Source organism: Trachurus trachurus (genome assembly GCF_905171665.1).
Source record: "Trachurus trachurus genome assembly, chromosome: 6".
NCBI lineage: Eukaryota > Metazoa > Chordata > Actinopteri > Carangiformes > Carangidae > Trachurus > Trachurus trachurus.
The window spans coordinates 14,228,803-14,517,160 of NC_139897.1; the positions used below are offsets into that span (position 1 = coordinate 14,228,803).

Consider the following 288,358-nt stretch of genomic DNA (forward strand, 5'->3'; position numbering starts at 1 on the left):
TCTCCAGACCAAGCTGATTACGGCTTGTGCTCCGCAGGTGTGTAGCTCAAAGGGCGTGGCTGCTAGGGCACGGCCAAGTCCCACGAGTCAGCTAAAAAGGTTTAAATGCTATCACGCCCACAGATTTGATCGCAGCTGCTTCAAACTTGGTGCACATGATGAGGGCGTGACCCTGAACGATCCGACATATTATTTTCCTACGTCACTCATAGCGCCCCCCGGTGGTAACAGGAAGTGCGCTAAAACTCATTAAAAATACATCGTTGACCCCATCAACTTCATTCCACTCCTAAAACATGCCGAACAAGTTGGTGAAAGTATTTCATGAACGCTATGACGCTACGGCTAATGGCCCCCTTGTGGAGGCGACAAGAATAGCGCTCCATCGTGAACTGCCACCTCCCACGGATTTTGCCCGATTGACTTCATATTCGCTACAGATCATCAGGAGACCAAGCTGGTCAAACACTTTTAAAAGCTTTTCTCTACGTCAAACGGCGTGGCTGCTAGGGGGCGACAAAGTTGGCCAACAGCTCGTTTAGTCGCCATGCTATTACGTTTGCCTTCCACGCCCACATACTTGATCGTAGTCACTTCAAAATTTCAGTACATGATCAGAGGCCCGCCCTCTACGCCTCCATTTGATCGTACGCTAGCTCGCTCAAGACGCCCCCTTGTGGACACAGGAAATGTCGTGTATTGCATCGACATTGTCCGATCAGCTCGAAACTTCACATGTGTGATGAGGTCACGACCCCAAACGCAACGGCCCACATCCCGTTACCGCCCCCTGGTGGACGAACCGTAAACCTGCCGTAACTCCATCGTACGTTGTCCGATTTGCTCGAAACTTCACGTGTTCGACGAGGGGACCGCCCTCGACGCAGCCGCCCGCGTCCGGTTGCGCGCGGGGGTTTCGAAGAGCGGCCCGGGGGTAGCGGGGACGCCGAGTGGCGTGGAACGAGGGCCCGTCATAGCCGCTTGCGGCTTTAATTAGGCCCGAGCGGCGAGTAGCACTCGCCGGAGGGACTATTGAAATCGCGCTGTTTATTATTAGGGCCCGAGCGGCGACTGCTGTCGCCCAGCGAAAGCCCTATTGTTTCTGCTTTGTTTATTATTAGGGCCCGAGCGGCGACTGCTGTCGCCCAGCGAAAGCCCTATTGTTTCTGCTATGTTTATTATTATTATTATATTCTCCCTAAAATCGCCTTTTTGGGGGCTTTAACATGCCCCAAAACGCGTAAATTTTGGCATGCACATCCGGCCTCGCGAAAATTTTGATATTTTGAAGTCGTTAAAAATGGGCGTGGCCAAATGCCTCTATAGCGCCCCCTAGAAAATTTCAAAACATCAGCCCCTCCTTTGCGTTTCACTTACATGCATGAAATTTGGTGGGCTTATAGAACATGGCAAGACACACAAAAAAGCCTCATAATGTCATGGTGAAATCACAACAGGAAGTCGGCCATTTTGATTTGAACTTTTGACCTGTTTGATCTAACTTCTCCTACAGATTTTGTCCGATTGACTTCAAATTGGCTAGAGACCATCGAAATGCCACTCTGATCAAAAGTTGTGCTCCGCAGGTCTCTAGGTCAAAGGGCGTGGCTTCTGGGGCCTTGAGGATTTTGGCGACTTTTCCTTTGCTCGCCATTTCACCTTCGAACAGCTCTAACGCCCACATACTTTATCCGATCAACTTCAAACTTGCTGGACATGATGTTGGCTCCGCCCTGAACGTCCCGATATATTAATTTCCTACGTCACTCATAGCGCCCCCCGGTGGTAACAGGAAGTGGCCAGGTTTTACACTAACGTGTACTGATGCCACATAGTTGACCCCATCAACTTCATTCCACTTCTAAAACATGCAGACTAAGGTGGTGAAGCTACATCATGAACGCTGTGAAGCTACGAGTAATGGCGTCCGTGTGGCGACGCGGCGACCATTCCTCGCCATGAAAATACGTTTGGCTTTATGATGGCTTTAATGAACTCGTATCAACATGAAAATTGGTAGACAGGTCCAGGGTCATGACCTCAACGTCTCCATATGCTCATAGGCGATCTCACTCATGTTGCCCCCTAGTGGAAACAGGAAGTGGCATATTTTACATCAACATTGTCCGATTTCCACGAAACTTCACATGTGTGATGAGGGACTGACCCTGAACACACCTGCACGCATCCCATTACTGCCCCCTAGTGGACGAACATTTAACTGCTCATAACTCCCTCATGCTTTGTCCGATTTCCACGAAACTTCACATGTGTGATGAGGGGCTGACCCTGAACACACCTGCACGCATCCCATTACTGCCCCCTAGTGGATGAACCTTTAACTGCTCATAACTCCCTCATGCTTTGTCCGATTTCCATGAAACTTCACATGTGTGATGAGGGGCTGACCCTGAACACACCTGCACGCATCCCATTACTGCCCCCTAGTGGACGAACCTTTAACTGCTCATAACTCCCTCATGCTTTGTCCGATTCACTCCAAACTTCACATGTGTGATGAGGGGCTGACCCTGAACACACCTGCGCGCATCCCATTACTGCCCCCTAGTGGACGAACCTTTAACTGCTCATAACTCCCTCATGCTTTGTCCGATTCACTCCAAACTTCACATGTGTGATGAGGGACTGACCCTGAACACACCTGCACGCATCCCATTACTGCCCCCTGGTGGATGAACCATCAACTCATAATAACTCCTTCATGCTTTTACCGATTTGCTCGAAACTTCACGTGTGTGATGAAGGTCCGCCCCTGAGCTCATCTGCCTACATCTGGTTACCGCCCCCTGGTGGATGAACGAAATATTGCGTTTTTTTGCTCCTGCCAGGGTTTTTCTCCCTTCTCACCACAGCCCCCTCGTGCCTCAGGCCCCGCGGTGGCGCGGAGTCGCGAGGGCCCGATCATCGCCGCTTGCGGCTTTAATGTTTATTATTATTATTATTACACGCGTTTGAACGCGATTTCGACCCCTTTGCCGAAGCGAGAAACGGATGAAATTTGGCATACACGTGTAGTCTGGCGAAAATAGACGTACCATGACATCCGTTCGTGTGCGCAGAATGTAATGGCGAAATAGCGCCCCCTAGAAATTTTGAATTGATCAGCCCCGACAAACCGTTGCACCTACATGGATGGAATTTGCTGAGCTTATGTAAAATGGGAGGACACACAAAAAAGCCTCCTGAAGCCACGCCCTAAACCCAACCGGAAGTCGGCCATTTTGGATTGAAATTTTGACGTAATTGGACGAACTCCTCCTAGAGATTTCGTCCGATTGACTTCAAATTGGCTATGGACCATCGATACGCCATGCTGATCTTATCTTGTGCTCCGCGCGTCTGTAGGTCAAAGGGCGTGGCTGCTATGATGCAAGACATTTTGGCGACTGTTCGTGTTCGGCGCCGTTTCACTTCAAACGGCTCTCACGCCGACATACTTGATCGTAGCCGCTTCAAACTTGGTGGACATGATGATGGGTCCTTCCTGAACAATCTGACATATTAACTTCCCACGTTACTCATAGCGCCCCCCGGTGGTAACAGGAAGTCGACACAGATTACGCTAACATGAATTAATCGTACATAGTTCACCCCAGCAACTTCGTTCCACTTCTGATACATGTGAAACAAATCGGTGAAGCTACATTACGTACGCTTTGAGGCTACGGCTAATTGCCCCCGTGTGGCGGCGCCACGTATTGCGGTCCATCAGAAACGAACTCCTCCTAGGGGTTTCGCCCGATCGGCTTCATATTCACTACACATCATCCTCAGACCGCCCTGATTACAGCTTGTGCTCTGCAGGTCGGTAGGTCAAAGGGCGTGGCCACTGTGGCCGCCGCCATTTCTGATGCCTCGCCATGCATACACGAGCTGCTCTATCTCCCATGTACTTCGTCCGAACTGCTTCAAAATTTATGTACGTGATCAGACACCCGCCCTCTACACCTCTATTGCCTCGTATGCAAGCTCGCTCAAGTAGCCCCCTTGTGGACACAGGAAATGACATATTTTACATCGACATTGTCCGATTTGCTCGAAACTTCACATGTGTGATGAGGTCACGACCCTGAACGCAACGACCCACATCCCGTTACTGCCCCCTGGTGGACGAACTGTAAACTTGCCGTAACTCCATCGTACATTGTCCGATTTGCTCGAAATTTCACGTGTTTGATGAGGGAACGACCCTCTACTAGCTGCCCACGTCCGGTGGCGCGCGGGGGTTTCAAAGAGCGCCCCGGGGGTGGCGGGGATCGGGGGGTCGTGGGAGCGAGACGCCGAGTGGCGTGGAGCGAGGGCCCGTCATAGCCGCTTGCGGCTTTAATTATTATTATTATTATTATTATTATTATTATTATTATATTCTCCCTAAAATCGCATTTTTGGGGGCTTCAACATGCCCCAAAACGCGTATATTTTGGCATGCACATCAGGACTCGCGAAAAATTTGATATTTTAAAGTCGTTGGAAATGGGCGTGGCCAAATGCCTCTATAGCGCCCCCTACAAAATTTCAAAACATCAGCCCCTCCTTTGCGTTTCACCTACATGCATGAAATTTGGTGGGCTTATAGAACATGGCAAGACACACAAAAAAGCCTCTTAATGTCATGGTGAAATCACAACAGGAAGTCGGCCATTTTGATTTGAACTTTTGACCTGTTTGATCTAACTTCTCCTACAGATTTTGTCCGATTGACTTCAAATTGGCTAGAGACCATCGAATTGCCACTCTGATCAAAAGTTGTGCTCCGCAGGTCTCTAGGTCAAAGGGCGTGGCTTCTGGGGCCTTGAGGATTTTGGCGACTTTTCGTCTGCTCGCCATTTCACCTTCGAACAGCTCTCACGCCCACATACTTTATCCGATCAGCTTCAAACTTGCTGGACATGATGACGGCTCCGCCCTGAACGTCCCGATATATTAATTTCCTACGTCACTCATAGCGCCCCCCGGTGGTAACAGGAAGTGGCCAGGTTTTACCTTAACGTGTACTGATGCCACATAGTTGACCCCATCAACTTCATTCCACTTCTAAAACATGCAGACTAAGGTGGTGAAGCTACATTATGAACGCTGTGAAGCTACGAGTAATGGCGTCCGTGTGGCGACGCGGCGACCATTCCTCGCCATGTAAATACGTTTGGCTTTTTGATGGCTTTAATGAACTCGTATCAACATGAAAATTGGTACACAGGTCCAGGGTCACGACCTCAACGTCTCCATATGCTCATAGGCGATCTCACTCATGTTGCCCCCTAGTGGAAACAGGAAGTGGCATATTTTACATCAACATTGTCCAATTTCCACGAAACTTCACATGTGTGATGAGGGACTGACCCTGAACACACCTGCACGCATCCCATTACTGCCCCCTAGTGGACGAACCTTTAACTGCTCATAACTCCCTCATGCTTTGTCCGATTCACTCCAAACTTCACATGTGTGATGAGGGACTGACCCTGAACACACCTGCACGCATCCCATTACTGCCCCCTAGTGGATGAACCATCAACTCATCATAACTCCTTCATGCTTTTTCCGATTTGCTCGAAACTTCACGTGTGTGACGAAGGTCCGCCCCTGAGCTCATCTGCCTACATCTGGTTACCGCCCCCTGGTGGATGAACGAAATATTGCATTTTTTTGCTCCTGCCAGGGTTTTTCTCCCTTCTCACCACAGCCCCCGCGTGCCTCAGGCCCCGCGGTGGCGCGGAGTCGGAGGCTGGGCGACTTGCAGTTGCCGCTCGGGCCCGATCATCGCCGCTTGCGGCTTTAATTCTTATTTATTATTCTTGCGGTCTTTAAACCCCAATTTGGCCCCTTTCCCCAACTCGAAAATGCGTGAATTTTTTGCCGGACGTCCGGCCTCATCCGAAATTCGATATTTTGTGGTGGTCGCACATGTCCGACGCGAAATGGCGAAATAGCGCCCCCTAGAAAGTTGAAAAAAGCCCATAGGGACTTTCGCTAACTTTGTCCTACGCTCACAAAATTTGGTACACATATGTATTATACCCAGATATGCAAAAAAGCCTCTTGACCTCATGACCTCAACCCAACAGGAAGTCGGCCATTTTGGTTTTGATTTTTCCCGCCTAAAACTAACTCCTCCCACAGCGTTCGCCCGATCAAGTTGAAATTAGGTACACCACATCTCCAGACCTAGCTGAGCTTATCTTGTGCTCCGTGAGTGCGTAGGTCAAAGGGCGTGGCTGCCAGCGCTCAATTAACTTTGGCGTGCTCGCCATGTAATACGATTGGCTCTCACGCCCACATACTTCATCCAATCAACTTCAAACTTGCTGGACATGATGATGGCTTCGCCCTGAACGTCCCGATATATTAACTTCCCACGTAACTCATAGCGCCCCCCGGTGGTAACAGGAAGTGAACTAAAATTCATTAAAAATACATAGTTGACCCCATCAACTTCATTCCACTTCTAAAACATGCAGAACCAGTTGGTGAAGCTACATTATGAAGACTGTGAAGCTACGAGTAATGGCGTCCCTGTGGGGGCGTGGCTACCATCAATTCCTCGCCATGAAAATACGTTTGGCTTTTTGATGGCTTTAATGAACTCGTATCATCATGAAAATTGATAGACAGGTCCAGGGTGGAGACCTCTTCCATTTGATAGGGGTGTCGCTCATGTGGCCCCCTAGTGGAAACCGGAAGTGCCGTTTTTTGCATCAACATTGTCCGATTTCCACGAAACTTCACATGTGTGATGAGGGGCTGACCCTGAACACACCTGCACGCATCCCATTACTGCCCCCTAGTGGACGAACCTTTAACTGCTCATAACTCCCTCATGCTTTGTCCGATTTCCACGAAACTTCACATGTGTGATGAGGGGCTGACCCTGAACACACCTGCACGCATCCCATTACTGCCCCCTAGTGGACGAACCTTTAACTGCTCATAACTCCCTCATGCTTTGTCCGATTTCCAAGAAACTTCACATGTGTGATGAGGGACTGACCCTGAACACACCTGCACGCATCCCATTACTGCCCCCTAGTGGACAAACCTTTAACTGCTCATAACTCCCTCATGCTTTGTCCGATTTCCAAGAAACTTCACATGTGTGATGAGGGACTGACCCTGAACGCACCTGCACGCATCCCATTACTGCCCCCTAGTGGACGAACCTTTAACTGCTCATAACTCCCTCATGCTTTGTCCGATTCACTCCAAACTTCACACGAGTGATGATGGGCGGCCCCTGAACGCACCAGACCACACGCGGTGACCGCCCCCTGGTGGATGAACGAAACATTGCATTTTTGGCCTCCTTCCAGGTTTTTTCTCCATTTCTGCTCCACGCCACGACCCCGGCGTGCCTCAGGCCCCGCGGTGGCATGGGCGAGCGAGGGCCGGCCATCGCCGCTTGCGGCTTTAATTATTATTATTATTATATTCTCCCTAAAATCGCCTTTTTGGGGGCTTTAACATGCCCCAAAACGCGTAAATTTTGGCATGCACATCCGGCCTCGCGAAAATTTTGATATTTTGAAGTCGTTAGAAATGGGCGTGGCCAAATGCCTCTATAGCGCCCCCTAGAAATTTTAAAAAACCCCTCCCCATAGGGTTTTTTTTGGAGTTGGAACATGAAAATCGGTACACATGTGTAAGTTGCCAAGACGGACAAAAAAGCCTCTTAATGTCATGGTGAAATCACAACAGGAAGTCGGCCATTTTGATTTGAACTTTTGACCTGTTTGATCTATCTTCTCCTAGGGATTTTGTCCGATTGACTTCAAATTGGCTGGAGACCACCGAGATGCCACTCTGATCAAAAGTTGTGCTCCGCAGGTCTCTAGGTCAAAGGGCGTGGCTTCTGGGGCCTTGAGGATTTTGGCGACTTTTCGTTTGCTCGCCATTTCACCTTCGAACAGCTCTAACGCCCACATACTTTATCCGATCAGCTTCAAACTTGCTGGACATGATGACGGCTCCGCCCTGAACGTCCCGATATATTAATTTCCTACGTCACTCATAGCGCCCCCCGGTGGTAACAGGAAGTGGTCAGGTTTTACCTTAACGTGTACTGATGCCACATAGTTGACCCCATCAACTTCATTCCACTTCTAAAACATGCAGACTAAGGTGGTGAAGCTACATCATGAACGCTGTGAAGCTACGAGTAATGGCGTCCGTGTGGCGACGCGGCAACCATTCCTCGCCATTAAAATACGTTTGGCTTTATGATGGCTTTAATGAACTCGTTTCAACATGAAAATTGGTACACAGGTCCAGGGTCACGACCTCAACGTCTCCATATGCTCATATGTGATCTCACTCATGTTGCCCCCTAGTGGAAACAGGAAGTGGCATATTTTACATCAACATTGTCCGATTTCCACGAAACTTCACATGTGTGATGAGGGGCTGACCCTGAACACACCTGCACGCATCCCATTACTGCCCCCTAGTGGACGAACCTTTAACAGCTCATAACTCCCTCATGCTTTGTCCGATTTCCAAGAAACTTCACATGTGTGATGAGGGGCTGACCCTGAACACACCTGCACGCATCCCATTACTGCCCCCTAGTGGACGAACCTTTAACAGCTCATAACTCCCTCATGCTTTGTCCGATTTCCACGAAACTTCACATGTGTGATGAGGGACTGACCCTGAACACACCTGCACGCATCCCATTACTGCCCCCTAGTGGATGAACCATTAACTGCTCATAACTCCCTCATGCTTTGTCCGATTCACTCCAAACTTCACATGTGTGATGAGGGACTGACCCTGAACACACCTGCACGCATCCCATTACTGCCCCCTGGTGGATGAACCATCAACTCATCATAACTCCTTCATGCTTTTTCCGATTTGCTCGAAACTTCACGTGTGTGATGAAAGTCCGCCCCTGAGCTCATCTGCCTACATCTGCTTACCGCCCCCTGGTGGATGAATGAAATATTGCGTTTTTTTGCTCCTACCAGGGTTTTTCTCCCTTCTCACCACAGCCCCCGCGTGCCTCAGGCCCCGCGCTGGCGCGGAGTCGCGAGGGCCCGATCATCGCCGCTTGCGGCTTTAATTAGGGCCCGAGCGGCGACTGCTGTCGCCCAGCGAAAGCCCTATTGTTTCTGCTATGTTTATTATTATTATTATTATATTCTCCCTAAAATCGCCTTTTTGGGGGCTTTAACATGCCCCAAAACGCGTAAATTTTGGCATGCACATCCGGCCTCGCGAAAATTTTGATATTTTGAAGTCGTTAGAAATGGGCGTGGCCAAATGCCTCTATAGCGCCCCCTAGAAATTTTAAAAAACCCCTCCCCATAGGGTTTTTTTTGGAGTTGGAACATGAAAATCGGTACACATGTGTAAGTTGCCAAGACGGACAAAAAAGCCTCTTAATGTCATGGTGAAATCACAACAGGAAGTCGGCCATTTTGATTTGAACTTTTGACCTGTTTGATCTATCTTCTCCTAGGGATTTTGTCCGATTGACTTCAAATTGGCTGGAGACCACCGAGATGCCACTCTGATCAAAAGTTGTGCTCCGCAGGTCTCTAGGTCAAAGGGCGTGGCTTCTGGGGCCTTGAGGATTTTGGCGACTTTTCGTTTGCTCGCCATTTCACCTTCGAACAGCTCTAACGCCCACATACTTTATCCGATCAGCTTCAAACTTGCTGGACATGATGACGGCTCCGCCCTGAACGTCCCGATATATTAATTTCCTACGTCACTCATAGCGCCCCCCGGTGGTAACAGGAAGTGGTCAGGTTTTACCTTAACGTGTACTGATGCCACATAGTTGACCCCATCAACTTCATTCCACTTCTAAAACATGCAGACTAAGGTGGTGAAGCTACATCATGAACGCTGTGAAGCTACGAGTAATGGCGTCCGTGTGGCGACGCGGCAACCATTCCTCGCCATTAAAATACGTTTGGCTTTATGATGGCTTTAATGAACTCGTTTCAACATGAAAATTGGTACACAGGTCCAGGGTCACGACCTCAACGTCTCCATATGCTCATATGTGATCTCACTCATGTTGCCCCCTAGTGGAAACAGGAAGTGGCATATTTTACATCAACATTGTCCGATTTCCACGAAACTTCACATGTGTGATGAGGGGCTGACCCTGAACACACCTGCACGCATCCCATTACTGCCCCCTAGTGGACGAACCTTTAACAGCTCATAACTCCCTCATGCTTTGTCCGATTTCCAAGAAACTTCACATGTGTGATGAGGGGCTGACCCTGAACACACCTGCACGCATCCCATTACTGCCCCCTAGTGGACGAACCTTTAACAGCTCATAACTCCCTCATGCTTTGTCCGATTTCCACGAAACTTCACATGTGTGATGAGGGACTGACCCTGAACACACCTGCACGCATCCCATTACTGCCCCCTAGTGGATGAACCATTAACTGCTCATAACTCCCTCATGCTTTGTCCGATTCACTCCAAACTTCACATGTGTGATGAGGGACTGACCCTGAACACACCTGCACGCATCCCATTACTGCCCCCTGGTGGATGAACCATCAACTCATCATAACTCCTTCATGCTTTTTCCGATTTGCTCGAAACTTCACGTGTGTGATGAAAGTCCGCCCCTGAGCTCATCTGCCTACATCTGCTTACCGCCCCCTGGTGGATGAATGAAATATTGCGTTTTTTTGCTCCTACCAGGGTTTTTCTCCCTTCTCACCACAGCCCCCGCGTGCCTCAGGCCCCGCGCTGGCGCGGAGTCGCGAGGGCCCGATCATCGCCGCTTGCGGCTTTAATTATTATTATTATTATTATATTCTCCCTAAAATCGCATTTTTGGGGGCTTCAACATGCCCCAAAACGCGTATATTTTGGCATGCACATCAGGACTCGCGAAAAATTTGATATTTTAAAGTCGTTGGAAATGGGCGTGGCCAAATGCCTCTATAGCGCCCCCTACAAAATTTCAAAACATCAGCCCCTCCTTTGCGTTTCACCTACATGCATGAAATTTGGTGGGCTTATAGAACATGGCAAGACACACAAAAAAGCCTCTTAATGTCATGGTGAAATCACAACAGGAAGTCGGCCATTTTGATTTGAACTTTTGACCTGTTTGATCTAACTTCTCCTACAGATTTTGTCCGATTGACTTCAAATTGGCTAGAGACCATCGAAATGCCACTCTGATCAAAAGTTGTGCTCCGCAGGTCTCTAGGTCAAAGGGCGTGGCTTCTGGGGCCTTGAGGATTTTGGCGACTTTTCGTTTGCTCGCCATTTCACCTTCGAACAGCTCTCACGCCCACATACTTTATCCGATCAGCTTCAAACTTGCTGGACATGATGTTGGCTCCGCCCTGAACGTCCCGATATATTAATTTCCTACGTCACTCATAGCGCCCCCCGGTGGTAACAGGAAGTGGCCAGGTTTTACCTTAACGTGTACTGATGCCACATAGTTGACCCCATCAACTTCATTCCACTTCTAAAACATGCAGACTAAGGTTGTGAAGCTACATCATGAACGCTGTGAAGCTACGAGTAATGGCGACCGTGTGGCGATGCGGTGACCATTCCTCGCCATTAAAATACGTTTGGCTTTATGATGCCTTTAATGAACTCGTATCAACATGAAAATTGGTACACAGGTCCAGGGTCACGACCTCAACGTCTCCATATGCTCATAGGCGATCTCACTCATGTTGCCCCCTAGTGGAAACAGGAAGTGGCATATTTTACATCAACGTTGTCCGATTTCCACGAAACTTCACATGTGTGATGAGGGACTGACCCTGAACACACCTGCACGCATCCCATTACTGCCCCCTAGTGGATGAACCATTAACTGCTCATAACTCCCTCATGCTTTGTCCGATTTCCACGAAACTTCACATGTGTGATGAGGGGCTGACCCTGAACGAACCTGCACGCATCCCATTTCTGCCCCCTGGTGGACGAACCTTAAACCGCTCATAACTCCCTCATGCTTTGTCCGATTTCCACGAAACTTCACATGTGTGATCAGGGGCTGACCCTGAACACACCTGCACGCATCTCATTACTGCCCCCTAGTGGATGAACCATTAACTGCTCATAACTCCCTCATGCTTTGTCCGATTCACTCCAAACTTCACATGTGTGATGAGGGGCTGACCCTGAACACACCTGCACGCATCCCATTACTGCCCCCTAGTGGATGAACCATTAACTGCTCATAACTCCCTCATGCTTTGTCCGATTCACTCCAAACTTCACATGTGTGATGAGGGACTGACCCTGAACACACCTGCACGCATCCCATTACTGCCCCCTAGTGGATGAACCACCAACTCATCATAACTCCTTCATGCTTTTTCCGATTTGCTCGAAACTTCACGTGTGTGATGAAGGTCCGCCCCTGAGCTCATCTGCCTACATCTGGTTACCGCCCCCTGGTGGATGAACGAAATATTGCGTTTTTTTGCTCCTGCCAGGGTTTTTCTACCTTCTCACCACAGCCCCCGCGTGCCTCAGGCCCCGCGGTGGCGCGGAGTCGCGAGGGCCCGATCATCGCCGCTTGCGGCTTTAATTAGGGCCCGAGCGGCGACTGCAGTCGCCCAGCGAAAGCCCTATTGAAATCGCGCTGTTTATTATTATTATTATTATTCCCACACCCTTAAAACCCCAATTTCGCCCCTTTCCCAAAGGCGAAAATGCGTCTACTTTTGCATGGGCGTCCGGCCGGATCCGAAAAGCGATATTTTTGAGTGGTCGCACACGGTCGACGCAAAATGGGGGAATAGCGCCCCCTACAAATTCCAAAAATGCCCATAGGGAATTTTGCAACTTTGTCCTACGCTCACAAAATTTGGTACACATATGTATTATACCCAAATATGCAAAAAAGCCTCTTGACCTCATGACCTCAACCCAACAGGAAGTCGGCCATTTTGGTGTAGATTTTTCCCGCCTAAAATTAACTCCTCCTAGGGGTTACGCCCGATCGGCTCCAAATTGGGTAGAGAACATCGTCAGACCTAGCTGAGCTTATCTTGTGCTCCGCAGGTCTGTAGCTCAAAGGGGTTGGCCTCTGGCGTGCCCCCAAGTTTGGCGACTGTTTCGATGCTCGCCATGTAAATACGAACGGCTCTCATGCCCACATACTTGATCGTAGACGCTTCAAACTTGGTGCAAAAATCTATGGAGAGACCCTGAACGATCCGACATATTATTTGCCTACGTCGCTCATAGCGCCCCCCGGTGGTAACAGGAAGTGAACTAAAATTCATTAAAAATACATAGTTGACCAAATCGACTTCGTTCCACTTCTAATACATGCAGACCCGGATGGTGAAGCTACATCATCAACGCTTTGACCCTACGAGCAACCGCGTCCATGTGCCGCCGCGGCGAATGTGTATCTTCCCAATTTAAATTACGTTTGCCTTTCACGCGCACATACTTCGTCGTAGCCACTTGAAATTCAAAGGACATGACGTTGGCTCCGCCCTGAACGTTTTGATGTATCAACTTCCTGCCTGGCTCATAGCGCCCCCCGGTGGTAACAGGAAGTACGCAAAAATTCATTAAAAATACATAGTTGACCCCATCAACTTTATTCCACTTCTAAAACATGCAGAACCAGTTGGTGAAGCTACATTATGAAGACTGTGAAGCTACGAGTAATGGCGTCCCTGTGGGGGCGTGGCTACCATCAATTCCTCGCCATGAAAATACGTTTGGCTTTTTGATGGCTTTAATGAACTCGTATCATCATGAAATTTGATACACAGGTCCAGGGTGGAGACCTCTTCCATCTGATAGGGGTGTCGCTCATGTGGCCCCCTAGTGGAAACCGGAAGTGCCATTTTTTGCATCAACTTTGTCCGATTTCCACGAAACTTCACATGTGTGATGAGGGGCTGACCCTGAACACACCTGCACGCATCCCATTACTGCCCCCTAGTGGACGGACCTTTAACTGCTCATAACTCCCTCATGCTTTGTCCGATTTCCACGAAACTTCACATGTGTGATGAGGGGCTGACCCTGAACACACCTGCACGCATCTCATTACTGCCCCCTGGTGGACGAACCTTTAACTGCTCATAACTCCCTCATGCTTTGTCCGATTCACTCCAAACTTCACACGAGCGATGAGGGGCGGCCCCTGAACGCACCACACCACATGCGGTGACTGCCCCCTGGTGGATGAACGAAACATTGCGTTTTTGGCCTCCTTCCGGGTTTTTTCTCCGTTTCTGCTGCGCGCCACGGCCCCGGCGTGCCTCAGGCCCCGCGGTGGCATGGGCGAGCGAGGGCCCGCCATCGCCGCTTGCGGCTTTAATTATTCTTATTATTATTATTCCGTCGCCTTCATGTCCCAATTTGGCCCCTTTCCCGACTTCGAAAATGCGCCAACTTTTGCCCGGACGTCCGGCCTGATCCGAAATTCGACATTTTTGGGTGGTCGCACATGGGCGGCGCTAAATTACCGAATAGCGCCCCCTACAAACCCGTGTCAATGGCATCGCCATTCGTCTTACTTTGTCGTACACACACAAAATTCGGTACACATATGTATTATACCCAGATATACAAAAAATCCTCTTGACCTCATGACCTCAACCCAACAGGAAGTCGGCCATTTTGGTTTTGATTTTTCCCGCCTAAAATTAACCCCTCCCACAGCGTTCGCCCGATCAAGTTGAAATTAGGTACACAACATCGTCAGACCTAGCTGAGCTTATCTTGTGCTCCGTGAGTCCGTAGGTCAAAGGGCGTGGCTGCCAGCGCTCAATACACTATGGCGTGCTCGCCATGTACATACGAGTGGCTCTCACGCCCACATACTTCATCCAATCAACTTCAAACTTGCTGGACATGATGATGGCTCCGCCCTGAACGTCCCGATATATTAACTTCCCACGTAACTCATAGCGCCCCCCGGTGGTAGCAGGAAGTGCCATTTTTTGCATCAACATTGTCCGATTTCCACGAAACTTCACATGTGTGATGAGGGGCTGACCCTGAACACACTTGCACGCATCTCATTACTGCCCCTAGTGGACGAACCTTTAACTGCTCATAACTCCCTCATGCTTTGTCCGATTTCCACCAAACTTCACATGTGTGATCAGGGGCTGACCCTGAACACACCTGCATGCATCTCATTACTGCCCCTAGTGGACGAACCTTTAACTGCTCATAACTCCCTCATGCTTTGTCCGATTTCCACGGAAATTCACATGTGTGATCAGGGGCTGACCCTGAACACACCTGCACGCATCTCATTACTGCCCCCTAGTGGACGAACCTTTAACTGATCATAACTCCCTCATGCTATGTCCGATTTCCACGAAACTTCACATGTGTGATGAGGGGCTGACCCTGAACACACCTGCACGCATCCCATTACTGCCCCCTAGTGGACGAACCTTTAACTGCTCATAACTCCCTCATGCTATGTCCGATTTCCAAGAAACTTCACATGTGTGATGAGGGACTGACCCTGAACGCACCTGCACGCATCCCATTACTGCCCCCTAGTGGACGAACCTTTAACTGCTCATAACTCCCTCATGCTTTGTCCGATTCACTCCAAACTTCACACGAGTGATGAGGGGCGGCCCCTGAACGCACCAGACCACGTGCGGTGACTGCCCCCTGGTGGACGAACGAAACATTGCGTTTTTGGCCTCCTTCCAGGTTTTTTCTCCATTTCTGCTCCGCGCCACAGCGTGCCTCAGGCCCCGCGGTGGCATGGGCAGCGAGGGCCGCCATCGCCGCTTGCGGCTTTAATTATTATTAATTTTTACATGTTAATATTAGCATTTTAGCTCAATAGCTTCTCAATAGCTACCCACATTTTGAAAACAGGAAGTCGTTACACGCTGTAGCCGTCTTCTCCACCTACGGGTGCACATGAAATGTTGGAGTGGCTTGCGAATGTCTGTCGAATATCCAACTTGAAACTAACTTCACTACGAACTTTTGAACTGTTGCTGCCAAATCCGATTGTCTGATGTGTGTGTTTGGACCTTCTTTATACAGTCTATGGTTTGGTTTGGACTAACATCACTCTACCTGTTGTGCGCTGGGCTCTGCTCATCACCTGGCGCTGTATCTCTGTCTTGACATCACCCCACCCGTCATGCCTGTCGGAAATATCCACCGTGGATCCTGGCGAAGCTTTAACAGTCAGTGCAATCGAGGTCTTCAACTCTTCACCCCTCAAAGACCTCCGGAGGGAAAGTTGACCACAGTGTGTTGACCAGCCAAGGCTAGGTCGGCTAACGTTAGCATCAAACAACCACAACAGCACCATCTTCGGACTATTCAACAATACATCCGCTCCCTGCTCCTCTCCTCCAGGACATCCCGAGAGACCGTAAGTTGGATATTCCGTGTTTGTCCGAAACTTGGCAACATGACGGTTTGCAGCTGAATGAATCTACTCCTCCCACAGACTGTGTAGGCCTACAGCAGAGCCATTCTGGGTTTGTTTCATGGGGTTTGTTTACCCGCGTCTCTGGCAGAGGGGGAGTTCTCGCGATAAGTTATCGTTATCATGATTGAATGGATTGAAGGTGTTTCTGAAAATAGATGAAAAGAAACTCCACATCTTTGCTTCACCTGCCACAAGGAGGCACAGGTTGTTGGTTGTTAACTGTGTGGGTCTCATTGTGTAAACATTGTGATTGATTTTCGGTTGACCTTTGTTCAATTGTGTGCCCTCATGTTCCCCATGTTTGACTTTATGCTGGGTATTGCAGTGTTCAAGCCGGTTCAGGCACATGACTCAACAGTACATTTCATACTGATAAACCTTAGATGTTGACCTTCTGTGTGACATAGGGCTCTCTGGCTATTGTTTTTTTTATTGCTTTGATTGTTTATTGCCACGTGTGGTCCCATGGCACGGCCCACAGGTCGCCACTTAACCATGTTTTTGGTAAAGAAAGCCTTAGATTTAGATGTAAGAGGATGAAGCTGATGGAGGATCACATTTTATGGAGCATCACATCATGTCACATGCCACATGTTGCACCATTAAAAATATGATACAAGAAGCATTTATGAAAGTACAAGCAGAGTTGTACCCAATGTGCATGTATGTATGCCTAAATGGCCAGCACTTAAGTGCACATACCCAACATGAAATACATTTTCTTATGGGTAAAGCCTAACGGCCACCCTTCCACAGCTTAAACAAAGTATAGACAATTGACTGGTTGCTTTTCTGTCTATTTTATGAAATGTATTTCAGGCACCACAAAAGTGCATTTTGTGTACCTACTAAGTCGCGCAGCATCTGTGGCACAAGATGCTTGCCAAGTGTCAGAAAAGCATGTTTCAATACAATGGTTGTGAATTAAAGCAGATATCAGCTTCACGGCCGTTTCGGCTAATGCTGCGTTCAAGGCAGGCTTTTGAAACCGTAAGTTACAGCTTCAAGTCACAACTACGACTTGGTAGCGTTCCAGGTAACCCGTAGCTCGTGTTTTTACCATCCTGTTGTCTGTGAAAGTTCCCTATAACGGCCACTCGTAACTTCCGACCCGTGAACTCGTACCAGATCGAACTGGTATGACTTCACAGGAAGGAAAAACACAAAGTACGAGTTTCTTTGAACGCACCATGAGTTAGCAGCCCCCGCCCTTGTCAGGCATCAATTGGTCCTCGTGCTACGTCACCACATTCACGCGCATCCCTTGGCTGCACACACAGCCCTTCATGCCGTTCTCTCTCCTCATTGGATAACACTTGTATCCCACAAGGAAAATTTTCTCCTCGGGTTACAGCAGAGCAGAGTGACGGAGAGACTCGTGTTTAGGCTGAAATACTTCATGTAAGTGATTGCTGACGGAAAATAGGACTATTTAGGACTTATATTAACAAAAACATTCCACTGATATCTGCTTTAAGATACTAATTATGCTATTGTTGCAGTTGCATTTGTAGTCCAAATGCATTTTCTTAAAACTGTGGTACAACACAGAGCCTTTCTTGCTTAATTGTGACCTAATTATTGCATCTCAAACTAAAAGATGTGGGTTGTAAATGTAAATGTTCACATTTCTGCATGACTCATTTGAGTTTCAGTGAAGTCAAAGGCAGCTCTCTCAGGTGAAATATCTGTGTCAGGCTGCTGTTTAGTCTGGGTCCCGTTGTGAAGCGACCCAGTGGGGTCAGAGACTGTGACAGGGACCTGCAGGGGCCCAGTATACTTTGTTAACCCATGCCTTGTTCCTGTCAGATTCCTAATAAGCAAGAATGGAGAAGAGGGGGGGTTGGCACCAGCTTACTTGCCATTTGCCCTCCCATGATGTTGCTTTAATAGCCACAGAGATGGACATCTTCTTGACACCTATAGAGGTTCAAGGGAGGGAAAGAAGAATTGACATTTTTACTGATGTTTGGGGTCAGACCAAGTTTACTGGAGCAGGCCAGCAGCATATTAGAGGCTTTTTTTTAGGGCAACTAGTCTCCTAGATGCAGAGTGGAATTTGCAGCCCCCTCACTCAAAACAAGGATGGGCCAGAGGTAAGAGCATGAGTTAAAATCAAGGGGAGGAAGCGAGAGGCTTCAACAGAGTATCTGGATGTTTCACTGCAATCTAATCCGTGTGGGTGATCCCAATCATTACATATAGCCCGCTACACAGTGGACATTTTTTGTTTAACCTGCATTGTTGAAACAGGAAGCAGCAGTAGATACATCATCATTTTTGTAAAGTTGAACCCCTTAACAACTAGTGTATATGTCCAGTATTATCATTAATTTGGAGTCATGTTTCTAAATACCTTGCAAATGGGGGTCCAATAAAACTACCCTCCTTTTATCTCTGCCTTTGGTCTCCAGAGGGGTATGTCTGGCTCTTTAGCTGCTAAATGCTCCACGATGTTCACCAGCTGGTCGCTCACTGTGTACATCTGTTGTTTGGTGGTGAACAGGTAGCGTGCAGTGGGGTTTTAGAGATTTTCCGCTGTAAACGGCTGCATGTTTACAGGCCAAAAGCAACACTGGTGGACCAAAACAGTACATTTGCAGACTTGACACTGAAACCTCATTATACAAAAAGCCCTTGAATATGTGTGCCACCATTCACAATGTTACAAAGTCTTCCTGATGTCATCTCATCATGATAATCTTTATTATAGCAGTCTCATAATTTTAACTGAATATTTTTTACGTATGATAAAAGTAAATGGTTTATTATTTTTTCCAGTGTGTGATCATGGACAAAACAATCCCAGTGTGTCATCTGTTTCAAATATGAGCCTGGCTCCTGTTGTCTGGATGTTTAGAGGGTTGAAGTCAGGACAGACCCAGTCCTACAGTCGGAGTGGCTTAAGGAGGATCATTTCCAGAGAAACTTCCACATCATCTTTCACACACTTGTGCAAATGAAGATGCCCCTCTTGACCAACTTCCCCAAAATATGTTATGAGAGACATTGCTGCGTCACATGGCTTTATTAGCACACAACTTGAAATAAAATGAAGAACAGGAATCTTCCAAAAAGTACCCATCGCAGCTGATTACAACAATCCAACCATCTTCTTTTAAGGCTGTATGCTACTCATCATTGCATGTTTTTTTTAGATATTATGTAGCCTTTAAATTATTCAGTGAGGAGAAGATAAGCCAGCTCCAGTTCCAGACCAGCACTGGCTCCATGGTTGGACTGGGAAATATGTATTTTTAGGACTTTTAAGATGTTGGTTCATCGGCCAGTTGGGATTTCAACTGGTATTCAGGATGGCCAGTCCAGTTTTATCTCTTTGTTTGTCTGAGGCCTTTTTAGCTGAAGCACATGGTTGCGCTTGTGTATGAAGTTCTGAAATTATTTCTGCACATGGTACTCTACCTATGTGCCCCCCTCTATATTAAACATAGAGTGGGTGTGACTCCACTCTGTTACTACACTACATACAGTATTTACATTGAAAATAGCATTGTATTGCAATATAAAATCTTGTTTATAAAACCCTTAATGCAGACCCAGGTGAGCTGTGGAATCATGAGACAAGGCTTTTCTGATAGTAGGATGATATAATCAGTAAATAGACTGTTCTTTATCCAGACCTTGGTTCAAGTCAATAAAGCACTCATTTCCATCTAGTTTAAGTCTTGCTGATCTGAAGTTGAGCCTTTATCATTCCTTCTTATGGGATATAAGCATTTCCTCATGAGGATCAATACGTATATCACATCGCTGGGGGGGGGGGGGGGAAACCATTTAAATTTCAGGATCAAAACAAACATAAAGCTACATTTGTGCACAGTCTTGTGTTTTATTTAAATCCCCATAAGCTGCAAAACAGGATTTAGACAAACAATACATTTCAGTACATGACACATGATCAATGAATTAAACATGGGGAACCTCATAAATATAGAAAACACTTGTTTCCTTTGCTGTACAGTGTTTGGACTGGAATAAATACAAATACCTTTAAATTTCAGGATTAAGCAGGACACTTTTCAGGCTTTTCAAGACTTCACTTTCGAGAGCTTTTTTTATTTTAGCATATGCATCATGAGTAAAGGCACCTTTAATCTGTGCATAGTATTTTTTCCCCCTGCAAAACAGGTAACACAACTTGAGCATATTGTCTTACTTGTTGCACACAATAATGTCACCTGTTTATGTGATTTCATAGTATTGGTACTTGAAGTGCAGCTAAACAAAACATCTGTAACCTCAGTCACATTGCATTGTCTCCATATTTTCTAATGGCTTTATTCATTCTCTGGTGTCTTTTCACATTGCTATTGTTGTGACTTCTCTGCCCCTGGAGACTTCATTGTTTCCTTTGGCACAGAAACTTGCGACACCCCTGGTATCATTTCACGACAGAAACTGTAATTTCCATCCAGTCAATATTAATAGAGCAGAGTCATAGAAAACTCCTTCCTCCTCTCTTGTTCAAAAGGAGTCTGTCCGTCTCCTGGCAAACACTGCAGACATGCTTTTCACTATGCCCTTGAAGCCCAGAGGCCTCTTCATGGTCAGCTTGGCGTCCCTCAGCCTGTCCACCAGCCCGTGAAACACCATGAGCACGCTGTGGTAGTTCTCGGCCGCTGACACCTCGTAGAAGTGGCAGTCTGTGTTGAGAGCCAGCAGCCGGCCCTCCTCGCTCAGCACTGTCCGCCTGTGGTGCAGGTCCCTCTTATTACCCACAATCAGGATGGGAGCTTTGTCTGTGTTCAGGTAGTCTTTGGTGGACTTGATGGACTGAATGAGCCTGCTGACGCTGTTGAAACTGGCCCTGTCGCAGATACTGTAGACCAGGACGTAGCCGTCCGCCCACTGGACCTTTTTCTCAAAGAGTGACGTCCTCATGGACAAATCCTGTGAAATCAAACATTTAAAGTTAATTGACAGCAACAACTCCTGTTGGAGAGTATTAGTTTAATCATTACATTACAGTGCATTCACAGGTTCTTTACTTGGACACAAAAATGAGATGAGTTTTTCCAATGTCCACAAATGGGAAATATAGTAGTTAATTAAGAACATCCTCTACAGCTGCAGCATTTACATAATGTTATAACAGCATTATACAGCAGGAACTTTGAGATACATTTTATAGTTAAGGTGAGGTTATTTTCTACGAACTATTGCATGAGGAGTAGCCTACTATTTCTTCAACTAAAGACAATGCAGCATGTGCACAGAATAAAGCAGAATTGTTGACACAAGCAATTACAAATTATAAATGCCACAATAGTGTAGCTTCTCCTTACCTCAGAACAAGGTGAATCCCAAATATTGAGAGTGATCTCCCTCCCATCGACCATAAAGCTGTGACTAAAAATGGACTCTGCAAGAGAGAGAAAGATTAAGTCCAAGGTGAAGCTTGAATGAGGCTACTTGAAAGCCTGCGTTTCATCCGTGTTAGTAGCCTACAAACAGATTGGACACTCACCAATATCGCCATATTCTCCAATGAAGCGCCGGGTCAGGAGGCGAACAGTCAGCGCTGAAAAAAAAAAAAAAAAAACACTGTTAAACTTATCGTGCACAACAGACATGACATAGAAACTGAGATCTCTTCTTAAGTTTTGTTTTTACCCGACTTTCCTACGCTTTCCGTGCCCATCACTACAATGTTGGCATCCATCCTCAGTCAAACATCTGTGCCGAGCCGTTCTGCGCCATGTGGAGGAGGCTGCTGCCGCTGTGCCGCTGCTGCCGGTTAATATAGTACAGACAGGTGGGCGGAGTAAACAAATCACCCACAACAGCAGCAGCAGCAGCAGCAGCAGCAGCAGCAATAATTCAATAACGTCTCCCTCAAGTGGACATGCGTCTCAGGGAGCACGTGAGTGAAAATAAAGACTGACGTAAAGGGCAAAAGGAGGAAATAAAAAGAAATTAGACTTATCTGATTTATTATCTGTTATTATGATTTTTTTAATCTGACATTTTGTAATTAGCTCCCAGTGAGTAATGGGGTGTCACCGAAGTGGGCTCTATGTTAGCCTAAGTGTTATATGCTACCCACACTTTTCAAATTAGGATTTAAAAAAAAAAGTTGCTTAGTTAACATGGTTATGGTATGGATGGATTAGGCAGGTGTCACTCACAGGGGTAATTTTTTTTAGGCTACTTTTTTAATGATTAAAGTATATTTTGCTGGACATGTTGTTCATTCAAGAGCCATCAGATGAGATATGAGTGTGCATTCATATTAGGTTTTTCCACTGTGTTACTTCTACTCCCAAACTTTTAAAGTTTAAACTCAGCCGGACCAGGTGAGCCTTGTTTGGCTGATTGGGACCTGGGTGGAGCTGTGGAGGAACAAGAGACACACACAGTGGCGTGCACAGACTTTTTGATGGGCAGGGGTGAAAAGGGAAAAAAAGGGCACATATAATATAGCGTCCTCGCCACTGAAGAGGGCACTTTAGCACACGTTTTGGCTTCCAAGAGGGCACTTTAGCACACGTTTTGGCTGCCACGAGGGCACTTTAGCACACGTTTTGGCTGCCACGAGGGCACTTTAGCACACGTTTTGGCTCCTAGAGGGCATTTTAACGCAAATTTTGGCTCCCAGGGGGCACTTTAGCACGCATTTTGGCCGTAACACTATATCAGTCTAATAAATGACAAGTAGAGTAGGCTACCTACATCCTCAGCAGATGCAGCATTTCTATACAGCCTACTGTTAATATTGAGGTTTTTAATAGCTAATGCAAAAAACAACAACATTATAATATAATAAACAGTATAAAGCAGCTGAAAAAGATATAAACTTTTGAATCTGGACTAAGAAAAAAAAAGGGAGGGGGGGTGCGCTATAAAGTTGTTTTTGCGAACAATAACCACAAGGGGGGAGTAGATTTCAATAAATGCCTTCCACAACAGCTGACTTTATTTTGCTTCCTGTAGCCTGAGTAAGGCGGTGAGTCAGACTGGACACTGATTGGCTGAACAGAAACAGACCCTCAGATAATTGGCTGGTTGTAAAACCCTCCTCCCTATCCATGTGTGTCTGTGCATGTGTTGTGATTTAATTTATGTGTATCTTACCAACTGTTCTTTAAATGTAGTTTCTCCTGCTAATCTGGTTTCTTCTCTGCATGTAAAGAAAATACACGAGGGCAAATATGTTCTAGTTAGATGGAAACCACAGATGCCTGATTTCAGCTGCAGTAGTAAAAACAATTTTCAAAATCTCAGAGTGATTGTTGGAGAAAACTGCAAATATGACCAATGCACATAGAATAGATGCACTCAGTATGCATTGGACACCCAGTGTTTTGGAAAAAAAATTCTCATTGCTCTTGTGGTTTTTGAATATCTATTAATCATTGTGAGGTGTTGGCGTGTGGCGGAGACTCATTAAACCTAAGAGACATTAACGCATTGACAACGTTATGCAATATTATAGAAAAATGCATTAGCTATCTATATGGATTATCCTATAAGGTTAAAATAACGAGGTAGTTATTTAAAAGGCACAAGATGTACATGGCTCCTATGTACGTGACAGACATAAATATGTGGAAAAATGCAGTTGCCCTCCTTAATGATTAAAATAAACCAGTCCACAGTAGTGTGAAATTTATCACTGATATCTAAGCCACATAAAGTTTTCAGCCTGTTCATTAAATTTCATATGTAAAGATATTACAGTGGTAATAAATGTTCACTGTCCCGACATACAATAGAAAGGGAAGCAGTTCTAACACAAATTAATATGCAGGCAAAACAGAGGAATTTATATGATCCATAAGTAGTTTCTCTACATACAGTACAGTGTGTCCAGAGTGATATGGGCATGACAGTCTTTAACTCCACTGTGTCTCAGTGAAGCTTTGGTTTTGCTGATGCTGAACTAAGTCAATTCTTTAATTTTTAAAAGCTCCAGAGTGTCTTTGTTTTCTCATTGCCCTCAGTGGAAAATTATGTTAAATTACAACCTCATTGCCAAAACATTTCAGTCATTAACTAACAGAACTTATTCAAATGTGCCTCAGTGTTGGTGGGTTCTCCCCTTGTGCTCAACTGTGCGCACCCCTAGCCCCTGACAGCAGTTGTCAGGACTGACCGATGTTCAACTGCCGGTCACACTGAACTCTTCTCCACTCCAGCCTTCACAGTTCTTGTTTGAATACCAAGATAGCGACTGGACACAATCAAGCCTCAGACTGTATTTCCTTTTCCTCGCTGGGTATGTGTGTGTGTCCGTCATTTCTCCAGGTTTGACGACATCCAGTCGCTATGTTTTATGCAAGCCCACGGCGCCACACAACCAGCTTCACCTGCGCTCTGCCATTGGCTGGGGAAAACACACAGAAACGTCCCGACTCCCGACTAGGCCTACACCAAAACATCAAAATACAGGCAGAGGACAGGAGCTCTGCAGACAGTCACCACAACTCATGAGTAGAAACTCATAGGTGATGATTAAGTAGGATTTCTTTCTATATTCTTTCTGTCTATATTTTGTTTTTTAGGAAAATCCTACAGACTCTAGCTTTAGGGATTTAATGAAGCAAAACATCTTTATCCTGCATGTTCCATTATTCATTTAGATCCCCTCAATGTTTTAATACATAAAACATAGACATTTTAAAAGAGGCAGGTATTAGTGTATGTATTTTGGTAAATACCAAACATGTTTTTATGTTAATTATATACAGTACATATTTCCTTAAGAAATTAAAGAAATGAAGACCTCAGCAACATTCACTGTTACTGTATTTATATTCCCTCTACAAGGCCTTTTCATCAGGAGCTGTTTCACAGGAAGCTGCTTCGGCTGTGTGTGCTTATGCAAATAAATCTTCTTACGGACTTAACTTATACTCACTTTATGTGTGTGATAATTCCACTTTCCCCTGTTTCCCTGTGCGATAAGGAAGTAAACTGAAAACTATCCTCTTGATAAAAGGCGTCGGATGGCAGGCCCTGCTTAAATTTCTCTCCTGATTTGCAATTCTATTTGAAATGCGCCACTTTAAATAGAGAGGGATAAAAACTGAACTGAGTGAAACAGTGGTACGATATTCAGTAGCTCAGAGATGTGAATTTACATGCATGTTCAGCTTACAATAGCTAAATATACTGTATGGTTCATACTATCTGAAAATATTCTTCACCTCTCTGAGATGATGAAGAGTTAGTACAGTCCTCCTCATACACTGTCACACACACCACACATTGCTCATTTCACTGCATGCTCATTGTTCACACTGATCTGTACTTGATATGTCAAAACCTATTTTCCTCTTTTCACATTTCTGGTCACTTGGGGACAGCAGAACAAGCTTAACACAACACTGGCCTGCTATCACTTTAAAAGGTTGTCAAATGTGTCTTAAGTTTCCTGTTTACACATCCAGCAGAGAGCAACATCATAGCTCATTTAAAGACATGTTTCCGGCTATTTGGTAAACGTAAGTCCAGTATTAAACCCCCTCTTAGCTCCGATTTGGTCGTTGACCTCTGACTTAGGAAACTATCTGGCTCTTCTACTGTTCACCAGCTAGACTGCTCCTGTCGTTCTGCTGTTTTGGTATGGTGCTGGACAGCTAATGCACAATGGGTTATTAGAACTTTGTTTGTAGTTTAACAGCATAAAACTGAAGCTGAGGGAGGTGGCAGGTGTCGTTTCTCTGGGAGTTCATTACAACTTCTCACTTTTCACATTTTAAATAGGCAGGAAATCCATTGATAATACAACAGTCTGTCATCATAGTAGTGGCTCAGCTGTTAGTTGACAAAAGCAAGTGTATAGTAAATGAGACTAACACTTTAGTTTCATGTGTTGGTTAACGTTTGCCACTTAGCACTTAGTTTTGTAGGTGTTATAAGTTATAACAATTTGTCCTGAGATTAACTTCTGTGCCGCAACATTGCCATCTATCCATTATTTTCTGAAAAACTCAACTCAAAACTGTGCATGTCCACCTTGGCTATAAGACTGATGCATTCAATCCACCAGTCTTAACTAGAGTGGCTGTTGATCTTAAAATCAATATTGAATTCTTTATTTAGTAAAACAATGAAGCTAAAAATGAGAAAAGACTACAGTGCAAGAATATTTATATCTATATTTATATCTGTATTTGGGCTCCTGTAGACAAAGACAGATGGAGCATTTCAATGCAGAAAAAAAAGATTAGATCCTCTGGGCTAGTGGCATCAGTTGCTTGCAGCTGATAAAACTGAAGGCATCAATCATCAGTAGCCACTTATACACTGATGCTCTCATTAGACAGCTGTGATACAGGACTGGAAAAGAGGCAAGAGCAGGCCATTAGCATGTCATTTTCCAGACAGGAAGGAAGCTTTCAGACTCGCACCATCAGAATTGCAGGATGAGGAAGAAAGGCACCTTTTATACACAGTCTGAAATAATTTCTCGTCTATCCTCGCCAGTACTGGCAGGGTAAGAGGAGGAAAGAGGCCTCTCCAAACAGAATCGAGCAAATATGAAGACGGTTATTAAACTGCAATTCTTTTTACAATGTTCTCAACTAAATTCACTTTTTTTTATCTTTCATCTGATTAAAGATTTTACAAGTTTGAGTTGTTGTCTGTGTAGATTTTATGATATTTGATCCATCTAAATCATAAAACATGTGACTTAATGGCACATTCAGGACTGACTAACTTTATACAAACGTCCCAGGCCTCTGTCCCTCTGTGAGCGTGTTTGTCAAGCGACCATATGTTCACATGTTGCTTTTCAGTGTGTTTGCATTTGATTTTGAGAGCAGTTGTGTACTTGCTGGGAAAAGTGCTGCCTGAATATTTTATGGTATAAATATGCTAAGTGGTTTGTAATGGGCCTTGAAGGTTCTTGAGATTTTCACATAATGTCCTCTCCATCGGCCCCATGTTTCCTCTCGGTGTGTGCCCCAGGGTAGGACGGCCACTGAGTGTTTCCCTAAACCACTTTTTTTTTTTTTTTAGATATAGCAGCACAGTATTTGGCAAAACATTACATTTTAAAGTCATTACATTAAATTATAAAAGATTATCAAGGAATTTAGTTTTTCTTAAATTAGAGTTTGTGTCTTAGAGTTGGGAGGAATCTATAAAACAGAAGAATATAAATCATTGTAACATACTAGGAACCATAGTGAAATACACCAGCTGTTGCTACAACAAATGTACAAGAACAGCATCAGATGTAAATACTGAAAGTGTTGAGACCTATCTACACGGAGACTGAAAACCATTGAGGCCAGAAAAGTCACATGCATATCTTGTGCTGTGCTGAGCAAAATCTCCAAGTGAATTATCTCCCCAGTTGCATGAAATCATCTTAACTCTGGACAGCCTCCAGTGACAGAGAGCCTTTTGGATGTGGTGCCTCATTAGTCAGCTTTTCAACGTGAATTATCAGCCCACCACCTGCCAAACAATGGCAATCAAAATGTCAGCAACTAAAATATCTCCCTCGCAAAAGAAGCAATGAAATCTGCTGAGTGAAGGGATGAATCTTGTTTTAGACAGACCTGCAGATGTAGTGCTGCCTTCTGATTCTCACGAGGGTGGATGTCAATTCCTATACTGTATAGATAACCCCACCCGTCCAAAACAAAGTTTTTCTTTAACCTGCCCTCAAGTCCAGATTTACAAGTTTGCTTGCCAGTTGTAGCTGAGCTATAGCAAGAAGGCTTTAATTATCCAAATTATAGGCCTGAAGTGATTCACATATCGAAAAAGGTCACGTGACAACACATACACTTTCTACCCATAACCGTCAGCTCTTAAGATGCTGCTCAGACTCGTGTTTTCTTTATTTCTGCTTCAAGTATTTAGTAACATAACAGTCCCAGCTACGGGATCGAAGCAAAGGACATAAATTATTTTTCAAGTGATTCCTTGGCATTGTTGTTGTCTTGCCTGCATGGTTTCTCCCCTGGTTCTCAGGATTCCTCCCACAGTCCAAAAACATGTACAGACGTAGGCGTGAATGTGAGTGTGTGTGCTTGTGTGTGCATATCTATATGATCAGCAACCTGTCCAGAATGAACTATGTAGTTTATAGTGTTGGATAAAGCTCGATTACTTGAGTGAAAGTCCAGATCCTCTTTGTCAGATATTACTCCAGTACAAGTTAAAGGTGATTCTTCATACTGTATATTTTCTTACTCAAGTTAAAGTATTGGAACGTGCTTTTCAAAACGTGCATTTTTGTCAACGCATTGTTATACATCAACTCTGACTCTGAAAATCCCTCTGAAGCGCCAACTTACAGAGGGACCTGAAGAATATATGCTACATTTGCAACCCTGTGTAAAAAAAAAAAAAAAAAGGCTTTAAAAACACAACTGTATCATGTAAAGGAATAGGGAGAACCACTGACAGCTGTTCAACAACACAAATGCAGTAAACGCAACATAACTGACAGCGTAGCCGTAGGAGTTGGCTCAGATTATTTTCACCTCTCTGATTAACAGCTAATTTATGCTCCATCATATTTTCAAAATAAAATAAAATAAATTCTATAGAGAAGCTGCGTCTATGTAACATGTGCCAGTAGAGTATTTGTTTTTTAACTGCAGGGTATCTTAATTTATAGAATACATGTACAGATACTCAGAAAATATACTTAAGTACAGTACTTACTGTAAGTAAATGTATTTTGTTACTGTCCAATCTCCAATTTCAGCTGAATTAAATTTTTCACGTTGTTTGGTGATGTGTCATTGTAAAACAGTCACAGCCACAGACACAGTTAGAGCTTCAGCTGTTCTTAGCTCATTGCAGCCAAATGAACATCTGCAAGTATGGTGGCTGAAAGGTGACAAACACTGGAGTAGAGAAATGTCATAAATATTTATGTGATTTATTTAGTCTTTTTCCATTGGAGAGGTCTTTTTTCAGCTGTAAGAACACATCTTCTAAACACACATTAAAAAAACCGCGCTTATCTGAATTGGCCCGTGTAGCCTATTGTGTCATATTATTTTAACCCCTTCCATATCAATATGATGACTTAAAAATCTCTATCCAGCATGTGATGAAGCAGCGGAGCCCAGGGGAAGTTATAACACAGCTGATAAATATTGATTTAGGTGTTATTTGAGGTCACATTATGCACAGAGAGCTTATATTGAAGCAAATGTGACGATTAAATAAATAAATAATGATTTTTTTTTAATGCCACATGCACATGTGCTGATGTGCACAAACAGACATTATAAGTTTGGGCTCAACTGTAGCACATTGTGGTAAGAAAGTGATCCAGAAGCATGTGACCACTGCTTAAGGTTACATAAGGTTCTTAAAGAAAAGTACACAGTATACAATTATTATTATGATAAGCTGTTTAAGTGCTGCTGAATTTTAGTGTTCAGATCGGTTTAGCCTCAGCCAGGGACACTGTAAAGCAAACAGCAGCTTTTCCTGCAGCAATAAACAGGCACCTTGGGGTGTTTTCAGGAGACATTTGTGTGTTTGTTACAAAGCTATAAAGTACACTGGAAATATTGTTTTGACAAACAAATAAAAGCTGAAGTGGGGGGAAAAAAACTACTTCTGGCTATTCAAAGTTTGGCTGAAACTCCATCTCAATGGCTCCTCGGGGTGATTCCTGCTGCCTGCCATTCTTCTGCCATTGTTTTCATCTATCCCCACTTGTAACTCAAAACTTTTTATGTGTGTGGAGGGTTTTTTTTCCCATGCTCACCTGGCCTCCAGTGTGGCTTTTCTTTGCTGACTCTTTGTGTGGATGCGATCCGACTCGTCTGTCTGGTTTTTAGAAGCTTTGCCTCTTTTCTCTTCGGGAATGTTAATGTTGCACTGCGAGCTTCTCATGAAGCAGGCTGGACCGGTGTTTTCCTCCCAGAAATGTCAACAAATATGCACTTCAGCTGGGTGGAGTAACTTTTTCAACATCAGACGCAGATTCATCTGTATTAAAGCTGAGTGACCATCAGACTCTTCAGCCTCACAAGGAGCGGCTGCATCTTGAAATACACATGCACGCCACATACATACCCTTTGGCTTTATTTACCCTTGGGAGAAAAGTGGACCATGTTGCTGTATATGTTCTATGTTTAAAAACACTCTCCCAAGCAGCACAGATGATATTGCTCTATTTTAAATCCACACGCTGCCCTCTCTATTGATACCAGTGTAAAAATAGATGGCAGAGCTACGGCATGAAACGGTTTAAAATGTAGAACAGACAGCGGCACGCTATATTTAGAAGAAACACAATCACAAAAAGTGCCTCATGACATTTTACTAACTCCCCACTGAAGCTACAAATGCCATTTGACTGTCCTCACACTCGTGCAGTATTTATGTGTCCTAAAGATCTGTCTGGGAAGAGGTTTGGGTTCGAGGTGTAACTTCACCACTGGTCACTCTGTGTGCAAATGGACCACTTAACTACTGGAAGGCGAATTCTATGCTGTTTGAGTCTGACCCACAATTGCACTCCGTCTTGTCAGTTTTATAAGAAATCAGGGATCTCATATTGAGAGGACAAGAGCTGCTGCAAAGTCTGTGAAGAGGCAGAATATGAATCAAAAGTAGATAAAATACCTAGACAGCTCCTACATTCATGGCTTCATTCCAGCAGCTGAAGTATTTCAAAAATGTGTCTTTTGGCACAATATTAGAGTGAATAAGCCACTGCTTACTTTTCACACAGGGTTATGATACTGCACGAGACATTTTGGAGGCTTTTTTCACAGAACATTTTTGCTGCCATATCTGGCAGCTGCTTTGCTGGGGGATGCAGCAGCCGATGGCCCCGGGCTGAAAGAGACACTGTCTGAACCTGCAGTGGAATTCATAGAGAAAAGGTTTCAACTGTGCAGCATATGTCTCCTTTATCAAGACTTGGACTCTTCACTGAAGTCTTTCCGGCTGTAGTTTCTGTGTTAAAGTCATGTTGAATAACTGAAAGTGTTGCAATTCCACTGTGACGCTAAATAACGTAGAATCATGTACTTGATGGAAGAAACATGTCGTTTGGGTATAAATAAGCAACATGAGGCAAGGTCTAGCTCAAACTCCATTCATTACACTAATGTAGCCTTAAAAATGAAAATAAACTACAAAAATAAACTTTTGCATATTGGGAAATACACTTAGCTTAGACTAAAGCCCGAATATACGGTGTTACAACTCACTTGTCTCTGTCCAAAAGTTCCCCCTGTAGTTTCGGAGTGCATATTTTTACTGTTGTAAAATCTCACAGCGAACCCTCCTCCCTGACCCCCTGGGCATGTGCAACTGTTTTCAACGAAGCCTGTGAGAAGGCAATCTGAGGAGCGATGTCTACCGAGGTGGGAAACGTGAACAAGAGATTACGGATTACTGGGCATGTTTGAGTCATTGTGCTGTAAAATGGTCCATGTTTCTTGTGGACACCGGGTCGGGGGCGCTGATCTTGCAGGGTTGGTTTTTGGCCAAGAGACGCTACTGTAGGTGGAAGGCAGATAGCCTCCATTCTCCCCGTAACAAGTCATTTCACCATCACAATTACCCCGAAGCTGTTTAATTAAGGTGCAAATCTTGCATAGTTCCTCCTTAAACCACAACTTGTCTTTTTTATTCGAAGGTTTTTGTGTGGTTTAAAGCAACATGATAGAACATGTGAATTGGCAGCCATCAGAGGTGCTTGTACCTATATTTGCTCTGCACAGAGAAGCTGTGTCTCCCTGCAAACAAGTTTTATACAAGGGCACGCTAACTGCAAACAATGATCCGTTTGTGTCCAGTCATTTTGCAAAGCACAGGCCTAGTCATCCTCAGTCACGCTGAACAGACATTGTAGGCCACCTACTTATAAAATCTATACGTTTAGAAGTTGTAGCCTAAGTAGATTAGAAAGAGAGAAAGACACCAAGTGCTAGATTAATGAAGCCGACACAGGATCAGCAGCTACCCGTACCCACAGTATTATTACAGTAATTCACACATCTCATTTCCTATTAAATCTGTTGATAAGTTCACAAGATGAGTACAAAGTCTCTCCGCACTGAGCCTGCTGCCCATATCCTCCCGGAACTGTTTCCATAGCAACTGCTGCAGCGTAAGAGGAGGGCTGAAGATTTTCGGATGGATGCTGAGATCTAATGACAGATGAGATGAGGGTTGTGCAAACAAACATACAAGTCTACAAGAGCAGTGTTGAGCAGCACAGAGATGAACAAAAATAGAGAGCAGCTGATGTTTTCTTTTTGTACTGTTTATGTTTTGTATGTGAGTTTTTAGTCGTAGCAGAGAGACAAAAACTAGGTTTGACATCTGCAGGTAACACACACACACACACACACACACACACACACACACACACACACACACACACACACACACACACACACACACACACACACACAAGGAGAGACTGTCCTGAGTGTTTTACTGCAGGCAAAACCCTGTGTTGGACCAAAAGCGCAGAGAACCATGAGAAGTCAGAGACTGTGTTGGTTTCGACTTGTGTCTCTTCACACACTGGAGCTGTGTAAAAAAAACCCACTAATTTTAAAGGAAATGATTACATTAAAAAGATTAGATTACAACTTTTCATGTGGCCCAGTGCCAGTCCTGTTTGTGGACTATGGACGCATGTCAGTGAAGGATAGAAGGTGAATTAAAATCTATAGAGGCATTTTTTCTGAGTTTTGAGATAAATATTTAATTATTCTATTAGAAAAGCTTGGTTATGAATCTGCACAGTAGGCTATATATAATATATATTTGATGTATTAATTAGACAATATAAATAATCTTTTAGTCCTGTCTAACACCTGACAGTCAAAAGAGACATCAGTGATCATGCTATTGATTTTGGTAATATTGTTTATGTACATGTCTCACTGCCCATCTTAAAGCCTCTGTGTATATGGCCTGAGAACTGCATTGTATCTCATTTATCCAGAGGTTCCTACTGCAAAAAACAAACAAAATGCCTCATCCCCTCTGCTCTTTGATAAACACACATAAAGTCAGACATTAGCAGTAAGTCGTGTTCAAACTCAACTTGGAGACCTGGGTTCAGGAACTCTGCTCCCTACAAACAGAAAGTGCAAACACGTTTCACATGAGGATTTTGAATTAATTAATTTTTGAAAATTAAATTTTCTAAATATTGTACTCAAGTATTACTTGTAATTTCTTGATTTAAAACCCGTTTGTACTGTATGTCTCCCTTGAAAACACATTAACACATGAATATGTTTGTACTTTTCATGTTTTGGGGAATGTGTTAAGTTACTTGCATAAGCGTCATATTGTTGTTAAAGTGATCAAGTTAAAAGTGTGATCACAAGCGATTCTAATATGCAGCACACACATTAAGCTCTTAACGAGGAACCCCTGCACACCTTAGACACGCAGTTATCCAGTCAGCCAGTTGTGTGGTGGCAGTGCAGTGCAGACATCACCGAGTCAATGTTCACATCAGATCATTAGAAACGTGATCTCACTCTCTTTGATCGTAACAAGATTGTTGGTGGGAAATGTTTTCTTGGCACACTCAGTCTGGGTAGTTAGTAAAGATACTGTGCGTCATGAAGGGCTTTTTAAATTATATAATGAAGTAACAATATTTTTGAGACTCCAGTCCAGGGTGTGTACTGTACATGCACTGAAAGCACATGAAGTAACTTTTCTTTTTCTGTTATTTCATTATGAAATAACAGGTAACACAAGCACGCTTTCCTCAGAACTTTAAACAGGAAAAGTTACTGTATACAGTATTGTTTGCACTCCCCGTTATTCCTCAGACTTTTTTCATTTCCCAGTGTCTCCCAGTAGACAGGCTAGGCTTCTTTTCCATAGTCCACCCTTTTCCAAATCCTATAAATAGCAGTTGTTTCAGAGGGCAGAACAATACTCCACAGGCTTTTCCATTCAGACATTCCTGGCACCAGTCCGAGCCGTCACCGCCCACTGCCTGTTACTACCTGACTCATGTCCCTGCACATCCACTGTATGTAAACAGAAGGCTACGCACACCAAATGTGTGTGTGTGTGTGTGTGTGTGTGTGTGTGTGTGTGTGTGTGTGTGTGTGTGTGTCTCAAGATTAGACTTAAGTGTGTACTGTATGTATGTATGTATGTGGAAAAACATCAGGAGGAACTTGAACTTATGCAAAACACAATTTCTAACTTGCTGAAAAAAATCTGAATAATGCAATCCAGCACTTCTCCACCCAACTGTAAGTTTCGTTTAAGTTATGTCCATAAACACAAATCACCACATGAACCATTAATGTTATGCTTGATTTCAAACAGAAGTTTGGAGACTGACATATGGCTGAAACCATGCTGTAGATTTACATTTCTCATAACACTGCTCTTTTTCAGTATTTACATGTCTCAGTTTTGCCACATCAGCGCTCAGCGGGATTATAACACCATAACACACAGTTTGTCTGATTCAAGCTTCTGACACTGAAACTGTCAGCTTGACGGTCTACGTTTTTGCTTTTCTCACCAGGCTGAACGTAGGAAGAAACACGCATAAGTGTGTAGGAATGATTTCTGTGTGGGAGTGTGCTGGTCCAGAGTGAGGAAGCATCAACAGTACGATTGATGATCATTTTGCATTGGATGCCTGCCAAAAAAGTGAGGGGGCCATCCTGTATCACAGTTGACTGTTAAATCTCAAAATGATCATTTATAGTTTCCATCGTGGATTAGTTTATGTTTTGTTCTGAGGAAAGGAAGTGGGACAACAGAGTATTTTTCAGTTCCTCTGGATTTAATACAAGAGTGGAACTACGAGTCAAACAGACAAAATGAATGCCCAGTGTTTATTTAAAGGTTTTCACTGTCTTGGGGGTTCAAAGGTTAAGGTTAAGTGAATTAAGACTGAATTTATGTTGCTGTAACAATATTTTGTATTTGATTAGAGTAAAATGTTACAATTTATTATATTTTGACATGGATTTATCTCAAAATGTATCTTTCCATAATTTCTTCATTCGTAAGAACTTAAAATGATCTCTTGATATGAGTTTGTCATGTTCTATTTATGAAGATGATGACATCTTCAGTCCTTTGCATTTTTAAACGTAAAGTTTTACGTTTTTCCTTTTTTTAAGGACGTTAAGTTTTAAGTTTTTAAATTTTTATCAGTTTAAACAAAACAATGACATAAATCAGTCAAAATATAACTTAATGTTAGGCAATGATAGCTAACTGACATGTTTATCTGTAACTCAGCACTACAAAATATATAGGCTATATACCTTAAATGTCACGGTTGCGTTTTGACCAGTTTGTAAATGTTCAGTTTGGTTCAAAAACAAATTTCACACTTCACCAACTACCAGCTCATCTCCTTGACCTTTGCGTGTCCTCATGCTGCTGCTGTTGCTACTGCTGTTGTATCTAAAACTGTGCAAACAGCTGTGCAAAAAAAAATTCCTGGCAGCCTTCACACAACATTTGTTTATCATCCTGTTTAGTTCCACCCCATCATCATCACATTATGTGGTCACATTACATCATAGCCACCGCAATAGCCTACCTCATCCCAGACATGCTGACAACATGATAATCCAATAATAAATGTTGCAAATGTATACTGTGCAAACATGAAGTGTTATTAAAGAGCAAAACCTGCAGTGATTAGATAATTAATCTGTTTGTCAGAGTAGGCAAATTTAAGCGGCAGCTATTTTGATAATTGACCGTTTTAAATATAGTTTAATCATAATTTAAATGTTTGATGAGAAAGTCATCTGTACCTACTGTGACGATGGGGCAGCAGCTGGTTAAATTTACTTTGCATCTGTGGGGAACTGAAGATTTTAATGTAGATCTTCTCTATTTATTCTGAATAGAATTGTGGGTAAGCCACACTAAACTTTGTGGGAGACTAGATTTTCATGTTATAATGTTGAACTTTACAACAGAAATGTTTCCAGATTTGTACCACAGTTTTAGTTCCTATGACTATTACCCTTAATTGTTTGAATTAGTTGTTTAAATTATATGCTTAATGCTTTAAAATGCCTACTTTGAGTGAGATGGTGCTCACTGCTGTCACAGTTTGCCGTTAGCTAGGTGAGCTAATTGACCAGGACATGATGAACTCATGTGCTCTTTTTAGGGTGAGTGAAAATAAATGTAAACTCAAAGTTCTTTATTTATGTTAGCGCTAATTTGCACTGCTCAGCAGCACACCTGGCTTGTTAACTAGCCCAAATGAACTAGCCTCAGGTTAGTTAGTTAGCCTTTGAGCTAAATGGTCCAGTCCACACCCTGCTGTTCTCACAATGCACTCACAAGGGCTATGCTGGCTAGTTGTTAAAATATAACCAAAGACGGTTTATAAACATATAGAGTATCTTTGATATAACACACCAAAGGCTCTGCAGCCCACAGCCCCTTTTGTAATTAGCAAGAAACTAGCTGCTGCCAAGATGGCGACCATGCCTCAACCTTTAAGCTAGCTTTTAAAGCTACCTGGCTAAACTATTGAGCCTGGGGCCTTGAATAAGTCTTGGCAGGAAAAGTGTCAGACAGCATTTTTTTTTGCAGTTTTGACAGTAAAATCTGACATCTGTTAAAAAAAAAAAAAAAAAAAAAAGTTTGTTAGGTCCGACTTTCTGTCTAAAATCCAGAAAACACAGGAGCAATAAACTCTTACCCCATAGGGGAGTCTAATTGAGAGGACATTTTGTTTTTTATTTGATGAATCGATTAGTCGCTTTAGTAATCAATTTCCACAACAAGCCTCATGTTGTTTCAGCTCTAAAAATGATCCCTATAGTTACAGCCCTGAAAGTAAACAAAACAAAACAAAACAAAAATCCTGCAGATGTGGGGAAATTATAGATCAGTAAACCGCAGCAAGTCTTTAGAAACTCGTTGTGCAGCATTGCACACTCATGTAGCCTACACACAGACACACACACACACACACACACACACACACCGGGGGCCCCACAGGACTAGTGTAGTGATGACTTAAGTCGGAGGCGAGTTGAGCAGACTTCACTTGTGTGAAGCTGCTACACAGACACAGTAGCGCCTCTAGGGTCGTGCATGTGCTCACTACACTGGAGGAGAGTGAGGCAGCAGCAGGGAGAGGAGGTGGCGGCAGCGCAGAGACAGACAGCAGTCATTGTCCGTGAAGGACCATGACAGTCCGGAGGGGCAGCAGCAAGTCTCCAACTCCAACCTACAACACCTGCAGCTGAAACCTTCAAAGAAAAAAAAAGAAGAAAGAAGACACGCCGCGACGGAAACATGCGATTTGACAGAAATTTGCGCCTCTGTGGTTTACTTGTGCCTTTGCAAATACCTTCAGGGAGTTCACATGTTCCTGCGCGTCGACGGGGAGGCGATGTTTAGGCGCAGACGACCGGCAGAGCCCCGCGGAGTTTGGATGTGTGTTTCCTCCTAGCCTTGTCAGATGAGAGAGGAGGACACGTTTCTGAATCACAGGAGACTCAGCGACGAGCAGCACCGACGTGAATGTAGTCTTCACGGGAGAGAGAGAAAGAGAAACACTGAACCAACCGGTGGTGTCTGTCTGCCCGTGGTCACTCAACTCATCTCCTCCCGTGTGTCTGTGTGAGTGAGAGAGTGAGTGAGTGAGTGTGTTTCGGCTTTTTCCACAGTGTTACCGCGTGGATAAAGTAGAAGGACGATGCAGATGAAGAAGCACCGGGACTCGGACCGGAGCGGCGGGGACATTTTGGAAGCAGACGGCCTCCGTAAAAAGTCCTCATGCTTCTCAAATATCAAGATATTCTTGATATCGGAATGCGCCCTCATGTTGGCACAGGGCACCGTCGGAGCTTACCTGGTGAGTTCAACACATAAACACACTGTACACTGCCTGCACCTTGAGACCCTGCTGCTGCTCTAGGTCATATCCAGACTTGTCTTATCCGGGTCCGGGGCTTTACGTTTGAGGGTTTTCTGCCGCTCGGTCGGCTCCTTTTGGGCTGAGCGATGACATGAGATTCAAACCTGTCCGTCTGTCTCGGTGAAGTGCAGCCTGCGGGACAGATTTCATGCGGGTCAACTGTCCCGTCTTATAGTTAGGTTATGGTTGTTGTGAGAAAACCTCATTCTGCCGTTCATGTCTTTAATGTATCAGGAATCAAACTAAGCCCGTTTTGAATCATCTCTGTATGGATGACCTTTTAATCTTTGGTTGGAACTGATGTTTCATATTCATATGTAGGAAGGCAGCAATTGGCTCATTTACCCAAAATGCCTTTCAAGGTCAAGGACACCCTCCCCCTCATTCCTCCCTTATCCCTTTTTTTTAGTTTCACTCATTACTTTCAGTTTTACTATTTATCAGACTTATAACAAATGCAACCAGAACGGTGAGAAAGCATTTAAATGTATTTGTCATACTTCTATTCGCAGAAAGATGTGTATCTCTGTGATCCTGTTTCAACGAAAATAATCAAAACGGAAACATCTGAAAGAGACAGAGACACTAATATAGATTTTGTGAGACAAAGCTCCCTGAAGCGCTCCAAAATATTCCTCAAAGTGTCCCAGAGGAGCCGTGCAGCCTCAGGCAACCACTGTGAACATTTAGTTTTGACATTGGCAATGTTTATTCTACAAGAATAACACAGTTTCCCCCCAGCTCAGTCACAATTAATAGACTAAAGCCTAAATGCTTTGGCCATATTTGGAGTAGAACATCTTATCTTCTCTGTAAGTGGACCTGTTGAGCATCAAGCACTGTGCAGCCACAGAGCAGCCACAACTGTGCCACTCACAGTCAGGATGGTTACCAAAAGAGGATGTTGTTCCACTCAATTGCATTTCGGATATATATATAAAAAAATTGGCAACAGAGTTCTGCATTTTTTATGGCATGTCGTATTGCACACCTGTTCAGACAGTTTGAACAATAAACCCAGGGCTCCATGTGAAGCGGGGATCATTTACTTAAACAAACACATGAGGCTTTCTCCCCCTGCTTGCTTTCATCTGCAGAGCCGAGCTCATTTACATTAGCTTCATTTACATGGGCAGGACATAAGGTACCTGGTACCAGTGACAATCTGGTCAACGGGAATCATCTTACATGAGCTACTGCTGTGTCTCTGATTGGATGATTGGACTTAAGAGTGTTTGCTGGCAGGAAAAGGACAAAACTCAACTATCATGGCCCCTTTGCTTTCTCTGAGCTGCTTACTGTACAAGGCACTTAGCAACATGCTGCATGGCCTGATTTAGACTGCCTGACCGCAACCTGTCAGCCTCCACAGCAAATACAGAAGTAGTACGAGATCGTCATTGTTCCCTGAATTATTCTCGGAAATTCACTTTGATGCGTCTAGTCTTTAATATCAGAGTGAACTAACATCCTCTTATCCTCTTTTGAGGTCCGTTGGAAATTAACATCTGATGTAAATAATTTCATGAATGATTCTTTTCAGCAGTTGATGACGTGGTTAAATAGACATCAGGGCTGCCAGCCCTTTTCAGTATTGATTGAGCTGATGACTACTTTTTCAATCAGTTGCTATATGGATGTAGTGTAAAAAAAAATAATTGAAAAAAATGCATCACAATGTGACATCTTTAAGTAAGTTTCCATTATTATAGAAAAAAATCATCAAGGGTATTGATAACCTGAGTTGGTTATGTAGATTTCATGAAATTCTTGTCTTGTTTCTGTCCATTTAAAAATTGTGGGAACAAATTATGTGCAAATTTTGTGTAGCAGCTTTTGATGTCAGATGACTGTAAAATGTACCAGAAGTAGTCGGCCACTCAAGCATGCTGTTAACAAGTGTTGCAGCTAATTTAAGCTGATTTAAATTGTTATTACTGTGCACAAATCTTCGGGAAGCTCAATGTGGGATTTCTGTGTTTGCAGCAACTGAGGGTGTGTTGGATATAAAATAATAATGTGACACTTCAGGTCTTGAGCTGCTAAGTGCGACTACTAACACCTGAGCCTGAGCTGTGTTCATCTCAACTGAGTGAACCCACAGCGTGTCGGAGGGAGAAGCCCAAACAGGGACGTGAATGTCCTACAGTCAATATCAGTATTGACAGCTAAGTCCCAATAATTACGTATTTGTCCAGGTAATACTTAACAGACAGTTTGTTTGTTCATGAATTCAATTTACGCAGAGATGTGAAATGATTGGGTTTTACTTTTTATAATTACTTATTACTTACAATCAGCTTTAATGCAAAACATCCGTACATCCCAGAGGTGTTTTTTTTATTTTATTTCGTCATTCCTGTCAGCCTTGCATTTCATTAAACAGTGCGGTTGATGTGTTTAAAAAACAAACACACACAGTAACGTGTTAATGAGTGTTGGTGGTGTTGGTAGATAGTTTACTAAAAATCTGCTGGACTGTGTAACAGTTCACCCGCGTTCATAACAGAGATGAATGAATTAAAAAAGTTAGAAAATATTTCCTTTTCCTGTGCTCACAGCTAATGCTATTGATGTGGCTTCTTTTAGACACAAAATAGCTCATTCAGAACTGTTAAAGTACATTTAGCTAACCTTCAGTCGACCTTCAGTAAGTCACACCTCATAAAACACAGTGGAAATGATTCTAAATAGCCAAGGCTTCACTTATAAACAGCTGCCGTGCCTTCACAAACAGCGGCATTTCAGCACTTTCCCGTTTGCGCTAAACCTTGATGTGCTGAAGTGAATGTCAGCAGTGAGCAGGTTTTTCTGCCTGCTGATAATACAGACCCTGTCAGTACACGCTGAAATAAGCTGGGGGAATTTGGGATTCCTTGTGCTTTAGACAAGACTCTCTCTTCTCTAAGGTGATGGGATGTCACACAGAGTGACGATGTCTGTTTTGTTGCCATGCGACTGATTTTAAACATTTCCACAGTTTGAGTCGTTATCCGGACAAAATGTGGCTGTGACCACTGACCAGTCTGCATTCCACTCGGTTTTTCCTGTATAATTTATTCTGGCTTTAATCCTCCTGGAAGGCTGCCTGTTTAAGTGGAAGTGCACAAACATGTTGAACCTGGCGATGAGAGCTTAACCCATCCAGAGTGTTTCTACTGCAGAAGCTGTCAGTCGCACACACACTCTTGCCCAGGCCTCCCTTAACAGGATGGGATCTGATTAGATAATGGCTTCACTCCCTCTGCTTTATTTTCTTGCAGCGTTATAGACCCAGAGATGGTATAGTACAGGATGCGGCAACGTTGTGATCAGATCCCAGTAAGGGCGGAGCCAGCCAGGCGTAAATACAGCTTGTCCAGTGCGTTCACATTTGTGAGAAAAAGCCGGCGCCCAAGGGGCAGAACCGTCATGACTCATTCTGAAGTTTTCCATCCACTCACTGAAGGACACCGACACGAACAACTCCCAACAATCATCCTCCCCATGCCCTGATCTGGAGTGAAGGAGTCACTGCAGTTGGGTGCTGAACAGCTGCAAGAACGACCTGCTGTCACTTCTAAAAGTCACAGAGGACGACTTCTTTTATAAACTTTAGTGACAAAGCAAACAGGCTTCAGACAAAGCAAATCTTCAAACTGGACCGGAAACAGATCGTAGATTATATGATAATATGGTTTCGTCTCTGGTTCAGGACTGAATTTAGTAACAAATTTAGATTAACTCTGAAATATAATTGTCCTGTTAGTTGATTTCTTTTCCTGCGCCTAGGCTGGTTTGTAGATAGTAATGTTGATGACTGCTTTAGAGACAGAGAATGATCACAAAAATACCGTATGATATTTTGTATTTAACAGTGTGTGATGCTTAATGTCAAGTTTAACGTGGAAATCAAGTTTAGTTGTATTAAAAAAGGAGAAAAATTACCTCTGTATTTGCTCCCAAAGCACTGAATCGTCTGGAGCCTAAAAAGTTTTGTTGTGTTCAGACAATTTCTGCTCCAACTCAAATCCACTGTGTACATTACATGGGCATAATGAAGTATTTGATGGAAAAGTGTTCCAACAACAAACCGGCACGCTGATTCATCTTGCGGTGAAGTCGCTTTTTGCAGAACGGGATGTTTGTGTTGGCAGGATCCTCTTTTTCTTAGAGCTCAATCAAAACTCTCCAACGGAGCCAATTGTGAGATGGAAAATTGTGATGCCCTTTCAAGGACAGTTTGGGACAGATCTCAAAATAGCTTGATAACTGTTTAAATGTGACTCTGCGGTTTCGCGGGCCGCGGAGAGACTGTTCCCACACATGACTAGCAAGCAAACACATCCTTGCGCTTCCATACAACAGACTGATTATGCTCCACTTACAGTATTTTATCACTGTCCTTTGGATCACAAACTGTATTGTGACAACCGTTCTGCTTTGTTTTGTCTCGGCTGCAAGTTGCTGGTCGGCTCCGACAGCTGGTGAAAGAGAAGCTTGTGATGAGTCGTTCTAACTAAAGCGGTGGAAGTCCATGTTGTTGTGCACACAGCTAATCAGAAACAGAGGCCTGTTGGCAGGGAGGAGCCACAGTGTGGAACATCTGAACAGCTTGTCGCTCCAGTGGAAAAGTCTAGTGTAAAATGATGTGACTGATGATTTCTCCAGGAGCACGACCAGATGGATTATACTATTTGCACCTGATATTAATATGTGATCTGTATCTAGATAATGACTGGCATTTTGTTTTCTCCTTTCTTCTGATAAGATCTTAATGTAAAAAATTAGTTGGGTGGAGCGGGCAGACTTGTAGACAGGCATCATTCATCACTTCTTCTGAGGCAGGACTTGCTCACTACTGCTGCCGCTGGCTCTTGTTGGGCTCGTCTAACCGAGCAGGATGAGGCAGAGTTAGTTGTGCCGTCAACAATCTCACTGCAATCTGTGTTTGCACGTCGCCTCAAGATGCAAACTACCCAGTGTTTTCACCTGCTTTAACAGATCACACATTAATTCAGTGTTTCTCAACCTTGGGGTCGGGACCCCATGTGGGGTCGCCTAGAATTCAAATGGGGTCGCCTGAAATGTCTAGTAATTGATAAAAAAAAATTACTGATGAAAATATATTTTTTTTACCAATTATTATTCTTTTTGAAATTATGATTAAAAACACCACACTGTATTCTATACTTTCAAAATCGAGTTCAAATAAAATGCAGCATTTTAAAAATATCTTAGCTGTCCATCTTGATTGACGGCCGCAATGATCAAGAGATTGTGGGGGCTGCCAAACATTTGTGATGTCAAAATGGGGTCACAAGCCAAAAAAGGTTGGGAACCACTGCATTAATTCCACTTATGAATGGGACTGAGAAGATTAAATGGATTTGAAATGCTTTTATGTATTCTGATAAATCATATGAGGAAACGGTGATGTGACATTTCTGTGACATTTCTGTGACATCCTCGCTTTTGTGCCACATTGTTTGCTTTCTCCCGCATCCTTCCCACAACCCTGGTTTGAGTCTTTGCTCTGTTGTTGTTGTTTTCAGGTGAGTGTGCTGACCACCCTGGAGCGACGGTTCAACCTGCAAAGTGCTGACGTCGGAGTGATAGCCAGCAGCTTCGAGATAGGCAACCTGGCGCTGATCCTGTTTGTCAGCTACTTTGGGGCCAAAGCACATCGCCCCCGACTGATAGGCTGCGGGGGCATCGTCATGGCGCTCGGCGCTCTACTCTCAGCTCTCCCGGAGTTTCTAACAAATCAGTATGAGATAGGGGAAATAAGGAGGACTGATATGGGACGGGATGAATGCGCCAACACTAGCAGCAAGGATGCCCAGCAGACGGAGGACTTTGTGTGCTCCAACAAGGCCAACACCAACATGATGTACCTGCTGCTGATCGGGGCCCAGGTGCTGCTGGGTATCGGAGCCACGCCGGTGCAGCCTCTAGGAGTGTCCTATATTGATGACCACGTGAAGAAGAAAGACTCCTCTCTCTATATCGGTGAGCCATATTTTATTAAACCCTAATGAACAAAATGTTTCACATCCACATTGCATCTAATCGGTTTGGGAGAAAAAGAGAAAAAAATGAAAGAGATTGCCTCAAGGCCACGATGAAGGAAGGTTTGGGGATCATTGGCTGAATTAAATTGCTGTTAAAGATAAGCAGCGCTCAAGGAAACAGATGATTATCACACTGGAAAGTAAAAATCTATTTACTGCAGCACACTGATTTCCCAAGGCAAGTGAAACTGGTACAGCAGAGAGTCAGCTATGGGTGTATTTACCCATCGCCATCAGGTGCTGTGTTTGCATAGTCTGAGTCAACACAGTCACTCGGTACCATATATTTGTGCTCTTCTGCTGCACACTACCTCCCTTTGTTCAAGCACAGGCCTGCTCACGCGAGTGCCAGGTGAGCACATCTTAGAAACTTTTAATCTCCACGACAGAGGATTCAGTGGGTTAAATGTCTTTGCTTTGCTCAGTCCCCTCTCAAAGGCAAGGTGCTGCTGATGTGGCTCTTTGAGGTTTAAAGGTGCATTCAAAGTGCTCTCTGGGCAAAATCCTGAATGTACACTGGGCTGTTTGGGATGTGTAATTGCTGTGATATGATTTTGCTATTTTCGTCAGTAGCTTAATACTTTTCTCATTAAGCCATGGAGGATTTTTTTTTTTTTTTTTTTTTTTTACCTCTGTGGCTTTTTTAAGTAAGTAGACTAAATGCCTTCTGGCACTAGTATTTTGCTGGTACCAGGAGCCAGTTAGCATAGCTTAGCACAAGGACTGAGGACACAGACTCTGTTTTGAATGTAAACAAAATCCACCATCCATCTCTAAAACCGACAAATCAAAATGTGATATCTTATTTGTTTAATTCATAAAAAACAAATCATGAAAAAACAACATCAGCTCCAGCTATACACTATATTTACCATACAGACATGAGGGGGACATCTCATCAAGTTTCAAACATGTCTAAGACAAGAGTCTTCTCAACAAGTATTGGCAGGAGAAGAAGCTTATTTCCCAAGGCTTTTTGTCTAAAATCATAAACAGCAGCGTTTTCAGAAGCGAGCATCCCTGCTTGATAAACCTATGCACAGTCAGCTGTGAGCCACAGCCTCAAAATCCATTTGATAGCATGGTTCTTTGTTTTGATTGTGACCTGCCTTCTAATTTGTTGTCCAGGCTGCCACATCAGCCTTTGATGGAGTAGATGAGATCTGTTTGCATAGTGTGTGTTTTTTGTTATCACCGTGGAGCAGAGACAATGAGTAGCTGAATGGAGGATGAGTTCAGGCTGACACACACCCTTTCTACACATTCACACAGCAGCATGCTGTGTGGCTGCCTTTTGTCACTCAAATACAGATGTGACCTGCGAACAAAGGCAGCAGTGTGTCGTCTGTAATCTCAAGCCCAAAGCTGATTTTCTTAATTGCCATTCGCTGTATTTAGTTGTACACGTGAACTGTTTTTACAAAAAAAAAGCACCTTGAGCTTTGTTTAAAACAATAAGGAGCATGAAAAAAGTGGCAAAAAAGGCTTTCACATTTTGGCACTTTGGCACCACCATTGTGGCTTGTTACCAGTTTACAGGGGGAAGTGGACTGTGGGTGATTGAAGTTTGGCAGGCGTTGGGGGGCGGGGGGGCAGAGATTTGGCTCTGTCCTCCTCTGATAAGCTGCAAGGAGAGTTGGAGGAAAAACAAGCGGTGAGCAGCGAGGAACAATGTGGTATTGAGTCGCACTCAGCTGATCGTCCTAATCCTTCTGCTGCAGGCATGTCATGTGCCCCCAGCTGCATGAATGGAGCAGATTGTCTGAAATTCTGAGAGATTTCCTTTCACATACTGATAATGCATTTGGATTATTCATCAGTTTACGACAACAAGTTGACATTGTTGAAGCAGAAACAGAAAGTTGAGTTTCGAAAAACATCTGTGTCCAAATATTTGCATGTTTCTTGTAGGTGTCGTACAAGTCCTGGAGGCTTCAGCTTCAGTCTTGTGTCTCATGTAACTTTGTAAACACACCTCAGATAGTTTTACCATGTCAACATCACAATTATCTAATTTTATCTACGTTTTTAGAATGTGGCTGTGAATCTCTGTCAGGTTGTTTTGTCTCTGCAGAGAATCTTGTAAGAGGCCGTCAGACAGAAATTGGAGAGGAAATCACCTCTCAAATCTGAGACCAGGAAGATTCTGCCTACATGTCAAACAGCTACAAACAAATGTGCTATATGAACACGTAGAAGAACTTCCTCTGTTCTCACTGCGCCCTTATTTTCACACCACCAGAATATTAGAAGTACTCACACTTTGTCACTACAGGTGTTAAAGCGCCCCTTCCCATCTCGCCACAACTGTTGCCCTCAGCGGTTGTCGAAGAACATTCTCACTCAGGGGTATATTATTGCTAATTTAGGGTGGGAGTTATATGACCAGGTGAAAAGTGTGTGCGCCTTCAACAGAGGCGGGTCGCCTGCCCTGTCAGGGTATGGAGATGTAGGGGGGAGCAGAGCCGAGAGGCCTGGAGAAGAGCCATAATTACAGAGCGAGGCAGGAATGCCAACCAGCCAGCCATGAGGTAGGTCTGAGTGGGCTGGGACGCACATGCATACCACACAGGCCTGTGAAAAACAACTCCTCCAGAGGCTTCGTCTGCCTGCTTTTACTGTGTATACAGCAGCAGACATGGCTCACTGTGGTTTAAACAACTGTAAAACACACTCAGGCAGGATCGGCTCTGACACTTCAGAGAGCTCTTTGTCTCTCTCTGGTTCAGATATGTTCACTGTCATTGGTAAGATTTTTAGGAGCCTGCGCTGCTAAGTGGTGCGCCTTCTTCTGAAAGGGAAGCACTTAGGTGTAGTTAAGAAACCAGTTGAAATGCCGTGATCACCGTCGTCAAGAAGCCGCTTTAAAAGCGGGGTCGAATGTAAACGCATGCGTTTTATGGGATTCTGTTGTTTTGGTTTGTTCCTCGAGTCTAGACACAGGCGCTTGTCTCTGGCCAAAGGAAACAAATACGATTGGACAGATTGCGTCAACAGGATCTCCATTCCCACTGCTCTATGACCTTTCACTATCCACCGCTAATTCTGGCTCTTCCCACAGGACCCCCGACTGCATAAATGTACTGTACAGGACACAGAGAGAGGCTCAGAGCTGACATCGTGTGTCGTACAGCACAATCTCCACCCAGCTGCCTCTGCACGTTTCAGAGGCTTTTAGGCAGCCTTGGGTCTCTTCATTAAACTGTAATGTACACTATGCAGTGTCTGTGTGCTACAGTACATATATGGGGGAGTTTGAAAGTATAACATTTATTAATTTATCAATGCCATGCTTTTTTATGGACATGTGGACATTGGTTGTTGCATAATAAGAATGATAAATGTATAATAAGAGCCAAAGTGCTGATGGAGAAGTGGCTTCAAGTGTCATCTTTCCAAAGCAGTTTCTTTCACCAGGATAAGTGGCACCGTCTTATTTAAGACGGTGCAAATGATGTGTAAATTAGGGATGTCACAAAACGAAAAATCTGACAGCACCAGTACTAACAAAATTTCATGATAGCACAGAGCTGTTGTTGTTAGCCTGAACAAGCTAACGTTAGCCTTTGTGAACGCTGTCTGTGGTCCAAAGTTACAACCATTTTTACAACACATGCCAGGTGTGTCGCAGCTCACAAACGAAAACATTTGGGATTTTATGTTTTAATAAAAAGTAAATTTGCAGCAGTGCAGTTATCAGTCATAGAGAAGCACAACAACCCATATCTCTCCATCACTCCACCTCTGTTCGAATAATTTCCATTTTCAGTTGTAGACCTGCAGTCCATCGCTCCATTGTGTAGATCCTTTTCAGTCTCTGTACTTACTGAGTTATGGTTGGTGGTTTTGTATCTTTCCAGTTCACAGTTATCATTTTCTTAACAATCAAGAAAAGTATTGCATGTTCCCTTTTGTTGTTGCTGTTTTAAGCCTGTCGTCTTCTTCTCTTTGAGTCAGACTTCAATGTCTGAGCAGGATTTTCAGACTTTGGCATCAGCTTTGCAACAAATGAGGCTAAATGCTAACATCCACATGTTAACAATGAGAGCTCTAATATAGTGCTGTTTAGCAGTTGTAATTACCAAGTTTAATATCTAAGTTAAGCCTGTTACCAATATTGAATTAATCTGATAGTTTTGCAGTTATGCAGTCATGCAGCAAAATATTGGATAAGGTCAAATGTTGACTTAGATTAGCAGATTTTTCAGGCAAACCCTAAGAGCAATCGGTGAAATATTTGAACAGATATTACAGTGAGTTAATGTAAACAGTTCCAAGTCTTGAGTTTCCCCTTGACTTGCTCGATGAATCACCAAACACGTTTCCACCGGGGGAAAAAATGCACTGCTCGTATCACATTTGCCATTACTGATTTTTGACTGGAAGAAGGGGCGTCTAATGGTAATTTCAGCTGGACTTTACAACGCCATGCACCAGTGACAGACAGCAGTCGCTGGATACAGCAGCACAGCAGCCAAAAGTACGAAAGGCCTCTGAGTTTTATTGCTGAATTCGAGCCTGTCAGAGGGACTGTAGAAGACATACTCTCTCTCTCTCCTTCTCTCTCTCTCTCTGTACCAAACTACCAAACTAGGAAGGACAGACGAGCTGTAGAGAAACACAAAGGTCCTTTTTTTCCATCGTGGCCTCAGACTAGATAACCGCTTCTACCAGGAAGGTAGAAGTAATGAAAAATTTGCATTTCCATATGCCCTTATCGTTGCTGCCAACCACTGGTTTGTATTTTATTTCCAGGCCCTAGAACTGTCTTTGACTCAATCGGCTGTGTATTTCTTCAGACTTTAATATTTCAGAAATCTTCTGATACTATATTTCATCATTTTATGTTCACTCCAGCTGTGCAGGGTAAATTTAGCTTCAGGTTCGGTAGGAAAACCGATGGCAGTAGTCGCAGAGACAAAGGTCTCAGAAGGATCCTCGAGAGACTTGTCAACATTCCTGCTAAAATGCTCTGACTCCAAACAGTTGCTGCAGTAGGGCGTTTATATAAGCTACTTAAACTCAGCGCATGTTAATGTCATCTTGAAGGATTAGATTCTAAATGGGTTTTTCCGTCCCTGCCATAAGCTGCATGCTGAGTTTGCCTAGCAACACCAGTTTGTTTTATCTCAAGATGATAAACGCTGTTGCAGTAAAACGTTTGTCAGCCAGCCGCTGCTCCTCTGCATCACTGTAATGAACTGTGTGTCTTTCCGCCATGTGTGACAGCAGGCTCCACAGTGTGCAGTGCCACGACGAGCTGGGTGACCCAGAGGCGCTGACGTTGTGCTGTGGGCCCGAATGCGGCGGCCACCCCCCACCCCCCCCTGCACTGTTACTTTTAGTCTGGTCCTAGAGGTAGAGAGAGGGCAGTAAACATGAGATTATCTTGTATCCAACTGGTCAACAACATGCTGCTGCTCTGTCAAAGCTAATCAGTAATTATCCCCAAATACTCTGAGTATCACATCATGTAAAGGAGTCAGAGGGGAACTGACTGAGCCAACATAATGCTGTGCAGAGGGACACTTTGCAGCGCGTCTGCTTTTGAAAATGCGAAGTCATACTGACTGATTAGTGACCGCCCCGAGTGAAAGTTTCATTGAATTTAAACAGAGGGAGTTATTTGATTTGAGTCTGCCTTCCTTCCTTGAATCTAATAAGGGCATCTCTCAGTCCTGTGCAGTGATGAGGCAAAACATGCACAGCGTGTTTGTCCACTGTTAATAATTCCACATTTTTTCCTCAGCTGCTATTTGCAGATGAGGAGAGCTGGTTAAAATAGCTGTTTGTTTACATGTAGGTCTGATAGGAATCAGATTGGGTGGGTGGGTGTACAAAAATATCTGAGAATGTTAAATGAACCTCAGATGGGTGAAGAACAAGGTTGATTTTTTTTTTTTTTTTCCTGTTGTGCGACAGGCCACATAGTAGCCTCTAAAGGATTCATCATCTGACCGCTGAAGTGAATCGCCTCCCCCGGTCAATCTGCTGTTTTTGTGGAATAGTATGGCAGCAATCCCGTAATTATGCCAGTGCATGTTTTGCTACAGTCTGTCCAGTCTGGTCAGATCAGATGTAAACATCCAAAGGTAAAACCATTATTTTGTAGAAAGGTGAAGGAGAAAAACGTAAACACATATGAACCCGTTACCAGCAGCTAAAACATTTTTTAAAAAACTTTTTTATATCTTGGCTAAAATTTGAAGTAAAATCGTGTAGACTTGTAAAGGTTTGCAGTTAATATTAATATTCTGAAATTAGTCATTCACAGTTGCTGATTTTCAAAGGATTCATGAATGAAATCATAAAATCTCAAAAACAAGAAGTGAAAAAGGGGGACACTAGAGAAGCTTGAGAAACTGGCTCAGTATTGAATGAATGAATTTGTATGTGCACATGTGAATGGCCATCAATTCATTTTAAATTAATTTATTAAAAAACAACAACAACATAACAGTCAAATAAAAATATGTTGTAGTTTCAGTCTTACAAATTTTATTATGTCGCTTTTTATATAAGTCAGATATTATTGTCTCATGAGTATCTTTGGGTTGTGGTGGTAATGTTAGCTAGGTTAGTAGGCTATAGCTAAAGGAATATGATCTGAGAGTGGCTTTGTGTCAGAGATTGACTTAGATGGCTTAGATCAAACTAATGGTCAGACCTCAGACAGATGCCCATATTCATCAGTCACGCAGATATATCTACTTCCTAACTATACTAAGTAGGACTCTTTTTGCTTTTTTTAGTCATTCAGTACCAGTGGTCAGCAGGTGTCATCGAGTGTTACCATGGAAACTTGGCTCACTAGCTCAGAGTTAGCCTGGGAAAAAAGGCCTGGTAACTTTAAAAGCTTAAAATAAGACCAGTCATTATTTTTTTATGAAACTATGTAACTTGCAGCAAACTAACCTAAAAGCAGTATTCAGACTGGTCTAAAACACGGCCGCCCAGTGTGAAACCAGCCCCAATACAGCGCGGTCGGAGGCGTTCGCTGACCCTTTAAAGTTTGTCTTTAAAGTTCCACTGATGAACGAGGCCAACTTCTCCAGCCCGATGAAGCCTTCATCCCTCAGCTGGACCATCAGAGAAAAAGAGGCGGCCTGAATTTGGGAGCTGGTAAATAGGTCAGACCTCTGTATGAAATGTATCAGTGTTAGATATCAGATATGACACCCACAGGCAGTCTCACCACAGCCTGCAGAGCTGCATGTTGAAATTCTGGTTACTGCCACAAGCTCGTCTCTGTGTTTTCCCCCCCACACCACCACCATCTGTAGCAGTGCAGTTAACACTCAGTGGCCTGAAAGGTGCTCTTGCGTGGCACCCTGCTGCATCGTCACCTTCATCATGTCCTATACACATCTTGTGACACCCTGTTACTCGTCATCACGAAAACCCTGTGGCCTCAGTAAACCTCACCACACCACCGTGCAGCCTCCTCCAGGCAATCTGGGTCAGGCTCTGTCACTGCTGATTAAAAAGGGGGATTTTTTTGTCATCCACTGGGGGGAGGAGCATGGGGATAAGAGGTGGGAGGAGACAAATCATAAACACAGCAGCATCAGCAAGCCGTTGCCAGAGAAACGGCAGGGTTGTTAGGCTGCTTTTTTTTCTTTTTTTTTTCTATTGCGTTGAGATGCTTCATCCTTCCTCTGCTCCTGCTGTGGTGGATGCAGCTGTCACTCTGATGGAGGCTCGGGCTGCTGGTCAGCTGCAGACTCGCCGTGCACTGCAACTACTCCTTTTTCAGAGGGGAAAAATGAGCAGTCCTGACCTTGGACAAGGACTTTGCCCAGGAAATACAGATTCACACTGGGCTCGTGGCTTTACCACAAATCCCAAGCCTCATTGATTGAGTGGTGTGTAAGTGGTTGCTCTGTGGGCTCCTAGGATTACTCAGAAGCATGTTCAGCACTTAATCCCCATATCAGTGATGTCGGAGGGTGAGGGATAACAGTGCCTAATTAAATGGACTCTGATCAATAGGTGGGCAGTAATTATGATTAACTGTTTGGTTGAGTCAACTTTTATTTACTCAGTAGGCAAACAAAAGTGAGTCTTAAATCTAAATCAACTGTGTCAGGGTCCATTTGATAATAGAGCTAAATGTTCAATTGCCCCAAATCAAGCTGTTAACCAGAGCTATTTTCTTTGTGTTGTAAAAAATTACTGCTCAGTTTTCAATTCATACCGATAACTTAAAGGGATACGCCAAAAAAAAAAGTCTTTTCATGTCTTACCTCACTCCCGAGTCCATGACAAGCAGATACGAAGACACCATCCTTTCAACTGTGCGTGCAGTAACAAAGGAGAGTCCCTATCGCCCGTGATTAGCTTAGCTCAAATGCTGGAAGTTTATAGGTAGTGTTAGCCTGCCTCCACCCAAAGTCATCAGAGACACTCTTCAGCAACTCTAAACGGAAACTGGCGGGTCGATCTTCGTCTTAGAGCTGACAAAACTCTCGCATCTTGAGCGGTCAAATGCCGGTAACGGGACGAGATCGGTCAAAATGCAGGACGGTTTATTTTGGTTCAAGCTAGCTACATCGAGGGGAGGTTAGCTTCCTATTTCAAAGTAAAAGCACAAATTCTATCGTCATGGTTTTTCTGTATGTAAAGGGAAACAGGTGTTTGTGTGTAACCGGAAGTGCTTGAGTAGCGCCGAATTCGTCCGAACAAAATTGTAAACAGCTGGTATTTAGACAAATTAACGACACACTGCTGATCTAAACGGCTACTTTCTCGCCTAAAAATGTTTGAAATGTCGATAAAGTGATATATTTACAGAGTTTAGAGCTAAAATGAAATCAGCTTCTGACTGCTTCTGGCTGACTTTTGGCTTGGGTAGGAGGCAGGCTATCCCTTCCTATACACTTCCAGCGTTTGAGCTAAGCTAATTACGGGCGATACGGCTCTATCTCCCTTGTTACTGCACGCACAGTCTAAAAGGATGGTGTCTATCTGCTTGTCATGGACTCGGGAGCGAGGCAAGACACGTAAAAAATGTTGGCGTATCCCTGTAAATTATTCTGTTGGTGTGGGTGTGCAGGGGCGTGTGTGTGTTGGTGTTATGAAGGAATATGGTCCTGGAAACACCAAGGTTTTGTCACCACATCAGCATTACAAACATGCATGACACAACACATGACAGGTGTGTAGTTAAGATGAGAACAACTGCTGAATAGGAAGATGATATTGTTGTCTGACCCACGAGGACTGAGTAATAATGTGGTAGGCTAATGTAATGTGATAATGTAATGTTGTAATGACTGAGTTGTCATGGGTTTGGTCTGTGAACACAGCATGACTAGTGCAGACAGTTCAGTCTAACATAAATAAAAGCAAACCGGTGGATGGACTTGAATTATAAGAACTTTTATGCATAAGAAATAATATGTTTTATCATAAAAAACATTTAAAGCTCTCATGATCTGAACCTGTTCAGCTGCTTGTAATAAAAGGTGTGTAAATGCCTTCATTGCTCAGTCGGTGTCATGGGAATATTCAACAAACACGAGCACTGTGGTCTGATTTTTTTTGTAGGTTGTGGCTGCGGGTTGAGAACATTAACCAGGCCAACAGTGAACCCTGTGGTGTTTTGTCTCACCGTCATAAACACATGGTGACTGTCGATTCAAAACGACACTTTGTGCTCCTACTGTAGTTTTCAAAGTTCATAAATTTGCATGATTCACTTATTCACAATGTGACATATGGGTGTTTTGTTCTTATTAAACTTTTTCCTCCATGAAACACCTCCCGCATTTGTTCTGTCCAGTCGATTCTTCTCCTCTTCAGGATGCTGCACAATTTGTCCTCCATCGCGGACATGGCGGTGTATGGCCAGCTGTGTAATGTGCCTCTCTCTGCCTCTCATATATTCCTGGGGAAAGCAGGAAATCAGGCTGCTGGCATCTCCAGACTGATAATTAGACCGAGTTACCAGCTGAAGAAGCTGTTGCCAGCTGCTGTCAAACAGTCCCAAACCTCTCGGAGCTCCTCGTCCTCAATAGAGCAGCTGCATCTCTCCAGTGGAGAGACATATACGCTCTGGTGCGGTGTCCTCTCTCCTCCACGCCCTCATCCTACCACTGAACTACCTAACAATGGAGACTGTGTGTGGTTCCCATCCTAGCTCCAAGCAAACATCTGAAGCAGGATTACAAACAGATCACTGTAGCAGGGCAGAACGACAGGGCTTTGCTCTGTTGCATTAACTCCTGCCCACCGTCTATCCGTCTTTCCCTCCCTCTGTCTCCCTCTCTCTCTCTGTCTCTCCCTCCCTTGACTCTGCTGACCCGCCATCCACAGAGTTGGCAGTTTGACCGAGTCCTCTGAGCTTCCAACATCGCATCAGTGCCTTGTTTGAAAACATGCCTTGTCTGTTTATGTAATCTTATGGCACACAAACACCATCATTATTATTATTGTAACAGCAGTCAACGGTTGCATTACTGTAATATTTGAAAATCTCTAGCTGTGCGGAGAAAAGACCGGGCATTACTGATTCATGGAAACGGAGAATTACTGTACGACGTTTACAGTAAAGATCAGTTCATTAATTAGTGGATTTAAGTCAACAGGACATGAAACAAAAACAAATGAACTCCAGTTAGAAACTAATACCCATGTCATTTAGGTTAATGAGGGTTTTTGCTTCCTCCTGGAATAGTTGGAGTGTGATGACACAAGGTTAATTGGACTCAAAGATTAAGCGGCTGCATGTCAGGTTAAAGTAGCCTAATGCCACTGACCTACAAGGTAGAAGAACCAGATAATATGGAGACACATGTACACCCAAGATACATTTACAACTTCTTCACAGTAATAATGTTGTCACACCTATAACACACTCTTAAAATATGTATATTTCTGTATATATACAGAAATATTTACTATGACACTACATTTTGCACATTATGAGGTTTTCATTACAAGATAATCACAATAACAACATGACTGCAGTATCTATAGGAAAAGTCACCTGTCATATTTACTGTTTATTATGCGTTTTGTCTCTGAATTCGTTTTTCGTTGATCTTAAAATCTCATTAATCCTCGCTTCGGTTTATGATTTTTTTTTTTCTTACTTACCCACTACGTCATTTCTTTGACTTTTTCAATACTTGAGTGTAATGAGTGGGTGCATAATAACCACAGCACTGCTGTTATGATGTGGATAAAGCTTTTTTTAATCTAGAAATACATGAGTAATTTCTGTGTTTTCAAAGTAATTGGCTGGAAAATATGAGACGCCTTACAGATATATTGAACTCTGGGGTCTGGGTTTAGAGCAGGTTGGAAGGTCTTCCTGCGTTCAGGAGAGTTGGTTTTCATGAACATGTCTTGTGTTAATTTACAGAGCTGGTTTAGTTTAAATGCAACAGGAGCTTTTTAAACATTCACACCCACTTTTAATTTCCCTTACATCCATTTGTTGATTTAACTTTTTTTTCTCAATTTTTATGATCAAGATTGGATATTAATCTCTAGTATTTGTATGTAATGAGACACACAGGATATGAACACACTCTTATACTGTTACTTTCCCAAAGTTTAATATAATGGCCTCACCGTCTTATATAATGGAAGAGGGCTGGGCTGGATGTGGATTTTTTTTTAAATTATTTTTAAGATTAAAAGCATTTATTTCAGTGGCAGTGCTTCACTGTTTTTAGAAAACCTTTTTTCCTCTTCCCCCACCAAGACAGTGTGTTTTACTTAAGTGATTTTTCTCTGTATTGTCATCCAAAGAGTCATGAGATGTGGCAGCTCGGTTGTCGCAGCCCTTGAATTATAAAACAGGACAGAGATGTGTTGGGCACAGCAGATCTTAACTCAGCCAGTTTTTTTTGTTTTTACCGCTGATATATAAACGTTGGTATGAGTTTAATAAAACAATATCAGATGTAAACAGTAGGCCTACAAATTGTGATGAAATGCATGATAAATTCCTCAATGAGTTATAAAAAATTCCAAAAAATAATGTTTCCTGTGCAAATGTTTGACCAATAGTCTGAGCCCAAAGATGCTCAGTTCAAAATTATTAAAATGTGAAAAGTCATATAATTTTACTAAGGTACTGTAACAGTGTAGATTTCCAAACATACAGTTTTTGTTTTATGCCCTGTCATTTATGTTTAAAATAAATGAAAGTTCACATAATATACCACACGATGAATATTAATATTATGTTCTTATGCAAATTGAAATAAAATTTGCATTTATACTTTCACCAACTTCAAAATCGCAAGCCCCTCCTCTGAAAATCCGTGACTGTCTTTCCATCTTAATGTGAAGAATGGTAGTAGATTATATATTTGTGTTGTAGTTCTGCATTAAATGTTACTTCCAGTGATATTTCCTAAGTCTTATTTACAGAAATAACAAGCTTCATGTGTCTGGCATTAGGATGTGAGGCAGCGATGATGGGGGCATCTGCGTAAAACAATGGAGCGCTGTGTGTTGAATTACAGGGGATGATGTAGTTGAACACAAAATGCGTGTATAGTCGGCTCAGTGAAAGTCACTTGATTGTGCTGCCACATAAAAACAATCTGTTATCAGAAGTCTAGACTTGTATCAGGAGTCTGTTCTGATGTCGATAGGAGGCAGTGAAGCCTTCAGCGAGGCCCAACGGTGACCTCCCATTTCAGGCCACGACCTCTCAGAGGCTTAGATTGAGCCAGAGCTTGGCTTAACATGACAGGGCGTCGAGGGGAGGAGAGCTGCTGCTGAGAAGTCGGCGTGTCGTGTCGGGGCCGGACGCGGCCTGGACGACGCTCTGCAGTAACTCCACTGCTCATCCTCAGGGTCAAAATGCTAATAGTTTTTAAACGTGTCCTTAAGCTGCACTTTTTATACGGTGACCATATGGCCGCAGTGAAACCGTTTCAACCCTCGTCTGTGCCAGTGCAAGTTCCAAATGAACCGGAGGAGGAGACGCTGCTTTAATGTCACATCACAGCTGGCCGAGTGCAGGGGGGCAGTTTCAAATTTTATACATTTTGACGTAAGCGGAAGTTAAAGTAGGATGATCCTGATGTAATGGCATTTGAATGTGAGTCGAGAGCCTACTTTAAGCTTTGGCTTGTTATTTAGGTCATTGCTGTGAAGAGTCAACAGGGTTACTATAGGGCACAGCTAACGCAACCATATTTTTATCGCATTTAATTCAGAGCTTGAATAGTATGTTGGTGATCAATTTTGTTGATCATCAGACAAATTATTATGGTAATAATTGTAGTAATTTTTCAAGTCAAAATATCATGAATGAATTTGCAGATTTGATGTATGTTTTTTGTATAGTTTTTTTTTTTTTTTGATGAAAACAATAAAAATTTTGTTTTCACTTCTATTTATGAGAATTAACTGAATATTTTTGGGGCTTTTGACCACAGATCAAATACAATAAACAATGTCTTTGGCTGTGAAAAATGATCGCATGCATTTTTCACAGTTTTGCATAAAACGCACTGCATACAGATGAAAACAGGTTTTCTTGTTTGTTTCTCAGTTGGTACACAGTGACCTTCAGTACAGAGAAGCTTTGTTACAACCAGAATACAGTGGTGCAAACTCATTGTGCTGGCTCACTAAGACTTCCTGCTTTGAGTGTGGGACTGATCAGTTCCTCAAAACTGATTTTGACATTGATACTAAAAGCCACTCAGGTGGGCTGAGGCTTCAATTCCTGGGGTGAAAGCTGCTGTCTAATGCTGTTAGCCCTTACTTGCGGATCACTGAAGATTTGGTACCATTAATCTCCTCTGTACCTCATCAAAATAGACTTCACCTTAGAGGGACTTTTGCTTGCCTTTTTCCTGTTTGTTATCATCTCGTCGCCGCGAGAGGGGCTGGCTTTACGTAACAGCTTTCTGCAGAAACTGACATTGGCTGACCTTTTATACGATGCAAATCTTATCTGATCTCAGTAAAGGGATTTATTATGTTTAGATTGGTTAATTTGTTGACAGCAAGTGTGTTTTGTCGTTGTTGACGTCTCAAGTGTCAGCCGAATGTCACTGAGTCTGCAGAATGAGACAGTCAGTAGGACCATTTTTAGTTAAAGGGGGAAGTTAGTGGGACCTCAGATAGATATTATTTGAGAAATGTAAGATAAGAATTTTGTAAGTTCCCCTCATTGTGCCTGAGGACAAGTGACTCAGAGAACAGATGTGACAGCAAAAAAAACTAAACTGAACTTTACCGAGTGGACATGCAGATATAAAACACTCTCCAACGTTCATCTCATTCATTGAAATGTGCACAGTTGGTCTTGGTTGAAGGAGCGCTTTGGTCGTAGTGGATGACATCCTGCAGGCACCGTGTGTTTACCAGAGTCTGTCGCTGTTATTAGCGCATTAAACAAGCAGCAATTTGAGAAGCAGAGAGATTATAATGACTATCTTGAATAGCTGTTAACTTTACATGCTAAGACCTGGTGTTAAAAGCACTTTCCTAATGAAACGGCAGCACAATATCACAGCAGACTTGTCAATCATGGGGGAAATGGGATGCATGCTGCTGACGTGTGTGTTTAGTAGGTAGTAAACAGAATGTATTGATCTCTTCAAGTAAATCCACAGACCAATGAGCTATGGGTAAGACAAACATGATATCAGACATGCACACAGCCATCATACTCTCAAGTTAGGTGGAAGAAGATGATCTGTGTAGACAACACTAGCGCTTGTTTGTTAAAGCAGAAGTAAGCGGAATATTTGTGTTAATATAAGTCTTGTATAGTTATATCTTCCGGCGGCAATCACTTACATAGAGAGTTTGGTCTGAAACACGGGTCTGTCAGTCACTCTGCTCTGCTGTAAGCCGAGGAGAAAACTTTCCTTGTATCCTACAACCTTTATCCAATGAGGAGAGAGAACGGCATAAAGGGGCAGCCCTCTCTGTGTGTGCAACCAAGGGATGCGCGTGAATGTGGTGACGTAGGGACGAGGACCAATAGATCCATGACGAGGGCGGGGACTGCTAACTCTTCTGCTTTAATACAACTTCTAATTTGCGTGTATTAAATGTTTTAAGTGCCAGTTTTGCTCAAAATAGGGTCAGTTTATGCACTCTCTACATGGAACATCAGTGTTTTTCCATTAACAGAACATCAGTCACGAGGTTGATAACCACCAGTCACTGTAATCACACATGGTTTTTTTTTTTTACCTTCAACACATTAGCATGGACGATTCGACATGATGGGTTGTGTCACTTTGTGGCTGGTATGAGTTGACACTAGAGATGGCATAAGCAGATTGAGTGATTTGTTGTGGCCACCGTACATTTCCCTATCAGGCTCGTTCACACTCTGTATCTTCCCGTGCTAATTATCTGTCATGTCTCATTTTGTCAAACACTAAGAGTCCTCCACACATATTTACTGTCTAAACTGTTTTGTTGGTATAAAAATCCATGATTCAAAGACCCATAAATGACCTTGTGTGCTTCTTTTTTTTTCCCTTTTTCTTTTTCTTTTTTTTCTCCTAATGGGGGAAAACATTTTACTTTTGGAGCTGATGAGAGCAGAGGAAGCACGTTGCCAGGAAGCAGATGGTTGGTTGCTAGGCGTGGTGGTGTGTGTCTGACTTTTTCGAAGTTGAGGTGTTGGGTGGTTATTGTTGGATTGTGTAACTGTGAAAGTTGTCCCTTTTGTCTAACTGTCAGCATGAATGATACCAGCCCACTGTACAGTTTACATGCAGGAAACAGCCTGTGCTCAATCATCTGACATTTCTGGCCAGTTAAAGTGTTTCTGCTGAGACTCTTCAGATGTTAAAGAAAGAAAGAACAAAGTCTTTACACTTTTACACAGAGGATGTCATGACCTGATGTACAACAGAGGAGGAAGAGAAGCCTTTTGTTTGAAAGCTCTATAAATCTCACAGTCTTAAAATTATATAGCTACTTTCAAGATAACCTTTGAAACTCGTTCTTTTCTTTACGCGGCTCCTCTGCCCCAAAACTGTTTGATTGACCCTCTGACTTAAACTAAAAAAAAAGTTCAGGCTCTAGTGTTGGAGAGCTGAGGCACGGGCTCTGAGCTTCATCTGTAGCAATCACTTAGCTCACTCTCAGTTTCAGTCTGGCCCCATGTGAAAGTGGCACAAGCTGTTGTTTGGCCTCCCACATCGCAGCGTCCCTCTGCTCTTATTTAGTTGGGGAGATTGCCGAGCCGACTTGAGCAGGATTAATGGAGGCAGAGAAGGAGTTCCCTTTGTACAGTGAGAGCAGGAAACGAACTGAGGACGGTGGAGCTGTAATGAATCTGACACTTGGAGTCCCGTGAGCTTTTCTGTTATAATCTTCAAACACTTAGATGGTGTAAAGAAACAAAACTTGGCGACTGGGGGCTTTTTTAAATGTCGAGGACCCTAATGTAATGTCTGTGTTGAACGGCTTTTAAAAGCTGCCTCTCACTTGGTTTCACCTGGCTCCATGTTAATCTCAGGAGTGTTTTTTTTTTATGTTGAGTGTAGCCCAGCCTGCTGCTCTCATCTTCTCCTCTGTTATTGCTTAATCCTTGCATGGTATTTTGGCTCGACCGTTACAAGTGTACAAGATGCAGGTTCCTGTATGTCGTGTACTTAACGTGGAAATGCTGTGTCCATGTGTGAAGAAGAAGAGCGTGACGTCAAGTACCTGTCATTTCTGCTAAACCACAAGTGCTCCACAGGATACAGAAAACGCCCTATACCTTCTTTGATGCGCACACGTGGGCATTTGTTCAGACATTTAACATTTTGAGTTAACTTTCAAAATGTAGTGCGTGGGTTAGAGGAGGACGCATCTGTGGGTTAATTAATATTCGGAAAAGGACCAGCCTCATGGACAGCAGCTCTTCCAGTCTTTTCTCTGGGTCTCTAAACAAATTAGAGGGAGACAAAAACACTAGAGCCGAGCTTTGTAATTGAATTACATCTGACATGCTCCTCTGAGAGTATAATTCACAGGATACTAAAAGGCTGAGGCGAACTACAACATGAACAAATTAGTTTGTTTAGTACTTATCTCGTAACAGGACTGCTGGAAGGGAAAAGGGATTTAGAGGCAGTTTGGAAAAGTGGTGTATTACAAAGATTACCCGTGGCTCTGGTCGTGTATTGTCCTTCATGGAGATTTAATGTGCTTAACTTAGGTTTTTCCTTTTTTTCAGTTTAATCCTGCTGTGAAATAACACAAAATATGTCCTGTTACAGCTCGACCAGGCACACTTGTCTCTTTGTTTTTGCAACGGTCTCCAGTCACAGTCGGAGTTGGCTCTTTAAAGAAGCCCTGAGGCGGATGGGACAGAGACATTGGTAAAGTAACCAAGCTTGTCGATATGGGCCCAGGGGAATTGCTCAGATGAAGCGAACCAGATCAGCTCAGATTTGTGGTAGCACGTCTCTTGTATCCTGTCCACAGAAGTCTGTCTGTACATCTAGGTGTCTAAAATATAAAGGTGTTAATTTCATCATAATTAACTTTTTTTCCCACTCCGTAATTCAGAAACTTAAGTGCGTTCCATGTGATCAGTGGTGTTACCTTTGCCCGCTGAAATTGTTGCACTGCATTTGACATGTATTTGTTTGACCAGACATGGCTTCTTGTAGCTATGCACCGCTCAGGTTGAGGTTCAGTGTCATTCATATCGGTGGTTTCAATTTGAGCACACATGTGACTGAACACAAGGTAGCATTTTTTCCAAGGGGACATAGTGAAATCAGTGAGAGCAGCACCTGGAAAGCAGTGATTCATTCTTGCAGTTTCTTAAATCTATACAAATGAACCATGAAAACGACAATTTTTTAGCTTTAACAAGTTACGTGCCATGAAAGATTAAGCAATTAAACTACAACTAGCAGTTTTTACACTTACACAGCAGTAAAACATGTAAATACTTCTGGTCCGTTGTTTTATTTGGAAAGAGCCCGGCTAGCTTTGCTCCTGTTTACAGTCTTTGTGTTAAGAGAAGCTAACCAGCTGCTGGCTGTAGCTTTGTGTGTATCATGCTGAGCTGACAGTGATATCACTTTTCTCATCATGGCGAACAAAGATCTAAAAACAAAACTGAATAAGCACACCTAGAAGGAAGTTTGGTTAATTTAACATGAAGGCTTATTCACCAAATCTACTGAAGTATCACCTGGAGTCAAACTGGACAATTAAAGACATAAAGCGGTGTTTGATATCTGGTCTTTTCTGTCTAGTTAGGAGCTTATAATACGTTTTTTTTATCTTCAGCATCTCACATTAAGTAGATTAGTTTCTTGTGGATGGAGGGAAACTGAACTGAAGCAGTGTCGGACTTTTCCTCTGTTTTGACTACAAGATCCAGTTTGTCTTCATAGCAGCTTAATCCCACTGTAAAAGACTAAATTTGCTGCATGCTTTTCCTCTGCTGGCTGTGAGCTCGGAACAAGGGGGAAAAAAAGGAAAAAGCTATCAGAAATATTTTTAATTAATCTTCCACGAGTACATTATTATCACCAACTTCAAAATCGCACGCCCCTCCCTTCTTGTTCATGAGCAGCAGATTGATAAGGGGCTTGGTCTTTCTTAGATCAGTGATCTTTTCCACATGCAATGCAAGGCTTGTGCGGTGGCACAGTGTTATCATCAAGGCCACAGAGTTTCTTAAAGCAACTGGGGATAATAGTCAAGGATCTCAGTGGAAACATTTATCCCCTCAGTGGTCGCGGGGCCTGCGGGCTGTAGCTGAGCCCTCGTCTCCTGGAAGGTGATTTCACTAACTGAATTTCCTCTTTGAGGTTTCCTGCAGTTGTGATGTTGTTGCTACGAGAAGACAACACTCTAGTTTCTAAGGAAACACTCAAAACAGAGGTTGCACACAGGCTTCATTTGCAACACCACAGGCAAATTTGCTGTTCACATAGTGACTGCAAGCCTTGGCTCATGAGAGGGCTGTTAAAGTGCACATTTACACTGGTGTAAACACTCCCTGATGGGCCACAACAACACATGTCCATGCTCGCTGTGTGTGTGTGTGTGTGTGTGTGTGTGTGTGTGTGTGTGTGTGTGTGTGTGTGTGTGTGTGTGTGTGTGTGTGTGTGTGTGTGTGTGTGTGTGTGTGTGTGTGTGTGTGTGTGTGTGTGTGTGTGTGTGTGTGTGTGTGTGTGTGTGTGTGTGTGTGTGTGTGTGTGTGTGTGTGTGTGTGTGTGTGTGTGTGTGTGTGTGTGTGTGTGTTTGCACGCATGTGTGTGGGTGTGAATGCCCCTATGTGAATATTGGATGTGGTTTAAAGGTGTTGTTTCAGATGAGCCGTTAAAAACTTTTTATTTCAGATTTCACAGTTGCACGCTGACTGACAGCTGAGGAAATTAGCATTGGCGTTGCTACCTTCCCTCTTTACATATTATGAAACCACTAAAGCTAGCAGAAGGAAACCCGTCATGCTCTGACGCCCCTGTGGACATACGTGTGTCTTTGTTCATTTCCGCGCCGGTCTGTCACCCGCAAAACACGTTTCATTTGTGTGAGAAAAAAATAAATCATTATGCTCCAGTGCCACAATGAAAGCCTCTTCTCTTTTGTTTTGTTCCACTCTTCGTCTGCCTAAATGAGCCAATACCACTTTATAGTTCCTGAGCCGCACCTAACGAATCTGTGAGCCATTTCCTTTATGTGGAGAATAAACTGTGATGTGAATGGAGCTACAATTATGCGAATCTGTTGACTCCCTTCCTATGTGGGTGGTCAAGGCAGGAAGCAGACCGTGCGTTCACTCTGAGCTCTCACAGAAACATACAGAGCTTAGTCACAATTTCCACGCTTGTTCATTAAAAGCGGCCGCTCCCGGGCAATCGAAGCGGCCTCTTCCAGGGAGACGGTGGTGCTGATAGCAGGCGATGCTGCAGACCAAAACCTGCAGCCAGTAAAAGAGGATGTAACTAATGCTCCAAAGCAGGAGGAGGAGGAAGCTGCGATAGCGGGGATAATTTCATTTTATTTTGATGGTAACTGGAGGCTAGCGTCGCCATTCATGAGTGTTCAAACTTAGAACAAGATCTGGTTTGTCACCTGTGTGCCAAGATACAGTCCAACACTCCACACTGCCGTCTAATAATACCACGGATCACAGGACATAACAGACAGGGAGAAATTTGTCTCCCAAATTGAGCTTTGAGTCTTCATTATCTGCCTGCAGTCTGAGTCACGGTGCCAGAGTCTCACCCTGCTGACAGCGCTCTAATGAGGATTTTTGGATCAGGCTCCACATTTTTTTTTTTTTTTTATCTCCAGCTGCCCCAGCCAGAGCAGATTGGGACAAAACAACTGGTTTCTGCTGTCGGGTTTCTTCTTCGCAGCGTGTGCCGGTTTTTTTTTTCTTTCTTTTTTTTGGTATTCTGTTTGTTCGGTATGTTATCCAGTTATCGAGGGTGAGAAGGCACAGCCATGTGATCATAACAAGCACAGTCACTGTTTGAGCTGCTGCCACTGCCGCACTTGCCTTGTGGTTTTAACTGGCTGATGTGATCATTCATGACAGCCAAAATGTTTCCTTGTTCGCTGTCATGCTACAGCCCCGTACCTCCTGGAAAAGCCACATGAAAGCAAACAAGACTCGCAAAGAATGTTAAAACATCACCGGGGCCTTCTTCTTGATCTTTGCTCTGTGTTTGTAATAAATGACTGAAACGACTTTGAGGCATTTGTGTGTTTTTATTACAACAAAGCGTCTGCAATGTATGTGCAAGAATTTACACAACATTTTCAATCTCCTGGCATAAGGACATTTTAATGCTGCTTGTCCATGACATTGATTGCACATGATACAGTTAACTGTATTCATATTATTATTCAGATCATCCAGTTCAGTTGTGGTTGGCGATCTACACATCTATTTTATATCATAGATACTATCTATACCTTATATACTATACTATGTTTAATTCAGACCAAACTTAATATTAAACTTGTTTTTCCTTTCTGCGCAGGAATCCTCTTCTCTACGCTGGTGTTTGGGCCGGCATGCGGCTTCATCCTCGGCTCCGTCTGCACTAAATTCTACGTGGATGCTATTTTCATTGACACTAGTGAGTTTCACGTTTTTTCCAGAGTTGCATTATTCCTCTTGCCCTTTTCGTTTGTGTGGTATATTGACTGCCCCCTGTGCCTCTCCGCAGGTATGCTGGGCATCACTCCAGACCACCCGCGGTGGATCGGGGCCTGGTGGGCAGGCTTCCTCCTGTGCGGTGCCTTACTCTTTTGCTCCGCTCTCTTCATGTTTGGCTTCCCACAGTCGCTGCCGAACAAAGATGCAGAGGAGGGGGCAGACAGCGAGCAAGTTATGCTCCCTCCCTCTATGAGTCAAGACTACGAGACTCCAAAGCCCAGCAATGGGGTTGCACACAACCATGAGCCTGCCAACAGCCCCACCTGCTGTCAGCAACTCAGGGGTGAGCATATACATCCAATGTGGCCCTGCAATGTTTTAATGCAAGGGGCCCCCTTAGTTAAATGTGCAATACATACCATATATGTATTAATGTAACAGGAAGAAGTATTGAGCTGATTTAATTTAGTAACAGCTAAAAATACTTCAGCACAGGTAATAATTCTGCAGTAAGCCTCACATATGTTACCTCACTATTATACATTATACTATCATTATACATTTACTGTAGTAAATAAGCTACATTTCAATTATGCCACTTTTTACCATGTGTTTATAACATTTAACAATTTAATTCATGAAATTGCTTAATATTTTATTGGCTTGTCACATTTGTCACAACCACCAACCAGCCCGCTGTAAAAAAGAAAAGAAAAAAAGAAATGTAGTAAAAAAAAAAAAAAAGAAGTGTCTCCTGATATCTGTTAGAGTAAATATGTGCAGTAGTATCAAAGGGAGGGGCTCAGGTAAAGTACCTGAGGAATGTTTGTACTTGAGTAAATAGACTTGATCTGCAGTTTGTTTGACCACGGGAGCTGCTCACATGTTTTAAAAGTAGAAGCACTCAACATAATGAAAATTTGCAGTTATATAAGCTACTTCATGATCCTAAACTAGTTTTCAGTCGCTGGAATTAGCACCGATGAAGAAAATATTTGAAAGCTCTCCACTGAGATTTCATTGGCCTGTCCGTCTCGCTCATCCTTATTTATATCTTTATGTCTAGTGATCCCCAAGGTGACCAAGCACCTCCTGTCGAACCCAGTGTTCACCTGCATCATCCTGGCCGCCTGTATGGAGATCGCCGTCGTGGCCGGCTTCGCTGCTTTTCTGGGCAAATACCTGGAGCAGCAGTTTAACCTCACCACCACGTCAGCAAACCAGCTGTTAGGTTTGTATTCAGAGCTGCAAACACTCAGACATGGTCACACACCTGAGTACACTGTAATCAACTGTTTGTTTGTTTTTTCTTTTGAAGGTATGACAGCTATTCCGTGTGCGTGTCTGGGGATCTTCATGGGCGGTTTGCTGGTAAAGAAGCTGAACCTGTCGGCGCTTGGAGCCATCCGCATGGCCATGTTGGTCAACCTGATATCTACTGCCTGCTACGTCTCCTTCCTCTTCCTGGGCTGTGACACAGGTCCCGTCGCAGGAGTGACGGTCCAATACCCCAACGAGTAAGAGAGAGAACTTTAGTACATGGCAGCCATGTTTGTTTACCACTGAATACAGGTCAGGCCAGGAGACGTCAATCAAGATAAAAGTGTAGCTGTTTCGAGATGATAAACAGAAGAGCAGAGCAGAACAAAATATTTCTACTATGCCAAAGTTATGCTTTTTTTCAGATAGATTAAACTGGGTAGAGTGGTGATAGTACGACTATGCAAAAGGTCAAGTGCACATTTCTTCATTTAAAAAAACATTGTGGTGAACGCAGTCACTTTTATCTGGCTTAAATCTGATCAAAGTTTGATCGAAATAGTTGAAATGACCTGGTAGCATGTTAATCACAAAGTTGTGTGGTTTCAAAAAGTCCCAGATACAACAGGTTCGTGACAAAGCTTCGTAATAAATAACCTTGTAGCCTCAGCAGAAAAGGAAGTCAAGGGAGTCAAAAACCAACTGAGCAGACAGAGATAAACTGAATATGATAAATGGGTAGATGATGATCCAAATCTATTGTTGTGTACATTTGGGGATTTAAGTGTGTTTAATGCCCGAGGACGTGAAATAAATATGCATTGTTAATATTTATGTCCTGTGACCCAGTTATCCTAATATATAAATATGAGCAGTTAAACAGCAGTAAAGCAGAGAAAAGTAACACTGCTGCCAAGGTTAGAGGACTTTATTAAGAGTCTGAACTTGTCCGTCATTGTTGTACAGTGGACTTTTTATTCAGACAACTTTGTGTCATGTCATGGGGACATAAAAACTGTCCATTTTTTGTATACCAAAAGTTGTCTCATGTTCCTGAACGCAGCACACACCTAAAATAAATAGACTTCATTGAACCAATCACCAGTCTGATTTCAGAGTTTTAGAGCAAAAATTATTATGAAAATGGACATTTCATTTGTTATAATGGTTGTTACATTTGGTACATGTCTAGAGAAGATAGATCACTGTAAACTGTCGTTCAGAACTGAATTCACTGAGAAGTTTCATGCAAAAGCAGATGAGATAGATTAGAACAACATTTCAAAATAAAATGTACAAAAGTGCACAAAATGAAATAGGAGAAAAAAATGTTTGTTTGTTTAAAAAAAGGTGCTGGTGTAGAAATAGAGACTTTTCAATTTGTTCGCCTGAACCCAGGTGCAGCTGTACAGTGCAGTTTCCATGGAGATGTTAAAAGTGGGAGACCACAGACCCGTAGTGTCACTGATAAAGGGCTGAGAGTGCTTCCTCAATTTTGTTTTCTGTCTCGCACAGATATAGATATAGTTGCTACGTACAGTGAGCAGGGAATAACCAGGTGTGTGTGTGTGTGTGTGTGTGTGTGTGTGTGTGTGTGTGTGTGTGTGTGTGTGTGTGTGTGTGTGTGTGTGTGTTTCCATTCAGGTCACTGGTGAAGGGCTCGCAACCAGAAGCTCAGTGTATCAGTAACTGCAACTGCTTCACCTCCTCCATCAGCCCTGTGTGCGGCTCCAATAATGTCACCTACCTGTCGGCCTGCTTCGCCGGCTGCACGCGAACAGGAAGCGCCCGGACCGCATCCAGCTCTATCTCACAGGTCTTCTGCCTTACAATTACTTTGCGATCAATGAACGATCTGAGAACGGAGTCTCGGTTTCTGCAGGCACAGGATAGTTATCAACGTGATTGTACTGCAGGAGAATTTTAATTAGAGATGATGCAGAGTGAAAACAACTCCCAGTATCTCATAGTGCTGTCGCCAGCTTTGCGGTGGCTGGGCACTTAAATGATTCTGATGCTCTCAGCATCTCACTATTGCTGCTGTCTCACTGCATCAGTTTTACCTTGTCCTTTTAATTTCATGTGAATCGTTTAGTTCCGCTGTGTTAACCACCAGACTATTTATAAGTGTGTGTCAGATCTAACATGTGTCCCCTGTAACTTCTCTCACAGAACCTGAGCGGATGTTCTTGTATATCCTCCGACAACGAATCTGCCACAGCGATCCCGGGGAAATGTCAGACGCCGGGCTGCCAGCGGTCTTTCCTCATCTTCCTGTGCGTGATCTGTGTCTGCAGCCTGGTCGGAGCCATGGCCCAGACTCCATCTGTCATCATCCTGATCAGGTAGATTTTGTGGATGGAAACATGTGAGAGGGAAGTGTTTGTGGGAGAGTGTGCGTGTACGGGTTTTCGACAAATTTGAAACGTAAACACTGTCATTTCTTCTGTCTGCTTCTCTTGAAGGACCGTGAGCCCCGAACTGAAGTCATATGCACTTGGAGTGTTGTTTCTTTTGCTCAGACTCCTCGGTAAGAACTGTTTAATCTCTTTTCACACAGAGAACAAATAAAGAACCATACAGCATTAGTTGATGACGGTGGAAAAACAAATAGAGGTGGGAGCGGTAAATTAATTAAGAAGTAATCAAGAAGCACACTGTACATAAAGAGACATGGGCTGATATTCCTTTGTAAGTTTCCCGTGAAATTGGGAAATGTTTTGACAATGTCAAATATGAGATAGAATGACAAACAGGTCCTGGTGGGGGTTTGGACGTGAACTATTAGGACGCAGACCCTATACGCTTTTTGTCCAAGCTATGTGGCTTCATATTTAACATCTTGACATCGGGGTGGTATAAAATGTATCATCTAACGACAGGTAAACAATCTACCGTAATTAACATATATCCCAAAATGTCCCTAACTATTCCTATGGCAGCGGCTCCACATACATGCTCGCTCCCACAATTCATCTATGATTTTATATGATTTCATACACCTAACCATTAGCCATTAGCTACCACATACACTAATCAGGCATAACGTTATAACAAGTAAGTAAGTAAATAACGGTGAATAACACTTCATCATGGCACCTGTTAGTAGGTGGGATTGATTAGGCACCGAGTGAATATTTTGTCCTCAGAGTTTGTGTTTGCAGAAGCAGAAAAAAACGGGTAACACAATATTAGGCAGGTGGTCATAATGGTACGCCTGATCAGTGTATACGGTCACAGGGGGGCTGCTGGGGTCAGTCCTAGCTGACACTGGGCCGACACACAGAGACAAACAACCACTCACACACTGGCATTCACACCTGTGGGCACTTCAGAGTCGCCATTTTCCCTAATGTGCACGTGTTTGGACTGTAGGATGAAGCCAGAGAATCTGGAAAGAACCCACACAGGCACAGGGAGAACATGCACTGACACTCACAACATAAACAGTGCCAACCACTGCACCACTGCACTAATTTGAACATTAAAGCTTTAAAATCTGTGTGTAATAGTGTAATCTTTACCTAAACAAAAGCACATGGTGAATCTGTGATCTGCGGTTTAATATCGGCCACTGGGAAGAGATATTTAAGTCTTAAAATCCTCTGGAAGTAATTCCATTTATAAAGATGGAAAGAAATGACAAATGAGACAAGATCAGAGAGTGAAAAAGTCTTGAGGTCAAGTCTGATGAGCAGGTTTGAAGAAGAATTGAAGAAGAGAAGTGATAAAGATAGTCCGACTGTCGGCACAAGTATAATGTGTTTGGGTAAAGTAATGAAATAATCCCAAAATGTCAAACTAATGATTTCGCACTAACCCATATTGCACATAAAGTGATTTTTATGGAGTTTGTGTCCTCTCTGTTCTACAGGATTCATCCCTCCTCCTCTGATCTTTGGTGCTGGGATTGACTCCACTTGCCTTTTCTGGAGCACAGACTGCGGCGACAGGGGAGCCTGCTTGCTGTATGACAACGTAGCTTACAGACACCTGTACGTGAGCCTCGCCATTGTTCTGAAGGGCATCGCCTTCCTCCTCTACACCACCACCTGGTATTGCTTACGCAGGAACTACAAGAAGTACATCAAAAGTCACGAGGCCTTCTTGACGCCGACCGAGTTTTACCCCTCTCTCACAGAAGGCCCCAAACTAGTGGACAGGACAAAGTTTATATACAACCTAGAGGACCACGAGTTTTGTGAAAATATGGAGTCGGTTTTATAGTTCAGAAAACAAGAAAAGGACAAAGTGGGACATTCACTATTCTCTCAAAGGATTAATATTTTATGGTTTTATTCGTCTTTTCTGGATGAAACAAAGTGGTTTTTTTTTATAAAGGCGATCTATTTGAACAGCCTGTTCAGGTCAAAGGAGACGCAGCGCTCCTCTTCACTATGGTAAACTTTTCAAAGGGTCCATTTTTAGGCGTTTACGTTATCAGCGAGGTGTTGTCCAGTGTTTGCCGGTGAATTCCTGTGTTGACTTGGTGGTAGAAGACCTCTACAGTACTGCCTGGCTCAATCCTAGTTGATTATTAGAGGAGTGGACATGATGCTACTACAACTATAGTTGCCATATTGTTTTAGGTCTGTCATGATCCCAGTGATCTGTGTGACAAATGACAGTTTCCTTTCACTCAGTGCACTCAGCGTGTTCTGTCCGTCACTCTCGAAAAAGAGATTTTTATGATTTAAAAAGAAAAAAAAACGTTTGGGTGGTTCTTCAGTTATTCATATTTAAAAGTTGCCAAGTGTTTACAAACTAATAGTTCATCACTTTAATGCTTTTTTTTTGATGCAGGAAGGTTTGTTATAAAAAGAGAACAGAAACACTGACTGGGTTATTATAGTGGCCTATTAGACGTTTTAACTGTCAGGAAATTGAGTTTAATGACTAGAAAGAGAAAAAGATAGTGGTCTCATGTCATCATGCACTGTTCAGTTTCTTGTTCTCTTGCTGGATGATAGACACTGTTTTTGATACTGCTAAGACTTGACTGTGAAGTCTCGTCTCATAGGTGCAAATGTGCAATTCATATCTGATACGTCCATGTTTATTACTAGTCTTGTGTCAGACTGCAGGTTTGTTTTACATGGTAGCAGTTTGTGTCATTTCCATGTTGTTTTTTTTTTTTTTTTTTTTTTACATCTGCAGAGTTTATTCAGCCTAATATGTCTTAATAAGGGATTATTCAATTAAGAATGTTAATTTCTTTCTTTCTTTCTTTTTTTTTTGACTTTTGCACTTAGTTGAAGAGCAAAGGAGAAAATCAAGAGTAATATTTTTATGTGTTTTGACATTCAAGTAAAAAAAAAAAAAGAAGATTAGGAGTAATATATTTATTTCAATAAGCCCAGAATGTTTTATTAGAGTGTGTTTGAGAGGAGAATTTAAATTACATATAATCTAATTGTCTGAGAAGTGTGTGTCTGAGGTCACAAAAGATTGGGGACAATTCATAGCGATGAAAGTAGTATGTTGCACAACTGGGGGAAAAAATACACAATCTGTGTCTTCAAGCTAGGCCTGTGATATTTGGGATAAAGGTGTCAGAAATGCTACAGGAGGATGTGTTCAAGGTCAAACTAAGTGAACAACACTTTGAATTTATTCCTGGTCGTGCTTTTGAAGAACTCTTTGACGTGACTCTGCACATACGACCTGCTACTCTACTGATCTCTCTGCAGTTACAGTTTTGACATAGTCCCTTTTCTTACACTTTTTGTATGGCAACATATCATTTATTTTACTCTGGAAATAAATTATTTTTCAGAAAATAAACTGAAGCTAAATGTTTTTGCCTTTCTTTTTAACAACTTTGTCAGTATAGAGAGCTGAAACACAATTGTCAATACATTTACAAGTGAAAAGATCAATGAAAACAAAGACACAAAAATCCAATGAAATACAACATTTAACACAAACAATGTTGTGCATGAAACTGAAGCATAACACAGTCACATTATTACTTTTATTAACTATTCTTTATCATTACTAATGAGCTGCAAGGCACTGAATAAATTAGGCATATTTCTATCAACCTAATTATGTAAACAGTACAACAAATTGTATTTAACCATCAAAGTACACGTCACATCATGTCCTATATGCGTCATAAACAAATCATATATCATCAAGTACTATATTCCTATCAGTGATATGAAAATTATACCTGAGCAATACTTACTTTGATATACCTTTATTATTTTACATCATATTCTCTCTAACCTTTGAACATTCTTGTTAAAGTACTGAAGCACCATAAAGTGAGTAGTCGGACGTTTTCAACCACCGACTTCTGTTCAGGCTCATCCCACATTCTCAATATTGTACCAAGGGCTCGTTTAGTGAGATGTGAGGCATTGAATTGGAAAAATTAATGGACCGTGCGAGTGTGAAGCCGTCTTTTATTTTGATTTGCAACAGCAGCTTTTTAGTGCCCCAGGTTCAACAGTCACCTTCTATTAACAAGTACAAAGGAGCCACTCGGAAATTGAGCAGCTGCACAATGTGATGTCTGAGCAAATATTGTGCAAATAACACATTCTCGTCTCAAACAATGTGCGACATGGACCCCTCTCTTTGTTCAGACTTCTACTTTTCTACTTCACTTTTTATTATGTTATAAAAAGTTATAGAACTTTCATTGAAAGTAAACCAGGCTGGTGTTTGACATGTCGTATATTCTCTAACACTGCTGAGCGAGGGAGGACAAAACTGTAAATTCACCCTAAATTCAAACCGCTGTATGATGTATACAAAGCAGCCAAGATACAACCAGACAAATTTTCATTTTCAAGAGTAATGTTCTTCCCTGAGTTACTATAAAAGCCATAAGCAGCAGCTCTCTGAAACATTAAGTGGATTAAAAGAGTATTCCCCATTTGTTTTCAGCCTCTACCTTGGCAGATGGTGAGTGGAGGCTGAGATATCTCGACTTGAGGTTTGTAGTAGCTCAAGAAATGTTGGATCCAATGAAACTCCATCCTTTAAAACTTTTAAAGCTTCCTCCATAACGACAGAACAGCTAGTCTCATGTGTGAAGTGTTGCTGTTGTTCATGATGGGAAATCTGAACGTGCTCCTTTTTTAAGTGCCAGTTTTGACAATTGTTCTAACCACAGGAGCAATCATTTGAATTAGAGCGAACAGTGGGGAATAATAGGTGGCATTTCTTTGCAGCCAGCAGTCACATCCCTGAAATGCTCCGAAAGGTCACGCTGCAGGTGTCAACAAAGAGACTGTCACACCTGCACACACCCAATTAACGGCTGACACGAGCCTGTGGCTGCAGCACTGAGTCAAAGGGCAGTTTGTTTTGGCTGGTTTATGCCGTGTAGTTGCGTCTTTCTCTTTTTTTTACACACTGCACAATTTATGTGCTGCGAGTTTGGAGACTGAGCTGTGCTTGAAATCAAATAAATCAAAGAAATGACCAAGATGGAGCCTACACCCCCCATGCAGTTCAAAAACAAGCCCAAAAATAACCATATCTTTTTCTAGTGCAAGTGCAAAAAGCTGCAGACGAACCTCTTATAAAGAAACATGTCATGATTGCTAACATTTATTTAAAGCAGAAGTAAGTGATATATTTGTGTTAATATAAGTCTTAAATAGTTATATCTTCCGACAGCAATCACTTACATAGAGTGTTTGGTCTGAATCACGGGTCTGTCAGTCCCTCTGCTCTGCTCTGAGCCGAGGAGAAAACATTTATCGTATCCTACAGTTTTTATCCAATGAGGAGAGAGAACGGCATGCAGGGCTGTGTGTGCAGCCAAGGGACGCCGTGAATGTGGCGACGTAGGGACGAGGACTGTTATGGTGCGTTCAAGGAAACTCGTTTTTTTCCGACCTGTGAAGTCGTACCAGTTCGATCTGGTACATAACTGTACAAAAAGACGTACTGGTACGATTTCACGGGTCGGAAGTTACGAGTGGCCGTTATAGTGACTTTCACCGGTAAAACAGGTCGGAAAAACACAAGTGGGTTGCCTGGAACGCTACAAAGTCGTAAGTTGTGACTTGAAGCTGTAATTTATGATTTCAAAAGCCTGCCTGGAACGCAGCATTAGCGAAAACGACCGGATCACTCACTTCTGCTTTAAGCTCATGTGAAAGTGAGATACATACTTTTAGAAATGACAATGTGTATATATATGTGTTTCTGCTTATTTCTGTTAGATGGTCGTAAAGTCTGATAATAACACGATGACATCTTCAACAAAGCAAAGAAAGCCTGTGCTTGACAACAGCGGCAGTATCAGCAGCATCAGTTAACAATACTCTGATACGCAACTGACTCGAGATGCTTGTCACATAAAAGAAACACAAGATACAACTGCGAGTCACCAGGAAAGTGTCCTTGTTGAAAGTCAACACACACACACAAACACACAAACACACGTCCACACACAGACAGACAAAAGCCACCAACCTCAAAATAGAAGCTGCTGCAGGCAACAGTTTTCTCTTTTAATCAAGAGGCATCAATTAGCCTAATGGAGGCCTCAGTAAGACGGACTGTTACACAACATTTCCCGCAGAAGAAATAAAGCAATAAATCCTCAGCGCAGGATTTTGACTTATATTGAGGGGCGGGTTGTGTATGAAGCTGATGGAGTTACTGACCTCAGACTGCTGACATTTAGATTCTCATGTCTGAATGCAGATTTTTCCAACACTAACATCACAAAATGTGGATGAATGCAAATAGGAGATGCATTGGAGATTTAAGAAAATGCTGTAAGTGTTACTACTGTATATAAAATGCAGCGCACACAGTTTTAAATCATGAATCAGCATTAGATTGTGTTAGACATCATCACCAGAGTAAATTTGATTATGATTATTCCCGTCATTGTGTGCACTCTCAAGGCTCCAGCTGCACTTTTCACTTTATGTAAATTTGCCCTTTATTCATGTCTATTGTGTGGATAATGTATGCATGATATTTAAAAAACAGAGATTACACTTTCGAATTGCTTTGGCCAATTAATACTGCATTTGCAATTAAACACCATAGTCTAGCACAGTACAAGAGATTAATAGCTACAGTGTCCACAAAGCTGAGAAGGACCAAGGGGAAGATCTGAGAGATGGTGATGATGCTAATGAAGAAACTAATGAATAATTTAAACTGTAAATGACTGCAAAGACAGGTTTTATGTGCATTGATGCTTTATTTTACTACATTTTATCTGCTAAAGGTGTAGCCTATAGCAGCAAACTGCAAGAAATACCAAACATGCACAGTTAGCTTCTTCTGAATAAACTCAAAGGCACAGCAGACACAGTGGTGGTAACAGTAGGCTAATACAAACATATATATGACCCGATACATTTCTTTTTCCAAGAACAGCAGTCCTGCTGCTTTGTATATGAAAAAAAGTAGTTCCCTTAGCAATGCAAAAGAGCTGAGAAATGTAAACAGGTCAAAATGGACAAAAGAAAAGTGAATTATTTTCACGTTAGGCTTTGCCCCAATAACTGAAGTTAACAAATCACACTGCAACAGGTACAAACCTGGAAGTGACCAGCAAACTGCTCCTTGGTTCAACTGCACGGTTTACAGCTACTCTGCCTTTTATTTAAGGAAAAGTATCAAAAACAAAAATGTAAAATTACTGTTGCAAGTTTCAGATTATATCCATGTTTATCCAGAATCACAGAATATTAGCTATTTGTGTAAAATTGTGTATTTTGTATTAATATAATTGCCACATCCTTGACCTCTGAACAAAATCTAATCATCTTATAATTTGGTACAACACTCAGGTGTTGTACCAAATTTGGTACATAATTTTTAAGACTAACATTCACATGGCCAAAATTGTGTTTTTGTGAGGTCATTGTGACCCTGACCTTTGACCTTAAGCCATTAAAATCTGCAGTACAGTTGAATGTTTGTACCATCTTAAAATATAAATCACCACTCATAAATATAATACACATATTGCCTCCTTCCCTGTACAGAGGAATGAATATGTGCAATAAATGACTGCAATCAAACAGCCTCTGTGACTATAATGTCATTACACATGACCATTAACACCGTGCATCAGTGTGTAGTATTTTACAATCATAACTGTCGGTGGAGCTGATTTTAAGTACTTTTCATTAAATTTGATGAGTACGGTGGTACCAGGCGGTCAGACCCTCTCTGAGGGTCACTAAATAAATATGAGCTGTTGGAAGGATGAAACCACAGAGTTCTGCTGTGGGCACATTAATATTCATTTTTCTGACTCCTCTCTGATCTTTCCCTTTTTTGTGAAATAATGACTTTACATCTGTGAAAGAAGAAAGAAGTGGAGAGAGGAAAATCCATCTGAATTGAAACAAGGGGCTCAAACCGCACAGTGGAGCCACAAGCCCCGAGAGACAGAAAGAGAGAGAGAGAGATGGGGCCCACTGCTTTCATCTTTAACAATGTCATTATGTTTTGTTTTGTTATGTAAAATCTTAACCAGTAACCAGAGCTGGAGTAAAAAGGACAATATTATAATATTTAAGTTGCTTTTTCACAACAACAAAAAGATGCAAAGTGGGCTCTCTGACTGTCTTTAGAGGCTCTGACCTCTATTTTGGATGTGGGGCTGTATCAGAGCACACAATCTCCACCGGATCACTGCAAATGTGGATGCAGATGCAAACCTGCCCACTCCACCTGTCTGCCCGTGTTGTGTGTCTGTGTGTGTACCGCAGTCTGAAACACCTCCTACCCACTACACCTGGAGAGCGAAGCCGACCTAGCTCGGGTTGGTTAACACGCCGGGAAGAGTTGGCCCCTGCGCCTTTAAGACTGCATGTGGTCAGGTCTACATCCCGCTGTCCCCATGGCACATGCTCTGCGAGTGCACGCTTTCAAAGTTTGACTGGGGAATAGAGGTAACAGTGGAGACGGCCGTCGGGAAATGCGCACACACACATACACACACTCACAGTCACACACAAGCGGGCGATCATCATCTTAAGGAGAGGGAGAAAGAGGAGGGAGAGAGAGAGAAGAGGAAGGACCGCAGCTCGCCTGGGAGTGTCCGACCCCGGCGATAAGAACAAAGGAGGACAAAAAAAATGACTGAGCGGATTTTGGATTTGTAAATGGAAAACACAAGAAGGTGACTGACTGAGCCCGTGTCCGCTGGAAGGAGGGACTCCCCGGCTGCAGCCTGCGCCCTCCCCTCAGCCATGCCGCTCGTATTGCGCACGCTGTTGTTCGGCTTTGTAACGCTGCTCGTTGTGGTTCTGATAATTGATGATATTGCAGAAGTGGAAGAAGAAACTGCGTAAGTAGCCTACCGTGATCTGCCCGCGCATTAGGCGCGAAGAGTGAGTCTGTAGTAGTGTGTGTTTGTTTCCAGTCCAGTCGAGTGGGGTATTATTATTTCCACCTTCAGGCTTCTGGACGTGTGAAGTGCGAGAAAGGGGTATACACGAGTGAAATAAGCGAGTTTATTTGTGTAGGATAGAAGTTTGGGAGTTGAATGTGGAGTGTGTGGTTTGTTTCTGCATTTGTAACACTTGGGTGCAGCAGTGGCAGCTGTTCCGACAGCAGCCTGCCTGGGTCTCCAAGGATTAGGCTATTTGTCTTGCAGCAGGCTGCATGCGGGATAGGATACATTTACACTATAAGAGGGAGAGAGAGAGAGAGAGAGAGAGGCTAGGAGGAGATCGAGGGGAGGGGGCAACAGATTGGGAACAAAACGAAACAAAAGAGGCTTTCCTGTCTTTTCTTTCCCATTTTTCAGACTTTGTTGCAGTAAAGCATTGCAGCAAAGAAAAATCCACCAAGTCTCACACTCACATGCCCCAGTTGCATTTGGCCTGCAAGAAAATACATTCTCAATTTAGCATCCAAATACTTGTGTGTCACCAGTGCAACATCCTCTTCTTTGTTGTCATCACAGCTGTGAAGATGCTGAGCCACCTGAACAGCCGAAAAGAGAGAGAAAAAGGGGGAGGGAGAGACTTTTCCCCCACCTCTCTCAATCTTTGGGATTTTCACATTTCCCTTTCAGCAAGAACATTTTGTTTTGAATGCAATTACCCGGCTGTGGCTCACATTGTAATGAGGTCATATTGGTTTGTGATGTGCCGGTGGGAGAGGAACCAGAACCAATTGCACTTCTGCGTAAATGCAGCTTAAATAGAGGAATGTATTTAAAGGCCACCAGGTTTGGTGGGGGGGAAAAAGAGTGAGAGCAGCAGCCCACTTGTCTGTCAGAGCAGCACTCAGTTTCAGCCTCACACATCTGCTGCTGACAGCTTGTTATGATTCGATCACATGCAGCCAAGGTCATGATTGCAAAACTGACTGATGCATTCAAATCTAAACTGCAGTATGTTTACTGTAAATGTTTTTTTTTGGGTTTGCACAGTCGAAACCCCATGTGGAAAGATTGCACACTTCCCTGTGAAAATAAAACCTCCTTTCCGTATAATGGGGCTCCATTAAGGCCACATTTCTCCTCATTACATCAGCAAATGGGTCCACAGTGGGTTGCTCTAAAAATACCTTGATGTGTGCCTTTCACCCTCATTCTATCTTAAAAGAAGGACGTACAGCAACGCCTGCGAGTGAATACATTGGGTGCATTAGTGTTACAAGATTACTGTGTGGTTTTGAAGCATTTGTCCAGCAAGAATTCAGGCTGCGATCGAAATCCTTTTTTTTTTTGTCTTAGGAGCACTGGACATTCGAAGAAGATGAACTTACAGAAGCTCATACCTAAACCACACCGGTATGAAATTCAATTATCTTCACACCCACACTACCACACACATACATACAGTGCATACACATACTGCACAGTTTTAGACCACTATCAGGAAGCTAACTGGTATCTCCATATCGTTTTCAGCTTATATTGGTCATTTGATTCCCTTGCATCTTTGATAACACAGTGAGTCATTCACAGCGAGTGTCTCGTTACTTTTTACAGAAAGACGGAAGCTGCTAAAAATATGCATCATTGTGGCGGTATCCATGTGATGAAGAGAACATCTGCTATAAGATGAACTAAACTAAGAGTAAAAAAAATGCTGCATTTCAGATAAATCACTTCACAGAATGCAAATATATGTATATAACTGAAATAATAAACACTTAGAGAGAAATAGAAATGACATGATATTGATGTGTATGGTATGTGCATAATATGATGTGTGAATGTATTTTCTACTTATGTATCTGTCTTTTGTGAGAGTGGGAGGGAAAGTAAAGTATAGTGTAGATTGATGATGTAACGTTATATAATCATAGGAGAATGTAATGCAAAATAATGATAAAAATAATTTAGAACTCTGCAGAAAGTCTTTCATACATTTACATAAGAGTACAAAAGTGCAAATATCTTGTAACTGGTTGATATGAAGCTACATTGAACTACATTATAATACTGACAGAGTACTCTTAAATGCTGCATTATATTTGATATTTAATTATCTTTGTGTGTCAAATGTTAATGTGCAATATAACTGCTAACTAAACTGCAGAATAGTGTGGTGCAGTAAAAAAGTACAGTATTCCCTCTGAGGCATATAGGCGTGAAATGTCAAGAATAAAAAACTAATATTGAGTTATATTTGAACTTGTGCAAATACAGCACTGAAGTAAATTTAAGTAATTCACTCCCCAAATCACAGATTTGTCCAGACTATGACACGCTTTATCTTTAAACCCTGGATTCAGATAGGAACGGTTCATACTCATAAGCTCATTTAGCTCGTGGAACAAATACCAAGCCTTTTCTGAAAGATCAGCAATGAGTGTCAACATTACTTCCTGTCCTAATGCAGAAAGGCGACGACGGCACATGTGGATCCGACTGCTTTGACACGACTGAGCATAGATGTGAACCATCCTCCTCCGAGCTACAATAGCACTGCCAAGATCTCATCAAATAACTGGACCTTCAACAAGACCCTCTCCGTCCTCATCAGGCACAATCATAATTCTCCACTATTATCTCTGCAAGGTTTTACACTCCACCGAGCACAGTCTTTCATAACCACATGTATACATCTTCTCTTTTTACAGGAAAAATATTCTGAGGTTCCTCGACCCGGAGCGAGACATCTCGATTCTCAAGGGCACCCTGAAACCAGGCGATATCATCCACTATGTTTTCGATCGCCACAGCACCACTAACATCTCAGAAAATCTCTACCGTCTTTTGCCAACCGTATCCCCCATGAAGAACCAACATCACAGGCGCTGCGCCATTGTGGGAAACTCTGGGATCCTGCTGAACAGCAGCTGTGGACATGAGATTGACTCTCACGACTTTGTTATCAGGTATTTTTGCTTTTCCGCAGAAACAACGTGAGTGATTTCAGGGCTGGAAGTCTTCCACATGAAATAAAAAATAAAAAAAAACTGCAAGTGAAAGTAGACTGTAATTGAAATGGATTAGTAAATTAGTTTCAGTTTTAGGTTTATCTCGCTTCTACTAAGAGTGTAATTCACATTTGAATGATAATCATTTTCTCAAACTCAGTTTAATTCAGGTTTGGGGTTTGGTGCTCACACGGCTGGAAACATATTAATTGCACTTTTGAAAAAGCTGTCAAAGCCTTTTAATGATTTTAAGTTGGAAACAAACTGCCAGACTGTGAGCAATTAAATGCATGATTATACATGAAATTGACATTTTGAAAAGCTTTTCCATGCAACAACAGCAGCACACTATGTTTTTCACAGAGACAGGAGAGATACTCTCTGGGGCCGTGCTTTCAATTACAGCAGAACTGTGTTTGTGAAACCATAAGCCGGCTCTGTTTTGTGTTTGGGTGTAAGCAAAAGCAGCCGCTGAGGGGGTTATTTATCACTATTCATACCTGTCATTGGATGAAATCTGTCCAGGGTTATATTATGATGGAAGATGCAAAAAAAAAAGAAAAAAGAAGAAGTTATGCTAGTTGGGATTCTGTGTACACCAAGAAACAGGCAAAAAAAAAAAATCAAGCGCAGTCTCCACAGATATTTATTGGGGAACACATCCTCTCATAAATCAGTGTTGTTGTTGCTGTTGTATAAATGAAGCAGGACGTTTTCTGTGGTAGCACCTCATTGAGCCGATTGATCAATAACTGGATAGGCCTCAAAATGTCTCCACCTCCTCTTCTTTTCTATTGCTTTTTTTTTTTTTTTTTTAATTACAAAAGTGATTCTGCTGTCTTTGCATCTTGTCTCCTAAGTGCTTCAATGCTATGCTGATGAGAAGAGGTCATGATTCCTAGACTGTAGCAGCATGATAATAACGCCGAGGCATGGCACTAATAGTCGGTTGAAGGCAGACAACAGCTAATGTGGCATTTTGAGAAGCTGAGGAATTTACTCCTGGCATTCACGAACCAGATAGGGAGATAATGTCTTGGCTAAATATAGTTCTCTCTGCCGTGCGCTTGCTTTCTACAAAGCAGGTTGACAGCGTTTGAGATACGAGTGATAGGCGATTTTAGCTCTGGGATAATTGGGTGCCTGCGTTTTCAGTTGTAATCTCTGAACAAACTGTTTCCTCATGCTGGTACATTAGCAGCCACGGTTCACCGACAGCTTCCATTAAACACACAGCATATAACCTCTGCTGCGAGGGGTCTCCCATTCAAAACAATAACACAAGACGCCGTCGGATCGGATGACATCTAGAAATAGCCTAGGAGTTGTCCTCATCACCATTACTGTGAGCTTCTCACTGTTTAGATTCCTTCAGCGTCAGTGGTTCAGGAAATCAAACAACCTGTTGATTATAAATGTTAAATATACTAAATGAAGTACTTTCACATCTAAACCCAGTTTCTCGCAGATGTTGTGCAGTAGACAGAGACGTCAGAGGGGAGCTGGGAGCTGAGATTCCTTCTAACCTTTTTTATTTCTCTGATAAGCGACGAACCAGATGTTCCGCAGGTTTTTACTGGCAGCCAAATTGTCCGTAGAGATGTCCTTCTCTCCAAAACAAACCAACAACACCAGGGGATTAAAACTGGTAAAGAAAAATAAAATGAAGCAGACTGACTTCAAAGAAAATCGGTGGTTCACCGACACAGTTCAGCAGACAGAGGACAGGAAGTCTCCAGTGGCTGAGAGCTGCGCTATTAAACATTTACTCAGCTCTGATTACTCAAAATCTACACATCTAATGACTGAGACTCTTAATCAAATCTTTTCAAATGGCTGATGAAAACTAATAGGCATGAAAATTGTTAAAACATTTGAGATAATGAAGAAGAACGACTCAAATAAAACAACAACATAAGACTTTTAATATTAAAGATTTATGGATAATAACTTGTAAGAGAGCACAATGTCCTTGACAAGTGGGTGAGGGCAGATCGATCAATCAATATTCTGATTCAATAATCTGATACGAAGTCTTGTCCTTAGAATGGAAACTAGCATTGACAGAATGATCCCAATAAAAAAGATCCATCTCATTTTACATGTTATGAACACGCACACAGTGATCACCACATTAGTTCAGAGAGGTCACAATAACTATTTACTAGTAGACACTCATGTGTTTTAATAGGTATGTGGTTAAACATTTACGACTTAATTGTTGAATGCAATGTGCTGGTTTGCAAATAGTGTATATATATATATATACTGTATATACGTATATATACGTATATATATCAGGAAGTAGCCTATTGACGATGCATGCAGTGATGGAGATGTGTGGTTTTCACTGGACTGCGAGGGCGAGTTGTTACCAGTGTGTACATTAAAGAATGAGGAGACACTCCTGATGTGTTTTCCTGCCTCGTTTTGGAGAGAGAAGCTCCACCATGAAGATAATTACCAGCTTTGTGTGTTCTGGCATTTCTGAAGAGGCTGAGGTCAACATCAATAACCTAAATGCTGTTCTGCTGAATCTCACTTGTATTTCTGCTCTATTTCTCTCCTGACAGAAGTTTCTGCAGAGCAAATGCTTTGACTAACCTTGGTTATTATAAATTGTGGGGGAAAAAGTGTCTTGTTGGGCCAACATGAGGCCATGAGTCAGCTCCTGAGATTTCCCCTACTGGTGCCTTTCAGCATTTATTACACATTGTATCCTTGAGGATTACAGTGATGGCGAAGACCACAGCATGTTATCTGCATACGTTTCTCATCATTTTCATACTTATCAGCCTCCTCCTGTCATCTTTATTATTTCTTCTCAAAATTCAAATTGTCGGCCATCTTTTTGTCCTACTTTTAACAAAACAAAGGACAGAACAGGCTCAACTTTCTTTTCAATTCTCTCGTCTCTCTTGAAAATCTGTAGGGTGCCACATTATCAGCTAGGAGCAAAAATCCATAGAAATCACATTTTGGATGATGAGCACTCTATAAGACAAAAATTATTTAGTAAAGTAGATCCAAATAATGAATTTGTGTGGTTAGACGATGCTGAGAAGCTAAAACTTCTTTTTTATTTGAATATTTTTGCATTTTCTTTGTTTCTTGAAGAGGCTTGGGCAATGAGACGAAGAGCGATATATTGTTGAGTACTGAAAGTAATCTGAAATTGTTTATTTATGTCACACCTGTGTGGCAAGTAACACCAACAGGAAGGACTGTCTAGTTTTTGTTTTTTTGTATTTGTTATTGTGTCTTGTAATCCCATATGGGATGGGCCACAGTGGTGGCATGACACGAAAATAAAATATTCATTCATTCATTCATTCATTCACAAGTTTCTTCAATTTCTTGCAAACTTTTTTTTTTTTTTAATTAGCTCATTAACAGCAGTCCACTAGATATTTCAGTTTGTGTGTCCTGAATGGGGTGACTTTGCTTTTATCAGTCACTGGATGCAAACTGAAGGGAATCTTGAGGGAGAGTTAAACTGAATGAAACACACACCAAGCTGTTTTGGCTTCTCCTCATGGTCTTAGACGTCATTGAGAAACCTCACATTTGCTTTATTTTAGCAGCTTATTGACTTGCTTGCAGATGTGTTTGGTTTGTGTCTGGTTAGAGAGGAAAAGCAGGCATTCCTGTAAGAGGAAATAATGTCACATTTGCTTGCCCTGATATTGAGTGACTGATCCCTGCTTGTCCTCAGGTGTAACCTGGCACCGGTGGAGGAATACTCTCATGACGTGGGCCGGCGGACCAGCTTGGTGACCATGAACCCCTCGGTGGTGCAGCGAGCCTTCATGGACCTGGTCAGTGATGAGTGGAGGGATCGCTTCTTGCAGCGACTTCAAAGCCTCAGCGGCAGCGTGCTCTGGATCCCAGCGTTCATGGCCAAGGGGGGAGAGGAGCGTGTGGAGTGGGCCCTCCGTCTCATCCTGCTGCACACCGTGGACGTGCGCACTGCCTTCCCTTCGCTGCGCCTTCTCCACGCTGTCAGAGGGTAAGATGCAGCTCAGGCTCCCGGTGTGCCGCGTCCCATAAGAATACCTGTGAGCAGCATAATCAAGGGGGCTGGTAGCAAACTCTAATCTGCAGCTCAGCTGGCTATTTTAAAAGGAGCATTAAAGCTGATCACCAGGGGCAGCCAATGTGAGACGGCCTCTCTGTCCCTTCACCAGAGACGTCTCACCAAATCTTAATTGAGTGTGAAATGTGCATTTGATTCTGAAACAAATGGCATAAGGTGAGGTTTTATTTGTAGACTAGGATCCATTGTGGCCCTCTTAAAGGAATAGTTTGACATTTGAATAATACATTTATTTTGTTTCTTGCAGAGAGTTAGGTGAGACGATCAATACAACCCTCACAGTTTGGCTGAAAGAGTTGAAACAGGGTTTGCCTGAGTCTTTTCAAAATGTTAAATTGCACCATTGTATCCACCAAAGACTCTTCTTGTGTCTTGTTTGTTTAAGAAATATAACAAGGCCTGTAGTCTACAGCTCTGTGAGGCTGTAAATGTAACTGACCACGCTAACATGATAATGTATACTTCTAGGAGATATCGTGCCCTCTGCCATCACTGCACTCAGCTAACCTTGTAACCTTGTATAGGTCCAGCCCCCTTCCTTATGTGTGTGGTAACATATATATATATATATACTGTTTGTTTAAGGGGCGGGTGAATGTTTTCAGTGTCAAGTGGTGTTTGCGCATTGTGCGTTTTATGACAGGCTATCTATTTACCTGTGTTTACTCTGTGGTTGCATGCTTAAAATTTGCTATTTGTCTCTAAACACTCAACAGTGCAGCTGAAGCTGATGGAAATGTCAAGAGCTGTATTTGGTTATAAACGGAAGTATTAGACAATTTAACACATCCTGAATTTATTCTGAGTAAATGGTGTGACCAAAGTTATTAGGATTTATCACCCGAGTACCATTTATTTGAGAAAATGTGAATTGACGAAATATTCCAGTCTGAATACACCTTTTCTTCAGAACCAATGTGACTGAACACAACAAAACAGTTTCTTTTGCTGATGCTTATTCCTCCCCTGGTTGTTCATCCTTGACTTTGTACGCTGATGGTCGACCGTGATTTGCTGTCAACATTTATGAAAGGCTTTCTAATGAACATATGAATATCTGAAGAGATCGCGTCCTCGGATTAATGTTTAGTTGACAGGCTCCCTGCAGGAGCCCAGAGACCGCACAGACGATAAGCCATGCAGTTAAAGCTGGAGTTGTTTGGTGTGTACATTTTGTTAATCCTCTATTATTGGTGCTGATTTAGTTTAGAGCTGGTCAGGGATCTTGAACAGTGTATTTGTGCATATCTGTCAAATCCAGCCTCCACTGCCTTCAGGCTTTTATAAAAATCCCTCTCTGCTGTTTTTTTCTTTTTTTTGGCCATGTCTCCCTCTCATTCCCAGATTCCAGATCTTTCTGCCTCGTTAAAAGAACAAACTACCACTGCTGATCAATGACCAACTTGTGTCATTTCATGTGCCCCAGCTAACTCTTGCTATTGCAAAAGAGAAAAACTGGGCCATGATTTTGATTCATATACTGTAGTTATCAGTCAGGGATTCATAAGTGAAAATAATTTCCCTGACGTTCTCTCACAGATGAAACACTTGTCTCTGTCCTTAGTGTCTGATAAACGGTCCTTTTTGACATTGTCCTTTTTTCTGTGAAATTAACAGTAAATTCCCATTGTGTACAACAGAAGAGAAATTGTCCGCTTATTTTCATTCCAACCAAATGCTGTTTCAGTTCCTTCCTCTGATAATTAGGCCGCCCTCTCTGGTTTTTGGGATGCTGATCACCTGCTGTGGTGTGCGGCTGGAGTGTAAACCTGCCCACTGTTTGCCCTTGATGGCACATGGACCGCTTTAAATAGTACAACCTCTACATCTCAATACGACCTTCCAACCTAACCACAGAGTGTGGGTGGGTAGGGGGTTGGGATGGCATCAGGGGTCTTTGATAGCCTCGAGCCTGGAAAAAATTGGCCAGTGACTGGAAAGGAAAATGAAGTTTGGGCTGTGAACATTTGACCACCTGCACCTGAAGTTGTTCCCAAGGGAGGCACGTGGCATCTCGCTGTCAAAGGAGCTCATAGGTCACTTACAAAAGAAGAAAGCAATTGTGCTGAGCAGCTTGAGTGTGTGCAGCTTTGCGAAGACGTGCTGCAGCGAAATAAACCACGTGCAAAAAAAAAAAAAAGATCCACCTGAGCCCGTCTCAAATTTAGCCTTCAAGGGGGGGTTTGTTTTGTGTACAATTAAAGCTCAACTGGTATGAAGAGATGAATCGTTTTTTTCCACTGCACAGTTTCCATTATTCCTTTTTTGTCTCCGTCCTGACACTAGACAGATACAGTATACAAATATAAAACAGAAATAATTGGTTTCCTATGATGGCTGTGCTGATAGCAAGGACATTGCACTAGATTCAATATTCTTGAGCCAGTTGCTTTAAAATTGTAAATGTGTGGAACAACCTTGTTTTTCTGCATTAAGAATAGGGCTATGGGAAATGATTACTCAATCTGTGGATTTTACCACTAAATCAGAAGAAAAGCAACAAATTAGAAAACTGTAAAAAGCTAACTCACATTCGAGAAGCCTAAGCCAGATATTGTTTGCTTAAAAAATACACTTTTTGGACAAATAGACTAAATTACTTTTTAAAGGTCTTTGCAGTGCATCCACTGAGTATAAAGAAGAAGAGGAGAGAAGGTCACTTATTGATTTGTGATCTGTGAACAGGTGGTTTTTGAAGGGACAGTGTTGGACTGCAACAGAGGAACATGCTCTGAATTTTTATTTTTTTTAAATAATTCAGTTCCTGTCCCTGTGCCCCAGCATACTGTTTATCTGACTTAATATCAAAACCCATAGGGAGAGAGGTCTTACTGAAGGAGATAAGTGCTGCTTCTGAGTGAATACTGACAGCAGGTTGTTAACTAGAGGAGAACTCTGGGGACATTAAGCATGTTTTTTTTATTTTTTTTATTGCATTTACTGTTTTTCTACTTGAGCTAATCCCATGCTGTATGTCTTTATCAACAGGTACTGGCTGACCAACAACGTCCACATAAAGCGTCCGACCACCGGCCTCCTCATGTACACGATGGCCACTCGTTTCTGTGAGGAGATCCATCTTTACGGCTTCTGGCCCTTTGCACTCGACCCACAGGGCAAACCGGTCAAATACCACTACTACGACACTCTGAAATACGAGTACACCTCCAGCTCTAGTCCTCACACCATGCCTTTGGAGTTTAGGACCCTGAGCACATTGCACAGACAGGGGGCACTGAGGCTCCACACTGGGACCTGTGATGCTGACAGGAGACCACAGAGGGAGCTCCGGAGCAATTAACTGGATGAAAGATCGCCATGGGAACCACTGTCCTGACTGAGAGGACTTTGTACTGTTTTCTTGTTACTGTACTTTTATGAAACTTGAATTAACTTATTTTCAGTAAGTAGAATGAGCTTTTTTTCTATTTTGGGCTCTTGTAGTGACGCGTTTTACTCGTGTGGTTTACCTTTTTAATGAGATTTCTATGGCAACCTTGAAAATAGTGAGACCATGTTTGCCCAGCTCTCTTTTGCTGGTGTGACCCAAGTGTTCATGGAGATGCTGTCATACCCATCTGTTGGCTCCTTATTTCATTTAAACAGTCTAAACTAAGTTCCCACAATGATTGTAACTTATAAATCAATGATTCAAGACATATTTGTGTTTCTAAATTAGTCATGAGCTGCCATAAATACAATATTTATTGTATTATGATATGATAGAGCTTCATTGAAAGGGGTGGGGGGTTAATTTACCCAGAATGTCAACAACATAAGGAGCTGTTGAATCACTGGTTGCTGTGGGTCACTGGTTGGGCCACAAGATGGAAGCACTTAATACTGAGGAAGAGTAATGAGTTTTTAGTATGGAGAACCCTTTGGAGTAGGATCGTTTTTAAAGAGTTGATATGATGTTAAACTTGTGATAACTCCTGATAGAGAACATTTTACATGTGTGCTTTTGTAGCTTCTTATAAAGTACTTAAAAACAGGTCATTTCATATAAGCAAAAATTCAGAAAAAAAAAGAAAGTCCAGTCACCCAAAACAGCTGCATGGTCATGTATGGTTACCATGAGAGCCAAATGAAGAAACGGAGGCATGCTGGAATTGTATTCAACTTCTGTGAGGATAAAGGAGTGTACCAGCTGTTCACATAGGAATGTTTACACAGACTCAGTAAACCCACTTTGTAAACTATTCTCCAAGAACACCAGCTTCTGATACTGCACTGGAAATGTTAGTAGCTAGGTCAGATTGTAGTTGTATGGTGGTAGTAAGAGGAGCTTTGCTTTCCATTTTTTTGTAATGAATGTAAAGGTGATATTCTTACACACACTGTGAGAATTTAACCCCATAATGTGCTTTAAATTAACTCCTAGTCACAATTAGCAGTGATTTCAGTGGAATAACACTGAGAGGAGGAAGAGCTCATAAGTGTGTATGTCTTTATTTAGTTGAAACTAGGTATGAATTATTCATGTGTAGTGTGTTTGGATTAGTATTCAAATGTAGATTGATGCAGATATTTGTGAATTTGATGAAGCTGCCAGTTTTTGTGCCTATAGAAATATGAATTTACCTTTTTTAAATTGGAACAGTCCCATGCCCAGAAATAATAATAAAAACAAAAAAAGTGCTCAGTTTATTCAAGTTATTCTTGACAGGATGTGAAACATGAGATACAGCAACATGATTGTCTTAATAGTGTTACTCACTTCTAGACACAAAAAAAAAACAGAACAGAGTGTGCAAAAAAATGTTTTATTGCAGATCTGCAGTCTTGTTTTTATGTAGTTGTGGACAGGGATGAAACAAGGCCAACACCCTACTGTTTTCAGATTCATTTCTTACTTTTAACACTATTTTGGTTTGTATTTTTGTACTTACAAGCTCCACCTTAGTAAAAGTACATTCAGTTTTGGGGGTTTTAGTAGTCGTCCTGACACTGGGCCTTTTGCCAAACTCTTTGGGTATTTTTCCACTGCAAAATGCCTCTGTTAATAAAAAAAATTAACGGGACTATTTGAAATATTCCAAGCGCTCCATAGCTAAACAAGTAGCTTCTCATGTGCTTCCAGCCATGTGATTTGTCCATGAAAGTGTTGTTTTGACAGGATGTGCCTGTTGACTTGCATGTCGGCCTTATTACGTTGCCAATTAAGTTAAGAATAGACATGAAAGTTGTACTAGAGACGTCAGCAGTTTGAGGCAATGAAAGGTTTATTTGTGAGAAGTTGTCTGAGCTCTGCAAAAATAGAAGCATTCTGTGACCAGCAATGCTAAGTTAATTAACCCAGAGTCTGGAATCTGCCTCGGGTTTAGAAAACTTTCTACTGACATGTACAGGTAGGTGACAGATTAAAAGAAACTGGGAATAAATGGGTGGAGAGACACAACAAATGCAGAAGCTTCCATACAGGGCACAGATGGGCCACTAAATCAGAGTTATGTGAATCATATGCTGGGGCCTTTCACAGTCACCAGATCTCAACGCAACTGAGGCCTGTGGTTGATTTTGGATTGACGTCTTTGGCAGCGCTCTGCACCACTGTCATGAGGGAATATATTTTGGAGGAACTGGGTTCATCCCTTCAGTAGAGTTTAATAGGTTTGGGAGAATCTATGTCAGGGTCACTTAAGCTGAAGCTGCCCTGAAAGGCTCACAGTGGGCCAACACTTGGTACTGGTTTTTCCTTTAATCTGTCACCCATCTATGGTTTCTGCTGTGAAACTGTGGTTGTATAGTTTTGTCTCATGTTTCCCATGTACACTGTATGTTTACATCAGTCTAATGTTAATAACCCAGCAAACAAATGTTAGATTATGCATGTCTGTCTTGTCCTAACATACTTTGTGTATATTTCGAAGTTTAGTTTTAAAAATATTCTGAATGACTCAAGGGCACTTAAATTGTGCAGTTATGACAAAGTGAATGTACTTTTCTGTGGTAGAAAATACAAACAAGATTAGAGTGGAAAAATAACACTTCAGCCTCTTCCTTAAAACGATTTAACACTTCAAAGGAAGCAGTTTTTATTTCAGTAGTGTTTCAAAGACATGGAAACTGAGGAAACAGCTGTGGGTACACATAACATCACTCTGGCAGAAACCAAGCACGGCCTTGTTTCCAATAAACTTCCAAAACAGTCTGAACGTTTAACTATTTCAGGTTTAAATGTGGGATCAGAGAAATTAGCCACAATCTTCAAATAGCTACCACTGACTTTGATTCATTTTACAAGAGGAACTTTGTGTAGCAGATGATTCAGTTCTAATAAAAGTCCAAAATTAGTATCTCGATGAGCAGGGTTTTTCCACAATTTAGCACACACAACAAAAGATAAATTAAGATTTGTTGCCACGATGGAACAGGATAACAGTACAAGGGTGACAAAGTCACCTGAGACACATTTAGCAGAGGCACAAAAATGGACCTGCAATTTTCTGCACAGACAGTGAAAGACTTCATTTAAACATGACACAGAATAGTGAACAGTGGTCATACAGTCTGAGGAAAAAGCACATGAAATAGCCAACAGTCTGATAAATGTATACTGTAGAACGTTATATCAAAAATATGGTTTCAGTTTGATTCACATATTACTCATAGAATGATTCAAGAACCTCATCAAGACATTCACACACTCTCCTGCACACCATTGTACTGTATATCAAACATTGACAATACATGTATCCACTCTAGTGTGAATGTCAATAGCTTGTGTTTTTTTTACACAGGAAAAACATACAGTCCTTTCTCCCTTGGGTTGTACAAGGTTGTACAAGTTTAACCAACAGTGGGGGTTTTTTCTCTTTTCGTTTCTTATTTAACCAGTGACGGAGGTCATTTGAAAACAGCTGCACCTGTAAGCCATGGTGCACTATCAAATTACAGTTCAGATTAAAACAGAAGGTCGCCTACAACACCCACACTGCACATTTGCTGCAGAAACCTAATCAGTGCATTTGGCATTATTGTTAGTTTACTTTAATTACATTTAGGGTGCAGACAGAGACAAGGAATGTTTGTGAACTCCCCTATTATTCCTTTGATTTTGTTTGACTCAGACCTCTGGTGAATTATTATTTGGTATTTGAATTAAACATAGGAAATACCACCAAGCAGTCCTTCATTATTCATAAGAGTGGCTTCATATTTATGAACTACATAGAAGCCATAGCAGCCTTTACTCACTTTGGTTTTACTTTTTGTACTAAGATACTTTAATGTTTGTACTGTGATGTCTTATCTGGCTTGTGGCTAAATTGTTTTTTACATATTACATCAAACTGAAGAAATAGAGTCTGTGTGACACAGAGAAGCAACTCCACAGGAAGAAAGAAAATCCCATTTTCAAGTTGAACATTACAATAGTCAGTGAGCCGTTACTGGAAATTACTGGGGGAAATTTTACATAATACTGGACTAGCTGCTCATGTTCCATCCTTAAGAGATACCAGATTTTATAAATAACTTTAATTCAACAACAAGATTATATGGAAATATATAATAATTTTGATTCTAAATAAGACACTGGGTGCACGTTGTGCATGTTAGATACTGCAAATACCTCACTACAGTCTTTAAACCTGATGTAGATATTTGATTAGTGGTCATATGATCAGACGAAACTGTCACATGATTGAACACACCTGATCGCAACAGATTACAGCATTCACATTCACAGCATTTCGATGTATTCCATAAATACCATTACAAATATATACCGATGATATTCTTTGAGCTTTTAATCAAATGTGAAAACTTAAAACTTCAGCTGAGATAGCAGCAAAATAGGAACGTCTCAAAAAACACAGTAAAAAAATATACGCTTACTCCATACATAAGGACAGAAAGCCTTCCACAGTATATATGCACAATAAAGTGGTTAGTAGATAGAGATATGTTTGATATTAAAGTTGAGTTAAAAATATCAATTACTGTGTATATAACTAGATTCTTCATAGTGTGCAAATTTGATATCTGAGTTAAGTATTCTCTGCACAATAACTGCTGCATGTTAGCATCTTGTGCATCATCTGATGGTCCTCAGTGGCCACCAAGTATTTATATAAGGATTACATACGAAATCATAAATAGGTGTGATAAACCCTGCATTCTTACAAGGGTGAAAAATAGCATCAAAGCATGGAAACCCTTCAGCACTGTAGCTCAAGTGTAAAGTTTAAATGTAAATGGCAGTAGCTCGCTAACAAACAACAAAAACTAAAATGATATTTGCACGTACTGAACTGTTATGGAGGTGACTGAACTCAAAGCTGCCAACAGCCTGATTGCTAAATGACTTTTGAAGAGAGGTCACAACATGAATGAACTTCCTGATCTTAAACATAGGAAAGAAATGAACAGGGTGATCGAAGTGCCCAGAGAGCAGCAAACAATGAAACCTAGTTCTTTAAACACATATACGAGCCATGCACAAGGAGCAGATGGAGTGGCTGAGTTGGTAAGAGTTGACATTAAAAAAATATAAGAAATCACTTGAGCTGTCCCAGGTTATCAAACATTGACGTCCACGCCGACATTCACCTGTGAAAAGAAGAACGCGAAAGCTCAAAGTTACATAACAAATAGTATTCTAGTGTCACTGTAGGTATGGTAAAGGAGGAAACATATTTGTGTCCTGTCTAACTTGGAAGTCAAGAAAGGCAGGAAAACAGGACGTCATACGTTCCTTTGAGGAAGTGGTTGTGTGTAAAAAACAATTGAGAGGACGGAAGGGTGAAACCTAATGTCAACATTGGATTTCAAAAAATAATGTTTCTTTAAATTTGTTTTTCCAGAAAAGCAGATTTTTACTTTAATGCACTTATTCCTGTTTTGTCAGTCTGTGGTCCAGAGGTGTAACAACTGCTTCAAATGCAGATGAACTCTGTCCAAGTTTCATAGACAAAACAGAGTTGCTTTCCATAGTCAAATCAAGGTTACAACATTCTATGACTACAACAGTAGCCGTTCAGATAAGTAGAGGCATTGATAAAAGGCTGAAGTTGTCACACTAGTAAGTCCAGGCAATTTAATAGTACCAAATATAAAAGGTCCATTTTTTATGATCTGCACTAAGCTTTTAAATTTAATTTGTTGGAAGGAGCCAAACCCTTACAAAGGAACACTACATTTCTTTTTGGACAAATATAGATACATTCCTGTAGAAATAAAGAGCTACTGTGCAGTGCACATGACGGACTAGTTTTTAATGACCTGATCTCAAATACAGTGGTCAGTCCACTGTTACAGTACGTGCACTGAATCACAGGGGATCACAGGCCTGACTTCTTTGATATGTGCACAATATCCTCAGTAATAGGCCACTGACACCATGGTTTTTCTGTGGTCTAGGAATGACAACAGTATCTGCTGCAGGGACCCATGTTGCTCGAGGGATTTAAACAGAACAAACCTGTATTTGACATCAAACAGAGTTGAGTCATCCTCATCATCGTTTTCCTCATTAAGGGGGGCCATCTCCACACGCTCTGCAGGCGTCGTTATAATATCATATTTTCGTGTTTTTCTGATCCGTCGCCCAGATCTGTGAGAAAGAAAACAGCGCCAAAGATGAGATGAACCCAAGAAATAAAATTCACACCATTCAGACTGACTCAGCCTCCGACTTAAGCTGTAAACCAGTTGAGTTTTTTCCAGGAGTAAAGTGAATTTGGGTTTTTTAATGCTCAAAGTGATTGGTACAGTCACAGTAGCCTAATGTTGCTGTCAAATTAAATACTGAAGCAACCTTCCACTTGTCAGAACATTAATTAATTGATCAATTTGTAATGTTTAATGTATCAACCAAAATACCAAAAGTGATCTGCTTCTGACCTGAAAACAGTCAATCTTAGTGCTTGTCTAATATTTTTCATATCACTGTGAAGCCATCTGAACACAGCAGACAACATACTTATGGAAACTTTCCACATGTGTTTACATTTCATAGACTTAATGATTCGATGAATTTAAAAAAAATAGTCAAAGATTTATCAATAATGAAAATAGACTTAATTACATGATACATACATTGATTAGTTTTACAAGTCAGATAATATAATGGACCCAAATAGTTCACATAGCCTACAACTTTAGGTAACCACTCACAATAGCCTATAGGCCCAGACCTTTCCTCTTGGCTCCCACCGTCACATGGAGCCCAACACAACCACATGCTCCCTATCGATTAATTAACCAGGAACAGATTTTAAATAACAAGATTAGGCTACAATATGACCACATCATTGTGATGCTGGTCATTTCAGGCCTGGGGGGGGGGGGGGGGGGGGGGGGGGGGGGGGGGGGGGTACATAACCATCATCTAGTAGCAATAGAAAACATTATGCATCAACCTGTCCACCTACCTGATCACTTTGATGACCAGGCATGTGATGAGAGCAGCTGTTAACACGCAGATGAAAATAACAATGTTTTTCAGAGTTGGAAGATGCGTCATTATGGATGAAATCCGGGATCCCAGGGCAGCATCCGTGACATTACTCGTCAGTTCATCTTCGCTCACGGTGGATGATGATGATGATGTTGAATTGAATTGCATCGCGGTTGAGGAACTTATTGGTTCGCCGCTGACCCGCCAAAGAGCCGCGATGATACAAGTCAAAGCCAGATTGTATGTCACCATGATGCAAAAAATAAAATAAAAAATAACAACGCAAGATGGATGTTCAGTAAGTAGTTTCTCCCAACTAGATTAAATGCGACAGCAGCTGTGACATTATAGAGAGGATCGGCTTATCACTGTCAGATTTTGCTGTATGCACAATAATGAAAATGTGAAACGCAAATATCCATGTCTCTGCTCGTCCAAGATTGTCCTATTGGCGAACTACGTCGTAACTCGCGTTTGCCTCCGAAACCTGTTTTCCTTGAGGTGAGTTATTGCATTTCCTTCCTGATTGCATTAGACCTCGCGTAGAAACGGGGATTATCCGCCTCAGGAAGAGCTCTGCAGGCTGGCCCACTGTTCCTAGTGCTAAAGAGAAGCATTATGTGGGCTTGTGCTGCCTTCAAGGCCGCCTCGTACTTCCTAATTGCTGCTGTCATTAAAAAAGGGGGCGGATGTTGGAAGGCCCCTTTTTTTTTTTTTAAGTGTGTTTGTAAGAGATATAGCTAGAGAGATTGAGCTTCATGAGTTTCCACAGGAAAGTTTCATGTTAAGCAGCTAAATAGTAGAAGATAATTTCTTGATTAAAACGATGTAGCCTATCCACCTTTCACATAGCCTAGGCTACTTAAAGCTGTAGGCTGTTGAGTGTTTTATCAGTTGTATATTTGTTGAGGTATTGGTCTGTAAACCATTGGCAGAAGTATTGGCTCTGATAGTAGCTGATGGGTGCAGGCCCTCCACAATTCACACAATTAGATTACACCATCTAATTGCACCAGATGCCCACTGAAAGGGTGACGCTCGTGTGCACCAAAGATAATAAGATAATTCATATTTAAACAGGGCTTGTCTCCAGCAGGAGACAAAAGAGGTCACTGTGATTAAGATGTGTCACGTCACTCTTGTGCTGAGTGACCGCACTGACTCTGACCGAGCTGTCTAGACTGTTGGTGTATAAGGTGCTTTTTTAATAATAATCAGCTTTTTACTGCTTCAAACTATTACTATTAAATCAACCTTTAAAAATCCACTGTAGCTTAGATGTTGCATCATGTCAATATCATATCTCCCACAGCACTAAAAACTATAGAAATGACACAGCCTTGGTCTTGCCAGTGGTAACCACTCTGTTTCTAGTAGGCCACTTGCACTTCTTACATATCACTGCTGTTCCATTTGCTGAAAAGCCACGGCCCTAAAGATACCAGCCAGTTATTCTGCTTCACATTTGGTATTCTTAGACATCAGTCCAATCTTATTTATCAACTCAGCAAAACCCAGAGAAGAAACATGATGCATGTGTGTCTACACATTCAACAACAAATTACACTGAAACACTAGCTCTGTGTCCCAAATTATACCTAAAACAAAATGAAAAGAATGATTTACAACAACCACTACACAGTGTGTAGACTGGAAATTAAGTTGTCTCATCTTTAAGAGTCTGGTGTTGCGTCTCTTTCCCACTTGGTTGCGCAATTGGGATCTACGCGCAGTTGAGAAATTTCCGACAGCATTTGAAGGCAGCATTTCTCTGTTTACCCGTGGGCCGTAGCAGACACAATTTTCCAAGGGCAGCAGACTCCGGGTCACGACCGCAGATTTCAGAGAAGATCTTGACGAGACAAGGCAGTGATAAGCAGTCAATTGATCCGTGACGGTAATAATCATCCAGTTAACCCATTGGCGTAAATCAAGCACAGAATCAATTATCCAGACCCACAGACAGACGATTTATGACTTATCCCCATTTCTGCATTTCTGTTTTCATTAGACCAACCAACACCACAAACAGTCCCCTCAGATGGTTTGTGGGTTTAGGGAGTTAGCAGTTAAAAACTATTTTAGAACAACACCAGACTCAGTATTTCTTGTGGCGTGCTCACTGTAGTGACTTGTAGCCTTAATCTGACAGGCTTAGTTTTTTGTCTAGTTGTGACGTCTGGTATAATTTCTGTACTCCCACTACAGGGGAAATCTAACCTTCCACTGCACTCCTCTGTGGGAGAGCCATTTGATTTGTTTAAAGCCCACCAGATGGCAGCACAAAGTAACAGAGCCTGCATTTAGCCTCCAACACCACGGTTGAAATTCATCTCAGACTAGTTTGAGTTTACATTTAGGATGTGATAAACACTCAGTTTAAATCTGTTGCTGAAATGAGCTTTGTCACAATATTAAGATTTCAGATGAGCTTCTTAGGGGGGAACAAAATATACACCAACCATGCACACATAACCACAGTCATAGTCTGCAGTTAAAATACCTGTACATTAGTTGTATCTCCATTTAGCATGGAGATTTATTGGTCATAGAGGACATTTTCCATCTGTGAAGCACGATTTGGTTGCCATCAAGGAAGATACAAATCTTTAGGGGAAGGCGGATGTTATATTCTGAGAGGACGGCCTGACCTTTGCACAGAGTAACAGCTCAGACTACAGTGATCATGTTACACTGGCCGTTGGCCTGCAACACAGTTTGCTGGTTTTAATGCTTGAGTTTCAATTTGCATATTAGACACAGTAGAAACACAGAAGAGTCACAGAATTAATTTAGTGACAATGGAGACTTAAAAACATGTTGCTTTTTCCCTCCAAAGAACAAACACTGCAGACCTGCTTTACCATTAATCTCCACACTCTTGACAATTTGTCTCTTAAGGCATGTTTGTTGAACAACAACCACGCCTGCACACTGAGTCATTTGTCAAATGAAAAGAGCACACAAGGACACAGCCTACCGGTTCTTGTGTCAACTGCATTTCAACAGGACTGCCTTTATCTAGAATTCTTCACCTATAAATGCTCTACTTCCTGTCGTTGTGTTTGCAGTGTGTTGAGGCACAGCCTTTTTTCAACAGTGTTGTGTTTCATGATGAATCCTCTCTGTTGCACTGTTGCAGGTTAGTGTGAGTTATAGTGTGTACAGTGTTATATAGTAAATAGCTTCATACTACTATTCATACCCATTATACTTAAATAGCCATCCCTGCTGAGGTCTGTCATTTCGGGGTCATTCCTATGTTCCCACAGCCTTATGTTCCCACATTTCTAACTTTTGTTGTCACTGAAAATTAGGCCCTATGTTCCCACAGACCTTTGGTCCCACCATTGGTTGTGTTTAGGCAATGAAGAAAAGAGTTGGTTAAGTTTAGTAAAAAAGACCAGGTAGAGGCTAGACAGGCCAGATAGATAGAGTCCAGATAGGCAGAGAGAGTCCAGTGGGAACATAGGGCCTAATTTTGAGAAAAATCTTAGAACTGTGGGAACATAGGGCTGTGGGGACATAGGCATGGACCTGTATTTCTATAAAACGGCAAGCTGTAAGTTACATCAATGATACATTTGCTTTTGGTGACTACAGTCATGTTCTTAAATAACAATAGGCTACTATCTAGTACAATGAAAATATGCCTGAACCACACATATAGGTAGAACAGACATTTACTTTTTTCGGTTTCTTTCCAATCTCTCTCTAAAAAAAAGTATGTTGCAGCACTCAGGTGACTGGTGAACAAACTGACAACAGTAAAAGACACTAGATTTTTCTGTGAACTCAGATTTGGTGTAAAAGCACTTTACTATTCAAACCTGTTCGACCAACTTTGTTCACTTCATTTGCAATGTCTGGTTTTGTAATACACTTGCAGGGCTCTCTCTTGTTGCTAGGCTGGGGATCTTTTTAAAGAAATCTTCCACTGCAAAGAGCATGCGCTGTGGTATCCAACACCTCATTGGCTGGCGATGGGGGTGGAGTGCATACCACATTCTCCATAGACTGTCCAACAAAGGCTTCACTGACTGAACAGTCAAATTTTGCCAAGTTTGGTTGTCCCCATTAGACTTCTGATTCTATTTGTCGAAACTTTTCAAGAACACAAATATTACAATCCATTTGACTGTTTTGGTCAATTCACTACACACAAGGCAAACCCCTACAAAACATATATCATTGTCTTTGTGTTGTGTTTTTAAAAAGAAAAAGAAAATCAAGGCCTTAGTTTTCCAGCTGCAGTATAACAAGTCATATCTGTAAAAATGAACTCTCACTTCAGTACAAAAACATTAAAAACCCAAACAAACAAAATTCCTCATGGGCATGGTTTACACTGTAAGTGGGGTGGTGCATGATCTCATTCACTCTTGCTAAGTGTGGCAATCGGGTAACCCACATTTATATTAGGAAACAGTCTGGTGTTTTAACCATGTTATAAGCCTGAATTCATCTGTCACTGATTATTTTTGGACTCCCTGCGGTTACTATCTGCCAATGTCCCAATTAAGGACATATAAGGCCTAATGAGATATCTATACCTTATGTTAGGCCTACCTGAGTGTTTAGTGAAGTGGTTCTGTACAGTTGATGGTTGGAGAGGCTAGAAATAGGAACAGGAAATGTCTCAGTGTACAAGCACTTAGTGCGTATTTACAGCAACTAGAACTATAGGCTACTTACTGTGGCCTATCAATGCCCCTATATTTTTTTTTGATAATTATCTATTTTAATTAAAAGAAAAAATATATAGTATACACATAGGTCAGTTAGGTTAGGCTACTTGTTAACAACTAACTAGGCTATTTGACATCACAGATCAAACTGGTTTTGTCGTGATTTACAATAGAGAAAGCTGATATAAAACATGTTATGTTCACACCACTTGTTTTCTAACAAATGGTTTCAAATATATTATCACGAGCTGCGGCAGAAGTATGTTTCCAGCAAAAGGAGTGTCGGTGTTTTTGCCTGCCTGCTAACGCTATAGCTCGATGGGCTGGAGAGAGGAAGTGGAGTTTGGCTTACGTTGAGAGGAAAGGGGGCAGAGCCGCTGAAGGATATCAGCTCAGGCAGAGGCGGAGAGGAGGACACACACAACAGAGGAGCAAGGCGGTGAGGACGGAGAGAGAGGAGGAAGGGCGGGATGAAGCGGCCAAAAGAGACACCAAAACGTCGAAAATCGGCCGAAAATATGACTGCGACCGGTGAAGACGACGGGGGATAGACACGGCTCGGAGCATGGGTAAGAGCTTTACAGTAATCGTGCGTTAGTAGGTGTAAAATAGTCCGGCAGGGGTGTTTGGCAATATGGTGGAAAGAACGACAATCAGACGCAGTGTTGTAAAAATGGCCATGGTGTGTTGTCAGCGAAGAAACAAGAACACGGTTTATATAGTGTAAACTGCATACAATTTTGTTTTAGTTGATGAAATTTACATCTTTGCTAGCCCTGTTTCTAGTGCACTTAGTTCATATGTGGACAGGCACATTTGTTCTCGACCTGTTTGGAGTTATTTCAACCTACGCATTTAAAAATTGCTTTGTCCTTGAAAGGGGGCAAATGCCCTTGTCTGAATTTACTCGACGAAAAAAACAAGTTAATGTTTCGTTTTTCTTTAATGATGTGTTGAGACTGATTGACATCAATACACCAAGCTCGTGCCTATTTTTGTTTATTTTCAGTATATGTGTTTTTTGAGGTTTTTCATCGAATTATAAATCAAAAAAATATTCAAAAATCAATTGTTTTTCACTTGATCTCACCACAGATTGTACACATGTAGTTTATGAGACTAGATTTGAGTCAGTGTTTAGATGCTTAAAACTTATTATTTATAAATAGTTAAATAAATTGTGACAAGTTGTGAAAATGCTCAAAATATAATTATTGATAACTATTCTCTCACTATAGACAATACACTTATCTATACTTGATTAGTTTGTCATAGGAAGGTTCTATATGTTGTAAAAGCTCAGATATACTTCGAAATACAAAATAGGGTGTTGGCTTTTAACCCTTTGGGGTACTGAATGGAGAGGTAATTTAAATATGTACATTTATTTTGTTCTTCCATACCACATTACACCTGCAAGACATGTAATGAAAGATTTTAGGTTAGAAATCTTCATTACAAGTATGAATTTGAGAAAGCTTAAAATACTGCATTAAAAATAAATAAAGAAACATAATCATCTTTATATCACAGTCTCACGGACAACGTGGTTGATTTATCTACCTATGAAGACAAATAGCTACTACACATAGTAAAACAGATGATGTTAAGTCTTTTCTAATATTAAGATATTTGCATCTTAAACTATATTGTTCAATCCAAAGGATTAGTACCACTTTCCACATAACAAAATGTCTTCTATAAGCTATTCTCAATAGGATGTTACTGTTGGAAAGCAGTTTAGTTGCATTTTTAGCCACCAAGATGCGCTAAAATGAAACAATTTCACGACTTAACGTGAAAACAATTCATTTATCAATTTTCCTAATATGTTAATGAGCTCTGAATCATTATTGAAAATGGACATTAAAATATCTTTTAAGACAAATATCCCATTTATGTTTGTTTTTATGTCAGCCAACGTAATGTGCAATTTTGTTAATTGCGATGACAAAAATAATCTTAATCGCATTTTTTGTATTTTGCAGAAATTTCCCTGGGTGTTTAACAAATTGCGTCCAAGACGAAAGAGGGCCCTCTTACTTGAGCTAAATGGTATGTTTTTCATAATCAGCCAAGGCTTTCCGCATTTTTTTCAGGTTTTCTAACGTCTTTGTCTGTACTGCCACATACATGTAGCCAGTAGGGTGTGCTGTTGTCACATTTCCAACCTAACCTGTACTTTTCTTTTTTAAAGGGTTGACATTTAGTCATTGTGGAGTCGTCAAAAGAAGGACTCCGGTGATTCACACTGCAATGGAGATCTGTAAGTATCATTCTTAAGATAGGCTAAATATTTGCAGAAGATTGTTCTTGTGTTAGCTTTGCATTGAGCATCAAATTAACAGTTTTTACTGACCACACAAACCGAACAATAAAAAGTTTAGTTAACAGTGCTTTTTCTCTTAGTCCTACATCAATTTCATGACTTGGAAGTATCTTTAAATCTAATTTCTAGCATCATTTTTGTGCATCATAGCAATTTCTTTCGGCTAAAAGCTATGTCAATTATGATTGAAAGTGGGTTAGTTTTGCCCCCTAGTGTATGATGTGACAATACGCAGATAAAATATATATGTAAATAATTAAATTTTAAGATTTGTTTCAGGTAATATCCCTTCCTCTAAAATACATATGTAACTTAGACTCATATTGATTTTAATTCTCTTTCAACGTAACATGCAAGTAGTTTTACAAGATAGCATCCTGCTAATTCGTGACTAAAATCGTAGTATGTCTCGTGTGGCAGACTGTAAACTGCAGTACTCTCTTAACATTACTTGTATAGTTTGAGTTAATCGATTTCAACATTTTAAGAAACAGTCCTCATATTTTATACCATGAAACTTAACATGAATTATTTTAAACTAACAATCTAGCCATGGTAAACTAGATAGCTAACAGTGTAAAGTGTAACAAACGCCTGACTACCATCACATTTCACAGACAATTTAAAACAATGATGTTTTGTAACAAAAATTGGCTGCTAGGCTAGAAGGGAATGTGGTGGGTTTGCAGTCCCTTAAGATTCGTCTGATCATGCTTCTTTAATTGTTGAGATGTAAAGATGTCAATAGTGTTATACCAGTATACTAATAGGCTTATATAAAATATACCATTTTGCATTTATAGTTGTACTTGTATATTATACAGTGAAGCAGTAAAACTCTGGTGATGCAGATAATGTTTAACATGTAAAGCTTAAGTCACATTAAGCACATTTTATGCTGCTTAACTTCCACACGTTTGTAGACAACCTGAGCAAACAATGTTGTTGCATATTTTTTGACTCAGTTTTATAATTTTGCTAAATGGAGATTAGAGGGCTAATATGCCTCTATACAAGTACACTTTAGGAACACACCCTAAATTGTGGCCTGTAGATGGCATTGCGTAGGGTAATGTCAAAAGACCTTTATCAGTATCCATCTGTTGCAACAATAATTCAATGTGAAAGTTGATAGTTTCCTTATGCCACTGTTTCCAGTTGGTGACACATGGAAAAACTGTCCAAATTTGTCTAAATGGACGTCAGATAAAGTTTGGATTAAATGTGTACTGGCAGCTGTGATTTATGCTTTGTCACAAGAACGCCACCAAGAATACTTGTGCACCAAAATCTGGATTAACCAGACTGTTTAGGAGTCAGATGAATTTAATTAGTCCTGGGGGGTGAGGGCATTTGCAAAATACACCCTAGCTGGCAAAATAACATCAACTTTCTGACATCAGTGATACAACATGATGGCATCCCTGGAACAATGACATCTGCTTGTTGTAATCACTACTCAGATCCAATAATGTGACCATGTAATTGATTCAAAACATTTAATTAAGGTAAAATGTTAATTTGTCTAAATATCATTAGATAGGTTCTGTTTGCATAGTCTAAACAAATAAATGTCATATGGCAACACAGGACAGTAGTTTTTAGTATGTTTCTTTCCAACACTTTAACTCCTCTCAAGTGTAAGACACAGTCTAGAGACAGAAGTCCTTACAATAAAAAGCAAATGGCTTGAAATCTACCAAGAGTGTAAAGGCAAACAGCCAATTCACAGCTCTGACATACGATGAGTGTATGTGATGAGTTTCCCAAGAGCACATAATATGCACCATACAACATAAGTACTGTTAACCCAGCACAGAGCAACATATGTTTGCTTACCTCTGCACACATAGTTGGAAATGCAGTGTGGATAGCTGACCATGCACAACAGGTGATGGGGCATTCACATGGAGCGTCTTTTGCGCACGTGTTTCCATTGTTTTCTATGTAGCCACGCGCCTTGTGCACTCAAAATCCAAAGTGACGCCGACGCAGTGCGACGAAACTTTTTTTTTTTCATGCGCGTCCGAGGTGCACAGTGATGAAAAAAAAAACTTTTTCCAATGCCGCGCACGTGTCATGTGAACTCCATGGACCTGCTTCTCCAACAGCAACAATGCAGCCCAGCCTTCAGTACTTTCCCGCTTTCAGCAGCTCTCTCTCGGCGAGCGGGAGCTCAGTCCTCCCCCGATCCAGCCCTGGATCTCTACTCCATAGCGTCCGTAGTAGCAGTGTGACAGCAGTACCCCCCACCCCCTACCCCATCCGGATGACCGGACATAATATTTCCACTACTTTTTTTTTTTTTTTTAACCGCATTTTTTACTTTTATTATGCACAGCGTAGGGAGTTCGCGTCTGAGTCCTCTGCTGTGCTGACTTTAACTGACAACAGACAGATCGAGCAGTGAGGGATTTATAGTGCTTGAAATCTGTTCAACTCAGTTTTAACTTAATTCCTGGTTAAGTGACAGTGGAGCACACTCCTAAAACGTGACAGTCGGTTTTGGTTGCTTAGTAACGGAAGACGCAACCATGGACGCAACCTCCCAAGCGCTTTGGCATTTTCCATGTGTTTTTATACGCTCCATGTGAATGGCCCCTTAGAGTCAGTTTGTTACAAAAGCCTTCAAAAACTTGAGGATCAGGTGGAACGACTGTAGTAACAATGTACAGCATTAGTTGTAACAATTAGTTTGATTCCACTGATGAAGTAATATCAGTTAAATTTATTTGCTATATTTAGACCCCCATACATTGTAAATTCCCACAAGACATGTTGAGCATCCCTACAGTTGGCTTACAGTAGGTCGAGTTAGTTAAGAGTGTTTGAGAAAACAGTAGCATTTAGGGTTTAATGAAGTAAAATATGAAACGATCCACTTTCAGCAATGAACAAGCATAAAAGCATACAGAACTGTGACACGTGTTATTTAGGCCTTCGTTTTCTGAGAAAATTGAAAAAAACAGAGATTAAAGTTTAAGGTGATTTTGGCCTTTGTTATGTTGTCGCTAACAATAAATATGAGAAGATCCAAATGCTTCAAACCAGTTAAAGCAGGACACTCAGTCATTTTCTATTTTTGTGTTGGTTTGATGTGTGAAAATAATGTATGTTTCTTTTTTTTTCTGCAGTGGGCGCATTGTGACTGGTGTGAGGACCGTCAGGTTTTGAAGAAAAAGAAGACAGCTCTGTAAGTTCATATTTGACCTCAGTAGATGTTCACCTGCTTTCTGAGCTCATACATTGAATAGAGAACTTGGTTGCCTTAGTTGCTCCCACCTAAGTTGATCTTACTTTCACATTTTGTTGTATTCATTGCTGCCATTCATATTTAAGTAGTAATGGCTAGCAAAAGATCTAGTAATCGGCAGACGACCATGTAACAAAATGCTAAAGTTCATAAAACAATTTTCATTGTGACGACTTTCATATTTAATTTGTTGTAACTTTATGTGGACATTGACTGTATTGCCACCTGTTGGCACTGTAAAGATTTTCTAGGAGTTACTATATTCCCCATTTTTGCCAAATACTCGCAGATATTGAAAACTGATAAAACACTAGCAATACCACTTCAGAATTATTTCTGTTTTACTGCTCTATTTTGACGCTTTTTAGAACTATGAGGGCTTTTTTTTTCTTTTTTGCATGCAAGTAATAACCATTGTCTGAAGGGTTGAGTTAACAGTTACAGGGTGCTATGTTGTCCATCTATGGGTCAGTCAATTCTTTGCTTTGACAACTTTGGAATTCATTCTGTCAATTCAGACAACGTATTTTATTTTGCATACCACATTGTTTGCCACCCCTGCTTTGTTTTGGTCTGACTTGAACATCACAGCTGCTGCGTAATTAAGCTCTACGCATAAGGCATGATGTGAACTAGGCTAACTCCAGACTCATCGTACCCCTGGTGGTCAGCTGATGAATTTTTTTTTTTTTTCTCAAATTGTAGGAACATTTACTCAACTCAGACTTCATTTTGCATAAGCCCAAAATTCACCAAACAATGTATGATTTCAGAGCCCAACAAAAATCTATCAGTGTCGCTTGTTGCGTTTCTCACTATTCACACAACTCAATGCTTACTATTCTCAACTGTTCAGTGAAATCTATTTCCATGTGACACATTTTAAATATTGTATAGCCTATGTCTTATTGGAGTTAAATTCATCAAAGTTTGAGCGCAGGAGAATACTTGCAACAACAATTGTTGCAAAAATTAATTGTGCGTGGATTACAAACTCGCGCTAAACTGTAGTTTATATTACGTTAATGACTTTTCGAGAAAATTTATGGGAATTGCAACATTGTTACTTTTTTTGTTAACAATTTTGTACTCTTACAAAATATCATTTCAGAGAATCACATGCGCTTGCACAGTGCAAGCTAACGCAACTGAAAGCTAGCCACCTGTTTCATTAACCTGTCTTAAATTTAGTCTCGTTTAGCATGCCTTCTTTAATTGCTGGACAGTGAATCATTACTCATTTCAGTTGCACTGTGGGCTTACAACTTTTCCTTCTTTTTTATCCTATCAAGACCCCATTCATCTGGATATTGCTGAAGCGGAGAGCGTTGTTTAACGTGAAGACAGCAAGTCTTTTGGCAGTTAGCCAAATTTTGACAAGATGAAACCTTTTTTCTGACTGGACTTTAACGCTTGGATTTTTTTGATTTTTTTTTTTTACGACTACGTGGACACTGGGACGCCATTGCTGACTGTATAGTGGACTCGTTGAAAAGTTAAACTGTTGTTTTTGGGAAAAACAAAACCAGCCTTTGTACAACTTTGATATTCAAATGTTGTTTTTAAATAAAGTATATGTCCTCGTATTTTTTTCCTGGCTTTGTTTCATTAGCTAATTAACTAGAGTATCATGAAGGATATTTGGCGTAATATTTCTTATAACGTTGAAGTCCTTAAGCTAGGTAGCGGATTTTAAAATTTAAGCTAATTTATATAACAAGGCTTTTTATTGCATTGACTGTGTGTCGCTAATCATTTAAGCTAATTGCTAATTGTCCAGTTTTTAATTGCGCTAGCTAAAGTGCTCATGCTTGGTACTAGCTTGATGAATCTCTTTAAGTAATTTTCTTTTTCTGATACTCTACAAAGGAAATTGTCACCTTGATTGACAAGATGAAGGGAACATTGTCAGTTAAAATGTTCCTTTTTCACTTTAATCGGATCCACTGGAAGACCATTACGCAGCCTGATCAAATTTTAAGATGGTGGGTGAGAGTACACCCATCTGTGTAAAATGCATAAAATGGTTTTGTTCTTGTCCACAAATGGTTTCCAAAGGCTATCTAAAATGGCTTCTGGTTGTTCCCCTTCCTGTCTCAGCAGGAAGTGATGCAATTGGTGCTTCTGCTGCTGCTGCAAAAAAACATTAATATACTTCTAGACCCTCTCAGTATTTTACCTTTTTATGAAATGGAAAGAATGCAGTCAGTATCATGCTGTTGTCCTGGTCCTGACAATGTATATAAGTTTATATAAAAGCCCATTTTAAACATAATAAAAGGGGTGGGACTTAACATCACCTGAGTGTGGGGTAAATGGAAATAACGTCAATCAAAGGCAAAGCATTCAGAGCTAGGAAGGAGCTCTAGATGGCGGCTGAGCCTTGGGAAGGGTGCCATGGGCTGTCGTCAGACCGTGTTTCTTGCTTGTTTTTCGACCGAGAGCGCTTGAATTTGACGGAAAATTGAAGCTTGTGGTTGTACGATCGTTGTTTTAGCGGAATTTTTGGCGTTTGGCGTGGTTTTTTGGGCTGATTTTGTCGAGTCGTAGGAGCCGTCTGTGCTGAGGGAGTGCTTGTCGTTGTTTTCCATACTGGGCTCTGGCAGCCATGGCGCGCCTCCATTTTTAGTGTGTGCTGCTGCTGCTGCTGCTCGCCTCTGTCGCTCTGAGTCTGACAGTAGATGAAGACTATCAAGGCCTTCGAGCTTTTTGAAACAGAGCTCCTTTTTTTTGTAATATATTGTTAAGTTATTATTCTTACATCCTGTTATTCTTATTCGAGTCGGATAAATATTTAAACCCCCGTTGATAGATCGAAGGTGAATCAAACAGTTCATTTATAGGCTACCACCTTTCTTCATACTGAATTGGTATGTTTACATTGTGTAATTCATAATTTGCTGATTTTCTCATCCTTAACTCTTGTATTTTTATTCCTTCATCTGATGACGCAGTTGAAATTAATTGCATGCGGCTTGATCCGTGGACTATATTGAAAGACATGCGATAGATATTTCACTTATTGTAACACTCCCTGTTATTATTATTATTTTTTTTAAACTTAAATTTAAATAAGCGATGCAAGCAATGACCCTCATTTTTTCGATTTAATGCCTTTTTCCTCACTCGTGTCGCACCGACTGGGTTTTAACTGCCATCTGAGCTGAAGCAATCTTGTGGGACTTATATGATAGTTCATGCTTCCTGTAACTTTTTGACAGTAAATACCAGGACAAAAGATCATCCTATCAGCGATTTTTCAGGATACTACGATGATGAAGAATAAAAGTAAAAAACAAGATGATGAAGGATCCGCTCAAAGCAATGCATCAAGGTATGATCCTAATACTTTTTTTTTTACCTTTTCCATATCAGGTTTGATTGTTTACCCTGTCAAGCATGGTTGATCACCTGTGTATACATTTGCGACGTGGTTTTGATGAAGTGCACCAGTGTCATGAATGACCTTGCTATTGTTTAATAGCCACACCCTGATTTTCCTACCATTTCTTAACTCTATACTGAGGTTTCAGGGCCTGTGTTAAGGGATCATTGCCCACAAGATGTATGTGCTAGACCAAAGGAAAACTCATTTGTCCTGTATTATGTTTCAAATAATTTGTTGCATATGTTTTATGTCTTGTCGCTATAATGTAATATGACCTTGTCTTACTAGTTGGTACTGCATTGCACCATTTTATCAACGTTGTTGTTTCGTTTTTATTCATTTGAGAAACAATGTTTTGCTTTGGCAATACACATGTGATATGTCCAGTCTTTTGGACATGTTACAGATAATGTACTTTTGTCCTTACTTCTGACCTGAAATCAGTTTGCATGTGGCTACAGGTTTTATTTTTACATCAATTTATACTTTTCATTTGAACCTGTGCTTAAAGTTTTGAAGAATAGAAGTTAGATCATGCCTAGTTATTTCTGCTTTTGAAGACTCTTGATTTACAGTTAATGCCATGTATAATACAATATATTTGTCTTGTTTCAGGTGATTAACAACAACTAATACCACTTGTGTATTATGAAGTTATGATAGTGTCACATGCTTATTTAACACATTTCTAACCTTAAGCTTTATATTTTTCCCATGGGAAGGATATTCTTATTTTTGGTTTTTGGTGGGTTTTGTGCATGCAGTTTCAATTCAAATACTTCCCAGACACAGAATTATTATTTATTATTGGAGTTATTACATAATCAAAGATATATTATCCTCTTATGACACTTATGGACTAAATTTACTCATCATCATTTTTAAATATCAGATTAGTTTGAAAAGGCATTGTTGTCTTGATCAGATGTTATCATAGATGTGCCAACTGAAGCTTGTGTCTTGATTATGTCTGATACTTGTGAATGTTGCAGCTAAACAATGTCAATAATCTAAGTCAGGCAAATTTTGTATTTTGTCAGGTAAATTCTGAAGGCCCTGTGGAAAACAGTCTGCAGACTTAAATGTGTTGACAGGGTTTCCATTATTGTCTTCTTTTACTTTTTTTTTTTTTTTATCAAGTGTTAACATTTGCAAGTGTGTGTTTGTCACCCTCAGGAAATTATTTTTATTCCCATATCATAATCAGTGGAAACATAACATTTTGAACAATAAAGATGATTTTAAAAAACTAATCAGATCATTTGCATGGTGTTAGGACAATACAGGAATGCAGAAACAACAAGTGGTCAGCCATTATTAAAAACAGAGGATGTTTGTGTTTATTTCATCCATGTTGCATCCCAGCTTAGTTTCTTAGTATTAGCATTTCTTTTCTCTACATTTTCTTAACAAATAATGCAGCTTTATCTTAATAGACTATTGTGCTCTTAGATAAAGACACAGAAGTCTGGATGCAAAATGCAGGTAATCACCCTCATTTCATTTTTACTGATGGTACACTGCAGCAGGTTACATCACACTTGTAGTTTTTGTTTGTGTGAGCTTGTGGCAGCCATTTTAGTATTTTTAAGCTGTGAGTGAAACATGTCCTCTGCCACTGATAACAGCTTAACTTTTTCAGACAGATAGAGGAACACTGTGGAAGTGCAGAGCAGAGTATATGAGCAACAAAAAAAGTCTGCTCCTTTTATGTCACACATCCTAAAAAGTACTGTATGGACACTTTCCTGAGTCACAAAATGGCACTTGCTTTGTGTGCCCAGCTTGCTCACTTATCTGTATTAAAACTCAGCTCAGAACTACATGGAGGAGGAACAGGAAGAGTTCAGACCTTGTAATGCCTGCACACCGCGCTGCCATAGGCTAGAATTTCCACCTAGCAACGCGTCAACCAATAGAAATTCGAGATTATGTCCTGCCCCACCCCCTCGTGACCTCACTTAAAGCGGAAGGAGTCAAGCACTTCCGAGTTAGGAAATTGATCCCGTGAGGGAACATAAACACTGGGAAGTCTAGTAACATCTAACACCACGTACGTTGTATTTATATCAGCCCATCTGCTTCAATATCCCCCTTTTATTGTCATTACTATGGTTGTATAATTGGTAGAACACTGACATTCATATATTTTAGAGCTAATGTAAATCCTTTCATATTTCAAAATAAGACTGCTTTTGTATTTATTTTTATTTTTATTTTTTACTATTCATCAAATTGTTGAGATAACGACTGAATGTTTTATATTTAAATAAAACTTTGTTTAGCACATGCTTGTTTGTCTTAGCAAAACAATCAATTTAAAGCAATGATGCCTTGTGATTTATTCTGAATGCATGTAGCGCCCCCATATGTCCAGACAAAATACTGCAGGCAGATGAATCCAGACAGTAGAGGTCACCATCCCAAGATAATTTTATCCAATGATGACGCCACCACAATTGAATTAATTAACGTTTGCCTTAAATATTAGTTCAGCTCCATACTATTTACTGTATGCGAAACTGATAAATGTGTTTCATTATAATCAGGACATAACCTTTTGAAATTTACCATCTTGTTTTCAAAGGACATTTCATAAACACTTGAAGATCCTTGTGTGCATTGACACTAAGTTATGTGCTTTTTATATTTATATTTTTGTGCATTTTTGCCTTTTATTGGCAATTATTGAGTGACATGCGGTAAAGGGTCGCCTGATGCAGGATTCGAACCGGGCCCAACTGCAGCGAGGACTGTACCCTCTTTATATGGGGCACCTGCTCTACCAATTGCGCCACACAACGCCCCGTTATGTGCCTTTTTCCTCACATAAATAACATTTTGTTACAGTGGTCACCGACCTGGCTGGTTGGGGCCTCCAAAGGAGAGATACTTTTCAGTTAACTTACAGGCCACTAAAAATCTCTCAAACAACCTGATTAGAAAACAAATCCTCAGTTATATGAGACTGCTCACAACTTTGATGTGTGATGAGGGGTCAGAATTAGATGCTGCTTCAATTTAGTGATGAGCTAAAAAGTTCTGAACTCAATGATGATTGTTTATTTATTAAACTCAAGATTCCCACTCCTCCAAAAACAGGCTGAGGATATGTGTTTTTGATATAAGTAATTATGGTTAGTGTCTAATGTTCCCTTCACTTAAGACGCTGGTTAGCAGAGTGGAAATACTTAAAAACAATTCAATGAATTGAAAGTGATGCCTTGTTAAATTACACTTTGTCCCAGTTTTAACTTGTTATTTTAGTCTCTCTGACCTATGAGACTTTTCAAAATGACTCTAAGAGGATTTGTGTGCGAGAATGAGGTTATAATAAGACTGTTAGCTGAGTAAGGAACATGGTCTGTGATGTAATTAGGTCTCTGTTTCCTCTTGACTAAGAGCCACAATTTACTCATGTATTATGTTCTAGTTTATCCTCTTGCATAAAGTTTCTCCATCGCATAGTGAGTGTGTGTAGTTTGAGTTTGAAATTTGAGACATTCTTAACTTGCTACAAATGCCACCTAACACTTTTGCAATGTTTTTGTTGTATGTACTGTATCACATTAGCCTCAGCTCTACATACACATGGTTTGGAAAAAAAATCAAAAGAATGAACATTTTCTTTTTCCTGTAGCAATTCCGCCTCAGAAGAATCCAACCACTCTGCGTCGGAGTCAGGAAGTCAGTCAGAGAGTGAGCATGGCAGTGAGAGGAGGAGATCCCACAACTCGGAGTCAAACAGTTCCTCAGAGTCAGAGAGTCACTCAGAGTCAGAGTGCGAATCTGCAGGGTCCAAATCACAGCAGACAACGTCAGGAGTCAAAGACAAGCCAGTAAGAAAGAAGGAGCGTCTGGCAGATGTGAAGAAGGTAAAGGTCAATGAACTATAGAGAGGTACCTAAATCTTTTGTGGTGACTTACTCTAAAGCAGATTATGGTTCTTGTCCTCCCTAAGTGATTATAAAGGTTTGACATGTAGGACAGTTGTAGTTGTATCCTTATGTGAGTTTTGCCTCGGCTATGATCTTGATAATGGGTTGGATAGTGAGGTAGTAAGATTGCTACAAAAACCATCCAAGAAAACCAAACTCGTCGGCGCACATGTTGCCTAATTTCCTGTTGGTCTGAAAGTTTGTAAATTTAGTACATTAACTGTATAACAATATATCACTACAATTGGTATATAGCCCCTTAGTTAGAGTTAAAAAGAGAAGCAACTGATTAATTAACCAAGAGAAAAATAATTAGCAACTTTTGTTAATGTTAACTATTTCAGTATTTTTTTTTTTCAAGCCTCTAGGTACAGCTCCACAGCTGTGAATAATTCCTGCTTTTCTTAATTTTATGAAGTCAAGTCACTCACTTTTTATAGACTTAGATTTCTCATGTGACAATAGAGATAATCAGCTCAATAATTGATTATGAATATAATCATTATAGCTCTGTAGTACATACAAATTAGAATAAAACCGGGATGTGTTATGCTTGTATTCCCTCGGGATATAAATAAAACTGAACTGAACTGTACGGTGGAGCACAGAGTATATGGCTGTCTAATGGTTGCCTCTTTATTACAGATGTGGGAAGAACATCCAGATGTGTATGGGGTCAGGAGGTCAAATCGCAGCAGACAGGAGCCAGCTCGTTTAAACATTGGAGCTGGGGTAAGCAGAGAGAAATGAAAGCTTGAAGACGAACAATGAAACGATGAAAACAAATAATATGCAGACTGTGGACTGCAGCTGTTGAAAAACCAGCCACTTGTGCCATCTACTGGCTGGTTTATGGAACTGCACCTACCTGCTATTTCATGTAGCATGTATCTGTTGTGTTGACTGTATTTACAGGGCAGCAGTGAGTCTGAGGGTGACAGTCCTAAGAGAAAACCATCACGGGCTAAGAAAAAGGAGTAAGTATAAAGGGTGTGAACATGATTTTGGAATTTGAATGTTATTATTATTTGAGTTACCTATAATTTATTTGACAGTGCAGCACCATATTCTTTCAAATGTGTTTGAATTCTGCCATGTTGAGACACTTCTACTGAACTTTTTTTGTTAAAAAAGATTTTTATTATTTAACACGTGGTCCATACAGTACTTTTTCACAGTTCATATTTGCACCATTCTGCTGCCAGTGTGTGTTCATATTGTGATTCTTATCATTTGATGCTTATTTGTAAATGGGTATCTGTTTGGCTCAGTATGGGCTCAGGTAGTTTCAGCCAGCCAGGTGATATTTCTACATTTGCATCAAATCTGATTGGTCAGATCAGTGGCCTATCCCTGATTAAATTGGGTTGAACACCCTCTGGCCAGTATTTCATGAAATCACAATTGGTTATAGCAGTAATGGGCCTTGAGGGTGAACTTGTGGCATTTCTTTGTTGTAAGAAATATCTGGAAAGATGATGACTCAAATGATGAAGAGGAGGAGGAGGAGGAGGAGGAGCAGGAGGCTTCGGACAGTACAGACAGTGAGCAGGAAGAGAAAAAAGTTAGATCCAGACGACTTCCTGCTAGAAGGTAAGAGTGTAGCGAAGCCTGGCCATCAGACAGCTACCCACTGGTCATCTCAAAATCATTCCATATTGTGTGAGCAGTTGTTTGATGACACATTTTACCCTTACTTTGGTGTGAAATATGCACTCGAATCAGCCTGCTGTTCTAATCTAAACACTATAACATCCACAAATTGAAACTTATTTGAAATGTCTTTCTGATAGGGCCGGGACTCGATTAAAAAAATTAATCGAATTAATTAGAGGCTTTGTAATTAATTAATCGCAATTAATCGCATTTTAATCGCATACAAATATTTGACCTGAGGACAGTGAGAAGCATTTTCTTTTCACATGGATTTTAGTATACCATTGAATGACTGAATACATAAGCTGAAGCATTCAAGGTGGTACTTAACCAAGACCAACAGACTAGGGATGCAAATTGTATCAATATCAAATATTGATGAATTCATTAATCGATATTTGATACATACAGATTAAATGGTCTTTCTTTCCAATACACTATGATGATTACTGTAGTATTTAACTAGGCTACTTAAATCACAGTAGCATAAACTGATTTGTTGAACTCAGCCTGATGTAAACATTAATAAAACTCAGTAACCAATCACACAGGCAGCTCCATGTTGTCCCTGTGTGATGTTCAGGGACAGGTCAGGACAGTCTGAAGACAGAGCTCTGAGGGTGAAGTCCTATCATAATGAGATGAGATGCACCTGTGACAGTGACAGGTCATAGATATAGCGCTGCAGCTGAGCAATTAGCGCTATATAGCGCATTTAGCGTGCGCCCGTGTCTGTGTATGTATGTGCAGGCAGAGATCAGAGATGGTGTTTTAAATAACCATGCTAGCGTTTCACCAGCTCTCATCTCTGCCAGTCAGCCTCTCAAACTGCCGCCTCTCTTGCGTGCGGGCGCACCGCACGTAGACACACGTGAGGAAAAAAAAAAAAAAAAAATTTTTTTTTAAATAGGTGCGATTAAATGCGTTAATTTTTTAACGCGTTAATTTTTGTGTAATTAATTAATCGTAATTAATGCGTTAAAGTCCCGGCCCTACTTTCTGATCATATAACAGGACACAAACATTATTTAAATTGTTTAACATATGGTTGCAGTTTGGCCACCAGAGAGCAAAAATCGCTCGATGATCATTGATCCAGGTGATTGGTCCATTATCGCTAAGTGGTTTGCATGTTTGTGTGCTTAACTCTGTGTTTTCTAGACCTCAGACCAAATCCTCCACAGCCAAAAAGCAGTTGTCTCAGAAAGGAAGAAAGTCCAGGAAACCAGAGTCATCGGCTGAAGAGGATGACGACGATGACGACGATGATGACGACGACGATGACGAGGAGGGCACTCTGAAGAGACAGACTCGAAGACGGGGTGCAACAAAAGTCAAAAGGTGCATTCCAAGTGTTAAACAGGGACACAAGTAGTTAGAAAGTCACTTTATTGGTACACCACTGTCACCTGTGCGTCGACACTTATCCTGTTGTGTTGTCATGTTGTTACAGTTACAAAGAGGACCAACACGACTTTGAAACCGACTCTGATGACTTGATTGAAATGACGGGGGAGGCAGGCGACGAGCAGCAGGACGATGACAGTGAGACTATTGAGAAGGTCATGGACAACAGGATAGGCAAAAAAGGAGGTGATGCATGTTCTCTGTTGTATTTTGCTATGTTGAATAACAGTGTTATTTCTCATCAAAACACATTCTGTCACAGTCTGAATCTTTTTTTTCTTTTTTTTTTTTGCTCTTCTAGCCACCGGGGCTTCCACTACTGGGTACTCTGTAGAGGAAAATGGGGACCCGTGTGAGGGGTTCGACCCCGAGAACGACGAGGGGGAGACTCATTATCTGATCAAGTGGAAGGGCTGGTCCTACATCCACAACACGTGGGAGAGCATGGACTCTCTGACACTGCAAAAGGTCAAGGGACTTAAGAAACTGGACAACTACAAAAAGAAAAGCGAAGAGCTCAATTCATGGTGAAAATGTTTCTTTGCTAAAACATTTTATTTGTAAATGTGGTCCTTTTTTTGGAGGGGGGGGGGACATTTCATCATTAACTTTGTCCTTGTTTGTAGGCTGAGGAGGGCGTCTCCTGAGGATGTGGAATTCCATAACTGCCAACAGGAGCTCACTTCTGACTTGAACAAACAGTTTCATATTGTGGAGCGTGTAATAGGTAAGAAGTCATTATGAAATACATGCAGTTGACTGTTGGTGCTATATGTATGCATAACACATGTATGCTGCAATAGAGTTACACTAATTTGAATTTTGCTATTAACAGCAACAAAAACAGGGAAGACACCAGGAACGTCTGACTTTCCCTGTAAGTCCCTTTTCCTATTTCTCATCATCACTGTTAAATTCAGTTTGCGGCTCTTTTTAAAGGTCTTCTGTGACATGTAGATTTCTGTCAAGTATGAAATGAGTTTTACTTTTTTCTTGCAAGCCTTTGCCTAATCTCTCCGCATTTCTAAACAGCACATAGTCACAAGACGCCATCCTCCAACGAGCCGGAGTATCTGTGTAAGTGGATGGGGTTACCTTATTCAGACTGCAGCTGGGAAGACGGAGCTTTGCTCGCGAAAAAGTTTGAGCGCTGCATCACCAGCTTCATCTGCCGAAACTCCAACAAAACCGTACCGTCTAAGGAATGCAAGGTAAGAGTCAAAGCAAGTCTCTTAAAACAGGAACAAATGATTTAAAGCTAAACCCCCTCATGACTGAAGTTGTTCACCCTAAATGTTATTACAGGTTTTAAAGCAGAGGCCAAGGTTTGTTGCTCTGAAGAAGCAACCTTCATATATTGGAGATGACAACCTGCAGCTGAGAGACTATCAGCTGGACGGGTTGAATTGGCTGGCTCACTCCTGGTGCAGGTACTGCGATAATGAATGAAATATTTAATGTGTTTTGGTTGTAGTTATTTGAGAAAGACTCAGTGAAAATTGGCAAAAGGCAAAGAAAGAAAACCTTGTATCTTCTTCCTCCACCTCAGGTGCAATAGTGTTATCCTCGCCGATGAGATGGGACTGGGAAAGACCATCCAGACCATCTCCTTCCTTTCCTACCTGTTCCACCAGCATCAGCTGTATGGACCCTTCCTGGTAGTGGTGCCTCTGTCCACGCTCACCTCCTGGCAAAGGGAGTTTGAAACCTGGGCTCCAGACATGAATGTGGTGGTCTACCTCGGAGACGTTATGAGCAGGAAAACAGTAAGCTGGCTTAGTCTGGTTTTTTGTTTTGTTTTGTTTTTTTTAAGTATTTTTATTGGCTTTTTCAAGAAAAATTAACAGCTAAACATAAAAGGACAGTACAAGGAAAAACAAGTACAGTAATAGACATGGTAACAAAACATTTACATTTTGTAGTTGCATAAAATGAAAAAGAAAAAGATTAGCACATTATGATGGGCTATGAGGTAGAGGTCCATTAAATCTGGGGTGCCTTTAAGAAAATAGGGGAATTAAGTCTGTTTTTCTTTATTTTTTATTATTATTATTATTATCATCATTATTATTATTATAACTGTGGTGTCTGCAGAGTTTGTTACATAAAGTCACTTCTGTTTTGTCTAGATCCGTGACTATGAGTGGGTGAACCATCAAACAAAAAGAATCCGTTTCAATGCACTATTAACCACTTATGAAATTCTACTTAAAGACAAGGTAGGTGTGACTATAAATCAGACTTTATGATTGTGGTAACAGAATATTTTTTGTCTTTGCTTGCATGAAGAGAATCAATCACTTTCAATGTCTAAACGCCTGTCTCCAGAGTGTGCTTGGAAATATTAACTGGGCGTTCCTGGGTGTGGATGAAGCTCACCGGCTGAAGAATGATGACTCCCTGCTGTATAAAACATTAATGGAGTTCAGGTCCAACCACAGACTCCTCATTACTGGCACTCCGCTGCAGAACTCCCTCAAAGAGCTGTGGTCTCTGTTGCACTTCCTCATGCCTGACAAGTACGTAAGTTGGATACAGTCGTGAACCGAGTGCCAGTTTGGATTCCAGCAGGAAAGGAGTGACACTTGTTATCTGCGTCTTGCACTCGTAGGTTTAATTCCTGGGAGGATTTTGAGGACGAACATGGGAAAGGAAGGGAAAACGGTTATCAGAGCCTTCACAAGGTCCTCGAGCCCTTCCTCCTTCGACGTGTCAAGAAAGATGTGGAAAAATCTCTGCCTGCCAAAGTGGAACAAATCCTCCGCGTTGACATGAGTGCACAACAGAAACAATTTTACAAGTATGAGTTTATCTTGCTTTTCTATTGCATCTGTCTTTCTCATAAGCCATTCGTACAGTAGCTGCATCTCTCCCCCTCCAGTAACGACATTTGTTCCTGAATATTTCCAGGTGGATTTTAACAAGGAATTACAAAGCGCTCTCCAAAGGCACCCGCGGCAGCTCTTCTGGCTTTCTGAACATTGTTATGGAGCTCAAAAAGTGCTGCAACCATAGTTTCCTTATCAAACAGCCAGAGGACGTAGAGACAGAAACGCAACAGGAACACCTGCAGGTAAGTCTCCTTATGAACCTTTAGCTCAGAGCGTTACCTTAGGATAGCTCTGCTCTGTAAAGGAAACCAGTTGTGACTTAACATAGAGGAAAACACAGAGTTACTTAGCTTTTCTTCTTCACTGTGCAGTGGTCACATATTCACTTTGTGTGTCCCAGAGTTTAGTGCGAGGCAGTGGGAAGCTGGTGCTGATGGACAAGCTGCTGACCAGACTCAGAGAACGAGGCAACCGGGTCCTGATCTTCTCGCAGATGGTCCGGATGTTGGACATTCTGGCTGAGTACCTCGCCAAGAGGCGCTACCCATTCCAGGTAAGATTTGCTCAGTGAAGGGTTTGAGTTCAGATTCAGTACCACCTGATACGAGTTTGTGGTTGGTCCAGTGTCAGACATGCATGTGATGTCCCTCCATGACATGCACACAATTTTCAACTTGTGGTTATCACAGATCAAAACAACGAAGGCCTACTGCAAAGAAGGAAGTTATGTGATGGAATGAAAACTGCTTAAGAAATGAAGGGAACACTTTAATCCAGCATTGGATCTTGATTAACAAAGTTGACTACTGGTAAACATTATATCATTTGTCGAGAGTGAAATGACACAACAATGGTCACTGGAAACCAAAATTGTCAACCCACACACACACACACAGAAATAACTTTTTTGAGAGAGACATGAAATTGGGAGGCAGAGAGGGGGGGAATTGACATGCAGCAAAGGGCCACCAGATTCAGGATTCAAACCGGGGCCGGCTGCAGCGAGGACCGGCCTCTGCATATGAGAAGCCTGATGAACCCACTGAGCTATGCAGCGCCCCAGGCTGTATGCACTCGCTACATCGCCTGCTCACACATTTCTGACGTTGTCTGTGGATGGATGGTGCTCTGGGGGGTCCCTCACACCTGGATCAGGGCATCACTGAACCCCCCTGGGCAAACTGTGGCAGCACTTGGCAGTGTTTGATTTGATGCACCAATATATAATGTTCCCTAGGTGCGAGGGAACGCGAGTGTCAGTCTATAGCATCAATGTCTTCTCCATCCAGCAGCTGCGCACACACTGTGGCCACATGAGGCCTGGCAGTACACTCTGGGGTCTGTACGACGGACCCTCCCACAAGGATATTTTCCCCCCAGATCACCACTGACCCATCGCCAAACCGGTCATGCTGGATGATGTTACAGGCAGCACAGGCGTCTTCAGACTCTTTTATGCCTGTCACATGTGCTTGGTGTGAAACTGCACTCATCTGTGAAGAGAACAAGGCACCGAAGGCGGACCTGCCAATTCTGGCGCTCCCTGGCGAACGCTGGTCAGGCCGCGCGGCGCTGGGCTGTGAGAACAAGTCCCACTGGAGGACATGGACATGGACATGGGGCACTCATGCAACCCTCATAGAGTCTGTCTCTGTTTCTGACACCGCGGTAGCCTGCTGGAGGTCATTTAGTTGGGTTCTGGCAGTGCTCCTCTTGTTCCCCCTCACACAAAGCAGCAGGGACTGGTCCTGCTGCTGGGTTGATGCCCCCTTTACACCCCCCCCTTCTGCTCTACTTGTGTAACAGCCTGTAAACAGTCTTCTGGCTCTTGAGACTATGCTGGGGGAGACAGCAAACCTTGTTGTGACAGCACATATGGGTGTGCCATCCTATAGGAGCTGGACTACCTGTGTGACCTCATTGGGCTGCAGGGTAGAGAGACGTATGCTGCCAGTAGTGACAAGGAAAAAAAAAATCTTGGAGAAGAATCAGTCAGGAGGGCTTCAAGATGAGGGAAGAGCAATCGTCATGTGTCCACCACCATTCCCTTTCTCGGGGTTGTCTTGCTTCCACCTCTCCATTGCACCTGTTGTGCCAAAGCAGGTGAAATTGAATCGTAGTGAGTTGTGCTTCCTAAATGTACAGATTGATTTCCCTGAAGTTTAACTGACTTGCCGTCACACTGTGATGATTAAGTGTTCCCTTAATTCCTTTGAGCAGTGGTTAGTGAGTCAGACTTGAGGATCTGCCTGTTGTTTTTATTGTTGTTTATAGTGATAGGGCTTGTGGGATGGCGGCGTTGGGGGGAGTTTGACTCGGATCAGATGTCAGTGTTGGTGCACACATACTCCACTGGGCTGAGAGTTCATGTGGTTATTTATATCGAGTTATTTTCTACCAAAGACCAGCCGGAGTCCTGCAAGTCTGTCAGCTCAGGCTGTCCCTGCTGATTCGGTTTCTGCCGTAGACTGTGTTTAGGCTGAGCATATAGACGGGGGGGTACAATGGCATGTAAAGCAGGGTGATGCCCAAGGTCAGAGCGGATGGCTGCCCAGGAAATCTTCAAAGGTTAAATCTCTGTTTGCCTCTCTCCCCCTCCTCAGCGATTGGACGGTTCCATAAAGGGAGAAATCCGAAAGCAAGCACTTGACCACTTTAACGCAGAAGGCTCAGAGGTATGTAATAGATTGATTTAATGCTTCTGAATCACCTTTGAGAGACTGAATTTTGATTTTTCCATAATATTTGTTCAATCTGTGGTAAATTTGTGTTTTTTTTCTCCAAGTATCACTTTTGAAAAATGCATTTGCCATGTTACAAAAAGCATTCACAGCAAAAGGATGATACATAAACAGAAAGGCTGTACGCATTCAGTTTGATTTCTCTGTGTATTTGATTTCAAAGCAGTGGCAAGTGCAGTCTGTATTTGATAAATGACTCAGAAATGGGTCAAACAGGAGGAATTTTACATATGCAGTAACTGCTTTCATCCGTTTTTGTAGGACTTCTGCTTCCTGTTGTCTACCAGAGCTGGAGGGTTAGGGATTAACTTGGCCTCAGCAGACACTGTAGTCATCTTCGACTCTGACTGGAACCCTCAAAACGACCTGCAGGCACAAGCCAGGGCTCACAGGATCGGCCAGAAGAAACAGGTAATCCATGGTTCAAGTCTATGGCTGTCATCACAGATATGCTACATAATTAGAAAGATAATTGTATAAGAATACCTGTGCAATCCCGCGTAGGTGAATATATACCGACTGGTCACCAAAGGGACGGTGGAGGAGGACATCATTGAGAGGGCAAAGAAGAAGATGGTATTGGACCATCTCGTCATTCAGAGAATGGACACCACTGGTCGAACTGTACTGGACAGCAACTCAGGAAACACTAAGTAAGAATTTTGCATATTGATTTCATTTTATAATGACAATCATGGCCAGAGAATCTTAATTTTTTTTCTCTATCTAAATTTTGTAGCAGTATTCTGTTCAGACTGGTTAGTTGGTATATAACTGCATTCTGATTGGCTAGTTGATCTGTAGCCATATTCTGATTAGTATATTCATTCTAGTCGGTTCGTAGCCCCTTCTCATTGGTTGGTTGCAGCTGTATTTTGCTTCCTGGGAAGTCGTCTCCCAGCTGCTCTAGCGGGAAGAAAGTTGTATGTGTGTTAGAAACACAGTTACAGCCATGTCCTTGTTCCAGTTTTATACAGTAAGATATAATGAACCAGGGTAATTGAATATCTTGATAGAAAGTAATGTTTTATGTCTCCTCAAGAACGATAGCAAGGCCTGCGGTATTATGTTTTCGGGTTGTTTGTCTACCCAATCCATCCGTCCCATTCTCATGAGCGTGATAACTCAGTAAAACCTTGAGGGAATTTCTTCAAATGTGGCACAAACATTCACTCAGGGTTGATCTGATCAATTTTTGTTAGTCAAAGCTCACCATAAATGTACAAAAGTTATTTTTTGCCATAAATCAAGAGGTCACAGCAAAAATTGTGAAAGCTTGATATGATTCTGAATTAAACTGTGGTGTCATTCTAGTTTAATGTGTTGAACATTGCTGCTTTTCTGTACAGTTCAAACCCATTTAATAAAGAAGAACTGACTGCTATCCTCAAGTTTGGCGCAGAGGAACTTTTCAAAGAGCCAGAGGGAGAGGAATCAGAGCCACAGGTATCACAACGGGTGGATAATTGTCCATAAAAATACTTAATTATTATTATTATGACAAATTAAACAAGAATGTCTGTGTTTCTGTAGGAGATGGATATCGAGGAGATCCTGAGGTTGGCTGAAACAAGGGAAAGTGACCAAGGCTCAAGTGCTACAGATGAGCTTCTTTCTCAGTTCAAGGTATCCTCAAGTTTGTTTCGTTAAATTACAGTCCATATATAAAGTCCTTATTTCAGACCCCTTCAATCCTTTTCTACTCGTTGCAACAGGTTGCTAATTTCTCCAGCATGGAAGAAACCACTCAAGAGTTCGAGGAGAAGTCAATACGAGAATGGGATGACATCATCCCCGGGGAGCAACGACGCAAAATTGAGGAAGAGGAGAAGCAGCGAGAGATGGAGGACATCTTCATGTTGCCCAGAAGCAGGAGTTCCAACAAGAGGGTAAGAGCGTTTACAGATTATTTCGTTTCGTCGATTAAGTCGTTCCAGCACTGATAACCAGGTCACAGCGATATCTTCCAAGTGTCACTTTTGGTTCGTGTGTCTTTCAGGCTCAGGCCAACGACAGTGACAGTGACGTGGGCTCCAAGCTGAAGCACCGCTCCTCGGGCTCTGAGAGTGAGACGGACGACAGCGACGATGACAAGAAGCCAAAGAAGAGAGGCAGACCTCGAGCCCGGAAAAACAACGTGGAGGGTTTCACTGATGCCGAGATCCGCAGGTGAAGTATTCTGTACATTTCCCTGGTACAAAGAAGTTTGTTGTTGGTGCCGGTTTGATGATCATAATTAATAATGTATTCAAAATAATATAATTTACAGGTTCATAAAGGCATACAAGAAATTTGGATCTCCACTTGAAAGGTAAGGGTATTGATAAATGATGGGTGATAATCAGTGTATGCGTAAATCATTTGATTGCCTAAGTATGACCTGAAAAATTCATATGACAAACCCAAGTGCTTCATTCTGTATTCAGGTTGGAGGCGATCGCCCGAGACTCTGAGCTGGTGGACAAATCCATCGCAGACCTGAAGAGACTCGGCGAACTGATTCACAGCAGCTGTGTGACTGCAGTGCAGGAGCACGAGGAGCATCTCAAGGAGAACCCAGTGGAAGGTATATGTTAGTGTTACTTGTTTACAGTCCTCTCAGGTTTTGACCATTTAGCCACAAACAGACCTGAACATTTTTTTTTTTTTGCATGTTGTTTTTCCAGCCAAAGGTCCTGGGAAACGACGAGGAATCAATATCAAGATCTCTGGAGTGCAGGTCAACGCCAAGTCCATCATCCAGCACGAGGAAGAGTTCGAGCCGCTGCACAAAGCGGTGCCCTCCAACCCCGCTGAGAGAAACAAGTAAGATATCACTGCAGATATAAAAGAGGCAGAGCGGGCTGTTGTGTTGCAGATAAGAGGGTCAGAAAAGTGCGTCTGTGTTGCAGATTAAACTTGACAACGCTCTGTTTCTCACAGATTCAATCTGACTTGCCGGGTCAAGATAGCCCACTTTGATGTGGACTGGGATCTGCAGGATGACATTCAGCTCCTGCTCGGTATCTACGAGCACGGCTTCGGCAACTGGGATCTGATAAAGACAGATCCCGACCTCAAACTCGCTGACAAGGTAAATATCAAAAATCGACCTTGGAACCTTGAGCTAATGGAATTGGAGCAAGTTGTTTTTTAATAGGGAATAATGAAATAAAAATGGAAATATAAAAGCACAGGCATGGTGTCAGATTGAATGATTGTGCTCAGATGAATCAAGTAATCTAACATTTCTATTCTTCTGCACAGATTCTCCCAGATGACCCAAGCAAGAAGCCTCAGGCCAAACAGCTGCAGGCGAGAGCCGAGTATCTTCTCAAGCTGCTGAAAAAAGAACAAGACAGCACAGACTTGCCTAAAACAGGGGAGGAGGTACGTATGCTGCCGTCAATGACAAAAGTCATTCATCCGCACTGTTTTCATCACACCGACTTTGTCTTTGATCCACACGAGGCTCCCTACCTCCAAAATCGCTCATGCAGTCCTTTTCCTCTAAAGGTCAAAGCAAAGAAGAGGAAGCCCCGGGTGAAAAAGGAGAGCAAGATTCTCAAGGATGAGCAGGGCAACGACATCTCCTCCCCGCGACTGTCTGACAACCCATCAGAGGAGGGCGAAGTCAAGGTCGGCTATTACATGACCGCCGCAGTGTCACATGTTGGGCCTTGGCTGTGTTCAGGTTTTGTGGTGACTAAAGTCCATGTCAGTAGTGTTGTAGCTGTAGGTAACAATAGGTATCACTTCAGGGGCCGTATTCACAAAGCATTTTATCTTACCGCTAGGAGTGCTCCTAACTCGCGCTAAAAGTTTTTACGTAGGAGTTTTTTCTTAAAAGCTATTCACAAAGCCACTGAGACCTACTCTTACTAAGGATAAATCACTAAGAGCAAACTAAGAGTGACGCCCTGGTGACGCCCCGTTGCTATGGATTACGTCAATTCTCGTGCACAAATTCGAGGCGCTCAACGCGGTGATTGGTTGTTGAGTGTGGCCCCCCCCCCCTCCTCCTCCTCCTCCTCCGCTCCACTTTTTTTTTTTTGCCGTCAGGCCCGACGGGCTTTTTAGATTGCTTAGAGTCCAAACCACTCTCTCTGCTGCCAAGTTGGGCTCTGAACTTTCTGTCCATTCGTGTTTCTCTCTGCCATCTGCATCTTTCTGCTACAGTTTTTGTCGCGTCTCACTTTCACTTTCAGCAGTGAGTGACGCTGTGCAACTGCAACTCCTATGAGGGTCAGTGCGCACACTCGCAAAGCAGCCGCTGGTTTTTTTCTTCTTCCCACATTCGAATATTAATTTTCACATTTGTTGACAGCCCTAATATTATATGGTGATCATAATAATGATGAGAAAAGAAAATGCATTATTACCCAAATTTGTAGCCTATAGCAGGATTTAAACCCAGACTGACAACAAGTTTAGTTTACTGGAGGAGCTGCCCTATCACGTGAGCTATTACTACTAACAGATGTATGTGTCTAGCGCACCCAGCAACTTTTTAAAAATATTTTTGGCTCACATCAGCATGACTGCATCGCAGCGGTCGCAGTTACCTCGGTCCGACCGTTGTGACGTCTATATTGGACAGTCCGTCACCGTCACTACTCCCGTTTTATAGTGAAAATGTTGTAGATAACAAAAAAAAAAAAAAAAACACCGACAAAATGGCATTTTGGGCATCAATGGGGCAGGTGCTCCAGCACCCCCCCACTGCAGCAATTCGCAGTCCTCCATTGTCTCCAAAACATTTGCCTGGCTGCAGCCATTTCCGATTCTTTGTGAATAGGTCTTACTGAGTTAGGAGTCCTCACGAGGACTTTTAAGAATTATTATTATTTTAAAAAACTAGGAGTCCTAAATTTAAGACTGACACGCCCACTTTTTTTATGAGTTGCTCCTAAATTCGGCCCTTAGGAGCTACTTTTAACCTTAAGATTCTTTGTGAATACGGCCCCAGGTCTATTAAATGCACTAACTTGTTTTTATAATTGAAATGCACCACATTTCCATCTGGTGTTGCAGTGATGCTACAACAGTCAAACTATAGATGAGATCCTGCAATGCGGGAAACTAGAGTGTAATCACTGCAGCACTTAAACAGAGAGGTATAATTCAGCCAAGTTTTGAGGGTAGCAGAGTAGTTATACATTTATGATGTTGCTGAACTCACATTGTCTTTTCTCATGTTTGAACAGGATGATGGAACTGACAAGTCCCCCGCTAAGAAGAGACAAAAGAAAAAGGATAACAAAGAGAACAAAGAAAAACAGGGAACTCTTAAAAAGGAGAAGGATGGAGATAAAGAAAAGAAGGGTGCCAAGCCCAGAAAAGAGAAGGTATTGCAGAAAAGTTTTCATGATGTATATTAATATTAATTTATCTGATTTTTTTTGCTGTTCTGCACATTATTACAGCATTAATATTCAACATGCAGCTGAAAGAAAGTAGTTCAAAAGTCAAAGCCTTGTGCATTTGTATCCCCACCCCGTGATTAATATGCTAGAGCCGTGCATTGTCTTGATGTCTGGTGTTTTCACCTTTCAGGCTAAAGGGGCCAAAGGGAAGAAGACTCAAGGTCCAGTTCACATTACAGCTGGGTCTGACCCTGTTCCCATTGAAGGAAAGGAGGATGATGAACTCGACCAGGAAACCTTCAGTATTGTGAGTTTCTCTTCATTTCTGTCTTTCTTTCTTTTTTTTATTTCTCATGCAAACATTAAGTCAGTGCATTTGTGTAAACCCATATGTGTGTGTATGTCCAGTGTAAGGAGCGCATGAGGCCGGTGAAAAAAGCCCTGAAGCAGCTGGATAAACCAGACGAGGGTCTGTCCGACCAGGAGCAGCTCCAGCACACACGCACATGCCTGTTGAAGATTGGAGACCGAATCACAGAGTGCCTTAAAGCGTACAGTGACCCAGAACATGTCAAAATATGGCGAAGGTAAGATCATTAAATATGATCTTTGTGAAGTGAATCATGATGCCAACCTCTTTAATTTAGCTGATGATTGTTTTGTGCTTTTTTTTTTTCGGCAGAAACCTCTGGATTTTTGTGTCAAAATTTACAGAGTTTGGAGCAAGGAAGCTTCACAAACTGTATAAAATGGCACAGAAGAAGCGATTGCATGAGGAAGAGGTAAGTTGTTCCTGTCTCAGGCTGTTAACACACTGGCTTATTTAGACTCATGGAGTGAGCACAATCTTTTCTATGCCACAAACTATGAAAGTTCTTCCTGTGACATTTCCAGAAGGAGCAAAAGAAGAAGGATGATCCTGCTGGGAGGGTAAAATCTTTCAGACCAGAGCCTTCCGGTTCGAGTCGAGACGAGTCGTCCAAATCGGGGCCTCATTCAACTCCAGGCCCCCACGGACACCACAGAGAACCGTACAACGCGGCCAACAAGCGTCACTTTGGCAACGATGGTAAGTGTTAACTCTAGTCTAGACCATAAATAGCACTACACGCAGGTTTGTAGAACTTGTAACCCTCTTTCAGCAACTAAAAAAACAAAAGCAAAATCATTCATCTGAGTTGGAACTTTTCTTTCTAATTCCTTACAGATCGAGGAGACTGGCAGAGGGACCGTAAATACAACTACCCCAGTAACAGCAACCAGTCCTGGCAGGGAGACCGTCATCATCCATATGACCAGCATCGCTACAAGGATCACTACGCTGATCGACGTCCCCATGGAGATGCGTATCGCAGCTCAGGCAGTTACCGCAACAACAGCTCCCCTCGCAAAAGGCCGTATGAGCAGTACAGCAACGACCGGGACCACAGGGGCCACAGACCCTATTATGACAGGTGAGGGGATGTTCAGACCTGCTAAAACCTGGAGAGATGTTTGGTACATATTTTGCAGTTTCAGCTATATAAGTGTGCGCTTCATCAGACCAGAAAGGTCAGCGCAGGTTCCAAGAACACCATTTGGTTTATTCAATCTGGTCAGGTACATGAGAAAAACAGAACATTGCACAAACAAAAGGCTCTCAGACAAAACAAGTTGCATTCAAAGTTTCCAAAATCATTATAAATTAAAGGTCCTTCATTATTTTATTTTCAGGGATCATTCCATTTGGGAGGTTTACATTGATTTGTGCTCAATTTTCTTCATCAACAAGCTCCATATCTTTTACAAACAAAGCAAATTGTCCCCAAACCTTCTCAAATAACTCTTGCCTCCCTCTCTGTATATATTTTATTTTTTCCAGAGGAAAAGTTGCTAGCATCTGCCTTTGTGTATGAGTTTTCATGAACTGGCTGTGGTTGATCATTTCAGGCATCCAGACCCTAAGAGAAGACGTCCCGATGAATTCCGTCCCAATTACCACCAGGGAAGAGAAGGCCCTCTCCAGGACTTCAGGAGGATGCCGGAGCACCGGCCAGCAGGTCCACCGGGGCCGGAGCACTACAGCCGGCCCTTCCACCCTGACAAACCCCCTCCGCTGCTGGACCCTCGCTCCCCACAGGCTCAGAAGTCTCCCCAGGACTCCCGCTCGCCACCTGAGCGACCTGCCGAGCCCAACGCCGCGGCAGACCCAAACTGGAACAACAGGAAAACATAAAGTCTGCCTGTGTGCTGGCTAAGAGACTGATCTGGGTGTTTTTTTTTTTGTCCAGGGCTGAAGCCACATATTGCTGCTGAAGGAAAAGTCTGGACTTGCCAATCATAAGCTCACAGTTGGAAAGGGAATCAACATGTACCCTCTTTACCAGCAAAACCAAACTATTTTGCGCCCCTTCTCCCACCCCACCCCCCTCAGTGACTGTGGCTGTGAATGATTTGTGCCCTGAAGGAAGACGTTTGCTTCCTTCTGTCATCTTCACGATGGAGAAATACTAAAACAAGCAACTTTATTTAAATGAATTGACTCGATCAGTCAGACTTGATAAGACTGAGTGGAACGCTCATGGATGCTTAGTCCCATGGACTATTATCTGAAGAGACTTAAGGACACATGAACTGATGACTGATCTCAATCCTAAAAGTGCCTGAAGGTTTTGGCCTTTTCGAATGGTAAATGTATGGGATTATTCCCAAAGCAACCATGATATGGAGATTACGGTATATTTTCTTTTCTTTGTGTTTAGCTTTAAGTCTCGCAAACGATGTCATTAGAAGATTTCAGTACAAGAAGAATGTGTAATGTTTTATCATCTGCACCTTTAAGAAATGTTTATCTCGAACATGTAGCCTGAACCGAATCATGGGAGTCTCACCATGTGGGTAAATATGGTGGCGCACGGAACGGCCTTGTCGTTTTGAATGATCAGTCGAGCCAGTATGTTTCCTCCAAACACTCAACAGATAGTTTGACAGCGGTTTTTAACAAATTCACCTTTTTCACGTGTACAAATAATCATTTTTTCTTTAACTGTGTATCTATAGAAATCATGGCAGTCCTGTTGCTTTTGTTCACTTTAATCACTTTCCTCTCCGTAGGCCCAATGAAATGGAAGCTTTGTAAGCAGTATTTATATTGCAAAAAAAAAACTTGTGGAAAGGTTCATAACACTATGACTTGGAACAATCCTTGATTTTTTTTTTTTTTTGCCTTTCAGTATTACGATGGTTAAGGATGGTACTTCAGTGTAGTTTCAGTAATTCAGCCATCTTTCCACCTATGTAAGTACTCTGTGTCTGAAAATGCTATGTGATAACCACATTTACTTTCCTAATCTAAGGTTTGGAAACTTCATTCACAGACGGTGCATTTGCTGGCAGGTTGTTAAAGGGTTATCAGAAAGCGGCTGATGACATTTTAGTGTTTATTACATTTGGTCACCTTTTCCCTGTGCCAAATCTGGCCCTGCTCTGGCCCTCATTTGTTTTGTTTTTTCAGTTTCTCCATTTGTGCCTTATTTATGTGTGTATTATCATACTGTATATTGGTTCATGGACAGTACTGGGGTCTAAAGCAGACAGGATGTAGTATTAAACAAGTCATGCGTTTCAAGGAAATTGCTCTGAGAAAATGAATTGTAATTCTGTGAAAACTGGTATAGGGACCACGTAGTCTGGTAATTTGCGATGTGGTTCTGTGATTTTCTGAAAGAGGCGACAATTTGAGGGGAAAATATAAACAAATCATGTGTGTTTTGTCCAAGGCACTAAGCCGACCTGTTACAGTGATCAGCCAGCACACCTTTTCTTCCACATTAAGCAAGCTACAGTTCCTGTATCATATGTTCTTTAAGAAAGTCTAAATAATTTATATTTGTGACAAAACCACTCTTCATGAGACATGTGCTGTACATATGTTTGGACATATGTAATAAACTTTGTACACAATGAGTTTGTCTACTTTATTTTCCTTATAATTTGTCTCAAATCTAATTATATCATCTACAGAGTCACATACAACCTGAAGAAAATCATGATGTAATGGATTTAGCTTGCATACGGTTAAATGTTTATCTTTAAACTATGACTCTTGAAGTGTAATAGTTATATTACCTGTGAAATGTGAGAACAAAACAAAAACCCAGCCTACACTTTATTAGGAACACCTGTGCACCACCTGCTTATTCATGCAAATGTCCAGTCAGCCAATCAGGTTGCAGCAGGAGAGCAGTAAAAGTCCTGCAGACACAGGTCAGCTGCTTCAGTTAATGTTCACATCAAACATCAGAATAGAGAAAAAAAACTGTGATCTCAAATGGGAGTTAAGCTGTGGCCTGATTATTGGTGCCAGACAGGCTGGTTTGGAGTATTTCTGAAACTCTCCGGGGAGTTTCATTCACACACGGCAATCTCTGGAGTTTACGCAGCCAGAAGCGCCGTGTTGCTGAGAGAGGTCAGAGAGGAACAGCCAGACTGGTTGGAGCTGACAGAAAAGCTACGTGAACTCACAACAACTCCTTACATCTGTGGTGAGTAGATCATCACAATACACCGAGGCTTGACACAGCATCTTTGTGTCACTGAGAGTGGACAGAGTAATGAATAAGGATGATCACTCAGACTACACCACCTAACCAACAGCTACAAAGTTAAATCTCTGGCACAGGTTAGTTGGCATGTGCAAATGTAGCTAAATGAAACCTCAACTCCATATGTATGAGGACTGAGCTGAAACTCATGAGGTTAAATGAAAAAGGCACATTCATCAAAATTGTAACTGTGTTATTTGTATATTATTTACAGAGCCAATTGCATTTTATTTTCAGAGGAAAAATCATTTGTTAGACACCAAATCTGTTTGTTTTTTTGTGTGAAACAGTACATTTTTAGTCACTCTTTCACATAAAAAAAATGCTGCAGAAATCACTGTATTCCAACACAGCCATAATATTCGTATCAATTACATATGAATTATCTTCTAATCTTTAACACTAGTTGATTTTACCTTCTTTTTACAAAGCTCTTAAATCCTACTTTCTACCACGAAGGTTTTGCCTCTTGTGTTTTTAACGTCTCCTCACGTTCATCTCACCGCCTCTACAGCAGGGGGCAGTCAAACACCAGGCTACACACAAATAATGGCAAGAAAACACACATGGTGATATTTCAAAAAAACACTCTCACACCAACAGCAAAGGAAACAGGAGGGCACCTCATTAACAAGACATTTTCTTTTATTCAATAAATAATTTACATTATAAACAGCTGGCATGTGGCACCACATTTGCTTTACATACAAACACAGTTTGATCTTTCTGGCATTTCCCATTCAGCTATTTTTTTAAATTCTTTTTTAACCATAACAAGCCTGACACTGAATTCCAAAACAAAATAAGAGCTAAATGAAAGAGAAAACATAAAGTGCTTTAAACTCAAAAACATGAACGCCCCAGAACACGCTCTACGTTCCCTACATTCTGGATAAGGCAGCTGCATTCAGGGTGTTTAACTTCATCTGCAATTAAGTCAGCAAAAACAACCAACATCTCTACAAAGTGAGTGTGCATGCTGTCTTTGTGTTCTGTTCTGTGGTGTTCATGTTTTTGCAAAAAAAAAAAAAATCCCTTTTCAAATAAAAAATAGGTTCACATTCACCAAAAGCATCTGATGTACAAAAAACTGGAGTGATAAATTCAAAACACAACTGGTAATATACAAATTTAAACTCACAAAACATATGTACAATCTCACATTACACATGTAGAACCATATACTGCAAAACTCACAATACAAATTACATCTATTAACACAAGATTCAACATTACAATCATTTGTTTGTATGTATTTTTTGTTGTTGTTGCTGTTAAACTACACCAATACATATTCCAAAAAGCAGTAGTAGGGCCTGCCAAATACTTCAGTGTAAAGGATAAATGACCGTCAAAAAACTGTGCCCGAGTAGTGAGAGTACCTACAGGGATGACTTACACATTAGCAGATGCTGTAACCGAGAGGCAAAGTTCAAATGGAAACCTCTCACGGTGTTGTCATGAAACCCATGAAAAGCAAAAAAATAAAATAAAAAAAATAAAAAAAGAGAGACCGCAAAAACAGAAACAAATGCTGCTTTTACAGTGTGTTACTGTAATTTTTCTGCGTACCGCAAAGTCGCCCACAAACACGAGTTATATACAATTACCCCCCTCCCCCCTTAATGTGAACTGTTTAAGACTGAGAAGATGAAAATTCAGTTGTTGAGGAAAAGTTGGCACAAGGGCTTTTTCTTTGGCAACAACTTAAGCCATGAAATCACGTCTACAGACATATGCTTATCATTTACTGGATAAGCCACAGCCAGGTCAGCGCACTGGTAGTCTATAAAATGCTAAGCTGACTAGAGAGGCGACGTCTTTACAGTTACCACTAACTATCTGCACCACTGTCAACGTTAAACGGAGAGTTAAAGTCACAAGACGCTCTCAGAGAGGTGTCATAGTTTGGATTAGTTGATATACATTGTGTAAACGCTGTGAGTGCCCTTAGCTAAGTTTGTTCTTTTGCATTTTCTTTTTTTTTAGCTACATTCACATTACAAACTTGAAATACAAAAAAAAAAAAAAAAAACACTGTCTGATCATCACGTTAGTTTAAACAATGGAGGGAGAAGCTGTACGACGCTGGGAATGATGTACAGATGAAAAGAGATTATTTTTATCATGTTCCCTTTTGGGATTTGCTACTTGGCTGACGGAGTCCGTTTGGACAGACTGCGGAGCGCCTCATTGTCCCTATTTCTGAAATTTTTTTGGGTGCAACAAAAAGACACGGGACGGATTTCTCCCATTGGAAGTTTGTTATCTCATTTCTGGGAACTCCTGCACCCACAAACACACAAAATTAACCACAGACGCTGAATTCTGCTCACATATTGTACTAATATACACACACACGCACACACACGCGCACACACACACACACACACACACACACACACACATATATAACCTAACAATATGACCCATTAATCTCCACAGCAGACAACTGGAGACGCTGCTCTGACATCCTTTTGGCTGAGTGCTTCCTCCACAAGGCTCAGGCTTTTCCAAAGCTGGAAACTAATCAAACATAGAGCTGCTTCTGGCCTTAGGTTAACAAAAGCCCCTGTCAGGTCCTCTCGCTTCGCCACATGAGCCACAGAGAGCTTCACTGGCTTGGCACCAATGAGGGGATCAGGGGAGGGGAGGATCAGCAAACTCCTCTTTCTGCAAAAGATCATCTTGTCCAGCTTCTCAGAGGCATGCAGCCTCGGTGAGAATGTGGGATTTAATCCCAGGTGGATATCCTGAGCTCTGGGGTAGGTGGGCTCTCTCACCGCTGCTCTGTTCAAAGACCAGTCATATGAAGCAGCTAAATACATGTGATGATAGGTGGGACTCCCCATGTCATTAGGCCGAAGTCAAGACATGACAATACAACTGAAATGAGATTTAGGGCTGGGATGACCCCGCTGGCGAGCCCCGGGCCTCCTCGCCTCGCAGAGCCAGAGCAGAGGAGAGGAGCCGGCGTACGACACAGCGATGGAACTCTAACACTCACTGACAGATACATCATGAGGACGTTGCTGTAGCGGGCAACTATAGATGAACAGTGCAGCACTCACTCCACAATAAGACAGCGAGGAGGTTGATGAGGAAGAGTGAGAGTAAATCTTTGCCCCTAAACGCTGCATTGCTCATTAAAGCGTCCTTTTCATAGATGTGGTATCTGTTGCTGTTTGAGTGGAGCATTTTTACATCCTCAAAGGCGTAGTAGGCTGCCATGGTGAAGTTAATGTCCCCAGAGGAGAGGAGATCAAACACGCAGGATTGAAAATACAGGTCCTCCACCGGGAGTCGCTCCTTGCACTTGGCCTTGGCCGACTGGTAGGTAAAACCGTGCGCTCCGGCGCCGCTCCTGCTCCTGGCCGCGCTCTGGGCCTCCGTAGCTCGAGCCTTGAAGTTCCTGAAGTCGATGCGCTGGTTGGCGGGACAGCCGTGGAGACACAGGTACAGGTCCTGGTTGTCGCCTTCCTCCACCGAGTTCACGACTTCCTCCGGCATCCGCACGGCGAAGGTCAGGTAGCGACCCACCTGTCGGACCACTATGGTGGTTCCGATGTACCTCGCCTGGATCTCCACATGCTGCCCGGGAACCTTCTCCACCACCCGCAGGGTGTTCGCTCCATGCCGATCTCCTCCGTTCTTGGAGCCATCTGCAAATGCAGCCGGCAGCTCGTCCGTCTCCGCGTGGTACATCTTCTGGTCCACACATTCTTGGAAATTCTTGAATATGATTGTCAGCTGTAGGATGAAAGACACAAGAAGAACTGTGAATGAGACGCTCTCTTTGACTAAAAGCTTCTTAGAAAAAGCACATAAGCATTTTCCAGTTCACATATAGAACCCTTGTAAAGTGCAGTAAATGGTTATAAGATTTTAAAAAAGGAAATAGCTTATACTTTTGCATTGAGAACAAGTTTGTGCAATATGTGCCATCTACCCCACTTAAGTGTCACATTTCAGCGTTGGCTCAACATGGGGGAGGCCAAGGTAAACGCCCTCAAAAAACATGAGTCTCGGCCATGTAAAATCAGGCCTCAGTTTGCAGACACAAAGACGATCCATTCATAGCGCTGAAAAACCTGCCTGTGAACCCCAGAACTATGCTCCAGGGAGTGGCGACGGGCCAGGACGGAGCGATATACTCTGCAGCTAATTAAGTGAGACTGGTCAGGACTCTACAAGCTTGGTTTCATCAGGACACCAATGAGCCATTGTCAAAGCAGCGATACCAGGACAGCCTAGGGACTCTGATGTCTGCTTGCTATGGACAGAGGACAGGGGGGAGTCCACACAAAACTATCTCAGCTTGACAAATTATCTGTTGCACCAGTTCTGTCTCGGTTCCCTTAACCCTCGGCTAACGTTTCCCACCTACATCAACTTCAGCCCTTTTCCCCCTGGGTTCAATTCTTGAGCTTTTAATGAAAACAAACAAAGGGAAATGCCTCTATTATTCCTCCATCAGAATGAAGATGGAAATAACCAGACAGTTCTATTTGCTGCACAGCAGAGAGCAATGTACCAACACAGAGCTCTGCAAATGCAGATATTTTACCAGAAGGGCTTTGTTTGCACAGGTGGCATTGGCTGCTGCCTTGTTTTCCCTTTGTCCAGAATCAAGATCTTAAAAAGGCTCTCTCATTTGTTTCCAAGAACAGCACTGTAAAAAATGCCATTACTTTAATAGCTAAAAAAAACATGAATGCTTAATAGAGCATCATTACGAAACCTTGATTACAGAAAATTATACTTTCTACAACTGTGATTGAGGACAAAGTCCTCTTATAACTCAGTTTAAATACTTCGGTCACAATACTCTATAAAGTGACTGAGGTACACAATCATTGCTGTCAAAACTTTGCCAGAAACTGGACCAATTCTATGTGAATTTGCCAACGACAAACACTCCTACTTCTTGGTTTTAAATTCTCATGAAAGCCCTTTTAAGCTGACCTGTACAAACTAACCAATATATCATTGAACAACATGTATGCACTGCTGATAAAGCTATGAAAAAAAGAAATCCCAGCTTATTAAGGAAATGGCTACAGTTGTGTGCCCGATACCACATTTCACTGTGCTCAGTATGTATATTCTAAGTAGGCCAAACATCAGCCTGAGCGGTGCACACTGAAAAGTGAAAATGGAGCCTGATGTTAACACTTGACGCAGCACTGCTGTTATAACACTAACACATCATTTATAAAGCTTATCAAGATCTCAACAATTGTGCTGGGCTGGGCTTCTTCGTCTGTCATTATGGAACTCATCCAAACACTAACCAGAGTCCACACTCTGACAGAAAACCATCCCCGCAGCAGCTCTCACCACCTCACCACATGAAAGCAGAGACTCACGTACACAAAAATACGAACGGCTTGATATTCTGCTGCATCACTGACATTTAAGGACCTGAAGCTGACAGAACAGGGTTGTGATCATATAAAAATGGACAATGTAAAATCAGTACAGGTTAAACACCTAACAACTAAAAGATTATTGTCATTACAGATTAATTTGTGTCTTCTTTATCGATGGTTTAGCCTTGTAAATGTCAGAAAACAGACTGCTGCCCCTTTTGTTTTTTTTGCTCATCAACGGTCAATGATACTATTAGAAAGTGATATAAAACAAAACAAACAATCATATCTGGACTAGCTAGAACTAGTCAATTTAAGGTGAATGATTAATCAGATATTGCAATGGTTGTAGAATACTGGTTTCTTGAATCCAGCCAATCAACTGATTAGTAGATCAATAGAGAATGTATTTGAATCTTTTTAAATAATAGTTTGAGTCCTTGTCCAAGTAAAAAGGCCAAAAAATGTCAGTTCCAGCTTTGCTGTTTTCTGTGATGATGAATTGAATATTATTAGAATTTTGCAATGTTAGTCAGACAAAACACGGTGTCTGAAAATGTCACCAAGTACAGTTGATCATTTCCCCTTATTTCCAGAAAAAAAACCCATGTGGTTGGTTAATGAAGAAAATCAGTGCATAGCCCTAAATTACTTATGATAGAATTGATTGATTTACAAAATGCACAAAACCCCACAATGCACCACAGAAATATGCACAGAGGATGAAGAGAAAAGACCCCTACCTTGCTCGTGGCGGTGGCCAAAGCCCCCGGAACCACAGGAGTGTTGGTCACCTGGACAGACAGGTATTTGTTGTGGATGAGCGGCCAGGCTCCTTCCACCTTACACGTCTGGAAGTCGTCTCCAAAGGTTCGGAGGTGCGGGTCTCCAAAGAAGCCACAGTGGGTGTAGTTGGGTGGCGATGTGTTGCGTGGAAGGCTGCGCTCATAGTGGCACACTTCCGGCGCATCGGAGCGCTCCTGGCTGTCAGGCGGGATCGGAGGGGGTGGAGGAGGAAGTGGGGTCCGGGCATGTGGTTGAGACGTCGGCCCCTCCTTGGAGCAGTTATGTTGGGTCATTAGATCCTCTATGCCATGCTGGGCCGAGTGGTACGCCAAGTCTCCCCTGCAGGTACGTGCAGTCCGGCGTACACAGCTGTTGTACGCTCGCAGCGCCGTGCAAAACTCCTCCTCCGGTCCAGAGTTCGAGGTGGAGGCCCAAAATTCGGAGTTACACTTGAGGATCTTGCACTGCAGACTCACTGTCAAGGAGGAACAAGATTACATTAGGAACAAAAGAATGAAACCAGAGGCTGCCCTGATGCCTACAAGTCCACAGATTAAGATATAAATACACTTTGGCTGTAACTGATGATGGATGGTGAATAATTAGGAACAAACTAATCATAAAATGACCAATGGATTCTTTAACTGATTGGGAAAGCCAACTAATCAAACAGCCATTGTTGTCTCTCTGCAGTGGGAACTCCTGCAGTGTCAGATCATCTTTCTTTTCTTGCAGTTTTACTTTCAACTACACAAATTATAGTATGACAATAACCGTTATCTTCTTCCTGCATACTTTGTTTTGTCAATTATCTAGTTATTATTATCTAAATCTCTTCAATACAATACTAGGAAAAAAGGAAAAGAAATGTTGCCAGTGTGTAGTAGTAGTAGTAGTATGATTTTTTTTCTTCAAATAACACATTCTTGTACTACTCTATACATTTCACCATGTAACATTATCTTTTAGTTGTAAGTGAGCAGGTCTGAACCTCCTCAGGTCAACCTGGATAGTATGTGTAGGCCTATAGGCTACTTCCCTCTCACACCCAGTGGCTTTTGGTTTGTGTACAAGTAAATACACCATTTGGGATCCTAATCTCCACCTTTAATGATAATAATCGCCGCTCGACGGTAGATTGTTGTCTCCAGGTTTAGTGCCACATCCGGCTAACTCTTTACACAATTGTTCTTCAAATACTTCCCAGGATGCCCGGTTGCGACACTGTGTTTGACTAGCATTACCTTCGACTAATAGACCATTTATTTGAATGGGCTGTGAGAAGTTCCTCCAAGCTTGTCTAGGTGGGGGGAGGCCAACTCAACACCTTGAAGTCACACTTTAAACAATATCCTTTCCCAAAGCTTCACCGCAGCTCTCACCAACCCCCCACACCGCCTCTCCATTCACCACCCATTTGATAGATGGCAATAAACTAATCTTGATCTCGACTATCAGTGCATTATCACCTTGTTGTTTGACGGTAAGTGACTTAAGAGGAAAACTGATAAGGGTTTGGCAAACGTGCAAAGTGAGTTGAATGAGGTGTCTCCACTGCAAAAAGTGACCCACTGCACTCGTTGTTGTCAAATTACAAGCATATTAAGTCAATTTACCCACAACAATGTGGGTTTCTAATATAATATTACAATACCACAACAGTGCTGCTACAATGAACTGGAATTATTCTTACAGGCTATTGAAAAAAAAAAACCCTTCTCAAACACAGCAGTAGCTATTTGTGGTCTTGAAAGCCATCTCAACAGGCACATTCACAACCACCACAATCTTTACAAAGATAAGTATATTTTACGTTTCACTGGCAATACTTTAAACATCTAAAACAGCAATTTCTCACATGAGAAAACTACAGGATGGAATAAAACTGTTACTTTCAAGCAGCTAATGTGAAATACTGAGCCATGCCCCATCCCCCAAACATAACAAGGGCTTAGGGAGCTGCTGCAGCACCAAGAAGAAGGAGAAGGAGAAGAAGACCTCTGTGGGGTTTTCTTTCTCTAATAAAATTAAACCAAGAACAGCAAACGCTGTCTAAAACTACTGAAATAAGTCACATTTTGCACTGTAATGCTTAGCGTGTTCACTTTTAAGTTAATGTTGTCATATTTTCCAAATCCCCCAGCTTTTCCACACGGTCTGCACGTAAGCACGTTGCCTTATAAACTCTGTAATCTAATACTTTTTTTTTTTTTTTTGCATCGAGTTTGGCGAGATTTCAACCATTACATTGACTAATTATGAACATATAGTTAAATCTAGAGTAATTTAACGTGTTAAACGAACACGGTGTCGTTTTCGATACAGCAAATAACTAAGTGAAGTTATTTAAAAAAAAAGACGTAATTAGCACTTGGACCTGGCAACCCTCCTGCCCAGTGTGAATAATTAGTAAAGTCGTTGCTAGTTAGCTTAAATCCAGTAACTTCTAGAAAGTCGTAACGATTTACAAAGCTCAACAACCCGCAGTGCGTGAACCAGCGTGTAACAATGTGAAAAGTTAAGTTACCTCCATGTCGGCGATGTGACTTTAACCTGAAGTTGTAAGTTAGGCTAACGTTAGTAGAGAAAAGTTGTTTCTTACCGGAGGGGAAGAGTGAGAGAAACACAACGAGGACTCTGCACACTTCAAGCGCCGAGGGTCTTCCGCTTTTCCCCATAACCATCCATCCAGCTCGGGGTCGCACTTCACTCCTCTCCCTGGTCAAACCGCGTGAAGGAAAGACACAGGAGAAGAGTTAGAGCCGCCAAGTCCAGCAGGTCGAGAAACCCCAATAAAAGTCCATAAAAGAAGCCTGTCCCGTCCTCTCATCACTACCAGGTAAGAAGTTATTACTTTGTTTTGTTTTTGTTTGGTTGCTCTCTTCGCTGTGAGAGTTGAGTGAGTGCGGGGCAGACGGCTGAAAGCAGCCAGGCAGCCTATCTTCCTTTTAGGGAGTGACTGTCGAGAAGGTGCAGCCTCTGTGGGCCAAGCGGACAGACACACGGAACCAATCACGGCCGCTTGTTGTGCCCTCAACCCCCCTCTCCCACGTTTCAAGTTACATCTCAATGTGCAGACTTGTTCGTTCGTCGACGACCCGAGTCTTCACGACCCACAAAGTGTCGATGCACAGCGCCATTTAAGAGAAGTTTGATTTGCTGCTGCTACAATCACAACAATAAGCTGACTGTGGAGGGGAGGAGAGGAGAGCCTGGAGAAGGAAAACACTGTCCTCCCTCCACAGAGCACTTGCGTGTGGGGATTAACACAGAGCAAAGAAGAAGAAAACAACCAGCATTGAAAACAAATATCACTTTTATTCTCTGAGACATATCAATTACCAACTTTTCTTTTCCTTGCCATGTTTAAATCCACAATGGCATATTAACATGGGCCTAAAATGGTGGCTACAAGCCTAGTTAACCTCCCCAACCCCACAGTCCTGCTTCTGCTGCCAGGTCAAACTGTTGCTTTGCAGCCAAACATTGTTCAAATCCACATCATTTATATTCGAACGCAAGTCCAACCTCCAAATCTTCCAAAGATACCAAATATTTCAGGGCGAATGTTGGATAACTGCTGATAAAATGATCATCAAGTTTCCATTTGATGAAATGGTGCCGCCATAAAAGGTCTTGGGTGTCTTGGGTTTGAATACTTCACCCATGCAGCATAAATGAAGGGTAGGACAAGCTCATACAACCTATAGTCTGTCTAACTGTCTAAAGTATTATAAACCCAAAGTCCTCATTTAACATGGTGGAACAAGCTGACATTTATGCTTGACAAGTGATTGAAACAAATTCCACAACTAGTTGTTCATAAATGTTCTGCTGATTCAATAATTGAATATTGACTGTCTCGGTATGCAGCTAGCTACAGTCAGATGACTTGGGCGGAGTAATAAAAGGGGAGAACTGTATTTTAAAAGCTTATAATGTAGCCTAATTCAATGCCCAAAACAATCTTCTACTATATGATGAAACATATACTTGTGACACCTACATTTCAGACAGAAACAATGTCATAGCATTGGTAGCCTACTAGAAATATTGACAATGATGTCCATATTCCCCTAAGCTCTCCCCCACCTCCATGCTAAATGTTTCACTAGACACAGTCACATTAAACAGTTTTTGTTCTTTGAAGTATTCAAATATATTTCCTCTAAATGTAGGCAAGTCTCTGCCCATGATGGCCCTATGCTGTTTAAAAGACACAATTTAAAGATATTAGGTTCAAAAAATCTATCAGAATAAGCTTTGAAGTATACTATTATGTGTGGTTTGCTCGTAATCATGCGATGTCAACTCATCCTCCTCTGGTGCAAAATGAGCAACATTATCAGACAGATCTTAAAATATGTGATTGTGCTGAACCCTACTGTTCACGAAGTAACCCAAGTCGAAACCACAAGCTGACAGGTTAACACAACTACATCGAGAAAAAGATGTGCATAAGTATGTTTCTTTGATAATACCAGTTTACTAGAGTTAAACCCAGAATTTAAAAAGAGGATTTAAAAAAAAAAAAAATCTTGCCAAGAATGATTTGAATACATTTCCACCACTACTCAGAGAAGCAGTCGGTGATCCCTTCATATAAAACCCATAATACCTCCTCCCCTCATTTGAAAGCCTTTCAGTTGTACAAATGACATATTACTGGTGTCTTTTGCTGCCATTTAAACCAAAATACTACCAGACAGAAGGCTGCGTACTCAGGTTGAGGCTGGCTGTACAGTAGTTTTCCATAGAGCCGTGAATGTCTTTGTGATTGCTGTCTCTCTCGTGGATGATGGATATGTTCGTGTACAATGAGGTCTGAGCTTACGCATGTTTTCAACAAGGGTGGCCCTGTGCAGACTGATTTCCAGCCTCACTATACCAGGCACTCATATATGAACTGAATGACTGCGGCTGAAAGGTATAAGCCGCTCTGTGATATATAACGTGTGGAACATTTTGCCTTTTAGCGGTGACAGTGTGGACGTAGGGGTAAAGTCAGGAATTAAAATGTCATCAAAGCACTTTGAAGGCTTTGATGTAGATATACCTCAAGTATGTGACTGATTCAAATATTGGCTGGACTGTTGGCAGATAAAACAAAGAATGAATGTCTCTGTAAGTCCGCTCTGAATAAAACATGTTGCACGTAGGTTGGAGATCAAACGTGTTCACCTGTTGCAGTGCCTTTCGTCTTTTCACATCATGGCTTTCCCCCGTCTCAAGACAGTCGACTAATTGGCTTAAAGCGTTTGTTCGGCCAAGAAGATTTTTGTCATTTGTCAATTTTATGGTGTTTTTATGAGAATTATGCTCATGATTATGTGCCATGATGTTAACATCTATTATAATAGTCACACCAAATCTTTGGTCCTCAATAGGCACTAGATGTTTATGCTTGAATGATACAAATGATTTCATTGTTCATATATCAGTTGATTATGGATTATTATCTTACCAGCCCAGCATTAATTTCTTCAGGACAGCCGTGCTTATTCATCATTCTGCTCAGAAATATCAAATTATTCTAATTAGTGTTTACATGATTAGTCCATCAATAGTTGATCAACGCAAAGCTGGTCAGCAGCCATTTGGATAAACAATTAAATCAGTTGAGTCATTTATCAAGCATAAATGTGTCTGTTTCCAGCCTCTTCAATGCAAGGACTCATTGTCTGTCTCAGCTCTATATCACTGCAAACTGACTGCCTTTGGTTTTGCGCTGTCTGTTGGATAGGAAGAGTCTAGTCTTTTTAACATGCTGCTTTTTGCTGTGATAAATTGTAACAGACAGCTCTGGTTTACTGTTCTGTTTTATGACATTTTATAACCTATAGCCTACCTGATTAGTGAAAATAATCACGACCCTTAGTGGGGTACACCATTATAAGTAACACACCATTTGGACTACACACCCAACCCAGACTATTGGCTGTAGGACCAGGCCTTATTAGCCTAGATGACAACCCATAGTAGGCTATTAGTGCCTGACAAATTGTTTGGTTTTACCTGTGATTCCACATGACCATGTACTGACATGACAGCCTATTTATGGGAATGAGAAAATATTTGCATAGAAACAGTGTATGGAGACATAAGGCAGACCTGTGCCCCACATGCTGTAACAAGTAAAGGTGACATATAATGATAGAACAATAAAACGTGTCCATAAAACCAGTAGTAGCTATACTGTAATCCATGCTGAGCCGCTTTAAATCTCTGCTATCACCTGTCAAACCTGTATCAAACGGATTACAACGGCCATGACTTTGACATTTTGATACGGTAGCCTATCATACAAGTAATATACTGGCGAAGTGTCACATCTCTTCTTTTCTTTTGCGCAGTGTTTAACTGTGTGCAATAGCCCACATTTCTCTGTGGACCTGTCTGTGACAGTCTCAGCGGAATCATCCTCCGTTTTCCAACAGATGGCGCTTGTTATGGCTCTCTGATATGAAACCTCAAATCATGACACAAACTCACATGGCATTACGAGGACAACCAAACCTGTCATTAAATGTGAGCTCCACGGACAGCTCGGTTATTGCTCTAATTGCAGCTGTCATGCAATCAGGATTTAAAAGGTGAAAATGTGCAGCCATGGGGCGCGTTTGTTCTGTCTGCGCTGCTGTGGAGAATAAGATCCTCCTGATTCTCAGTCATAAAAGTAACCTCAGCGGTGTTCTTGAGAATAAATCAATCAATTAGGACTATAGGATATATAGCCTAAAACAACTCTGCATGGGTGATATTTCAGAGGCAAACGAACGCAGTTTTTTTCTTCTTCAAATGACCAATTGCGTTTATAATTTCTAGTTTCTTGTGTGACAACCAGAGAACAGATCAAGTTCTCAGCAGAGATCCAGCTCTCCTCATGGTTGACAAATAGACATTTTCTTTTAGTTTGACAACCCAGCAATCGCAGAAAAAAAGCTGACTGTGTAAAATGAAAGCAGATAACAGTGGTTAAAATTCAAAAATAGCCAATGTCTCGGATAAAAAAAAAAAAAAAAAACCGAGACAAACCAACCAACCTTGGCGACTGCATGGGCTCTCCGCGACTCTGGAGTCCTGCAGGAACCCGGAGGACAGCGAACAGGAGCGAGAGGAAGCAGACTCCAAAAAAATAAATAAATAAATAAAATCTCCCACTTGAAAAAAAAAAAAAATCCGTCCCGTGTGTCACAGTAATCCGAAATCAAACGCACTCAGTGTTTTTCTGAGTGTGAAATCCGCCAATGTGTACATGATGTCCAGCGATCAGCTTCCCCCAAGTCTGCTCTGCAGTGAAACCAAAGTGCTGCTTCTCTCTCCCTCTCTCTCTCTTTCTCTTTCTCGCTCTCTTTTAGTTGGGATTCATTTAAAACAGCCACTTCTCTCGCACCCCGGTGGACTCAGATCTCTCCAGCCATTGCTTCTTCTAACTCATTTGCCTATCAGTCGATCGGAAAGCAGACATTATGATAAATTAAGTCCAGTAATTGCCCTCATCCGCACGGTGAATCCAAATTGTTAGTTATGGTCGACGTCGGGGAGAAAAAGCCCTGAGGGCAAAACTGCTGCTGCTGCTGCTGCGTATACGGCCTGATCCGCTGTCTGGATGTTGTGAAATGGCTAGTTAGAAAGTGTGAGAGAGACAATGATCGGCTCTGCATGACGCCGCTGGGAGCCCCCAAGTCTCAGCTGTGAAGCCCCATCATCTCTGAGAGTTTTCTCTCAGAGGGAGCAGGAGTCTGAGTTGGTGTACTGTAGCTGCACTGAAAAACAAACCTGATTAAATGTGTTTCTTTAATCAATGGCAAGTGAGAATGAACATTTGTTTTCTATAGCAATGCTTTAACTTGTTATTACAGATAGCTAAGGAGAGGCACTGATTTTTATTTTGATTCTGCACATTTGACCACAGTTTTAAGATAAAATTGCTGCTCATTGCTCTACTAATTTCTGACACTGATTGCTACCTGTCACTGTCAGATCTATACCGTCGTCAGATAACCTTTAGCAGTCCCTCATCTTTGCAAATCACAGGTTTGGATGAAGACAAATCCATAATAATCAGGATTTAATGGAGGATCAGATGGACAAACACTTTGCAGCAGGAGGGAGGGGGCAGGGTACGCTCAAAGGCAAGAGTGGGTTTGCTGGGAGGCTGCACCTGTGTTTTAGGATCAGACTGCATGCAGGAAAATACCACCACCCCTCTTCCTCTCCAGCTTTTTCAAGCCTGCACTCCACAACATAACTGGTTCTCTCTGCTCCAGTTTCCCGCTGATCTGGAAAATCCAACACACCAGGGAAGGCAGAGACTTGCATTATCTGACTGAAGCAGCCTGGTTTTAGTGTTCTTACTCTCTTGACAGGCCAACAGAAATGCAGAGCCGATAGTGAAACCCGTCCTAGCGAGCCTGTGATTTCCACCTTTCCGTTAACACTACCGCAGTAGATGTTATTTTCATGCAGCTACACCAAACAGAGCTGTCACATTACATCATCCCTTTGTGCATCCAGCAAGAAACTGACCCCTGTAATCCACTCGTTTACTATCACAGCTCTGACCTGCCCTCTCCAGATGGCCACTGAGAGGCAGCATATTTTACATTGATGTAACAGAGGAACATGAAAGAGTGACACCCCAGTGTGAAAAGAATGGTTTTTAGAGGTTGGCGGACGCAGGCCCCATCTCAAACACAGCTGGTGTAGACGCTGCCTCGCTCAAGTATTATGGAGAGTTAACACATCTGATCTGCTTTACATATCACTGGATTGATAAAACGCTTTGATTTTTTTTTTTTTTTTTTTACTGGCGTCGCAGTTCAGTTTCTGCTTCATTTTACTGAACAAATCAGTAACAGTCAGCCATGTAACTATTACAGCAACAAATGAAAGGAACAGTCGGTAATGGCAGCCCTTGGCGCGCTCTATGATTTCCTCTAGTAGCCTGTGATTTAGTCCATGATAAGAATCTGTGAAGCTCAGGCTGCTTCAGCAAATAAAATCCAAAAATATACAGACAGAAAAACAGCTTGCAATACAGAAGAAGATATACAGAAAAACAGATTGATTTACTCACACTATTGTGACATAGAGTTACAGTGAACTGCTGGAAGACTTCTGCCACATGATTAATTGTGACTCACATACCGTACATTCAACCGATTCAGAGGAGTCATTGAAATGATTTCTTCATATCATCACATGCTCTACACCCTCTCTATAGGAGCAGAAGTTCACTGCTGTCTTTAAGTTAAAACTCCACCATGATTCCAGCTACATGAGCTCAGTTTCAATAACCTGTTTGTTTTTATTCTCAGTCAAAGCTTTTAAAATGAGATAAATTCAGGTTTGTGTGCAACGAAAACTGTGATTATGACATTTGTTCTGGACACATAAAGATTCTTAATCCTTAAGTTGTTCTCAATTATTGACCACATGTCAGGAATGGACGGTATTATGAAAGAGGTGGAGCAGGAAACTAGTCAGCGATTGCAGTATTTCTGAGTCAGAGACGGATTAGTAAACATCATATGCTGCTGCTGACCTTCCCATTGCCTCTTGAACTCTTGCAGCATAACAATTAGCCCGTCGCAGAGGATTTTGCCTCTTACTATATCTGAGGTGTCACACTTCATTGTGTTTGGATGCATTCAAAAAAGATTTGACGGGGCAGTTTTCTCTTGTGATCTTAGAAAAAGATTTGTCTATTCCTCTGCAAACTGCACTCTGTGTTGTTCTTTACCGTGTATCATATTTTCAGAGCAAGAATATGAAACAATTCCCATTTGATCTTTTCAATTGCTGGAATTTTCTTTGCCTTATGTTTTAGACTTTAGGTTGGACAAAAGCAGGGCAGGAACATTTCAATATTTCCTGGCCGTTATATCAAACAGTGGTTGCATTAATGAAGAGCATAATTGTTAATTGCAGTGCTAATCTGAAATAACACGACATTTGAAATTAATTAAATTCACTCAAAAATATCCCCTTAAAGCTAACTGGTTTTAGAGGGATGTTTCAGATTTGTCAGATACCTGCACTTTGATTTTATAAATATATAATCCATATAGATTCATGAGGCTTATTGCGGTGTATGGCAATATACATAATGCTTTCATAATCCATAACACAACATGGCTGGTGTACCGCTTTCAGTATGATTTATTAGAGACATGGTTCTGCTTTGTTGACTAGAAACAGGATGGCACTGACTACCAGCTCTAACAAATGCTAATGGCTATCTGCTTCTTTCATGAGACAGCCCTCTTATTATACTCAACATACTTTGTAAGACCTGGGAAGTAATGTCCATGTAAGACGCACATATGCACATCCTGCAGTGCGGACTATTGTGTTGCTAATATGGCGTCCTGACCTGAAATACATCTCACAGACTTAAATGGACGCATCTTATGTGTCTCAAGAGCATTGTTTAGTGTGAAAATTGAACGTGCACTGCTACTGCCAAAGGTTTCCCTATTAGCCGAGATAAATGGTACACATATAACCATTAAGGGTCCCCTGATATTCACCGAACATACACAGGCAGGATTTGTGTTTCATGTACTTGATTGGCATTTAAAAAGACTGGGAGGTGCATTCAGGAGCCTTGTCATTGTAAGGTGTGAGTGTGAATTCAAGAAATTCTATTAAGAAGTGATATGTGGGGCTCAGACGCTGTGTGGAATTACTGCCACAGTCAGTAGCAATATGAATGCAGGAAGCTTGCAAATTGGCCTGTTGGTGCACACAGAGGACTGGGCTTGAATGTGTAAACCCTCATTACAGAATCTCCTTTCTCATTTTAAGCAGAGAAGGTGAGTTTCTTCTTCTCCTGCTTTTTTATTTCTCTTTCTTTTTTTCAAAAGCCAGCCACTGAAATCCAGTGAGAATTATGCACACTGTTTAATTCCAGACATGGACCAAACTAGACAGAGTGTGTACAGACTGCAAGACAAATAATTAGCTTTGCTGCTAAACAGAAATTGATCTCATATAGGACATAACACATCAAGCCACATTTAAGGAAGCAACACTGGTGAATAAATAACTGTCTTAGACCATGAATGATCATTACAATTTTGCACCTGACAGGGTTTAAGAAAAATGTTGGTGATCAGCCATGACTCCATTAGCATGCAAGATGCCATAAATGCACGAGGAAAAAAAAAAAACAGAGGCTTATCTCAGTAAAACAGCTGCCTTTTTAATTTCCTGCCTCTGAAATTCTGCACAAAAAGTAGAGGACTATCTAAATATTCATTTTGAGAGTATAGAATTAGATAAGGTTCAACTCCACAATGCGTAAAATGCCTTTTTGGCAATTTAATTTCTAGTGCTAATTCACAACTAATCACACTGGAATAATGAAAACATTCAACAACAACAACAACAACATCATGCATATGTGTCATTAAACAATTAATGCATTTTTGTCTTGCATTTTGTACAAACAATAGAAAAGGTTAGGTGGCCCAATTTCCATTTTGAATAAACTGAAATTAGAATTATAAAACTGAATCACGTTTATTTTTAGGACTGTGGATTATTGTAATAAACTAACACTCATTATATTCTTCACCATCACCACTGTATTAGCAGTGCTCAGTTTAGTGTGCTTTTGGCAGAAACACAGTATCTCTGTGTTGCAGACATACACCACAAGACAACTCTTTTGAAAAGCTTCCTATCAATTGCAGTGTTTCCCCCAAATCAAAACCCGTCCAACCTTGAACTGTGTAAATGCAGACTGATGATAACACACAAGCACAGAAAGAATGCAGGCTAGTTGATTCACAGTCTTTGTCGTACTATTTGTTTGTATGTGTATTTAAAGGTGAATGCTGCCAGTCTCTGGGTTGCTGGAAAAAGCCGGTATGATATTCTTCACAGCCCCTTTCATGCCTTGGCTTCTATCTGCTCGGTTGTTGAACTTTACTGGTGTCCTGCAGTGTTGTCCTGTATGCACAGCTGCAGGGGCTACATCCTGCCCTTCCTTTTGTCCCATCTTGTCACAATAGCCACAGCAAAAAAGCTCAAGTTTTTGCAGGTGCAAACAAATTATTGGCAGCCTAAAATATCTTTGCAGCTTGCATGCACTGGCAGTTGGGGAGAAACAGGAATCCCACATTCGTTCTCCGGCTACATAGGGAATTTGGTGCATGTTGTTCTCTTCCAAGCAAACATTTATATGTTTATCATATGAATCAAGCCACCTTCTGCTTGTTGAAAACATCACAAGGCTAAATCCAATGAGATGCGATCTAGAATTGATCCCTAACCAGTAAATGGCCAGTAAATCCTCAGCATTACTCGCATGGCTCACAAGTTTTTTTCATGGTTCACCTTTAACCCCAGTTTCTTCTAGCTCTCTCTCTGTCTTTATTACTTTGACCACACACTTTGGCTTTTACGTTCTCTCTCTCAGCCAAGCAAGCTGCTCATACAAATAACACATCTTGCTTCGTTTGACATTTTAAAAGCACTAGTTCCTTTTAAATTTTCACCATGTCCAGCAAATATGGCCACGATATCTGTGTAGCATAGTGAATTTTATTTGCTATTCGATTTTGGCAGCCCTATGCTAGTTTGAAACTATTATCATTGGTTAGTTGCTCAATACAATTTTAGGCCAATCCATCCAAGAGCATAATTTTATCCTCAGCCAGCTGGAGGCGGGGACATTTGCAATTCTAGGGCCTTGAAAAGGATAATTTCGATTCTGAAATATTTATTGTCTCCTTAAAACTGTTGAAGAGTGGAATTTAGTGGTGGCTGAAAGAGCTCATTAATTTGAAACCCATTAAGATGTATGCTGTCTCCTTGTCAGGCCAAATGAGGAGCCGTATTCCCATTTAGATGCTCCCAAACATTTGAAAATGTTTCTCATATTGTCAGTGAAGACAGCAGGGCCACAGCCACATGTGTCATCCACGTTCATATCCCTGTGTTCAGCCTTGTAGTCCACTCCATCTTTGTGATGTCTGCTGTGGTTCATTAATGAGCTGTGGAAATGTCAGCGCTTTGGGTTCAGATTAATTGAAGAGCCCGTGGACGTCTAATTACAGGAAAAAGACTTGCTGATATTCCCAGTCCTCTGAGACAGCAGACCTTTCCCCCGGGCTAAATGATGCTGTTATTGATCGTTATATGTAAAACGATACTGTAATTTCTCTGTCTCGACTGTTGCAATAGAAGCAGGTTAATTGGATCAGACCTTAAAAAGGAAAAAAAAAGAGAGAAAAACATTGGTGCTGAACAAGCTATAAAGGTTTGATCATGTCTTTGCTTCAGGATTGTGATTAATATGCAAAGAGGCTAATTAACAGTAAGTTGAATGGGTGTGGCCCTGCAGCTCACAAAGTCAGTCCTGCAGCAGAGAGGAGACGGTGTCTGGTGTTTGGTCAGGTGTTTGCTGAGCAGAGGAATGATGATGGAGGCTGTTGATGTTTTACTGACAGGTCTTTGTGGCCAACACCTCACACACCACGGCTCTCCTGAAAAGTTGTGAAACAGGAGGAGACTCGAACCCCCACTCAGAAAAAATCCCAATGCCAGAGCCAAAATAACATCAGTGAGTCATAACTGCCTTCAGGCCACGTTGACTTTATCTCCTCTGTCTCAACACGCAGGCCGGTCCTCTCACCAGTAACTTTAATTAAAGCGAAAGTAGGGAGCTGCCACATATTTAACCTCATCTTTATATTCTGAAGTTTAAATTTAAAAACTAAACGTGCCATCTTCCACTTCCTTTGTGGTTCATGGCTAGTTTGTGCAAAGCGTGCCAGGGAGTATGTGTTACGATTTACATTTACGTAATAGCTTAACACTATATTCATACAAATGCCACCATCGTGTGATACAAATGAAACTGTTTTTGGGAATGATTTACAACAACACATCCTTGTAAATTGCAGTTAAGTTCTGTTTTGCGGGGGAGAAGAAAGAAAGTGAGCAGTAAAGGTTTTCAAGCCTAATATAGGAAAAGTCTGGTTCACTCTGTATGCCTGTACTTGCCCATGCATTGTCTACATTTCCTCTGATTTGTGCCAATCAAAGCAAACAGAGGAAGAAGCATACCTTTCACTATTGAGAAGTCATGGATATGACAAATGACACATTAGGTTAAATAGGTTGCCTTGTATGAAGCGCTGTCATGTGCCTTGACAGACACTTACTGTAACTGTCGGTGCTTGTAAATAACCTACACCTTTGGATCAAAAGGAAAAGACAGGGCTAATCTCCACAAAAACACTTCATATCCAATAAATCCAATAGTTAAGCGGTGTGTGATATACACAAGTGTGTGCAGCAGTTAAAAAACAAACAAAAAATGCTGGTGTTAGACAGCTTGCACTGTTCTTGACCTGTGCAACCAGTGAGACACTGAGCTGCCAAATTGACTCTGGGGGTAGAAAAGGAGTCCAAAAAGGCATGTAGGTACAGTAACTGAGAATATCCATGACAGGAAACTATGATATCACAGGCAGTGCACTATTGGTGGAAGGGAAATAAAGCAACACAACCACACAAAATCATGTTTTTGTCACTAGCATGAAAAAGCGTTACCTGATGAATGGTTGGTTTTTTAAAAAGATCAAGAGAATTTCCCCCTAAAGCCACAGTTGGCAGGTCTTTGCCAGTGGGAGAGCCCAAGGCTGTGCTGCTGCCACTTGTTAGTCGATTGGAAGCAGCCAGCCATCCATTTAGCACATGGCCATTATTGTGCAGACCCCCGATAGGAGCTGGAGCTGCCACTTCAACTTTGCTGAAGGTGTGAGGAGCCATGGAGAGTCTGGAAACGAGCTCTTTGTACTTCTGAGCTTCACATTTAGAGGCAAGCAAGTTGTTCTCTGTGCACTGGCTGAACAAAAAGGCGAAAACAAGAATCCTTTAGATTTGTGAATGTCACCACAAACAGTAGAGAAACTGGAAATGTCTGTACAGAGAAGGAGACAGTGTGTTTGTATTTCTAAAAGCATGTTGGCACAAACTGATCAACCTAGCAGAAGAGAGACGAGGAGGCCCAAACTCCATGATTTGGTGAAAGATTATACTACATTCCTGCGAAGGAGGAAAATGCGTGGCCTTCCTCTGAATATCAAAGCACACCTGGATGAGCTCAAGGGCCAGTCCAAGTATAACTGGTTTCCACGGCCTGAGGGGCCTTTTCGTTCAGACAATAACGCTGTGGTGAAAAAAAAACAGCTTCTTTATTGGTTTTAAATAAAATCACTGCATTGGCACAACAGGGGTTCATGTTGAAGAGACCTTGTGCAATAACCACCAGATATCATGGCAAAAAAAAAAGTTCTAGATTGTTGTTGAATCTTTGATTTATTTATTTTGTGGAGTAATGCAACACACTAAACTGCAAACAACAAACTGCAGGTCAAAATGCAATACCTGGTTTTCTGCTCCTTGCAGTTTTTGGATGGAGGTGAGATGATTACTGCTGTGGTTAGCTTTTCCCAAATTTTCTCAAAAGAGTTTGAGCCTGTGTTCAATGACTCAGCGTTAGATAAATCTTCAGTCTTCACTTGTTCAGATTTCATCTCAGAGTTCTACCCTGTATCGTCAAAGGAAGTCTGTATTCATCATCAATCACCTCGAGTTTCTTCATTAGTCCAAAACAGATATTATGTTTTTATCTATATTTTTCATCTCTCCAGTGAAGCTGAAGCTTCAGTGGCTGTCGAGGTCACATGCTCCATAAACGCCAAGATTTATACACTGAGCCTGGTTCGCATGTGGTTTCTGTTGGTAGACCGACTTTTCCATCTCAGCCAGCCATATAAACTCTTTGTGTTTTTTTTTTTCTTATTCTGGCATTTTCACTCATCCTTTTTATACACAGCCTACAAATGTGGAATCAAAGTTTTTGAATAGTATAAATAATTGGACGGCATGTCGCATAGTTTCTTTCAAGGCCCACTTGAAATGAGTATTCAACCTGAATGTTCTCCTGAGTGAAACAAATGGTTATTATGCAAAATGTAAGAAGGCCTATGAGGACCGACTAGCTTCAGTGTTAAGATTTTTGCAGCTTGTGGTTGGGTTCAGGGCTGAGCAGTTAGTGTAGTGGAGAGTTTAAAGCTGTTCTCCTAAAGTTCTTATAACTCCGCTATAGCAGCTTTTGACAGCAGCAGGTGCAGCTCACTTGGGGCCCGTTTGAACTGCAGACTCGTCAAAGTACAGCACAGTCTGACTTTGTAGACAACCCATCAGCACATCAGGAAGAGGAATCAAAACTTTTGTACATCAAATGTGGCAATGGATATGTTGTAAGTTTGAAGATTGTAAGATGGAGACTTCACTGAACTACACGCCCAGATGTGTTCGTTGCACTGATTACAGTTGTGTTGTAACTGACTAAGAGGGAACTACAGTTTTATGCTTTATCTGCAGAGTGGAAAAAGGGGAACAAGTCTTTTCATAAAGTAAAATGACTCCTTTGTCTCAGCGCAGAGGTTGCATAGTGTTTTGGGTGACTTTTCCAGATGGCTGACACATGTTCATTTGCTTTCCAGCTGCTATCAGTCTCTTTTTCACAGTAAGGTGATCCGCACTCATGATCCCAGCTGTATCTTTGCACCAAATTCCAGGGTATCAGCAGTCAAACGCTCAGCGTCTCTCGCCTAAGACCCAACTTTATACCCTATTGGAAAACACTGCACCACACCCAAGACACAAGAGAATAAAACAGAGAACAGGGACGACAGACAGCGGATGAATCAAAAGAGTTTCATTTGATTTTACCTATATAAATCGAGTGTACTTAAGGGTGTGTTCCTGACACGTTGGCATCACGTTACCATTCATACGTGGATAACTGGAAATAAATTGGGAAGTCTTCGTCACTCAGTGTAGCCCACGCAGAGGAAATCTGAAATCACTCTGCCATTTTAGATAAGGAACTCGATTTCTCTCAGATCCCAGAGCCAAGAACTCTGCTGCACAAAACCTGGAGAATCTGCCTCTACTTGTCTTCTTGTGCATTTTTACAGTACTGATTGACAATATTGACTGATTTTCAGTTGTAGAGAGAGTACAAGGTTCAAGGATGGAGACTCCAGTTTCTTAGTCACTATTGTCTTTTCTGTATTCATTTTTCCCCTTCAACTTCACCTATGACCTACTCACATCCAATAAAATACCCACAGGGCTTTTTTTTTTATATTTAAATTTTTTTCTATTGCTGGGGTCTTTCCTTTCCCATCGTCTGGCTTTCTTTTTCGGTCTCTCGGAATCTGTCTTTCTTTCGCATACGCACTTAGACGCAGGCTTTACCCACAATATTTTTCTATTCATTTACCATGTCCTTCTTTTTGCACCTGCGAGTCTTCTGCCACAATGCAGCCGCCTGACAAAGAACTGAAGCCCTGGTTTCACTGAGGCAACTGTCAGCCAGTATAGTTTTTACACAATAGAGGGTAGGAGAAAAAAAAAATCTTCCAAAGCATCCAGTTGGAACCACACAAGCAAACGGCTGAACTAGAACCAGACAGGGAAGACTTAGACAGATACAGAAAGCATGAAGGATGTGTAAAAAGGGAGCTGGGAGATCCAAAGATGCGAACAGACAGGCCTCACAGCAACCTGAAGGTCCACTGACACCCGTACCGCTGGATTGCTGCTTTTATCCACGCAACTGAAAGCAAAGCAAATACGCCGGAAAGAAAGGTTTATTTGCTCCAGACATTAAAAATCATCCATTACATTGACAGCCATACATGCAGTGGCAGCATCAGTCTTTGGTCTGTCTTAATCTGTGCTTTCATGCCACGTTTTAACTCTTCTTTTTAAGTTTTTTTTTTTTTTTTATCTCAAGCTTATCTTGCAAACATACATCAGATTGATATATGGCCAGGCAGAGAATAATGTAATCTTCAATAAAACTGTGAGAACAATTACAAACGGTTTGTTCAGTGAACAAATAAAAGCTCAGAGAAAGCAAAGGCTGAGACCGCTCAGTTCAGAAATATGATTCGATCCTATAAAAAAGGTTTGATTTAACAATTTAATACCATTTCTGCTATGTGAGTATGACCTTACCTCAAAATGCTTCAGAGACTATAAAACCTTTCCTGCTGCTCTCAGGCTACCTCCCTTTAAACCTCTGGGTTGTGACATAAGTGTATAATGCTGATTGGACTTGATGGCTCATGCTGTTCTTTGTTCGAAAAACAACTGGATGCCCTTTGTGCTGTGCTGTGAGCTCAGTGATAAAACCCTTAACTTGTCAGGCTAGTTAAATTATTTTAGGGCTGTCTACTTTCTTTGCCAGCAACACTAACCATTTTCCTCCATGGCGACTCTCTAATCACATCCACTGTTGCTAGATTTCACTTTTTAGACTTCCTGACATCGCCGGCTGCTGCTGATGCTTTTCACTGCCCCACGTGGGACAACCCTGTGTCATACTCGTAGGAATTTACCCGTCGTTTCAAATGTGAGGGTATGTGAGAAAACGGAAGCAGCAATTTTGAATGTGTCTCTCTGTGGCTGCAGCATATCTGCTCTGCTAATCCTCGACACAAAGACTGGATGAGCAGCACCTTTGTGTGTGTTAGAATGGCAGGCTTAAGAAACAGGCCCCAGCATGCACGGCTCCTCGCACAGCAGCAACACTGTGGAAACTTAGCTGACACTGAGAATATCTGCAGGGATATGGAGGAATAATGCTGGCAGGGATAAGAGCACATCCATACGTACACATAAAGACGTGCCCAAAGGGCAAATTTGTACCGTCTGTTTACCACTGGGAATGTTTTCGTGTATGCGCTTAGCAGATTTCTCCTGCAGTGTGTCGTGACTGTCTCGTGACTTACAGTAATTTGACCGGCGTTGATCCCAAACACCATCACAGACACTAGACTTGAAATGAACGTTTAGATTGGGTGAAAAACAACTGAAAAAAGGTGGGTGCCTTCAATTGAGTGAAAGGTGAGAGTAAAAAAAAAAAAAAGCGTCAGGTTCATAGGGAGGCATGAATTCATTTTGGTCTTGCTGTTAGGTGAAAGAAGTAAGAATGTGGCAAGTGCAGCAGTGGTGGAAAGTAAAAAAAACAAAAAACAATGAGGCAAAGCACAGCTCAATTTTGAAGTACTTGTGCTTGAGTATTTCCATTTTCTGCTAAACCACGCTTCAGAGGGAATTGTTATGCTTTTTAGTCCATTAATCATATTTACAAATTGATGCATCAGTATTAACAGTCCAATAATGTCTCAGTCACAGGAGTCATGTTTCTGCATAATAGCTACTTCTCATTTTTGTGTAAAACTATAATTTCTATGGGATTTAGAATGAAAGACCTACTTGTAGTTTGATACTTTAAAGTAAACCGAATGTTAAGTAAAGGTATCAAGCAATTGAAGGCCAGAGATCTTTTGTTTGATACATTTTTTCTGAGTGCTTCTGTGTATGTGTGAAAGTGTTTACAGCAGGACAGCATGCAGAGAGACAAATGGTTCTACACTTGCAGACGGCTATAAAAGCACCTCGACGTCAAGAAAAAAGGAAAAAAAAAAAAGAAACATGCTCTTTGCCTGTTTTGGTGCTCGTATGTGTGCCACTCTTGTGTTGCTGCGCCTGGGGGTGTCTGCTTCTACATCCTGGAAGCTATGAGGTATTTAGAGCAACTCCCACTGAGACCCCCAAACATCCAGACAACAGTCAGGTTGTGGAGAGAATGTGAGCGTCTTACTGCTGAATGCACACAAGCCATTTTTAGTTTTAGGTCTTGACTAAAATAAAAGTTTGTGGAGAAAAAGTCTGAATATTTCCAGCAAAATTCAAACAATTTCACACGTAAAATGTAAAAAAAAGAAAAAGAACAAAGAAAAAAACCCATCAACTCTCCATTCATGCCATTCATGAATTTCTATTGTATCGCATATAAAGACATTTTTTTTTACTATCCTAACCTTGGGATATGCTGTTGTGGAGCGTGACACATTTAAACGCTGCCATTTTCATTAACACTGTCATGTTCCTCCAGAGCTCCCAGAGGCAAACTCATTTTGGCAGCCTGGCGTTGGATCAGGCCAACCACCTGTCATCTTATTTCTGCACATGGCCTCCTCTGTCAAACACTCCCTCACATTCCTCCCTGTGCCCCACGCAGCACCTGTGATTGGCTCGCCCATTGCCATCACAGCTGTCAGCCTCACACTCACTGTTAATTAAAGTGATAGACCTCCCAAAAAGCTGTTTATCCCAACAGCTTGGTGTTTTGTAGCCGCACAGAGAGAAGGTTCAGTGTAAAGGAGCCAAATATTATGGAATATTAAACATTTAGATGAACTGGATGGATGAGGGGCTCCAGTCAGCGACTCAGTGCCATACAGTGTGTTTTCAGTCTTCAGTTTTCAGCTGTGCACTGAAATGAACCCATATGTATGCAGTGAAAGTTGTTAAAGCTAAAATAATGGGCTCTATGCACAACTCCACTACTTCCTGAACTTAATGCTGCTCCTTTATTTCCTGTCTTACATTATTGGACAAACTGATTAACCATTGTGACTACTCAGACACACCTGTATTAATCAATCAGTTTGTCCAATAATGTAAGACAGGAAATAAAGGAGCAGGAAGTAGTGGAGTTGTGCATAGCCCATTCAACCAAGTTATCAATCAAGTCGAAGTTAATCAGCAACTGTTTAACTTCACTGGCTCAAACCTCTCAAATGTACATAATTGTTTTTTTCTCTGTCATAATAATAATATTATAATAGAACTGCAACGATTTGTTGATTAATCAATTAGGTGATCAATAGAAAATAAACCAGCAATTATTATAATAACGGAATCATCATTTTGCATGTTAAATGTGAGGATTTGGAGCTTTTCTGCATCACGATGGCTAATAACGTCTTACAGATAATTCATCAAGAAAATAATTGGCAGATACACTGGTGATAGTAAGGTTGTTAATTGGCACCCTATATTACTGTTAATACTGTAATGCCACATAATATTCTTCCTCTTTGGATAAAATATGACATTTAAATATGTCACTTTGGGTCCTGGGTAATCAGAGCGTGTTTCTCTTTCATTTTTAAGACAAAACATTCATGGTATAATTGAGAGAATAATCATTAGTTGTAACCCTAGCAGAATCACATCATGTTTGGATGAAGAAAGGACTTAGTCATTTGACACAGTTTCTCTTCTGAGCTTACATGACGTTACTCTGCCATGTTGCAGCTCCAGGCGTACAGACACAAATCAGCTACAGCAGACTGAATGAAACACAAATGCGCGACGTCCCCAGCAAAATTGGATTTGTGTCAACTTCATCTCCAGGGACTTTTTCTTCCCAGAAAGTCGAAATATTCAGCACAATGAGACAACATCAGTTACAGCACATTGATCCAATCTGTCCAGGCACTATAGAGGCTGATTTGGAAGTAAACACACAAGGACTGTGTTTGTGGATTCTTTTCAAAATCATTTGCAACTCGAGGAAATCTCACTATAAGAGCAGCCTGGGCGGGCTGCAAAATAAAGTTCATTTATCAAAAAAATATTTATCAAATCAAAGAGAATTAAACAATTTTGTTCAGCACATAAATAACTGCAGGACCCGTTGTCAGCATCAGCAGCATTGATATGTAAAGTCTGTGGGTGATTATGCAACAGGCTTAAGTCTGAACGGTGTCATTAGAAGTCTCTAAATTTGGGTGCGGAACAAAAATTGAACAAAAGCCATTAGGAGGGGAAAAAACACCAAACCAAGCCAAGTCAGAGTTTTGTATTCAAAGCCAGGCTCCTAATGCTGTCCGTATCTGTGCATTAGTCCACATTACGAATGGCTTTTACAACAGTGTTATTGAATTCGCCTCATTATGCTGCACTGGCAATGCCTCTGCAAATACCATCCTTTGATCTGTTTCATGGTGTGAGTTCCTTACTGAAAATACAATTGGGATGTCAGCAGAAAATTCTTCTTAGGAGCTGGGGAGGGGGTGCGTGCAGCTGCTTTACAGAGAGAAATATGGACTCCACCAAACAGTGAGGTTTCGAAATGTGTCAGAAAAACTGCATGTAAATAAGGTCGCAGAATATTTTTATATGATAAAATATGTTCTTTACGTCATGAATAGATAAAGTCATTTAAATGATTTAAGTCTTGAAATTTTAAATAACTAATTAACTCCATAACCTCTGATTGTAATGCATTATTCATGCCTGTGACACTTAAACTGGTCCTCATGAAAGCCAATTTGATGTTGAGTTTAAAGGGACTTGTGCATTTTCTCCTCTCTCTTCTGTGTCCCTTTTTTCTGTGATTTATCTCTGACAGTCACCGACTTTTATGTTTTGTAGAAAGTGTAAATGGGAGCAGAGTTGAATGAAGCGGCTGGGTATCACTGTGTGACTGACTTTTCTTTTCATTTCTGAACACCAGTAGCTAAGCAGAGCCCCAGCTATGGATAAAGCATCTGATCCGTGCCCTCAAACATTCAGGCCTTTACATATTTACTAGATAGGGCTGTTACAGTTATCATCCTGATATGAAACAACAGAGGTGGGAGGGGGGGTGGGGGGACTTTAAATGAGGCAAATCTTTTATCACAATGACACTCGGTCAAATTAGCCAGTAATGAAGCTTTATTTCTCCTGAATGGCAGCAGTGTTTTGTTCAGCTGACACAGGACGAGGCCTGTTGCTGAAGGAGTTCCTGAAAAAACGTCCGGTTTTTGAAATGCCCCCATTCAGGCCCAAGGAAAGGATTTTTCCCAAGCCCAGTGTTCTCACACTTGTGCTTGCATCTCAAATAAACCTCCTATGGATTCCTAACTTCACAGAATGGCAGCTGGGGGGAGGGGGAGTGTGTATGTGTGTGCATTTATGTGTGTGTGTGTCGTGGGGGTTGATGGAGTTAGGACGAGGGAGGGAGGGAGGGGAGTGTGTGTGCCAAAAAAAAAAAGCGTTTTATAGAGATGCTGATTTCTTATTCACTGGTGCTCTGTAAGAGCAGAAACCCAGTGGAATGCACATTGAAAGCTACGATGCTCATTCAGAGGCCATAATGCATCCGTTGCATATCAACTGAAAAAGAGTTTCCCTGGTGGGAAAATACTGACCCCACGAACCCCGGTGAAAAGATAGCTGCCGTGCCAAGGGGCTCCCTCTCCAGAGGTGCATTGTGGAACGAGAGCCGCCGCCGCTGCCTCTCACCTGCACAGAAGGAGAGAGCGAAAGCCCCCTCTCTAGGTGTTTACACCAAGCCCTGCTCTGCCTTCTCAGTGGAGCGAAGGAATAACAACATCGGTCCTGGCTGAAAGTGCAGAAACGCGCTGTTGCTAGATCTTAATCAAGCCATTCACGAGAGGCATGGATGACGCATCATTCTGTGTTCCATCTTATTTTGTAGATATTTTCCCTTTCATCTTTTTTCTTTTTTCTTCCCTCCTTTTTTTGAGGGGTGGCTGCGGTAGATTATGTTGAAGACATTATGGAGCATGAAGATTGCCACGACAAAGTATTGTCACACCTGATAAGCATCATAAAAACACCAACTAAATCCAAGAAGTTAGATGGAGTGTACAGGCTGAGCAAACACAAAGAGCTGATAACAGTCTGTAAATGTGTTGAGCGTTTTTGAACAGCCGTTTCCACAACATCTGAAGTAACTGACAAGCACAGAAAATAAATTAAAAAAAAACTGCTAAATACGGTCCAAATTAAAAATAGCATTGTAGCCAATATATTAAATATGAACTTGGGTGTTTGTATTTTGGACGACTGGAGGCACACTGAGAGTGTACTACTCAGATAGGACCAACTAAATGCATACATGAGTGCCAGTTGCAGTTAATCTATATTCTGGCAGAACAGCTTGGATGTGCATTTATTTTCTTATACCCTGACTTGAAGCCAGCGTTATGCACGACTTGTGCCACATTTGGAAGAATTAGAGATTATCCACTGTTCCAGCTGACAGGACTGTTAAACAGATGTTGAATTGGAGACAGATATCCTCAGCGGAGCAAAGCCAAGAATACCAACTGGATTTAGCTGCAAACTGCACTGATGGACACATGACATTTGGGTTTCGTCTGTGTTTGGTGTGTGTGTGTGTGTGTGTGTGTGTGTGTGTGTGTGTGTGTGTGTGTTTGTATTTGTGTGAGACAAAGGGAGGAAAACACAGAGTACATGTTTAACATATAAACAAAGCACCTAAACAACAAGGCAGTGAATGCAGCAGACTCATCCTGCAGCCTTGTTGGAGAGTAATGACAACCCCACTGGCAGCCGCACAGAGAATTAGTTTCCTGGGTGATATTAGTATTTGCGGTGAGTTGTGCATGGCGGTCACATTAGAGATGCTCTTTATATAAAACCTCTGAAGAACCTCAGTTCAATGGGTCTATAGTCTGGGGAGTGCTTTGTAGACAGCCAAAGGTCAGGTCTTTTTCTTCCGCCCCCCTCCTCTCAGACTGTGTGGTTTTGTTGCTGAGGCCATATGGTACATTTGCACTCAGAGGACCTCCACATTGTTAATGTGTTAGGTGCTATTAATACACTCAAACATGAATTTCTATAAAGAAATTCTACTTCATTTGCATGTGTTTATATCTGAATCAGTGTTTTTCAGAGGTAAAATCAGTATAGCTGGCTAAAGCAGTGTGGCTGGATGGATATTCCATTTCTAATCCACATCCTTATCTTCATCATCATGAAGACAATCTCTGTTAAATGTGTGTTCATCATCAGCATCATGACCTCATGAGTGAGCTGCATTAAACAATAAGACAATGACGAATGATCTAAGAGTTGGATTTTCAACACAAGATGTAATTAATATAATGTTGAGTCTTCTCTCAGTGATTGGCAGCTCATGTTAATGCCTGATGATTTAGATGATGATTGGGTGGAGCGCTAATTAACTACAGACAGATGCAACCCTTTCATGTTTTTGATTTCTCCAAATTAACATCACGTCCTCCACATGTTTTAGGTCGTGGCTGCAGACACTCCACAGGGAAGTCCAAGACTCAGACCCGATTAATCCCAACAATGGACACGAGACGAGTGAGATCATTCTCACCCCATCGTACCCTTCATAGGTGAGTGCGGCAAGGATTTCACAGGGCTGCACAGGTCTAATAACCAATATTAATCAACAAGCAGTTATTACACGTGTACTCATTTGGCAGACATGTCTAGTCCAAGGCAATTTAAATTAAAGGTGCAATAACACATTAAGAAGAAGCCCTCGAGAATAAGTGTTGTTTAGAATCATACTTCCGCAGGTGTCACAGTGTTGTGCGCTATCTTTGTTTAAGTTCAGATCAAAAATACACCATTGTCTGCACATATTGATTTTGAATAGCTGAGATTTTGTGTGAAAAGAAATCACTGGCTGGACTTTTTTCAATGCTAATATTTTTCTGCTCCAATAAAACAATCACACACAATGCACAAAATGCTGCAGGTGTGTCCAGTCATGATGATGTTAGAATCTAATCTTACATGTAGCTCTGATATTACTGTGGATTACAGTATTTGGTTCTAATATGTAACTATCTACACTAACTATAAACCATTTACCAAACATTCCTACATGCTGTAGCAGTTGAAACCTCACAGGATTCAGGTGGAAATTTACAATATTTTAGCTTGGAGCAATAAAAACAAATTGTGATTTTGATAGAGAGTGTTGACTATGTGGGTGGTCTTGCTCTCTGAACACTTGTTGCAGGAGACCACAAGTGTTTTGGGTCTGTTTTGAATGGTCCAGCTGTCTTTTGCTTCTTCTGTCATTGACCCTTTATTTTTGGTATTTCTAGTGCTCTTATTATAGCTTTTTTTTTTTTTTTTTTTTTTTTGCATGTGTTAGATTTATCGTACCATCTGAGTTAGATTTTGGCATGTTGCTCTGCCAGGTGCTGTGAATCTGGGGACATTATAGAAAACATTTAACTCCCACAGCGTCTCCTCCTTTTTTACCAGCAGGTTTGACATGGATGGTGTTGCAGCTGAGCCTGGCATGAATTTAACAGTAATGATCTATCACATGAGCTGTAACTGCATCTAGTTTCTGTATTCAGTTCAAACAAATTAAGGTGTAACACATGAAGCCGTTCAAAGGCAGATTTAGAGGAAACCTATAAAAGGCCTAATAAAAATAAAAGGTCTAATAAATGTAATGGTTCAGCCAATTAGAGCTGGGGAGCCAAAGTTTTCATGTGACAACAACACAAACAGTTAAACAGAGCTCGGTATCAGCACACTGGATGCCTGTTCACAGAGAAAAGCCTGTGTTATTTGTGGACGACCAGCTAGTCAATGCAGAGGCAACCATAGAGAATTAAAGTATTTAGAGTCCCAGAGTGACGTGCCAGAGACTTGCTAATGATTTCAGTGCACATGGCAGCGCTTGGCAACTGGCTTCCCAAAACACAGAGCAGAAAATAAGCCCTCGGGGCGGTCTCAAACCTCTAATTGGGCTCTCACCAGTGATGGCCTTTGCTAATACAGAGCACTGGTCAGATACAAATAAAGAGGAGAGAGAATAACATTTATTATTCTTAGGGGCTGAGGGGAGTGAGAAAGGTGGCCTCCTTTTGGGATCCATGCCAAACTGGAACGATACATCCGTTCCCAGCAGAGACGCATGGTTGACATTCAGACTGACAACAGCGCTCATTGTTGAGACTTCCAACGCTATTGGCGGTATTGTTTTCTCGGGCACGCTGCTTTATTCTCTAATAAACTTAAATCAGGATGATAATCGAACCAACATGTCTTAGAAAATGAAGGAATAAATCAAAACAGATATTGGCAGTGTACCTTCAGTCCTTGGATTCATTTTGTCATTTTAAACAACAGAGTTTCTCTAAAGTCAAGACACCATATTTTCTAAGTAGCTATGATAGAGCACCACAGTAATGTGCAAACAAATTATTCAGAAATCTAAAAAAACAATTATGTTCTATGGTTTTCCATATCATTCAGGCAATTATGTTGTGTTATCTTTGGAGCTTATAAGAGTCATGGTTTCCTAAAGTATAGACAGCAGCTGATCACCTCCGCTGAAACAACAACTGCTGCTCACATCATGAACAATGCACTTTTTTGAAATAAAAGCACAACTATACCTAAAGGTATGTTTTAATTGATAATTGCTCATGATATCATCATGATACCAAATCTGTCCAGTGCTTTATCACTCTCCTCAAGTTATATACAGTAGGTAATGATTATGAATTAACATATTTATCAGATCATGAGCATATATTTTCAAAAAGTGAATATTTATTACTTGTAGTTGATGTTTTTGAGTTTTGACAAGGGACAGGCGTTAAGGTTCAAGACCAAAAGCTGGTGCTAGAAACTGGAGCAGTGAGTGAAGTGAGTTATTAGATATGTATTTTTTCCACCATCAGCAGCTTAAATCAAATGTGAAACCACTCTGATGATTATCAAAAGAAGGAGGGAAATATACAACCACAACAAAATGTTCAAGGAATATTTAACATCTTAATTCAAGCTAACTACATCTTCGGGAGTGGCTGAAAGTCATTCTGGGACATGTAGGAAACTTAAAGCTGTTGAGAAACGTCGAAGGGAACAAAAAAAGTTGAGCCTTACAGGGTGATGTCAACGGGGGTATTCACAGTTGTGTTTTCCCTCCCCCCACCCCCCACTGCTTTCTCTGTGGTGTTTGTGCATGCCGGTGGTCATCCCTCACAGATGCAGATGAATCCCCTGTTAAATCCATCCAGTTTGTTGAGGTGAAACACCAGTGAGCGAACACAACAGATGGTCTGATTCGATACCTGTCAGCGGGCATGAGGGAGAGCAGGCAGCCCCCCCCCCCCCCCCCCCCCCGGCTGTGGAGCAAGTGTACGCGCTCAGACCTCCCAGATTTGTTTGGGGTGGTCAAGTCATTAGCAAGGAGTGTTTGTGCTGTTTTTGCACAGTCAGCTGTGTGCCACACTGACAGCTGGTCAAAGAGACTCCACAACAAACAGAAAAAAACTCCTCTTATTTAACCATTAAGATCAAATTGGAAAACGTTTTTATTTTTATCCTAAACAGATTTGAGGCTTTCACATGAGGCTTATTTTCTGTTCAAGGCTCCTCTCTTCTCGGAAGAGGGCGGGGCTGCGATGGAAAAAGGTGATGCCAGGTATTTTTACGCAATCAGAACTAAACTATATAAGAAACTAAATTGCAATCTCATGACAGCTGTTGAGTTGTTTGTTCATGCTGGCAGGGAGATGACAGAGTAGGTCAAATTTCATCACACCACACAAACCGTAAATGCTCCCGATGAATCAGATGAGGTTTTCAGTTACTAAACTGTTGTTGATTTATGACCAAAGTGTTTAAAGGAGTCATCACCTGGTTTTTTATGTATCCAATCCCCCTTAAATTGCTTTGAATCAGTTCTTAAAACTTATTGGAAACATTAAAAAAAAAAAATTCAAACATAGAGCTTGTTCTGACACTTTTTCATATGGCAACTTTCTCTCGTGAGAGTAGGCGCGAGGTTTTGACTGGTCCGGATGTTCATTGTATTAATATGTAATGAGGCGCGCATTGATTGGACACAGGGAGGACAGAGCCGGAATGGTGGCTGGCCCTGTGGGCTACATGCAGGCTGTATTGGAAACCGCATACTATGCTGCTCTGTCGTGTACCGTAACCATGTTATAACTTCATAAAATAAAACAAAATTGAATCGGTTCATTGTAAAACATGTATTGATGCAAATCTGGTGATTTCTGTACGTAGGCTACAGAGCCCCGGTGCAAAGCTGCTGCTGCTCTGTGTGAAGCTTCACTTTTCATTCAAACAAACCTCTACAAACCTGCGGGTAAGTTAATTAACGACCGTTTCCTCCGCGGGCATGACAACGTAGTTTGACCGGTTAACGAGCAGCTGCAGGCGGGCTGCTGACGAGTCACTCTCCGCTCCTCTGCCTCGCTGGAGCTGCACTTCTCCCAACGCGAAGCAAACTTCTAAGCCGTCATTTGGATAAACTAACCGCACATTGGGGATCTAAACCCTTACTTTCTCGCATTAACAAGTATGAAAACTTAATAAATTAACGACCCTTTCCTCCGGCGGCACGACGACGTTGTTATCGGCCGGCTAAACGAGCACTGCAGGCGGGTTGAGGAGTCACTCCTCCTCCTCTCCTCTGGTGCTCACTGCAGCAGCAGGCTGCACACTTCTCCCAACGCGGAGCTAACTTCTAAACAGCCGTCATTCGGATAAACTAACCGTACATTGGGGATCTAAACCCTTACTTTCTCGCATGAAAAAATATTAAAACTTAATAAATTAACGATAGTTTCTTTCGGCGGCATGACGATGTCGTTCGGCCAGGTAAACGAGCGCTGCAGGCGGGTTGAGGAGTCACTCCTCCTCCGCTCCTCTGGTGCTGGTTGCAGCTGGCTGCACCTCTCTCCCCAACGCGGAGAAAACTTCTAAATATTAAAATATTAAAATTTGGATAAACTAACCGCACATTGGGGATCTAAACCCTTACTTTCTCGCATGAAAAATTATTAAAACTTAATAAAGTGACGAAACAACAGCGCTACAGTGGGAAATAAAACAACCCGTAATGGCGGCGCGGCAGAAGTCGGGGTGGTGGAAGAGAGGTGTGTTTATGAAAGCAGGCGCCACGGTGACGTCACCGTAGGCGCAGAATCAAAATCTCGTAATGTTGTGGTGTGCAGCCTCATGAGCTACTCTGGCTTAAACAAAGAGCCCAAACGAAAAAACTCAGCCACTTTCAAACCCCAGGTTTTCAGGCAAGTTTCCACTGAGGTCCAACACCAGTATACATGTTTTAACAAGGAAAAATGCGATTTCCGGGTGATGACTCCTTTAAAGTTTGTTTTTGACTTGACTTGATCATTGATTGTTTCTGAGATGTGAGATGTGACAACCAGTTTTTAAGTTTGTGGTTAATTATTACTCTCCCCATGTGATAACAATTGAGGAAGCCTTTGAAACATCTCTTAAAGCTCAGTGCAAAGAAAAGTGACTGAAAGTTGACATTAAGAATAAAGCTGAACATTTCAGGCCTTAAATGAATAAATCTAAGTGCTGAAGTCGGGAATTAACAATCTCTGCTGTCAAAGACAATTTTGATTTTGTCCGATCCAGAGTGACTTTATGCATACACTTCTACTAATATGATCTGAAAAAGAACAATGACTGTACTGTGTGTTTTAGAGGCAGTAAAAGCACAGGAATGGAAAGAGAGCTTGCACAATTAGAGGAAATCAGTTGCTGGAAACTATAAATCTTCAAATTTAGCTCAACCTTTCTCATCCAAAACCGACACAGCTCCTCCTCAGTGAACCTGTTCTCCTGCAAAGCTGTCTTGATAAAATAACCAAAAACACACACAGACATAAATACAGATCAATGATGTGAAAAAAAAAAAAGAAAAATACAAAAAAAAAAACACACAGCTGCAAAGTCTCATGCAGCACCTGTTGCTTTCATTGTGTGAGTTATTGACAAAAACGATTCGGTCTTTTCTATCCTGAAGCCCTCTCCAAGCAAGAAAAAAACGAATCAACTGTTTACCTTGAATTCATCCTGCCAAGATGTTGTGTTAGGTGTTGGCTTAACTTGCTGGGCGGCATTGCACAGATAGGTGAGAAAAGTACAGATGTCTAATCAAACCAGACATCAACAGCTCTAAATAATGTTGAGTTCAAGGAGCTCCGACTACTACATACCTGACATTACTCTGATGAGACATGGATAGTCCTTACACCTTCTTTTTCTTTCTTTCTTTTTTTTCCCTTTCCTTTTTTGTTGTTGTACCCCTGTGCTTTCTCAGCCTTGTGTCAGTTTCATGAGCTGATGGATGAAACAAAGGCAGGCGAGGAGGTGGCGGTCCAGAGGCGCAGGCCTCAGGTGTGAACAGGTGTGTGGGTTCACTGCCATGCTGGAATGGGAGCAGTTCCAGGTGCACAGCTGCGGGGTGTGGTTCACACTCATATGTATATATATATATATAGATAGATAGAAACACACACCCAGCCTCCTGGTCTGTGTTGAAATACTGAGTCCCTGGGAAGGAGGGAGGGAGAGGTGGGCTGGGTTTGAGCTTGAATTTAATCTTGCTTTAAGATAACTTTGAACAAAGATCACTGAGGAAGAAAAGCCAGTGTGTGCATGGAGCTGAGGGTTAGAGGGCGATAGAGTGGAAAACAGTGAGTCAAGAAGGGAAGCTATGTTTTGGAAATCTTCGCTTGTTTTACGGCAATTGTTTCTATATGTGTATAGACACGGATGATCTCTGTGTATATAAGAAACAGTAAGCAAACACAATGACAAAGAATGACGCTACATGTCTGGTAGTTACATGCGTGGTTGTCTGGTCTCCGTGGAAACTATTGTTCTTATCAATCCGTGATTAAACAACATTGGTAATTTGTAGTCCTGCTGTAACACACCCTGTTGAATCTGTACTGAAGGGGCATGTCTGTGTTGAACTCTTCTGGGCCCACGGACGGCATCAGTCTCAGCCTCAGGACAGATTAGGTTGGAGATAAACTCCCAGGCTGCAGGGTACATGATCTCTAAGTCTGTCTCTATCAAAGGTCAGAGCGACCAGGGGAAGAGGGGCATCGGTGCGTTGCATGGCTGGTAATTTTGAAAGGAGAAGTGGGTCAGTGGCTACATGTGGACAGGTTTGCTTGTGCCACAGATAGAAAAGCCCACACATGCCGTCAGGGGACAGATATGTGTATATACATGTGGATTGTGATGCAGTGAAGCCATCGCAGATTGTGTGCCTGGATTCAGAGTTAACCGTTCTGCAGCTTTAATCCCCAATTCTTCTTGTGCAATGTGGTCCCACCCGTCCCACTGACTGCTAGACAGCGTGCCAGATGAGCAGTTTGACCTTTCCTGTCCTTGGAACAGTCGGTGCTGTGTAATGTATTCTGAAGTTGATTCCTTTTTTTTTGTCCTATGAATTTTAACAACTTTTCCCCTCCTCTCTGCAATGAGTTCTTCACTCTATGTCTCTGCCCTGCTGGATATTATTCTTCCTATTACCTTTCAGAACTCCAATCACCACATGTCCTGTGGAGAAACAAAGCTGCTGAGAAACAGTCAAAGATAGAAACAGTGCAGGGAATGTCAATTTCCTCCAATCAACTCAGAGGACAGTGCTTTTTTTTTTTCCTGCGGGGGAGGATTAGCTTGATGTCAAATCTGAGATCCAATGAGCTAAAAATGTGCTCAAGACAGCCTGTGCTGAGTGACAATGGCTGAGGAAGGAAGTGAACGTGAAAACGTGCTGAATTCACAAGGAGGCAGCTGTTTTAAAATCTATGTCAACCTATTTAAATTCGCCTAAAATCCCATGATATGAATATATTTGTCAGCTGCAGCTGCCATCGCGCTTAGTATAAAATCAGTTGAGGATAAGTCTGAGGATGCCAAGAGTGTCCATCAGAATCCATTAGTCATCTGTTACTAATTACGAGTGACTCCAGGGTTGATTAAAAGAAATCACCAAGCAGCAGCACACACCATTATGCTAATGAAAACTCATTTGGAGAGGCAGAGCAGGGGCGCCGGCAAGTATTTGGACGAGTTCACTGTGCAGCCAGGCTGGCTGGAGTAAATGGCTTCTTGGACGGCATATCATTACAGGACTGGAGGAGAAGGAGGACTTGTGATGATGATGGTGATGATGATGATGATGATGATGATGATGATGATGATGATGATGATGGCTGAATTCTAATCATGTTTATCTTGTCTAAAGACTATGGATTTATTCCCATACTGGAACTTTTTTTTTTGTGTGTGTGCTTCCTTGCTTTCTCATTAGCATATATATTTTTCACTTAACACAAACTACCAAAAAAGTTCTCTGGCAAATGAAGATAAGCCATGTTTGGTGTGTTTTAGCCATAATTAATTTTCCCATCTACTAATTAGAAACCCTTCAGGGGAAAGTAAGAGACACCAAAACAAGCTGCTAATCACCAAACGTTGATTGCTTAGATGCCAAAGTTACGGTACACAGATGTCAGAGGAAGCTGTGCCGTTCTGACAGCATGTTACACACACGTGTTCACTAAGAGACATTGATCATTCATTACTCAAGCAATGCAAAGGTCAATACTCCATCAGTGAGTCTCATAAGACCATTACACCCCTGATCAGCTCTCTGTGAAGCAAATGGAGCATAGAGTTAGGTCAAATAAGCCAAAAATATCTATCTATCTATCTATCTATCTATCTATCTATCTATCTATCTATCTATCTATCTATCTATCTATCTATCTATCTATCTATCTATCTATCTATCTATCTATCTATCTATCTATCTTTAATGTTGCATAAAATCCATAAAAATGTGCAGTAAAGCACCTTAAAACTAAAAACAGAAATACCTTTTCATTCCTCCATCCAAAGACATAGTATTGTTTTTTATTATTTTTGACATCCCGGAAGAAATCCAGTGGATTTTATAGTAACTGCCCTAATCCCCTGCTTCCTTTGTTTAATGAAAAATAGCCAGGGGCTTTCCAGAGGTTCATCCTCATGCAGCCCAGCTCTAGATCCACCATCCATTCCCTGAGCACCTGTTAAAGGTCGCTTCTCCTCGGCATCTAATAAACAGCTCCAACTCTTGATCCTCTCACATGGTGTCGAGGCCACTTTTCATCCTTCACATCTGTGAATCCCCAACATTTCCAAAAAAAAAAAAAAAAAAAAAAATCCCCTTGGCAGTTCAGTGATCTTTCTCAGCTGTTTGCGTGCCCTCGGGCCAGGGCAGCTTTGCTATGTGCTCCAGCTGCAGGGCTTTGCTATGGTCATGGGGCCCCACTGAAGGGCACTATTGTCCATTCATGGGGTTCACTGTGTGAGAGGTCAGATGAGGGAGAGCCCGCACTGGGGCCGGGCAGGAAATGAAGGTGGAGTGGCAGTTTGGGCGATAGTGTGAGGCTCAAGCCTGAATAAATAAAATAGTCCAAATAAGCACGGAAAAAAGTTGAGTCACTATTTTACACTGCAAGTGTTTGCAAAAGGAAAAGCTATGACAAGTAAAAAGATAGAAAAGCTCATATTTGCGCTTGAACAAAAATTCAGATATGTAATTTTGTCTCCACTCGTTGTCCGCTGGATTGCCTGCACCAAGAGGTTAAAATACACCGTGTGACTGTGAACCCAGGGCGCTTCGCAGATGTGCAGATAAATCTTCATTTCTCACCCAGTTAAGCAATTCAGTCAGCTCTAGAGGCAGTGCTGCTTCTAGCCAAAGGCACCTCACAGGATCCAGAGAAACTGCAGAACAAATTGGAGAACAAACAGTCACACTGGGTCATTCACATTATCTGAAAAGCCACGGACCTCAGGAGGTGGCATGGCTGCACCCAACAATGAACAATAGCACACATGTTGTGATACTTCAATGACACTTTTTAAAGTGGCATTTCTCACATAAATCTTGTATAAGCCGCACTCAGAGCCCTTCATCCAGAGGCAGCTAACACGGTTTTACAAGGGAAAGTAATCATTAAAGAGGAGACAGGGATTTGTTATGAGACAGCAGATTTTTTATTTTTTTTTAACTCAGCCTCAGTGAGAGTAGAGGACACTTCTAATTGAGGGCTTTGTAGAAAGAAGAAAAAAATGGTGGTGAGAGCAAACTGTTGTATTGGTTAGAGATGAATCCAGTGGTTCAATATATGTCACTGCCTTATTTCTAAATTCTCTTGGTCTTTAGGTCTTAAAATTGACCAATGTCATTGGAAAAGTGAGGCGTGTTCCTGTGCAGATGTAGAGATAGAAAAACATACTGTAGCTAGAGGTGATGGATAATGACAATATTGGAGCTGTAGCTAACTGCTTTTTTTATTATCAGCAAATCTGTTGATTATTTTCTTGATTTATAAGTTATGTGTTTGGTCTGACTATACAATGTAAGATGGTGGTGAAGCTTATCTTATCTTATCTTTTTCTTTCTTTCTTTTGCAGTTTTTTTTTGATGATCAACTCAGAATTTGTATTTCACATCCACAACCTTGACACATCCCCTGGTGACTGCAGGAGTGCTCCTGGTTGGGAATTCACTAAATAAATGAATGTAATCCTCTGCACAGTTCAGGTTTTTACAGTAATAGAGTGTGAATAGAAAAATGATAAATGAAGTTAATATGAAACAGGCAGTATGAAAAAGGGACAGGCATAGCAGAGGTTATGTTTTAATTTGACAAGAAGCCAGTTCGCTCCCAGGAGTGGACTGTATAGCACCACAACAATACATTCGGCTGAATATGCAGATATTACATATGCAAAATGTCTGGAACAAAGCCATTGAAATCAAATTATCTCAGTTTACCTCACATTTTCACTGAATTCACCCTCCATGGACTAAATGCTGGCAAGCATTAGTGCAAAGATACGCTGGTATACATGAATAGGAGGATTTTCACCTTGGACAGGAGGTGCCTATATCTCTACACATAATGCAGCTAATTATTTCTGTACAAGCAGCTCCTTTTCAGCGGCAAACAAAAGCCGGTATTAAAAAAAAGGGGGGAGGAATCCCTCGGTTAGAGGAGAAAAACACTGAGGAGGCTTGAGGGAATTTTTCAAAGGACTTACGAAGCTTAACGAGAGACAAAAATGAGGAACAGTGAAGAAGCAGTTGCTTTCAGACAATGCACCACTGCTGCATCTATTTTCTTGTGGTACCAAACAAGGTCACACATTTTCAGTAACAGATAATGAGAGACCCATGGCTCTGTTCCCTGAAAGGAGAAACATAGACCACAGACATGGAGGCAAAGCTTCAGCGTCAGCAGTCGTATTCCTTTGTTTTCAGTCTTCTATCCACTGAACAGTAAAGGCAAAATAGTAACAATTAAGATTAGGACAATGAGAGATAACAGCAATGATCCAGACCAGTGTGTGTGCTCAGATGGGGGGTGGGGGGTGGGGGGTGACACAGACATGGGGTGTTGAGGGATTATGGGCCAAAAGGGTGTCTGAACGGCAGACCGACTGACCTTTCTCTCCATTGCACTAGCAACTGGTAATCAGGGGCAATTATAAAGGCCTCTTGGCCACAAAGCATCTAATCCTGTTGTGGGAGTGGGAGCCAAATGTAATTATGGCACTCTGGTACACTGACCCTGCACCTAGCGGAACTAAGCCCAGAAGCCAACCACAGCGGTCCAAACTTCAGCTCAGTCCAGGGCAGACGACCAAAATATTCTCATTTGGTAGGAAAGAAAGAGCCACCTGTTTCCTGCCGGTACTGCTTCTTTATTCCCATGACATTGAGCTAATCAGCAATGTGAGCACATAGATGGCACTTCCTGTTAATCCAAATCAAGGTCAGGAAACATGTTGTAAAAACATGTATTTATTTGCTTTGTATATAAATATGCAGGGTTTTTTGTTTTTTGTATCTATGACCATAGTGATTTTGTGTAACATGCATTTTCTGCTACTTCATTGTCACAGCAGCATGTAAGGAGACGTTTTAGATTAAAACCACTTACTTATAATGGAATACAGCAGTTTAGCTCACAGAGGAGAAGTAAATCTGTCCGGGGCTTTTGTGCATACTTTGACTTTGGTGAACTTTAACATGCTAATTTGTGGCGTTAACACACTGCAGAGCGTCCTGACAAGGCTGACCTTTGAGAAAATGGAGAATTGAGGCATCTAAGGCTGAGGAAACTAGCTCGTCTTATGGGGAATAAACTGCTCCACAGAAGAGTCACCATCCACAGTCAGTTGTGCGGAGTTACAGTATGAGTCGATGGTAGTACTTTACAAAAAAAGGCAGTTAAATGTTTTAAGCTATTGATATTCTTAATAGTTGTTAAACGTATTTGTACATTTTTCTTATTCTATCGAAACTGCACAGCAACAGCTAATTCAACAATGAACTAGTCCTACTAACAATGCTGCCTGAAACCTGTCTGCTTCAGACCTTCATTGTTGTCCCAAGCTATTAAAAGACATCAATGAGCAGTCACATCATTACACAAGGTGACACGTTCCTTCAATACGTCAATATGACCACTCTGTATTACTATCATGTCATGCTGCTGTCTGGGGCTGAAAATAGCCCCCAAGAAGCAAGGGAAGTATTTGGTCTTTTTTAAAGTTAAGAGTATGTATCCATGGCCTGTTTATTGTAGCTTGGTGGGCTATCACAGTTGGTTAGTTTTAGCATGTTACTGTTATCGCAAGTCACTAAATATATAGGTTATGTAGGATAAATCATGTTATTCCCTAGCCTTACATTTTGTGCCCTTAGTTATACACATATTTATTGGTGCAGTATATGGTATATTAAAATTACATTGTAAAATTTGGAAGACATTACACTGAACATTGTGGGCCATGATCTACAGTAAGGTAATAATCTTACAGGGGATAGACATGTAGCTAACAAGTTTAACAAGCACAAACAAACCTAAACATAGATATTATACACATGCAGTATAGGCAAGATCATTATTGCTAAAATCTGCTAACACAGTGACTTTGTAACTTCATAACTGGACATGAATGATCCTTAAAGCTGCAGTGGGGTGAGTAACTGCAGCAGTAGCAGCACATCGATATGTGTGCCAGGCTGCAGAGAGTCACTCTCAGAGTCTGATGGTCAACTCCATTACCAACCTCCCACCAATCCAGCAACAAACTGATCACTCAGCACAACGAACTTTGACAATTATTAATGTGTGCAGTTTTGATTTCCTCACCGACTTCCTTGCTGCAAGTTTCTTTCCACACCCAAGAGTGAAAGCAAACTGCAGCTTCACAGCAGATTTCTTGATTTGACTCAAGTTTGTGATTTATCATCGCTGTTTCCATTGGATTAAAATCTTCAAGCGCTTGATATTGTATTTGATTCCACAAAGAAACCTTGTGACTAAAATGTTTGGTAGAAAAAAAATTGCATATCCTGTACAGTGTATGTCTATGTTCAGTACAATTAAAAGGCTCATCTTGGATCAGGATCAGTTAGGTGCACCACCAGCAGCAACAGAGGCACCTTGTCAGATTAGATTAGGGCTAATTCCAGCATCACACTTAATTTAACACCACGTATTTAACGCACCTTCAGTTTAACAACATCATTTATTTAACACATCATTGATTTTAACTCACAACATAATCGTTTGATGGATTTCTAGCATTCCACCTGGAATAATCTGAACTATGCAACACTGCAGCAGAGGCCTACAGTGGTAAATAACTATTACTATCATATACTATTAATTATGCTCACTGTCATACTGCAATTAAAACACCCTTTTGATATGTTAACACTGAACACTTTTCCTCAGTGAAGGAACTGTTTTTGATGCTTTTAAATGATAAAAAGGGCATTGCTGGAATTGAAAAAAAAAAAACATTAATAGGCTAAAGCAATTTTATTCCACTGAATTTTTTTTTCAGAATTTAAACAGTAATTTCTATTTCCTTGTTTATCTGATGCGTTAAGTTGTCAGCTGTGACAGAATCAGACTGAGCCTTGCTGTTTGGGAGCAACACACTCGTAATTCAGGTCTGTCAGTTAAAATAATATCAGGGTATTAAATGTCAGTCAAACTGTGATAATTTATACACTGTATTCAACACCCCTCACACAGAATAGAAGCACCCACCCACAATTCATTTACCTGTTCTATGGCCTGACTCCTAAACGAAATGGAAATGGCCATCAATCATTATATAGCAGGGCGAAGGCCTCTGGGGACAGACAGGCTGAGTCTTTGAAAAGTGGAACAGATCAGGTAGTAAAGTACTGGGAGAAACCATCAGATGGGCAATTGAGTTTTGGGCTGTTAGTGTAGCAATCAGACAGATTCATTTAAGCAGATGTCGGAAAGGCAAATGCTACTGCGTCTACAATCGATTTTTTAAAAAGCTTTTAAAATTAGTTTTTTAGCTGTCAGTGGTCGCATAATGTATTTCGACAAACAATAAATTAAAGAAAATATTTACAAGAAAAATAATAACTGTGTTGAATGTATGCAAAGTGGTAGAGAATTGACATATAGAGTTATATTGTTTGGGTGCACTATAATAAATATTTGGTGCATCCTCTCCTGCTCTATTGGATCTTATTGAAATGAATATATTTTGCCTCCAGGAACACAATATTAGTTCCTTTTGTCAACATTAAACCTACAATAATGGATTTTTTGGCCACTCGGGGGCAGTGGAAATAAGCTGTTGATACAACATTGACGTCACCTTTGAAAGTATTAGCAAACAGTCGCTCATTTACCCAAAAAACTGTTAGCATTAGCATTCATCTGGACTCGTGCTTATTGCAACCTGATGAATGCAAGTCCAGTATCTACCTTCCTTAGAGCTCATGGCAAATATCTGCCAGCTGGTTTCAGCTATTTTTTTTTTTTACAATAGGTATGTGGAGCCTTTTTGACACAAATATCTACTGCTGCCTCTGGACACAATACGCAGGAGAGTAGACGAGAGCGGGAAACAAAATACTGAGCTAATGAAATTCTAAATCACCTGGTAGAGTTGCGGAGAACTGCAGAGTCATGTCATGATTCAGTGTGTTAGTCACTATGACCAACACCTTTCACATCCAAGCATGTGATAAGCTACACCCCTGCTTTCATGAGCACCGAGCAAAAGTAGCACCTACACAGGGAGGTTTATCTTTCATTTAGGCTACATTTTCTTGAACGACAAAATCTGGTTTCCTTATTTAAAACTTTCGAGTCTTTTGATGAACACTGGGTGAGTTTATCAAAGCAAGTCTACTGTAGATGGAAAGTTAGGCGACAAAGCTCGCAGGGTGACACAACAAAGGGTTAAACCTTTCTTTCAGATTGCAGCATCTCTTGTTTCCAGCAAAGGTCTTTGAGGGGTAAAATAATGAGGGATGAAGATGCAACGGATGCATCTAGCGTTACAGAGAAGTGCTCCCCTGAGCGAGCAGGGCAAGAGGAGAGGGACCAGGATGTGTGCAAGTACAGGCAGAGGGCAAACTGCCTCTGAACTGATGACTGAGACTGATGACTGCAGGAAAAACCTGATGAGGCATCCAGACAGCTTCATATCCATCAGGGATTTACAAAGACATCAGAGTCATAGAGTCGGAATTTACTCAATTCTAACAGCTCACACTATCTAAACTCAATTGGTCCCCCACACTTAATTACCTACATGATTTATCTGAATAAATGATAAACTATCAGCCATTGTTTGCCCTTCAGATTTATCACTATCACTGTGTTCAGAGAAAGTAAAAGTTACATGGCACCATAGAGCAGTGTATAAAGTACACTGTATTTTGTTTGTAACTTCCTACAATATAATCAGGTGCACTAATATCATTACACCGCAGGGAAATCAGAGGCTTTTTGTTCTCGCTGTCTCTCTAAGAGGATTTTGAATAAACTCCTCTGAAAGGGAACGTGGAGGGTTATCAGATGACTGCAGTGATTCTCCTGCGAGAATTTCCAGTCAACTGACTCCTAATGAGTTTTTCTGCAGAAACAATTAGATATCAGTCATGCAAGACACAAGAAGCCGGGCATCATGCCACACCGAGTCAGTGCGACAATTCGTCATTCGTCATTGCATTTCTGATAAGTGTCATTCTCCCGGTTTCACGCTGACAAATAATGGGTCACTGTCGGGACATTGTATTCAATTTTGGTATCCATAACACAAAAGCACCGTAAGGTGTTCAGACAATAGCTCCATCCAACAGTTTGATGCTAGAATATGTCTTCAGCAAGTGAAAGCTGGAACTATGTGTGCTTTTTCAAATGCCAACACCCACTTGCTGTCCTCTTGTTTTCTTTGTTCCCCCTCTGTTTTGTTTGTCTGTGGCGTTCCTCTGATGCTCTTTTGAAGCTGATATCAGTCAGAAATATAGCGGGTGTCTTCTGCCTCCCGCACTAAGAAGCTAAAAGGCTCATAGGAATATTTGTACCGCCTCAGAAGCTTGTTACTAAAAGAGGCGGCGTGTTCATCAGAGGAGCAGCATTTATGAGGCTTGCTCACAAACCTGGCAGCATTTTTGCAATTACTGTACCACTGTGGTCTTTCAGCTGGCAGCTTGGATATGCTCCCCGAAATCATTCACAGAACCAAAATCCTGCAGAAAAATTTCCGGTTTGAGATGAAATATTGATAATGTCTAGCTGCAGCACGTATATGAAGGTCAGGTCTCTCTCTTTATTGCGGTAGTACAAAGCAGCTATCTCGGTGAAGACTTTGTCACTCTGAGCCAAATCAATATTCTTTGACATTTGTAGTAAGGTGCAGGGCAGCAGGGGTAAGACTGGAACAGAGCGTGTACAAAGGATGGGTTTTGGAGAAAGCTGACAGGCCCCGGTGTGACCATTAGCTTTGTGAGAGACCCCGTGGTGCTGGAAGAGTGGGAGGTTGGTGAGCCGCTGCAGGCTTTTTATTTAAGAGACACGACAGGAGACCCTGATGAATAACTCAGCCAGGGAACAGAGGATAATGGTAGGTTTCAGTCTCCAATGTGGAATTCAACAGGCATAAGCAAAACAAGGCTTAGTGATGCATTTGAATGGAGGGCAAATAACCATATTTTCCGCGCCACATTCCCTTGGCTCAGATCTACCCACTGAGATCCAGTGTAGACTGTCAAGTATACATGTTGTTTGTGCTGTAATATATGCACTCAGGGTAATAGATTCATGCTCCGTTTTGACTTGAAATTCATCAGTCACGGAGACAATGATTCAGAGTGACATAGTCAATGGAGCCTGTACAGTAAATGTCACACTGACAGTAAAACAAAGCACATAAGATGAATACAGCTAAGCCACCACGCTGTCTTCTGCATATTGTGTATAATGATTATTGTTTTAACTTGTGTGTGAATTGGCGGTGTTCTTTTTTTCTTTTTTTTTGTTTCTTTGTTTGGTACAATAGGGACAGAGCTTTTGTGTTCATCGGTTTCTCCATGAAGATTGACACAGGATTTAGGTGTAAAAGAATGCCCCCACCCCTCCGGCGTAATGGAGGTTGGTGTTCTCATGGTACAGGATACAACAGTTTAATAGGCCTCTTCTGAACGACTGAACCCAAATGATTTCACATTAGCAGATAAACGATAATTGCGAATGACTTTAATTTTGGTTGTTGTGTCGTCCACCTTCAGAGTCACACAACGATGGCACAGATCTAAAAAGAAGAAAATGTAAATAACCTCCAGGCAAAGAAAAGTGTTTTATTGGTTAACAAGGGTGGGAAGTAATCAATCTGTGAGCCAATGTCATGACACCATTTACTGAAAAAAGGAGGGTAACAACAATGTTAGCTGCGCTTTCATTGTGTCATGGCAAGGACAAACGTCCCCATCCCATCTTCACCACACAGAGGTGACCCATGGATCTGTATTTGGACCCCTCCTCTTTGCAAGATATCGACCACCAACAGACCACCTCCTTGGCCTCAATTATGCGCTCACATGGCTTTTCATATCACTGATCACATAACACCCAACTACTGTATATCTGTGACTCCCACCAGAGGACCACATAGTCTCTGGGCCACCTTAAACTAAACCTCTCTAAGACTGAACTCAAAGTCATTCCGACCAATCAGACGTCCTCATCATGATTTCCATATTAATTAGCACCTCATCTCCAATCCCTTTTAACATTTTACAGAAACGAGCTATCCATACTGTATTCAATGTAAAATATAACAAACATACCAATGACTTGTTCTTGAAGGCAGCTGCACTGAGATTACGAGATTTGGTCAAACTAAAACACTGTACAAATCGTATACAGGACAAAACATAATCAACTACCCAGTAATATTCAGGGAAAGTACCAAGAGTACCAAGAGATATGACCTCCGGGGTAAACATTAACTGGCGCAGCAGAGCACAAGAACCACACTTAAAGGGACAACGAGGAGTTTTGGAAAAGCGAAGCGTTTCCACACTACATTTATGAGCCTCCGCGCGCACCGTGAAATTCTTTGACCGGCGCAAGACAGACTCATGTTTTCATTCATCAAGAATTAAAGTCAGAGGTTCAAAGACGATCACATACCGTCGTAGTTCCGACCATAAACGGCGATTCGGTGGCGTTATTCTCATGACTCGCCACGAAACCGAAAGTAAAGAAACGTTGGTCGGCTCGCCCAGCATTTCCGCCACCACTAATAATAACAAAATAACGATAGAGACAAAACGATATATTTATCGAAAATGGGCCCATTAACAAGTGTGGGTAGCGTAGATTCATCCACATTAACGTGAGACTTTTTTATAACCAAATAGAAACTCCTCGTTGTCCCTTTAAAACTAGGAGAGAAAAACCAAGGGACCAAGGTCATGAAGAGCCAGGACCAGCTATCCGTCTATGATCATACAACATCAGAAAAATCGGGCCTTACCAGACTCAGTACACCTTCCCTGGTTATCTCTGACCTTGACTTCTGCAATGCAATTTTGGCAAGCCTATAGCTTCGTGCACAGTGAAACCCTTACAGATGGTCCAGAATTTAGCGGCCCATCAGGTCCTCAATCAGCCTAAAAGGGCACATGTCACTCTCCTACTCATCAACCTACACTGGCTCCCTGTGGCTGCCCGAATCAAAGTCAAGTTGCTAATCCTTGCCTTCAGAGTAACTTTCGGTTGTGCAGCAGTCCACTTGAACTTAATCACACAGCCGTATGCTCTTTCTTGGCCACTCTGCTCCTCCAAAGAATATCATCTGGCTTTCCCAACCCTTCCCACAAGGTAATCACAGTCCAACTATTCTTTTTTGTGGTTCCCTGATGGTGGAACAAGCTACCAAACGCTATCAGAGTAGGGGTGTGGCTATCTATCATAAGTAATCTGTGGGAGACTTATCTGAGAGCACTTCCTCTCCTTTAACACCTTTAACACCCTAACATGCCAACTTAGCACTTAGTTACTACCGTATGCACTTTTATTGCACTTTTTTTGTACCTAATCTTCCTACAGATAGATATACTCAGTAGTATAGATATAATCGTATAGTATAATACTCAGTACTTATGATTAGGTCTCCTACCTCACTTAAACTTTAGTGATGTCCCCCACTTGATGTCACTATGAATAAAAGCAAGTAAAAGTTAAGGTAATATACACGTTTACATCTGATCATTGAACTGTTAAGGTGAATGATGTGCTTTAGTTTTTCATTTAGGTTCAGTTGTTCAGAAATGGCCCATTGAACTGAGGGTATTGGCAGGTTCTCATTTAAAATTAATCAAGAACAATGAATCGGTGCTGAGTGCAGCGACAATCAACAAAGCTGCTGTTTGCTGCAATAAAAGTTGTTTAATTAGATGGTTTGTGATAATAAGATGAATTGAATTACTTATAGGGAAGAGAAAATTATAGTGCGGATAGTGTTTTGTAAAATTTTCTTCTTTTCTTTCAGTTTCATTATTTTCACGGCTATGACGCAATGGCGTGATATCTGAAAAACATCTTTGTTCTCAGTGAGACTGATTGCACCTCAGAAAAGGACATTTTCTCTCTGTACCTGCTGTGTCTAATTCAAGGGAGGGGACAGGAAAAGGGACTCATGGATCAGAATATTGATTGTAGCTGAACAGGGGGTTTCATCATTGTTATCATGCACAACGCGTCTTTGCGAACGCAGAGCCAGTCTACTGTGAAAACTCCACCGTTGGGTCCTCAGGGACTTCCCTCTAACAGGTGCTATGAAATAATGAGGGATTTGAGCCAGTGGATCAATAATTGAACAGCCCCCCCCCCCTTTTGTGCTGTCATCGTCTGACTGCAAAACATTGCTGTATTAACATGTTGAAAAGATGCTGTTTCTTCCACTGTAAATCTGACCACAGGGCGGCTGGAGAGCAGGAACACATGAGAGAACCACATTGTCTGTCAATGCAGTCTATACCTACAGCACCTAGTATTACATGCTGTTTCACGTTCTGCCACTTCTAAGTGCTATTAATTCACCTGCCCAATACAAATGAAAAGATTAAATCTAAACAGATATTTTGTATCACTTCGCACAAGTTATTTGTTTTCAAATGGATCCAGTTCTTTGTGTGCAAGACTGTTGAGGCTACAATATTTCACTCTCACCAGTGAAACCCAGGAGATAATCAATAAGACATGCCAAACAATAGAACACAATGATTTGAGTTTAATACCCTTGGCTCGAGAATCACTAATGTTCCTGTTGCAGAAAATCGATCTCCTCCACACTGGAGCGGCTCTAACTCTAACTGAAACGCACAGAGCGGCAGGGAAGGAAAGTTACGGTGGCGTGACACACTGCAAGTTAAGAAAATACATGCAAAAACAAACACACTGCCAATTCAGAAAGCATCTTCATCAATCTGACAAAACGTGCACCTCAAATACACACAACAGGAGTGTTAACAGAAGAAACTAAAGACTGATGAACCTGGTGGGGAGTTTAAGGCGCCGTGTCTCAGCAGGTTCATCACTTTTTTCTTTCGAAAAACCACCACTGTTTGGATTAAGCCTCCACAAAATCCCCCACTCCCACACTTGTGTATTAAATTGAAAAAAAAACTGTGTTTTGATTTTTTCCAGCGTTTGTGTCGTCAAATTAATGAGGACGTTTTCTGAAGTAGTAGCATCATGTTTGTATATTTGTACGTGTTTCCTTGCTGTCCATTGAGCCAGCGTCAAACATGTTGTTAACAGTGCTGCACATACTGTAGTGTAAAGTATACACATGCTTGCACATGAAACAACTACACACTCCATGATAAGTATCTTTCTTGTTGTCATGCTGTGAAAAACATAGAACAGAGCATCGCGTGTATTTTAGAATTTCTACTGTTTATTGTAGAGACTGTAGCAAAGACTTCACATTACTTCAAATTACTATCATAATGTTTAGAAACAATTTCATCAAAATGCACCTCTTGTTCTGGCTTTCATCTCACAAGTAACTTAGACAACAAAAGCCTGAAAAAAACACATTGTAAACACATTTGTGGTTCCCAGAGCATGAATTTTACAATGATCCTCTGACTGTGCCTCGATCAGGTTGATATTTGTCATTTGAATTTCTTATATGTGATACATGGATTGCTGTGAAATTAGTGTTGATCTTTTCAAGCCCTCTGGGATGAATAGTAATAACCTCTCTGATCCTCTGACTGCTAGCATGGCTGTAGCCTCTTAGTCTTCTTATATGAAATGTGATTTCACCACTTATTTGTTTTGTATTTTAAATCCTAATGAGAGATATTCAAAATAGATGGAGCCAGATGCTGCTCTATATTATTTATATTACTGTCTAATCCTTACAATATACTGTATTGTTCATGCCAAACAAAGTGACAAATTTAAAAGTTTGAATACTGAGGCTATCTGCTCTGATTGTGAATCAGTGTCATGGGAATTCTCCATCAGCTGACTGGGTTATTTACATTAATAATAATGCTGCGGAGAGAGAGAGCTACTGCACTTGTCTGACAGCCAGAGCAAATGTTGAGGCTGTGGTGTGTCCTCTCTGGGTTTGGGCTGTGTTTCATATTCTCTCAGATGAACACATACAGTGCTGCACTGTACCACAGTGCCAGTGCAGAGTTGGGATAAACTTGTAAATTTGTGTGCAGAGGTTTGCTCAGAGAGTTAAAGTGTAGAGGCCAACATGTAATTAATTAACCATGTCCCAGAGGCAGAAAATGACAGCCACATTTTAGGGCTTCTATTACAGGGTGTTGAGTTGCAGGCCTCAGGGGGGGGCTGCCACATCTCAGGAATCTCTCCCCCTCAAATCAGATACATAATAAATATTCAATGTCACATGGGCTCATGGGTAACAACGGCTCTTTTTCCCTGAACTTGATGGAAGGGAGGCCTGACGGAGCAAGGTAATACAGATCCTCAAAACCAAAGCACAAGTCTGCATCAACACCCCCTCGGGATTCACCCTCTGATCTCCAAAACCGTAGACGCCAGTGTCAGTAAATGATCCCCGCAGCACACTCCTCTCCTTACAGGTAAAAGCACGCTGCAGGACCAGACTCACATGAGAGAGGAAAACGCAAAGTTATGAAAGCAAATGGTTCCATATATTCACATCCTCTATCTACAGGCCTTTAATGTTTTGGTATCGCCGTCATAGCCTTGCAGCAGTTTTATGTTCGTCCTCTGGTCTCCTAGTAAAGGGTTAATGTTGGCTGTGTTTGCTTTTGCAGTTACTGAAGTCACTCTGTGACAGCATGATCAATAGAGCAGATTACTTCACACTGTCAGCTATCACCTTTCTCTCAGTGCTGAGTAAATGAGCTCAGCAGAGCTGCGAGAAGAGAGCCAGCTTATTTTATGGATGCTTAAACGTGTCGTGTTGTAAACACAGAGCAAAATATCCCGTTAAATGAAATCTCATGGCAGCTTTTTTTTTTTATACACTTGAGCATAATCAGAGGTGTGACAGTGTGGGGCTGATTAACTGTAAATCACTGCTTCACATCAACATATTGAACAAAGAGATATGTTAATGAGGCAGAGGATGGGCAAACTATGCTCTCAGCCTGTGACCTCAATTAAGTCATCAGACAGAGCTACTTGACCAGCGGTCAGGATGCTCCGTCACGCAGTCGCAGCTCAGACAGAACACACAACCAGCTTTTAGTGGAGAAGATCACAGGGCTCTCTTGTTCAGGGCCTGAATGTGTTGTGGATTTTACACAGAACAATTGTGTATAGGTATTAAAGTCTCATTAATCTTAGAGCCAGACAAGAACACCAGTATTGATTAGATGATTCTATATATAATTGCACTTATAATTATTTCATTTTGTCCGATAAACTCATCATATCAGATAAGAGATAAGACTTTATTCATCCCTCAATGGGGAAATTAACATATTTACAGTACACATACAAGTTTGAGGTTTAGGTAATCATTGTGATCACATATAACAAAAAAAACAAAACAAAAAAACATGAAATCCGGGTTTTTTGACAAATATTCAAAATCTGGTATCAATCTGCATCAGCCTCACTCCATATCCATCTACTCACCTAAAACACAAAACCCTTACCATTCAGAGTTGTTAATCTTGAGGTGTGGATTCGATACTGAGCAGATTCTTGCAACGGTGAGCTGATGGAGTGTGGTGTATCATTAAAAGGATATTCGTATCAGTGCCGCTGCACAGCTTCCTGCACAAGTTTAGTGTTTTTTTGTCAGACTCACTGAGAACAAAATTAGCATTCGCTGACGGCTGAGGTGCATTACAAGCAAACTCAATTTAGTTTTCAATCTTCCGGAGATGGATTGCTGAAACACGGCCGAGAGAGAGATATGATGAAAGGAAACAGCATTTGTAATGAAATGACTCTGCATAGTCTTGAAAGTTAATTAGTGCCGTATGATTCAATTGGCTGTCTGGTGCTGCTGTACACTTTTCAAGGCTAAGGTAATCATGAGTAGACAACATTAGCTTGTGAGCCAAAGGTTCAGACAATAAAACTTAGTGGACACAGTACCGCTCACACATTTAGACTCTCACACCACATGCTTTAATCCTATTAAAATAGATCACTCATATACTGTATAACACCCAGTCAATAGAGATACATGTAATCTCATTGCCTCTGAAAAAGAAAGATTGCCCTAAAGATACTTAAAGTGGTATTAATTTCACTCTATTGATGGAGCCCAGAGAAGGCAATGAGGCTGATACTGTGTCTCTGGTGAGACATCTGACAGAGGGAAACGGGTTACATGAATACTTCATGGGCTTTGGGTGCATATTACCACACATCCACATGTTTGTCCTGCTGCAAATGGTGCATTGTATGTCACAGGAGCAATTTAAAGACATGTGATATTCAAAATGTTAAAAAGGAACTACTTTGACTTACATTGCGGTTCAGCGCGTTATTGTTTTTTAAATAAGACCAAGTTTCACCTGTGACATGTTGACACAAACACTAAAACCTGGAGCTTTGCTGCTCCCCTGCAACGACACTTGACAAATCTCGGGCCATCTCCATGGCAACCTTTGACTGTCTATGGCAACCTGGTCACAGATGATCATAGTGAGGATTGAACGAGTATCAGTAATTGAACTGGAGAAATCAACTAACAGGAAGATTGGTTTTGAATTCATTATCCACAAGTTAAGTCGCTCTCATATTCAAACTACTGGCAATCAAAGAGCGGAGGATTATACACTGAGTCAAAGACTACACCGTCACTCATCTGCCCTCACATCATTATAGTGAGAAAATAAACTCACTCTCTTCAGTGGAGCTTGTCAGCTTAGCTGTGACCTAATTAATAGCACAGAGCAGTGCCTTGGAGTGGTGTTGCAGTGCTAAACCACATTAATGAGTTCAGCCTCTTCATCTAAACTTGCTGTAGCTTTACAATTTGATTTAATTTATAAAATAATTACAGCTTTAAGGAATCAATATCTGCATCACCAGCTTTACCTTGACATTGTGATAAAAGGATAAAATGAGATTAATGTGAAACTCCAGCAGAAACTGAAACCAACCCAGCACAGCAGCTTAAATGTCTGCATTTTAGACTTTACTAAAATATAGAGGAATAGCCTACATATTTGTGACATTTTATATAGAACAATGTATAACTTATACAATATCTAGTAAGGCCTCATTTTGCATGTAATTTGTTTGCCAAAACACTTTGAAATAAGTAATATTAAAGCAGATATCAGCTTCGCGGCCGTTTCGGCTAATGCTGCGTTCAAGGCAGGCTTTTGAAACCGTAAGTTACAGCTTCAAGTCACAACTACGACTTGGTAGCGTTCCAGGTAACCCGTAGCTCGTGTTTTTACCATCCTGTTGTCTGTGAAAGTTCCCTATAACGGCCACTCGTAACTTCCGACCCGTGAACTCGTACCAGATCGAACTGGTATGACTTCACAGGAAGGAAAAACACAAAGTACGAGTTTCTTTGAACGCACCATGAGTTAGCAGCCCCCGCCCTTGTCAGGCATCAATTGGTCCTCGTGCTACGTCACCACATTCACGCGCATCCCTTGGCTGCACACACAGCCCTTCATGCCGTTCTCTCTCCTCATTGGATAACACTTGTATCCCACAAGGAAAATTTTCTCCTCGGGTTACAGCAGAGCAGAGTGACGGAGAGACTCGTGTTTAGGCTGAAATACTTCATGTAAGTGATTGCTGACGGAAAATAGGACTATTTAGGACTTATATTAACAAAAACATTCCACTGATATCTGCTTTAAGTGACTTTCACTATACTGTACTTGAAGATGTAAGCCAGAGTAATTAGTAAATAATTAGTCACAACTCGTTTTATGGCAGTTAGTGACTGGTTTAGTGTTAATTAAGAACAACACATTAAGACAGTGGTCATCTTAGATGTGGTTTAGTGGTCAGGTATTTATGAACTAATCATTGCCCAACGATTCAGCGTTATCAACTCATTATTATCCACAAAATAGGCCTCAATTCAGGGTCAGCAACTAATCATTTATCTGGTCAGCTCCCTCAGGATTTAATTTGCAATTATAATGTAGGAGGAACAGTGATATGAGTGTGTTATAGGTACAAAAAAAAAGAAAAGAAAAGAAAAGAAAAGAAAGAAAAGACAGTGAAAGCTTTAGAAAAAGCTTGCAAAGTGGACACTATATTTTATTATATATATTATTTTCTCTGTATGAGGCAATTTATAACTGGAAAATGAGAATCTGTAACTAAAAATGAACTGTGAAAACAATAGTCACATTAGAATCCAAGAAGAGCCTCAGTGAGAATAAGTTATCATTTCTCAGGAAGCATAAACAGCATGATGAAGTTCAGATGTGCTGAACGTTGCACAGGTGCCACCAGAGACCGGGGGGACCTTCCTTTCCAATTACATCCAGCGAAGCATCAAATGGATCTCAGTGTGCGATAAAATGGTCCCTGAGTGGGTGTGAATGTAGATGAACATAAACATCAGCAGTGTTTCTCATCAACACCATTTTCTGTGCCCGCATAAACAACAAGGCAGCTCTTTTCATCTATTTGAAGTGCCCTCCAAACCAGTGCTTGACTTTTGAGAGCCAGTCCAGCAGTCAGCAACACAGAGCCGACTATTATGTGCTGCTCTGCTCCAGCAGGCAGAGAGAGATGCAGCCACTGGTGGGGGAAAAACCGAGCAGATATATGTCTGAGTCTATATGCCTCCTGCCGTTTGAGCATGTATGAGACAAAGTGCAAAGCCAAATGACAGAAAATTGGTTGTTTTCCTGCCACTTTGAAGCACAGCAGAGGATGAGGAGGACAGGCAGGTTCAGGCTGTCATCTCCAAGGGAACATGTGCTTTTGGAAAATAATTGTTAATCAGTCGTGCAGTCCTACAGTTTTTATATTATGCTGTGATAGGCAGGCGTGAAAAAATGGGAGGGAAATAGATTAAAGGATCTAAAGTGTTTAATCACGATTATTGGAACATTTCCAATGACACACAAATCACAGACATTATAATGACTGAGCCATGCAAGAGAAGAGGGAGGTTCGTTAGTGCTTTTTTGCTGTATGATGCTTATTACAAATGACAGGCTTAGTAAAAGTGTTAAACATCCCCTCCAAAGCCGACCATGCATGCAGTACATGTCACATTTTTAAGGTTCTAAATATTTTGTGTTCATTCATTATAACGACCATAATAAATACCTACACTTCTAGTAAATGAACCTAAATTTGAAATTGTCTCGTCATCTCCATCACCACTGGAGAAAATAGCAGGTGCAATCACAATCATTGGGTGACTCCTGCTCTTTGGAGTGCAGTGGCAGGTAATTGCGATCAGTTGTACAAAGTGGCTCAGGTAATTGCTCGCTTCAAGGGTAATTTGGTAACTTTGTGAAGTGTTTAGATTCACAAAATGCAGACTTGTAGTAGGGAGTCAGTTTATTTTCAGTTCATAGGGGGGAAAAGTAAATTGGGCGTATTATATCATGGAAAAAATTGATTGCCTTGACTAAAATTCAAAAGCCAGCAATGATGACAGTTATTTGTATATAGATTTTTGAATTGTGCTGCACATAGCTTACAATGAACCCCAAGCCTACTTTCTTTGCTTTGTGACTTTCCCTGAAAACCTTAATGAAGCAGAGGATTTATTATTCTGCTGACACCTAACAGACTGGCAATTCTCAGTTTACTCTTCATAAGGCACTTTAAAATGTAAATGACTACACTTCTTCCTACTGGGAGAGTTTAATGGTGTGAAACAAAACACTGCCTTATTTCCATACAGCAGCAGCACAGAAATCTCTGCTGCAGTGTTCACATTAGTTGGCTGACAGATGTTTGAAATTGCTTTCCACCTTTTTATGCAGGGCTGAGTCACGACAGCATGCAAATACCAAATCTGTACCACACTTTGTCATGAAAACAAGTTCATCCTGAGGGAGGTGGTTTTATTTTAGCAGAGGGAGCACAACTCTGAAGCACAGCATTTGATCAATACAGTCGGCATCCCTGTTTATTTAAACTATTTACTACCAAATGTAACAGATGCACATCCTCCACAGATGTATATGTTTACCAAGTATTCCTCTGGTGCTTTTATTGCTACAATAACATCTCAGTCAATTTCTTCTTTCTTCTTCTTTTATTCTGCTTCTTTATCCCACACAGAAAACCACACTGTCTGCTACACATCACTGGAACATCATCAATATTAACACAACAAAGCTGAATGTTAGTTTTATGCACACACCTATTATTGGACCAGTTTAGTCCAGATTGTACATGTACAAAAATCCTGAAATCTTATGGACACGCTCATTATTATTATTCCTAGCAAGTGGACTGGTCCTTTCAATGTTCCTCTAGTTTGTTCAATACTTTGGTTCATACATACAGTATATGGCAGCATGCTAGATAGCTCAAGGTAAGATGGTGTCCATGCTCAACATGGCAAACCCAGCCCTGCTAACAAAGCCCACCAATTCCGATCAATCAATGCAGCTCTTTAAAAGCTTTTCACAAATATATAGCTTCAGTGTATAAAAAGGTAAAATAACCCGCTGCTGGGAAATGTAATTTTGTAAGAAAACATCACTCAAAATTTCCTGTCCGTATTTGCAACAACAGGAAGCGTTTATTGGAAATAAACTACAACACCCAGGGCCTTTGTCATGAAGGAGAATGTCACCCATCCAACATTGATGGGTTTGGCACATGAAGTCTAGAGTTAGTCTAGAGGCTTTGCAACACACTTACACATAGTACTAGAGGGCTCCAGACTACCTTTTTTTTTTTACTTAGAGCACAGTGGCCCCTAATTTAAGGGCACAAATCACATTGTGAGGCAAATATTTCACATTTCCTTTTCATTCATGATCTTCATACACCTTGGCCTGCCACCTGTAATGACAGATTACAGATTATTTGAATGTAGATGGAAATTTACTTGCACTGTCTCAAATTTTAGGGGCAAAATGCCCCCATTTAGGGGCAGTCTAGAGCCTTGTGCTAGGAACAATATAGTAACAAAAGCAATTAGCTAATAGCACATTGGTACCTATAGGCTCATTGGTGTGTGTGTGTGTGTGTGTGTGTGTGTGTGTGTGTGTGTGTGTGTGTGTGTGTGTGTGTGTGTGTGTGTGTGTGTGTGTGTGTGTGTGTGTGTGTGTGTGTGTGTGTGTGTAGACTATTAATTGTGTTAATTCCCAGTGACAAACCTCCACCTTTTACACAGGAGGCCCTGCCTTGTGCTCCTCCTGCATGGATCTTAGCAGCAGTGGTAACAAGTCAAACTCTTTGTCCATGAAGTGAACGTGAAGAATAAACCTAATTTTAATTCTGGGCTGTGTCCATTCAGACGTACTCCCATATCAATTTACCTGCCTTTTGCATGATTAAAAGGAGACAGACTGGATAACCGCTGGGAATATTCAAGGTCTATTCTGAGATAGAAAACATGCCACCTGAAATGCAAGGCAAGATCATAAGCTTCGGTCCTTATCTCTCAGATAGAAAAAAAATAGATGGAGGTATTTATCTGTGAGAGGATGCCTGCTTTGATACTCCTTTGCAATAAATCTGTCTCCAGGCTTCAAAGAGACAATACAGTCTCTGTGGAAGATATTTTGTCCATTCAATGGCTCAGAACTTTCATGACTGCTTTGTCTGTCGCTGATTTGGCACCTTTAATTGTTTCTCCAACCTTTGTGTCATAAAGTAATTGAGATTCTTCCGGCTGAATATCTTTTAGCCTTTACAATCAGCTACAGTCATTGTTGTGTTCAGCCATTATACTGAGTGGGTATTTTAGTAATGTCAGGACCGGAGAGGAAGCAGTATCGCTAATCAATCATTTCTATTCTCTCTAAACAGATTCACCGGCCAGAGAACAAAAGAAAACGAGGAACCAGTGGCAGTTTGGTGCACACTGTGAAGAAGGGCAGATCTTCTAGAAACATGCATTGGCTTTAGGTAAGCTAATTACTTTTCAAATTGACCCATTTATCTTAATCTGAGAGACTTCAAGATAAGACGACTGTATTACTTAGCAGTGCTGAAGATCCTTTGTTGCGGCTGGACAATAAATGGGTCCACCTACACCTTAAAAACACAAAGTAATTTAATGATTAAAGCATGATAGATTTTTACCTTTATGTGTGAAGAAATACTGCACCTGTCCACCTTGGGCAAGATATTAGAGGATATTATCATAGGCTACACCTGTTATTTGCGACTAATACAGAGAAAATAAGTTGCAATATATTTCCCTCCAACTGCAGATGCTAGCCGCTCCCACCTGCGTCCAGTGTTTGTGCTAAGCTAGCCAAAACTACTAACTCCTGTAGAGTGCTGCAGTATTAACATTAAAGCTAACCTTGTGCTCTGTTTCAAATGTCACATTTTAGAGACCTTAGTGAGTAAATGAGTTTAATGAACGTGAACTGCTATGTGCATCCAAGAAGACCAAAGTTAACTTTAATGCACTAAAGCTTTGACACAGACCAGGTTTGGAGGCAGATGTTTTATTTATTTATTTATTTATGATAATGGCTTGACATGCACCGTGCCAATTGTGAAGACAGGCTCATTAAAGACAGCCTCCCCTTGCTTGACAGCAGTCATTTGTTTAAGAGCCTATCTCTTCTCCAGCCAATCCACATGCGATAAGTCAAAGCATCAGAGCGCGTGCAGAGGCACCTGACAAATTACGGCATATACCTGCTTCAGATCGGAGCTGCATCTCTTTGAAAGGATTTGTGTCCAAGAGGAATCAATTTCCTGCTCAGCGAAGGCAAAAAAGAAAAAGAAATCTTCAAGATGATTATGGGGATATTTGTACACTTCTGATGTGAGAAGCTGAGCCTGGGGGAGGTGGGGGGAGAGACAGATATGGGTCAGATTGTGTCATTTAATAAAATACATCAAGGACAATATCACTGAAAGATTATTTGATTAAAATCGACAAAGCAGCGGAGCAGCGGTGAAGTGGCTTCAAAACATAAAAATGCAAAAAAAAAAAAAAAAGATCAGTCAATGCAACCTGGAGCTCCATTTGAAAATATTACTGAAATGGAGTAGCACTCAGAATCTTTAGAGGTTTCACGACCAAGAAAATATGATTTACTGTTAAACACAAATCAGAATTGATCAGGAAGTGGTTCAACTAACAAGTTTTAGGATTGAAAGATCCAGAACAGCTACTGATGGAGCCTAGAGTCTAAATGATTTGTCAATTGCTGCACCAAATTCAACAATAATCTTCAAATAAAATCTTTTATGACAGCGTGGACAAGAAATCCTTAAAGTACTCAGAAAGACAGAAATGTGAACACCCACAATTCCTTTTCATATATTTATCATTAGTTTATAAAAAATGCACAAATTATCTATTAAATATTCAACCAGAGTCACTGGTGCCAAGATATTTCATATAAAATAACATTTGAAATATTGCATGCGTGGGGAAGCATTCCCTTCTCACTGTGTTGAGAATCGTTCCTCAACAGGATCATTGCAATTCATTTCAAGTGGTCATGACCTTCGCCTTCTTTACTCCTCCAAAACTGTTCAGGATGCGGAGCGGACCACACAGAAAGACTGAAAATAGTCTGAGAGAAACAGAGGCCAGGAGACCTCATCACATATCTAGTGACCCTGCAGACCTTTTAGACACAAACGTCACAGTAATATTACATGAGGTAGCAAAACAAGAAAAGAGGTCACTAGTGTGAGAAAATACTTCCAGTGCTGCAGTCTGCACATACAACATGCACATTTACAGCTGTTACCTGGTGGGTTTTCACTTAAGAGCAATGAAAACAGAAATAAAGAAAATATTAGAGAGAACAGAAGGAAAATCTGGAGGCAAAATCATGGACCTCGGCTCATTTTCACAGCCTATATAACTTCATATACAGTGGGAGTTCTCAGCTGTAAAATGAACTATTCATAACACATCATTGACCACCTGAATGCCACCTCTCCCATCATTCATATATGAGTGCCACACATCGTTGAGTCTGAAAAGGATCCACACGCTGGAAAGATTTCACATGAAAAATACCTGAAACTCCAAACTGAATAATATCCGCTATTTTTTATTTATTTAGAAAAATCACCGTATTTGAATGAAAAGAAGCAGCGAGGACTGCAACGCTTTAAAAAAAAAAAAAATTATCTCTCAGTGAACACGTGTTTTAATCAGACGTTAAACACGTTGTGGGAGCTGTGAAGGGTTAAGCTGCTCTAGCTGTGCGCTGTCTGTATTTCACTACCATTATAGCAGGCTCCCTCTGGCTGTATTGAGTGTCTGCTGCTCAGGATGTGGTGCAACAATTAATCCTCAGATTGATTCACTTCCTATTGAATTGCCCCCAAACTCAAGCTGTAATTCAACCTGTCCTTGTTAATCCTAGATCCTGCTTCACTCACATGACTTAAAACAAAAAGGGGCGAGACATGTAGCAAATGTTTATTTATTCAATTTCAACTCTATTGAAATCACATTTGTGTCAAGGCTCAGAGTCTCTAGTGGTAGTAGATCTGAAATGTAGTCAATTAAACATTTTCTATTTGAGAAAGCAGTTTGAAATCAATCAGGCTGATGGGAAATGAATGCTACCGGGTGGGCAGTAGCTAAATAAACTGTAATGAGCATATGATTGAATTATCTTTCAATTATTGTTTTTGATTAAGTCATATCTGACAGTGCATATTTGCCAACTGTCTTTCCAATACAAAATATGGCCAATTATCGTTATAGAAAATAAACTCAATTTGTATTAGCTTGTATTACTTTAATAAAAGGCCCATATAGCGAGGGTGAAGGTCAGGGATGAACATGACCAAAATCAATACCACTCTAATATCTGTCTGTTATTTGTCAGGGTATGATTATCTTAGCTTAGCATAAAGAGTCTAGACAACTAGGAAACAGCTAGATCATGTCTCTGTCCAGAGGAAACAAATGGCACATTTGAAGCTCAGTAATTAACAGAATGTCCAGAAAGCTTTATATGAATCTGTATGTCTTTCTCTAGTCTAATGCTAAACTAAGCTAGCTGGCTGTCAGTTCATTCTTAATGGACAGATGTGAGAGTGGTATATAGATATCTGTCTCTGTAAGAGTACACACAAGTCCATCTCCTAACACTTCCTTGTCTTTAAAGTGTACAAACTAGAACATCAACAATTCAATACCACATTGGATTAACTGTCTGTCTGGGGAAGATTGTGAGATAGTTTTGTCATTCAGACATCTTGTGGTCGAGTTTTATTTTATTTTTTGTTGTTGTTTTTTGGCGATGAACAGCAGCGGCTGCACAAATTGGCTGCATGGCAAGAAGATATTCTATCAGTGATTTTCTGCCAGTAGTTTCCTAGCAGTGAAGGATGAAATGTCTATCAATGCCTCCCTTGTTTGAAACTGAAAGGAATTCAGTGAACAGCAAGAGATAATGGGATGACAATATTCAAGGTGAAAGAAACAATTACATTTATTTTCTTGGGGAGAGAAAATATCGAGCGGGTTTATTCAGCTGCACACTACAGCTGCAGAATTCATAAAAATGTGCAGCAGTCTTAGATTTCCTCTGATCACATTTCCATTGATAAAGTGTTGGAGCAGCAGTTTTCAGACTGACATTTCATATCACTTTTGGGAGATAATATATTTGTATTAAAAGGCTCTTTAGTGCAATCAATCTTTCCTCAGGGACATGAAAAAGACGCTTAATAAGTTTTATCAGCAGCAGCTTTTTTGAGGGCCTATAGTGTCCTGTTCATTATGATCACAGTGCACCATTATAGGGCTCTAGGGGCCACTTTGAAATTGTGAGAACAAATATTTCACAACTGGGAAATTTGTGCGGGGCTCAGTCGGCCAGATAGTTAAAACCACTGAGTTCTAGGGACAGTATGCTGTGAACACCATTGTGCAACATGAGACTGTAACAATACTAATCCGCTTCAAAGGCAATGTGCTTGTCACAAGTCCTTTAAAAGCTCGTTTTCCCAGTCAGAAAAGTGCCAGAGGGGAATCCAGTAGGCTGCACTTTGATCTTGCCAGGTCGATCACTTTTGATAAGAGCTTCTGAAGCAAATGAGGAAAACACTGTCATTCAAGAAGTGAGCCCGGCTGTATGGCATGTTAATTAATGTAAACTGCTGGAAGCACAAACCGTACCGCAAGGGGTTGAAATTATGTTTTTTCAAGTTTGTGTTTTCTCCTTGTTTTGGAGAAAGATTTTATCCTTTGAAAACATGTTGACAGTTTCTCGCCTGGCCTGAAAACGATGTAAATCTGAACTGTCTGAACTTCAGGACAAAGTTGTCAAAAGGATCTGGCAGCAGAATATACTGTAGATATGGGCAGCATGTTGACATTTAAGATTAATGTACTGTTGGTGCCATTAACAACATTCATATTCATCACCATGCTCTTAATGTACAATGCTACATTAAATTGCTTGTTGTCTGTTGTCCAAGACAAGCCCTGAGAGTTACAAGCCTCTGTTCAGATACGTGTATTATGTGAACCCTGCAACTCTCTGTAGCTCCTCTTCAATCCGTCAATATGACAGCTAACTGATTACCTTCATAAGACAAACACTACATTTTGAGACTGCTAGCAGTTTATTTGTTCATCACTGTGGAGACAATGTCACATAAATAAGTGAACCTGGACGAGCAGATAATCCTCAGCAGAGGCAGAGAGGTTGTAGTGTTAAAACACCACCTTCACACTACTTGTGAGTTGCGAGAGCAGAGCTTGAATCGATTCCTATTGGAGCTGAGATGAGAAAACATTTCTCTAAGCTCTTCGATGCACGGAGCCATTTATCTTCTTTTCTTTAGCTTCGAAACTCTTTAGCTTCCCGGCCGTTTGACATTATTGAGAGTTACGGTATCTCACGGAAAGATCGTTGCCTGAAGAGTCTGACACAATAAAACCTCTACACACTCCCACATCCTGTCAGGTGTTGCATATAAAAACAGTGAGAGGGCAGTGCACACTGTGCAGCCACAGCCTTAAAGAGTTTGCAAGTGTTTCATTCACTGTACCAACAAAGAGGTTTGGGGATAATAGTTGTGGGAATACTAAATAAAGCATGTCATACTATAAATAATGTGGCAAGTGCTCGTCTCAGTGTGAGTGTAAAACAAAACTGGCATTTAGACAACATTCCCCAACCACAATGGAACCTGAAAATAAACAGGAGAATGAGTGAGAACATTTACGGCTCATTCTCCTTGTGATAATGAGAGCCTGCTGATTCAATCAGCAGAAAACTAACATGCCAGGGGGCGTCTCCTGTGGAGGCCCCCCGCCAACCAACCACCCACCCACCGCCTCCTCCTCCTCCACCCTCTGCCGATCTCGAAATCTAAATACACTGCAGTTGACTTATTTAAATGAGAGAGATGGTCCTCAGACATTTGCAGAATGGAATGAGACACAGGGCATTTTGCTCATGTGCTCACATTACTGCGTCGGCTACAATTTAGAGTGATTTCCTGCCACCGTTTGTACGGTGGTGCTTCAGGCTGCATATAGAAGGCTCACTGTATATCTGCATATCCATCCTAGACAACCTTCACTTTAGTCATATAGTTATAGGAGTAGGTTAATTGCCTTTGATTGTCGGTGCATGTTGTTTTGAGATCTGCAGGGCAGAGACGCGAGCTGCTCAGAGAACACAATGGAGGTGAACGGTACTGGTCCTCTGTCTCTCATCAAACTCATTCCAACAACTTCAAAACACACTTGTGGACAGGTTGTGACCTGCACATTCACCACACTATGAAATAATCATGTATTATGTAACATTATGACACATAAAGCAAATACTCGGAACTACACTTTTGAAATCACTTCGCCCCAGCAGCCGTGCCTGGAATGTAGTTCCGGCTACGCATTTGCCTCGAAAACAACTCTGTCTCGTCATGTTACATTATTATTTTATAGTGTGGTGAATGTGCAGGTCACAGCTTCTCCATGAGAGCGTTTTGGAGTTGTTGGATTGTGTATTTGATGAGTTCTACCGCATCTCGCGTCTCTGTCCCGCGGATATCTAAACAACATGCACCGATAATTAAAGGTTATGAACCTATACTCCTTAAACTATAGGGATCATGCAGCACTGTATTGCGTTTCCAACAAGAAATCCTAACTGTCACTTGAAACAGAGCCTCCGTTCTGGCGACCCTCAGCCTCCACCCCAGTAGGTAAATTTAGTTGACCAATCAGATTTAATTTATATGGGCCTTCTCACAAATATTCATAAATAGACAGCTGTACCTTGCTCCCATATGCCTGTACAAAGGGTTCACATGGGAAAAAGATGCGATGCTGCATCTATTACACAAAGCTCATACAAGAGAGATGAGGATACAGTAGAAGACAACTAACTGTGAACATGAGACGCATCAGTCTCTGATCAATAATGAGCTTATGACAGTGATGGACTGCAGGAATCACTGTGAAATTGAACAGATAAATTGTCCAGAGCTCTGAAAACACAGCTCCACCTTGTTTCAAGGTCACTGCATTGTAGATTGTGGATGTGAAATGATTGCTGTCAGACACAACCTTACTTGATAATTTGCCAAAACGTCCTTTTTACTGTAATGAGAGAAAGAACATGTACTGTACAACATAGCACAAATGTTCTCTGTGTGAATCTCAGGTCAAAGCTATATGTAAGACTGCAGACCAGATACAAACTATAAATGGCAGACATGGGCCTGGATGACATGGTTGAAATCAACATTGGAAAAACTGTGTTCCACATTGAAAATAGTTTCTCAGTATCGGTGAGTGAGTCAGTGTTTCCCAAAAGCCGGTGGTTTGTGTCCAGGTTTTATTTCCAACCTGTTAGATGAGTGTAACTTTTCGGTTTATTCTCTTTTTAAGCGATGAACCTTGACAAGAACAGAGATCAGCATCTTGCCTAACCCTGATCTTTTTTATGTGTCATCCTCATAGTATCAGAACATCAACTTGCTAAATTAGGACTCAGGAGATCATGAACGCCTCGACTCAGTGTGCTCTTACCTGTGTTCCCCTGAAAATGTTACAACCGGAGAAATTACAGACTTAAGTTGAGATGATCACTTCCCTTCGCTGTTGCCATTGTTGGCACCAGTGTCAACATTTAGCACCTCGTAAATCCTGTTCATCCCTCTGTTTTGCCTCAGTTGAGAGGGATAAACATGATTATTCCACCACCATCTCTCTCGGTCCATCTGCCTTTGTGAGAAAATCTGAATGCTTCATTAGAGCTGGAAGAACTACATCCTTCTGTTTTATCTTGTAGAGCATCGAGCAGATTTCCTACAACATTCAACCAGGTGGCACTTCGAGTAAAACACCACACTGAGGCTGTCAGCCATGTCTGTGCTTGTTTATTGCTGCTAAATTGCTACATGTAGCACATATAAACACTGACAAAAGCAATGATACTTGGCATTTTACTGCATTTGTTAAAATACAAAACAAGTAAAGCTTTGACTGTTTGACTTCTCAAAACAAGATTAAGTTAAACTGCAAGTCTGTGTGCTGATTTTTAACATGGTACCCCAGAATCATTACACTTTCTAGTCCCCCTAAGGACACGCTGTTAACGCAGCCTATTGCTCACACCGAGCTGCCAGGAGCAGAAGAACGAAACAACAGTGATTTGGCCTTAGACAAAGCAGGTTTGGACAGACTGCAATACGAAGCAGAAAATCAATACCTGTGCATAGAACGGTTACACTGCCAATTGTTATCTGGTGCTCATACAGAGTTGTTTCCTTAAGTGGATTAAACCTGGAGTTAGCTAAATAAAAAACGCAATTGATTCCTCACTCAGCACCGAGGGACACAGGCAATATAAGATGTGCTACTTGACCAGAGTGGCCCCCCCCTGAATGAAGCCTGCATCTCTGTTCAAGGCAAAGTGTGGCTGTAATCTCACTGCAAGCCTGGGACGTATAGAATATATTAATCACATGCAAGAAGTAGATGACATCTCCAGTTAAAACACACACACAAAAAGTATCACTACTCCTCTGTCTCTACTCCCCAGGTACAATGACAGGCTTCTCATAAAAGACTTTCACTTGCTCTGGAAGAAAAAGCGAGTAGAGAACAGTCTGTGACAAAGAAAGATAGCGAGCTCCCAGAATAGAATATTATTGGCCAGATGAGAGGAATCGTGTTGATGAGTGCCTGATACTTCTGGCTCTTTTTCACGAGTTGAACTCAGGTTAATCATGAAGGATGAGACCCTCTCCGGTCCAATCAGAGAAAAAGCAGACGTTTGTAACTCAAGTTTTTACCCTGGAGACGATCGTGCCAGACAGACAAAAACAGATTTAGGTGACAAGATCGTTTAATTTTGTTCAGCCTCTACTGTCTCTGCACAGCTTGGTGGGTGATCTAATGCAGCGGGCATCTCATCTCCAGCCGCGCCGTAGTTTGTGGGTGATGCTAAAAGGGCGTCAACCGCACTCCAGTGAGCCATTAATTCACATCGCGCAAATTAATCCAAGTGCAGGCCTCTGCCACACACAGAGAGCCCCTCTGCTTTCCCACCATACGCGATATATTCCAGCCCTGCTGCAGCAGCATAGCCACATTTTGGCAGCCGGTTTAACACAAGCAGGAAAGCTGGAGCGAGAAAAAGAGTGAGAGAGAGGGAAAAAAAAGTTGGACATACTTGAAAACACCCTCTGTCAGAGTTTTAAATAATGCATCGTGCAACTCAATGAAGACTGTCTAGCCTGAAAGGAGTCATAAATACCACACACATGTCAAACCTTCGTAGTGTGTGCCACATCTGAGCTGCAGACAGCAGTGTTGGATCTGTTGACAGTGTTACAACCCACACACACTGCCCTCTTTCTTTTTTTTTAGCAGTTTCAAAGCATCATGTTCATTTTTGTCATTTATCATTAATCTTAAGAAGCTGAAATGGTTGAATCCAGCTACAGCCAGAAAGATGGTAAGTTTGGCTTAGCGTAACAACTTGTAAGCAGGGGGAAACTCTAGCTTGGCTTTGTCCACATGTAATAAAGATTAGTAATTAACAAGCTATAGCCCGTGGTATCATCTGTACAAAATTAGGTTTTATGCTAAGCTAAGCTAACCTACTGCTGTGTAGAGTTGTGTCTATCGTCTCATCTAACTGTGAACTGTGAGTGTTTCCTTGTGAGTAATCAAGTGGACATCTGTTGGGTCCACACTCGCCTGAATATTGACACGGGCAGCATCAGAAAGTCCTTGTCCTCGGCACAGCTTGTTTCCTTGGAAACATGGCCTGCTCTGTCTGTCTCCTGGCCTCTGCTTTAATCTCCTCCAGTCCTACTCCTGTGTGGAGCTGCTGATGTTGTGCTGCGCAACAGTCTAAAGTGATAAATTGATACATTTTCTTTCTTTCCCTTTCTATCTTTTTTTTGCCCACCGTTGCCTTCGTTCTCACTTATCTCAGTTGAGTGGGTTTGTGAGAAAAATGAAAATATCCGCACATGGTACAGTACTTGCTTCTCTAACAACTTAATATTCTTCTCATGTACTAGGTTGGATCAGCGTGCGGTGGGGTTGTCACACAGAAATGAGGATAAAATGTCATACCACCCTCCAAGGAGAGCTTGAAGAACATCCAATTAATGAATAAATTATATCCCTGTGAAATGAAGACTTTATCATTTAGAATATAGCCTACCTTAAGAAGGAAACATATCACTGTAGTTAAGTTTAAACTGAACGTCACATTTCTCTTTGTTAACATCACCTAATCACCCATTAACACACTCGTCCTACTAAGTTTGACATCAAATGAGCATGTAGTGCATGTTTGTCCAGATGTACTTGATATGCAAGTTTGTGAATGTGCACTGTGTTTCCTGGGCATACCCAACTGCCCCATAATGCACTGCAGCTCTTCAAACTGCACAATGGCTGTATGTAGTTTTTCCTGAAACTCCAGAAACAGCAGATATACAAAGATAAACTAATAGATTTACATGATTACATTCTAATCTGAAAAAAACCTTCAAAGTTAATGGAATTACTGTTGCTAGAGTTACAGTTTGACCTTTTTTAAGGTGTATTAAGCATAGCCAAAATCATGTATCATGCTGGTTCTCAGCAGGCTGTTACACAATAAACAAGACTGTAAATGTCAGAATGATAATCATTGCATTCTCCAAGTAAAATAACTGCAGGTCATTCATGCATATATTCAACACAAGATCTCTGTCCATCTAATTCAGCAGCTCAGTGAGTAAGACAAGCTCCCACAACATGTATTGTTATAGACTACAGTTCAATAAAACCATTTGTACAACATGGATATTACCACTAAACCCCAGACCTTTAATGTTTTGTGTTACATCGCTAACATGAAAGACATTTGTCTTGATCTTTTTCATTTTTTCTCAGTACAACACCATCACAAATCAGTTGTTATTGGCTCCAGCTCATCACATTCCTGCAAACTACTTGGACCTGACGCATCAGGGCTTTAACCAGTCTCGAAAATGTTTTGACTGTGGTCAGATTTACACATCTAATGTCATTAGTTTGTGTTTTGGCCAGTGGAAATGTCTGACTGGCCCAGTGGCAGCATGTTCCCATGCTGTAGAGAGTATTTCTCGAAACTGGTAAAGTGCAGTTTCATGGCTCCTTGTGATGTCTGTGGTAAATCCCCAGAGTGTCCTTGAGTACTTTTGTTAATCTCAGGGGATAAACAAGGGTAAGACATTCAATTTTAAAGAACAAAATTCCCTTTCTCCAAATAAGATATAATCTATCAACTCTAAATGGGACAGTTTTCACAAATAAACTAGATGGACCTGCATATCAAGAAGAGCAAAATGTCCTCAGTAACAAGGTCGTATACATTTCTGAGAGCGAGACACTGACAGCTACAGATTAGTCTTCCCACTAACCAGGCTATCCACTCTGACAAAAATAAGCAGGCTAAGTCTGTTCTGACAAACACGCTAGCATAGCAGAGACACAATGACAGGCAGGCACATAGAAAAACACTGAATACGTAAAGGGAATACACAACACACAAACACACACGTTATCCATGAGTCGGCCGCATAAAGAACAAGGAAAAAAGGCACACATAGAGAGCATCGTCAAGTGTGTTGTGCTGCATGAATCCCCCAACAATGAGCTAAATAATGTCTGCAGAAAAAAATCTGTATACACACACTGTGTGATGTGAAAAAGGAAAATGTTTATATTTGGTCATTAGTGTGCAGGGGAATCCTCCAGAGAAGAAGACATGCTGCTTTTCAGCTTGTTATCTTAAATTGCCAAACGTATCCTCTGAATTATAGCTCCCAAACATTTTGGCTTGTGATCCCTTGAAATGAAGTGATATGTTATATGTGTGTATGGCTTAAAGCTAGGTCAACAACAAAAAATACTATAATATTGTGTGGTGTTGAAGGAAAAAAAAAGTATTTCTATCCTGTTAATAGTTACATGTCTCAGACTGTGACCTATCCTGATGTACTATCACCACTCTACTATCTAATCTGACCTAATATTATTGATATTCCTAATATAAAAATAAATATGTACTAATAACTAATAACTTAGCCTACTATGTTAAATAGTAAGCCAAGAACCGTGCCTGTGTTTTATACATAGAGTAGAGTAGAATTCAGTTTGAAAGTATATACAAAGGCTACAAAATATACACCTAACACACACACACACACACACACACACACACACGCACGCGCGCACGCACGCACGCACACACACACACACACACACACACACAGAATGAGTAAGATGGTATGAGGGCGGGGGAGAGAGACTGTTATTGATTTGACAGCCAGTTAATTCAAGTCCTTTGTTACCTAATACAGTCTGATCTATCACCAATCACATCCAACAGCAGAGCACTAAATGCGATTTTCCCCAAGCATGTCGATCTTCTCTCAATAAGACACCTGGGAAAAGAAGGAGACAATAATAAAGGGTGGAGTCCTGCAAACAGTGAGTCATACTGATGAAGTAACTCTATGAGTTTACCACCGAGAGTGTTTAAGAAAATGAAATATATTCACATTTTATGTGACTTCATGTACCCGTTTATGAACCTGTGATAATGATGCAGACAGTATTTTATTTTCTACTGCCAGTGCTTCATGTTATCAACTGAGCACATATTCAGGAATAAACACAGGTGTGTTACTAAACCCTACTTAAAGAGTGCATTACATTTTGTATGTATTATGTAGCTTAACGTGACAGCTTATACTACCCCTGAGAAGTAGATATTTTTCTTTGCAGCTGCATCCACTGATGAGGATGGCACAACACTGCTGCTCAGCTTAATGCCACAGCATCATATCCATCTAAAGCTGGCTCAATGTTTTGCTGAAAAGTGACCTTCTGTTTAATTATAGGGTCATGTAAAATGCTAAAACGTTGTGTGGTGGAGAGAGTCATAAAGTCAGTAAACTGAGTCAACAATACCCACAAAACATTGTTTTTCTTTCCTGAACATCATTAACACAAAAAAAATTACCATTACATTTCTATTTGTAAGAGACATTAATCTTGCTTTAGTGTTTCTGTGCAGTATGTTTTGTGTGTGTGTTTTTACTCCTCTGGACTGAGTAACAGTCTAGGTGTTGTAAATACAGTCATCACTTGCTGTAATTACAGAATGCATCAAGAAATGGAGTCTAATTTGAGGCTAGATGGTTGCTATTACAGCAAACCACTAGCTTGGTCCCATAATTCTTTTTTAAATGGAAAAGGATCGACACAGATCATCTACTGTACATGTGCTGTGGTCGTAGCAAAAGTTCAAACTCTCTGTAGGATGCTGTGCCTTTTACAATGAAAACAAGAGGCTGATAAGACAGGACTACTAATTACTTTTTAATTTTTAACTTTCAAAGCCTCAGTTGACTTTTCTGAGGTGTAAGACGCTTTATTTGATCTCAGTAGGAACTTATTTGATGCTGATACAGATATGGATCCAGTCAAAACCAAATCAACCAATAAGCCGTAAAGCTGCACTGCTACAGATCTGATGTTATCCCTGTGCAACCAGCAGAGCGTAAACTTGGCTCTGGTTTGAATTGCTATTTTCTGCTGCCTTATTCTAAACAGATGGCAGATAAAGCCAGGAACCTGTTGCTTTGAAATATTTATATAGACTGCGTGATACTGATAGAAACACAACAGACAGACAATTCCTCCATTTTTCAATCTTCCCAAATCTTTGAATTGAAAGTTGGTTGATTCTCTAACATTTTGACACAGGAATTGAAATATTCCACAGAGATCCTTAACTGTATTTAGATATTTAATAATTACACCTTTCACACAGGCCTACTGACTATGGGATTTGTTATTATGGTTATAGTGCATGTTGATTGCTTTGTAGCGATCCTGTCCTGTACATTTGAATGTCCTCCATCAAAACTGACATTTCAAGCTGAAATGAGTCCATTTAACAATTAGTCAGCAGTTTAAATAATAATAATAATAATAATAAAAAAAATTAAAAAAAAAAAGAATCACTCCAACTCTCAATCCCTAAATGCTAAGATTTGCTCTTCTTCTTCTAATGTATCTATATCTTTGGGCTGAGGTTTGTTGATTGGACACAATGACAGACACTGAGCAATTTCAGTATTTTCTGACTTTTTATTCACCAAGAATTCAACCTCATCAAATCATTTTTTTTTCAGTCTGAACAATAGATTGTCTAGTCCTCTACCCGTCTATCGCCTCACCTTACTATAGGTCCCAACAGCTTCATCCGTGTTTTCCTCTGAGTTAACAGACAGCCGTCCTACATTCTCCGTTTTGGTTCAGCAGCATCCAGCCTTTTTTGTTTTCTCCATAAACTGCAAACAAATGGGAAACTCTCTCAAAAATGCTGTGATAAACACAAAGACAACATATTAGAATAACATTTCTGCTGTATTAGGACTGTATGTACTACATACTTGACTGTATTTTACACAGAGAAAAAGAAAAACCAGCACACATGTTTTTTTCTAGACTTGCTTCAGTAAACAAACTGTAGTTATTGTGAAATAGGTACAGTATGTTTTGAAAATGTGGAATATACTGGAGTAGTGTATTATTCTGTGTTCATAGTTAATGAGAAACATGCATATAGTGAATGGTTCCAATTTCTGAAAGCTGCTAACTGGTTCAGTTGTATACAAGCTGCATCTTAGAGGAGTGTTGTCATAACATGAACCAGATGTCTTTTTGGGCAGCATTTTTTGACATAGGAACACCTCTTTGGCATGCAACATTTAAGCTCAGTCTGAAGTAGTGTAGATGGAGTATGTTAAAATACTGCAGCATAACCACTCTTCAAAACTGAACAGGATAGAAAAACAAGGGCGACTGCATCAGTTAACTCAATCATTATACGGCGAATAAAGAAATAACACTGTTTTGAATGATACAAGCGGTTTTGCTCTGTCTGTAACCTATGCAGAGTGTGTCTGGATTGCAAGAGAATTACTTACACCCTGTTGTGGTGCTTCCCCTGGCTGTTTGGGTTTGGATGTGTCCCAGACAAAAGCCTGTCCAAATAAGATCAATGTGTTCGTGCTTCTCTGCTCTGAGTGGGCACTCTCCTGCAGCTCCAGAGCTGAGCAGACGAAACGAGCACAGATGGAGCTCGTGTTATAGAGAGAAAAAAAATAATAATAAAAAAAATCCTGTTTATGTGAAATCACACCTTCACACTTAATTCAGATACATCTGTGCATCACTTTAACATATATAATCCCAACATTAGGTTAAGCACTTTCCATTTCCTGTTGCAGTGTGCTGCATGTAAAACTGTTTGTCATGGGGATATGCATGATTATCAAAAACTCAAATGCAGGTATTACAAAGTATTTGTATCTGGTACTGTTGCAGCTCAGTTAACACAGTGTGCCAAATTGCATCAGAGTTATTTAACAGCATGGGCAAAAGCTGTGTAATAAGAAAGCAGGATAATGATCCATTACAATAGAGGAAGATCTTCAGGACTTCTAGCACCTCGTGCTCATTGCTGTGGTTGTAAACATATAATAGCTTAATGGCGGGACAATTTGGAAGCAGCTGGAGGCAAAGCAGCCGAGGCAGCTGTTTCACTTCAGACCAGCAGGGGAGGTGCAGGGGGGAGGGAAGGAGGGACTGCAAACCACAACACTGCATTGGTATACAACCTCACAGTGCAAGCACACGCACACACACACAGTTCCGTGCGCACACACACATGCGTTTATGCAGCCAAACCTCACACTCACTAAGGTAGTAAAACTACAGCTATTAAAAATCAGAGCCAAGACAAGACAGTCCAAGATGTCAACCTGTGTTTAATTCAGGGGGCTAAGCAGAGGTACAGACACACAGGAAGACAATGTTTTACCACACTGTCAAACCAAGAAAACACCATGAACTTTTGCAATCAGACTATGATGTTGTTTGGAGCTCGAGCTTTGAGAAACCATTGTCACTCGTTACTGATAATGAGACACATGGCAGAGGAAGTATTGCTAAAATAAAAAAATGAAAAATGCAACATCACACAGCATGTGTCTGATTACAGATTTCTTTTACTGCAGTTTCTAATATACAAGCTGGTGATAGGAAACAGTCTTCGACAGCGCATGAACCCAGAATACTTCAGGAGCTAGAGCTCCCTCTCCTGGCAGCAGATACCCTGGTTTAGGTCTGTGGTTCCTGAAAACATACCCAAGGTCCACAAGAAAAACCGTCACTCTCATTCCCTCACCCACAAGCTTAGAAACTATAATTTCGTGGCTTGAGCAAAGCGATTTTACTTGGACACGATGACTGAGGTTTTCTGCTCCAGCTGATCTCAGTTCCTTAGCATGAATCGGTCGCATTTGTTGTTGCCCTTTGAAAGAAGGGACAGTAAAAATATCATTATGAGCTGCACGTGCTGAACAAAGCCAATACATATATATGTTTTTAATCCCATTTGCCCTTATTTAGGGGAGTTTGAGCCGAGCCGATTAGAAAACCTTGACCTGGAGGTAGAAGCTTCTGCTCGGATGTGTTTCTAAACAATAAAGCCGACTGTGGTGCCGCTCTCTGACGACCACTTTGTATCGACTCTCAGCACAAGCACATATTGTGCACAGAGCTGGATTTTTTGGCACCTGTGCAAACACACACACACGTACGCACACACTTGCATACACACATGCACACATCATAACATCTATTTTTAATATTGTGGCTCTGGAGTGGCTCAGGGAGTGAGAGCACTGCGACCAAATAAAAAAACCAACAATGATAATTCTCCTTTAACAAAGACTAATACCAACTTTGCTGACAGCCTTGACATTTGATTTAAAAACAGAAAGAGAGAGAATAGTGCTCAGGGGCTTTGTTAGACATACTACATGGTATGTGCTTCATTTTAAAGAGCCGAATCAGCAGTAGCTCTCAGAGATGTTGTTCCATCCTCAGATGCTCCCATCTGAAATAAGCTGGAGGTAAAAAGTGAGACACCTTTTGCACAATGGCATACTTATGCTTGGACACATTATGTCAAAATCCTACAGAAACACATGACAAGAGCTTATTTACAGTCCTGTGCTCGAACAGATAGATGACGGGTACATCCTCACAATAACAAAGCGCAGAAGATGAACAAGTAGCGGAGTCAGAGGAAGGCTAACAGCTGCACCGCTTCACCTTCTGCAGTAAGTAAACACCCTTTTCTTTCTAGAGCTTTACTTCTATTTTGCCAGTGATTATGAAGAATATGGTAGCGCTTGACCCGTGAATGTGACAAATAGGAAGCAGACTCTCTGTACAGCTGTGAACAATTACAAACAGTGGATGGAATGTTTCTCAGCCGCTGCTCTCAGGAATGTGCATCATTGCCCTTTGTCCTCTCAACAAATTGGGGGGAAAGACTATTGAAGCTAGAGTGATCCGTACATTAAAAGCGTTTGAGAGCGGTCATACTTTGTATTTCTTTAACATAAAACCAGTCTTGACACCTATGAAAATGCCAAACAGATCAGATTATTCGGTTCAGGTGTGAAAGCAAAGCGTTATTAAAGCTTATGCTAGCATAAGATAAGATTAAACTAAAGAAAAGGGCTGCATTTTGATATGAAATGTAAAAAAATACTGAAAAAGTTGAAGGAGCCACAGTAAATATGAAGGGAAAGTTGAAATTGCAGTTAAAATTGGAGGGAAAAAATGTAGGTGTTATTTGTAAATGTAAGTTGAGTTTCAACTGAATTACAAGTAGGTCACTGACAGTTGAAGCATTGAAAGGAGCAGAAGTGTCAAGCCAAAGCGTTACTGATACAAGTGGAAGACCTGAAAGAAATTAGTGCCAGACAGTGCAAGTGTATGAAATGAATCGCATTGTCCATTAAACTGTCAGATGAACTGTAAGCACTGGGTGAATTTGGAATAAATTGTGTATCAGTGGTGGAAGCTGTGCGAGCTACAAAAGGGGAAGAAGTCGCTTTTTCTTTTGTACGTCAAGTCTTGAGACCTGAAAGGGGTTGAAGTGTCAACCACTGAATTCGGTTGAAATGTCACATCATGTGAAGTGGTGAAAGTATTTCAAATGTCAGTTGTAGCAGAGGTGCTGCAGCGTGTACTGTACTGTTTGAATTTGAAATGTTAATATCTAAAACCGAAAATATGATGTACTACGTGTCATTTGCCCAGTATCTCTCTCCACTATCCTGTCAATTCAAAGCGAAAATACCCCCCACCCACAAAAAATGTATGGTAAAGAGATATTCAATGAATACACCAAATATTGAGACCTACGTTCCATTTTGAATTTTTTTTTTACACTTTAAAAATCCTTTAACATTAATCACATTTTTACAGCTCCTTTTGATCTCTGTAACATGTGGGGTCTGATACTAACAAAAACCAAGAGTTCAAAGAAAGAGAACTGAACAACATACATTTTTGCCTGCAAAATGAAGCTAAATTATCTCATCAAATCACAGACTCTTTACACTCTAGAAGTGTTCCTTTTTCAAATCTAGGTAGGTTTACACAGCGCTTTAGCTGTGCAAATGAGGACAGATCCCTCTAAAAAAAAAAAAACCCAACAAAATCTCCATTCCAACCTGACAAGTTTAAACAAAGCAATTTCAGGCCCAACTGCACCTGCAGTATTGACATGCCTCGCCAGGGGTGTCTCACAGGAAGACAATAATTTGTCTAGTAACACGAATGAAATGAGCTCAGAGTCTGGATGCTGAGAGGCAGAGTGACGGCAAGTAACAGGCTCACTTTGTAAAGGACATCTCACATTAGACACAGTCATTAAGAATTAGCACACAAAAATTAATCTCGAAAGTCCATTAATCTGTATTTATTGATAATTATTGATTAATGCTTTTGTCATTTTGAGATTGGCCTTTTTATCAGCAACCAGAAACTGATCATCAGTTATATAAATCAATAATAAACTGGGTTGTAAAAACTTGGATTTGTGATTATTAAAGGCGGAGGCTGGTGATTCTATATTTGTGTTATTGTCAACAAGACTGAAGCCAATATGCGTCAGTCGCTCAATACTTTCCACCATCCCCAGCCTTGCTGTCAGTCCTGAGCTGATTTATTTCTACTGAAGATCACAATCTTTTAGAAACATTCCAAATCTACTTTTCAAGGCTCAGTAATTTCCTAAATCGACTGGGCGCTGTCATTATTAGCCAGTGCTACTCAAGCTAGAGTAAACGGTACAGTAACAGTATGTGGTTGACTCGGTAGAAACAATAATGTCCATGTCCTTGAAGACACATGTCTTGAGTGGCTTGTTGTTGTGTTTCTAGTTTTAGAATAACAAAAGAGTCGGTGGTGCAGAGAAATTAACTACCGTATACCAGGCTTTGTTGTCTTTGTCTTTTAATGGGATTTTGCCAAAAACAGAATATCACCAGAATAAAGACTTCAAACAAAGGGAAAATGTTTGCTACATTTCAGGTTTGTTTCAGCTTGAAAAGATCCATTATTAGCACATTTCAAAAAAGAAAAGGAAAAAAAAGAGGATCAGCTTTCACTTTGCACTTCCTTCAGTGGGCCTGAGGGCTGAGGTTGCTAGGCAATGGTGGCTATCTCTGTGGTGACGTGATCCCCCTTGGGCATGGTTCTCACTCATCACCTCCACTGAGAGATACAGTGACATGTGCATACACACATGCACATACGCAATGCCCCCCCCCACACACACACACAGACTAAGGGACCACTGCCGTCCAGAGGTCTTTCTCTGGCTCTGCTCTTATCTTTGGGAGGCTGTTGTCGCTCACTCATTGCAGTGCTGAGAGGAGCGTCGATGGTCTGACATGATGAGGCTTACAGAACACCTCAGAAACCTCTCAGGTGTCAAGGAGAACCCTCTGGTGACAATGAAGAGGATCTGGGAGCCGGAGAAGCTCAGCACCTCCTCCTCTATCCACTGCTCACACAAAGCTCTGTTTATTCTTGAAACTGGGATGAGTGTTGAGATTTATTTTCGGTCACCAGCACCTATGAAATCTGGAGGACAAATTCCCTTTAGAACATTTTTCTGTACGCTACTTTTACTGAGATTGATGGTTTTTCAAGTTTCAGTGTCAGTCCTTCAGATCTGATGTACACACTGTTGACTTTGAGCAAATTATTAACTGAAACATCTTCGCTGTTTGAAGGAATCCATCTATTGGCTATGTCCATTCAGGGTTGCATGTCTTTGGGATTGTGGGAGGAGGCTGGAGAGAAATGATGCAGGCTCAGAGAGAACATGCAAAAGGTCCCAGGTCCGGGAATCAAGCCCAGAACTTCCTTGCTGAAAGGCAACAGTGCTAACCAAGTAATGTGAAAGACAAATTGCAGCATAAGATCAAAAAGTAAATCAAATTCATATATTTATTATAAGCAATAACTACGAACACATTTTGTAGATAGCATCATATTATCTTATTATCACACTGAGAGTCTAGTGAGGCTGTATCCTTTCACAGTGACAATGCTAACATGTTGATATTCATCATATGCTCACCATCTTAGTTTAAAGCAGAAGTAAGCGATATTTTTGTGTTAATATAAGTCTTAAATAGTTATATCTTCCCACAGCAATCACTTACATGGAGTGTTTGGACCGAAACACGGGTCTGTCAGTCACTCTGCTCTGCTCTGAGCCGAGGAGAAATCTTTTCTTGTATCCTACAAGTTTTATCCAATGAGGAGAGAGAACGGCATGAAGGGCTGTGTGTACAGCCAAGGGATGCGCCTGAATGTGGTGACGTAGGGACGAGGACCAATAGATCCATGACGAGGGCGGGGGCTGCTAACTCCATCGGCTGACAAGACGTTATGGTGCGTTCAAGGCAACTCGTAACTCGTGTTTTTCCGACCTGTGAAGTCGTACCAGTTCGATCTGGTACGAGTTCACGGGTCGGAAGTTACGAGTGGCCGTTATAGTGACTTTCACAGGTAAAACAGGGCGGAAAAACATGAGTGGGTTGCCTGGAACGCTACAAAGTCGTAAGTCGTGACTTGAAGCTGTAATTTACGGTTTCAAAAGCCTGCCTGGAACGCAGCATTAGCCAAAACGACCGGATCGCTTACTTCTGCTTTAATGTGTTGGCCAGCTAATATCTGCTAAATGGGACAAAACAGAGAGCAACAGAGGCTGGTGAGAATGTAATATATTTTTTCAGGTCATCACAAACAAAGCTATTACACAAGAATAATTTAGAGCAAAATGAAAAGTGGAACATAATGCTAACTGCATTCAATTTCATGGTAGGCTAATTCAACCACATCCAGTTGCCGTTGACGCATACTAAAAACTATAAAAATGAATCTCACAGGTGATAGAAAAGTCAAGAGGTCACCAGTCCCTAGGATTCATTCCCTTGGGGCCATGAATATCTGAGGTCTGAAACGGAAATCTATCTTACTGTTGCTGAGATACTTCAATATTAGTTTATTCCTGGCCAAAGTGGTGGATTGACCAACTCATATTTACATCCCAAGAGTAACACTGATAGTGCTGCTAAACGCTGCTTAATTTCCAGGTCAATGACATTGTGAATTTAAAGTCCCAGCACTAGTCCCAGGCAATTATTTTTAAAATCATAAGGGACCAGAGAAGAGGGCCAAACCCCTGTCAAGTCCAACTAAGAAGGAAGAAGTCAAGACTCCCTGGAACGGTTCATATAGTGATAGAGAAATTGTCATATGAAACACTGTTGTCTGATCACTGAGGTGACTGGACTGAGTGTTAGCAGCTGGCCTGTCTTGCTTTTGGCAACATAACAACTATTCACCTTGTGTTTGGTCAGTCAGGGTAATGCTGACTGACAGATTCAATGACTCCCTGACTGACACAGAAATAAAAAAGTACCACAGAGTGGCAGTTACAGTACATGGAGCTAAACGCTAAAAACACACCTCCCCGCTAATCTGAGTGGCTTACTGAATTTTAAAGAGCAGAACAAAGTCTGACCTTTGGCGTCAGGTTACAGCAAGTTGGGAGGCTTCATTGTCATCACACATGACACACATATAGTTGGTGTACACTGTACCTCCAAGCATAGAATGGAATCATGTTTTCCATTCCCCCACTGTTCCTCCGCTGCAGCTGTATCCATGGGAGCACAAATCAGGTCAGAAAAACACATCAACACGGGGAAAATGATTTCATATCACTTTCAGAGTGAGGAGAAAATGAGTAAGTGTGATTTTATAGTGCATTCATAAAGCAAGCCATCATATTGCAATCAAATTAAATAGTTGGGACAAGACTTGGGCAAGTCAAGTGTTTCTCCATGTATCAAATCTGGAGTCATGAAAGTAATGACTATAAATAGACGTTGGTACAAGCATGCAGAATTAATTAAACCAGTTAATATTTCATCAAGTTTAGATTGTTTTGCTCACATATAATGTGTTCCCGACTATTTATGGTCCAATCTGCTATATATAGATTTGTTATTGATCACTGTATTCATAAACGTAGGTATCAATAGGCTCATGTAAATGAATGTAGGGATGTACATATGTTCATGTATATGTGCTTGTCACATGTCTTTCACATGACATATGAGAAGTACATGTGCAACCATGAGAAACTAATTCCTTTCAGCAAAAATAAGATTATTCCTTTATATAAATTACATGTCTCAATTTATAATTTATTTTCTTTTCCCCCAGCATTATAAGACTTGTGGGGAATGTCAGAAAATACTATATTCTCCAGTGTGAAATATTTTTGCAACTTTGTTAATCTTTTTTTTTTTATAATATTTGCACTAAGAAGCCTGTGCATGCTTGAATGTGCATGAATATTTAGCAGCATCTACAGTATTAGAACAGACCACAGCAGCGAGCCTGAAGCTCAGTACTCTATGATCTTTCTCAGTACACAAGTCTGGGGCAGCTTGTATGTTTATCACAGAGCTTAGAGGCACAGGGAGAGGAGTGTGCTTACATTACTCAAGGGGCATATTCCACTAATCCTGATTGCTATCTTTGTACTGTTTAAGTGATGAGCGTCCATGCGTGTAGTTGAGAAGTGTTGATTAGCTCAGTTTCTAAGTGAATTTACTGATGGTGAAGTATCTACAGTATGTGCCCGGAGCTGATAAAATTCTCGAATGTTGTCGCTGTGTGTCCTTGTTCCAGTGATTACAAAAGGAAGGGATTTTTTCCATCCCATAATAACTCGCTCGAGACATGTTTGACAGGCTGCACGTTCGTGACCTACTTAAAATATTTTTGTATCTTAGGCAAATAGTTCACTCAGATTCTCTTGGTAGACTGATGATGGTTCTCCAAGTTTTAATGATCAGGGTCTTCGCGTTTTCTACAACCTTGTGATGTGTTTTCACATGGACTGAATGATCTCGACAACGACGGGAGGAAATTTCGTGCAACATTCGTGGTCTCTAAAGGATGTATCCAAGAGACTTTGATGATCCTCTGACTTCCTCCAGCAAATTACCAAACGCCTGCATGCTAATAAGCTAAGCTAAGATTGCAGTGGTACTGAACTATAAACAATTTTAGTATGCGGATGTTAACATCTGTCTCAATACATCTCTGTCCTTGAGAACAGCCGCACAGAGCTAATCCTATTGCTGTTGACTAAAAAGGATGTCTAGAATTGTCCAAAGTTGTGCATCCTCAGTCAGGCAAAAGAAGATGATACTCCTGCTCCACCTCTTTCTAGATCAACTGTGGGAACAACCAGTACAGAGACCAATAGTAACAGAAGTCAGTGAGGCATTGCTCTGACTGACACTGACAGGGCACTGACCATAAAAGGGGCGGAGTTATTTGAGGAGCCGTAATTTGAGATTAGCAAACAGGCTGCACATCCTCGTTGAACCTTACTTGACCCCTGGTTTTCCTGGAGCTGTCCCACAATATTCATTTTTTTTATATTTCACATGCAACATAACGCACAAGCTCGCACCCACTGCCCTGAGTTTATTCGCCTGCTTTGACTGTTGAAATCTGCTGGAAGATCTGCTTGCATCTGGCGATTGCAAGCACAATTAATGAGCAATCAACCCAACTGTGTACACACAAACACAGAGATCAGTTTACATCTCTCAAGTCTGCATATTCTGGCCTCCATAAAGCATTTTGAGAACAAAAACAGTGGCTCATCACAAGCTTCATTTGAAAGGGTTTCACATCAGTCCTTCCCTGCCAGTCTCCCCAATGAGTAATCTTCAAGGTTACAACTCAGTCTTCCTGTACAACAGCTCTGCCACTGTGTCTTTATCTGTCTGATGATCGGGAGCCGCTCGCCAAAGGGAACGGGCTGACAAGTGCTTTCCCCCAGTTTTGTGAGTGCTGGTGTGGATAAGAGATAGATGTTTGTTCACTGTGTCCATTCACATTGTTGATAAAGTCCTCTATCTTGTTTTGACCACCGTTGTTTTACTTTACCATTCAATGGCGCTTCACTTGACAGTCACTATCTGCTGCTGGGTTGTGTCAGTAAAGTGTAAAAAGCAGCTGCAGGATGAGATGAAGTCGTTGAGTGGCCAAGATACCGATAAATCAGCACAATGAAATAATAATCATGACAGTGTTTAATAATTAACTTTGGATGAATCCTAAATTCACTTAAATCTATGCTTTCTATCTATTATTATCTATTATTTATCTATTTTTCTTTTTTTTGTAAAATACGTCACAATGTCACACATTATAATTTACATAACAATACATCCTTTATCATTTCATCTATAAAAAAGAAACACTGACAAATGTTTACTATGAGTATGCACAGCTCTTTTTTTTCATATGGTCTAATCTTTGGTGTTTTGAACCGCTCTTTATGTTGAATTAGTCTGCAAATTTCTGCACCGACGTGTGAGCAATGGCAAACATAAGCACAGCTTTCTCAAGCAAATAAATTTTCCTTTGAAAGACTCCTCTGAGAACATCTGCACGGGAACATCTGGGAATGGCAGGAAATTCGGCATCTCTCAGCGTGACGTGCAATGGATGTTTTTCAAGTACTTCAGAGGGATGAGCAGAGTACCGAGTCCTGCAACCTCCAAACCCTGACAGAATTTATGGAGTCCAACGGCAAGTGGTTCTCATTACGTGTCATCTTCCAAACAAATTGCTGTATTTGGCTTAAAGCTGGAGTGCAGGGGTGATTTTTTTTTTTTAGCATCCTGGTATAATTACTGTTATATTGTGTTTTCACAACATGTCCACAACATTGTTTCATTTGCTGTTTGGGGCAATGAGACTTGAATGCAGGCGATGAAGGAGGATTTTCATGTCATTAACACTCACTACAGCGCTCACACTCGCATTAGTCTCCCTTTTATTTCACAAAAACCCCAAGGGTCCTCGTGTGGAGTAAACCCACAGACTGAGAAATGTCTGTTAATAACAGGAATCCCCCAGCAGTGTGAGGGGGACATTACAATTCCAGTTTAAAAGCCATCCAGTTTGAATAGTCTTCATCTGGCAGTGGCAAGCCACAAACTGTCTGCCAGGAATTACGGTATAAATTGTGCTTGAGACTGGGGAGCTGAACAGACTGCACCTGGTCTGACACAGCTGTTTCATACTCAGCTCTGCTGCTTAGATCAAGAGGCCTGATTTTGTGTTATAGTCTCGAAAATGTCAAGCAGAAAATAGAAAACAGCACTGGTCTCCTTGGATTATTATTATTATTAGTTATTTTTATTATGTAAGTTATTTAAAGACCAGTTTGTTCAAGCTGCATAATTTGGCATCTGAAGGCATTTGGATGGTTTTAATGGTTCACAACAAACTTTAAAGTGGTGGTTGTCTTTGTATTGTTTGCCTAATGGGTTTAATTTGATGATCACTGCAGGTGTAATATACAAACAGGGTAGAGAGAGCCCATATCGAGCCTCCTGTTTATGACTGGATGTGCTCCTCCAGGCCAAGCAGGTGCTCAGTTGAGATGCATCCAGTGATTTAGAGAAGCATGTCCAACCCATTATCTCCTCCTCATCCATGCCTGTCTCAGTGGATTTTTTCATCCTGCCAGCATTGTCCTTTGCAGCTAACAAGGACACAATAGAGTGCACATTCACACAAACAAGTATATAATCTGAGAATCATTATTGAAGATAAGATTGAGAGTGTTTTATAAATTATCTTTAGAAATAGTCCTAGAGTCACGTGAAAACTTCATCCTGATGAAGTACATTTAAATTAAATAAGGATTCAGTTATTCGGTCACAAATAATACAGCATGTTCATCCTGAATCTACTGCTCCCTCTGATATCATTGTGATAATAACGCTGTGTGGCATTTCTACACACGTCTGCATTCAGTGGACACCTATACAATCCAATACCAAACCAATATAACTGTTAAATTGGTAAATCTACCACAATGTCACCTTTAAATGTGACCTTGTGCTTAAATATATGTTGATTTTTGCACTTTTTGAAAACAAAAAACAGAAAAAACCCAGCATTACAAATAATCCAACAGGTAGAATTAATGTCAGAGGTTTTGTAGTGCATTATGGTACATTTTACAGGTGTAGGTAATAATGTGACCACTGGGCCATATTTTATCTCTGGATTCACATTGACTGTCTTCAATAATGTTCTAACTTCAGCAAATTAGCTCAGACTCTTTTCAAAGGAACACGTTCAGACTCTTATTTAAGTTTCCTTTCTATCTCTAAATGTGGAGTGTATCAGTACAGCTCTTACAAAGAATGAAGAGACAATAGCAATGAAGGACTCTATAACTTTGCATTCTTCATATACTCTCTCTGTGTAGTTAGACTGGAAGCGTCCCTCGGGTGAAGACCCCTCAAGCCTTGGGTGGAATGTAAAACAGGTGCTGCACAATTGGTTCCCCCACAGCGGGGGCGAAAGAAAAACAGCCGCCCCTGCAGGAACATGACTGACAGAACATCACATTCTCCAGCCAGCTGCGCCTCCAGATGATCCCTTACTTACACAGACAGACTTAAGGGATAACATACAGCATGCATACAATATATTATCTGTTCTCATTCGAATGCATGATCCACTGCATTAAGAAAAAAAAGACAGCACTTTAGTTAAATATTCCTTGATAGCATATTTTCTGGTTTCTCTGGCGGATTAGTTTTAATGGTACAGATATATGTTTCTCATAAGACTAAATATGTGCTGCTTTGTCCTTCTTGACACCTTGTGTGTTCTTCAAGTGTAACATCTGGCATGGATTCATACAATGAAATTCTGGCTGGGGATTCAAAGAAAGGAATTTTTAATTGAAACCACTCTGAAGCCTGTGAGACTGAAATGTCTCCTGGCAAAAGCCTTCAAATACATACTCATGTTGCTTTGTCATGTGACCTCCTTCACCGATTCAAAGAGTTTTTCCATGTTCTTTGTGTCAAGCTGATGTCGGTCTGCTGATACATGAAAAGTTAAAGGTAACGTATTTTTGAGGCTATGCAAAGTCTTGGCCTTGATGTAAAAAAAAAAATCTTAAAAAGCCACCAAACAATGTGAGTGAAACGTGTATTTTTATTGAAACCATTTGAACAGTTACACTAGCTGTGGTTTTGGTTTTTGTCCATGAAAGTCTGACTTGCTCCCTTCCTTCCACCCGTCCAGCCCCGACCATAGCACATACCGGCACAACACTAAACCTACTGCCGTGCAACAATACACACATTCACAGCCCACAGACAGCAAATTGCTTCTCTCATTCCCCACCACGCCCTGCCTTCGTTCTCAGCCACCTGCAAAACAAACTGTGCTGGAAATTTCACTACAAATTACCCTGTGTCTGCCAAATCCCCCCGGGAGCGGAGGAAATCAAAACCTTGGATCTCCCTGCCCCCACAGAAACAGACATGAGCCTCCCTCACACAGAAAATAGCCAGACTGTATTTTGGTTTATAAAACTAATAATCATGTTTTTTTTCATATCTGAAATTCATTAAAGTTGTTTTGTTATCGTTGTTTTCATATACTAATTGTAAGGTTTCAGTTTCTGAGAGTGGTAACAGAGTTCATTTGGCATTAAAAGTGGAAGACACGTCAAAAAAAAAAAACTACTGTTAACCTGATTTGAATTTCTTTTTTTTTTTTATGTGAAAAACATGTGAAGGTGAAGACAAGCAACCATGTGAAAGTTGCCTGTTTTCCTTTGTCATCACCAATTTCATGAACAACATATACTTCTGTGGGCTTCAGGTCAACATGACATCGTGAAACTAAGCTTCCATTCCCACTAAGAAAGAGTGAAAACTGAGACCTGTTTCGCTTCAGGGGAAAATCAAAGGAAGGCACATACCTTAGGAGTGAATAATGATCAACAGCACTAACACAACAGCGTTTACATTGTAAGGGCCACAGTGCCTCCTGGTGTCGGCTCTGCACAGGTCCAAACAGACAGGAATGTCAGAGGGAGAGTGAGTCAGTGGCCGATGTGCCAGAGAGATGAGTGTTGAAAGCTCCTTGGAAAAAGGATTAGGGCTGTTTATGTTGGCCAAGTGGCCCACTGCCAGCTGCTCAAGTGTGCAAACTTCTTAAAGCTGCAGAGCTTCGGTTTGCTCATGAATCTTTTCACTCTATTTACCCTCCACCCAGACTGTATGGATGGCTGTGCTTTGTTCAGGGGGAAAGCCCCTTCGGCTTCAGCCCCCACCTCCATAGACGTTCACTCTACTCCAAAAAATGTGCTAGATTCAAAACCAGCTCTTCTGCTACACCACCCCTAAAAACACACCCATACCCAGAGTGTGCATAAATACTACATATTATAAGAGGAATATGTATTTCTTGTAGGCTTTAGTGATGTTTCAGCATAATCTGACAGCTATGCGTAGGCCAAACTCGTCTCCTGCGCATTGGCATGTACTGTTTAATACTAATCAGGCCCACCATACAGTACGGCACTTGGCTTGTTGAAAGTAAGAATCAGATCATATTAAGTAAATCTCTCCTCTACAGGAGCAGACTTGATATGGATTTCATCAAATAAAGAAAAGCACGGAGTAGAAGTGTCCAGGTTGGAGGTGGGGGTGGGTGGTGGGTGGTGGGGGGCTGTATATTAACAGTAGGATAAGGCTCAGCCTGGGAGGTGGCAGCATGCCAGAGCTCTGCGGCCTGGAGCTAGATCAGAGCAGGGTTCGTGAGCTGTAGTTATGAGACGAGGGTCTCAGGTCATGGATTAATAAAAGGCATAGAGCCTCAGTGGCAATAGAGCTAAACTATAACTTTTGTTCTCAGAAAATGTTCGTGAATCTTGTTTTCACTGTATGGATTTGACTGCTGTCCTCACACACATGACTTGCACACAGGTAATAAGACATTTATTTACAAATTCCGATAGGTCCTAATTTATCCAGCTGTGCCCATGCTTTGAATTTATACAGCACTTAAAAGCATCTCTTCAGTATCTGGTAAGAGTGCTTGGACAGTAGCATTTGGTTACACTGTTTTTCAAACAGAATATCCAGGTTCAGACCACGTACTGCGAACATCCGTAGGACAGACACTGGATTTCCTATTAGCAGCGCTGCTCTGCTGCTGACCTTGACCTTGGACTGAGTGAGTGAAAAACAATTCATTTTGGCTTTAAATGTATGAAAACCTGCAGGTTGTTTTTTATTGAGTGAATTCCAGTTTTATATGTACTGTATGTTGTGTGGTATAGATGTTTTTAATGTTTATGTATTAAGTGTTCACATTTGAAGCACTGGCGTCCAAGAGTGCACCAAGGACGAGCTGTGGGTAAGTTGCTCCTCTAATTGAGTCAATACATAATGCACAAAGCAAAGTTGGGACCTCTCACTTGCTTTAGACCGAATGTACTGGCATCTTAGAGGATGGTATCAAACTGATCTTTGTATGGTGTTAAGGGAACACTGAACTCTTGTTTCTCAGCTAATTATATATTAAATGTATCTGTAAATACAACTGTCCAAACTGACCTACTGCACAACTCACATCTGTGTGTACTTCCACTGGAGAGATTGTTTAATAAACTGATGACTGACAGGGCAGAGGTTCAGGTTCTCCATTAAGTGCCCTATTCAGCTACTGATAAGTAAAGTTGCACTGGACTGGACATCCAGATGTGTTGTATTTGGAGGACTCTAGTGTACAGCTGCCAAACAGGCTTCAGTGATCATTTGTTGTTATATTTAGATACTCTGCAAGTTATCACAAATTACATATCTGTATGTTTATCTTGTTCTGTTTTTGCTGTAGTGACCCTTTTATGTATATAATTGCATTATTGATAGTTGTTCTAATATACTCTGTAATGGCAAAAGTATTTCATAAAAACACAAGACACTTTCACACTTATACCACATACACTCACTTGACAGTTTATTAGGAACTGAGCTAAAAATAATACAATCCAGTACAACAGTCCTGCCATAAATCCTCATTCATGACAATTACAATATATGTTACTGTATGTTCACTTTGGAGGCCGCAGCTTGTGGTGCCGCTGCTGCTGTAAACTGAGTAAGTTTGTATTAAATAGAAACATGCTGGATAAAAAGACTCAGACGTCTGTCATGTCCACTGTTCATCTAAAATAGATGTTAGAAATGCGTCAATAAAATTGAAGTACTTCAGAATTTTTAAAAAGTGCATTGGACAAGCCATGACAAATTCACCACCTCTTCAGGGTGGACTCAACTACCCATCATACAATGCAAGATGGGAGTGTGCAATACTATACAAACTTGACTATAAAGGTTTAAGGCACTTTTCTAAATTGCACACTTCGGGGTCCTTGGAGATGAGTAAATGTCATATTCAAAATGCAACCTGACAAGATAAAGCATATTGCACCACATTGTTACTGTAAACACAACTCACGGTTTTGGCATAGTCTGACCCGGAGACAAAGCACAAGCTACATGGACATAACTAAACACTGAACACAAAGACGCAACAAATAAGTTAGATCAAAGGCACACAGATAATGCTCAAACCCATGTCCAATACAGTGTAACTTCACACAGTGAAACACAATCTATCTCTATTGGTTTTGGCAAATAATTTAAAAATCCATTGTCGTACCATGACAGATATCAAATTTACACCTGATACCAGACACTGATTTTATGGCACTTTAAGTGTTGATATTGTCAGCAGGCAGCGGCGGAGAGGCAGGCTGTTATAGACAAGGGGGGTGGATTGGACTCCGCACAGGTCGGCGGCCATATTGGGTCAGGCAACTTGCTCTGACTCTGGCTGCAGTAGATGGGTGGTCCAGTCATCTTCACTTAAAAAACTATTCATCTGTGAATTTGTTTTCCGTATGTAGCTATTTAACTATTTGCATAATGTTACTATAATGTTACTTTCATAGAAAAGTACATGTTTAAAATATTCGTGACTTTGAGTATACTGCATCATAACTGCATTTCTGATGTTCATAACAAACCAAAACGTTTGAAAATCTGACAAAAACTGAGCAACAGCTGGTTAATCTAGTAGAACATGCACCATAGACTTAACGCTCTGAGGGAGCGAGTTGCCTGACCCAAGATGGCCGCCATGTAGCAGCGTCAGGTGAGTAATCTAGTCTTCTTATCTACGGTTATAGACCTAAACAGAAACATCTAAATGTGTGGAGTTTTTCTAGCCAAAAATGTTCTAATTTGACTAATTTTTCAGCTTGATTCACGTGAGGATTTCACATGACACAACCATGTAATCGCAGATTTAGGAAAGCACTTGAGGAGCCGTGATCCCAACAAATAGAGTTTTTCAAACCAAAGGATCAGAGAGAAAACAGCTCCAAGAGTAATACGTCAAACAACTGTCTGCTGAGAGCCTGTCGATGAACTGCATAGTCACAAAAATGAGAGCAGCGTGTAGCTACTTCAGTGCAACCACTGAGGTATCTGCATCAGTTACAGAAAGATTAAATGTAAAATTCACTAGTATACATCAGACACAGTGTTATTACACTGACCTTTATATTGATTGTCACATTGTTCTGAGATCTAACCCAACAATCTTAAAATGACTCAAGCCTCCACTATCCCGGTTCCTGAGAACCCTCGGGCCTCACTAGACTGAGGCCCATCCCCGAGTCGTTTGAAGATTTGATGGATGACTGTAAAGCACCACTACCATCTGTTGGTGAAACTGCTCCATTATCCTTCGTTTTGAAATAAATAACATAAAATATCGGCAGGACTATGCCTATCAGGAGCATGGCAACTACGGCGTTCCACCACTGGATTCCCCAGTCTGCACCATGACTGGTCAGGCCCCGTCGCCTGAAACCAAACCTTCGTTCTTTTCCCAGGTCATCCAAGAAATCCTCATCTTGATCATTCGTTGTCTGGATCAGTTTCTCGATGTCATTATCCACCTCCATTAGAAAGTCCGTGACCTCCTGCAGATGTGGTTGGGCTCTTGCTCTGTCCTGAGGGCTCGCTGGTGGAGCGGATGAATGTGGCATCTCTTCTCGAGCATCATTTAAGTTTGTGTAAGTCTCAGTTAAAAAGCTGTGTTTCTGAACTGGTATTTTGATAGATGTCAGTGCAAATAAGTCTTGCTCCTGTATAAGGTTGTTCAGCCGCTTTATGTCTGCCACCTGTGGGGAGAATTGGGAATGAAGGTATATTGATGTCACTACAGTGCAATTACTAGACTATTGAGTAGATTGTGAATACCAGAAATTATTTTAAATACTATAAGAAAATTTTACCTTACACCCATATTGTAGTGCAAGTTTGTTGAGATTGTCACCCTCTAACACCTTCCGCTCCAGCAGCTGAATGTTTCTCAGCTCCTGCTCTCGGTAAATCCGTGGCCTCATCTCCATGACACTGAGTTCCTCATCGTCTGAGGACTCATTTGGCTTCCTATTAAACATGTACACCTGGCCATCCGCACTGGCATGGACATCCACCGGGGCCTGGAAAGCCTGTGGAGCGTGCTCACCCCGCCGCATGATGACGCCCAAGCCTGTAAGGAATATTCCAAATTCAAAACAATTAATTTTTTCATAATATTTAAAAAAATTTTTTTTTTACATTTAACAACCACCCCAGTATTAACTGTCATAATTACTCATACAGTGCAGTGTTTGTACAAACTAAGGGTATGTCTTATAATTAACGTATGGTTTTATTAATTCTGTACACATTTATTGTAATGCATAGTAAAATAAGGACTTGGGACTTTTAATTAACATTGCATCTAAGCTTAAGTTTTCAATTGAGTCAGCCCGCTAATTATTCACAATCTCACAGGGTACAAGGGCATGACTAAATTTTTTATGTTTCACATGACAGAATTCTGAGGTTTCTGGTTTACACAATAATATAAACCAAATAAAAGTTACAAGTCAAATCAGAGAATGACTGTGTTTCCACCTATATCTTATTACGTTTTATAAGAGATTTACAAAAGTCATTTGTCGCATCAAGCCACTGCTGATGTCTACTTGGTGAACAGTGATGCTTTCACGGGAGGATTTCAGTGACTCCTAACAGAGGAAAACAAACATCTTTTCAACTACACTTTACGTCGCCACCTTTTCTATTTTTCTATGTACCGATAGATAACAAGAAAAGAAAAGAAAGAAGTGTCGCCACGGAATGAAACTGACAGTAGCTAGTTACCGATGGAAAACATAATCTGTTGTGACACTTGTTGGTCCTCTTTTGCATCATAAACAAATCAAAAGCCCTCAAGTAACGTTAACTTTTAAACGATCGTAACGAACCAAAGTAAATGTTGGCTTCAACTTTATGTGGTTTATCACAAGCTTTTAAATCCGAACTAAAACATTTATTGTGAGTTAATTTAAGACTATCAGTGAATTATATGTTTACAAGTGGTCGGAGGACGGAGCATAAAAAGGAGTACTTGAAGGCAGCATCACCGTTAGCAGACAGGCTAATGTAGCTAACGCTAGCAGGTTAGCTTTAGCTCTTGCATGTGTTCCAGTCAGCAAACTGTCTCTCCCCAGCGTCAGCCCCGCTTCCTTCATGTGTTTTGAGACCACAGATAAACACTACAAACACGAAAGAACAGCTTCACAGACTTTTAAAACTCTGCGATGTTTCCATCCAGTTACCTTGTCCAAATGCTTTAGCAACAGTAACTCAAGCCACCGCCGTCCCACGGCAGCAGTCCGTCCCAGCTGGGCTTTCTGACATTACAACAACGTGCGGTGGCAGTGTGGCTACTGGTCAGCTTACTGCTGCTTCTTCTACCGTCTTTAAAAAACAAGTGAGCATGACCATGAATCACACTACCGCCACCCACTGCTCTGTATGTGTCCCTACAATAATAATATATATATATATTTTATTTCAATACAAGCTTAATAAATTATGTTGCAAGATTGTGTCGAGGGCAAGCAAAATAGTAGGGCGACCCCAAAAGCCTCTAACGAAGATTTACACTGAGAGGACAAAGACAAAGGCTAGGAAATAGGCCTAATATGCTCGCTGACAGCTCCCACCCCCTCACCAAACAATTTGAGCTCCAAGTCTAGGAGAGTCCCATTGGCTAAGCTTTTAAAAAGTCTCTCATCCCTAATGCTACCCGTCTAACGAACTGCTCTCAAAGACAAGAGTGTGTGTGCGTGCTTCAGGCTATTAATTTGTTTATTTTATTTGTTTAATTGAGTTTTAATTGTGTTCTTATGCCTGATGAAATTTATATCTTTTATCCACATTATACTTTTTATATGGTGTGCCAAAAGCAATTTTCCACCACGGTGGATATTAAAGATTTAGGCTGTTGTGGGTTGTAGGCCCTATGTGGCATAAAATTGTTGTGGTGTTCACTTCACGTCATCAGCAGTGTGAGATGTAGGCTATTATCTCAGTGGCCAGATTATACCTAGCTATTAGACTGGACACTAATGTTTGGAACTGAAATTGTTTCATGTAAGCTATAGTATAAAACTGTGTTAATTCAGCTGTATGATCATATTATGGACATACAGTCAGTGATGCTGTATCAGCCTATAGGCTACCAACAGGCATATTATTTTTCCCACTCTTATTCATCACCAAGTGTAGACTATACCCTTCTATATACCAGAAGCACCTCTTTATATAATGCATTAAAATTCAACAGCACCATGAACAACATCCTCCAAAAATGATCATTATGTTGAATCAGCAGCTCAACAATTCCAACAGCATCATAATATAACCTTTGTGAAGCAGGATGTATTGTATAGCTGTTGGTTATGTTGCATAGGTTTAGCCAGGTGTACCTAATAAACTGACAACTGAGTAGGCTATATATTATTGACACACACTGCAGGCTGATGTTTTACCACATATGTGCCTAATGCCAGTTCAAATCATTGTAAACAATGTTTAACATAATAATAAACAAATTTACAGATATTTTGCTTTCATTATTCATCATGCCTTCACAGCAGCACTGAAACAAACTCAGTGTATCACAGAGAAAATAAAAGATGTGCACTCTTAATAGTCTACTAAAAGTGAAATTAAACAAGCTCTATGCTAAAATGAGCATTTAATCACCACCACTGAAGCTACTTTTTTTCTGATGTCTGTTGGTAGGAAGAGGAAATTGGGTGCAAGGAGGGTGTGTGTAGTGGTGGGGCATTCTTGAACCACTAGATGGGGCTATTGATCTTTCATATCACTTCATCAGAGTTGCATAGCTGATCAGAGAAACTGATGCTGAACCATTCTTGGCAAGGGGCAAAGCATTATTTTCAACCCTCTTTGTCATTTGATGTTATTGTTAACAGGTATTGAATTATCAGTTTGGTAAATGACAGCAGAGTCACCTAGAGGGTGCCACCACAAAAAATATAGCCTATCCTACGTATGAACACCCTTGTCTACAATCTGTTGCACATCCAGCACAGTGAGCACTATCAGGAAGAAAGGTATGAGCCCCAAAGCATATACCCAGTCCAAAAAAAAAAAAAAAAATCATTTAACAAGCCCAATTACCACGCTATACCCTAGGGTGAGCTGGAACCACTGGCAATGTGATGTGGTTATCCTGGCCAACAGGCAAACAATTTTACCTTATGAACTTTGACCATGGCAATTTCATTCTCTATAGTTTAAGGATTATTTAGATTGAATGTCATCAGGAGTAAAACTTCTTGTTTAAAAAACCAAAAACCAAAGCTGTGTTATTCGATACTCATTTCAGTGTATTACAACAAACTAGGCTACATAACAGACCAACATGTTATCCTGGTACGTCCATGGCTGTCCAGCATACAGCCAACACGCAGAAAACCTTTTATGTCAAGGCTACACTGTTTTGTCTTTATCATGTTTTTGTTTGTTGCCACTTTTGAGTTAGCCTGCTATCTTCTATCCAAGGACCTTTTAATTTCTCTTTTGCTTAGCTAAATTTTAAATGAGGCTTCTACCTCAATGTATTGCCAAGTTGAACGTTGAATGAAAACACACACACACTCAAGCTGTTTTTAACACATGTAAATCAACAGTTTAAGATAAAAAATAATTTGAGTTAACATTCAGCAGTGATTGTAAATCACAACAAATTAATAAACACCATCTTAAAAAATACACAAATATAACGTCCAATTATTATAATTAGACAGAATAAATTGTCAAAAAACAAACAAACAAACAAACAAACAAACAAACAAACATTTGTATCCATAAAAAAAAAAATAATAAAAAAAAAACATCATTGTTTTAAATTCGTGCGTCAGCGCGTTTTTTGAGGCGTAACAAACGTCTCACCTGATTGGCCAATCCTGAACTAGCGGGAGAAGTGTGGTAGGAAGTTGAACCATAGCCTGTAGGGCAAATCTATGAGTTCATGACATAACGTAACTTTAGTTTACAGAAAAGTTACTGGTGACATGAGATGGACATGAAAATAGTCAGCAGTTTGAAATGTATCTGATACAAGGGTTTGAGATGGTGAGTTCCCTGGATGTAATTTGTCCGTGGAAACACCTGGCGCAGCGCGGTGGGCCAGAGGACAAGAGGTAGGCTATACTAGTAAGTCATGGTTACAGTCTTAATAGTTACCATAAACAGAAGTGTTTCTTATGTAGAAATTGTAAGCCTAATTATCGGCGAAAATATAAAGGTAATAAATATTTTCTGAGCAGTTCATGGAGCTAAGCTAGCTTTATTCTTCTAACCATGCTAGCTTAAGTTAGTTTTTGAAGATGAGGCCAGTTTACCTTAGTTTAGCAAGTGTGTTTGGTTTAGCTTTGGCTAAAAGAAAACGTGCTTGATGTCTATATCATATCGTGTATTTTGACTTGCAGTGGTTCAGTTTATGATACACAGGATTGAAACTGCCAATGCTTTTGGTTTCTTCTGCTATGGAGCAGTTGCAACTTGGTATAGGGGGTTGGCACACATAACAAATACTGATTCATCAAAATGTGCCTGAATCGTCCCATCCATTGGCCAGTTTGAAAACCACTCAATTTTATTTTAAGCTTATTAGCTTATGTATTAGTAGGCTACTCTTCATCTTCAGCACATTGATGTTTAAAAACGGAGTTTCATTTTCTTGTCATGTTGTTATTGTTGTTGTTGTTTGGTCTTGTTGTGGACTTAGCTAGCCATACAAATGTATGGTGATGACCAATTGAACTTCATAGTAGTAGTGCTGTGCCAAAAATGTGCTACAGTTCAAAATAAATTTGACCTAATTGTAAATAAATTATATGCATGGTATACTAATGTCTATGACATTAATATTGATGCTCTCCTGTGATCTAAACAGGGGCAGTTTCAGAAGGAAAAATATTAAAAGCCAAAGGGAGAGAATTTAGACTTAATATTACATCTGTAAATACGACAATTATGTCTGATTTGTCTTGTCAGTGCATTGTTGATTTTTATTTATTTGTTAAGTGCAAGAACAGAATGTAAAAGTGTGTTGTATCACTGTTGTCAAAACAGGCACCAGACTTTCAGGTGGAGAAAGAGAGAGAGCCCGGGGCACAAAGACAGAGGTGATAAGGTAAGTTGTATTCCTGTCATCCTTGGTTTAGTGGTTGGTGTTGTTGTTGAACATTTCTCACATGGCTCATTGAACTGAGCCATAACCAGTACACAAAGAGTCAAGAAAGCATCTTTCCAACGGCAGCTCTTCAAGCTATTCTAGTTGTTGCTATTATAGAGTCAGGAATGAGTCAAAATGCGCTTAAATTGTAATTATCCATACTGTAGGAGATTTGTCTCTTGGTTTTTGTTCTTTCTGTTTGTGTTGTTTAGAGTTGTGTGTGTGTATGGAGTTTCTGATAACATGGTGATACCAAGAACTGTGATTGGTTATCATGGGTTAAATTAGTTTTCTCTGTGTTTCTAATGCTGGTAGTGGTGGTTGAGACTCAGAGTAAAGACAACATGATGTGAGTCTCGGTAATCTTCGCTTTTGATTAACAGACATGCTGCTCGTTGTCATGGTTGTTCTCTGTTTCAGTCAATGAAAGAATGTAGACATGATTATTTTGGCTGCATGATTTCCCAAACCATCCTTTCTTTAAATTCTGCATCTTCCTAGAATTTCAAACTGCACTACCCACTCAGCCGAAGCTTCAGATAGTTTGTCTCAGAAAAGGTAATGTGTTTTACTTCAGCATTTCTTTATCTGCAGTTTCCTCTTCAATAGTGTAGTCATTTGTTCTGTGTGTGCTGGTTGTGTGGTGCTCAGTGAAGGCTGTCTCTATTTCATACAAACAATTGACCAATCAGAGTTTTTAGGGTGAGATTATGTCTAACATGAACGCAATCTCAGGTTAAACATCGTAACCTGATTATCAGGCTTTAAATGTGGTGGAAAACAGCCTTGAAGTGGGTAGGGAGAAAGATAAGTTGACCAAATTCACATTCAAATTCAAAGCATTCATCTTAGTTATTTGTATTTTTTGTTAGGGCAGGAGTGTACAGCTACCATTTCTCTACACTAGAACAAATTTTGTACAAACAGCAGTTTGGTTAACGCGTGCAGTTTTTTGTGAAATGGATGATTAATGGAGATATTAGCATAGTGTGCTGCTAAATGGAAAGATATAATAGCAGTCTACTACAGATACATAATAAAAATAGTGCTATTTTCTGTTTTGGAAGCAGAAGTTGAAGGTTGAAGAAATACTTGACAAATTATAAGGTTCACAGTGAATTCTTGAAAAACCAGGGTTCTGGTTATTTTTAATAGAATTCTGCATTTTCAATCAATACAAAAGTTTGTGTGTGCAAATATTTGCAGTGTATCTTTCAAATCATCCACAGTATTTTCCGATGCAGTAGGCAAATGTTTGGAGTGAACAAACTTGTGTAAATAAGCTCTCATTTGGGTTGTGGTTAGAACAATTTATCAAGGATACGGCATGTTACTTATTGTCAGTGGCCGTGGCCTTGCCTGAAATACTGTGTGTGTATATATACAGTATATGTACATACTGGACACACACACACACACACACACACACACACACACACACACACACACACACACACACACACACACACACACACACATATATAAAATGTGTGTGTACAGGGCTAAGCTTCAAGCAAGACTGGTTAAACATGAAGTTAATAGCAGTCATGCATATTCTAGTGTTTCTTTCCACATATGCATACCCACTCAGCCAGAAACCACAAATGACCTCCAGTTGACTCCCTTAACTCGACAGCATAGTCAACACACAGTGACTGTTTAGGAATATAAACCAAACTCTTAATTAAAAGTTTCACAGTCATTGATCTCATGTGCTTTTACTGTTGCCCTTTAAGGCCATGATTGCTCAGAAATTGTTTTTGTTAGTGAGCGTTCATCTGCCAGCACAGACACTGCATTAAGTTAAAGTGAATCTTACTGTTGACTTCATTGTCTCATGGAGTCAACCTTTGCACTTGAAAAAGCTGAATGATAGTAAAGTTAATGTTGCCTTAGAGGGAATCATATCATTTACATTGCATTCAGATTCAGGGTGTAACACTGAGCGATGATCAACAGAGCGGGATAATTTGCCGTATTTCAGGGCCACTGAGCAGCTTGTCCAACTGACGGGGAGAGAGAGAGAGCGAGAAAGATGGAGGGAAGGAGAGAGGGAGATAGTAGGGAGTTGGAGAGAGAGGGAGGAAAAGAGAGAGGGAAAAAAAGAAAGGGAGGGATGGAGAAGTGGGGGATAAAACCGTGTACACCGCATGCACATGTTGCCCGAAGAACAACAGAAAGGGCTTTGCTTTAAATGATTCAGAACAAAGATTAAATATTTATTGAGGTGAAAGATTCATGTATGCGACATGAACTCATTGCTGTGTGGCCACATTATAGTATATCATGTTCCACTACCTTGTTTTAGATAGAAAAAGTGTTATTCTGTTACCATTTGATCAATTTGTGAGGCATTTTCCCATTTAGGAATATTACTAAAGCTGAGGAGCTTATAGGAGCTGTTGTTCAAAAGACAAAATGCACATATGCCGATGTTACATTATGTATGCATAACAGCTGGCTTCAAATACGCTCCATTCACAGTTTCTTTGATAAAACTTTTAAAGTTCTGCAGTCCTCACAGGAAGACTTGATTTTTTTTAAGGTGGTATTGAAGGCAGGTGAATTTAAAATCAACAAGGGTAAATCTCTGATGTCAACATTAGTAAGTGTTGACACAGGCCTGATTACACCCTTTTGACATTCACTGCAAGAAACATTTGATTATTTGTCTTGCAAAAACTAGAGCATAAGATTTTTGTTTTCATCTGCTGGGGGGATGTTGACACGAACCACAGGTGACTGGAGGTCTGCCTCGGAAATCCGTGGGGGTCCTGCAGTAGTTGGTATGGGGAAACGAAATTGAATCCTTATGGCTCAGGGTCATGGCAACAGTTCAGATGTTTATTGATTAAATGTCAACTGCCCAGGTGAACGTGATTCATAAATCCGAGGGGCCTAATTCACCAATCCATCACCAGTAGAGGAACACTGAAACCAACACATCATCACTGCATGTTCGGATCTCATGTTGTGATATATGGTAACTCTGTTTAAAACTTTGTTTTAGTGGTGACAGCTTTAGCTGGGCTACTGCAAGTGTTGGCGACTTATTGTTCTCAAAGTTCTGCATCGCAGCATCGATCTAACGAGCAAGTACAATACATTTTCTTAATTTGAGTGTTTGTTTAATGAAGACAGAAACAGCTTGGATTTGACAAATGTGGATTTGTTGCCCATTTAGTTTTTTGAAGTCTTCTTTAGCTCAATTGTCATTGATTAAAGTTGCAGTGATTAGTCAATTGTTTTGTTACAATTTTGGGAAAAAAAACAATAAACACTACAATGATTTGTGATTTTTAGCATTGTTAAATGTGTAATGGCCACTTGGGCTTCTGACCAATATCCTGGTTTTAGATGAGTTCTTTCTTATGCATGTTCATGTTCTTATTTCCACACACTACACTACAAGACTTGTTGTCTCTACATTTTAGTAGAATTAGTTTTTCTTGAAGTGAGGTGCCATATAATTTTTGTTTGTTGGGGTTGCATAATTTTAATCCATATTTGGTTCATTTGTTTTGTGGTTGACAGGCAGTGTTCATATGTTTGGTGTTGCATTTTCTGACTGGTGCTCTGTCTGAGGTGTAGCAGCAGACTCTACTGGAGTATGTACAGTTTCATTGTGAGTGATGGAGAAAGTGGTTAGAGCGACTGGCTCTTGGGGTGGGTTGCTATAGTTATGTGGTGGTTGCCCTCCAGTGGTACTGGGTTACACTGACTAATTACTTACCACAAATATCTGCACCAAGACTATGGTCAGTTTAGTTAAAGGTAGAGTCTGTAGGATTTTCCTAAAAACAAAATATAGACATGTACAAAAGAAATCCTGCTTAATCATCACCTATGGGCTTCTGCTCATGAGTGGTGGTGACTGTATCTGCAGAGCTCCCCCTCTCTGCCTGTATTTTTATGTTTTGGTAAATTGGGACGTTTCTTGGTCTGTAGCCTGTGTGACCCAGCCAATGGCAGAGTGCAGGTGAAGTTGGGTGTGCTGCGCCATGGTCTTGCATAAAAGATAGTGACTGGACACTGTCAAGCCTGGAGAAATGGTGGATACAGTCAGAGTGAGGCACTAGGGCGTTGGGCCCATACCTGGCCATCGCCGGCAACTGGAACCATGAGGGCTATCCCGCAGTGAGTATGAGGGCCGCTGTGGTAAGCATGGAAGCCTAGGGTGCAGGCCTGGGTAGAGCTGCTGTGATTGCAGATCTTGATTTTAGTTGCAAATATTCAAATGAGAATTTTGAAGGTCGAAGTGGAGAAGGAACAGCGGTTGAACATGGGTCAGTCCTCCTCACAGCTGCTGTCAGGGGTTAGGGGCCCAATTTGAATGTTGTGTCACTGTTTACAAACTGCAAAGAATAAACCTACTGACTCTACCTTTAAGTTTGCTAGATAGTTTAGGAAGGGATAACACTAGTTCTTTCGGCCACTATTTTGGATTAAGTGCAAAGGTTTTATAGCGGGTACGGCAATTAAAGTATCAAGGTTGGTAGACTTGGTTAATGGTCATGGTTGAAGATTTCGTTCAGTCTCCGTCTGACGTACTGGAGCTGATGAAAATTTTCAGAACACTGCACTGGTGAAATTGCCCTTAAAATTAAGGATATCACTAAGTCAGACAGCTTATGATAATGTAGGACATGGTAAGGAAAAACAAAAAACAACATACAACTCTACGTCCAGCATTTCTTTTCTGGTTTGAAAGAATGTTTGTTTTTATGTTTGAAATGTGATATATATTCTAAATGAAAACATGTGACATGTAAATAAAAACATGTCACAACCTTTGTATCCCATACCTGCAGGCAATCAGCAGTTCGGACATTTGGTTATTGACTGTGTTGGCTGGTCCAAGTCAAAGTTGCACTGTGTCCACTTTCTGTGAAAACTGTATCTGTAAGCAGGTCCTCAACTAGTTCATTTCTGTGTTTTGGATACCCAAAATAATACAGAGTGATCGTGGGTCAAATTCGAGGGCAAACGCAGTTACTGAAAACCAAGCATCATTACATATTATCATGCCGTGTCAATGATGGTGTATTTCAGGCTGTGGGTATGCTTTGAGGCAAGGAAGGCCTTCAGCCAGGGGACTGGCAGAGCAGTTTGTTGATAGGTGCAGAACAACCGTAGTGGGGTGTATTAATTTGGTTCTCCAACCCTAAGGGTGACCCCTCGCATGAGACAGAGCTCTGGCAGTCCTGGTCTTCATGCAGGCCATGAGCGTACAGTGACACATAACCTTGCCCTGTCACCACCCTCACCAGTGTGTCAGCTAACATTACTGTGATTGACGTTGAGCCAGCACTCCAGCCCTATGAGATCCGAGGCTCTGTATAACCTCGCCCTAGCTGTGTACCAGGGCTAGGACATTTGGGGCATGGTACTGGATCATGATGCCATCTGTGTTTGTAGCCTGTACCTCTGTTAAACAAGGGCAAGCCTTTGTAACCTTGTTAAAATCTGAGCCTTTTCACAGTACTTATCTGAATGTATGACTCTGTTGCAGACAGATTTCTTAAGAAAAACTGCTTTTACATGAAAGTGTCATGTTTAACGTTGTGCCATAATTAAGGAATCGAGCATTCATGTCACATTGACAAAACCATGTTGAAACCAAGTTGAAACCAAGTTATCTATACCTTTGCTAAAATGTCCATCTGTTTTTTTTACTAGCCCAGGAACTGTCATCAAGGCAAGGCAGTCTTACATATCCGGTGACTTGCTAAACGAGGCATTTGAGTTACCATCCAAGGCCGGCTGGCTTTTCATTTAGCTCTGCTGGGCTCTGGCTTCTGAGTGATTACATCAATGACTTCGAAATTGATATTGCCCGATCAAACTCTCTTTATTCTGTTTCTGGCACTTTAACTCCTTCATAGTTAGTAGCTAAGGCAACACACACACCGTTTCTCTGATTGCTAGACAGTGAAAGAATGAAAATGTAATCACTTTGGGTGTATTGTCAGAGCACAACCTAATTACATATGACACATCCATCCAGTGATGTGATGGTGCCATGACATTCCACATCTTAAATGTGATGGTTATAAATTAAATACATTCAAGGCATATGTAATAAAGTGGTTGCGCACAAGCAGAATTATGGAACCAGATTTAGTGTGTCTACCTAACAACAGATGAACAGTGAATACAACTGTCTCACAGTGGAGAGGTAAGATATTTAACCACATAAGAAATAAGCTCCATGAAATGATTTTAAAACTTGCAGTACAAAAAGCTTGTTGTGCTAAATTAATTTGGTAGACTGTTGCTTGTACTTTTGCTTTGATCATGCCTGTCAGTCAGTTTTTACAACACATCTAAAAGACGAGGCTCTGAGAGGGGTCTGCTTTGTAGAGCTTGGTGTCCCCAGTGCGAGTTCAAACTGCAGTCACAAGCGTCACCACCTCTACTATGTTGTTTCATAGAACGTGAGCTTCCTTCTGACTGTAGGATTTTAATAATGTATGTCAGCTATGTTCAGGCACTGCGCTGAGCCACTACATGACCTCAGCTTTCCTGCCATTAACTCATCGCTGACCGTAGGGAGAATAAGATGCATTGAAATATTGATTATTGTGCAGAAGACTGCTCTTATGCACTGCTGTTGCAACTTCATACAGTGCATAGGACTTGTAAAAATGCCTCTATGTGCATGATGCAGACTCCAGAGAGTAAGGAATGACAGTGATACAATGGGAAAAAAGACCAGCTAATAGTACTGTGCTATATTCTGAAAATCTTTATTACAAAATCCATAAAGAAATGTATTGCCTAAAAACCACAGCAAGCAGAACAAAACGAATTAAAGATAAATCTTTAAGAAATGATCTAAAAATGCCAGATGGTGATCACTAACAAAATAAACAGCCAAGTCCAAGTTGTCTCAAAAGATGTCGGCCATTGCTGGGGTGAGCACTGTTACTTTGACAAAAGTCTGCTTGTTGACAATGGACTGACAAGAGTTGCGGTCACTTGTCTATGTATGCAATGCCATACAGCGCATTACAGAAACCTCTACTGAGTAGATGGCTTCCTGTACTGGCATCCATGCCTGCTGGTTTATGTTTGAGCTGGCAGCCTGCTGGTTATCAGAGCAAGTAACTGGAACAATAATGACTGCCCTCTGGGCAAAATAGCCTGGCACCCCACCACACCATGTGTCAGGCTGTAGCAGGACTGAATTTATCACTCCAATGTAGTGAAATTCTAAATATTTGATTATATTTTCTACAAACTATGTGTCCCTGAATAATATTTTGACATGTTCAAATATCAATAACCACATTCTGTTCACAAATTTAGTTAAAATAAATAAAGAATAAACAGGGAGGTGTAACTTTTTTCAGAATGGTGCCATCTAAGTATTGAGAACCAGTGGAACCATGGCCTAGTCTTTGTGTGTGTGTTTGTGTGACCCTGGGTTTTGTTACCAGCAAGAGCAGTTGGTGCAAAGGGAGTAATGCTAACACTTGTAGCTAACTCTACTGACAGTAGCCCAGTCATATTGGAATGGTATTGAATTTTGCTTTTAGTGTTTGCAACCACAGCACAGTGTCACAGCAGGTGCCAATTATTCATCAAGATGCTTAGATTTTGATGATGAACATGATACATTGAAGTTAATCTGATTTACAAAGATGCCTGTAGAAATGATTTGTGAGGCAACTACAGATACTGCACCTGAAACGCGTGCGTTAGACCGGCATCAATCAGCATATTTGGACTGGCACGACTCCTAGTCAACATATAGTCGATAATTCTTGGAGTTTAATACAGTGTGCAAACTTTCCACGTCTTCTCAGTTTTCGGGGTGTTTGTGGCGGCGTTTAGGGCTGTAGCCGATATCCAAGTACTCGAGTACTTGCTCAGCTTGGGCAGCATCCAAGTGCCCTTTCACTACTCGGATACCCCAAACATTAAGGCTATGGCCGCCCGGTCTGAAATTGTTGTTGTGCGCCCCCCTCTGGTTAATAATTGTACCAGTTTTTGAAAATACACTGACAGATAGAAAAACGGCATGCACCAACCCACCCCTCCCCCGTCAACAAACTCGAGTACTATTCGAGTAGTGACCCTGAACATTCGGATAGTAAAATATGTCACTTGTGCAGCCCTAGCGGCGTTACAGCGCCACACGTGGTAGTCTATGCTGCAGCTGCACACAACCTGAGGGATTTCTGACCTTTCTCTCTATGGCGAAATATTGTATTGATTTTGAAACTGTGACTTTTTCATACCGTGGTACTTTAAGCTCGGGAACCGGCCCATGCCTCAAGACAACTTTGTATCATGCTGGTTAACACCGCAATGTTATCTTTATTTACATTCAGTATTACTTTACATTATTTTATCTGTGTTATAACGCGGTCAACTAGGACTCGGGCCATTTCTGTTAATGTTAGATATTTAGTATAATCCTATAAACCAGTGCAGATCTCTTATCGTTCTAGGAAACTAGGCGCTACGAGGAATTTTAAGCACATTTATATAATTTGAGGAGATAAAAACTGCAATTCATGACTGACAGAGGAGATGGAGTAGATGATTGAGGCACGTGCAAATTGTCAGACTGTTTTTTTTACAAGAGGATATCCTACATAACACAAGCAGTCATTGACCTCTGAATGAACCATTGAAAAAGGAATATGGGGGATGGTGCTACAGAGCAGAATACATGATTGTAATTGCAGTAATCCACATGAACACAAGTGCCTGACCCCTGCAACCACAACTAATATAGCACAAGATTAAAATGAAATTCCTACTGATCTATAGAAATAACAGTAGACACAAATATGTAACTGTGGAAAAACACAAAATGACTCAACAAGAGGCCTTAATCATCACTGAAGCCCAGATTAGTGGAAAACTACAATGACGTTTCTCTCATCTCCACACAGGAGCTCAGCTACAGTGGCCACTTGGCTCTTTGCCACACTGAACTGAAGCCCTTCTTCTCTGATAGCTCAGTTTGGCTGGGGCACCTCTAGGTAGAGTCCTAGTTGTTTCAAACTTCTTCCATTTGAGGCTACTTGGCTCTTGGTATTTTTTTTTCTCCAGATCTCTGAGCTCTGCAGGATGCTCCTTCCACCGCATGGCTTGGTTTTTCGGCTTAAATACATCATCAGCTGTGAGACTTTATATAGACCTGTGCGTGCTTTTCCAAATCACGTGTATCTGTCTGAATTCTCATGCCAGTGTGATTGACATACTCTTTGAACTAACAAAATGTCTAAAATCATGGTTTTCACTTGGCCATGATAGCGTAGTGAGTGAAGATTGATGAGGGGAAAAAAATGAATTTGACCAATTTTAGCACAAGGCTTCATCATAACAGAATGTGAAAAAGGTGAAGCCGCCTGAATACTTTATGAAAGCACTGGATCTGCCAGTTGTGATGGGAACAAAACATGATGGCACTCATCTTTAATTTCAAAAGGTATTTTACACAACACAATAAAGAGCAGTACTATATTAACCTTCTGTAGAGAATGCCATGACCTACTGATGAAGTACATCTTCTCTCTATTTGTGGTCATCCACAGGGAAAGAGAACAATTAGGCCACAAAAGGAAATGGTCAACATCAGGAAACAATGCTTCTGTTTCTGACCGAGCCATCCCTACACCACTTTTTCAAGAAGACAATAAAAGAAGACAGGCAAAACTGAGAGTCAAATCGAAGGTTAATTGCAGCCAGGAAAATGTCAACCAATTTTACCGATCACCCACGAGGGATATGCAACCCTTGGTGAAAAAGATGCTGGAATATCTGTAGAGTATATTAGCTCCCTATCCATAATGCCCTCCTGAAGAGAGTGATGATGACATATTTTTCAGCACTCTGTTCTCCCTCAAAGCATTTCTGTGCAAAAGAAGTGTTGTGTGTGTGTGCGTGTGTATTCAGCTATGTATGGATGTGTTATATGCTTTATGTCAAAGTCAATGTTATTGGAGATGCAAGCTCCCTGGGAACCGACAGGTGTTGGCACCAGATCTCTGACACCTCTGTGGTCATGACATGTCCATTCTCTCCAGTGAGTTTTTACCATAACACATAATGGTTTGACAACAACGTTTTTGCTGAGGAATATAAGCTGCCTGATGTGTCGCATATAATCAATATGGCAAATAGTGAAAACAAAGCATACTTCTCAAGGCTTTAAAGCTGCTTTGAAAAGCTTTTATAATGGTAGTTTTTTTTAAAGGTGTGAATTCAACTCCATGTGTGTGTTTATGATTGTTACACCATCTCTCACTGGAATTGAAATCGCAAAAAAAAGATTGATAAGAAACATTAAAAGGAAAGGAAATAACGAATGTGCTATTTTAAAGTAAATCGAAGCCCAAATGTGCAGCAGTTTATGGAGGAAATTGGCCTGGACTTCAGTTGAAAAATGAAAAGAATTGCCACATTGGCTTTTTACACAACGCAAGTTGTTAGATTTGTAATGGCTTCATATTTTCTGTGACCTGGAAAGATGTACACTGTAGTCCCCGAAAGATGTAATGATAGTCATGGTGTATCTGGTCTCTGCTTAGTGAATTATAACGCTATAAAATATGAAACCTCCTTATTGTTTAAATAATTTAGGCGTATTTGTTGTAAAATTTTGAAATATCACAAGGAAGACATGGCAACTGCACTGACACTTAAAAATGATTTGGACCATATCCATAACAGTGTTAATTAAATTGATTAGCTCATGCAAGTGCATACTTATTGCAACCTTATTGAGGTGACTCCAGTGCTGCAGCACTTTGAGTAACCCAGCGCTATCACTAATATTAAATCATGCTGTCACACCCTATAGTCTTTTTTTGTGTCTCTGACAAAGGGCAGCTTAGCCTTGATCTTCCTCACAGGACTATAGAGACTAATGATAATAAAAAGGATTACCCTTGGTGTATGAAAAGGTGCTGTAGTCCAGTCTTAATTGGTGAGTTCCCTTGCTAAGTTGATCTAGTCTTCAGGCTGCCAGTTAGTGAACTGGTCAATTAATCTTCCCTCTTCCGTAATGAGGTGGGGGATTTCAGATGGCTGGTCCTTCACACAAAGGCAGACAATGTGCCCAAAGGATCTTCGTCCCTGCACCAAGTGACCTGACAATTAAAAAATGTACCTCCCTTCTTCCCCCTCCTCACCAGGTGGCAAATTGCTCTGACCCAACCTCATATCAAAAGAACAAACCATGACTTCAAATCAACTTCACAGGCAAAAAGGAGGAAAGGGCAGTATCCTCCATGAAATAAGATTGTCGTAATAAGACTCTTGGCCCCATATCATTCTGCCTTCCTCATTTTGAGTGAAATGAAAAGAGGCTTGTTGGATCCTCCCCGCTGTGTGTCACAAAGGTTTACTCCCTCAGAGGAAGAAATGTGTTGTAGCTTGACATTAATTTGGCGATGCAGATGTGACAGTGGAATAGGCTAAATGTTTAGGGTTAAATGTGTGTGACCCTGCTTTGTAACAGGCTTATTCTACTCTATTTTAGCAACAAAGAGGATAATAGAGGGACCAGTCACAATCAAAGTCAAAATAAGAATCAGTGATCAAAATCCTCTGATCGTCTTGTTTTGCAACATGTTTTTGATTTATATGTTTTGTCTGTATCTCAAGCTGTAGGTGAATAGATCAACTCACACCAGCGCCTACCTGGTGTACGCTAGGGGTTGCATGACCTCAGATTTTTTTATAGTCGACTCTAATGTTATGAAAGTCGAGTCGACGTCGACTAGTCGCTGATGACGCCATTCATATTTTTCCCATCATAAATAAAATCATAGGAGGAGCGAAATGCTTTGCAACAATCTGTATTCACTGACAGACAGCTCATGCACAGAAATTAGTACACAGAACAGCAGGTATATAAACAACAAGCTGTAAATCTGTTTTTTTTTTTTTTTGGTAACATACAAGTGCAAAAGAAAATACTGTCGTCTATTATCCAGTTTTTCTTTTTCGATCCTGGTTGGTTGGTTGGTTGTTGTGCGCGACGTGAAGCTGCCTATACGAGTGGAGTTTTTTTGTTTTTGTTTTATTGCCTGCTTATTCGGCTGCGGTGGTGCACTAGTGTTTTTTTTTTTTCAATGAAAAGCGATGCGCTAGTGTTACCACACTACACGCACAACTTTTTTTCCAAGGATCCACGGAACACTTGCATGTCAATCTGTGGAGAGCGATCACGGATCAACACTGATCCATTGCACCACTACTGCCTCTACCTCACGATCATCCATGTCCTCACTTTGGACACCCTCACCTAGAATAAAATGAATAACCAAGTTTACCAAGGATGTGCATTCAGCAATAGAAGACAATTCAAATCAAGTAGGGTGACCACCAGGGTGTCGTCTTCACACCTTGATTGCAAACCAATTACCATTAAATGCTTTTTCACACAAATTAAAAATGTCAGTCACCTGTGGAACAGACAATCCTGCAAAAACACAATCCAATCATTTTGAACGCTGCAAATGAATTCATTGGATCGTGATGCGTCTATCAAACTGCCATCTGCCTCTCCCTCCCCCTCTGTGTACCCTTCTGCGTGCACTAATTGAACGCATGCTAAGAGTTTACGATTGGGAAAAGACGACACCAGAGCCATAGCTTATGCTATCTTGCTAAATTCAACCAGACAGTTGCAGCAGATATTTATATTTATGGCAGAAAAAAACAAGCATTGCACATTCCTGTGCTCGGGAGGTGTGGCTTTGGAGAGTAACCTGTAGAAAGGGACTTGGACTTTTCAGTTGTGTATTTTCAAAATATAGCCATGTTCAAGACTTTTTTTGGGGGGGAGGGGGGATGGGGGGGGGGGATTTTCTAGTATCGTTTGTGCCAACAACCACAAGAAATGCCACAAGCTTAGTTCATCACCTGAAGTATTGAACCCTAACATCCAATAGACTTAGGTTATCTCTGTTTGCTACGGCATACTTACCTCAAAAATCACTTCAATAAGCTGATCACTACATTTCTCAAGCCAGCCTGATGTCTTTAAAGGGACAACGAGGAGTTTTGGAAAGCAAAGTGTTTTAACCCTACATTTACCATGAGCCTCCATGCGCACGGTGAAATTCTTGGACCGGCGCAAGAAAGACGTCTTGCCAAGAATGTTTTCATTCATCAAGAATTAAAGTCAGAGGTTCGAAGACGATCAGATACCGTCGTAGTTCCGACCATAAACGGCGATTCGGCGGTGTTATTATCATGACCCGCCAGCAGCGTCCGCGAAACCGAAAGTAAGGAAACACTGGTCGGCTCACCCAGCATTTCCACCATTAATTAAAATAACAAAATAACGATAGCGACAAAACGATATATTTATCGAAAATGGAGCCATTAACAAGTGTGGGTAATGTAGATTCATCCACATTAATGTGAGACTTTTTTTATAACCAAATACAAACTCCTCGTTGTCCCTTTAAAAGTTGATTTTTATTCTGTTTTTAAATTGAAATTGAAAACCAAAATTGAGTAGTGGGTGGATAACAAACTCTATGGTAAAATTGTCAAAAGTAATGGCATAGATGTATTTTTCATCAGTAACATACAGTACAAGCCCCACTACTATCCGTCATCCAAAGTAAATAATAATCCAAAACACTGCAACTGCAACCTGATTAACTGGCCTGTCTTTTAATGCATGCAATGGCAAAAGATGACAACTAAACCAAGCTCTTCAGAGGAAACAGGAGAAGGTTTCTTTACCAGCACTCTTTGTAAAACAAATATCACAAAGAAAATCAATTTTGCTCTGTTGAATTATGAAGAGATCATTTCGTGCCATAGTGAGTAACAGTCTCTCGGTTACAGCTCAGTGGCCACCAGCCATTAAGGTTGCTGATGACATTTTTTAAGTTCACTGTTGAGCGTCAGTTGCTGCAATCCTCAGTGATCCATAACTTCACCAGGTGCTACCATGCAGAACAGTGGTACAAACCAGGAATTAATCCCCTCACTGCCTCAACCTGGCTGCTTGACCCCTGGCCCTGACATTTCGACATTGTCCTTAAAAATTCAGACACCAAAACATTTGACAGAAATCCCCACTTAGATGTAAACCAACATTGAATTAGGCAGCTCCAATAATTCTACAGCGGGGGCTACTGCTGCAAAGTGTACATGACAGAATCAAGTACAAGTGGTAAAGAGATATTGTCAGTGAAGTGAATCAAACTAAAAGTGTTTATGCTGCCACCTGTCACTTTTTCCTTTCTGGCTTTTAAGTATGTATTTTTTGGCTTTTTGCCTTTATTTGATAGTACATAGTGAGATAGACAGGAAATGGGGATCCTTTCTGGCTTTAAAAAAAATACTGATACATTTGTGGGTTTCTGTAAAAAAGCATAATAACATAAACCTAGTCTTGAAAACAACAACTTACAAATAAAACTATGAGTGCATTGTTGTTGCAGATTATTTTGAGCTCTCTAGGAGATCAGTGTCTTTCTCTTTTGTAATAACTGGAGGGTGTGCATTAGGCCAACAGAGGAGCAGGTGGCCCATACAGCATTTCACCTTTAGTTGGAACATTGTGTTCAGAGGGAAATTTCTAAATCGTATCTTTCAGAGGGAGAATCGTTTTATTTTTCCTGTGGATGCTATTGCCCATACCATATATTTTGAATAGAATATGTCTAAACATGAACTTGACCTTGTTCATTTTCAATTTATGGTGACTGAATTGTTCAAATATTAAAACCCCTGTGAGGGATGATTTAATAGCGAGAGTACCCTAAGTATGGGTCAAGATCAGAGTCAAGTTTTTTTGGCTCTGTCTTGTGGAGTGCAGACTCCACCGAGAGTAATTATTTGTGGAGGGTTTAGGGCCCTGAGGGTGACGGAGTTGGCGGGAGGGGCAGAGGGTGCGCTGAAACGGAAAGCACGCCAGTCCCACTCATGGTTGATGCTCAGTGAATCTGAAAGGTCATGTCATGTTTTCTGGCAATTGACTCGATTGGTTTGGATTCTGCAACATAAGGCCGGGACAGTAGTGTCTGTGTGTTTATTTGTGTGTGTGTGGTTGTGTGTGTGTGTGTGTGTGTGTGTGTGTGTGTTTCTGCACATTTGCTGGGAAATGTGCCCCTGGGTTATTTTTTGCACTGACCTTATTACCCTGCACAGTGACGAGCTTGCCACATAACTTGCTCCCTGTGACTCTTTAACACACAAACACATCCAGATACAGATACTTTACTTGTTAATTGTTAACGTCCATAAAACTCTTTCGTAGACATTTGTGAATTTTGTGTTGATTGTACCTTCGGAATTAATTCTAGGCGCAAGGAATGGCCTCCAGTAATAAAATTATATATTATATAATAACTGTGTTGATTTAAATCCTGGGGAAGCAAATGTTTGTATATTTTTCAAATATGTCTGTGTGGACTGAAAAAGACATGCTCTGTGTGTGTGTTTGTGTGTGTGCTTGCTGCAGTCACCAGCTCCATGAATGAACTGAGACAAAGTCAGTATTAGCACATTTAATTAAGCTTGATCACAATCATCAAACACAAACATTTTACAACCAGCAGCTATTGCTCAGATGTATTGTACGTTCTCTGCTGTGGTCTGTAAGGATGTCTCTGCTGATGTGGCGTATGCCTTGCAGCCATTCTGTGCAAGTAATTTACCAGAACAATGCAATCTTAACCTCTCACCTTTATTCATCATCTGGGAGGCTCAACTATCCAGCTATAAATAAAGAAATACTGTCAGCCACGGAAGGATTTCTGTGTAAGGTGTGAAATGGAGCATTAAAAGCCAACACGGTTCAATCTGGAAAAAAAAAAGAAATGTCAGTTTTATCATTTAGTGAAACCCATTATTATGTTTAACCTGTTTCTTTTGGGTGTAACCTTTTGTCACAGGCATGTAAATAGTTTGCGTCTGCTTGAAATATGTCCTAGTTTTGGAAAAATGTGTAATGAAAGCACCAAAAGGAAGGAGGAGGTCCTCAAGGCGATAACACACTACATGCAGTTTTACCAGCAAATCCATTGCCAGCCTTCACTCTGCCATGCCTACGCGGTTGACTCCTGCACTCCAGCAGATCGGTGGCAGAGGTCCAGAATCACTTAGATCATTTTACCCGGGGCACAAAGGGGGCAGAGAGGAGCCACTGACCCTGTGCTCGTCAGGCAGGGTTTTACGCCTCGCTGACTTCCCTGGTGTGACATTTCTCCTGTATTTGCCCCCTCCCAACGCCTCCCCATGTAACCGCCACTGCAGTGCAGAAAAAGATCATTGTCTGTAGAGATATCAATCAAATGAACAGCATCTGGGGTCAATCTGCTGTCAGTGCTCCCTCTTTGCTGTCCCAGCCCTCATGTAAAGTGACAATAATGACACAATGTCAGAAATGTTACCAAATGTAGTCAGTTAACACAAGACGACACTTTGAATCTCAGTGTAGTTAAACAGAGACGTCGTACCTGTCTCCCTTTCATCATCCAACACCGGACTTGAACAGACTTTACTCTCCTCTCAACACGATGCGTGTGTATGTGGATTCAAGCCCTCCCCAACACTAAAACAAACAAACACCCCTCCCACCTCTAGAACAAACACACCCCCTGCTATGGGTCATACAATGGTCATGACATTATTAAGGGATCAATTGTGCCTTAAAACACTGCCTCTTGTCCATGGGGATATGTAGTAGAGCAGATGGGGCTTATGCAGAGCGGCTTTAATATCTATTTAAAGTGCTTTGGAGACAATGATCTAATGAGACATTTACATTTTGTTCAGCTGGGTTGAAAAAGCTTATACCAAAGCAACTGTCAACATCTGATATTGCTAGCATAGATGTCCTTAAATTTAACTGATACTCATGTATGGTATGAGGTAACATTTAGATAAGAGTGAGGATTTTTTTCCCCCTGTGTTTTTCCAATTTCCAAAGGAAAATACCCAAGGCTATAAGGATGCTCACCAGGATACTAGGTCCTACATGCCCAGAAATCATACTTTTTCCTGGTAAAAGATGACCTTGGTTTCTATAATACACATATGCATATGTGCTCAATAAGTGTCTACGTTAAGAGAAAATGGGAAGAAAATGCAGAATATTTCTGATTATGTGCCATATTATTAGTTAGCGTAGCGCCAAGTGGAAGTTTTGGAATCACATTTTTGCAATAGTTCTATTAATAATGTTATAATAACCAAGTACCAAATACTTAATTTAATTAATTTCAGAACATAAAAAAATCATCTACCCAGCATTCAAATTCTAGTACATGATCACTAGGATGGCTGACATATAGCTTACATGTAGTCAACTGGTGGATGTGATGATGGAAGCCTGGACATTCTCCCTATCCATAAGCTACTGTCAAGAGAGTTGTGAAGACTGCGTAGTGAAGGTAAAAGTGAGGACATGCTGTGCTGGGATCAACACGTGTCTGCAGAAGCCTGGAGGTTCCACAACAATCTGTTCCAGTTGGTTCACTCTTGTGCTGTGACCTCAATTTTTGACTGCTGTTGGAGCTTCCTTGCACTCCGGTTTGACACAAGAACAGTACAGGCAGCACTACACCCGCCCAGCCGAGCAGAGGGGGGGCAGAGTGGAAGAGCTGCTCGAATATCAAACAATGAAGCTGAGGAGGAACATTGAATTAACATCCGTGTATCCTGGGCTGCAAGAGCATCTCCAACTTGGCAATCCTGTGAAATGACACTTTCAATTGGGGTCAATTGGACGCCTGCCTCTGGATTTGAGGCAGCTCCTCTGCCTAGGGGTAATCAAGAGCCGTAGATATAATTAGAGTAACAGGCTTTCATACTGTAGTTCAAGCAGTGCAGCTGAACATTTGAGCAACACTAGGGGTCAGTGGCAGTCCATGCAATCATGTAGTGAGGCCGGGGACCACTTCTCACCATGTATATCATCACTTTTAGCTTTGATCAGAGGACAGAAGTTGTAGTCACTGGCCAGAGGTGATATTTGATGCATTCAAACAACACTTCTGGAGCAATCAGGAATTTGTCTCAATTTTATTTGTGGTCTTGTAATGACTTTTTTCTTTTCTTTTTTTAACCACAAAGGCAACTGCTGCAAAAGGTCAATCATTCAGAGCATTACTAATATTTCACTATTTTCAGTTTCTGCCTTTTGTCTCTTAAATGGACTACTCTGCTGTCTCACTTGATGCTCAAACTGATTGTAGGTTCTTGTTTGTTACTTTCTCCACTCCCTCTCAGTGGCAGAGCAAAACATCTCAGCAGCACTGACACCGTGGTCTAGTAATTATCTAATTGTTCAAGCTATGTCTATCTTTGATTTATGGTCTTGTATCAGTGGCTGACCTGATTTATAATGAGTTTCCCCCACTTGTGAAAATATGAACCTGAATTATGTGGCACTGGTCCAATTATTTCTTTGTTCGGCTGAGGCTCCTGTCAACTTTGACAGTGTGCATCACAAATAGCTGCCATTGAAGCTTTCACCTAATAACAATAATATGATCCATCATTTTAGATTGGCCCAATCACACCTCCCACCATGTTGCCTACTTCATCTATCATTGTGTAGATGCACCCTTATCCCTAAAGATTGTTATCAGACATTTTTCTCTAATGGATTATTGGTAGTTCATCGGGTGGACTGGAGTTTTCATCACAACGTTTATCAGTTTCACACCTGCCATAGTACCATACATGATATGATGGGCATTGCTACAATGCTGTGTCTGGGAAACCACAAGAGCAGCAGCCGGGAGACAACATGACTGGGCTGTCCATTAATCCAGTATGCCTCCGATTATCAAGTTCAGGCCACAAAGTCAAAAAACTGGGCACTAAGTGGAGCAAGTTGCTTGGCACAAGGACAAAGTTGACAGAAAACATAAGGCCCCCACACACTGTTTGGACAGCGGGAGGCCGTGAGCACACGGGTTGAAGAATAGACCCAGCCACAAACACATCCACTATACAGATGAGCTGCCCCCTTCAAATTAGCACCGAGCACAGAGACTGCTGCTGGTGTCTGATGAAAAGATGCACGGCTGCCACTATTTTTGCTGCTAAGGCATTCATCAAATTAATTACTGCTGGATCCAAGCACCTCTCTGATACCTCTTTATTTTGAGTCCGGTAAATGGGGACTCAGACTAGTGCTGACAGAGAGGCCTAATACACCCAGTCTTTCGCTGCACATAATTAATTGAAATCTTTGCTAGCTTGACAAATTGGAATGATGAATCTATCTTCTATGAATAGCTTAAGAAAAAAATGCATAATCAGTCAAAACCGTACAGTAGAAGCAACATCTTGCTCCCCCTGTCTCACTCACTCGCTCTCTGTCCCTCTCTCTCTCCCCCCTCTCTCTCTTTTGCTCTCTGCAGCAGAGCATGATCCATTAGGCTGTGGAAGCATGGCTTGTTGAGAAGACTTGCCTTCCTCTCACCACCTCGATTGATAACATTGGCTCCTTTCTTTAATAGAGCGGTCAAGGTGGAGAGTTCCTTTGTATAGTTCAATAGAATCGGAGAGAACATAAATCAAACTCTTGTGTTCTTTGCCACAGGTAACAGATGTCCTGTAGTCTTTAATATCTCAATCATAAAATAACAAGAATCCCTAATTGTCCGTCTATTGATATTTTTATGATAATACTCATGTTTGCACGTGTTAGTTTTTTTTTGCCTGCAGCATCACAGCTGTTTCAACCAGAGATGGGACCAAGTCACACATGTGCAAGTCTCAAGTAAGTCTCAAGTCTTAACCTTCAAGTCTCAAGTAAGTCCCAAGTCATTTTACTTTGGGCAAGTCAAGTCAAGTCAAGTCACAGGTTATGTCAAGTCAAGTCCAAGTCAAGTCCTGCGTAGGTCAAGTCAAGTCCAAGTCAAGTCACCTTATAATTGCAATTTCACCCACAGAATCTAATCTAAATAAAGTGAAGACAATATATTAGAATAGAAAATCTATTATGTCTTATGTCTTATCATGTCTTAATGCATTAATGAGCCTCTTCATACCTGATCTGATCACAAAAGGTCAACTCCAACTACATCAATAGAATAGAATAGAAAATCTATTCTATCATGACAACACCATTCTCAGCCTGCAATACAGAGTAGTTTTAGATATTAATTTGATATTTTATATTCAAAAGTCAAAGAATGTGTAGCCTACCATTGAAACATTCCTGGATGCTATGTGACAGGCAAACAGCTGTGTAGTCACTGCAGATTCTGCAGCAGTGAGAACGTGAGGCTGAAGGAGAGGAGATTAAAAAAAAAAGAAAAAAAAAAGGACACGTTATCTCCTCGCCATGGTAACGATATGTCTATTGGTTACTGTGAGTCTGGCCCGTCGCTGAACAGCGGCGGCGATGCGGCGTTAATTAAGCAGCGTCGGGCCGCTCACCGGTCACTGAAACTCCGGATGAAATCTCCGAAATAAAACACTGAGCTGCGAGCGTCATAGCACGCCATGGATGTATTATATTATAGCCTAATAGATCCATGTAGCACGCCCGCTGCAGCGACCCTGACGGCCCCTTTGCTCCGCGTGTCAAACCCCCCTCTCACTCTCTCTCCCCCTCCCTCTCTCTCTCCAGCGGTCCTTTCAAAATAAATGCATAAAAAGTCCGGAGGGGAAAAAAAAAAAAAAAAAAACACCGACTGAGCTGGTGCCGTGCCGGTGAGAAATTCAGCGGTGGCGGCTGGTCATTCAAGTCATTCAAGTCATCGTGTCTCAAGTCAAGTCAAGTCCCGAGTCTTTAACCTCCAAGTCCGAGTCAAGTCGCAAGTCTTTTATTTTTTGTCAAGTCAAGTCAAGTCGCGTCAAAATAGCGACTCGAGTCGACTCGAGTCCAAGTCACAGTGACTCGAGTCCCCATCTCTGGTTTCAACTGCTAATACTCTGAAAAGCTTCTGTACATTACCACTACTATGCCACAGACTGATGATGAAGTTACTAGCTGTTGATGAGGGGAGCTAAAAAGAAAGTGACACTTAACTTCACCAAGTGGACAGTTGTCAGAGCTCCAGTCCAAAGTAATGCTAATGCTCCAAAGTCACAGACTCCTCAGCTGTGTAAATTGGCTAAGTGGTAATATGTCAGTGTTGTTTACAATTATTGCAGGTGTAAGGTTAGGTGACTTAGGGTTTGGTTAACGTTAGGAAGCTACACCGCTCGCTTAAAGCAGAAGTGAGTGATATATTTGTGTTAATATAAGTCTTAAATAGTTATATCTTCCGACAGCAATCACTTACATAGAGTGTTTGGTCTGAAACACGGGTCTCTCAGTCCCTCTGCTCTGCTCTGAGCCGAGGAGAAAACATTTATCGTATCCTACAGTTTTTATCCAATGAGGAGAGAGAACGGCATGCAGGGCTGTGTGTGCAGCCAAGGGACGCCGTGAATGTGGTGACGTAGGGACGAGGACTGTTATGGTGCGTTCAAGGAAACTCGTATTTTTCCGACCGTGAAGTGGTACCAGTTCGATCTGGTACGAGTTCACCGGTCGGAAGTTACGAGTGGCCGTTATAGTGACTTTCACCGGTAAAACAGGTCGGAAAAACACGAGTGGGTTGCCTGAAACGCTACAAAGTCGTAAGTTGTGACTTGAAGCTGTAATTTACGATTTCAAAAGCCTGCCTGGAACACAGCATTAGCGAAAACGACCGGACCACTCACTTCTGCTTTAAGCAGTCAAAAAGAGAAAAAAAATCAGTTATGAACTCGAAGAGTGGATTTGATTTTTACATTTATACTAATGTAACTTTTCACAATGCAGTATTGGTATTGAAGTGATAATCTCTTTTTCTGGTCTTATACTTTCTTTTGTTATTACCTAGTTGAGTGAATGCATTTACACCATATTGGTAGATTTTGGTATGAAATGGCTCCTAAAACTCTTCTCGCTGTAACCTCCTCAAAGGGCAAATATGGACTTAAACATATTTTTTTCTAACTTCAGTCATTATAACATATTATAAAATTGTACTTAGTCATTGCTTAGCTGCAACTCCACCTTTTAAAACCACTATAGCTATTACTGTACAGTATAATATCGATTGGTAAGATTACATGATGCTGATCTCTGTTTTGATATCATCACCTAAGTCAGAGATAAATGGTGTTTGCCACCAGTACCAGGTATAGCAGATTATCAATATAGCATGAATAGATTAAGTGAGTGCATAAGTAATAATTTGTCCGTCATAACTGTTATTAATTTTGGAAAATGAATGGATTAATGAATTAATTTATTTAGAAGAACTCAACCAGTTGCTGCAATGTTGCATATTTCCTCTGGTACTGTAGTTTTACACAAGAAAAATCTTGTAACTTAAATTCACACTCACTACATTTTCATTGTTGTAAAAAAACTGATCCAAGTACAGTGCATGGTTTTTAGAGATTTCAAGGGTAAGGTAAGGGTGTTTGTAGGAAGGACAACACCATCACATGTGCCACTGGATGAAATATAACATAAAGAAATATGCACAGCAATTTATGTGTGTCTGTGTGCACATGTTTGTCTGTGTGGGCGTGTGCAGATTGAAAATACACTGAATGTGAAGGTTGCTGCTGTGAAGGACATATCTTGTCTATGGTAAGTAGTCATCCCTAATAGGTTTGGTTTGGATGTGAAATATTGGTGTGCCAAGTGAGTATGTGACATTAGTGTTGTCTCTAGGGAAAACTGCAGACTGATCTCAGTTCAGCTTGTACAGAGACAGGATAGGGGGCTAAATAAAGGCTCAGATAGATGAAACCATACCTAAACCTTACAACACCAAGGCCATCATTTCCCTCCACCTTCGATGACGTTGATGTTCATCATACGTACAATATTGTTACAGAAAAATAGTCCTTTTGCATGAGTGTGGATGTTGTTGTTCATTTAATGTGGTCAATTTATTTATTTTTTCATCCTAATGTCCAAGCAGGTTATTTAAGCATCTCGTTGGGATGCTTAAATTTTCTATAATTCCCAGTGCCTTAGATTTTTCTAGGTGAGATTGACTTTGTTTTTGGCCTTATCATGATATCTGAAGACAGGGGGATGTTAAATTGAATGTTAAATTAAACACTCAGGGATACTCTTTGGCTGTCTGCCCCAACTCATAAATATATCTACTTATCAAAGCTTGGAAAACTTATGTCTGATAGATTAATCTGCTAATGCATTAACATTGTTCCATTTTATTGCAGTTTTTATTATTACTACTGTATACTTTTATTTGTAGTGAGAAAAATTCAGTGCCATATTTGAGAAGAATACAGTAACCTGAAGAGAGCAGAGAGGCTCACATAGGTTTTATATAAATATTTCAAAGAGTGTATTAGTTGCTCACATTTACTTCAGTGCATGTGCAGCATGTTTTCTTTTCTTATGAGTTCCTCTAAATCATTCAGCCAATTAGAGAGAACCCACCTTTTCATTGTGACTCAATTGCTTTATATATATATATAAAAATCAGCAGGAAGCTAAGGGTTTTACTTGTTTTAAAAAGTCTTGGCTCTCTGAATGAAGTGGTTCTTTGATTGAAATCCTTGCCATGGAGCGTGACATGAGCATTTCCTCTCCGTTCTCCTATTATCAGCTGAGCCTGTGGTGCACAACCTAATCCCTCTTCATCAAAGCGGTGTGGGCAGCAGTCAGTGAGATGTGACCATCAATTAATCACCCGCTACCCCCCTGACCAAGCTCAGTCCCCGCACAGATGTGAGGCCTCATTGGTTTTAAACACTCTCACTGGGAGATCTGCTGCAGACGTAAGACTGCCACAAACTGGCTTTATCAAAGGACTTCTGTGGACAGTGAAGCTGTCCCCACAAATAGAGAGCTATAGAGCTGTTCGGGGGGAAGGTCAGTGTGACAGAGCACCATCAGATTAACCTTTAAGCTGAGCCTTAACTACTTCCCTCTTATAGTACTGCTTTAGTATCTTAACATTTTTAATTGAAAGGGATGCTCTGCATTTTCTGTTGTATGGTCACTGTGGCCTCTCTGAGAGTTAAGACCAGCTTGTGAGCTCATTTACTCAGTTTCACTCTCAGGGCTTCACTGCTCTGTAGCTAAGCTGCTTTTTGAGAGTTCCATTGTCTTATTGGAAATCTTCAGAATATTGGATAAACCAATTTCCCCAAAGCCCCCATCCCTAACCCAGCCTTCCCGTTCCAGACGCCCAATTACCAACACACAAGGCAGATAAAACACCATCTTGCTCACCTTACTTTTCATTAAAACACAGGTAAATGTCACTTCAAAGTGCATTTCATTCAGCCCTATATTCTTTAAACTCCAGATGCACTATACTTTTTGCCACCTAGCCATATAATATTCCATGTAAATTTAAGCATCTCAAGACCAGTAGCTTAGAGCACTGCAGAATAGAAGGGTTGCAGAGTTCATAAATGAGTTAGAATCTCCAAATGAGTTTGGTGACCTCTTAAACTCCATGAAATTAATATAAGCAGACATCCTGCACGCTGCAGGCTACTGCAGAGCTGGGGAAGATCACTTAAGCTCTCTGAGTTCCATAAAACTTTTATAAGTTGACTTTCAAGACACATTGTAGCTGCTTATTGGTGACGACAGAGAGCAATATGGAAGCAAACAAACCTTTACTACCTTCACTTAACCTCTCATAAGTGCAGGGGAAATACTGGCATCAAAATACAGTATGTCACATCACCCTTGGGCTTTACCCAGGTAACTCATCCCAAAATATTTCTAATAAAATTTCTACAGACATGAGACGGTGACTGTTGAACAGGTTACACAAGGTTGTCTGCAAACTTCATTTTACATTTTGTTGAACAATTAGCAACCGAACCAACTGCTGGTTCAAACCAAACTTGGTGGTGTTTGCATTATAGGTAATATGAACACCATTTTTTGAGGAATGCATGAAACACAAAAATGCCCTCCCTGTTTCTGCTGGATCAAATTTAATTGAACTGCAATGCTATTGGCGTACAATACAGTGGGATACCCCCCATTAAGACTTAAAGCAGAAGTAAGTGGTCCGGTCGTTTTCGCTAATGCTGCGTTCCAGGCAGGCTTTTGAAATCGTAAATTACAGCTTCAAGTCACAACTTACGACTTTGTAGCGTTCCAGGCAACCCACTCGTGTTTTTCCGACCTGTTTTACCGGTGAAAGTCACTATAACGGCCACTCGTAACTTCCGACCGGTGAACTCGTACCAGATCGAACTGGTACGACTTCACGGTCGGAAAAATACGAGTTTCCTTGAACGCACCATAACAGTCCTCGTCCCTACGTCACCACATTCACGGCGTTCCTTGGCTGCACACACAGCCCTGCATGCCGTTCTCTCTCTTCATTGGATAAAAACTGTAGGATACGATAAATGTTTTCTCCTCGACTCAGAGCAGAGCAGAGTGACTGACAGACCCGTGTTTCGGTCCAAACACTCTATGTAAGTGATTGCTGTCGGAAGATATAACTATTTAAGACTTATATTAACAAAAATATATCACTTACTTCTGCTTTAACCTCAGTAAACTCAGTTGGAAATTGAGACCCAAAACTGATCGTAAGCAGCCCATTTCTGGCCACACTTGTTACACAGAGAAAGAAATGGTGAGACATTTCTTAACAAATTATGGTAGAAAATAAACACACTTAACCTGCCTAAAACTGGTTTCAAAGGTTAAAAAACAGCAGAGTGGCTTCCTTTTTTTTTAAACACAGAAAAAGTATTTTCAAGACATGATACATTTAATACTTATTTTATTTCACAATGGTAGGATATGTGTGGCATCTGGCATATCCATTGAAAAATGGCTACCTACTGTAAGTCTGTGGTATGTCATAATTTTGATAGTAATAGGACTTTAAATAGATTTGGTTTCACATGCATTAGTTTAATATTGTATATTTCCCTTTCCCTGCATCAATATTACTGTTGAAATACTGACTCCTATTATGCCCCACAATCATTGCATAGTAAACAGAAAAAAATTCACAACTTGGCAAGATGATTTCTGCACATCTCCTTTTAGGGTTGGGGGTAAAACTCATTAAGCATGAGTACATCCTTATGGGAGAAGTTGGTTTCATCCTCATTAAATACATTTCAGTGTCCCCATTTATCTTGCTGGCCCATTTCCTCAAAAACATTCTGCTTAACCTGGACCAGCTTCTCAACATGAGATAACCTCCAGCATATACCCACAGCATCACCATTCTTGATCATATTTAAATAGTCGGTTCTCTCTCTTAATTTCCAGAGGCATGTTCAGATTACTATCCCACCAACTGCTTAGAGAGTCACACTCTGGGACAGAAGAGATTTAATACAGAACCTTTTATAAGAACAGCATTAAGATTCATGAGGGTGGAGCAGGCTACAGTAGTTTAACATGGATTGAGATATAGCCTCCAAGGCTAAAGAAAGTAATTATAAGAACTTCTTTCGCATCTTCAGGTAAAAAGGTATGTGTGATTTCCAGGGGTGTTGCTTAAAGGAAAAAGGTTACAGAAAGAGCAGAACAATGTTGAGTGCTTAATATTTTCACTTTAAACTACTAGAGGGCACAAGAAGTTTAATACAAGCTGACTATACAGTCAAAACCATACCACTAGTCAAGTTGTAATGGCATAGACTGTAAAAAGAATGGACGTAGCGTCCGTGACGTCACCCATTGGTTTTGGTGAGTCTGTTTTGTGCCGCTACTATGGGGGTTTGAACCGCGCCATGTTGGATTCTACTTGCCATATTTGGAGAGAAGCCCGCCCACTGGCCTCGAAGCAGCGGTCTCCGGACCTGTCACTCAACGTTTCCGCGCCCTAATTGGCCAGAATTTTAAACCTAATAACAGTAAAACGGTAGAGTTTAAAAAAAATTCACCCCCCTCAGAGTGTGTGCGGGGGTAGAAACTATCGGTTGAGACCAAAAAACGTAATGGTACCAGGCTTTTAACATGTTTATTGAGGACGTAAAGTCGGCTATTTTAACATGGGGGTCTATGGAGAATGCTCCCTTCTGGTACCAGCCACCAGAGGAAGCCGGGGGGATTGCAGTTTTTTGAACGCGGAAGTGAGCTTCACTTCTCAGACCGACAACTGCCCCCTTGTGTAATGGTTAACCATGTGATGAATTAGAAAAAAATACCTTTATTAACACAAAATGCAGTCACATCGGGTTTTCGGTGCAAGTCAAATGAATCTGGAAATAAAAAGTACCATGGTTTGGTGTTGGACTTTTCACTTATATATTATACAGCAAAACTGTATAATCATACTTCAACATAAATGTATTTATCGCAGGTCATATCGCCATGACAATATTGAACAGTGTTTGTGCACATTGCAAATTTTCCTCATACTGTGCAGGCCAACATCTGATGTACCCACAAGCTGCTGACCCTGGGATGTGGCAGAGGTGGACTGGGCAACAGGCTGATAAACTCAGTGCTTTCCAACCAAATGTGTTTAATATAAAACTTTGTGTTCAGACTGAAACCAATACTGACTGCCATGACATGATTGTCAATCTCATGTGAATTGGCCAAACTGATGGTTTCTATCTAATTGCCACAGAATTATTTACCAATAACCCTAAATACAGAGCAGGTGCTGGAGAAAATAAAAAGCTACAAAACTTTGATAAATTACATCATATATCAATTATATCTGAAGTATATTAATGCAAGTACAGTACCCATTTACTTGTGATTTTGAGTATTTTGATCTGTTTCTTATCTATTTTCTGCTATTGTAGAAATGTATACAATGTTTTCTATTTCAAAGCAAAATGAAGTATATTTTACATATTCTGTGTGACAGTTATGTACATATAATATGGTGTGTTGTTATATTGTGAGCAAGTATAGTTGGTTGTAGTCAACTTCAACAGTACACTATAGTTCAACTTGTACCAAAAAGATCAATAAAAAGTCCATATAGCTGGTGATACTTATTTTTGCAACAGTATATTTTGCATTTTTAAATTCCATCTCCCAAATAAAATCCACATTAACAAAATCAATAATTATAACTCGATCAGCTATGTTGTGTTTCCTAAGCTTTACTCTCCTAGCTTGGACGAGCTCTGTAGCAGAGTGATATAGTGCATGGTATGATGAGATTATTAGGCATGAGTGAAAAGGCGAGGTCAGAACCAGGGCACTGTATGCAATAATCTCAGTTACATGCACCATCAGTATGGAAAATATGTGGGTTAGAAGCTCACCTCGCATGTGTGATTGTGTGTGTGTGTGTTTGCAAGAGTGTGGGACTGTGTATGTTTAAGAGCCAAAGAATGAGTGTGTGGGAGAGAGAGAGAGGTTGAGAGAGAGAGAGAGTGAGAGTGAGAGAGGCACATAGACTGCTGGATGCTGCAATCTCCCCTGTGGGCTAATAGATTCGAGATGACATGCTCTCCGCTTCCGTGCTGAATGTTCACTGAACTTTCTGGCAAAAGAGGCTGCCACTAAAGAGGGTTCAACCAAAGGTTAATATAAACAAACAGCAGAAAATGGAGAGCTAGGGATTATTAAATACTGGGATGACTGACAAATCCCTCATTGCTATTAGCCCCTGGCCTCCACCTTATGCCCCTTGCCAAAAATACTGTCGTCTTATTGTTATCTTAATGACCCTAGCTATGAAGTGTCAGCTCTGTAGGTCAAATATTCTTTCTTCTTGATTGTGAAGTGACACAAATCATACGTTTGAGAACATAGAATAATAAACATTGGTGTAGCAGTAGTTGTGTGTGTGTGCTCCGAATTACATAAGTTTTATAGTTTTGTCTCTAAGATTCAGTGTAATGGAGTTGGTGCCAGTGTCATTCATTTCCCAGAGACATAATATAACTGACATGAATGTATGTTTTTGTTACACTTCTCTTTTTAGAGTGTCATTAAACACTAGAAACTTCTTAAATCCACATTTCCTCTTTGTATAATATCAAAGAGTGTAAAACACATGTCCATGGTGTTGAAATTGTATGCTGCCCTCCAGTGGTTGTTTACATACATTGCTCAGTGTTAGCCTGCATGGCTGAGTATGGTGTGCTAGTATAGGGGGTAACCTAGGACAAACTCCTCACTGTTTGTTTTGCATTTTCCATTCCCATTACCATTGACAGGGTCATTTCACTGTGAAGTCAGTTTCAGTTTTGCAGCAAAAATAAAAAACGTGTACAGACAGTTTGCCATTGTTGTTGTTCTTAACTTCCCATATCAGTACTTTTGTCATGAAGGTATAAAACAACTCTTCCTTCAAAGATTGCATTAGTAAACGATGTGAATTGTCTCTGCTGGAATACTGAAATTTATCACTGCCAGCCTTAATGTGCAAATTTTGTGATGGTAGCTGTGCACTGTTAACAGTGATTGTCATCTAATTAAATCGTGGTTCATCACAAGCAATGCTTTAAATGGTGAGATAAGCGCAGGGAGTCCACTGAAGCATTCCTGAGATCAATAAAGATATTACAGTCTGGAGTAGGAATTGTCTGAGGGTCACACAGGCCAGTTGAATTAATTAGTATTGCATTCTGATATCCCCCAATCAAACTTTGTGACCAGTCAGCCTTTGCTGGTTACTCAATACATCTAGCCTATGACTCTCATTGTATTTGCTGTTGAGGAGCTTCGTTACAGAAATTAATCTGCCAGTCACGTGTTTCTCCGCATACAGTGTATCCAGGTCCTGCAAAAATCATTCATATTGTTCTGTATACAGATATTTTTTAAGGGGTTTACTATTGAATTGTGGGTGGTATTTATGTCCTCTTGTCCATTTTGACCCACTTGCTTTCTTTTCTTGGAACAGCTTTATAAATCATGTCCATCATCCAGTTCTGGAAAAAGCTTTTCCGTCACTGCAGGGGTCCCCAGTGACAGACTGATGTCTGCCCTTTTTGTAATACTGTGATTTCAATCAGCAGACCACGGGCAGGTAAAACTGAATTGCTTTTTTTTTTTTTTTTTTTCCTTTTCTTGGCTAAAAGACCATTTCTGGAGCAACACAATAGTGCTCAATACTAAATAAAATCCTGTTCTTAGTTGCCAGCTTCTTACATGGGCTGAGAGGAGGCCTATGAAGTTGGATGCTCCCCTTTCCCTCTCTCGTCTTCTCCTTATAAAGTCAGTCTACAAAGGCTGGGAAAACAGTATTTCTCTCAACAAATATCAGAAAAGATTGAAGACGTACACAAGAAAGAAGGTGCCTTAGTTTTGATGGATGCAGGGACATGGCATGTTAAACTTAACCCACGCATATTACATACACAAACACAAAATATTACAAAACAGAACTGTTTTTGTTCAGTGACAACATGCCACATTTGTCCTCTCTCCTCAGAATGTAGAGTACACGATTACTGATCTCTCAATGATCTTTCTAACAAGTCTTAAAAGGCAAGAAAACATTTTTTTTGATTGCATGGGACACTTGATAGTGAAAGTCAGGGACATGGAGTGGAAAGTTTATTAAAACATGCACATAAATCAGATGTACTGTATGTAAGACGAAGGGGGAGAGAGGAACTGAGAGTAGTGGTCTCAGTCCCAGCACACTATAGCAGTGTCCTGCTGAAGACATGTGACTGTGACTGTGTGAACCCTGGGGTTCCTTACAGACCGTGCCTTGTGTCAGGAGAACGAGCCAGGGGCTGAACTCAGGGGCTCAGCTCAGGCCACCTAACTGGGAGTCAAATCAGAGGCGCTCAGTTGGCACCTCATGCCTGACTGGCCCATGACCCTGAGGGGTGAGACCCATGTCTGGGTCATGTACAGTCCTGTGACCCACTTACAAACTGATGGGAGTGTGACAGTCATGTTCTTATGAAGCAGCATCAACTTCACCTTCAAACAACAGTTCCACTGTGTGCAATGTTAATTCTAGTCCCATCAGATCAAGTGAATTCTTATGATGTGTTTGACACAGGGATGTCATTTAAGTTGTCTGCACATTTTCTCTTGTGCTAAAAATGGAAAACATGGCTTCAAATTCATTCGTTTACTATGTGAGTCACTCTTGGATTTGCTCATCCCGAGGTAAATTATAGTTGTATTAGATGTGTTTTTTTTATATTTCACTATAAGCTTGACCCACATTGTCAAAAGTGTTCCTCTCCCCAGGCTGGTCAAAAATATCTACTTTTTTCTCCTCTGGTGAGACTAAGGAAACACTTGGCATCCCTTTCTTCTAGGCAGTTTTGACTAGTTGTAGTTATCTTAAACATGAGAAGTGCAGTACAATAAAAGTTTCCAACTCTTCAAGTTTGAGAACACGTCATAAAAAGCACATGTATTCTAATTACGACTACTTGTTAATTAATCTGTAAATGGTGGTTGTGGATATTTAACTTATGCTAATCCAGCTACTCAGTGTCCACTTCGGGTTCACAGAAGTAAAAGAAAAAAAGTGTAACCCCAACCTAGAGCTCTCTTATATCAATTTCTAGCTGTTGTAATATTTCAGCTTTTGCGTTTTTTAAGTAGTTCCACAACATGTACAAAAAGTTACGTGACTGTAGGTTTGGATTATATTTTTCATCTCTCCTACTAAAGTTGATATGGACCTGAATTTAAACTGGAATAACATTTGCATTGTGATCTGAGCCATATTCATCAGATCTGACAACCGATCTCTTACGGGTATGAAGAAGCACACTGCAGGCTGCAAAGTGGTGGAGAGCCACTTGGAGCACATCACCTGCTTCCCTTGTCGTCATCCTCTTCCTTGCAGCTGTGAGGCACCACAGGGTCTGGTCATGGCTCCATGAGTCAACCCTAATGCACACCATCCCCCTCTTTGCCCTCTTAATGGCTTTACACTTCAGTGTCACTCCTGGGCTCACCTACAACACTAGAAGACAGTGACTTGTCTCCTTAGGTCCATGAATTGTCCCGTGGCATGTTCACATCTCCTTACTTTTCGAACATAATGCATAAGGGTTTAAGTATTCATTTAGCATGTTAGGAGATGAAAATGGGACACGACTATGTAACATTTATTCGCAAATCTGCACAAATGTTAGTATTTGGTGATATAATGTAGTGTTTAGTGTTTTAAATACCTACTCAGGTCATTATGAGGAATCATGTACAGGGGAATAACGTTGCTTCTGGGTGAAAAAACCAGTGCACTTCTTTAGCTTAATTTGATAAGACAGAATGAAACTGTGGTCTCTCCTTGTGCGATGGGGTCTATTAGCTCACCGACATGCTACGCAGTATGTCATTTGAGTCTGTTACAGTGGCAAACTGCCTCGTTACCCCTGTGCCTTGTTGTGCAGCCTGACCAATTACTTCTGATCTTAAGAGGACATGACATTTGTAGGTTTTGCACTCTGAAATGACTGCACATGTTAAAAGATGCATCATGCCTTTTCCTTGCAAATAATTTATAGCATTCGCCCCCCAGGGTTTACTCTTTGAACTTAAAGGTACAAGCTTTAAATATAGTTGTTAAAGCCGTGCTTTTAAAAATGTCACGTTTGGAATTTGTTGCAATAAATTGACAAATATGAATATTCCTGAGGAAAAGAAATTCTCCACTTTTAAAGCAAAAAATATATAGTTTTATGGCAGAAGATTTCCACATTCAGTAGACAACTGTTCTCTGAGGTATATACTAAAATACACAGAAATAAACTAGGATTGAATATCACTGTTAGAAATGCTGCAAGAGGTACAGAATAGAAAATACCACAGGGTAATGCAAATACCTTTTCTGATCTGTCAACAGCCTGCATATTTTCATCTTGTTTTATACGGCTAACTGGTAATGGGTGATATGATATATTACATGTCATGTTTGTGTTATTAGGTATACTCAAAGCCTCAGGTTTGGACATATTTTATGCTTATTCAGCCATTTGAATTGTTGCCTTTCATATCCAAATTTGCTGTGATAGATGCAAAGGCTACAAGCTTCTCTGCATATGCTGCTCAAAGGTAAATATAGACCACTGCATTCAATATGAAGTCTCAGAAAGTGACTATTACATTAAAACAAGTTTATGACCAGTCCCCTCACATCATGTACCTAATGATTATTATCCTATGTTCTTGTTTATTTGGGAAAAAATCACAGCAATGAATACATGTTATTGCAAGGTTAGTGAACTTGTCACCCTCATTCACAACCCCCATGTAGGTTTTTTTTTTGTAATTTCATACAGTTTCGCTTGAACAACTTTAGTGGTGAATTTGGTCACATATTTCAGGAGAGCATTTTGCTTACTTTTCCCCTAAAGTATCACTATTCATTTATATCACAAGGTTTTTCCTCATAAAAAAAGTAACTAATAATAATAATAACAATAATAATAATAATAATAGCTGTCATGATATAGCAGATTATACACAGAGAATAAGGGGTGGGTGGGTTGGTGGAGGGCTGGTGGTAAACCTAGTTCTATTCCCTAATTCCCTTGCTGAATACATGTGTTACCTCTATGGCAATTTGTCAAACACAACACTGCATGCTTGAGGAATCAAGTGCCCCCTGGTGGTGATGTAATGGACCAGAAAAATAGATTTTGATTGTTCAAATTGGATGTACAACCAGCCAAGGGCACTCTACGTCCATTTGAGCATTAATTTGTGCAGGAAGAAACAAATTGTGAAGTCATATCTACGAGCTTCAAACGCTGTTAGGATTTATTTTGATATTTCATCTATCTGCCACAAGGAGAAATATATGAATATTTTAATATGCAAAGTTATTAATAGAATTTATTGTGAGAGGAAGCACAGAGATTTGTTAGACTGTGAAAATGCTTTGAAAATAACTCTAAAACATGCACTAAGGTTCATCCCTCCTGATTCAAATTGTCGTAACAAAGGTGCATAACCCCCTGCCTCTCATGCACACAAACAAACACATGAGAGACGTAAACAAATAAACAAGGGACGTGAGGGAGTGTCCAGCCAGATGGTTTTTAGCCTTTGTGTTTCTGCTGGGAGGTCACTGAATGAAAGAGAGCCAGAACAGGGCATTTAATCCCATCAGGAGAACTGCATTCCCATAATGAGAAATTAATAACATGAGCATGCTTTCAGATTAAACAGAGCAGTTAGGACCATTAGATCGTTTTCATTGCTGGCATTAGGGCAGCGGATCAGTTTTTTTTTTCCCTGTATAATCCAACAAAGTAGGTCAGTGTCTATTGAGTATTAGTGCTGTGGCTGTGATCCTGTTGTTTCAGCTCTAGGACATGGAATTAACCCCAGAGACAGCTAAACTGCATAGGGCAGAGGTTGTTGGAAGGGTAGGTAGGGGTGGAACTTGAAGCACCCCTGGACATGGGTGTAAACTGCGAATAGTCCTAAACCTCTAACAGGTCCTGACAGTCAGCTCCTGCTTATTCTCAGAGGATGTCTGCTCCCCTCCAGCATCAACTAAGTAACATTGTTACTGTACTCTCCACACATACTAACCCTCACTTTGTCACTTGAGCTAAATCTGCTTTTGAGTAAGCTCCACACTGCCCTAACCAACAGTGTCACTTTGTGTGAAACTCGATGTTTCACTTGGAAAACAACAGCATAAAACTTTAAAGCATTAAAGTTTTTTTTTTTCCCCTGAAAAGTTTGAGAACAAAACTAATGTGTTAATTGTGAGAAAATAAATAGTTATGCTGCTCAAACTCAGGGCTGCAAAATATATTTTGGGTGTTATCTGTTGTCTTAAGATATAAGAAACTATATTATAAGCTATTAACAAACAATACTTTGTGACAGAGGTAACTATAGCGTATTTACAAATAGAGGTAACTATAGCATATCATTTTAACTTTTTTCTTGCATGTAGCATTGCACATGCCGTATCTAAACTAAAATGGTATTTAAATTCAAACTCCACTCGTACAAGGTCCAACGAGTCAGTGATCCCATCCACAGCTGCTCAGCAAGTAATAATCAGTGAGCAAGCAGAAGGCCCACTTAAGATCAGTGTCCTTAATAACCACACCCAAGATCTCACGCCCAATGAGATGATGAGGGGCAGTCACAGATCACGCCAGATTAGTGCAGCTTGTTTTGCTTTGGTGGTTGAAGCCCCCGTTCCCCCTGCACACACACACCACACACATAGCCTACACATCCACACACACCGCCAGCTTGTCACTGCCGTGGTGCCCTCTTAATGTGGAAGCAAGAATATTTTGACAGATAAAGAATGAGTGGCAGGAGAGCACAGCACAGCTCCTGTCACATACTGTAGTGATGAGTGTTTGATACAACAGTTGGACCATGCAGCCAAACCTGGTGCAGTGTAAAGAGGAAATAACATACCCATAGACTATGGGGTCATATTTGTGCCTGATATGGTTCAACTCAGGCTGAAGCCTTAGCCGCTCCTACATTCAGCCACGCTAAAAATAAACACAGTGTACACATGAGGTGTGACTTAACTTGAAAGTTTCCACCATATTTCATGGATGTCTTTTTGGATATTCAGATCATTAGAAAGATTACATATACTCCAAAGACTATAACAATCTTGTGTTTTTCAGTGCACTGCAAGAATTATGTAGCTCCATAAAAAAGTATGGCTCATTGTGAGACATATTTTCAAAGATTTGTGAAATAACATCATATCCCTGACAATGGATGACAGCCATTTGGACAGAGAATGCAATGAAGCAGTGAGGCTTGGGCTACTCTGTCCAGCTCTTACAATCACAGAAGAACCTAAAGCCAGTGGTGGTGCTTCTGAAGCAATCTATGATGCCATTAAAGGTGACAGCAGCTGCTCTGCCTGTCCTTGTGCACAGTATCTGTAATTCCCCCTGCCACTTCTTAAAGATCCAGGTCACTTTTACCTCTATTGACCCCGGTGCCCTTACACTGCGCCTTTTTGTAAGAGTGCTCCGAGGCAACATGATCGCGTGATTTTTATGAATGTTCCTCGGAATCCCTAAGATGTATAGCGGCACTGCAAATCCACCAGATCGTTTGTTTTTCTCGCAGTTAGCACATCCATGTTTTGTCGTGCAGATAGCCCATTATATCTGGTGACGAATTCACATAGAGGATGCCATGACCTGATTTGCCCCGCTGCTGGGAATGCAGTCAAAGTTTGGCCCTGCTGAATCCCAAGTGAACTGTGCTGTGTTGTTAGTGCGACCTAAATAGGGCAGTTTGGCACATTTACCTCAGTTACCCCACACAGAGAGACTGGAGACAGAATAGAGGAGGAGAGAGTGCAGAGGAGACAAGAGGTTGAGACAGGAGGAGAGGCAGTGAAAGGGGAGAGAGTGGGCTCAACAGAGTGTGAGAACACACGCACGTGCACACAGTTCTTTTGGGGAGGGGCAATGTGAGGACACGTCACAATATTGTTTTTAGAAAATGCGCCTCAAATACAACAGCATTTAAAAGTTTTTGGTGGGTGTAAAAGATGCATGACTAGAGACTAAAATGTTCATTCAGATGCATGCCACATAATTACAGCTCTTTACTCTGCAGCTGATGGGTCATGGACTTGTGTCAGAGGTCAACCTGTAATAACTAATTTGATAAAAGAGGTAGTATTGTGTTAGTACAGACACTGGATCAATAACATGGTGGAAGAAATCATGAGTGGTGATTTCTCCTATAGATCTTTGCTTGTACTACAGTATATTGAGCTGAAGTAATCAGTGCTTTTGTACATTGTAGGAGACATAATTTAGACTGTAGATTGTAATGACAATAATATATCAATAAGGTCAGCTGTTAAAGACACAAATATAATCAAATGTAATCCAAAATAATTCGTTTTAGTTGTATATCAGTTCCACTAATTGTTTAGCAATACTCCGAAGAACAGATGGGTGGAAATTCAAGGAAGACATTGACCTTATTAGATCCCTTTAATTCTACAAATGACTTACAGTTGAAACGTGCGTTTGTGTGTGTGCATATGGGTGTGTACAAACATGTGCATTTTGATATTAATGTTGATCATCACATCAACTATGGTGTGCTTACACCATGCCCAAGATTATTCTGATTCTGACAAATTGGCAGACAAACTACTACTCCTTATGATAAGCAGGTCTGTATAGATTTTCCCAGACAACTGGCTGTTTCGGATTTGTGTGCAAGTTAATTGCTCTGCTGGTTAAGCTCTCGGCTACTCAGGTCAATGACCTTAGCTCCAGATAATCTTAGTCTGTGCTCTGTGAGAAGTTCAGCAGGTGATAGGACAATATAGCAGCCTCCCTAAATTAACCGCGTCCACTAAGATGTAGGGTAACAAGGATAACTTTTAAACCTGTGAAAGGACGTAAAAGTCAATAAATTATTTATGATGTTACCTTTTGCAATGATAAACTTTATTTGAAGATGTCATTTCACATCACCTTGATGAACTCTCTTAAATTAGACCATAACTGTACTGGATACCGGAACCCTTGTGTACAGAGTAAAGTCAATGGTCTTGAGTGCTGCAAGGACAGTTTGTAAAACAAATAAATATATAATAATAATTGGGAGTCAGGGTGGGGGTTGCACAAGGACATACCACAGATCATAAGGTAGTCTTCATCCTGTAGAGGGCAGTGAAGACACATGGCACACTGTAAACTTAGGTTCTGTCCTTTGCTCTCAGAGCTGTGCATGTAATGTTTCTCTAAGCATGACATCCCCAACAGAAACACAACACATACATACAACAGTGGCATGTAATAAATTAAGCATTTATAGAGCCACTGACCTGCAGTAGAAAACAGTGTGTGATTATCCCAACCATGTAAGAGTAATTATTGTATGGTTCCATTCACGCAGGCAAAATTACACCCGTACAACTCAGTAGTGTCAGAATTTTTCTTTATTTTCAAATTCTTTTAATGGTTTTTACACAGGTATTGACAAGTGTACAGAATAGTCTTTAGAGGTAGTCACAGTATTGCATATTCAAACCCACCCCAACCATCCACTCAAAGAAAAAAGAAGAGAAAAAAAAAACCCTGAGAAAAAACATACACATAAACACATGTATAATGTGTAAAGGAATGCAGTACAAATTACACACATATGAATGAAGCGATTAAGTGGCAAACATACACACTAGGAAATCACAGTAGGACAACTGCTATAAGGTACAGTAGTTCCATTTTGGGAGCCTGGTCTGTGGGTCTTAGTGCTGGAATATCAAGGGCAGTGTTGGGATTATCAGGGTTCAATTATAACATCAGGTATTTGAAAATAAGCAAGAAGTGGTGCCCATATCCTGACTTACGAATAAAGCAGCATATTTTTTCCGAACTTTAGGCAATACATGAGGTCCTGTAGCCATTGGGAGTGTGTGGGAAGGTGAGCTCCTTTCCAACTGAGCAAAATTGACCTGCGCACCAGAAGAAGAGCAAACAATAGGGCAGTGCATTTGGTTTTTGGCAGCCCCCCATCTTTCACGACACCAAAAAGGGCCAAGAGTGGATCAGGTTCTATGACAGTGTCCAGAGTCAGTGAGAGGGTCTGAAATACACTTCTCCAGAACTTTTCAAGGCTGGGACATGTCCAGAACATATGGATTAGTGAAGAATTTGGACTTTGACATTTGTCGCAGTTGGGACTGATATCTTGGATAATCTCAATTAGGATATATGGGCTCTATATACAACTTTGAATTGGAGCAGGGAGTGGCGTGCGCACATAGATGTGGAATGTACTTGTTTAAGGACCGCATCCCACAGATAATCCGTGTCAGGATTTTTAAAGTTATATTTCTAGTAAATGTATCCTACCCCTCTTTCCCTCATCATTTACTCACTCTTTTCTAAAAGTTCCTGCTCCTCGGTGGAAACTTAAAGATAAATTGGATTGGAGGTCTGCACCAAAAAACCAAGTTTCTAATGGTGTCAGTGTTCCTTGTCTGTAAAGGCATAATCCAGTTTTAGTATTTTAACTTCCTACAGATAGGAGTCTTTTTAGTGATCAATAAAGAAATAAAGAATTGAACCAGCAGGTCAAAAATATCCCTAGTATGGATTGGGCTCCAAATGTGCTGAATCCTGTGCTTTCTATAATGCAACTGAGTAGCACTTTTTAATAAACCATCTCTGTTTGGTGAACACTCATCCTCTCCAGGCCACCACTTTGTTACATCTTTTAACTCTTTGATGAAGCTCAATTTGAAATAACCCTGATAATATCACAAGTGTTCTTCTCAAACTTAAGAAAACTCCTCACAGAGCTGCAGAATACACTGTCCTTATATAGGCTGAGCATGACTCCTTGTGATCATTAGTCTTTGTGTTAAGATGATGGTGTGTCGCTTAAACACTTAAAATGACCTCAACATGCAGTCCTCACTGTCAGATATACAAAATGCTCATGTCATGGTCAACAAGATTAAATATATTCAATCTTCAATCAGACATACTAGATGTCTTACACCCTCCAGCAGACATTTGTTTGCTGTAGCTCTGCCAGGTTTTACATGGAGAGGTTGGTGAGAGCTGGTATAAGAGTCACCCACACTAATGGACATATTACCGGTGATACAGTTATGAAAGTAGTGCAGGAGTGGAGCCTCCTGGCTTCTCAACTCCTAATATTTGGTGTCCTTCTTTGGGGAATTTAATTTGGACCACTGAGTTGGTGGCTACTCCATTGGCCACCAGGTAGTGTGACATGACATCTGGCTTTTTTCTTTGATGAATAAATTGTTCTATTTTGTATCACTACAGTATTTCCCCCCCCAAAACTTCAGATAATAAACTAAACATTTGTTCAAGTAACGACTCTCGATTATCCCTCTGGTACAAATTTTAGCTCATGATGCTATTTGACTGTATGTGCTTCAATGACACCCTCTATTATCTTTATTATCATAGTTATTGGTTCCCTGAGTTTATTGCTGTTACTATCTTGTTTGTCTGATTATTAGCTGCAGATCTCATTCCCATGCACCATGCACTTTAAGTGGAATTGCATTGAGGTGACTTGAAATCCCCACTTGTAGGAGATAACCTTAACAATCCCTGTATAAAGTCTGATGTTAGTGTACCAATAGGGTTAAAATATAATGTTTGCCTTTTAATCTTAGTCCAAGGAAATGATCCATCAATAGTCTTTTCCGTCTACATCCTCCAAACTCACACCACATCTAGCACTCCTACAGCTGCTGTAAAAATATCAGGCCTCAGTGGGCACTGCACATATGAAGGCAAACAATTCTGCCAGCGTACTTATCAGTGCACAGGGCTTGGTCACTTATGTCAGATGATTATTACATGCCACTCTAAGACAGAAGACCCTGGGATCAAATCCTCCTTGGTGCTTTAGACTATCAGTGTGCAGATTCCCTTCCAACATAATGTAGAGGATTAGGTGAGTAATGCCTGCAATAGCACATCAGTGGCACATAGACCGAATAGCTTCCTGACCTGGCTGTGTTTTGAAGAGGTAATTGAAGCAGATGAATGAAAACACTACGGATAGATAAAGTACAAGGAACACAAGTATAAGATTCAGAGCAGTTCATGGTAAACTTCCTGCCCCACCTGCTACAATACTGTTCAATGAATAGCCAGATATTCATGTTTCACGTACATTATTTTATTATATACTTATTTAATCCACTCTTTTGCCTTTTTCGGTTTCATCATTTGTTTGAATCTTTGAATGAGTCCGGATTCATTTTCTTACACGGTTGGATCTTCATTATCATTTCCTCCTCCTCTATTAACCTGGATATCAATGCTCTTGAAAGGGATGTCTGGTGTCACATTATAAGCAGTTGAAAGTAAAAGATAGGAGACAAGCCGGGGTCATCATGGCAATCTTCCAAACAGCTTATAAACAGTGTTTCACAATTGATAAACAACCGTGCCTGTAATTAATATTGTACATTCATGGTAAAAGGCATTCTGCATAATTACTCCACTGTCTCCTCCAGAAATATGCACATTCAGTGTTATTATAAAGTACACCAGTATATCATATTAAGTCATAAATAATGTGCCAGTAGAATTAATTAATTTTATACACAACCCTCCCCCTTGTGTGGTACTTTACATTTAACTATGTCAGCAGTTATTGATGCACTCTTTAAACAATGGCATTTTACATGCTTTTTAAAAGGAGCTATGTTGTGAGGCATTGATGGTGTTAGCATGGTTTTACTTAGAGATAACTTGAGGAGTTGATTGACACAATTGTGTGGTTTTTTAAAAGATTTATTTTGCAGAAAACAGCTGTGATTGATTTTAACAAAAATATTAGAGCAATAAGACTGATTGATCTTTGCCTTTATATTTGTGAAAGACAACATTTCACCTGGTTGCTCAAACCTTGACTTGGTGCGTACAGATGGATAGTGTTGAATTGATGCATTAAGTCGCTGTATAAGCTCACTCTAAACCGTAATAAGCTAATTAACCAATTAACCCAACAATGATAACATAATGCAGTAAATAATCTTGTGTGTAAAATATGGGAGTAAAACCTATAGTCCTTATTCCGGGGAAATGTTTAAGTTCAGCCGATGCTAATAAGTGGGTCCAGCTGTGTGAATTAGCTGAATTAAGTCTTAAGCTCCCACTGTTAGAGTCTTTTTCCCTGGAAGTTTTTTTCTTTTTTTTTTTTTTGCTAGCACCGTATAGTAGTCCAGTGTGCAGTAGATTTGTTGCTGGGACAAAACACCTGCATGTAATCTACATTTACCAATGACATCCACTTGACGTGACTGTGAATTTCTGCTCAAAAATGTGGATTTTGTCTGCACACAATGTAGTCACACCACAAAGGTATCACTTCACTGTCAGGAGCGACAGGAATGATGATTACAGCAAACAATAACATCCAATGTTCATATGGCAATGTTTGGATTGTGTGAAGATAGGCTTGAAAAATGTGAACCTTTCCTTGACAAAATCATTTCTGCCGCTGTCAAACTGCTCAAATTTACCAAGAGAAAGAAGGGAAAAGAGGTGAGTGTAGCATGACTGTGTTGTTTTACTGAGAGATGTAATGATGTTCTACTTGTATTATGCTGAATGAATGATAAGAATGACAATTGGCGTAATACAGGAAATCTAAAAAGAAAAAAAAAATGTTCCCACCATTTTCTTCCATTTTTCCACTGACTTGATGTGTGTAAGGCTGTATCCTATTGTTTTGGACTTTTCTGAACTTTGGCTTTCAGCAGCAGACAAATTATACTATATTGACATATTTGGATACACTGACAACAGCTGCAAGAAGTTACGGTGCAAAATATGTCATTAATTATTGCTGTTTGTTGCTTTTATTTACTGACGTGATTAAAAGGTTTGCATTTACTCAGTCTGGATATATTTTGTGGTACAATAAATAATAATACAACAAAACCCATGTGAATAATAGCAGGTGAAAAGGGAGCAAATGGTTAAAGATCATTTTATACCACAGTGAATAAACAAACTGAATAAGACCTGTTTACATTTTGCTCAACAAACTTATAGAAACAAAATGGTAACAGATTGCATTTAAAAATATCCAGGTTACATTTGATATTGTTTATTATACATTTGATGTAGCTGCCATCGCCTGACTTAAAGAGGTCACTTCATATGTCACCTGTTCTGTGGGGATCATGTCCACAATACATGCAAAATGTATTTATTTTTGTTTAATCATCTTTTGATCTGAAAGTGCACAGTGTCATGTACGTCTAACCAGATTGTATACATACTAATGAACTGGTGGCTTTCTGGGGTTATGGAAACATTCTAATAACAGGTCCCTGGATTTCTCAGATTAATAAGTCTGAATATGAGGGCAGTGGAGAACATATGACAGTACTTTTGTAGTTCCTATCCTCTTGTCAGGTTTCCTTTTTTTGATAAATACGAGATGTTGTCTTTGATGGCTGCTCAACAAAGGGAGAGCTGTCTTCAGCTGTAACCTCTCTGCACCAGAATCTGGAACATGACACATGTCAGGCTGTGATAAATGGTGCAGAGTCTCAGTAATTTCACCAGGAATGCCCTTGAGATGCCCAAAACCCCAATCGCAAATGCTATTGTTGAATTAAACCATAAAAAGAAATCCTTCCCCCTTGACATGATAGGAGCCATGCTGAAAATGGGGGAATTTTTTCATTCTCTTCACAATGAAAAAAATCCCTTAGTATTTTGGCTTATATACATTGCAGTGTTTGTATGTCTGTCTGCATTAGAAAGAAATAGTATAGCACTGCAGCTTTGTTTAGATGTGTGCTACCTATGTGGAAAGAAAAATGCTGGCAGTATTTTTAAACAATATACAATGTGCTGTATTTACAAATACAGCAGTTGTTACAAGAAAACAATTGAGCATTTACAAGGTATATTAATTGATTGGCCATTTCTCACACTTGTCTCAGACAAATCTGAGAAAAATCCAAGTCACTTCATTTCTTTTGAAACACGTTACATGTAGTAATACCACTGAATAAAGTCAGGTAATTAACTCAGAGGTACAGTGGCAAAATTAGAATACACACCCATCCAGTTCTGTGCCGCTATAATATGCCAAAACATGAAGCTGAATGTGTAATGGTCTCAAATACAAGTGATCAGATCACAGCAGGATGACCTGAGCCCGTTAATCTGTGCCAGTTTGCCATCTTGCTACTCAACTATCCTGCAGATGGCCTCCGACAAACCAGTTTAGTACCTACATGTTGAGAATTTGTAAAGGCGTGTGAGGCGGTTTTTGTTCAGCAATTTACGTAATAGTGCAACGGCAACAGCATTCATCACGTCAGAAGCTTTTTGTCTAAAGACACATCGACCACATGTTTGGCTGACTGTCCCGTCTTTGTCTCCTTGTTTTTCAAATTAAAGATGATAAAACCAAGATCAGCTCAAGAAGTGTGATAATAATGTATTAAATAATTTTTCAGTAATGTTTGGTTAACCCATGTGCAACATACAGTATATTATGACTTCATCTGTATCTGAACAAATGCATGCTTAATTGTAAACAATCATGCCTTTAAACAACGACTGCAATGAGCGCACACTATTAAGCATTAATAATGTATAGGGAGAGCGGGCTGTGACAAATAGTTTCTAGATCCTATTCCCTATGGAGACCAGAACTGTAAAAATAACATGAAGAAAAGCAGACTTATCGTCACTGGTATTCCTGCTCAGGCTCACTGAGTATTCTTGTGTGTGGTGATTTGCCCAGCAATTAATCCAAAAACTGTGGCTAAACTACCCTCTGCGATACCCTCTCCATCCTATGACAAATAGAACGGTGGAATCTTAATTAGGAGCGAATGTGCTGCAGATGTATTAGAGTAGCGATGGGAAAACAGATGAGGCCATCACACCGCGCAGCAGGAAGCTGAGGAGTCTGGTCCCCCATCGCTGTGTCCTATCCATAATGCCATGAGTGTGCCACATGCCTCTGCTGTCATCTGCACAGTGCCACCGGGGCCCCCAGGGGCTGGGGGGGTCCTCACTTTTCACCACTGGAGTTCAGCCTGTCACTGGTGCACATTGGCTCATTGACTCATTTAGAAAACCTTCACCATCACATTGACCCTAAAAATCCCATTTCCTGTTTGCTGTTAGGCAATAAAGAGCACTTACTAATGTTTGCAAATTAATAAGACACAGTTTCACAGTTTCACTCCCAACATTTTTCTTCTTTTTTTTTTTCTGGAACACATACGAGTTACAATACAAGGATTTACTGGTAAGGCAAACATTTTCACAGTGAAGTTAAGTGGATCTTTAAAGTAAATAGATGTGAACTGGATGTAATAAATCATGTAGCCATATCTGCATGGCTCTGGCCCGTGCCTTGGCCCCGGCACTGCTCCTTTTTTATTTATTTTTTTAGCTTCCGTGTTGGTCACTGAGGTTCTCTTTTGAAAAATAGCTATAGTTTGACAATGTCTGTTCAGCTGGCTGCCTTCAATTTTATACCTGCAAAATTTCAATCTAGGCCTCCCTGCGTCCTTTAACATTCGGTGCCCACACCAACACCCTCCCCCAACTTTTTCTCCCTTTCCAGGATTACTGGTAGAGACTGCACTTGTACTGTTATTTTCAACCTTGGTGGACAGGGGCTTCGGTATGTATTCTGAAAATACTTCAAAGAAAAGCAAAAAGAGAGCAATTTTCTGCTTGAATATCCCTCTGACTAAATCCATTGATCATCCTTGGGGTTCCTGAGAGAGAGGGAGTGAGATGGAGAGGCATGTTTTATCCTCTAATAACTCCTACCTTCACCCCTTCCTGCCTCTTTGTTGTTGTGTTGTTGTTGGTCGCACTTCTGCACTATTCCTTGGAGAGCTGCTGAGATTGAAGTTATTTTATGCTTCGGCTCCCCGGGCCCCAATTTGAAAACTCTTGTGTGTCAGTTTTCACACACTCCTGTCATACGGCAAGGAGCACTGCAGAGTTTAGTCTTTTGCATTTTTCGGTGAAAACACGTTGTGGGGCATTCTGCATTTAGTGACAAATAGGTCACGGGAAAACAGGGTTAGCTAATGTCATTTTGAAAATTTGTTAAAAATGTGTGTTTTAAGAGTGCATCATCTAGTTTGGTCCCCGCTGTGTTAGAAAATCTCTCTTGTTTTTAGATATCTACATTTTGCTTATATTCACAACTGAGTCGCATCAGTCTCTTCCTCAGTGCCCCTTGTTATTGTTTTGTTTTACACCATTTGTATCATGAGATGCAGCTATGGTTGCAGTAACACAGTTTTCAGTTTTTAAAGACTTGGTAACACTTTATTTGATGCCTATCTCTATAACGCATTATAACCATACTTATAATGAGTTAAAATGCAGTTATAGCACTGTATAACTATAGTTATAAACACTCATAAATGATCATAATGCTTTATAACAATAATCATCGTAACACACTATAAAGCATTTTATCATGACTTATAGGTCAGGTATTATAATATTTGACCTTATAAGCCATTATAAAATGCTCTATGATGTGTTATGGTTATTGTTATAAACCCATGAGTGTTAGTAATGATAGTTATACATGTTTATAAGCCATTATAACACATTATAACTATATTTATAATGCATTATTGATGTGGGCGTTGTCAGCGCGTTACTAACAATTATATCGTATTATAATACCTGACCTGATAAAATGCTTCATAGTGTGTTATGATTATTGTTATAAAGCATTATCATCATTTATGAGTGTTTATAACTATAGTTATAAAATGCTATAACTGCATTATAACTCATTATAAGTATGGTTATAATGCATTAGATAGGCATCAAATAAAGTGTTACCAATGACTTTATTCACATGAGGCTGTTTCATTTAAGCCTATTCATATACACATCTTTATGTACTGATACTTGGATGTGGCTCATGACACCACTGTCTCAGTCTGATCTGTTTAGGAGCTCTGTTGGCCGTTACGCGACTCACTAAAAAGGGCGTGTCAGTCGTGATAATGAAGGAGGAGTTTGTGCTGCTCTCTCACTTTCTCCACCTGGGCTTATCCCACTAGCCACGGGATCAGACAGGAGACCTTCTGGTCACAAGCCTGCTTCTTTAACCTTTAAGCTGAAATCCTATCCTCAGCCTCGGCACAGCTGTAAGGGTCTGGGAGAGTTTATGTGATGTAAACTTTGTCATTGGTTTATGTCTGCAGGCGACAGTGTGAATGCCTTTTGTGGACTTACTAAAAATATATTTGTATTTCTGTTTATGTTACGGACAGACTTTGCCTATGGGCTCTGGCCTATACACTGCAACACTTTGATTCAAAATAATATTTGATGAAAAAACAGCAATAATTGTGTAAATCTGATTTTATTTCTTCAAGGCTGGTCAGCCTACATCATTAAGTTAAAAAAAAAAGTTTATAATGTGCTGTAATCTAAAAGATACATGAACTGATGCTTTCTTTTCCTGCTTGTATTTATTTATTTATTTATTTATTTTTCATGTAGCCATTACACGCACTTTGTGTTGTACTGTAGTGTCTTTTGGTCAAGGTGCTGGTGGATGTCTGGTTCACAAACAGGCTCTGTCTAATTTTGGCGTCCTGGCTCAGGCACCTCTCAGACACCTCTCTTCACCTGCCAGCGTCTCCATCTCTGGCAGACTCAATAAAGTGCAGCTAATTGGAAGGTGATGACAGACAAGCCAGTTCCAATTTATTGCAGTTTGAAGACAACCCATTCACTTTCCCTCTGCGGCCAGGCTGAGTCGGATTGTTGGAGCATTGCTCTCACCCACCCCATTGTGCACGTTTGGCGTCTCCACTGTGTTATGGGAGATTCAGATTAACCATAAGAAAAAACGAACAACCTGAATGATATCTTTATAAAATGACTAGTGGTAGATTAGCCTACCTCGCCCTCTTTAAATGGCATCAAAGGTATTTCCCCTTGTTCGAGCACATGTAGAGAATGTATCACAATCAGCAAACACAATCTGGCCCTCCCTGTTTTGGATGTTTTGCTTGAGTCAAAAATCAAATAAAGTATCAATCAAAATGTATTTCTTAACTTTCATACTTAGACGCAGTATATTTGTCACTAGATGTATTATCACTCACAGCACTTGACATGAAAATGTGTAACACGCTCATGAAAATGTGAAAAGACCAATATCAGTTATACCATGGTAAAAACTTTGTTTTCTACTGCGTGATTGCTGAAGCCCAAGCCTTGACACTTGTGATGTACTCTGCCAAGAACATTAAGTATCCGAAAGTGATAAAGCTTCAATTTGCTAGACCATTAGACTAATTACTGCAATAATTAAGTAACTACTTGATTAGAACTAATGGGTACCTAATTATCCAGGAAGAAAGGATCAGGTGGTAATTAATAGAGTCAAGCTGATGTCTTCTGACTTACCAATGCCGATTACCAAACATGAGGGACTAAAACTGGTGAGGACAGGAAAAAAAAAGAAAAAGGAAATGCCATTTGAGTGTTTACCTAGCCCCCTGTAGTGAAGGCAAACAGTTTGTTAGTATCACATCACATGAGTGGATTGTTAATGATTGTTCATGTAACAGGAACATTACACATCGATACATTATACAGGATGATTAGCCTGCATCTATTTTCTAATTTATCCCCGAGCAGAGGTTGATCTCAATAGTATTGATAGTGATTACAGAGATAAGGAAGTATTACATAGTACTTGACAGTTCTTTTGATGGATGGATGGACATTTGCTTTCATTTGTAGACCAGCTTTGATGTTATGTGCGTGAGTGTGCGCGCGCGAGTGTGTGTTTGTGTGTGTAAAGCAGAGATTGTATGCTTGGAGCTACACACAGTGTTAAAAATGAATGGTTTAAACTTGATTTTAATCACATTTCACAATGCACATCCCTCACAGACACAAAAGAAGATGAATAGAGACAAATCTAAAATTTATAGAATTCTACAATTTGCATAAAGTGTATTATCTAAACATATAAGTGGAAAGAAGGGGTGCTGAAAAGGTCATTAAAATTTAAGTACATTGAATGCAGAATATGGACATTATCTATCAATCCATCAATCTGCTAGTTACCTAATGTATAATTGTTGTAAGACGGGCAGCAGTCAAGCCTAGTCTACATATAATATGCATGACTATGAATGGAAGCAAAAGTGAAAGCTGACACTTTTTGATGTATAGTTCTTTTTTATATTAATGTTTGAATAATATGTGCCTGGAGGGTGGGCTATAAATTAAAATGGAGGATTGAGGTATAAATTTTTAAGAGTCATCCTCATCTATTTCCATTATGTATTTAAAAATGAAAGAATCACAGTTATTTGGATTAAACAGACAATCCTACACGGCATTCCTTCAAGCAGGCTGACTGAGGGTTAAAGGTTTATACAGGAATCTTTAATTTTCCTCAGGCATCTTCTCAAAGAATGAAATAAATGTCCTCCAAAGGGAAGAATTATAGTATTAGGGGATAAACAGAAAAGTAATTGTAACTATTTCAATAATGAATTAATCTTATCTGTAATTTTTCAAACAAAAAATATTGGCTCTAACTTCTCAATGGATAACTTTTACTTTCTGTGTTTCTTCCATGTTTTAGACTTTTGGTTGAACAAAATACATTTGAAGACAAAACCTTGGATTCTGGGAAGTCAGTGATGGGTGTTAATTGGACAAAACAATTGATAAATCAGAAAATAAAACAACAGATGAACGGAATTAACAATATCTGCAGCCATTACTTACGGCAGCATAAATGTAAATGCTTTTGCAACCAGGCCACTGTGGTTATTCTGGTACAGGTAATGACATATAGAAGCTTTGTGTCGATGTCCCACAACCTGTCTGTTGAAGAAAACTCTCTAAAAAAGAAAAGCCGCCATCACGCTGTGGGAATCACAGAGAGCGTGTGATTATAAATAAAAGGACAGTGAAGAAGAAGGTGGGGGGTCTCCAGTTGATGGCTCCTCTGAGAGTCCCAATGAGGGTTTTTAACAAGATGAGCAGGGAGGCCAGAGTTACTGTACCTAAGCTCTCTCCCTCTGCATATTCCTGTGAGAAGATGCCTTTTTATCTGGACGCAGGCTAAAAATAACATACTTTTGTGTGTGTTTCTGTCATGGTATGGCATTTGGAAAGCAGGGGTTCATATAACTGGAAACAGTGGTGTCAATTAATCAAGTGTTTATAGGCCGTACTTCACAAGACATCAAAGTTTACTGCTCTCAGCAGAGACGGCTATTTGAAACATGGGCTCTCTGCAGACTTTATTTTCCTTATTTACACACTACAGACACATAATAAGTTGACAGAGAAGCAAAGTGCATTGTCTTTGAATATGTGAGATCTTATATCAGACCACTTGTAATAAAATAACACTTTATAACTGAGTACTCTTCTCCCTGTGCTCCAACACCATGCTGAATTGATATGCAGTCTAATCCTCTGCTAGGAGCTGATGTGATGTAAATGAAAGTAATTAGGGAAGTGTCAAACATAATTAATAAAACAGGTTTACGTTGTGAAAACACTTGTCAGCGGAATGAATGAAGATTTTGCCTCTTGTCTCCCTGACGCTGCCCTCCCTTTTTGTTGCTGTTCAATTAGGTCACAGATTGCTCCTAAGTTACCGCTCCCCTCTCACTTTCCCTTTTACCCTCTATCTCTTGTTCTCACAGCCTTTCCAATTCTATGCATGGAGACCTGTGAGAAAGGAGGGGGAGCCACCATCCTGTGGAAGGGAAATAAATTTGCCTGTCCATCCACCGCCTGGATGAAATTAATTGCAGACTCCTCATGCTGTCTGGGTACAACTGGGGCATTAACATAAGCAATTTGCGTCCAACTTCTTCTGCTGGCTGTTTAATAGAGCATCGGACCTGGCCGATAAGGCTTAAGGTCCCTGACGCATTAGCATTTTCATAATATCAAAATATTATAGCACCATGATTTGCTAAACCCCATTCATTATTGATAAGAACAAAAGGTTTTATAAATTACAAAAAGGGAGCATGACCTATAATTACGGCAAGCAAATTAGGGTGTGCAGTAAAGTCAGTTACATTTTGAAGAAAAATAATGATGCTGGAGACCTTTTTCCTTCCCTCAGGATTGAAAAAATAATAGATTCCTTCGCAGCCTCACATGGGGTTGAGGAGTATGCTCGCAGGTTCATGAGGGACAATGTCTGCACAAGAAAGAGAGCAAGTGTCCCTGGCCCATGCACCGTCGCTGCATGCATAAAACGGACCATTAGGCGAGTTAGTTTTAGTTAATGAACATACTCATACCAAGAGAGAGATTTATGCAAATAAACATAAAATATCACCTATTACACTGACTGTTACTCAACAGCACTGTCAAATAACAGTTTTATATAACACCACAAACTGGTACATTTGTTTTCCTGCTCTGCTCTTGTAGCAGTTGTTACAACAATAACAAGATGTACAGTTAGTTGTGGTTGGACTCCTAATGAACACCTGTTGTAGTTTTATAAATGACATGAGACACTTATAAAATGCCACCGACCCTGTTATTTAGCCTTACTGTTGCTTACATCATACAGAGATGAACTCTAGGGGCCGTTCCTCGAGTCAAGTTTAAGTGTTTACAAAAATATACAATACAAAGTGATATACCCCTAATGGTTGGTTGGTTAAGATTCTGTTATCATTATTACTGTAACAATTTTCATTATTTGACTCATAGTACATCTTTTATTATCATAGCTGTATAATAGCATCAATCAAGTAAAACGTACTTTAGTACAGTTAGTGTGTGCTGTCAAGCTGTAAGTGTAACACAACTGAGAGTGAATTTAGATGTTTTCCACTTCATTTAAAACATTTTTTTTTATTCTATCAGACACAATATTTTTATGTTACTACATTTACAAACTATGAGGTTACAGGTATGAGGTTTTTTTTTATAACCAAATAGCCCTCGTTGTCCCTTTAACATACCCTATAAATCAACTCAAATATAGCCTAAATGACAATCTGTTTAAATTGATGTCTCCACTTCCTCTGTAAATTCTGTTGAATGTTCAAAAGACCCACAACTGAATGGCAAGAATGGGAGTTGTTGGTGCACAAAACGACTGCAGCATTCTGTGTGATATTGCCAAAGCACAATAATCACATTGTGTTACTCTCCTATATTTCCATTTGTGTCATATTTTCTAGTGGAGAACCACAGGCACTTGTTGAGGCTTCAGGGAAGATGAGATAATTGCACAAGTTCTCTAGAGACATCCTCCATCATTATCCAGTGTATGTTATTGCAGTATGGTTTGAAGACAGAATCAACCAAAACATTTGAATTGTAAACACGGTTCGTTTAGCGTGTGCTTTGTCTTCAGAGTTTTATTTAATATTTAACTAGCCTAATACTGTATAAAGACTTTCCTGGTGTGCTGTACTGTAACTTTTGTTTTCATACATAGATTTGCACACCCTCATAAGTCTGTTTCCCCATTTTCATCCTTTGTGTTAAGCCAGGTCTGTATACTAGACACACAGTGTGATATCAAGTTTTCCATATATTCATGAGTAACACAACAAACAGCATTCCTTTCAAGTATTTGCCAACATCATTTATTTAATTGTGTAACTTGCTTCATTGTTAATGTGGAGCAGACACTCACATCCTGATAATAAAACCAAGAAGTTGTTACACAATGTAAAGACAACCATCTGGAACCACATCCTTGTGTCATGCTTGTGACACACACATACTGTATCATGTGTGTATCATGACATAACATTTATTACCAAATGTTTTAGTAGCTTAACTTGTCAGGAAGTGCATGATTGCACTCATGGTTTATTTTGTTGTTGAATCTAAGAATCATTTATTATAAGACCTATCTAATATCACGTTTCTTATAAATAGATCACAGTTAAATCTGGTGTAACTTATCACCAGAAGAGTATATGTCAGTGTTTGAAAAATAATGACATGCTCTCATAAAGTTGATATGACAAACACATACAGGCTTTTTTTTTTGCACATTAAGCCATAGCAACATTATCACTTACTTCAAATCCTGTTTCTGTGCAGCTGATGAATCTAAGTCCTCATTTCTTTATCTCTGTTTTGGTCTCCTGTGTTGCTAGTAAACACTACTCTATGTTCACCAACTAGCTGCTAACTTTATCTGCTCTTTGGTGTCTGGCAGGTACTGTAGTGTACAGACGGCCTCTTTAAACAGGTTTTGATGAGTGTGGTGGTGAGAGTGAACCAAAACAGTTCTGTCAAATCAAAACACTGAGGCAAAAGTCGCTAAGAGCACTGAGGGGGACCTTATAACAACCTAATAACGACCTTATAACTTATTATTAATTAATTTAATTTAATTGATCCATTTTAAATATAAAACATTTATTAAAGCAGCTTTGACGTATTCACAATTTTTGTTTTTCCTTCTAATCTGCTCAGAGCATGTGTGTACAGTATAGTGTCGCTATGTAGTGTAGGAAAGAACATCAAAAGAGCCCTGCAGCGTGCCCTGTCTCAATCATATCACTGGCAAAACATTAGTTGTAATTAAAGTTGATGGAAATCCCTTATCTTTACTTCTTTCTTTCAGTAAGTGAGCTATGTTTATTCGTTCGTGACAGTGTTCATTGTGTCTGTGGTCCTGGCAGTTTATAAACAAACTTGCTGCTTGACCCCTTCACAAAGACCTCACCGGGAGTGGATGTGCATAATATCTATCTTGTGTGTGCCAAGACTACATAAGACATATTTACCCAGTGATCACATAAATGAATAAATGTAGGAACTTGATACTGAAGTAATGTGCCATTTTTTTTTTTTTTATCATTGGGTATCATTGCGGATCTAGGTGCTCAGAGTACTAATGTTGTCATATAACCAGTGGGAATTATTTCAGGTATCTCACTCATCCCGGTGAAGTGGACTCAAAGTTTGATTACGTCCTATTGGGCCTGTCTAATCACTGGCACACTGTGTCCCAGAGTGCTCCAAGGCTCCTTGTCATTCATTAACCTCTAGCTATGATGTCGCTCTGCGCTCCCCATGCAGACACCAGGCATTTTAAGTTATAGATATATTTAGCTGAAGAAACAATGACCATATATGCAGAATATATTGTGAATCCAGGGCTTTGTTAAAGGTGACTTAGTCTCCTTGTGCCCTTCTCAATTTCTCTCCATCTAATCTCCCTCTGTCTATAACAATAAGAATTAATTAGCCTGCTTATTTTTCTCTGGTTGTAGAGAGGCTCCCCATCTGGATGGAAGACAGTCCTCCGTGTGCCTGATTAATGGCGTGGAGAGACAGTTGCCAGTTTTGAAACCTTGCTGTCTGTCCCAGGTCAAAACTTCCAGAAGGCAACCTAATGTTAGTCCAAGACAAAAAAAAAAAAGAAGGTGGGGAAAAAAAAAACACTCCAAGCCCTCAGCCCTGTTGTGCTCTTTTATAAAATACAACAACTGCCCAAGTTAGTTTTAGCACCAATAATTAAATGCCAATATAAAATATTTAGAATTTGAGACGTAAAGTAATACACCGGTAAGTGATAGACAAAAAGAGAAACATATGCAGATTTTCTAAAACTGTGTCATGTACACAAGGCTGTAACTCTTTATTGCCTGTGCCTGTGCGTAGTTTCAACTCAGTTTTTGAGATTAAATTTACATTGTTGTGATACATCAACGACAGATACTTGACATGCATTGTTTAGATTACTGGTTCAGTGTACAGACTCTATTCTCTCTGTTTGTCTACAGGACAGATGAGGGAAAAGATGTTGCTCAGGCAGGGTAAATAGATGCTTGCGTACTGTAAGTGTTTGTGTAACCATTTTACCAGTGTGGCTCGTCCTTTTCCGTTCCTCACACCTCCACACCAAAACCAATCTTCTGAACTTCAGAATACTGTATTGCTGTATTACAGTGTACACCGGTGAAATCTGGTCAGTATCTGAGCCACTAAAGACTCTTTGTAATAAGTGTACTGCCCTTTCCCATACTACTTCTACTGACTATTGACTATTTGTGCCTAACTATTTACATATTTGATACAACAATCCCATCTCTAACATCCAGTTCATTGTTTTATAGTCAAGAATACTCATGTGTCTCATTACTGGTAACCTAATGCATGATTTATTCCTTGAAATGCTTTTGAAACCTGTGCTACTGTTGATGCTCCGTAGCGCAGTACTTGGGATTTTAGCCAGCTAGTTGCCTGAACCACAGGAAGGAAGGGCAAAGCATCTTTCTTGCCACTAGAGCCTTGACTTGAAGAGAAGATGACATTTACAGCCTGGTGAAGTGACTGCCTTCCAGCCCATCCGGCACCCCTGAAGTAATAAATGTTTACCTTTAAGAAAGAGGTCTGTGGGTTCAGGCGTTTTCTTTAGAAGTGAGAAGGCTCCTTTGCACACTGGGTTCTTATTTTCTCCACCTTTCAGTTAATTTGTCAAACAGAGAAAAACAGGCGAGAGAGAGAGAGACCAACATTGTTTTTCAAAATGCCCTTATTATTCCACAGTAACTTTACAGCAGCAAAGTATGGTGCACTTAGTGCTAAATTACACCAACGTGTAGAATTGTACAAATAATGAAGGTGGAATTCATGACTATATAATCCAAGAACTGAATTCATGTCCACCTGAGAGCAAGAGAAGAACCCATTCAATTGTGGTGCATATGCCTGAATCACTGACCATGAATTTGAAATGTTATGTTGTTCAACACTGGCCTTGGCGGAGGTTGTGCGCTGTCTGAGTGCCTTTTAAGTTATTAATTAAACAACCAGATCAGTAGGTACAATAGTGACCGCTGGAACATAACTGTAGTGAGGAATATCAAATTTAAACAGGCGATAAGCTATTTATTTTTCTCACCAAAATGTTAGAAAAACATAAAACTAATGGCCTAATAAATTCTATAATCATATTTTATGAATTTGTATGGTGTTTCCAGCATCTCATGTTCTCTGTTATTACTACCCTGGTTTGCAGGGCTCCAGACTGCCCCTGAATGGGGGCATTTTGACCCTAAATTTTGCGACAGTGCAAGTACATTTTTCATTTACTCGCGCATGTGCAATCAGTAAATTGGCTTTTTTTTTTAACACTGGTGAAACATGGAAGGGGCAACTCAAATAATCTGGAATCTGCCATTACAGGTGGCCAATGTGTATGAAGATGATGAATGAAAAGGAAATGTGAATATTTGCTTTGATTTACATCAATTTATAGTGTGTGTCCAAAAATGTCCCTAAAATTTTAAGTTAGGGGGCCACTGTGCTTCTTGTAAATAAAGTTATTCTGGAACCCTGTGTTAAACGATCTTAAAGGAATCCTGGTGGATGCGAGGGGTATAACAGGTAGAGTGTGTCTTCTTTGACCTGCACTGATAAAATTTGGACTTATGAATGTTACTATCCCCAGCTGTATGTATACAGACAATAACAACCATGAATTGAGCTGGTAAATCAATGGAAAGCTACAAAAATGTGAACCGAGATGAAGAGAAAACCAATGTCTAGGCCTTGAGGGCCAAGATGGGCCAAGATGCGCAACATCACACCAGACTCTTATCTCTGGACCTGCTTCCCCTGAGAGGATTCCACACTCGAGCAAACAGCAGGATTCAAAGGTATATCAGGTGCATGACCTTAGGGTTAGTGAAATCTACAGCCCAAGCAGTAACAGCTGAAAACGTTGGACACAGAGCTAGACATGATGTGGCCAACACACACATGCACATATAAAGCTACTTAACATTTAAATACAGAATAACTTATACAACAATATATTTAGTCTTAAATTAATTCCATCATCACAGATAGATAGATAGATAGATATATACGTATGTTTCTGTTAATTATGTAAGCTTTACAAAGCAGAGTAAATTGATAAAGGGTACTATCAACTAATTCCCGAGGATAATTTCATTTTCAATTGAATTTGATTTAATACTGATTGACTTTGCATTTTGCTGAAGCTTAATGCGTAATATGCTGTGTCTTTTGAAAAAATTGATCCATTATCATTCAATTTCCCCCTCATTAACCTCTGGTTTATTGCTGAATGTGTCACAGGCCAAAGGCCATTGTAATCTCTCTCAATGGACACACTGTTCTTGATCAATATGCTTCTTGCTCAGCAACTCACATTGTTTTATTTTCCTGCCTGTGTTCCAGGGTAAGGTGTGAAAGGATCATTCCAAGTCTCAAAGGAGAGGCTTCTTTCAATATCCTCAAAGTAGTGGACCCACCCACTCAATTGTTCTCCACATAATCATATAAAAAGATTCAGGAAGAGTTGTTTTTTTTATTGTTGTTGTGTTTTTCCTCTGCTGAACAATGCCCTTCCGCCACAGGGTCCCATAACAGCCTACCAGTCTGTGCTCTGCGCACCTCCACCCCTCATCCCACCCTTGCTATCTCGTTTTCCTCATCTGGCCCAGGCCCACTTCCACATCTACATCCCATTGTCTGAGTGCAGGCAGCACGCGCAGGGCTGGGGCCAGTCCAAACATACTCATCTTATTCTCTGGATGATTGCCAGCATTCTTTGAAAAATTAAACTTTTTTTATGCTCCAAATTAATGAAACAGTTGCTTTTTTAGTTATTTAGTTACAAAAAATTAAAGTCGCTCTGCCTGTCAAAAACACATTGTGCACATTTATTTTAGTGACTTCTTGTGTGTTTGTATGTGTCATGTTGTGTGTTGGGATTCATGAATGCGCGTGTGTCGGAGAAACCAAATCCCAATCCATCACGCATTCCCCAAGGTGGGCCAGCCAGTGTGTGTGTTTGTCACTGTCCCCTGTCAGGAAAGAGGGTTGGAGCGTGTTCTCCGGACGAACCCCCTTTGGCTGAGGAAGTGCTCTTCTATATTGGCCTCTTTGTGGCTCGCTAATCGAGCTTTCCTGTCAGCAGGCTGCACAGTCCCAGTGCAGGGTGCACTACGTGATACAGACCCACTCCGGTGCTCCAAGGGAAGTTCTGGGATCAGCAGATAACAGCACAGCTCCCTCATCTAACACGCAGAATGGTGTTGCCTCTCTCTGCCTTTCTGTCCTTGCATGAATAAGGAAAACACAGATTTTCACCATTTCAAAAATTCCATTATTCACCGCTCCAACCTGCCAAACAGTCTCCTTTGGAAAACCCCATAATTTCCTTTTCAACTTTTCAAGTCTGTGTATAAAAATATAATTCTCTCAAACATGTACATTGCTCTCCCTTTTACAATAGCACTGTCTGTTCTGGTTTGCCAATTTTGTAATTAAAACAGACTATCATCCCTCCCACCTGATTTTTGTTCTCCACTGTGGGCCATCATGCAAACTGTAGCCCTCTTTTCTAATGTAAGTGGATTTAATGCTATCTTAGAATAGTGGTCACAAAGGACCCATGTCCTGGTATTCAAAACCAATTACAGAATAATAATCTTTAGGTGTCACTTCTATTTAAATGTTCCCATTATTAAAGCATTTACAGATATGCCAGGAGAATTTTTCAAGGACGCTGTAGAATATAGTAGACATCTTACTGGTCAGATGAAATTCTGATTTTCCCATGTCCTTGCCAGGCCAGCTTTTGTTTACATGGTATTTTATTGTTCTCATGTTTCCTAGTTAAATGGGCTCCCATGTCCAATATATGTTCTTCAGTGTGCTCTTCCATAAACAGTTACTTTATGATATAGGTCCATATTGTGTTCATGTGTGTGTGTTAAAAATACAGATAACAATTGCCACAGTTGTGTTGTAGTGTAGTGTCTGTGTGGCCATGTCCACAATGCAACATTTAGTTGTTGTGCCTTAGTTTGACTTTGTCGTGAAGAATAACAATGTAGGCTAAATAGTAGGTCGACTTTCAGGTCCTTTGTAACATATACCTCCATCACTTACTGTAGCACCAGCAGCACTGTGAAGATGTGGTTAATGATTTCTGTTACTGTCCCTACTTTACTGTCCTGTATAGACTTTTCATCTTGTTAACCTCAACTGCATTTTAAGAAAGTTGGAACTAGAAACCTGCATTTAGAGTTGATCTGAAAGAATCCACATGTGACATGAGCCGGTAGTCAACTGTGTGTCTGACAGATTTTAGTCAGGATGTAAGTTTAG

The 288,358-nt window shown here is 41.0% G+C and overlaps 6 protein-coding genes and 1 long non-coding RNA gene across 9 annotated transcripts; 4 read left to right on the plus strand and 3 right to left on the minus strand.

Moving 5' to 3' along the window:
* Nucleotides 1–20,908: 20,908 nt before the first annotated feature.
* LOC310986932 (ras-related and estrogen-regulated growth inhibitor-like protein) lies at nt 20,909–22,106 on the minus strand (the record flags this gene model as incomplete). Its single annotated transcript, XM_083973051.1, has 4 exons — nt 20,909–21,334; nt 21,730–21,806; nt 21,912–21,965; nt 22,058–22,106. 4 exons carry the CDS (start codon nt 22,104–22,106, stop codon nt 20,909–20,911), a joined length of 606 nt encoding a protein of 201 aa, XP_083829177.1.
* Nucleotides 22,107–37,510: 15,404 nt separating this feature from the next.
* Nucleotides 37,511–72,041, plus strand: slco3a1a (solute carrier organic anion transporter family member 3A1a). The gene is made up of 10 exons (XM_083973771.1): nt 37,511–38,238; nt 43,836–44,292; nt 65,309–65,407; nt 65,498–65,770; nt 66,494–66,658; nt 66,746–66,944; nt 68,332–68,503; nt 68,860–69,032; nt 69,153–69,217; nt 70,562–72,041. Exons 1-10 carry the CDS (start codon nt 38,080–38,082, stop codon nt 70,912–70,914), a joined length of 2,115 nt encoding a protein of 704 aa, XP_083829897.1. The 5' UTR covers nt 37,511–38,079; the 3' UTR covers nt 70,915–72,041.
* A 5,838-nt stretch (nt 72,042–77,879) lies between these two features.
* Nucleotides 77,880–88,427, plus strand: st8sia2 (ST8 alpha-N-acetyl-neuraminide alpha-2,8-sialyltransferase 2; the record flags this gene model as incomplete). Its single annotated transcript, XM_083973527.1, has 6 exons — nt 77,880–77,977; nt 79,376–79,432; nt 80,490–80,633; nt 80,731–80,988; nt 84,746–85,039; nt 88,115–88,427. The coding sequence occupies 6 exons, from the start codon at nt 77,880–77,882 to the stop codon at nt 88,425–88,427; spliced, it is 1,164 nt and encodes a 387-aa protein (XP_083829653.1).
* Nucleotides 88,428–100,597: 12,170 nt separating this feature from the next.
* Nucleotides 100,598–107,387, plus strand: LOC310987809. Its single transcript, XR_014595466.1, has 5 exons — nt 100,598–100,788; nt 102,208–102,274; nt 102,417–102,485; nt 105,683–105,741; nt 107,094–107,387. It is a non-coding gene; the product is annotated as an uncharacterized lncRNA (long non-coding RNA).
* Nucleotides 107,388–107,753: 366 nt separating this feature from the next.
* On the plus strand, nt 107,754–131,046 carry chd2 (chromodomain helicase DNA binding protein 2). 3 transcript variants are annotated; one of them, XM_083974238.1, is made up of 39 exons: nt 107,755–108,671; nt 109,023–109,135; nt 112,830–113,064; nt 113,773–113,859; nt 114,043–114,104; nt 114,589–114,720; nt 115,945–116,124; nt 116,237–116,376; nt 116,492–116,717; nt 116,817–116,917; nt 117,026–117,067; nt 117,223–117,401; nt 117,496–117,620; nt 117,740–117,956; nt 118,320–118,409; nt 118,519–118,709; nt 118,802–118,990; nt 119,101–119,263; nt 119,422–119,574; nt 121,625–121,696; nt 122,024–122,173; nt 122,267–122,415; nt 123,112–123,208; nt 123,296–123,388; nt 123,478–123,651; nt 123,762–123,931; nt 124,032–124,073; nt 124,189–124,328; nt 124,429–124,567; nt 124,685–124,835; nt 125,009–125,131; nt 125,258–125,380; nt 126,949–127,089; nt 127,298–127,414; nt 127,516–127,694; nt 127,790–127,889; nt 128,002–128,176; nt 128,315–128,561; nt 129,037–131,046. In XM_083974238.1, exons 2-39 carry the CDS (start codon nt 109,074–109,076, stop codon nt 129,320–129,322), a joined length of 5,442 nt encoding a protein of 1,813 aa, XP_083830364.1. In that variant the 5' UTR covers nt 107,755–108,671; nt 109,023–109,073; the 3' UTR covers nt 129,323–131,046. The 3 variants fall into 3 exon arrangements, with proteins under 3 accessions (XP_083830365.1, XP_083830364.1, XP_083830366.1); XM_083974240.1 differs by adding an exon at nt 110,642–110,674 and having other exon boundaries at nt 107,757–109,135; XM_083974239.1 differs by lacking the exon at nt 114,589–114,720 and having other exon boundaries at nt 107,754–109,135.
* A 1,326-nt stretch (nt 131,047–132,372) lies between these two features.
* Nucleotides 132,373–145,445, minus strand: rgma (repulsive guidance molecule BMP co-receptor a). Its single transcript, XM_083973760.1, has 4 exons — nt 144,892–145,445; nt 140,451–140,566; nt 137,806–138,323; nt 132,373–135,440 (listed from the first exon to the last, which is right to left on the minus strand). Exons 1-4 carry the CDS (start codon nt 144,903–144,905, stop codon nt 134,736–134,738), a joined length of 1,353 nt encoding a protein of 450 aa, XP_083829886.1. The 5' UTR covers nt 144,906–145,445; the 3' UTR covers nt 132,373–134,735.
* A 78,272-nt stretch (nt 145,446–223,717) lies between these two features.
* Nucleotides 223,718–226,047, minus strand: lysmd4 (LysM, putative peptidoglycan-binding, domain containing 4). The gene is made up of 3 exons (XM_083974114.1): nt 225,915–226,047; nt 224,538–224,797; nt 223,718–224,423 (listed from the first exon to the last, which is right to left on the minus strand). Exons 2-3 carry the CDS (start codon nt 224,781–224,783, stop codon nt 223,860–223,862), a joined length of 810 nt encoding a protein of 269 aa, XP_083830240.1. The 5' UTR covers nt 224,784–224,797; nt 225,915–226,047; the 3' UTR covers nt 223,718–223,859.
* Nucleotides 226,048–288,358: the final 62,311 nt, after the last annotated feature.

What these genes read in the sequence shown, in the direction of transcription:
- chd2 (XM_083974238.1), top strand. Translation starts at nt 109,074, where the DNA reads ATGATGAAGAATAAAAGTAAAAAACAAGATGATGAAGGATCCGCTCAA. An exon ending in CACTTCCTCATGCCTGACAA is followed by an intron (nt 118,710 to 118,801) that starts GTACGTAAGTTG and finishes TTGCACTCGTAG; the next exon opens with GTTTAATTCCTGGGAGGATT. An exon ending in GCGTCACTTTGGCAACGATG is followed by an intron (nt 128,177 to 128,314) that starts GTAAGTGTTAAC and finishes AATTCCTTACAG; the next exon opens with ATCGAGGAGACTGGCAGAGG.
- rgma (XM_083973760.1), bottom strand. An exon ending in TCTCTCACTCTTCCCCTCCG is followed by an intron (nt 138,324 to 140,450) that starts GTAAGAAACAAC and finishes CCTCCTTGACAG; the next exon opens with TGAGTCTGCAGTGCAAGATC. An exon ending in TGGCCACCGCCACGAGCAAG is followed by an intron (nt 135,441 to 137,805) that starts GTAGGGGTCTTT and finishes TTCATCCTACAG; the next exon opens with CTGACAATCATATTCAAGAA.
- slco3a1a (XM_083973771.1), top strand. Translation starts at nt 38,080, where the DNA reads ATGCAGATGAAGAAGCACCGGGACTCGGACCGGAGCGGCGGGGACATT. An exon ending in GCACCGTCGGAGCTTACCTG is followed by an intron (nt 38,239 to 43,835) that starts GTGAGTTCAACA and finishes TGTTGTTTTCAG; the next exon opens with GTGAGTGTGCTGACCACCCT. An exon ending in ACGGTCCAATACCCCAACGA is followed by an intron (nt 66,945 to 68,331) that starts GTAAGAGAGAGA and finishes GTTTCCATTCAG; the next exon opens with GTCACTGGTGAAGGGCTCGC.
- lysmd4 (XM_083974114.1), bottom strand. Translation starts at nt 224,783, where the DNA reads ATGCGGCGGGGTGAGCACGCTCCACAGGCTTTCCAGGCCCCGGTGGAT. An exon ending in CACTACAATATGGGTGTAAG is followed by an intron (nt 224,424 to 224,537) that starts GTAAAATTTTCT and finishes TTCTCCCCACAG; the next exon opens with GTGGCAGACATAAAGCGGCT.